Source organism: Rhodamnia argentea, chromosome 4 (assembly GCF_020921035.1).
Source record: "Rhodamnia argentea isolate NSW1041297 chromosome 4, ASM2092103v1, whole genome shotgun sequence".
Classification (NCBI taxonomy): Eukaryota; Viridiplantae; Streptophyta; class Magnoliopsida; order Myrtales; family Myrtaceae; genus Rhodamnia; species Rhodamnia argentea.
In genome coordinates this window covers 12,046,937-12,335,294 of record NC_063153.1, presented here as the reverse complement: position 1 = coordinate 12,335,294, position 288,358 = coordinate 12,046,937, and the positions used below count along the sequence as shown (strand labels likewise).

The 288,358-nt window shown below is 40.1% G+C and overlaps 13 protein-coding genes, 3 long non-coding RNA genes, 2 other non-coding genes and 3 pseudogenes across 20 annotated transcripts; 9 read left to right on the top strand and 12 right to left on the bottom strand.

Moving 5' to 3' along the window:
• The first annotated feature begins 12,176 nt into the window (after window positions 1-12,176).
• LOC115746681 (putative F-box/LRR-repeat protein At3g18150) lies at window positions 12,177-15,294 on the top strand. Of its 2 annotated transcripts, XM_030682559.2 has the most exons (4): window positions 12,177-12,414; window positions 12,677-13,739; window positions 14,463-14,645; window positions 14,719-15,294. In XM_030682559.2, exons 2-4 carry the CDS (start codon window positions 12,687-12,689, stop codon window positions 15,076-15,078), a joined length of 1,596 nt encoding a protein of 531 aa, XP_030538419.2. In that variant the 5' UTR covers window positions 12,177-12,414; window positions 12,677-12,686; the 3' UTR covers window positions 15,079-15,294. The 2 variants fall into 2 exon arrangements, with proteins under 2 accessions (XP_030538419.2, XP_048133352.1); XM_048277395.1 differs by lacking the exon at window positions 14,463-14,645.
• A 4,831-nt stretch (window positions 15,295-20,125) lies between these two features.
• Window positions 20,126-28,348, bottom strand: LOC115746680 (F-box/LRR-repeat protein 15). The gene is made up of 17 exons (XM_030682558.2): window positions 27,651-28,348; window positions 26,436-26,682; window positions 26,211-26,343; window positions 25,186-25,285; window positions 24,901-25,098; window positions 24,552-24,822; window positions 24,369-24,467; window positions 24,163-24,251; window positions 23,935-24,034; window positions 23,674-23,844; window positions 23,371-23,523; window positions 22,824-22,984; window positions 22,549-22,747; window positions 21,149-21,612; window positions 21,006-21,069; window positions 20,625-20,711; window positions 20,126-20,522 (listed from the first exon to the last, which is right to left on the bottom strand). The coding sequence occupies exons 1-17, from the start codon at window positions 28,043-28,045 to the stop codon at window positions 20,442-20,444; spliced, it is 3,012 nt and encodes a 1,003-aa protein (XP_030538418.1). The 5' UTR covers window positions 28,046-28,348; the 3' UTR covers window positions 20,126-20,441.
• Window positions 28,349-43,012: 14,664 nt separating this feature from the next.
• On the bottom strand, window positions 43,013-47,926 carry LOC115746762 (cytokinin dehydrogenase 7). Its single transcript, XM_030682674.2, has 4 exons — window positions 47,085-47,926; window positions 46,688-46,963; window positions 45,210-45,472; window positions 43,013-43,516 (listed from the first exon to the last, which is right to left on the bottom strand). Exons 1-4 carry the CDS (start codon window positions 47,778-47,780, stop codon window positions 43,168-43,170), a joined length of 1,584 nt encoding a protein of 527 aa, XP_030538534.1. The 5' UTR covers window positions 47,781-47,926; the 3' UTR covers window positions 43,013-43,167.
• An 18,350-nt stretch (window positions 47,927-66,276) lies between these two features.
• On the bottom strand, window positions 66,277-67,625 carry LOC115746718 (transcription factor WER-like). The gene is made up of 3 exons (XM_030682606.1): window positions 67,487-67,625; window positions 66,938-67,067; window positions 66,277-66,724 (listed from the first exon to the last, which is right to left on the bottom strand). Exons 1-3 carry the CDS (start codon window positions 67,623-67,625, stop codon window positions 66,277-66,279), a joined length of 717 nt encoding a protein of 238 aa, XP_030538466.1.
• Window positions 67,626-79,694: 12,069 nt separating this feature from the next.
• Window positions 79,695-97,440, bottom strand: LOC115746744. Its single transcript, XR_004016074.2, has 3 exons — window positions 97,427-97,440; window positions 88,587-88,589; window positions 79,695-79,897 (listed from the first exon to the last, which is right to left on the bottom strand). It is a non-coding gene; the product is annotated as an uncharacterized LOC115746744 (long non-coding RNA).
• LOC115746743 (transcription factor MYB123-like) lies at window positions 97,011-98,084 on the top strand. Its single transcript, XM_030682643.2, has 3 exons — window positions 97,011-97,175; window positions 97,293-97,422; window positions 97,528-98,084. Exons 1-3 carry the CDS (start codon window positions 97,043-97,045, stop codon window positions 98,063-98,065), a joined length of 801 nt encoding a protein of 266 aa, XP_030538503.1. The 5' UTR covers window positions 97,011-97,042; the 3' UTR covers window positions 98,066-98,084.
• Window positions 98,085-104,775: 6,691 nt separating this feature from the next.
• LOC115746747 (NAD(P)H-quinone oxidoreductase subunit U, chloroplastic) lies at window positions 104,776-106,176 on the bottom strand. The gene is made up of 5 exons (XM_030682649.2): window positions 105,806-106,176; window positions 105,612-105,673; window positions 105,412-105,501; window positions 105,182-105,322; window positions 104,776-105,102 (listed from the first exon to the last, which is right to left on the bottom strand). Exons 1-5 carry the CDS (start codon window positions 106,083-106,085, stop codon window positions 105,007-105,009), a joined length of 669 nt encoding a protein of 222 aa, XP_030538509.1. The 5' UTR covers window positions 106,086-106,176; the 3' UTR covers window positions 104,776-105,006.
• Window positions 106,177-106,257: 81 nt separating this feature from the next.
• Window positions 106,258-106,329, top strand: TRNAD-GUC. Its single transcript has one exon. It is a non-coding gene; the product is annotated as a tRNA-Asp (tRNA).
• Window positions 106,330-106,386: 57 nt separating this feature from the next.
• Window positions 106,387-110,369, top strand: LOC115746764 (peroxisome biogenesis factor 10). Its single transcript, XM_030682675.2, has 11 exons — window positions 106,387-106,665; window positions 106,773-106,804; window positions 106,904-106,993; window positions 107,256-107,350; window positions 107,463-107,673; window positions 107,942-108,011; window positions 108,090-108,168; window positions 108,802-108,935; window positions 109,223-109,314; window positions 109,789-109,880; window positions 109,964-110,369. Exons 1-11 carry the CDS (start codon window positions 106,464-106,466, stop codon window positions 110,064-110,066), a joined length of 1,200 nt encoding a protein of 399 aa, XP_030538535.1. The 5' UTR covers window positions 106,387-106,463; the 3' UTR covers window positions 110,067-110,369.
• An 11,821-nt stretch (window positions 110,370-122,190) lies between these two features.
• On the top strand, window positions 122,191-124,505 carry LOC115746687. The gene is made up of 2 exons (XR_004016061.2): window positions 122,191-123,847; window positions 124,040-124,505. It is a non-coding gene; the product is annotated as an uncharacterized LOC115746687 (long non-coding RNA).
• A 5,631-nt stretch (window positions 124,506-130,136) lies between these two features.
• LOC115746685 (thermospermine synthase ACAULIS5) lies at window positions 130,137-133,843 on the top strand. The gene is made up of 10 exons (XM_030682562.2): window positions 130,137-130,478; window positions 131,210-131,276; window positions 131,352-131,446; window positions 131,881-131,983; window positions 132,396-132,484; window positions 132,567-132,723; window positions 132,922-132,997; window positions 133,116-133,174; window positions 133,264-133,400; window positions 133,520-133,843. Exons 1-10 carry the CDS (start codon window positions 130,324-130,326, stop codon window positions 133,596-133,598), a joined length of 1,017 nt encoding a protein of 338 aa, XP_030538422.2. The 5' UTR covers window positions 130,137-130,323; the 3' UTR covers window positions 133,599-133,843.
• Window positions 133,844-141,133: 7,290 nt separating this feature from the next.
• LOC115746684 (protein BIG GRAIN 1-like A) lies at window positions 141,134-143,256 on the bottom strand. The gene has a single exon (XM_030682561.2). It carries the CDS (start codon window positions 142,603-142,605, stop codon window positions 141,181-141,183), a length of 1,425 nt encoding a protein of 474 aa, XP_030538421.1. The 5' UTR covers window positions 142,606-143,256; the 3' UTR covers window positions 141,134-141,180.
• Window positions 143,257-156,371: 13,115 nt separating this feature from the next.
• Window positions 156,372-160,390, top strand: LOC115746686 (PHD finger protein ALFIN-LIKE 4-like). Its single transcript, XM_030682564.2, has 5 exons — window positions 156,372-156,674; window positions 156,872-156,904; window positions 158,321-158,549; window positions 159,056-159,188; window positions 159,889-160,390. Exons 1-5 carry the CDS (start codon window positions 156,578-156,580, stop codon window positions 160,156-160,158), a joined length of 762 nt encoding a protein of 253 aa, XP_030538424.1. The 5' UTR covers window positions 156,372-156,577; the 3' UTR covers window positions 160,159-160,390.
• Window positions 160,391-165,192: 4,802 nt separating this feature from the next.
• On the bottom strand, window positions 165,193-166,944 carry LOC115746766 (solute carrier family 25 member 44-like). Its single transcript, XM_048278290.1, has 2 exons — window positions 166,570-166,944; window positions 165,193-166,475 (listed from the first exon to the last, which is right to left on the bottom strand). The coding sequence occupies exon 2, from the start codon at window positions 166,451-166,453 to the stop codon at window positions 165,377-165,379; it is 1,077 nt and encodes a 358-aa protein (XP_048134247.1). The 5' UTR covers window positions 166,454-166,475; window positions 166,570-166,944; the 3' UTR covers window positions 165,193-165,376.
• A 4,889-nt stretch (window positions 166,945-171,833) lies between these two features.
• Window positions 171,834-179,101, bottom strand: LOC115746696 (annotated as a pseudogene).
• A 3,284-nt stretch (window positions 179,102-182,385) lies between these two features.
• Window positions 182,386-196,246, bottom strand: LOC125314732. The gene is made up of 3 exons (XR_007198153.1): window positions 196,171-196,246; window positions 187,290-187,292; window positions 182,386-182,397 (listed from the first exon to the last, which is right to left on the bottom strand). It is a non-coding gene; the product is annotated as an uncharacterized LOC125314732 (long non-coding RNA).
• Window positions 196,247-198,265: 2,019 nt separating this feature from the next.
• Window positions 198,266-198,900, bottom strand: LOC115746719 (annotated as a pseudogene).
• A 34,770-nt stretch (window positions 198,901-233,670) lies between these two features.
• Window positions 233,671-239,756, top strand: LOC125314728 (protein MEI2-like 5). Of its 2 annotated transcripts, none has more exons than XM_048277666.1 (7): window positions 233,671-233,772; window positions 235,042-235,095; window positions 235,996-236,156; window positions 236,978-237,136; window positions 237,224-237,322; window positions 237,409-237,557; window positions 239,487-239,756. In XM_048277666.1, exons 2-7 carry the CDS (start codon window positions 235,053-235,055, stop codon window positions 239,524-239,526), a joined length of 651 nt encoding a protein of 216 aa, XP_048133623.1. In that variant the 5' UTR covers window positions 233,671-233,772; window positions 235,042-235,052; the 3' UTR covers window positions 239,527-239,756. The 2 variants fall into 2 exon arrangements, with proteins under 2 accessions (XP_048133623.1, XP_048133622.1); XM_048277665.1 differs by having other exon boundaries at window positions 233,673-233,772; window positions 235,038-235,095.
• A 4,898-nt stretch (window positions 239,757-244,654) lies between these two features.
• LOC115746769 lies at window positions 244,655-244,761 on the top strand. Its single transcript, XR_004016076.1, has one exon. It is a non-coding gene; the product is annotated as a small nucleolar RNA R71 (small nucleolar RNA).
• A 12,626-nt stretch (window positions 244,762-257,387) lies between these two features.
• On the bottom strand, window positions 257,388-269,505 carry LOC115746721 (cytosolic sulfotransferase 5-like). Its single transcript, XM_048278023.1, has 3 exons — window positions 268,923-269,505; window positions 267,452-267,726; window positions 257,388-257,684 (listed from the first exon to the last, which is right to left on the bottom strand). The coding sequence occupies exons 1-3, from the start codon at window positions 269,503-269,505 to the stop codon at window positions 257,388-257,390; spliced, it is 1,155 nt and encodes a 384-aa protein (XP_048133980.1).
• Window positions 269,506-272,646: 3,141 nt separating this feature from the next.
• LOC115732848 lies at window positions 272,647-280,080 on the bottom strand (annotated as a pseudogene).
• Window positions 280,081-288,358: the final 8,278 nt, after the last annotated feature.

Genomic DNA, 288,358 nt, shown 5'->3' with positions numbered 1-288,358 from the left:
CCTTTCAATTTTTTAGAGTCTTTTGTACTTCTAAGAGTGAATGAAGAGAAAACGCAGGGGTATAGATTGATTCATTTAATTGACAAATAACAATTTATTTGCTTTCTCATCAAAATTTTGAAATATTATTTGAATTGTACAATGTGTGGTAAAAAAAATTATAAATGAACTCACGTGCAACGTATGTAAATATTGTGAATATTTCAGGAGTTTCAGATTAAAAAAAAACTCAAAACACATGAGTTTACAAGATTTAGATTAAGAAAAATGTGAAAAGTCATTCCAAACGGCAATAATTAGAATATATCTATTTAATGGCAAAAGGCACATATATAAATACCCTTACTAGTTCATTGATAAATATATAGTCCTCAAATACAGTAGTATCATTCTTTTTTTTTTTTTTTATACTTTTCTGTACATATCCTATTTGGACATCCAAGTCACCATTCTTGACGTGTATAGGAATTGGGTCTTACAGAATTTATAAAGGACAAAAAGAAAGGCCAAAATAATAATATGACCATGAGTGTCTCTAAAAGTATGGAAACTCATTATAGCATTACGCGTCGCTCCATCTCGGACCCGTTGAGTGCAGATTTCAGAAGAAACAAGTTTTCACGACACTAGTTCACTTGATTTGAAACTCAAGCTGACTTAGTCACTAGGATTTTGAGGGATGATGTTATGTTAGAGATAATCAAAAATCTCTTTAGACTATTTTCCTATGTTAAAGATAATTATGATATTTCTTTTGATTATCCATATCTCTCAAGATTGCTCAAATATTGCACGTAAATTGCATGTAATTTGCACGCATATATCCCTTTCAATTTTTTAGAGTCCTTTGTACTTATAAGAGTGAATGCAAGAGAAAACACTAGGTTGGTCGGTGGAGACCCGGTTTGTTCGGTGTCGATTCAAGTTCTGCCGTTCATCATTTGTTGCCGCGCCGCCATGGGTTATCGTCGTTAAGCCGGGTGCCACCCCAGAGCTCAAGCTGTCGACCTCCGTGCCGAGCCGAGAGGCCGAGAGCCGCCAAGGATTATTGTTGTCGCTCTCGAGTTGTCGCTGCCAACCATTCATCATCGTCGGCCATTGTTTGCCTTTAGCTGTGGAAAGATGAAAGTGGACGTGGATCCCTTTTTGAGTTAGCACGGAGTAGCGTTAACCATAATCTAAACCTAGTATTTTTATGGTTGTAGGAAATGGTCTTGAGGTATGACTTGTATATATGTGTTTCCTAGGTTAACGAGATAAATAAATAAAAATGTTGTTTTGCTGATGTTGATTGATTTGACTGTCTCCTGCTCTATCCCTACTGTCATTTAAATGTTGTCTAGGGAGGTAGCACATTCCGCATGCGCTTAATTAAAAGATAAAATTTAAATGGGTCGATGACGCATTTTGGGACGTCACAACTTAACAATTGAGAAGGGATGTTGACGTGCCCGATGGGTGCGGGCGTGACAGCACGCATATATCCCTTTCAATTTTTAGAGTCTTTTGTACTTCTAAGGGTGAATGCAAGAGAAAACGAAGGGGCATAGATTGATTCATTTACCCATGACAAAAACAATTTATTTGCTTTCTCATCGAAATTTTGAAGTATTATTTGAATTGTAATATGTGATAAAAAGTTATATGTGAACTCACATGCAATGTATGTAAATATTGTGAATGTTTCAGGAGTTTTGGATTTTAAAAAAGACAAAAACCTTGAGTGTACAAGATTTAGTTTAAGCAAAATGTCAAAAATCATTCCAAACGGCAATAATTGTATTACATCTATTTAATGGCAAAAGGAATATGTAAAAATACACTTACTAGTTCAATGATAAATATGTAGGCCTTAAATGTTAGGGAAAATCGCTGAGATGTTTTAAAGGTGACAAGATAATCAAATGCTACTAATGTGTTTATTGGTTGAGTATAATCAGGTGAAAAATGGACAAGCCATTATACGGATGTTATCTTAACAGAACGTCTGAAGATTATGAGTTCTCTATCAATGATGAACAAAGCGTTGGGCGTAGAGGTGTTTACTAGCTGGGGGTACTTGAGTAGAAAGTAAACAAGTAACGGGAAGTTTGGTAAACCTTGAAGGACCTTGGATAGGTGAACAATTGTTGATGACTAATCAAGGAGGATCCGAGTGTTTATGCTTAGGCACAAGTTTGTTGCCATTGTTAAGATCAGGCAGTTGAGAGCTTTGATTGAAAAGGAGACTTGTAATATGGTCAAGCATGTGCGGACCGACAAAAGCATGAAGTTCTGCTCAAAGCTGTTAAACGAATTCTGCGTGAAGGAATGCATAGTGACACATCACACTAGTGCCAATGAACCACAACATGTTACAGAGTTGATTAGCAGAATATTACTAGATCCATAAAATGTCTTCTAATGCTGCTATGGCAGGAGATTCCCGGCAGATGCGCTTAGTATGATTGACTACCTAGTAAATAAATCTCCATTGACAACGATTGGATGTCGGGCTCTCAAAAAAGTGTGGTCGGATAATGTTGTTGATTATTCTATTATTAGAATATTCCTTTGCCCATGTTATGTTCGAGTTAGTGATGGTAAGCTCGATGGGAGGACAAAAAAGTGCATGTTCTAAGGCTACGCACAAGATGAGCGGGGTTATCGATTGTGGTGTTCGGAATTAAATTCACCACAACGGAGAAGATACATTTTGCGAGAATGGAATACTTCTAGCTATAATGATTATAGCAGTGTTCACATGAGTCTAAACGGTATTCAGCTTGAGGTGGAGTTGTAACAAAAAACTTATGAGGTAGCAAGTACTAACGTAGTAATCGACACAGATGAGGTGAAGCATGTAGAGCCAACAATTGCTATAACTGCTGATATTGACAAGGTATGATTCAGTCTCCTGGCAAATATAGATGCAACGGTTGTTTTGCTTTATTTGTGGTTGAGGAGGTTATGTCGGGATGCCCTTGTAGAGCAATTAAAGGTGAATGACAAGGTATGATTCAGTCTCCCGGCAAATATAGATGCAACGGTTGTTTTGCTTTATTTGTGGTTGAGGAGGTTATGTCAGAATGCCCTTGTAGAGCAATTAAAGGTGAATGTGCAGTTGGTGTTCCGATGAGGTCCACAGTTATGGCGAAGTTCAAGTGCGGCTTGGATTTGGATGATATCTGTTGCGGTTGAGCCCATTGGGATTGTGGGAAACTAGCGACGAAGTTTGGAATCATTAGCACAACGATTGTGATATGACTCAAATGTTGAGCTAAGGTGAAGATTGTTAAAATATATCTCGAGTTTAAGTTCACGAACGAAATCCGACTCAAGACGAATTGTTATTTGTGGACAGCCAATTATGTGCAATCGAAATACATATATTCTTTGTTCGGTGTTGCTAGCCGAATCGGAAATCCTTTCTGTTTTGCTTCAATATCAATATGTGCACTGCAGATTGTCGGTCCCGCGGTTTTTTTTGGGGGGGGCGACGACGAGGAGGAGGAGGAGGAGGGGGGGAGGGGGGCAGAGGGGCATTGACTTTGCTGAGGTTGACCGAATCTTCTTGATACATTGGATGTGGTTTCCTCTGTCGATTGACGTCGTCCAAGAAGTATATATATACTCATCAGTCAGACGACGAGTAGAGAGGCGTGGGTTTTCGTGCCGTTTGATTGCTCCTAGTCCAAAAGGAAGCGTTGTTCACGTGCAGAGGTATTTTTATCGTTCAAGTTGGTGAAGTCCTCGAGCATATCGGAAATTAATCAATTCGGCACACGGTCATCTCATGAAGTTAGTATTTAAGCTGATTAAATCTTGAATTAAGACTCGTGTGAAATTCCATTTTAAGATCGAAAGATTATTAATTGAGAGCACTGTGTGCGTTATTGAATATAATTGGGACTGAAAAATACTAAGAGTATTTAAGTAACTCGAGTATAATTTGTAATCTCCAATTGTATCGCTTGTTCTATAGTAAAATTCGTTATTGCTTTTTCCGTGGACGTAATTCTTTACAATTGAATCACGTATATCTAGTGTCCAATTTATATTTCTAGTTATGTATTGTTTGATCGATTGTTTCGCGCAACAGATATATATACCCAAACAATGCCTACAAGAAAGAGCAACATAACCTTATAAGGATATCACATATTTTAATCTACCAAGGAAACTAATTATCTTAAAAACATATATAAATAAATAACATTTCTAATAATTAATGACATCTCTGACCATATTGTCTAGCATAATCCATTCTATTAACACTCTAGCAAAATATTAGAGAATGGCAAATCAGATGGCGTTATTGCTCCTACAACTATTCCTGCTCCTTTCACTACAATCATATTCGTGTAAACACGTGTTACAAAGACAAGAATTTTTTACGAGTTAATGATGCCGCGCCGTCCTCCTTTATTTTGAAGAGCAATAATGCCATGTTTGGAAAAGCATCAAGGCTCTCTTCCAGGCAAAAAGTCAGGATCTAACCGAAGATCGCGTTCCTGGAAAAGATGGTCTCAGAAGTACGTAGAAAAAGATGCCATTAGACCTACTTTCGTGATTGAGCCTTATCATACTTTATTGGGAAGAGTACACTAGAAGTGCCATAACTTTTATACGGCGTTCACTTGAATGCCATAACTTTCAAAACGTTCACTTAAGTGCCATAACTTTCAAAAATCGTTCACTTGAGTGCCATGTTGACGTAGACGCCGGAAAAGCTGACATAATAGTCGGAAAACTAACGTGACATGCCGAGAAAGTTACTGTAGCATGCCGGAAAGCTGATGTGGCACGCCAGAAAAGTTACTGTAGCACTCAAGTGAACGATTTTGTTCCGACGTAGCACTCAAGTGAACGATTTTTTAAAGTTATGGCACTTAAGTGAATGTTTTGAAAGTTATGGCACTCAAGTACACGCCTTACATAAATTATGACACTTCTAATATACTTTTCCCTACTTTGTTATTTAGGCAAATTTTGAGTCCTTACGGACATCTATAAATAAGGGACCATTAAACCGAAGAGAGAGCACCTAGCCTGCAAAGATAAGACTCGCCCTTCTGTTCATTATCTCATTCCTGGTCTTCAGAGATATGATATCCATTATATTTACCGTATTCTTTGAAGTTTAATGTGTCCCTGATCTTCCCACTGCAGAACGTACTTGGCCTGCCGAAGAGGAAAGATCTAACAAGAGAGGGATCAACAGTGAAGAAAATGGCACTGGAGAGGTACCTTGTGGGCATAAAAGCACACGCAGACATGCAACCAAAGCCGGAAGAGAACAACCTTAAGCTATTGCACATCAAAGAGCCCCTCGGCGGCTGGCGAGAGTGGGCGGTATTGACATACGATCATAATGTCATAGGAGAACTATTGATAAAGGAAAATAAGCTTCTGCAGAAGAAAATCGATGATTATGAGAAAAAGCTTAAGATGTTAACCAGCCCTCCTCCTATGCCTGGTGGTTGGCCTACTGCTCAGCCGAGATCTGCTGAAGAATCTGTGAAGGAAACTTAAGTAGAGGAAAATAATTATCCGGAGGGTTATTAGCTAGCAAGTGGAGGTTCCATTGCTAACTGATCATGAATAGCAAGGATAAGTGTCAACTCATAGTGCGTGTGAACATGTTCTTTTGAGATCACCTCTATCGCTTGGCAGTGGAGTTTCTTGTCCATGTCAAGAAGAAGATGCTTCAAAATTGAACTCTTGACAATGGCGTCTAAATCCATTGTCAAGGAGAAGTAGTCCGCCTCCATATAAGAATCGGAAATCTGCAGGGAATTCCTGATAAGAAGGAACCAAAGGGTCATGGAGTGAACACCAGGAGATTGACATTGTTACTCCCTGCCTCGACTGGCTTATCTTAGGATCTCATATATCCTTGAGCAAGGGAGAAGAAAGCTTCACACTTTTATGAATCGGGTTTGAGTTCTTTAGCGTTGTTATGAGTGCAGGTTGGTTTTATGTACTAGAAATAAAATGAAGTCAACTGAGAGCTTCAACTTGTGTGTGACATGTGCAGTGTGATCAAAGTATGGTACTGTTAAGGTGTAATGCATCTGTCTGTAATAAGAGTGTCTGTTTGTGTCGTTCTAGTTTTTATCCTGCTAAATTCTTCTCTTCTTTCTGGTGAATGAGTTCTTCCAGGCTAACCCTTTGCTCAATAAGGTACTTGAAACTGGTTTCTGATGCCTCTTTGAATTTGTGGACTCCACTGTCTCTTCTGCTAAGAAGAAGAAGAAGAAGAAGCATGTAAAAGATCACAGACCATGAATGCTTAACTGCAGTTCACCCATTCATATGCTCAGACAAACAGTGATGAATACCATTTCATTACCCTGCCCGACATGTGGTCCTATTTAAGTTGTTTCAACCAACTCAGTTAATGTGTTCCTCCCGTGTCCTATGTAACCCAATGACGAATAGGTGATCTTGTCCGCACGTTACTCTAACTAGGTTAATTACCAGTGGTTATACATCGGGATGCTTTCATATAGTCTAACACTGGACTTTCCCACTTGAACGTGGTATGTGTAGGAAAAAGATCAATAAAAGGATTAATTTTCCACCGTGCCCCTGGAAAAATCAGAAGTCTATTCACCTTACATGGACTGGAAGAGGCTCTCATCTATTGAAACACACACATTGCGTGCATTCACACGGAAGCAAGGGCATACTTCACCGATCACCAGCTTCAGGGCGACCGTGTTTGTCTTTCTCCATCCATGGCAGTTTTAAACAAGAATCCATTACAATTCATGATATCACATTAATTTTATCCCCCCGAAGTTCATATGTTATACCATTTCCTTTGCCACGGCACAAGAATCCACTGTCGTCACGTGGCATAAAGATGTCTAAGGTCGGCCTAAGCATAAGGTAATTAGATCAGGAGGCTTACTTCTGCACATAATATCCAGTTGCTTCATATAATTTGACCACCAAGTTAACTAGCTTCTTGATCAAATCTGAGTTGTCCTTCATCAGAGATCCTAAGGCATTCAGATTACACGGCAGCACCAGAAACTCGTTGAAACCACCGAGAGGATTGTATCTATGCAACAGAAGGCCATTTTTTATCCAATGTTCCTTGCTCGTCCTGAGTTTGTCCTTCAAAAGAGTTACTAATGGTGAGAGCTTTTCGAGCTCTCGTATTTGAAAACCGACAGTAAAAAAAAAAAAAAATAGCTATCAAGCACCTTCTTCCGAATATAAGGTCTCTCTTGACGGACTCGAGAGCCCGAGGACACGACAAAATCTTATTTCATAGAATAAAGTGGTTTAGTCATCTGCTTACTAGTAGTAGTTTCATCAGAAATTAGGAAGGCGGGAAGGATGAACTAGCTCATTTCTTCCATGTCTTGTTCTTTCTAGTTGAAGCTCAACGGGAAAAATTATATGATTGGCTCAAGTTGGAATTTCTTCACATGTCGGGCAATAATTTAAATAGTGGTTTGTACCAACTCAAAGAAAAGTTCAACGCTCTTATATTTTGACTTTAAAACAACATTAATTTTTTTGTTTATGTTGGCAACTCCCAATGTTGTTAACACTTTCTTGTAAAATTGGTATGAGGTTTTTGTTTGTATGACCATGGGAGGAGCCTAGGCCGTCTTTGCGCAGACGCGACATGTGCAGAAGGAGAGATCCTATACCAACTAGGGTTAGAGGTTACTAATTAATCCGCTACTAATAAATTAATTACATTGTTGATAACTTACGAACCAGGCTTGTAAACTTTTAAAAAAGTACGTCATTTACAAATTTATTTGGACACTTATAAATTCTTTACAATGCTGGTAATCTACTAATTATACCTGTGAAATTTGGAAACAGTTTGTAACATAACAATTCATTCGGATGTTGGTATATTCCTTATAGCTTTGGTCGTTCATGAACCATTGTTATGACAATGGCCGAGGCAAAGCATTAGATATTTCCTCTAGTTGGTTAATGGATTGCCAAGCGAGCGTGGACCATTCCCATTACAAGGTGACACTAATACTTGATTAGGACTCTCCCAAACCTTAGCAATCGCAACTTTATTTTTTTTCACTTAGTTATAAGTATTTGTTTTTGTTTTTTGTTTTCTACATTTATGAGCCACCACTAATCTATTATGAGCCGATTAGAGGCCAAACGAGACATGGAAGTGGGAGTTCATTTTGTTTCTATGAATCATAGGCTCTCTTAACGAGAAAACGCTAGAGATTACCTAATGCCGTTAACTTTTACAGAAACCGAAAAGGCTTCATGCAATCTTTTCAGTTTCATTCCCTAACGTGCATATAAACGCCAATGTATAAATGCTCAAGTTTTAAAAAAAAAAATTGAACGCTCAATAATAACGTAAATAAATAAAGGACAGAAAGGAAAATAACGTGAAACTTATCGGGCAAAATTTCATGAAGCACATAAGACAAGGATGATGCCGAAATTGTTAAAAAAAAGTAGTTTTGCTGGCGGATTTGACAAAAAAGGAGGTAATCTTGAGAATCTATAAGCGCTGAACTGAACTCTCGTATAAAGGAACGTAATGGCAATAATGAGCTTCAATAAGCTCACGAAAAATTGATCAACACAAGTTTGCTTTTCTACTGTATTTTTATAGCGACATTGTCAAATGTTTATGCAAGGAATCATTTTCTCTTGTGTCATTTGTCATTCTTCTTTTTCTTATGCTACTTTAGTCAGCACTATTTTCTCTTGAGCTACATGCCACTCATTTGATTTACATAAAGTGTCAATAGGTTTACTTTGCAGGTAGCAACAGACACATCTATTTATTTTAAAGTCAACGACAACGTCCACCCGAAGTCAATCTCTTTTAGGTCCTTCGACGAAGAAGTGCCTGAACAACTATGCCTTGGCCTACGCAATCGTGGCCTCCATCACTTCCATTTTGCTTGGTTATACTTAGAGTTGGGAGCAGCCCAACAAGTTTGGAATTTGATTTGAAAGATCTCGACGATTGCTCATCAAGAATACCTAATAGGAAGGAGTCCTATTATGGTGGGATGCTGAAAAGGATGAATACCAAAAATAAAATCAATTCTGGAGATCATCCAAATTAGAGAGATTTTCAATCAAGAGATGATTGCGAAATCGGTTAAAAGAAGATTCTAATTTGGATGGAGATATATCACTATAACAGAGCGATTGAAAGGAGGATTTTGTGCGTGCACCAGAAAATCACTCTAAGGAAATCACAAAAGTTCTCAACAATGAGTAAACATGAGAGATCTTGAGAGTTCATCAAGTGAGGGTGTGTTTTGTGACAATTGTAAGGATTTATTGTGAGAGAGACACCATTAGAGTGTCGGTTGTAATTCTTTGATTATAGTTGAGCGATTCCTGGACTAACGTCCCGTAATTTTTCCCGCATCGGGTTTTCCACGTAAAAACTTCTAGTGTATCGTTCTTCTAGTCTTCTTTTATTTTGTTGTGCTATTTACGTTTTTTTCGAAAGAGAAAATACGGCATCATAGTGCACAAATTTGACAGCTAGAATTTCGCTGCGATCAATTGCGATCCGACTTTATTTACAACACTTAGTCGTCTGATGTTGTGAAGGAAAACGTCAGAAAACTAACCATGACGGAGCAAAGCGAAGGTCATGGATGCCACGATTGCCCAGGCAAGGTGTGCATGTTCCCGCACGGCTTTGTAGGGACATTGAAGTCCTCGATCAACTTTGGACGCTTTCGCTGACTTTAGAATCAACAAATGTGTCTGTCGATACCTGCAAAGTAAGTGAATCGGCACTTTATCAAAATCAATGAGTGACATGTAGCTCTAGAAAAATTAGTATTGACTGGAAGTAGCAGAAGAAAAAGGATGACAAATGACACGAGAAAATGATTGCTTGTAAAAACATTTAAAAATCTCCCTATAAAAATGCAAGAGAAAAGGAAACTTACATTATTAATCAATTTTGAAAAAAAATATTTTCTTCTTTAGTAAGAATATTTTTATACATCATTACAATCGTTTTTTTCCTTTTTTTTTTTTTTTTTGCTTATATACAATATAGGGGCTAACCCAAACATCCCAACAAATCAGGAGACCAAAATAGGAAGACTCCTATACAAACTGTAATTAAGAAAAAAACTCCCTAATTTGTAGGAAGTACAGCTCACGCCAACTTTCCCCTCAAGTGGGTGCGAAGATGTCTTTGATACCGATCTTGATGAGTGAGTTCTAAAACGCTCTACGAGAAAGCATCCTTATTAAGTTGCTTGAGTCGGCCTTTGAACAACTTAAGCTTCCGAGTAAGTATATACATAGGAGTACCATGCATCCAGGTATCCCACACCTAGGCAACTACTGTCAAAAAGGAGGGATGAGTCATCCAATAATTAAAGAACTTAAATGGTCTTCTACAAAATGTGGGAGCCATCATCTTGATAATCATGGGAGTATGGTCGGACACCCCGGGAACCAAGAAAGACACCTCAGAATAAGAGAAGTCGTTGCACCACTAGTCATTGACAAGGACCCTATCAATTTTCCTTTGCTTCAGAGCAAGACTCCACAAAGTGGACCATGTAAATCTGTGGCCAATATAATGGAGATCCTCCAACCTAGCTTGAATCAGATATTCTCCAAATTCATATGGGTGTGTTGTGCCTCTTAAAATAATTGATTAATTAAAAATATCTCATTTATTGACAGCAATGTAATGTCACGTAGCATTAGAACTGCTTTTCATTGTCATAAATGAAAAGGGAAAGAATCATCAATAAAGTCCTAAACATATTACACTTATGTCAATTCAGTCATAAATTTTTTAATAATTTACTAATTTAGTTCTAAATAGTTTAACAATTTGCCAAATTAGTTTTAAACCATTTAATTGTACCAATTTAATCCTAAAACTTATTGACTATTTGACAATGTAGGAATCCTTTTGATAATTTGCAATTTAGTCCTTTCGGTAAATGTTGATTGAAAACCATTCGCATGGCGGTCTAGTTAGTGCCGGTCATTCTACGTGACGGGTGACATGGCCAGCACCGACGTGGATAATTTTTATAATTTTTATCTTTTTTCTTCGTTTCTTTTCCTTTATTTTCCAATTGGGCCCTCAAGGTCCCTAGCCACAAGCGAAGGTCCGAGCAAGGCGCCGCGGCCCCCGTCGGCCATGGGGAGGGCCTCGGCTCTCTATCATTTTGTCCAACAAGGGCCGCAACGCCCTTGCCCGCATCAAGCGAGGGTTGTTGACGCTCGCTTGTGGCTAGCGAGAGTTGGTCGGCAACCTAGCCAGCCCAGAGTTGGAAAAAGAAAGAAAAAAAAGGACAAAAAGAAGAAAAAAATACAAACAAATTCATGAAAATTACAAAAATTATCCATGTTAATGATTTTCAGGAAAAATTGGCCAAACTAAAATATTTAATATTGAATTAGTACCAATACAATATGTTACTCTTTTGATAATTTTTCCTTAAGTGTATAGTTTATAATTTTTCATCACACTTAATCTATTTCATCTATTTATCATTAAATCGTTCGTAGTTTGGATTTTTCATTTTTTTTTCTTTTTAGTCTGGTTCTATCCCATCCTATACTACTAATTCGGTTTAGCTAATTCATCTTAGGAAGCTACTAATTTGCATCCAATTGTCAGAAACTTTTTTTACGGAAGAAGCCAAGTACACTGATCCATTGCACATGGAAGGTAAACGTTTGCAATAGGATCGATGCACCAGCCTATATTAACAATGAATATCTTTATTATTCCCATAAAGTTTTAGTTTCTCACGACACGCGCCTCTTGAGTTTTCCTTTCGAAAATTCAAAACACCCGACATAACAGAAGCTTCTGGTACATTGTTATTTCGCTATCGTAATTGATGCAAATACAAACAAAGCGAAAAAGAGATACGAGTGATCTCTCATGCTTCTGTGTTAGTTAAGGAAGAGTAAATCGGCTTTACTAGATGATTATTTGAGATAACATATCAATCAATGATAAGCACAATCAAATGAAAGAACTTTTCGTAATTCTTAATTATCTCTAACCTTAAAAAAAAAGGGCCTGGGGGTATATCCTAATTATGTCTTGCAGAGTCCTTTTCGTACTTTAATTAATCAGCTGTGCTTATGGATAATCAAGATAAAATTGTCGAAGTTTTTTTTGACAAAGTGTCTTTTTTTTTTTTTTTTGACGTTCTTGCTGTCTTCTTTGGGCTCCCAAAGGCACTACTGCATCTCGATTACCTCCAATTCCTTCGATCGCGAGCAAGCCATGTCCGCATGATCCACGTTACTCTCCTCCGTGCAGCGACTGAACTGCAGCGACGAACGTAGAGGTCAACTTGATTTCCCAAAGCAATCGGGGTTGAATTTGTACGCCACTCGCCCTCAACATCAAAAACAACGCTTCAATCTTCTGCCGCTACCTCCCTTTGCCTTTGGGTACTTGATTGACTGCCCTTACTACCTGAGATTGGTTTGTTGTCATGTTCCAAACCAACTGTTTGTCGAAATTCCTGAGTAGCTTTATTCTCGGAAACCCAAGTCTGTGTTGTTCTTTGTGGGTACCGGTATTCTCTAACAGGCCTTTGTTTCGATCCTCTTTGAAAGCATTGTCCTGTGAGGGATATCTCTCTGTGCCTTTTTTTTTTTTTTTGGAGGGGTTTTTACGTCCAATGTGTTGAGACTTGAGAGTGTCCTCCAGGAGAGCAACTATGGCGGGCGAGGATATCTCCATGGAAAGTAGCAAGCTGAAACATCGGAAGATGGACAGAGATGACAGATGTGATGGGATTAGTAATCTGCCAGACGCGGTGCTCCTTCATATTTTGTCCTTCCTGCCTATGAGAGACGCGGTAAGGACAGTGATGGTACCGGGATTCCGTTACCTCTGGACTTCTATCCGCGACTTATCTTTCGATCACTGTGCTTACCACGACTGCAACGAGGAGGACCCTGCTTTTAAAGTCGACGATAGATTCGTAAATTTTATCGACCATGTGCTAACTCTGCACGAGAACCCCACTATCGATTGGTTTCGTCTTAGTTTGAACTATGCAGCTGAGGTGTGCGCCGATGATCCTCAATATCAGGATGGTGCAACTAAAGAGACAAGAAAGTCGAACAAAATCGATACATGGATTAATTTTGCTGTGAGGAGAAAGGTTAAGTTCCTCGATTTGAACTTCTTAGCATGTACTAGGAAGTTGCCCAATAATCTTTACATGTTGCCCAGCATTGTTCTTAGTTGTAGCTACTTAGTAGAGCTGACGCTGGCTTCCTGTGTGGTTGAACCAGTGGGACAGGTCCAACTAAGGTCACTTAGAAAATTGTTTATGAAGCAAATTGACTTAACTGACAAAAAGTTGGCTAACATACTATCTGGTAGCCCGTTGTTGAAAGAATTGTCTCTTGAAGATTGTGATGGCCTCTGCGAGCCCAAATTCTGTAGTGGCCCATCTATTGAAGAGCTAAATTTGGAGGAATGCGGCAGTTTGAAAAAGCTTGATCTCACACGATCAGATATAAAACATTTAACCATCGATCACAGTCAGCATCTGGAGCTCATTTGCCCTAATGTGAAGATTTTGGATATTGCTGGGTGTCTAACATATGTCAAGGTGACTAATATGCCATCATTGGTTGATACATCCATCTGCTTCAGTCATTATGTTAGATATTCGCACGAGGAATTTAGTGAGTTCAGACTGCTTCTGGAAAAGCTCAACTGCAGTCCTTATTTTATGCCATGTGATTTGTGCATGCTGGTATGGTTTCTCTCTGTGTTGCACCGACCTAATGTGTCTTGCTTTGAGGTTCTTTTGAATGATTTGCATGCTGATCCTTCAGGGAAGGAGTATACTATTCGTTTGATAGGATACTCTCACATTTCAACTGTCCTAAAATTTATTGAGTAGAAGTTGGGTAAACTGATTTTGAATTGGTCTAATTAGAAATGGACAGTGGGTGTGCCGCTTCTCCGATTTGGCTTATGTGTTCCGTTGCTTTTTTTATGCTTCAGTTCATGAGGTAATATCCTAGATGGAGAGTAAAAGAAAATGTTATTTACTTAGGCTGGGTTCTTTTATTTATGCCCACATATACTATCATAAGGCGGCCTTCCTTGCATCTGCTGGCCTATGAACTTCGAGCAAATGTAAACTATTATCCATAACCCACCCATGTAACCGAAAACTACAGCTTGTTAGGTGCCTGTCTTCCTTGTGTCTCCATTTGCCTCGTGGCATTTTGTGGACAATATTGTTTTAATTTTTAATGTGACATCTATTACCATTTTAAATGCGCATGGCCATGCTCTTTTGATTTGTCTTTTTGATATTAATAATCTGATTGACAAGACTCTGAATTCAATGGTATCATACTAATACATTTCAGTCAGTCCATGCATGCACATGCTCTCGAGCATCCACAATGTATGTTCTGTATTAATTTTCATTTAAAGTCAGTCCAACTAATTATTTTTAAATTAGGTATTAACTATGTGGGAGCTGATAAATCACCCATGCCCATCTTTCACATGGAAGCATGTGACGCTCCACCTGCAACTAAGAAAGTGGTACCTCCCCGGCATTTGTAACTTGTTAAGGAACTCTCATTTGCTGGAGACACTCGCTATTTATGTTTATACTGGAAGAATTGACAATGAATCTGAGGTATGAATGCTTGAACTGTAAAATTTTCTTGGAATATTCAAATATGTTTTGAAAAGTTACTTCAAATTTTTAGGTTGCCGAACAAGGGTGGAAGCCTGCATTTGAGTTCAATGGCTTTAGTTACTGGAGTTCAGTGGACGGCGCATTTCCCTGCCTCGAGCACCAGCTTAAGCATGTTAAGATATATGGTAGTGTAATAGAGCCTGATGTCATTGAGCTCATTGAATTTCTACTTAAGAACGCACAGATCCTGGAGAAAATGGAGATTTCTACCAAGAAGACTCTGCAGCGAACACGTAGCACGTACATGTTTTCCAGTGACGTTGGCCCTCCATCAAAGGACTATTGTACATCAGATGCGCTGCTAGAGTTTTCACAGAAGTTGTTAAGTTTCCCAAGGGCCTTAACACGTGCGGTAATACACCTGGGTTAGATACTGATATTTGAATTGTGTTCTCCCATATCTTTTGGACACCCTTGATGTTTCTAGGTCAGGCATGTCTCATATCTGGTAGACTTTACAAAAGTAGTTGGCCTTTATGGTGAATTCGCCCCTTTCCCTCGTGTCTACGAATTCGCAACATCCACGACTCTGTACAGGCAACTTTATGAATATTTTTTTTTACAGTGGACGTGCCTTATGTTTTTTAAGTATGTTTCTGTTAACAGCCTTTCTTTTCGAATTCCCAGCTCTTGCAAATAGTTTGGCTAGGTTTTTGCAGTATGGATTTAATTGGACCAATCTCTTGATACCAGTTACAAACTTTTGATCAGTAGTCTTCCCTCTTGTGGCTGCTGTTTCTCCCTTGGTTTTTCGTTTTAGAGGCTGCCGACTTCGATGCTTCACTTTTCTGCTTTAGCTACCATTTCTTCGTGTTGAAAGGAAGTCAATGCAGGTCAACACTCTTGATTGCTGCCCTCGAATGATTAGTATTCAACATCACTATCTGTACAATCTGAAGATACTGTATAGAGTAAGTATAAAGTATTTAGTTGTGCAGTCCTCAAGATCACATCTCGTCTTAATGTTCTACTCTAAAACTGTCGTTCTATGTGTTCCTCTTCCAACAGTACTTTTCCTAGTGTAACATGAGCGTCGATCGGTACACGCGCTTCCAGCGGCGCAATTCCGCTGATAGTAAGTGGTGCTCTACTCTTAGATTTCACACTCCCGCGTTGTTTTCTGGAAGACTATAGTAAACAATGTCAGAATTCTCAGGGGAAAATCAGGAAGAACATACGGTACGCATATAGTCTGTAATTTGTTGGCTGATACTTTGTATTCCTCACTTGCGTTGAACTTATATTTCTAAAGTTGTATTGAGACCCCGTAGCTTGTTCCTTGACTTCGGTTTAAGTATATTTCTTTTGCAGTGCAACACCTTTCGTAAGAAAATCTAATCACCATCGCAAAGGTCTTGTTCATCATCATCATCGATTGAGAAAAAAAAAAAGTTACATTGACAAACGGATATTTTCTAGCACATATGAAGATTACTCGAAGCTACATCCCCGCGTGCGTGTGTTTATGTGATTCAACAATGTTATGATTATTTGGGCTGAAGCATTTCGTCCAAGAGCTCCATAAAAAGGTAGCAAAGGCTGAAGAGAGGACAAGCTTTCCACTCTCCAATTCCATAGCCTTCTTCTTGCTCATTAGAGAACCTTTCTTTATCGTTTGTATTCTTGCTCCATAGCACTTGTAATCTTTCTATTAAAAACTTGTAAGCCTTGTAGCACCTTCGGATCACATTATCTTGTAAGTTTCCTTATTACATTAAAGATTATCAATTAAATCATATATGCACACACATTTATCAAATTAATTATAATTGTTAATAATTGATTGGAAACAGACAAATATAAGAGCACAGCAATCAGAATTCAGTTCATGGATTTGGTGGGGTCTAAAAAACTGAGACCAAAGTCAAACCAAAATGGGATTTGGTTTCTGAACCAAATAGAAAATTTCAAACTTGACTGGGCCATCTCGGTTTGGTTCAATATTCAAACTGAGCTTGTTCCGCTCAATCTATAACACCATAGTACGAGTTACTTTTGTCTCTTCTGCACACACCCCATACTTTCCTTGAGATTATGTACGCTAATTCCAGCACTATATGGGACCGCACAAATCCGCCATGGCCCATCTTTAACCTACATTTCCGCGACACTTGAAGCGCTCCTGAGCAGAGGGATACCTTCCTGATATTTTCAGCTCGTAATTGTCTCGGGACCCTCTTTATCCTTGATCTCTATGAATTGATTTGTTCATTTCATTCAATCTGCGACAAGTACTGGAGATGAAAGAACAACTTGCATTCAAATTTTGGCTTGCTGAAACAAGGTAGTTGCAAGCACGTGACTTCGACGTGAAAACATGTGCCTCAAGCAATAGCTCTTTCCTTTTTTGAGGGGTTGCAAGACTGGTGTTCTTTATTTCTAAGAAAAAACCAGAGGGTTACTCTGACAGCATCTAGGGATAGAAGTAAGCGAACTACCCTTTTTCTCTACCCAACTCCAAGGTAGGCTCCGTCAAGCCCCATAACTTCGAGAGAAGGTTTGCCGCCTCCCAAAGGAGGTCACAAAGACCAGACCGATATCTAATTCAAATCCAATATAGCACCTATGAGTGGTCGGGAAGGTTATAGGATGGCTTCCTTCTCAACTAATTGATGTAAACAAATGGGACATGCTTCCAGGACGGTCTGATAGTACTGTCGATTAATTCCGACAGTAGATACATACGGCATCACTGCGTGTTTTGCATAAAGCACTCGTTAATTGAAAAATCGTGGGTTCAAAAATGATGACGGTACTATTTGACTGTCGGGGTAGCAGCTCCCCTAAACAAATAGCACATCCTTCCCCTAAAATAGGTTGAAATGTACGCATGCATGATCTAAGCAAAGAAGGCGCTCTATTAAGCAATACGGGATGCAGGTTAACCGGGCTTCATTTTTTGCCTGAATTTGTCTTTTGGTCTCGTGAAAAAATTAACAAATCTCACTTATTGTACAAATTTAGGCCAAATTAGTTATTTTTTTTTTTACCAAAAAAAGGACGAACCACCCAAAGTCACCGTTAGAGATCGAATGCGACGATTCCATGTCAGCAATGAATCTATGTCAGTTTGTTCATCGCCCCGACCTCCCCATGCAACGCCTCATCCGGATCTGGTTCAACTCCACCCACGACAACAGCCCGGCCAACTCCATGGCTGTCCAGTTAAGCTCCATGGCCGTCCCCACCTCACCGTGTTCGATCATGGTTTTCCTTGTCCATGGCTGGCCCGAACCTCATCGTTCCATGGCTTTCCGGATCTCATGCGAGCTCTGTGGCTGTCAAGTCGAGCTCCTCCCAAGTTGCAGTCGACCTTTGCCGCCCGCTCGTCGATCAGGGGTTCCTCGTTCCTTTGATAATGTCCTCCCAAGCTCCATGGCGAAGACTGGAGCCGTCAGCTGTGCAGGTTCAGCTCGAGGAATCCCAACCCGATGATTTTCGGCTTGCCAGATGCGATCAACAGGCTCCACAACTTAATCTTGATGCTCCAGGTTGTTCCGAACTCGAAATTGAGGGAAAAGAAAGATAATCATGAGGATCTATAAGCGTTGAACCAAGCTCTCATATAAAGAAACCTACTAGCAATACAATAAGCTTCAACAAACTCGCGAAAAATTGATGAATGTAACTTGCTTTTCTCTTTCACTTTTATAGTGAGATTTTTAAATGTTTTTGCAAGAAATCAAGTTCTCTTGTATCACTTGTCTTTATTATTTTTTTTTTTTGTAAGCTTTCTTTCTTTTGTTACTTCAGTCAACACTAGCTTCTCTTGCAGCTATATGTCACTCATTGACTTAGTGTCAATTGACTTACTTTGCTCGTATTAAAGGACACATGTAAGGATTCCAGTGTCACCCACGGTGCCCGACCAAAGTCGATCGAGGACTTCTCGATCCTTTCGACGAAGCACGGCTTCGTCGGAATATCCAAATCCTCCATCGATTTCGGTCGGACGTCGTCGTTGACCCTAGTAATTACTAGGTATATCGTTTAATAACTCCAAAATAAGCGAATCAACGCCATTGGTTGGTAAGTCAATCAGTGGTGTATAACTGCAAAAGAAACTTGTATTGAGTGAAGGAACGGAAGAAAACTGACCCAGAAAAAGAAAAGGATTGACAAGTAAAAGAACATGGTTCCTTGCCAAAAGAAATTAAAATCTCACTAAAAAAGAGGAAGAGAATAGCAAACTTAGGTTGACCAACTCTTTGCGAAGCTTCTTCAAGCTCATCATTGCTATTTACGTTCCTTTCTTATGCGGGCTCGGCTCAACGGTTCTAGAATTATTAGGAGAGGTTAAGACTTAAGACAAGCCAATAGCTTAGGTGATGTGGTGCGGTGTCGTAAATTAGGAGAGACCAAGACAAATCAATAGCTTAGGCTAATGTCTATACTATGAATTGGACATATGTCCCAACACAAAAATCTCAGAAACAGTAAAGTATTCAAAGCTTTAGGCCAGGGATAACGTGCTCCACCGTGACTTTACCTCCGGCCACCGGACCGCAGGCCACAAGGCCACGCATAGACATACGAGGAACCCGGATATGTTAAACTAGCGCAGTAAAAGTTAAAGAACGTCACCGGAAAAATCAGTGACTCCAAGCCACACCTTCATTGGCAAAGCCCGTTGAATCCCGCGGAATACATGAACAACACAGAGCAGAAACACAACATAAGATTTGGGTTAATCTCGGGCATGCATCCAAATCTCAGGAAACGGGACTGAAATGAGCGAATCGAAGTTGCCGATCACTGATTTGAACATGCTAAGAACATTTACGTAATCAGATTCAAGAGGATGCTCTTCGAGTAAGTAGGCAGTTTCGGTTAAGCATTTACACAAACGAGTGGGCGTTCAGTTCACTCTTACTTTTTCTTTTTCTTTTCTTTTTTCGGTATTTGATTGAAGGGAAAAAAGAAATTAAAAAGCAATTGCGCCGCATATAAACACGTGCGTAAATCTATTGATTTCTTGGATTGATCGAGCAACCAATCTTTCATCTCGTCATTGCAAAAACCTCGGCCCTCTTTCGACGGAACAAAGGAAAGGAAAAGATAAAAGAGAGAGAGTAAAGAGAGTTCCTTTCAGCCTTTGACAGATTTATAAACTGCCGCTAAAAAGTTTGCGAACTTTGAGAAAATGTGGAATATTGGTCCCGTTTGAATCTTCTGGGCGACAGAGCTCAATCTGCCATGCCATGCTTTGAAACAATCATCCAGTTCATCGGTAGAAGAAATACCACACGGAATTTTGTCTTTTAAGGAAACAGATGTTGCCTGATGAACATCCAATTTCCTCTTCCTAGACGGTAAATTCATGTCTCGTCCTGAATCTCTCGTCTTACTCGAACCCATGTCTTTACACCAGTGTTCATATCATTTTCAAATGCACACACCGCGATCATGGGGCATGGTCATCTGACAACCGCAACGAATTAACTCCCGTTTAACCAAACAAATGCAGAAGATAATAACCAAAAGGGGAGAGAGATTTTACGCATAACAGATAACCCAAGCCACATTAATCATCAGGTCGATAACACAACCAAAAAAAAAGAGAAAAAAAGAAAAGAAAAGAGAAAACTCAGATTGATGACCATAAAAACTTTACTTACAAGATCCGCAACACACAAATACCATTAGAAACCTGTGCAGTGCGTATGGCGTGTTAACGGGACGGAAATACAAATGTCGTCGCTCTGAGAAAACAACTCACACATCTGCCGGGTCTCATGGAGGTGACAGGCTGCTAAAGATGCGCTTCAAACTCGGGCACGCCACGCGCAGTCTCCCCATGCTCACCGAGGAAATCTGCATCTCGGTATAAACAAGGTAAGCTTGATGAGTGAAGTTATCTGTATGAAACAAACATATTTAACGTATATCTTTATCAAAAAAGAAAAAGATGCTCGCCTGCGGGCAATAGCGAACATCAAGGGTCTCCAGTGCCGTGCATCGTGACACGGCAGCTTCGAGCGCTTCTTCGGTAAGGTTGCATGACTAATCAAATCCCAAAGAACGCCAAGAAATCAACAAACCAATCGGAACAGAAGAATTGGAAAGTATATATCAACTTATCCAAACATGAACAAATAGCAATTATCTTTATCCAACCTTTTGGAGAAAATGTAAACCAAGATCCTATTTCCAAAGGAAGAATTTTTAGGAAAGATATTCCCACCGCAACAGGCCAATGAAAATAAGAACTGAACAGTTCTCCTTTTTTCTTAACTTAAAAAATGAGGCAACATGGCTACTTGAAGAAACATGATCAAGGAAGACGATATGCAATACCTGAAGAAATAGACTTGTCAATTTTGGACACTCAAGCCTCAATGTTTCCAAACTGCAGCAATTACTGAACAAACAAAACAGCATTAGCAAGTCAAAAATTGGTGTGCAATAGGCAAATAACAATACGGAAAGAAACTCGGTACCTTAAGGTTAGAAGGCACAAGTTCGAACAAGCAACGTCGACTTCCTTCAGATTGTTGGATAAAGATAAGTTCAGCGATGACAAGTTATAACAGCGAGCCAGCAGTGGAATAAAAACCTTCCTGATATTTTGACAGCCTACGCAATTAAGATTTTGCAGCAAACGGTTGGGCAGCTCAGCCGGCTCCAGCAAATTATTGCTCTCTGACACATCATTCACACAACTGGCACTAGGTGACCGAGAGAGATCCCCAGGGCAACCCCAATTCAAATCATGCATATTGACGCAACCGTTTAAGCTAACATGAGTCAGATGTGTACAGCAAGAAAGAAGCTCCTCTATGGCAGACTGAGAGAAAGGCCCATAAGACAAGTCCAATTCTCGGAGAGATGGCAAAGCTCTTTGCTTGTAGAGAGGCTCCAATGAAGAATCAGTAAGGTACTTGCATGCTTGCAATTTCAACACCTTGATTGGGAGAAGAAGGGAAAGGACAAGTCAGAATAAGCACTGGGAACTTAAAAGTTAGAGTGGCGACAGTCCCACAAAATAAACCATGTTGAGGACCATTCAATGGTAGTGAGAGATGTTCGGAAATACCCAAGCAAGAAGTTCAAATTCAACCCCCTCATCACCTCAGTTACTTGCTTATTGTGATCAAATAGAGGCAAGTCAAAACCCCAAAATTACACAAGGACAACGACGATGACAACAATAGACCCACAAGGTTTACCCTTCATTTCAGTTACATTAGAGTGTAACCTACATAATCCAATTCAACCCAGTATTCATTTCCTTCAATCCTATTTTTCACAAAGCTTTAGTTTTTCCCCAGCATATCTAATCTCAATCATTCAGAAGAGGATCAATACAAAACAACCCCCACCCCCGCCGGGCACAGGGGGGGGTGGGTGGGGGTGGGGGGGTGTGTAAAAGCTAAACCTCTGACCCAATTTGACACGAGTAATTCGAATCCGAGGTGAATAATCCCAAGGGAACAAAAATTTGAAGATAACCTCAGTATTCTTATTGATATACTTCGAATCAAAGGTGAATAATTCCAAGTGAACACAAATTCGAAAATAACTTCAGCATTCTTATTGACATACATACGCTATCTAAGTGGCACTAATAATCGAAACATTCCTCGTAAAAAGTCAATGCCACGTGTGATTGGTCAAAGAAAACTTCACTTCCAATGACGTCATATAAGCAATTGATAATGTTACAAGCACTGGACCTTACAACCCCAAACAGTAAATAGCATCAGATTAGAATTCCGAAATGACCTGCCAAATGATTCTTCAAATAAGGAGAACGCTGAATCCACCAAAAAGTCAATCAAACTATTACCAAGAAAATCGTGTTGCACGTCTGCAAGCATATACAATTACAGTGACATACCTTTAAATGCAAACAGGAGTCAAATACTGGAACCAAGTTTGTCAAAAAGGTGTATGATAAGTCGAGCATGGTTAAGTGTGGAAGCCGAGAAAGAGAAAAAAGTCCATCAGAACCAACAGACGGGCAAGACATCAAAATCAATGACTCAATCAGAGGACAAGATGTGGCTGTAGCAGACAAGCAGTCATCCCTGAGTCGGCTGCATAAGTCAAAAAATAAATTGTCAGCTTAATACGAGAAGACTGGACCTCAGGAGAACAGAACGAAAGCATAACCTGCAAAAGGAAGCATCTAGAGATGTTAGAAGCGGACAGTTGATGGAAGCTTCGGCCAATACCCCACAACCTTTCAACTCCAGTAACACCATTTTTGGCGCTTCAATTGTGAGTTCGCTCAATTTAGGACATATCCCAAGATTGAGCGACCCGAGTCCAACCTGAGGTGGGAAAATATTCAAGAAAAACCAAGTAAGCAAGCTTTGCTGCGGACACGTTAATGTGAAATAGACGCTAAGCTGTTCATATGATCAAATTGCAGGTAAATTTCCCAATGTCCTAACTACCACCAGCAGCAATAGCATGTCCACTGGTTCAATGGAGATAAGTTGGATTCAAGCACAAAATAGAAAATTCCAGGAATACAGCAACGTATTTGATAACTCTCCTGGAATAAAGTGTGAGGAATATACATTGGTATGTCAGAATAAAGAAAGGTTCTCAATTTTTAAAAGGTTTTAAAAGTGTAGAACAATTAACTCAAAAAAGACATAAAAAAACACCATGGTGATTCATTGAACCAAGAAACAGACAACTTGTCACTTACTGGGCAAAAATGGGCCTTTTCTAAGTGATCACACCCATCTAAACAAACTTGTTGAAGATTGGGACAGGTGAGGTCAAGAGTTGTAATCCCCCTGCACTCAGAAAGGGACAGACTGACTAAAGAAGTACTGCAGAATTGCACGGTCATCAAGCTCTGCATAGAAAGTAAATTCTTCACATCAGTAAGAGCATGACACCCCCTCTATGCCACTAATGAAGTTTAAATTTACTCAGCAATATCATTAAAGGAGATGATCATAGTAGAAACTAGTAACCCCAAATGGAAGCTTCTTAAAACACAGACCTCACAATTATCAAGGACTAAGGACTTCAGAAGAGGGCATCCACCACCATCATTGAAAACTTCACAAACAGAATCTGTCAGCGACTCACAGGCTGTTAGGTCCACTTCTTGCAGAGACTGGCACTGTAATGCTAATGTGGTCAGACTCTCTTGTTTTTGCAAAGCTAATTTCTGCATGCACGTAAGAAGTATAAGAATTGTTCTGTTGCACAATCACTAAAGATCAGATACTATGTATCCTTCTTTTATAGCCAAACATACTTGAAGAGAATTTGACGTGATATCAATACGATGGAGTGCACCGCAATTAGACACCATTATGGATGATAACATGAGAGTTCGTAATTTCAAATCGGCAAACCTGCAAAATGAAATCCCAAGAGTGTTGATGTCACACACAGAATCACACTCACGCACACAGAGAATCTGAAATAAGAAGAATGCTGTTGGATGTCACCAATGGCGTATGAGACAGAGCAAAGACCATACTTGCGACAGTGCACCAATCTTATATTCTGTAAGCGCGGAAGATCCAAAGATACAGATGTCAAGAGGCTGCAATTGTCCAGCTCCAAAACCTGCAGAAAATCTCAACTTGAGCTTGTTCAGACTATTGGCCCAAAAAAGAGAGCTTGTTCAGAGTAATACTGTAAGATCTCACAGAAATCCAACTTGATGAGATAATCATGTCAAACCTCTAACATATAGCTATGTGAAATAGCAGCCATTGAAGCTGAAGTTATGCCCTCGCAATTGTCAAGCTTTAGAACTGTCAACATCGGCAGCCTGACAGACTGCAAAAAAAAAAAAAAAAAAGCATGTAAGAAAAAAGCTTTTGTCACTTTTACAAGAAAAATATTTACTTACAGATAATTTACCTCGAGTGAAATGTTTGGGCAGTATGATGCATTGAGCACATGAAGATTAGCGCAAGTAAAAGCTATCTCACGTAATGTCTCATCACTAACACATGAACAGTTTGACATGTCCAAAGATTCCAACAGTGGGCATGATATTGCAGCCGATCGAATTGCAGCATCTGAAAGCTTATGACAAGAGCCTATATCAAGGTCACGCAAAAGGGGACAGCTGAGCAGAGCCTGGGCCATATTACTGCGCTTCAAAGATAAGGTCTCAAGTTGAGGACACCTGCAATAACAACGTCTCAGCTGCACTTCAACCAAGTGACAGATTCCAATAGCATGGCCAACTTATAAATCACTTCACCTGACAGATATTCGCATGACACGACATTTTATCAATTGAAGATGACGCAACCTGTCATGGTTTATAGGTATCTCTTGGATGCCATTACCGAGGGTAGCATCAGTCACGTTCAGACTCTTCAACAAATTACAGTCTGATAAGGCATAAAAAAATGTATCCCCTAGTTGTCCTTTCCCCAAGGTTAAAGCCTCCAGATTTCTAATTGTCATCAAAAGAACAGTAGCAATTAGGCAACAGCAGTAAGGGAAGCAGATTAAAAATTCAACAAATATAAAAATTAACCACCTCAGCGATGAAACAGCCTTCATAACAAGCAAATGAATTGGAGAAGGACCAGTTATATTGACTTCAGCAGCATTTGGATACCGCCGGCACATGTCCTCAACTACAATAATATGATGAACAATTAATTTAGCAGAAAGAATAAATATAATATTCCTATTTAAAAAGAAGAATCTCAAGCACATCCATCCCAGTCAACTCAACTCCCGGCCTAAGAACTAAGAAAATGGAGATAGGGAGATCCGAGTTTAAATAAATTCTGAAAGGCACATCACAAAATTTGGGATGATTGAATGGAAACTGATACACTGAGCAAGCTTCCCTTTCCATATTGAGGAAAAACATGAGGCAGTAACATCAATTCTAGATACCTTTGAACCAAGAAGTAATCCACCCTTGTCTAGCTTTTACAGTCGAACATTTAAAAACAATGTTCACAAGAAAATTCAATGAGCAGGAAGGGCCATCTAAGAGAGAGCACTCCATGTGTAAATTAACTCAATTCAAATGACAATCTACAGACCACACATTTTACTATCTATGACCAGTACCTTGGTTAATCATTGCATATGATCTGAACATAAACAATCAAACCATTTCCAGGCAGGCCATTACTTTTTTTTTTTTTTTTTGTGTTGGCAGGCCATAACTTTATGTGTGCAATCTAGTTGTTTCTTGTTTGATGTGAAAAGGGAAGAGCCCTATTGTCTCACCACTATTCCCGTGCAATTTTCCAAAATTATTGGCCAATTAGCAAGTGGTCCCCATATTAATCCAACTTTCCCTGCAACACCTTTATATGCTCAAGCCTTTATCCAAAAGAAAATTCAAAATCAAAGCAAATGCAGATGAGAATTCTCTTTCTGTATCTCCTCCTCTGAAGAATAAGTAGCTGGAAATTAAATTGATAAAACAACAGGCATATATGCTCAAACGAATTTCCTCTATCAAGAGAATCAACTTCAAGCCCCGACCACCAGCTAAACTAAGAATAAGCCAAAAAATCGTCTTCGTATTTTGAAACTCACATTGCTCAATCGATATGTTGCGGTTCTCAAAATTTAAGCACTTCCAAAAGTCTTCATGCGCACTAGCTACTCGCCACTGTCTACAGACTCGGGCAGCCCGACAAAGAGCCATGTGATTCAAGAAAGAGAACACCTGGCACCAAAGTTTATAGCAAGGAACCATACTGTCAAATGAACCCGAAGCAAAGAAATTAGAAGCTTAAAGAAATATGAGATTTCTACTACCATGTGTAATAGGTCGTCAGTGAGATCCATCCTCACTTCTATATCTTCTGTTTTTGCTTCACCATCCACATCACTGACGTTATCTATCCCATCCCTAGATACTATATGATAAGCATAATCAATGTTATCCAACATGGATGTTACATAAAGCGGTTCGCCTTTTAAAGCTGAAGCTGAAAAGTCCCGATACAAATTGAAATGCCCCTCTGGATAAATGCCCAAACTGCTTGTTGCAGAATTGCTCTCCCTGCAAACACCAGAAAACAAGAGACAATCACAACAAGGCAAGGCGGGCTTGAAAGTATCTTGTCACACATTCTGCATATGCAGCACAGCTATCACATACTACAATTGACAACCATAGGCATCGATATTGGGATGGCAATCAAACCTCTTAGTAGGCAATTGTCATCACAACCACATAATTTCACGTGTTAAGAACAAGGCATAAGTCAAAGTATATTTAATGCTGGTCAAAGTCCAACCCACAAGATGAAGCAGACTTAACAAGGAGAAGGCCTCTAACGAAAGCTCTGCATAGGAGAGCTGGAGGATACGTATATGATCAGAGTTTTTCCATTTCACCAGCTATTTGTTCTCCAGCCCCCATTGAAAATATCGGCTTTTTTGCAACATTTTCATAATTTGGGAACAGGCATATGGATTCATAGAATGATTCTTGAAAGCTACTCGAAACCGTTTCGCATAAGCCCACAATTGAAAATCCGCAAAAAAGGGAGTTTGATGCCAAGCAAGAAAGAAAACTGCATGCAAAAGTGGCACCGAGCCAATAATGCTTCTTGTGAAACCAGCATTGATGCTGCTGCGCTCATCTTCTTCCAAGAGTCATATATAGGCAAGGCACATCAACAATTCGCAAGTCCTCAATCGGATTATGTGCCATTCTCTCGAAAGTGAAAACAAGTTGGGACTCATGCTCCTGGGTTTCACAAACATTTCTAATTGTGGCAAATAAAGCCACTATCATACAGAAGCACACATGAAAATCACTATTTGCATGTCAATCGTTAAATGTTCCCCAACAATCATCAAGAACTCGTGAAGTAGACTAGTAGTACAAACAACCGTGCAAAAATGAACAAAAGCTCTCCCTTGATCTAATCACTTAATCCGCAACATGGAGCAAACTAAACCTAAATGGCTAAAACCAAACAGAAACTCACATCATTCCGAACATTAAAGCGATCACCTCACCTAGCATCAGTATGAACTTTCGCACGCTTATGGTGCCAATCGTGATCCCGCTCCTGCGCTGCTGCTGCTGCTGCCGCACCACATACAGAACCAGAGCTCTCGCCAGCTGCGCGCCCCGAGCTCCGACCAAGTCCTCGGCTTTCTCGACTTCGGCCCCTGCCCAACACATCCGAATCGTCGCCGGCGTTCATCGCCATCTCCATCTCCTGGAGCAACGTCATATGCTCCTCGTTATCATCCGGAAACCCTAGCTTCACCGCCAAGTCGGCGTAGTCGTCCCCATTCTCGGAATCGGCCTCGTCCTCCGAATTCCAGCCCCTCGCGGCCGAAGATTTAGCTTCCCCTCCCATGTCCTCACCGATGCACAACCATAAGCAGCAGCACCAAGTCCTCATGCAAAATTGGGGGAAAGGGCGGAGAGCTTCGCCAAACCCTAGGTCCCAAGCGCGCGCATTTTCGCACCTGGAGCTCGAGCAGCGATGTGAGATCAACGAGAATCAAAAAATGGCGATGCCCAGAAGAGAAGACGAGCAGATCGTGCGATGCGAGAGAAATTGGGAGGGAAATTTCTGAAAACGGATCTGAAAAATCAAATCTTGGACAACTACAGAGCACACAGAGAGGTGGGGGAGAGGGGAGGAGGAGGGGAAAGAGAGACAGAGACAGGGTGAATTGATTAAAGTTGTGATTTTTAAGGAAAGGGTAGGCGAAACTGGGGATATAAATTACAACCTCGGATGATTTTTCGTACTGGTGTTTTGCTTTGTGCGGGGGAAGATGAGAGCAAACATGATGAATTATTATTTCTTTTGCGCTTTTCTTCCTCTTCTTCTTTTATTTCTATTTTGAATTTTGTGCTTTGCTATTTTCTTGATGGGGGCGTTGAGGAACGACGCCCTTGCCAACGGCGGTGCGACGTCGTGTGAGGGAATTATATCGCCGAGTAATTAGTGCTCCTAATGCTTTGAATAAACAAAAACTACCGAGGAAAATATTTACTCCATCAGTATTTACTCATATATAATTCACGTACCGCTAAGTAAAAAGCACACCGAGAAGATCAAATCGTCTCACTTTGCAAATTCATTTCAGCATCTCTCGTTAAATGTTTTATTCGGGTGCGAGCAATTAGGATTAAGGATAAGCAATTTTGTGAAAGAAATTGACAGTTTCATAAATGCGGATGCAAATATGGAAAATGCAAACCGGTCTTCAAAGATAAAATTTGATTACTTAGTTAGTGTTTTAGAAAGTAAGACGTACGTAGATGGGCATTAGGTATTTTACCTTTAGTAACAACTAAAAGTCATATTTATCGAAGCGGCGATGACAAGATAAGAAATTATTACACAGGACTAATTAAATATTACGTGAGCGGATCATCGGATGAAAAGACTATAAAAGGCAATAGAAACCAAGGATTTCATCTTCGCTTTTGTTGTAATTTATTAATGTTTCAACTGCCTTTCAATATGTCCAATCCGAAAGTGCTAAAGCCATAATTTCAAATCTCTTGCGTCATGGAGATGATGCAGTCGGGACGTCATCAGTTGATATGCATTAATTTTTATTTTTATTTTTTTGGGTCTCAAGTTGATATGAATTTCAGTTGCAAAAAAAAAAAAAAAGTGCTTAAAAACCCCAAAAAAAAAAAATTGGCAGTGTTACACAAGAGTGTCTGAACTCATAAAGTTACGGATTAGCACCATGAACTTTTGGCACGTTTTGTGTCTCCTGAACTTTGAAAAGTTACAAATTACCTGTACCAACTTTGCTTTTTTATCACAATGGCAAGTTATTCTATCGGAGATGTTGCTCGAAAATGGACTAACTAATTTTTCTAGACCGAAATAATCTTTCACCGTACATCACTCTTTATTTTCTTATCTTCATTAACCATAAAATCGTCATCCATTATACATAAACATATATATTAAATATATATATATATGTGTATGGGGTGAAAATTCCAAGTAAATGCTTGGAGTGTCCTTGTTTTTTCAAATAAGAATATGAAATAGATGTTATCTTCAAAAAAGAACAAATAATGTCCCACCAAGGATATTTTTGTCATTTGCATTCTTGAATTTTTTTTCCTTTTTTTTTTTCTTTTTCCTTTGAAAAAGTAAAAAATAATAAAAAAAGAAAAAATTCGAAAAATGTGAATGACGAAAATATGCTTGGTCAGCCCCTTCTTTGAAACAATGAAGGCACTTCAAGCCCTTATTTAATAAAACAAGGACGCATCACATGTTTATTTGAAATTTTCCACCCATCCACACATACATGATTCATACAAACACAGTAAATGTTGGCCATAGCTTGTTAGATGTCCAGTTGCCTGGTGATTACGTGAATAAATTACGTGAAAAGTGCATAATCTTAATTACTTCAAATCTTGGGCTCGAGATTTTGTTAGACCTCGATCGGGGTTAGCTTTTTGAAACTTAACCTCGACTTGATGGTGTCTTGTGGTTTGAATCCGACACAACTTTAATCCACAATAAATAGACACAACTTTAACCTCGACCCAAGCTCAAAATTAGATAAGCAAGAAAAATGACGGCATGATCTTATTTGAAATTAAAAAGTTTATTTCCAAAACTATCACTGTATATGATGGAAAATTGTTATTAGTGGGTGAAGTCTTTTCTTCAACTTTTGGACCACTTTCTATTTTAGATGGAATAATTAGAGTGCGATTTGAATTTCGTTTTCAGACTTTTTTCGGTCGGCACTTAAAAGTTATTTTAATTAATAAAAAATCACGAAAAAAATTATGCAGGACTTTAAACGACTCTCAAATTCGAACTCGGCTAGATGTGCATAAAATGCACAAGGAAAGAACAACTCTTGATTTTTTATGAAAAAATTTCATGTTCATGTGAAAGAATTTCACTTTCCGAGGACATAACATGACTTTAGATGGTCCGACAAACCCTTCAAGCATGTGTCGTCCTTGCCGTTGCATTAAATTGGTAAAACTTGCCCATGTTTGATGGTAAGTGTTTCGTTTCACGTGCACTCTTTCTAAAGGACCAAGACGTTGACCGTGGACCCATGGCTATGTCATTGGCCGGGCGGGCCGGGTCAGGAGATTCCACGAAGGCCCATTGGGCTATGGGCTAGAGCCCAATTTGGAAAAGCGTGGTTTAAGTCCTTTCAAGCATTGCTTCTTTGTGTATTTTTTTTTTTTTTTTCAAAACAAGTATTGCTTGGAAAGGAACCAAATTTCCTGCTGGGGACAATCGTGGTCTAACCTTTCAAGTGTTGTAGAAAAAAAAAAAAGTTACCAATTTTATTCCAAGAGACAGGTTTGACGAAAATTGGTAAATGAACGCTCACGTGGCAAACGATAAGCGCCATGTCGTGAGGCATGACTTTGATAAACCATCAAAATGAAATCTCTTTCCAACCAAATATTCGGGCTTCAAATCAGATTTCTCACTTGAAATCTCATAATTAGCTTACAAACTACGTCATTTTGCTTCTTCGGTGAGAACAATGTCATTTCATTGCACTCCGAGTTATATTGGGTTCAAATAAAAATAACATTATTTTCATTGGGAATTTCTAACATGACAATCTGACAAGATTGTCGCTTAATTCTGACAGCACGATCTTCCAATCATCGAGTGCTTTATGCAAAACACGCGATGATGACATGTGAATATATATAATTGAGATTAAATTGTCACTAACGGTACTGTCAAAAAACATTTTCCATTTTCATTATATGTAAAAGACAACATCGTTTTGACTATTTGCGGGCACCACGTTTGCTGAAGTGGCACCTGCCTTGTTGATATTCGTTTGCCACCTTAGATGTTACATATGTGCATTTCAGTGGGAATTTCTCCCGTCGGCAAAAACTGTCTTCCGAGTGAAAATTTGTGTTAATATTGCGATATTTGAAAGCTTGGGCTAATATTATCTTCAGGGTGAGGTTGGAACATTTTATACGACATTTTAAAGGCGAAACCATTCGACCAAAAAAAGGGGGAAACTTACCCAAAAAAAAAAGACTCTTAAACCTATTTTAATTGTACCAATTCAATCTTAAACTTTTTTGTTGCTATTTCAATCCTAATTCTTTTGCATTTGTGCCAATTCAGTCCACTTGATCGACCAATATTGACGTGACAGTATCGGTGCTAACGTTGACTTTTTAAAATAATATTTTGGTACTTTTTTGAAATTGTTAGGAATTTTTTATTTTGTTTTGCTTAGATTTCTTTTTCCCCCAAACCCCAGGGTCGGCGAGGGCGTTGTGGCCCCTCGTCGGATCCGGTTAGGTGAGGGCTCTGCGACCCTCGCCGGCCTCGGGCGAGGGTGTCGCAGCCCTCGTCCAGATCAGGCGAGGGCAGCGATACCTACGCCCACCCTAATGGTTCGATTAAACAAAAAGAAAAGAAAAAAATTATAAAAAAATTTTAAAAAATATTTTAACAAATTCAGGTCGGTTTCGGCAATGCCACATTAGCATCGGCCGATCAAGTGGACTAAATTAGCACAAATGCAAAAATTTTAGGAATGAATTGGCAAAAAAAATTAGAACCGAATTGATACGATTACTATAGGTGTAGGATTTTTTTGATAATTCTCGACACTTTGAAGTAAGGGCTGAAAATATCATTCAGTTAAAACGTTAATTCTTTTATGTGAAAAAGCCTTGTCTTACAGCTGTCAAAACCATCATTAATTACTATTTACCGGGGGATTGCAAGTAATTGCAAAGTGGGTCCTTGGCCGAAAAAAGAGAACACAAGGCTGGTCAAGTATCTTTTGAGTTTTTTTACTTTTAAGGTGAAAGAGGTACGACATTAGCTGTAAAATGTCGTGTTTCCTCTTCCCTTTGTACTGATTGTCCGTCTAAAGTCGGGTTTAAGTGGAACATACTGTGTAGAGATTATGCCAGGTTAGGGTATTGGGCCATCGCCATTACTCATATCAATCTTATAATTTAGTTGCTAATGATGTGGTTAATCCCTTTTCCTGGCGCAGTAATTGTTGAAAGTTCGATGGCATCCTTCAGTGTAATTGTCGCCCATTCTTGATTTTCACCGTTATTCATTAGAGTGCATACGACCCACGTACTCAGCCGCTTCATAATTTCGACATAAGATCGCCTATAATTTGTATTCGTGTGTGGATGCATGCTATTCTTGAAAGCATCACGTCCATTTTGATTACTTAACTTTACGTTGTTTATGAGATTTCATCCTTAGATTGGACAATGGACATCGAAAAATAGATTGGGAGTCCACCAGTCATAACCGACTTTGACAACTCTCATTAGGAAACGCAACAAAAGGTCGACGCCTCGGTCTCCGAGATCACCAATAGGCACCTCAAGTCTATATGTGTCAATAGATCCCAGTGAAACTCTTATTCCCTCGAAAGATAAAACCAATAACTCATCAGTCAACCAGATCACATTAAGTACTCCACACCACACCGAATTTCCGATCCGGATCTTTTCAAACACAACACCACCGACACACTGCAATCAAATACACACGCCGCCCACATTCCATAAGGATCGACTTTGACGGATATAAGCGCATGCGAATTGACCACACAATGCAAAGTTGGGGGAGAAGAGAACAGGCAAGAAAGTCCAACCACCCTCCACATGTATGGAAGCTATTATACGGCCGGCCGTGGATTCTGATACAGACCTTGAAAGGCCTGAACTGGTGGTAGCTTTGATGTTCGTACTGTGCTGGACATGTTTAGGAAAAGAGAAAGGGAAAAAGAGAAGACAGACGAAGTAGTGGAGGAGCTGGTGTCCATCCGGCTCTGTCCGGCATGCGTAACAATAACGTTACAAAGTCAAACTCGATTGCTGAGGTTTTATTGCAAACAGAGACTGGCAAGTGGCAACCGGCAACTTACTGTGCAGTGCCTCAGTACCTTTTTGTCATGCAATGATTCCGCAAGTGCGTCCTTTAGTTCCATCTAGAGATGGCCAAAATGAACCGTGGGCCCGGAACCGGCCCGTTGACCGGGCCCACGGTTCCATAATTGTCGGAACCGACCCGGTTTAAAAAAAAAAAAAAAGAGGAGGCCCGAGGAAAAATAACCATTGGGCCTAGGAACCGGCCGGTTCCACCTTTTTTAGGAATCGAAACCGGCGGTTCCAAGGAACCGGCCACCTCTAGTTCCATCTGCCCTATTGTCCTTTTTTACTCTTTGGAGGTTCTCATGGAAACGAACAACACTGTATGTGTATTTTGTTTCGAGAAGGAGGCCATTGAACGTGAGGTCTCTTTTCTCGATTTTTTTTTTTGTGGGCTTCTTATTTTTCTCGTATACGAATGACAAGTAATCATACGGTCAAAATTAATCAAAGGAAAAATTACAAATAAGAGTCTAAAATGCCCATAACAACGTCAAATAAGGGCCTAGCTTTCTTGCTAATAAGGGCATTTTCGTCATTTACTTCTTCTTTTTTCCTTTTTCTGTTATTCTTTCCTTTTCGCCAATGGCCGGTGGTAGGCCACTAGTGATGTTCGGAGAGGGCTGGGCAAGGCCTCCCTCGGAGCCACAGGTGAGGGTCACCCTTGCCTAGATTTAGCGAGGGTGCGAGGTGAGGGCCGCGACCCTCGCCAATGGTCAACAAGGGTCGTTGGGCCCTCACCGCCTGGCCACAACAAAGGAAAAAAAGGAAATGAAAAAGAAAAATAAAAAAATTATCTTTGGACGAAAATACCCTTGATTAGTTGGAATATTTAGCCTATTGGAGAAGTCAAGCCCCGATTTGAAATTGTCATAACCATTTCGGACCCTTATTTGATATTAACATGACCATTTCAGGTCCTTATTTGAAATAAAGCCCACTTTGAATTCTTATTTGAGAAAATAGGGACACTTCAAACCCTTATTTGAAAATTTTCCTTTATCAAATATTACTTCTTCACGAGGTTGATATTGTCATTAGATATGATATAAATTCGAACTAGTATCGTCTCTAAATTTATAAAATCGACAGCACTTGGTGAGATAAGGCTTGTGGCCAGTGTTGCCGTGGTCGTCGCCGTTGGTTGTCGTCATTGCTATAATATACCCGTAATCTCTTTCTACTTAATAGATTTGACTGTACCATATCAAGGCCAGGTACCCCTCCTTACGTAATTGCAATTTGTTCTAACAACAATGGTCTTAACTTGTTTAAAATTCTTCACTAGATGAGTTAGTATTTGAGTCCTTCCTTAGTACAAGATACCTGCTCGATTTTACAATCATGTGGAGCTCGTGTCGGTCCACCTAAAAGTCTAAGTCGATGAACAATCATTATTTGATAGTTCATACTCTAACTCTGTGATATTGATAAGAAAACGAGAGTACAAAAAGAACCCCTTCAAGGTTTCTCACCAAAAAGATAGACAAGTGAAAAACGGCAAAATGACACTAGAAGTGCTAAAATTTATATTCAGCGTTCACTTTATTACAATTTTTTGGATCATTTAAGTGTTAATTTTTTTAAAAAATAATTAATTGGGTGCCAACTTGAGTTAGCTTTGCCGGAAATCTTACGTGGTATTTTTTTTTTATATTATTATTAACCTAATGCTACATGACTCACCAAAGGATCCTAGTCAACAATAAAAAAAAAAGTAAAAGCTGAAAACTATTAAACTATTAAAAAATAAAAAAATAAAAGGGAAGGATTGTAGCCCTTATCGCCAGCGGCCACCGGCCAGGGCTTGGGGACCCCTACCGGCTAGGCGGCCACCCGCCAACATTGCCAACCATTGCAACGATGGTGCCGCGGATAGCCCTCATCGCTGCCATCCCAAACCTTTTTTTCTTTAATTTTTATATCATTTTCTAGTTTAATTTTTTTAAAGAAAAATTTAACTTATTTTTAAGTTTTAAAAGTCCACGTGGATTGAATTCTTTAAAAAAAATTCCACATGGACTCCACGTAGTCTGACTTTTTTTTAAAAAAAAACCTGCCATGTAATATTACAAATTTAATAATAAATGTCATGTAATCAGTTTAACAGGAATTTTTTCGATTTAACACTTAAATGATTGTGTTTTTTTTCCTATTTTGCACTTAAGGAGCCAACGAAGAATTTTGGCACTAAAATGAGTGCCATACCCAAATTTTGGCATTTTTGATCTTCTTATGCAAGTAAAAAAAACCAAGTAATCCTTTACTAACCATAAATTAAATAAATGATATTAGACCGAAATTAGCAAATCTTATGTTGCAAGCCACATTAAAAAAGGTCCCTTGTTCTTTCCACTGTGTTCCAATGAATACGCCCCCCACGAAGAAAAGTTGAGCGCTGTTAATGCAGTACGAACGGTCCGCCTTTTGCTTAATGCGGGTGGCTTTGACAGCATTAGTGTTTAACCAAGGGATGATTAAGAATGATTAGCCTTAAGGCGACCGTCGTCATCAAGACGTGGTCAACGGTTTCCTCGGATGGAGGCACATGGGTCCCGCAAATCCCATCGATGGCTGTGGGGATGTCGGTCCTTCCAAGATCCGACGGTCCACGGACTGTTCGACAGTGGGTGAGCATGCTGTGGTCAGAGGTGGCCGACCGCTGGCTGCTTTCATTCCTTCCCTGTTAGTTTAATTCATAGAGATAGACCGAATGAACCCCTCAAAAAAATCATTTTTTTTATTATTTAGAGGTCAAGTGCGATTCTTTTTATCTAGATTTTCACTATTTTTTTTTTGTATTTTTTCGCTACGTTTGATAGTTAGGATAAAATTTAGAATATGATATCTTATATTGTGTATTTGATGTCTGCTTAAGACATGATAAAATCGAATATCGGGATGACATAATTAGGGGATAATCACTGTTGCTCTCAAATCTGCATCAATTCGACCAAAAAAAAATCTATTATAACATTATCTTGATGTTGCTAACACCTCGCTTCCTCTCCTCCTCCTCATCGAGGTATTATGACCCTTTTTGAGGTCGATGAAGATGCGCGAGCCTCACTTGAGCTATCTAGCGATGCTTGTCCAAATTTTGATCGGTGATGGTCGCCCCCCTTACAGTATTTTTAGCCTTGATCAAAACCTTATACTGCATTTGGTCGTCTGGATTTCTACTCAAGATAAGATTAGATATGATAGGGTAATAAATCCAAGGATTTTTCTATATCTTATCTACTGTTTAGTGAACTACGGATATAAAGTTGAATAAGTAAAGCAAGGCGCAGCTGAGATCAACTGTATTTTTATGAAACATCATATTGTTATAGAAATTATTCAATGGTGAATTTTTACGAGTGAGTTATGTTGAGCAGAGGTTTGTGCTATTTAAATTTGGGTTGGGACATCGATTGAGCGGACCCAGTAGAACTAGGGGTCTTAATTTGGAGTTGAATCCTTTGAAATGAGTAGTTGCCATTGCTCATTGTCTTGTTGGGAGAGTAAACAAGTGCTAAACATTGGAATTGTTTAACATTTTTTCACAAGTTGAAGATGCACTCTTGTAGGTTGTCCAAGAGAGCTATCTTGAAAGTCGATGATCAATCTCGAGTTTTTCATAACATATCGAGACCTTTTTCGAATGTTTAAAAGGCTCAAGCGATTAAAGAACGAGAGATATGATATCATATCACGTCAAATTATCGGTTAAAGAACAAGATTGTGGAGATACCCGATTTTGCTGCTGGAGACCACAGCTTGGCGTTGCTGGAAAGGCAACCGCACTTGACGGTCGACATTGTCGAAGAAGCAACCCCCCACCGGAGAGGCGCTTGGCGTGGCAATATTAGTTATTCAAGGACTCTTCCCTTCGAGGATCCCCTTCCCCTTGTGTGGAAGTTTGTCTTTCTACGCTGCTCTGCTCTTCCAATTAAAGCTCTGCGAGGTGGCTAGATGTGGAGGAGAGGTAGTGGTTGTCGAAAAAATTTGGTTCTCTTGTGTCTATTCTCTTGAGAAATTATATCCAAGTCTATCACACCCCCTCCCCTAAAATATTTTTATCCGGATTATATCCCCTTTATCCTATCTTGGACATCTATCAAACATAGGATAGGTTAAAACATATCATATCCTAATTTTTACCTTAATGACTTCAACAGTAATGTTCCTTCTCAATCAAAAAAGCCCCGGCTTGAACGGTTGGGCTAAACTCGAGCAGTTCGGATGAGGTCGACCGTTTGCCATCCCTGTTTCCTAAAGGAAATTTGGCACTGCTAGTGGACCCAAACCCATGAACCCGATTTCACATGTTGACCGTCAATTTCTGACCCATTGGGCCTGTCGAATCCCATGGTTGAATTTGCTTCAGGCTGATGGCCATTTCAAGCCCAAGTTTTCTTTGTTTTGGACCGTCTCTGTATACATACTTGATGGTTTAGGCAATCGATTTCGCATCAAAGTAGACATATGGGTCGGCAATCTAGTACACAGTAGCTCACCTATTGTTGAGATTAGAAATTAGAGAATACGTCTTTGCCCGCCAAATTTCCTTCTCGAACCCCATCATCAATGTGTAAGTCCTACCGTTTTCATATTTCATTACAAATCTTGATAACAAAAAACCGAGGTGCTTCACCCAAACTTAGCTACGAAAACCATATTCCAATGACTTTTCAGGCCCAATAGCAACAAACAGGCCCACTGGGCCTTGACAATGGGACTCCCCTCATGCAGCAAACCCACCCGACAAATGCACCCATTCTGTACTCCGTTTCAAGTTTTACGAGTTTAAGTCAACCGTTTGATTATGAGCTTCTAATTACTTCTAATCCACAGAAGTAACAAAGAAATATAGCACAAGAGTAAGAACATGAGCGATAACTTATCGCAATCCTTGTTGGAAACTTATATCTTCCCAACCTTTTAACCCGAAGCCAGTAAAAGGATGTATTTAACTATCGTAACCATGCCCTCGTTTACTTGCTTAAATTTTTAGAACAGTTGCGGAGTTCTTAAAAATCCTTCGTAGTATCAAAGCAGGAGCAAGAAATCCCAAGTTCAAATCTTTCCATTTCTCTATTTGCCTCCTCTATGTATATTTTCATGTTTTAATTTTAAGCTAAAGTCCAGCCTACGCGTGAAATATGATATATTCCCTGCCACTGCGATGAGTTCTGTGGGGGCAGAATCAGGTCCACAATTAGCTTGAATGGGAACAAAATTCCCATGACCCAACTCCACGACAAGCAAAACATGCTCTGTCGCATTCGCTAGATTATCAAAGTCGACATTGTGTGGGGGCGCACTATTTTTGGCCATGGCATCAAAATTCTGGTAGATCTCATTTCATCAATCATCGACTTCTCGATTGATTAAATTTTGTTTTTTGTTTTTGCTTTTTGGGTGTTGTCCAATCTTCGTTTGGTGGGTCACTCAGCTTCTAACTCTTAGCTTCCACAACAGCAATTGCTACATTGTGACAAAATCTTAAGTTTTCATGGGCTCTTTTCGTTTCCTTAGCTGGACCACTTTGTCTCTTGTAGCAATGCCACTTGAGATTTGATGTAAATTAGTGCTTACATACCAAAAACTATTTTCTTTTTCTTTTTCTTTTTCCTAGGTGGGCCTTGGTTTACTAGACACAGTTGTAAATGTGGACCATCTTTGGTGGAAATGGCTTTGTTTTTGTTTAGATCAGTCCCTTGAAGACAAGGACATATTGACACACATGTCATTCATTGAGCTATATGTATGCTGTTCTCTTCATATGGAATAACATAAAAATCAATATGCGGTTTTACATTTTTTAGGGTTCTGTACACACATCGAGTGTTAAACAAAGTTTCATTAAGACCAATGCGGTGGTCCAAATTAATCTTGCGAGTTGTCTAGAACGGTGTCATCGTCCAATTCATGCTCACGATGACGGTACAAGTAGAACAAATGCGCACGGTTCCGGCAAAAACAACCCAGAGTTGAGTTCGATCTCGACTTGTTAAACATCTTAAGGTCAGGACTAGGTGTAATACTGATTTCTCTTAAATGTCGAAACTGAAAGTTTCAAAAAGCGTCGGGAACATGGATTGATCGTCACGTGGCATGTAGTCGCACTTGTTCGAGATGCTAAAATCAGTCATAATCTTTAATCGCGGATCGTGTAAACTTATAGCGATCTAGGAACAGAAAGAAAAAAATATGTAATCCACCCGGTATTGTATGTTATATCGTTCATAGGGTTTAGACGTTTTCGCGCGTAAAACAACTAAGTTGTGTTATCTAATTCCTAAATGTTTGTGTTACCAAGTTGCTCCATGTAATTCATGCTAACCGGTGCACTCGTCCAACTTTCAAGAATTTCCAATTTTTCTTAGTTTTTTTTTTTTTATATTTGGGTTACTTGCTTTTTTTGGCCAGTTGGGTTTCCTTTTTCGTTTTTACTATTTAACTATATTGCACTGGCAACTGGCAAGTTTTGTCGTGTGGACCATAGATTTTGCACAGCGCATCAAACATTGACATGAGCTCTGTGGTGAAGGCAGCGATTCAAACCTTCCAACTTGCGATGCTCATAAAAAGACAGAAAACCAGAACAGGGAGATCTGATTCACAGAATCGGCATCCTCAAAAGGAGCGTAAACTCCAACTCTTTGCTGGATTCGATTGACCAGTCATTACAGAACAAAAAAAAAAAAAAACAAACAAACAAAGGGTTAAGAAAAAGATGTTGAAAGCAGTCGACTGCTGTAAGCCAACCTTTTTTTTCTCTTACCTTTTTTGTACTTGTTGGATAACGACGAGGCTTGCTTTTGTCAAGACTCTATTTCACGATTAGATTTATTCATCAACGTAGCTGGAGAGCATGAGGAATTTGCTACGACTTTAGGTCGCTTAATCTTATTGTCAAAAGGTCCTACACAAAAACCCTAAAATGATTGATGGAGAATCAAAGGGTAAATGTAGTATCATCCAATCCTATGATCATCATCATTGACGGAGCCGGAACTCTCAATTGATTCCGGAGTTGTATATACACATATCTACTTTTCTGCGCAAGATTTTTTAGATGCTATCATAATTTGATAGAGCGACTTTCACACCAATGTTATCCCGGTAGCCGACATCTTCCCATTTCGTTGGCACGGTAACCAACATTTTGAAATTTGGGTAACCGGGTCTTCCGGCAATATCACCACCTTGGTTAGATTTCACGAATAGTTCCTCGTATTCTTAGGTCAAAACTCTTTGAATAGAAAACTGGGACACGTGATTTGCATCGGTAAAATCGTATGGGATGCATGGACATGCATGGCCAGAATGGGTACGTAACTTTGAATATTCCCCTTTTTGCTTACTACACGCATCACAGGACGAAACAGTGCGTGGAGAACGTGGGAGATCTGATAGAGAAAACCTAACTCCACCTGCTTTTTTTCTCATTCTGGGAGAGATCTTATTCCATGGAAAAGCAGATCGTTCACATGCTACCATAAAGTTGCCAACTCTCTCTCTCTCTCTCTCTCTCTCTCTCTCTCTCTCTCTCTCTCTCTCTCTTTACGAGGGCAAATATGGCGGTTTGAAAGTCGCAAATTTGATGAAAAGCGCCACACCCATTTTCAGTTTTAGGGTTCCGGAGAAGTCTAACGGCCCGGCGATACACGAAGAGGCAGTGGAAGTCGGGGTCACTAATGGAAGATACTACCAAAGCACGTTCTTAACATGTGCCCGGACTTCTATTTAGGCATAGATCGACAAGATGGTGTGTACAAAATCTTGGGAGCGTGATGCACATGGGTATATAGCAAAGTGTAAAGACAAGATCTTTCGGTGGTCCGTTCGACATATTTCCTCTTGGAAATTGAGTTATGAGCTACGTAATATCATCGAGGAAAAAGGGTGTCAGTGAATACATGATTTTGATACATTGCTTTCGGTTGACGGTAATGTGCCCTTGATCTTTGATGTATGCAAAATGAATGTGCCCCATTTTCAAGAAAATGTTTATCGTGAATTCTATTACGATCTAGATTTTTAGAGAGCTCTACAACTAGATATTTTGTTAGTGGGTTACAAAATGCGGAAACCATTCTCTAGGCATACTTAACTTCAAATAAACTCTAGTGATATTTATGTTTGTAAATTGGGCGAGCTCACTGGACAAATTTCTTAGTCGCAAAGATAACATACTTACTTCCTCCATCGCCGATCGGAGGAAGATTTGGTGGGGATAAAAGTGATCGACATCACCCATCTTCGAACTTAAGCAAATATAACTGCAAATGGTGTTCATAGTTTCACTAGTAAAAAAAAGTCGGTAAAAGGAAGTTCCCATCAAGTAAAGATCGACGAAATATAACTCATCGGCAAATTGCAATGGAAAAAAACAAATCACGAGTACAAATATGAATTGCAATTATCTTAATGCTGAAGTGACAACGGTGGATTTCTCGAAGAACAAGGAAAGGGAAAAGCAGAAAAAGTAAGGAACCTCCGAGGCCTCCAACCTGGCCACATCGTCTGACGTGGCGGGGGAGGGAGAGGCGCTTTACTCTCACGCGCTCAGGCGCGCGTCGGCCTACGCCCCTTCCCTCACCCCCTGCTCCTCTTTCTCTTTCGTGGGAACTCGGAATTTTGACACGTCCGTGCATGACACGTTTACCGAGCGGGGCGGGCGGGGACGTAAAACGCCGCGCTTTGCCTTGCATGGGATTAAAACTCCGAAACGACGCGTCGTCATTGGACCGGTCCGCCTTACAAGAAATCATGATCTTATAATTGCGCCGCGCTTTTTCTAGCCAGAATCTCACATAATTGCATCCTTAAAGAAAGCTATAAAAAAAAAAAGCGTGGGACCCACCAGCCACCTCTTCCCCCCGCCGGATTTTACCCTAATTTTCTCAAACCATTTCCGACTCTGCTTTTTAGGTTTGGGGGGGAGGAGCTGGAGAGGGAAAAGGAGGAAGTCTCTGAAGATTTGGAGAAACCAAGTAAGATTTGATTTTGCATGGACCCAAGCAAAACCAAACCCTAGACAAAATCTCATCGTTAAGTCCAAAAGAACCAAAAAAAAATAATAATAATAATAAAAAAGTGGGCAGCTTTTGAGTTGTCTGATTTCGTTTTGCATGGGAATTTATTTTTTTTTGAAATTTTGAGAATCTGATGCCTATTGTCCATGTGTAGTTCGGATTCCTTTCTTATCCTCTGGTGTCGCAAATCATTGACCATTGAAAATAACATGTAAATGGGGCTGTTGGTATTGTCATAGTCAACCAATCTTTTTGAACTAATCATGAACTTAAGGACTAGGTAAGATTTCCACGGATGAGACATTGGACATTGGACTGTCCAAAAGATTGATTGGGGCTGTATTATATGATTTGACCTCGGTTGCTTTACAGCTTGATATTGGCATGGACCCATTTCCGTCTTTTCCACATGTAACGGGGGGAAAAGCCCTAGAAACAATTTTCCATTTTTGGCCATGAAAAATATTTCATTTACATATTGCTCCAACATTGTTCAGAACAAATCTTGCAATGAAAAAACCCACCGAAGGAAAGACAAAAACCTAACGCAGATGCCAACAGGGCGACCCCCTTCCAACCCCCCTTCTTACAACCCGCTGCCATCGCACGCCATCTTACCGGGCACCGATGATCTCGAGAAGATCTTCTGCCCCGGCGCGAGGATGGCCATCGGGTCGAACCTCGCCTTCCTCTCCACGAACCTCGCCCACTGCTTCCCGAAGTGCCGCTTCCACTCCTCCTGCGACTGGTAGTAGGGGAGGTACAGCTTGTAGTCGAACCCGTTCTTGTCGCAGGCCTGTAGGATGTCACGGTTCTGCGAGACCACCTTGTCGGCTGACGGGCCATCCGGGTACGGGAGAGCGTACCGGAGCAAGGCCACGAGGTAGAAAATCTCGCCGGATTCCGGCAACACCACGGACGTGCGCTTGTCCCACCTGAGGCAATTCACAAAATCGTCAAACAATTTTCATTAACCACCTTCTAATACAAGTTGTCATAGGAAATCCACGGGGCAAGAGCCAGGACAAAGTAGGGAAAGTGTCATATAATAATTGGGTTGGCGAATAAAAACGCTTGTCGTTTCCCAAATGGCAGCAGACTGGCCAACGAAAGTAACATCTCTCGATATCTCATTTTCTACAAAAAGGGCGGACATGCAATGACGAAAACGCCCCTCAAAGTACCACCCGTACCTTTTCACCGCTCTGCTTTACATCAACCCATAGGTCATAAAGGATTCAGCCTTCAAAAAATAAAAAAAGTTTTAAAAGGCAAAAAAGAAAACAAATTGAAAAAAACAAGAAAAGGTAATAATAAAATTGACCACAACGGCGACCTCCCCTCCCCGTTCATTGAAAAGGCCCAAAAGCCTGTGCCAAAAGGTGACGCAACCAAAAGAAGCACGAATTTCCTGTACAAAATTGAGATTTCGCGTGGTCCCCTCAATCTTCTTTTCTTCTTTGCTTTATTATCGCAAAGTACCATTTCTCAATGTACTCTTTTGCTCATACGCCAACTCACCCAGCGCCTAACGCCAAACACCCTACCGATGACGTTCTCGGCCCGGCACAAGATTGAGTCGATTCGATTTCTGGGGTTTCGTCTATAAAATAATCTAGCTAAGTAGAGCACCGCTTTGAGCCAAATATCCGACTCCACCGATGGTCAGCTCGATGGGTTCGCAACATGCGGTGCGTCTCGATTTTTATGATAAAAAACAAAGAGAAATCGGAGCTTATCTAATTCGAACTCGATCTCGAGGCCATCCGATATTCTAATCGAGTCAAGATAGAGCTAGAGCTCCATCAGGCTCGAATTGCATTGCCAAAGACCAAATACACAAATCGAAGTTTGATTTCGAGCTTTGACGTGTATCATCTTGGCTCGGCTGCCGGGGGGGTTGATTGGGTAAGGTGGGATGCAGAGTACAGACGGTACAACCGTCAGCGGGGCAATTCAAAGGGTCGGGTCCCCCCCGGGTTGGGCTGACATCAGAGCGGGAGTAAGAGGACGACAAAATATATATACACACACACCCGCTCATCGGAATCTTAACCACCAGATTTAATGATGGTCAGTAACAACAGTCAGCATATCGTTCTGAATAAGAAGGGACAAGAATTCATATCCGCGGGTCCCACAGGGCCCCCACCGCCACGTTGCCGCCCCAGCCACCGGCCCAAACCTAGTCACGCGGTGAGGTCGCGACACGTGGCGGCCCGAGAACAGGAACAACGCCTTCAGGGGGGCCCCACCGAAGTATGGCGGGTTCGTGAATCGGGATGCAACTGAAACTGTGTTACTCGTGTGTGTATCGAATTATACCATATCCTATCCACGAGGGATTTGGATTATTCGAAATTTTTGTGATATACGTGACATTATTCAAATAAAACCGTCCATAAATAGTCTATTTGAATCATATTTAAGATCTAAAATTTTTCAAACTCCAAAAAAATTTCCGTCCATATTTTTTTCCTCCCTCCCAACGTAATCCAAATCCAGCCACGCGTTCATCACGTGACAAACTATAGACGTCAGTCAATGCACGTGACAGATTCGACGGGAGGGGCCATCGAAATGCAAATTCGGAAAAAAACCGGGGGGGGAAAAGAAGGTTTTGCTGACCTGGTCCGGAGGATGGGGTAGACCAGCATGGGCCCGCCGACGCCGTCCTTCAGGATGCCCTTGAACACTGTCCGATCGAAGTCGGCGATGTCGGCCTTGGAGACGAACAGGTTCAGCCACGGGTGCGGTGCATCCCAGAGGCCGGTGGCCTTGGCGTGCCGCTCCGCGTGCTTCACCCGCAGCAGGAACTCCGCGTAGCTCACGTCCCGCCGGAACTCCAGCCCCTCCACGAATCCCAGCCGCCCGAGCAATCTCCCCGCCACCTGTGGAAAAAAAAAGAAAAAAAAAATCAACGCAAAATTGAGAAATCGTCACGCCGGGGGCATTCGGGTAAAATTCCACGCCAACAGATGAGATACAGATTCCAGAAAATGACGTGGGTCTGGCCGTTTGCGGTGGGTGCGCGTGCGTGCGCGTGCGTGGGGAGGGGACCAACGACGTCAGGGCAAAATCTCCGCGATCAGGCAACGGGGACAGCAACAACTCAATAGGACCAGGCTCGTTTTCCCCAAAATAGCCCCGACCGGACGCCCTAACTCCGAAAGTGACACCGCAGCGCCCCCGCGCGGTGTCATTCCTGTGATTCGCGGGCAAGTGCGGGGGCAGTTACGGCGGCATGGGGGGTGGGTGATGTCAGAAAATCCAATGGAAGATGCATCTACGGCTGTCCCGTCACCTTCAGTGGTGAAGTAACTCCCACAAAGACAAAATCATTTAAAATTCGAAAAAAGGAATTAATTTTTTTTTATTTTGCTAATTTGTTTTAGTCGCCGGGGTAATCGATGAGTCGCACTAATTTTTTTCACCCCGAAATATTTCCCCCCTCCCCCTTTTTTTTTTCCTTCAAATGAGTTATGATGGTGGGGAGAGAAAAGGGAAGAAATGGGTTAGAGAGTGGGGAGTAGGGGGAGGGGGGGCAATCGTCCTCATCGTCTGCAGTCGCTGAGCTTTGTACACGTGTGAGTCCAACCAGGCAAATCGCCAATTTTTGTCCTCTCGCCTGTCCAGCTCGGACACTTCCCACGTGCCGGCCCACCCCCAAAAACCGAGGTCAAAACCCGGAACTACGAAAACTCGCTCCATGTCCAACTTTCCATGCGGCATTCTTGCTAAGAAATTCTATATATTATGGTAAATATATTGAAAAAAAAATGACCCTGGAAAAAGAATAGACAAGTGTTGATAACGATCACGTGCCACTGGGGACTTTGAACGAGTGATGTCCCATCGGTACGTCGGATGATATAAGCGTTACAAAAACGTACGTGTTTGAAGAAAACCAAGCTTGCATCGGAAATCGGAGTCAAGAAGACTATTGGCTCTCGTTTGTGATGCTTTAGGCTATATAATCCATACGTGGAACGTCGTCTATCGTGATCTTTTTTCCACGTTGACTAAGACCATTTTTTTCAGCGAGGCGTGGGGAAAGAAATGAATGCACGATTGATGGACGCAATTTCATTAGGAGGTGTCGTTACCGAATCGACGGACGAGGGAGAGTCGCTGCCCTGGTGGTGGAGGCCCAGCTCGAGGCAGTAGAGAACCGAGCCGGCGTCTGGGGCCAGCCGGGCCGGGTCGAACCGCTGGTCCCGGTCGAGCGGCACGGTGGGCCAGCCGTTGACCGGGTCGTCGCTGTTCACGAACGCGAACCCTTCGATGTAGTCGAACGTGTCGCCGTCCGGCCGAGTCACCAGCGACTCAGCGTCCCGGGTGAACTCGCCAAAATCCGCATACACCACTCTTATCCACCGCACCTGCAGAAATTGCCCACCACCACAACATATAAATATTTCGGGAAAAAAATTCGCCTAAATTAAATAAAAAAAGGAAATAAATCCAAAAAAGAACGGGGAAATTGAAGAGTGGTGTTCGTACCATATCAGGTGCGGGTTGAAGCAAGATTTTTGCCTTGGTGATTATGCCGAATTGGCCAAGTCCGCCGAGGACGGCGAAGAAGAGCTCGGAGTTGTCGCTGCGGCTGCAAATCAGCGTCTCGCCCAGGCCGGTCACGACCTCCAGCTCCGTCACGTTCGACGTCTGCGGGCCGTAGCGGAAGGCCTGGCCGCTGAGCCCGGCGTTGGACAGCGTCCCCCCCACCGTCAGGCCCAGGAAGTCGGTGTACGACCGCGGCGCGAGGCCGTACCGCAGGCACCGCTCCAGGACGTCTTCCCATAATGCCCCTCCGGCGACGACAGCGTAGTCGGCCCCGCACCCGCCGCCGACGACCTGGAAGTGGTCGGTGTCCGCGGAGCGCATGTCGACGACGAGGCCGCCGTCCGACATGGCCTGGCCGTTGATGGAGTGGCCGTTGCCCCTGGCGGCGACGGTCAGGTTGGGCGACCGGAGGGCGGCCTTGACGGAGCGGGCCACGTCGTCGGAGCCTGAGGGGCGGACGACGGCGAGGGGCTTGGCCGAGCGGAGGCCGCCGAAGTCCTTGGAGGCGGAGGCGGTCGCCGCGGGGGACCAGTCTAGGGTCCCCTGGAGCTGGAGGTCCAGGCCAGAGACGCCGTCGTCTTGCCTCATCTCGCTGTCGTTCTCGTGGACGAAGCGCTCCGCATAAGCTATCATCATTTGAGCTTCGAGGGTCGATTGATTGCGCCTCTGTTCTTCGTTCCCGCTTCTCTGAATCAAAGGAAAAATGGAAAAATTCGAAGCTTTTGATTCTTTCGTTCTTCGGTTCTCTCTCTAGACTCTCTCTCTCTCTCTCTCTCTCTCTCTCTCTATATATAGAGATATCCGGGCGAAGTGTGAAGAATGAGAAGTCTCTCTCTCTCTCTCTCTAGACAGAGAGAGGAGGGGGGGCTTAAATAGCGGCTGGTGTGGATTATTTTTGGAATTAAGGGGGACTTTGTGTTCGATTAGGAAGGCATTATGGATCGAATTATGACGTCAGCATCGGCCTGTGCTCGATATCCTGTCTAAAACTTATGATCCCTATCGCCATCATCTGTCTGCCACTCCCATGTTTATTCAAGTTTTATATTTGACAGACACATAATCTTTATAAGCTCTGTTTCCCTTTTTTAGCCTTTTTCCTAACTTGACCCTTTTTCCTTAAAAAAAAAATTTTTTGGAAAAAAGGTGGCGATGCCATCTCCATGCTTATTTGCTTGTGAACGTATGAGCTCAATGTTAAGCACTCTAATTCTTTTTTTTTTCCTCCAATGGACTGTAGTAGACAGGTAAAATCTTGTCCGACTCTCTCCATTTCGAGAAGGTGACCGGCAAAACGTATATACTTTTTGACAATAACTTAACAGTAGCCGGATCATGTGATCACTTGCAATATGTGAGATCCACATGGAACCCACGTGATCTAATGGGTTTGTTCGTGTGTCTGTATGAGGTATAGATAATCTCCGCTTTTGTGTTTCATCTTCCGCATGTTTCCATACATGCCGATTGTAAGTGAAATGGAGGCCAAGAATTCGAATGTTCTCTCTTCCGACATGAACGACAGCCGTCCTTCGTGATACCGCTATTGCTGACGTGGATAGTTTAACAAAGTTTTAATCGTCTGTTTGAATTATTTTTTCAATTTTTTTTCCTTTCATGGCCTATGCGTCGACGACCGGCGAGGGCTGGCCTCGCCTAAGCTAACTTCTATTATCCAATGTGTCTCGAGACGTATGTCTCGTCTATTCATTCTCCCTCTTCGCCGGCTTCCCACGCTTCTTCTTTGAGAAAAATTAACTGACCGAGCGGGGGTCAACTCTTTTTTTCCTTTCTTAAACAAAATTCGTTTAGTCAATGCTTTGGTTTTGGCACTTAAATTTTCCTTAACAACCTTGTAGTCGTCGACCTTTCCGATGTTCTCACGAGCGCCCTTCTAAGTGTTACAAATGGCTTTTGGAACAAGGGAATGGGGTAAATTGTTTGTGTATGGCGTCAGGGAAAGACCACAGATTGCGTGGTGTTATTTTTTAAACTAGCAACATGTTCATCGGTAGGAAAATTATCCAAAAACTCCTAAACTTATTGCATTTTTGCTAATACAATCCTAAACCTTTTAATTTATCTAATTGAGTCCTAAACATTTTCACCAATTGCCAATTGGGTCCATCCGATCAATTTTGATTGAAAATAGCTTAAAAGTGGACACCGACCATCTTACGTGGCACGATCGGTCTTGACATGAATAACTTTTAATAATATATCAAAGTTTTTCTTTTTTCTTGGTTCAAAGGGCCGGTGACCCTGTCGGTCCTTGGTGAGGGCCACGAAGCTTCCGCCGGTCAAGCGCGAGGGTCGCGACATTCATCAACCATAACGAGGGCTCACAACATCCTCACCGCCTCGGCGAGGGGTAGACCCCTAAGTGAGGGCCACGAAGCCCTCGCCAGCCATGGGCGAGGGTTGTGGCCCACGCCGACCATAGCGATGGCTCGCGACGCCCTCATCGGTCTCGGTGAGAGGCTGCAATCACTTGCCCGCAGCTGGCAAGAGCTTTGCTGCCCTTGTCTTGGGGTTAACAAGGGTTGCCAGCCCTTTGAACTAAAAAAGAAAGGAAAAGAAAAAGCAAAGAAAAAGAAAAAAAAAATGTCACTAAAAATTATCCACATTAGCGCCGGCCGAGTCATGTAAGACGGTTGATATTCATGTCAGCGATTTCCGGACAAAATTGGCTGCATGGACTCAATTGGCAAAAGGTGGAAACATTTAGGACTTAATTGATAAAATTAAATGATTTAAAAAATTGTATTAGGTTTAGGATTTTTTTTGACAAATTTTTCCTTTGGTGGTAACATTTTTCAGCGAAAGATGTAAAGATATTACATGAGTGCCCATCCCTTCTTGTATGATCCCCAATTACAGACGGACTCTAGTAGCTATCTTCCAAATTCCTTATTTGATAAATAAGGCTTAGCTAAATCTCTCAATGCTAAGTTATTGATGATAATAAATTATATTTTGGAGATCTCAATTATTTTTTTATCTTCTCCAAATATTCTTATTAACTTATATTACTGATATTATGATATTATATTAAAGGGCAAATGCGTAAGCTAATAACTATATTTTCTCTCTGTCTTATTCTTCAACAACTTGCCTGAAAAAAATTTCCGAATTGGGCTGTATTTTTTTTTTCGTTAGTTATATATCTATACGATAACATATATCGCGTGGTTTTTGTCAATCCATTATCTAATCATTCATATTTTTTGCAATAATCTTTTTTTTTTTGCTCGACTTTTTAAATGTCCATTTTTTGTATGTGTGCAACCGCGTGCGCACATTAGATATTACGTCGAAGGACAAGTCACAGAGTAAACATGTCAAGAAAGGTTTGCTTTTGTTGGAGAATGACCCTAAAATGTTGTGACATAAGAAACATTCAGCCAGAATTGTTTTTAAGAGATTTAATGGATGAAAATAGGAATATTCTCGATTACCTTTTCGCGACTTCGACCCTTGTTGAAAACTTATATGACTGTAATTTCTAAAGTACAATCATAAGAAAAGAACCAAAAGAATCCACTCTATACACACGTTGGGTGTGTTTGTTTGAGTGAAAGTATTTTTCCGGAATTAGTTTTCTAGACTTTCAGTAGAAAATAACTTAATCAAATGAAAATGATTTCCTGTCAACAAAAAATTCATGCATAAAATTAGGAAAGTTAATTCCTAAATCTAAAGAGATGAAATTATTTTTCGAAATTGCTCATCTCGATTTTTTAAATATTTTATTTTAATTTTTTTTCCTTCTTGCTCCTTTGGTCACCGGTCGTCACCCGTGGTTATCAGCGGAGCAAGGAAAAAAAAAAGAAAATAAAAACAATTAATATAAAAAATATATTAAGAATTTTGGAATTTTCTTTTTGCTTGAGAAAAAATCATGAGATTGAAATTATTTTTCAAATAAAATATAAACACCGTAAAACGTTTTCGATCAAATAATTATCAAATAAAGGACAACTAACCATTTTTTTGAAAAATTATTTTTTAGAAAATAATTTCTTTTGGCATGAAATTTTTCCACGAGCAAACGCACCCTAAACACTAAGCGGGACGATAACAGTACAATAAGCAGGAAATCAGACATAAAAGAATTAGACACTGCTGTGCTGCAGTGACTCATACTGTCTACCAATCTGAGACATTAGCATGTACAGGTTGTTAGAGATGTCTTGTCCGCAGCATTTTAAATTTAAAACAAATTAATTATCTCTTACTGAATTTTAATGTAATTTTCCTTTCCTTAAAACATGGTTCCTTCTCTGATAATCGCGCTCGAGATTACTTTATAGTTTTCGTTGAGCCTCACAAATGTCAAAACTGCATTTCGTATAGGAAAGTCAACGGGAGCTGATGAGTTGACAGCTTATGGTGCAGTGCAGCGTCCGCGACCTAGATCACAACAAAAAAAAAAAAAACATTAGATAAAAAATAAAAAATACCAAGAACATGGGAATTAATAAATAACAGAATCATAATTTGCATTTAGTTCCAATAATGCATTACAGATAAATGAAGATTGAGCTGGCAGATACAGGCTCTCTTCCCACTGCTTGTGGGTCTAAGCTATCTTTAATTCGAATTGATCACATGCAAATACGTATGTAAAGGCAAATAAATCACCGCTCAAAGTTCATAAGATAATGAATAAATGTGGGTCAAACCCAACTCTAATAAACCTTAGGAAATTATAGCAATTGAATATATATCAAGGTTGGAATTCCAATGTATTAAGTAGTATTCATTTTGTCAAAGTTGTGATATCGAAGAGTTCTTAGGCACCAATCATTCAGTCATGAAACATGCCACCTAATTTAACATTAGCTAGCTGGTGAAGTCTGTTTAATATACAAATCTATCAGACGAAGACTTTGTTTAGTTATCGAGATCGACCAACGGTTTGTATGATTGATAGACCCTTGATTGGGATTTTCATTCAAATTACTCTGTCCTTTCCCCTATTGGTATTAGCCTTTTGGAATATACTGTGACAGGAGTTACTTTGGATCGTTATGATCAGTGTTGGCAATCTCTATCTAAATTGAGAAGTCAACGAGAGATTGATTGTGGCAATCGTGGGGAAGACACAACCGTTGAAGTAGTGGAGGAGGAACAACTGTTGAGTAGTGGAGTCGGTTATTGTTGATTAGCTGTTTGTAAATAGGATTCGCTGATAGGGGCAACCTAAACTGCATTTGTTTTTTTTCGTGTTGTAAACTGGCGGCCATAGGTATAAATACTTCAATTGTAGTCCGGAGAAACTGCCAATCAATCAAAGAACACCAATACCTTTATATGGGTGGACGCAATTGTCTCCAATTGCGATACTTTTAATTTTCTCGTCGTTTACGTTTCCTGTTCAAGAATCGACGAAAGATCTTTCACAACTTTTGCCGATTTTACTCATCAATCTACACTTTAAAAGGCATCCCGCCGCAAATTTTGGGCGAAACAACCGGTAAATCGAGATGTTGAACAAGCTTCTGTCATCTAACTGACTCAGTTAAGATATGGGGCAGTCCGGAGCCCATATTTCGCATGAAAACGCAATGAAGATTTTCGCAAAAATAAACGAGCATTATGGTCTCTCTCTCCCTTTCTAGTGATGGACTATAGTAGTGAAAATGTCATAAGTTTATTTGGATTCTCTTGACGCGAGGAAACACCTAGAGAATCACGAAAATCTGCTTTTGGACAGGTCAGCTCATGAAGTACCAACAAATTTGGCATATTCGCAAAATCCTATAACAAAAGAAGGGTTGAAATTGAGCATATGCATTGAAGGTTACGGACAATATGAATAAATCATGGACAAACTGAGGGTATCAATCACACCTAACGTGGAGTCAGCATAAATCTCTTCATATCTCTTCGATATATTCTGTTGTCTAGGGGGACTTAAACACATATATCTCCGAATCCAAACTGCTATTTGGTGGCAATTACTTCAACTGTATGTATTATAAGAATATCGACCCACCGGAAATTAATGCCCCCCGAAAAAATAATTTTCCCACTTCCTTTTTTTTTTTTTTTGGGTGATATGCAGCTTGCATATTTGGATGCTACACACCGGTGCCATTTGATGAATAAAGGCAAAGGAGATACGATAGGAGAATTCGAGGCATGAATTGCACCTACCAAAGTAGATATATCTTAAATATGCATAAATTGCAAAGATATCGTAATCTCTTTTGGAGGCCATGAAAAGACATTGAACTTATACGCCGCACTAGGGAAAAGATCATGGCGGTTCTCTTTTCATTAATGGCTTATTCTCTATCTTTCTTTACGTGTAAAGCTAAGACCTACCTCCTTTATTTCGCAATGCATCGCCCAAAAGAGGCGGCTCTTTCGTCACATGGAATTGTTGGGTAGTATTCTCATTCTTCTATACTTTTGCACAATCTAAATTGTCGCGTATCGCATAGTTGCACGAAATGGACATAGGAGCAACTGTAAATGATCTTATGTTTAGGCCATTCACTTTGGCGTCAACTCGGGCGTTGAAGGATCAATGAGGCCGGTAAATCCGATTGATGAGACCGGATCAATCTGTCTAAAAGTGGAGAGATCAATGTGAATCAAAGTTATCTTAAAGTAAAAAAAAAAGTTATCTTAAAGTGTTAATGATAAATGCTTGGGAAAAAATTAAGTAAGGGTCAGAAGTACTCTTCTTTTGTAAACTAATGACATGAAGTGAATCTTGTTCTAAATAAGGGCATGAAAATGCCATCATTTTCTCAAATAAGAGACTGCAATGGATCTTATTTCAAAGAAAGACTTAAAGTGGCTCTGTTAGTCTAAAAAAAGGGCTTGACCTTGGAGCTGGTCAAGGGCATTTTGTCTCTTACTTTTTTTATTTTTTTTTCCTTTATATATATTTTTTATTTTCTTTTCGCCGATGGCCACAGGTGATGCTCCCGAGGGCTGGTTGGGGTCACCCTCATAGGTCCCAGCGACCCTCGCTTGATATGGCGAGGGTCGCCTCGCCCGCGGTCGGCAAGGGCTTGGGTGAGGCGACCCTCATCGATTGCAATAAAGAAAAAAAAAAGAAAATGATAAGAAAAAAAAATAATTTAGAGCTAAAATCTTCTTTGGACGAATGTGCCTTGACCGGCTAAAATATTTAGCCGGCTAGCGTTAGGTCCTTATTTGAAATTGTCATGGCTATTTTGAGCTCTTATTTGATACTAATATGACAACTTTAAGCCTTTATTTGAAGTAAAGTACACTTTAAGTCTTTATTTGAGAAAGTAAGGGTACTTTATGCTCTTATTTGAAAACTTTCCTAAATACTTTAACGTGAGAAGCTTGGTGTTTCCATTTGACTTCGTTTAGCTAATGACATAACTCGAGTACTGCTTGTGATACAAAGCACTTATGAAGACTGATAGTTCAAAAAATTACCGGTAAAGGTATTGCAAAGAAAACACGCATTGACGTACTAAATGATGTTCTTGAGTCATTCTTTCCATAAAAGGGTAGATAAGCAATCCCTCGAGATTAGTGTAGTGATTAAGGAATTGCGTGTGCTGATTTAGGCAAACGATGTAGATATGAGTCTTCATACCAACAAGCACAGGAATCTCGTGTTTCTAACATTCACCATAATTTTTAGCTAGGGATAATTGACCCAAAAAATCCTAAACCCATTGTATAGAGACCAATTCGGTCATAAAATTTTCATTTATGCCAATTTAATCCTAAATTTTTTTATGATTTATCAATTTAGTCCTAAACCTATTATTCCGATAATCGGACAAAAGGACTACATTGATAAATTGTCAAAGCATTTACTACTAAATTGACAAATCATCAAAATGTTTAGGACTAAATTGGCACAATTGAAAAGTTTAGGGCTAAATTAACATAATTGAAAGGTTTAGGGCTAAATCGACCGTTGTACAATAGGTTTACTATTTTTTGGATAATTTTTTTTAACTATTTCTAATTGTCCGGTTCTTTGGGTTAGTGGGATATTTTATGAGGTCAATGTTTACTGACCTCTGGTGGAGTTCCGCACCATTCTGTTTTCTTTCTGTAATCATTCAGAAAAAGCATAGAGATGATAGAATGAACGCTAACATCAGCATTCGTGTAATGTTTTTTTTTTTTAATCACATACAATTTCATGCATGACAATGCAAACTCAAAAAACATATCTTTTAGGAAGAATATCCAAATCTATTTTTACATTATCTGTTCTGTCGTATTATGATTTCTTTTTCCTTGTGCCCTTTCCTGGACGTGGCCGTGGGACCATGGAATCCCCAAGGCTTCCCTAATGCAACGGCACAATATGGTTTGGTACATAAGGTTCGGTGGGATTGCGCAACATTTTCTTTTTGATTATCGCCCTCAATGATGATCAATAGTTTTATTGGTGAAAGGTGCAACTGGTAAGGCAGGACCACTTCATAATAAATGTAATATCTTGTTTCTAGGAGCATCTAAAATTACATAATAAATTGGATACGCTCGCGAGTACGCATACATATATTTATGTAACCATCTCTGTGATTTGTGTCCAGTCAAATTAAATTTCAACGGAAGAGAAAAAGGGCATACGTAAAGGGAAAAAATGTGATGTGAGTAGGCTATGGGCAAAAATATAGGTTTGCTGTCCGTACAATTCGGTGCATATAATATCGTATTTGAGTCATTCCCTTGAATTCTAGTTTGCATTTCACCGATATCATGATTTTATAAGGGTATTTTATTGACTTAAACAATCCTTGATTGTTGATTCACGTATGATCCGAGGAGCAAACGGTGTACATTAAGGCTCCGTTTGTTTCACATAAAATAAATATTTTAAAAAAATATTTCTTAAAATGATCGCTTATACTTCTTACAAAAATGAATGAACAAAAATATTTAGATATAAATTGCTGTTGATAATAAAAATATTTTTCATTGACATATCATTTCAAGCGATACAAGTGAGCATTTTCAAGAAATTTTTTTTTAAATCATTCATTTTTTAAAAAATAAACGAAGCCTAAAAGTGGTTTCTTGTGCCGGTCAGGTTCTCCTTCTTGTTATCTTTTCAGTCTTGTAATAATTTGAGTCGTGCGTGCAACCTCAGAGGATGGTGCGATGGTCCTTATTTATTATAAAGTCCCCTCTTAATACGTGCCCCAAAAGAAAGAAACTATACTTCCCTTGGCAACATGCAAGTTCAAATGCGTGGTTAATGCCCGATGCCTTCTTCAAATGGTCCCCAGATACCTAAACGTTGTCACCTTCTTCGCATCATTAAATTGTTTTTGCTAGCTTTACCCTAGATTTGGTATGGATACGGGGAGGGCTTTAATTAGGGTTCTCAATGTTTTCATCATCGTTTTGATCGAGATTTTTCAAGGGCGGCACTTAAGTTTATTCGATTATAATTTTACTAGATGTGACATACTATCCATCGTGATCTGGACAAACACTTGGTGTGGGAAAGCTACAAAAGAAAGGTTTCCCCTTGGATGGAAAATAAACTTTAATGAATGAGACTTTGGGGGTATTAGGCACAGTGAAATTGGAGTTAGTCAATTGTTTTGTGCATTAAAAAAAAAAATGTTGCTGGGGCCTAATAAGACATGCTAATTGTAAAAATACAAGATGGATATGATCTCTAGCATAGAGGATGTCATCTTTGTCCTAATCCACCAGCCCCATTTGATTCTTGACTCCATCATCAGAATTTTTAGTTCAAAGTACATTCGGCTGCGTCAGTTGATGTATCCACTTCTTGGGGCGACAAGAATGAGTCATCACCGACCAATAGGGTTTCTGAGAGAAAAAATATATCAACATGGATTAAAAAAGTAATTATTAGCGAGTGATTAGGGGGAATAAAAAATGGAAATCGGACACGTAATACTCGAGACAATTATCGAAAAAATCTTAAATCTAGTGTAATTGTATCAATTTAATGATAAGTATTTTTTTAATAAATTGAGTTCTAAACTTTTTGCATTTATTCAATTCGGTCTATTTCGCCAACTTTGGTTGGCATGCACTGGCGTGACAACTTTTTAACATTTTTTCAAAATTTTATTTGTTTTTTTATTTTTTTTCCTACCTTGCTGGCCTAGCCTCCGGCTGGTTGCCGATCCGGCCAACGGCTAGAGGAAGAAAGAGAAGGAAAAAAATAATAAAAAAATCAAAAAGAAATTAAAATATTATAAAAATTTATCACTTGAGCCACGACTAGCCAAAGTTGGCTGGATAGACTGAATGTGAGCAAACGCAAAATGTTCAGGAATCAATTGGCAAAAAAAAATTATGATTGAAATTTGCACAATTACAATAGATTTAATACTTTTTTGGTAATTTTCTCGGTAAGAGGTAATACTCTATCGAAGGATACTTACAAAGATAAGACTAACTTTTATGACATCCGAAACTGCTCGAGTTGGATATCAAATTATATAAGTAGCAATCTACTTTTCAAGGTCATGGCTATCAAGCTCTTTTAGAGTTTCATCATATCATTTAGTAATCTATTTTATGTTTAGGATACAATTGGGATAAATGCTAAAGTTGGTTTTGGGGTGTGTGTGTGTGTTGTGGGTGGGTTTGGTGGGGGGGGCGGGGGTTGGGGGGCGGGGGGCTTGTCATTTAGTAAAACGAAGCTTAGCAAGAATTTGGAATTTCTTGGCTTGACTAAACATTGCTTGCCGTACCATCAAAGCTCTTGGTTTTTTTTATTTTTTTGGTCAGACATCAAATCTCTGGGTTGATCCTGGTCAAAACGCAGCAAAATTTCAGATTGACGGACTTCTAATCATTCTCAAATCAGCAAAATAAAATCAGCGGGCTGTGCAGATTTCATGTGAACACAATCTTATCTTCCCCATCCGAAGATATCTGTTATGGTTTTCACGTAGATTTGGCGTGCGAAATGGGGGGGCGATTTGGCGTGTGGATCTTGAACAGTATCTCCCCAATTAGTCCTTCGTTCCTGCGTGGTCAAGGTCAACTCGAGGCAAATCAAATCTCTTCCCACCAAAAGAAAGAAACGAAGATGTTTGCATCAGTCGCAGTCAGAGGAAATATTTTATTTGGACAAGATTAGATTTGGGGCACAATTTTCTAATGACAGGTAACTTCGGACGGTAGACATCGTCGCCCTCTCCTAGGTTTTTAGTTGAGATGCGAATCTGATGTCTCCATGTTTTTCTCGAGTTAGGCACTTGCAGTTGCAGCGAATCTTCGCGGTTGAATATTTTTGCAAAGATTGTAGAATCTTTTGTTTGCGTCGGTTCTTGCTCCTTTCCTAGTTCTTGATGGGAACCTTTACTGTATCTGCCGTTATCTTTAAATAAAAAAATTGCCCTTTTCTCATTATAATTAGAGAATTTTGATTAGGGTTTTAAAGTTTTAGACCGAGGGCTGTTGAGAAGGGTAATTTATGATCCAAGCCGCTGGCTTAATTTATACACCACCAAATAAGCACACGTTGTGCGTTTAAATTACTAAAATGTTCAATGATTCGGTTTCATTTTATGTACCAAGAAAGATTTAACTTTGGAAAATATAAGAGATTTAAGTGATCATCATTTAAAGTGCTGGAGATTTAGTTTTATGAATTGCGGTCTTAAATCATTTCATTAGTGGTGAAAGTTTGATGTCGAAATCATCATCCCTTCGTTATGGAAAGATGAGGGAAAAAAAAAAAAAAGCGAGGTTGAACATTATGTTTGATTTATGCGATTAGTCATTTTCTGGTAGTCAGACTTAAGGAACATCCAAATCACCTAAAGTTGAAATTTCAGCACAAGCTTAAACGTTTTCCGAAAATACACGAATAGGAAAAGATTTCGGTTTTGGACGCTTAGATACTTACGAATATGACAAGAAATTCTACAGCGGCACAAAGTCAGGAATCTGAAACGTGATTTTGCTTTCACAGAGATTTTCTTCAACGCAGATGGTGATGTCAAATAGGATTTATCATCGTACGACTGGTTTAAGGTAAAAGGGTTGATGTTTTAGGGTTTTCTTGCTCTGACCAGAAAGAACCAAATTTCATGCAACGTTTTCTGATTACATGGGTGTATACAGAGGTTCAGTGGGAAGTCGTTCGATTGGATATTGGATATATTATTTTCAAGGAGATGAGAAGAATGATATAGAAAAAAGATCTCATGCTTCATTTTCTTGAATGATTAGATCATCGATGACAAAAGGAAATCTCGATCTTGCTTTTTAATAAGAAGAAACCATCAAATCAAACCGAGATTGATGGAGCCCTACTTAACGTTGAAAATGTACTAAACAGACATAATAACGTCTTTTGTCATAATGCTATCTTGCGACTCAGCTAGGGTTAACTTTGGTGTTTTGCTTTCACTGAAAAATATGCATTTATTTATTTTTAATCATTTTAGACTTTTTTAAGAACTTTTTTTGTAACACCCAAGTTGGCGCTGTCGGAGGATTTCCGGCTCATTTCCGGCTCATGACATGACAAAAAATATATTCATGATATTTTCATGTTAAAAAGTCATGGATTTCATAATTTCATCTAAAAAAAGAGTATCGATTTAAATCGTTGTAAAAAAAAAAAAAAGAGTTGATATTATCAACAAAATTAGAAACTAAATTTCACCGAATATACCAAGTTGCTTGACATCCAAAACACGGTTATTTCAATTTAAAGTCTTAGCATGATTAATGAGAGAAAATAAATATAAATAACCAAATTAAACATAATAATGAGTTCAAATAGTGTCATAATAGCATATATCTGGTACAAACAAAATGTGCAAATAGAGTGCAAATCGTGTGCAAACGTGTTGGTATTGGATAATTTAGCCCAACTATTAGGCGCACATGACAACACTTCTGAAGTATAATTTTTGCTCAAGAAGTGCTTTTAGAGTAGAAATCTGTTTAGTAACACAACTTCGAGAGTGGAAATTCGTTTGGTTACGTAACCTCATTTTTCTATTTTTGGAGTATTTTTTTGTTCAAGAAGTAATTTAGGAGCCACTTGTAGAAGTGAAAAAAATTTACTTCTCTCTAGAAATAGAAAAATCAACTTATACTCGGGCATGAAGTTGATTTTTAGAGTAGAAGTGTTGCCATGTGCACCCTTGGCTAAAACAAGTATAGAGACAAATGTTGAAAAAATTATAAAAAAGTTGTAAATATGTTGCAATTGTACCAATTTAGTCATAAATAATTTTTTTTTGTCGATACAGTCCTAAACCTTTCAATTCAATTCATTTGGCCAAATTTAGTTGGCCCGCGCTGACATGGACGTCGGCCGACGCCGATCGTTCGATGACATTTCTTTTTCTTTTCTTTTTTTTTTTTGTTTTTTTCCCCTTCTATCTTCTTCTTCTTCATATAGCCGGACCAGCCATAGGCGAAGGCCGATGAGATCGACCTCGTCGGCCACTAGGGAGGGTTAGCCTCGCATGGCAAGGCGAGGTTGGCCTTGCTAGCCCAAATCCGGTCTCGGTCGGCTTCGCTCGTAAATGGCAAGGTCTAGATCTAGGTTGACGAAGCTAGGAAGTCAAGGGGTGGGTAGGTGGGTCATGAAGACGGCATAGCCCTAGGTGACGAACTTGATGCAGATCTTTTGGAAGAGCTAGCCGGTGTCGGATCCGTAGCCGTGGGTCATGAAGACCGTGGTCTTGACTTCTTGATCCAAGGGCAAGAAGCTCCGTGTGAAGAGCTTGCCATTGGGAGTGTCGAAGTAGGATTAGAGTTGCGCAAATCTAGACCTCGCCGTCACCGGGCTAGACCGGCCAAGACCTCGCTAGATCTAGGCTGGTGAGGCTGACCTTGGCTAGTGATGGTGAGGTCGACCTCGTTGGCTGTCGCCTTTGGCTGGTCTTGCTAAAGGAGGAAGAAGAAGATGGAAGGAAAAAAAAAAGGAAAGTAAAGAAAAGAAACAAAAAATAAAATAAAAAATTCAAAAAAATATTAAAATTTTTCTTGATGGACTAAATTGACACAATTGTAAAAAGCTTAGGAATGAACCGGCAAAAAAAAAAAGTTTAGGACTGAATTGGCACAATTGCAATAGGTTTAGGATTTTTTTGGTAATTTTCCCGACAAATGCTCAATGAATTTTACATGGAAATATTAAAGCTGTAAAAGAAAAACACAAACTAGTCGACAAGAATTTTATAAAAGAACGATGAATTTTGATGATTTAGGGGCGGTACTATTTTCACTCCCATTTTGGTTAAGATACTCCTTTCATCTAGTTAACTTACCAAAATATCCTCTCTCTGTCTCTGTCTCTCTGTCTCTCTGTCTCTCTCTCCAATTTATTGTTTCCTTTTTATCACGCTAATCCACAAAATTGCCATTATGTCTATCATCTCTCATTAATTTCACAATATAATTGCTCCATTACGCCCATGAAGATATCAATTAACCAAATCTTATTATTTTTCCTAGAGAATGTTGTCAATTTTAATTTACAGTCTCATATTTTCATTCACAAGAAATTTGTATTTATGGAAGCTTATGAACACACGATTAAGTGCTTTTTAAATAGCATGAGTGAAACTATTTTTCGAAGTCGAAAATCAAAATTCAATTTAATTACTGAGAAGATCTTGATAAAAAAAATGAAAAATAAAAACTAATCAAAATATGGAAAAGGTTAATTTGCTAAAGCATGGTTAAATGTCAAATGTATATATTGATCATAGCTAAATATTATCAAATGATAAATGTATAAATGAAAAAAAGAAAAAAAAAAGCCATGAAACTTCTTGATGTACAACTCCTCTTGCGAAGAAAGAAATTAGGGTTGATTGTAAATTCAATCTCGTAACAAATGGATCAAAACTTTAAAATTTGCTTAAAACTTTCCCTAAACAATCTTACGCGAGTTTGAAAGTGCAGAATATGTAAATAAATTTTCAACCTCATGTTGCAATTCAGGTTAAAATGTGAAAAGCTAAAAAAGAAGCACAATCCAACGATGTTTAACATTATAAACCTACAAATTTAGTACGAAAAATCATTCAAAATGTCTAAATCTACTAGATAATCAGATCGAATTATAGTTTTTAACTTTGAAATAAAGTTTCCCTTATGCTATTTCATAAAAAAAAGAGGCAGTTAATTGTGCGTTCATATTTCGTTATAACTAAAAGTTTCTAACATGTTATATAACTTTTGTAATTAAAAAAATGAGACCATAAATTAAAACTAACAACTTTTTCTAGGCAAATTGATAAAATGATGCATCATAAGATGATATTTTATTGGGTATAATTTATTGTCAAATTGATAATTTAAGAGAAAATAGAAATAAAGACATTTATATTTGTTAGCATAATAAAAAACAATGGAAAAAAGAGAAGGGTATTTCGATCTGTTTATTGAAAAAAGGAGTGGTTTAGCCAAAATGAGAGTGAAAATAGCGCCGCCTTTCATAAACTCAAACACCGCGATTCAGAAGTTTCATGGATGTTAAAAAAAACAAAACCTCGTTTAGCGCTACGATTTCTGAGGGTAATTAACGAACTACGATTAAGTAAAGTTTGGAACTCAAGAGCAATAAATTTTTTACATGACTTTTCATTATTAGGAAGGACAATTCGGTAATATTAACCCATAACCCAAGCAAACCCAGACGACCATCAAATCTTTTTCTCTCGAGATCCATCTTAAAATTAATATGGAAATTCATCTCCTTAATATCTAAAGTCGGAGTAACTTTTTGCTTTAGGGCAGACAATCTACATGCGGAAGACCCGATAACTTGCGGAGTAATTGTACCTTTTTGACTCAAGGTCAACTCCATTTGGTCTCCATCTCTAACGTGAGACTCACGGTCTAAGGCGAGAAAAATAGAACATATGGATATAGAAAAGACGTTTAAAGTCATAAAGCAAGAGTCTTTTATTATTGCTAAATATTACGAGTTTTTTCTTTTTTTGGTCAGAGAAATCTGGCAGAGTTTTTTTTTTTTTTTGGGTCAAAAAATCTGGTAGAGTTCATCAGCACACTTTTGAATCATTTATCATCGCCACGATGATTTTGTTTATATTTTCTCTTTCTTTTTGTTGAAGTAATATTACTATTGCAAACCGTCGTTTTACAGCAGCAATTAATTCAAAGTATAGTTTCGATCACACTTAAGATGTATCTTATCAAAACTTTGTTGGAACTTCTAAACAATATCTCAAGCTCTTTCTAATTCAAGACCAATTTTTTCTCGAGATGTTAAAGTATGGGCCACCACTCATTATCTATCTTGACATGAATGTCTATGTAACGCATCATAAATAGAAAGTGGAATACTTAACCAATCATCATGATGCAACCTGGGAAATAATTTTACTTGAAGCATCAATAAACGCAATGTATTTACAACCAACTGATGGGGAACCAAATTTTTGACCGGAAAAACTAGGAATATATGGATATTCTTATTCTAATAAAAATAAATTAAATAATCTCTAGATATGCATTCTTAAGGAAGGAAATATTACGAATTTCCCACTTTTTGGGCAAAGTATGCTGAATTTCTTCAAAATTTAGAATTTCGCATACTTTCGCAAGATATTCAACTGTTGTCTTTGTGATAGATTGTTATATAAGATAAGATATTAATCGGTTCCGACGTAAACAGAAAGATAGACATGACAAGATTACCAAAAGTAAAAAACGAGAATTTCCGTTAAAAGGAGAGCCAAATATATAGTGTTCGAAGATGACTATGAAGAAATCAGCTCTATCTCTCTAAGATGAGAAAATGGAAAAAGAGAAGAAATCTTTTTTTTTAAAGAAGATTTTACACAAAATAGCTTGCTCGTTTCGCACGACGTTAGTGGTGCAAAAGTGAAAATTCTGGCATTGTATGAAAGCTAGCAAGAGGGGGGAATTTACATTCTTACTTTATGTTTTCATGTGATAATCAATTCTTGCTCGAACTTGCCATGTACCTATGTAACGTTTTAATAAATATTTCCATTTTATTTCTCATGTTTTCTTTTAATTGGGGAGGAGAAACTAAAATGATGGAGTGTGGATCCACTTCAAGGAAAGTCTTAAATAAACTCTAGTGGAGGATTTGATTAGTGCGACTAATCATTTTTACAATTCTATACTTATTATTATGGGATAAGCGCATTGGAAGTTCAAAAACTTGTCACGAAAGTGCAAATGAGTCCTAAAGCTTGCAAAAAAGTGCAATCAAGTCCTAAAATTTGCGATGAAAGTGCAATGGAGTGCTAAAACTTTCAAAAATTGTAATCAAGTCCTAAAACTTGTCGCGAAAATGTAATCGAGCCTTAAAATTTTCAATAAGTGCAATTAAGTCCACAAAACTTCTCATATTGGTCCAATCAAGCCCTTTCATTGTAAAATTTGTCACGAAAGTTCAAATGAATACTAAAACTTGCAAAAAGTGCAATCAAGTCCTAAAACTTATCACAAAAGTGCAATCGAGTTTTAAAAATTTTAAAATATGCATCCAGTGGAAGGGTTTGATAAGATTAAAATGATAAGTTTTAAGACTTGATTGTACTTTTTGAAAGTTTGAGGACTCAACAATTGCACTTTCGCTACAAGTTTAAGATTTCCAACTCACCTATTCCTATTATTTTTTCTTGCGAAAATTCACGTTGACACAAACATTTAAAAGAATATAACATAGTCGTGAACCCATGCAACGTGTGAGCATCTTGCTAATATCATTCTATTCTTGAGCGGCATCGTCACGGGGTTTGTATCACTACATCGCCCCTATTTCTAACTTGTGATTCCAGGTCAAGCAAGAATCGAGGTTTTTCATGACTAGATTGCCATATTTCTAACTTATGATTCACGGTCAAGCCAAGAAAAGTAAACAGAGAGTCCAATCCAAGCCAGCCTTTTGTCTTTCCTTCTCAAGCTCTTAGATTACCACGATCATCACATGAATTGGTCCCCAAGATGTCGACATTATGGCACGACCTAATTAAAGTGGGATTGCTTTCTATGACCTGTTCCAAAGACCAGACCAAAAAAAGGAGCAGAAATTTGACCGCTGTGCAAACTTGACCCACTTGACATGGGTTTTCCTGTTGGGCTCCATACAAAAAAGGACAAAAAGGATGGAATCATTCTCATGAAATTGCATGACAACATTGCAAGAGAGGAGAACTCTTCTTTCTTACAAAACCAATCTCTCTGCCTATGCTTCTCTCTTGAAGAAAAAGAGGAATCTATGTCACCCATCGTTTGCCAACTGTTCAATGCTGTTTTTTCCAAAGTGCTTTTATAAATTGACATCACTACAATGTATACCACAAAGGTGTTGCTCATGCTGCTCATGGAGAAATTGACTAACTTGATTGGTGAATTTTTGTCTCTTCTCTTGTCCTTTTGTTGCGCAAGTCTTGGTTCTGTCATCATTCCATTGCACCGAGGCTTGATTGTGTGTTGGAGAATTAGGGCCTGTTTGGTAGAATCGAAAATTATTTTCTGAGAATTTAAGTAGGCGTTGATAACATATACCGCTGATAATAGAACCAAAAGTTGTTTAATGAAAAATTAAAATGGTTAGCTGAATACTAACATCTTTCGAAAAGCAGAAAAAAGACCACTACTGGTTTGTTCTATCATTATATTTAGCAAGATTCTGATCGCCTTCAATTAGTTTTCTACCCACCGAATTCTGTAAAGATTAAGTGGGTTTGTTTACTTAATCAAAACAATCTAATTCCATTCAATTAAAGGTTATCAAACGAGCTTAATGTAATTAAATGCCTAATGTTCAATTTTCAGCAGTTAACCGGGTTATCAAATGGGCCCTTAGACAAGGCTAAGGGTGGCCCGTGTATGGGTTGTCGGGTGGCCTAAACATCGATCAAATAGATGAAATGGGTAGCTCGTCTTATGATTTAGTTAATACGTTATCTCCCTTTAGTGGAACAATTTAAAACTTGTGCCAAAGAAGAGGCCTAGACCTTGCCTCCATGTGGATCGTGGCTGTTGGCCCAACAAAATCCTTTTCTATTTTTCCCTCGCGTGTTTGCACAAGATTTGTTCGTTGGAGTAATTCACATGTAAGATCAGCATCCCAGGCTATTCAAGATAACCACCAATCAATCTTATGAATATTTAATTTCCGAGGATGGAAGGACTTGCGTCACCCCATCAACTCAGCAACCCATTTAGACAGCATTTCATCAGAAATCCACCCGTTTTGATTCCCTCCATCTTCATTGCCTTCAAAGAGCGCCGAGGAATGATTCTCAGACATGCACATATCCTCCACATTGAGGTCCATCTTCATGTTCTCCCATGAAATCGTGTCGTCCTCGCAATCTCCTCCCCGACCCTTCCCTTCAACAGATTCCGTCATTCTACCGGAAGCAACGCCTTCCAAATCACACGGCTCACTGTCACGATCGGTGTCGTGTCGTGATTCGGTCGGGGCGGTCTCGTTTAAGGACTTGTTGAGCTTATCCTCGCACTTTGAGTTCGTTGGTGGGTCGTCGTTGTCTCGGATTAGCTTCTTCTTTATGGAGGAGTTCCAGTAGTTCTTTATCTCATTGTCCGTTCGGCCAGGAAGCCTTCCTGCGATAAGAACCCACCTACAGGAAAATAAACTAACACACGTTAGTGCCAATCTCAATAATGTTCTTTTGGAACTCAAAATGGCTTTGAGAAACAACATGGTCAAGTGCCTCTTTTTGTTTAAAGGTGGATGACATTGCAAATGATCATCGCCTTCAATATCTTTTTAGAAAAAAAAAAACAACAATCTTTTAAGGAATGATGAGCTCATCGCTTGAAGCAACAAATACCTGTTGCCTAGGAGCTTTTGGAGCCTAATGATGAGCTCTTCTTCTTCAAGCGATATGTTTCCTCTCTTGATATCTGGTCTTAGGTAATTTAACCACCGAAGCCTACAGCTCTTTCCACACCTCTTGAGGCCTGCAAATCAATTTAAGTAACATATTCAGTATCAGGAGATACAAAACAGGCACGTATCAGCACACTACCGATTGATTTACCTTCATGAATGACGTTATTTTCCGGAGGATAAAAAGAAAGACGAAATTCTGGGACCCTTTTCTATGGCTAAATCAGTTGGATTAGTTAACAACTAATTCGAATTTTATAGCAGGACTACATAACAATTGCATTGGACCTTAGAATTCGTATATCGAATGTGGTAATGCTTATTCCATTGATGGTACTAAGCAGCATATCGGTGCACACCGGTATTTATGTAAATTTGAGTATGCAACGCCTATCATTCGCAGTACGACTCTTGAAATTGATGTTTTTCTTTTTGCCATATTGAGGGTTTGCAAAGAGAAAACTTAGAATCCTAAAGGGCCTTAACTCACCTGTTTCTGTACAAACTTTGCCCCATCTCCCTTGACCATGAGCTTTGACGTAATCCACGAGGATTTGGTCTTCAAGAGCCGACCAAATTCCTTTGTTGAACTTCAATCCATCTTTACCACTACTAGGGTTTCTGCCCATCTCTCTCTCTCTCTCTCTCTCTCTCTAATGCTAAACTGTCTCGATGATGACTGATTGTTCAGAGACTGTTTCATATGCCGTCGACGTTGAACCCAGCTTATTATATTACATCACCTTGTCCTAGCTGAGAGAAAGAGAGGGAAACAAAATTGTTTATCATTAAACAGAACAGCAACGTGCATTAAACATTAGTAAATTATTCGGAACGAGAAACCCGAGAACTGGTTTTGAGACAGTCGCATGCAGTTTCGATATACCATATGGAATCGAGTGAAGGTGTGGTTTTGACTGGTAGATATAGTTTGCCTATAATTTCAAGGACGAGATCCATTCAAATTGAGCTGTTCGAATGGTCGTTGGTTGCAGACTCAGCAGATCTTTCCATGCAATCGCACTCATGAGTTCCCTGCACTCAGTGGATTTTAAAAAGGCCAGGGACAAAAGGTTTTAACTGACCTAATCATTTCGGTTCCAGGCCGGTCTCGGAAGTAACTCGACGGGATCTCTTTGAGTTGCTAACGAGCAATTCATCCTTGACTCATTGACCACTCGTGCCCAAGTTCTTGAAAAGTTGAGACTTGCCAAGTTTGAGCGATGGGTCATCATAATTAGAGGATTTGAGATGTAATCACTTCGAAGTTTATAGAATTGTTCAAAGGCATACAACCCTAATCTAAGCGAGCCTTGATTCAAGTGGGCAGCCCGACATTTAGAACGAGAATAACACAACATCGTAACGCTTAATCCCAACTTATAAATGTTACATAGTAGTCATATAGTGTTTGTGCCGAACAATACGAATGTATCTAAAACCTTTTAAACAAAAAAAAAAATCGTGAAACGTTTTAAGGGATAATATCATAAAAAACCCCAAATTATGCTTACTTTGAGATGAGAAAATTGTCCAAAAAGTTCTAAACATATTACACTTTTGCCAATTCTGTCAAACACGTTTTAATTTTGCCAGTTGAGTCCTAAACCTTTTTACGTTTTACCAATTGAGTATATCCGGAGAACTGTAATCGGAAATCGCCAACATAAACGATAGTCGTCCTACGTGAAACAATTGACATTGACATTGACATTTTTGATAAATTTTTTTATATATTTTTTCCATTTTTTTTCTTTTCTTTGTTTAATTTACTGTCGTGGCTAGGAGGTCGCTGTCAATGCTAGCCATGCCACGTAGGACTGTTGGCATCAACATGAGTGATTTCCGGCTAAAATTGGCTGTATGGACTTAATTGGCAAATCGTAAAAAAGTTTAGAACTCAATTGATAAAATTAAATATTTTAGGACTGAATTGATTGGATTTAGGACCTTTTGGACAATTTTCCTGGGTGAGCCAAATATCCCAATTTTTTTAGTGTCACTGAAAACCCTAAACTTGAACATTTTGAAACAAAAGCCCTATTTTTTTTTTTTTGTGTCATAAAAAATCCCAAACTTATACTGATGTGACAGATATAAATGGATGGAAGGTATAAAAATTGTATATGTATGGGTTTGAGCTTTTATCGTGACACAAAAAAAAAAAACGTGGGATATTGTGTTATAGTATGCAAGTTTAGGGTTTTTTGTGATGCGAAAATTTTTTTGGGGTATTTGTGTCACGGTGGACATAATTTAGGAATTTTTCTATGGTATTTACCCTTGCTTTAACCAATAAAATCCTAATTCGACAAAAAAAAAACCAATAAAATCCTAATATAGAGCTTGAGTTTGAATTGAGATTTTGTTTCTAATAATCGAACTATCTCTATTGTTAACTCTGAACACATAGATAGAAGGCATATCAAGTTAAGCTGAAGGTTGAAGTTGAGAAACCAAGCTTGACGTAGGCCAATGTTGAATATCAATTTCAAGTCAAGTTTGTGCCGTAAGCCTAGCTCCTTTCTCATGGTGAAAGGACCTCTTTACTCGAATCTCCATTGATTTCACAGAGGAACCACTGACCCTCAAGTAGATTAATTTAACACCATAAAGAGAACAACCTCCGGTGACTGAACCCTAAAAGATTCCTCGTAGCATAAACCAATCAGAGATCAACATGTTTCCAACAGCACAGGTATTGAGCTAGCCCATTTTTCCTTTTAATATCAAACAACCTCTGTGTTCAACCAAGCCTCGAATTGCGTCCCTTGATGTCGTGTTTGCTTTCCTAATGTGGTCACGTGTTTCGCCACATTAGTTTTATATACGGCAACAAAGTACAGCTCGAAAGAATATTTAATCTCCCCAGCTCATTGAGCCGCAGATCATGTGGAGAGAAAGTTTGGTGTCTATATTGTCATTTTCTATGTTGCCCGCTAGTCCAGAGCAAAAGGCAGGTGATGCATTGAGCATGATAGTGTCACGTGTATGATTAGAATGAGTACGATCATGTAAAAAAGAGAGGTGCACGGACTGTGACTTACTTAATTTTCTTGGTCTCTGACCGATTTGGAGAGAGTGAAATCACATCGGCTCTGATCTTGTTTGTTAGTTGAGAAAAAAAATTGAATGGAGGATGTGTTAAATTATTGACTAGTTCCCTACAATTCTTTAAGGACAATCTCTAGAGCTGGTGCAATTGGTTGGGGCATTATTTTCAGCTTGAAAATTAGAAGCCACTAATTTAAATCATGCCAGTAGCGCATAAAATCCTCTGGGTCGGGGCCACTTGCAACGGTCAAAGGTCTGGATTTAATCGATTCACGTGACTTGTTGGGTTTTGTAATATAGGATTTCAAGGGGAAAAACCATTCACATTGCAATAAGTAGCCCGAATAAGACAGAAATTTCGTTGCAAGACTAGCATCCCTACACGTTCCAATGCATCATATATTAAGATTCGTTGCTTTTCGAGAAACACCGTAGAAACTAATGTTTGATGAGGTCACTTCTTTCTCATTTCAATTTTTTCATCGTAAAAGTGAACAAGTCGATCTATCAAAATCACATGTGTTTTGCAACCTTATGGTGCTACTCTACAAATACTTCTTGAAAGCCTTTGAACAACTCTTTAGTTTTACAATGATCCTACTGCGGGGTCCCGCCGTCTCTTTTCGGGAAGATGAACGATGAATGAATAGAAAAGAAAAAGAAAAAATAAAATTACATAATTTTTCTAAAAACAAAAAGAAAAAGAAGAAAAAAATCACATAATTTTTCTCAAAACGACGTCCCTTTGACTGGAGTCGGACAAATCGGTTTGTCGGGCGTGCTACGCAGCACGGCTGTTGTTGATTGGACAACCACATCGGTAATTTCCAATACAGATTGGTCGGATATACTACATTGGAAAATCTTTAAAAAGGTAAGGACTATGTTGACTAAGTTGAAAATAAGATTGAATTGGCCATCGAACAATAAGTTTATTATTTTTTAGATAATTTTTTCCATCAATATGCATGCACATGCTCCAGACAAAATAGAAGTGCAATTTAATTAATTTCTCCTTACTATTATCTAGGGTGGCGGAATGTACAGTGGTCAACTCAAGCCCCAAATTCGATGTACAGATATCCAATTGTCTTTATCAATTGATGTCGATCAGCAACCAATAATATTGTCGAACCTCTTAATGCACAGAATAATTACTTGGCCCAATGCCAGCAAGTATCAAGGAAAATCTAGACTAAATGGAGTAATGTTCATTGCACGTCCTTCGTATTTTACAAAAATTTCATGAATCGTGAAGTTTGATCTTCGGCGTTTCTCATGGTGATTTGGGACAATCCTTCAATCTAGAGTGTTTTTTGCAAAGACGACATGATAACATATATAGCATAAGACACATTGATTTGAGGATACATCAAAAATCATAAATAATTAACAAGTCGAATATCTTATTTTGCCACTAAATCGAGCTCAGATTAGAAATGAAGAAGTCAATACAGCATCTCTATTTGGTTACATGCTGATGCTGTATCAATTGTCCAAAATAAGGTGCCTTTATTTTTGACAAGTGTCGAAACTTGATTGGACGAGCGAAAACATGAAATGCATATCGTATAACAGATTCTCTCCATTTAAAGAGGATTACCATGGGGAGGTCGATGGTAAATAAGTAATTCTTAAGTACATAGTCATCCACTCCGAGGTGACATAAAATAAGTTTTTAACAGAAAACCTTATATGGTTATGTAGTGTTCTTCAGATGATGTTCTCCAGAGAGATCTCGGGGTTAGAGGACTTTGGCCCATAAAAAAAACTGAATGTATGTAACTTAAGTAGAATTCCTTTGTTTTGTACCAAAAAATATAATTTTTTTTTGCCAATAAGTGTTCCTAAGTGTCAAAAAAACGTTGACAAAAAATTGGCTGGTGGTTTTTTTTAAGTAACTTGTTGGTGACTTACTGACATTTTCATGAAGTTATTACTTTTTACAGTTTGCAAATTAGTAATTTTTGTACTAAGTCATCAATTTATATTTACTTAAATTTACTGACACTTCGAAATTAAAGTGTTTTACCGACTCTGTCATATTAGAATAAATACCAACTAATTTTGGATAACCAAATTTCATTTACGTACTTTACCAACATTTATTTCTTTGGAGTTACCCACTTTCCATTGAAATACCAATTTTTATTTGCCTTGGTTAGCAACCTAACATGTACAAACCCTTTTCAAAGATTATCAACTTAAATTAGCTTAACTCACCAACTTTTCTCTCTTTAAACTAACATCTACATTTCGATTCCCAACTCTCATTTGAATTACTTACAAATATTTATTTGTTATTTTAACATTGTTTAAGTTTTAAATAGTTTGCAAACTTTTACATGCGTGTCGTAGCAATGCTTAAATAACTCACTCTTTCAGGAAATTATCAACCTTAACCGGAGTAACTTACAATATTCCCTACCTACTAATTTTGGATTATCAACTCTCATTTGAGTTACTTGCCAAGTGTGTGTATGTGTATATATTAATGACCAATCTTTATTTAGCGGGAAAATTACCAAAAAAAGTCTTAAATCTATTGTAATTATGCCAATTTAGTTATAAACTTTTTTCTTTTGTCAATTCAGTCCTAAACCTTTTGCAATTGTACAAATTCAGTCCATTAAGCCAATTTTGGTAGGCCGGAGCTAACGTGGACGTAGACCGGCGCTGGCCTTCTGGCAACATAATAATTTCATATTTTGTCACGACCTAAAATTAGAAAATTTCAGGTTAACGGATTATTAGGTTAATTAGATTAGCTAACTTAATTCAGACTCTTCCAAGTCCTACCGAATCGCAACTTAGGTTTAATTACATGCAAAGATTTATTAATTTGGAGCCGCCACTAATCATTTATGGTATGTTGATTAGAAACCTAAATAAAATAGCGGGAGGACTATTTTATTTCTATGAACCAGAGATTATGAGTTCGGGAACTTGATTACATTAATTTTTTAATTAATGCCCCTTTGGTACCAATTTTCATGAAGAATCCTTGCTTTGGTGATTTGAATCAATTCTTTTTGTGATTTTCTCTTGTTAAATGCAATGTAGATGCAATCTAACTATATAACATGTAAAATGTAATGACGTGGCAAAAATGCATGACGTGGAAAATATGATCATGCAAATTAAACTATATGCTATGCAACGTGAATGATATTTTTGGTATTTTTTTGTGTATTTTCGGATTTATGAAAAATAAAGGTAAAAACTACCTAAAATGAAATAACATCCAGTTTAATTCAAGAAATCGATTTCTCAAAGTCTTAATTTTATTTAGATGTTATTTTCATGCAAAGATATGAGAGAACATGATTTAACCTAAGAAAAATGAGGCATCTTTTTTTGATTTTTTAGGAATTTATTTAAACCGTGAAAACAATGAAATTTGAACAAAAGTAAACAATATTGCCTATAAAACACCTTCAAATTTGAAATTCCGATTTTATTCACAACATTCCCCGAGATTAGGGCTAGCAAGTGAATATATTATAGAATTATCGTCGTCCCTATATACATAGGGCAAACTTTGTACGTTTAAAGTGTTGTCTTCCTTGAATCTAATTCACAAGTACATGCACAATCGCACTTTGAGATCGAAGTCATATGTTACCCTTAATGTATGTTTTTCGAGAGACAAGACACAATTAGGAAGCATGTGTTATGGGCATGATTGTTTATTAATGTGCAAATTTAAACAACCAAAATAAGGTAAGCATGAGGTGCACATAAAATAAAAAGATGAGATAAGATGCAAAAATAAAATCCCTTACCTACGGATAAGTGCCTAATTTTTAAACTATAGGATAATATTGCATTATCGCTAATGCAATATCATCCTATCCTCAAGGATTTACATGCTTTCAAAAATAGACAATATTATCGTTAGAGATATGTAAATATTAGGCAACAAATATTCTGAGTATTCTAAGATTGAAAGTGTTACCTAATCTCACAGATAGCTTTCCGAATTTGAATCGATTCTCGGAGAATCACGGACAGAAAGCTGTGGATTTCACGATCCGCAAGGCAAAAGGGCTGACTGTGATAGCTCACCAAGGGAGATTGAGAAATTTTTCTGGGTATTTTAATTTGATTGAATACTCTCCACCAGCAAGACACAAAATCCCAATACTTTGACCCAAGGCCAATACAATCCACGATGGCGATGAGTCGGGCGCTTGAGACCTCAAACTGAACCTGGCATGAAACGTGGATGGCTATTCACTGTTGGATCCTTGAACTCCACTTTTGACTTTTCTTTGTTAGCCTTATCTTAAGTCCTGCACCCCAATTAACAATTAAGGCGAAAGAATTTAACTTCACTGGAATTCTTCTAAACCTGGGCCATAGAGTGATTTGCGGTTGGTAGTCAACAGGAAACACCAGATCGTGACACTTGGCGAAACGCGCAAAGAAGACTTAGACAGGCAACTCATATTGATGAGGGCTTGGCGGTTTTCTGCGGAGGTATACAACCTACACGAGGAAAAATTTATGCACTGAACAAGAGTCACCTAAGAAGGTATTGCTACCAATAAACTGTTGCCACACAGTTGGATAATCAGAGGACACTAATGCCAACAAATCAAGACAAGCTTGAGAGACTTGAATTAAAAATTAAAGTATCAATGTAGGGCTTGGAGCACGAAAACTGATGGCCATGTTTGCGGAAAATTCAAAACGTCATCGTTGGAGGGACTCGGAAGTAGCAATAACAAATGCTGAAGATCGTTTCAATTGGATAGAGGAACGATTGTCTTGTCGTCGCGGCTCAGGGATACGTCAACAGGACCAAGACGATGGATGACGTTGCGGCATTGGATCAGCGTCACAAGACTCGGAGAAGCTGCACCTGATATATGGACTGGACCGCCACCATATATCAAGAAGCATAATCCATAGAAGAAAAGAGGCACTCTGTTAGTGAAATCAAAAACAGTTCTTTCTTACTTGTGGATGTGTCAGATGACAGGGATGATGAAAAACTCCTTGAATGGCTCCTGATTTCCCATCGCTCCTCTTCGTACGAGTAGCAGGCTTCAAGCCGTGGCGAAGAGAGCTTTGGCCTTCCTTTTTGTCTCTGCCGAATCCTCATGCGAAGCTCCTCAATTTTTCCGTGAAATTGACAATGTGTTCGGCCTGAATGCAAAATGCAATGCATACTAAACTCAATTAAATTTGCTGTGCATGAGAAATTAATTTTTGGTGAGAACTACGATTAATTCTCATTTTATGCTTAAATGAATAATTTAAGAAAAATCAAAATTTAGATGTCAACATATTTTTATGGATTTTTTTTTCTTTTTATTTCTTCCCTCTTCTTTTTCTTCCTTCGGACAGCAATTGGCTAAAGGCCCACCTTACCACCTCAGGCGAAGTCCTTCAACCACCCCCCCTCTCGGCCCCCCAGCCATTGGTGTGGGCGAGCCTCGCCATGATTGGGCAAGGCTCGGCCTTGCCGGTCGTTGCCTCTAGCCAATCGCTGGCTAGAGGAAGAAGAAGAAGAGAGGAAAAAAAAAAGGATAAGAAAATAAAAAATGAAAAAGAAAATAAAAATTTAAAAATATATTTTTTTAGAATATTAAAATATTATGTCATCGGATAACCGGAGTCGGCCGGCGTCCACGTTAGCGCCGGCCAATCAAAATTGGCCGGATGGATTGAATTGTTACAATTGCAAAAGGTTTAGGACTGAATCAACAAAAAAAAAGTTTAGGACTGCATTGTCACAATTACAATAGGTTTAATGCTTTTTTAGAAATTTTCCATTTATTTACCTTTCTTAGTTAAGCTTTATACCAACTTTTATATGAATCCACTAAATTTAATTTAAATTATTCATAAACTTTTCTCCGGACAATCATCAACTATTTCTGGGTTATCAACTTTCGAGTTAGTTTCCAACCTACTTGGGTTTTTTTTATTCAATTTACCAACTTTAATTTGAGTTAATTACCAACATATGTTTGGATGTTTAAATTCCTATAAAAGCTGGTAAGTCCATAGTCTTGGAAAGAAATCAAATAGATATACTTAGAGATAAAAGTTGATCATTTCTAATTTGTCAAAAAGAGTTAGTGTTAATAAGTTGTTAGCCAACAAATTACTAGGAAATCAGGTGAATGGTAACTTTTTTTTTTATCAATAACTTTTTGACACTTACCAATTCTTTCAGAAATCTACTGATGCGGACTTTAATTTTTTTAAGACAGAACAGTACGTAATATGGCAAAAGTACACCGTCCTTCAGCTTGTTTTGCGTTGTGATTTTGGTATAACTGCAAGCATAGTTAGGAGGGTAGGTTTTTAGAATGAAACTCTCATTCAACTAAGAAGGTAGAGGAGAGAGGAGACATAACAATCAAAGTTTTCTTAGTCGAAAGCACATTTAATATTTGCTTTTTTTTTTTTTTTATTGTTATGGATGATTGAAACTAAGCATGTTCAAGGAAAACTTTGGCAAGTTTCAAACATGCCTTTGTAAGCTTTGAGAACAGCATGGTCGTCAGAAACTAAACAATGCATGGCCAGCATCTGATATTCAGCTAAACAATGGACGATCCAATAGTCACCATTTCCTTAGCTTCAATCATCATACAATTGCAAATGGAGAAGAAGTGAACAATGGGATTATCACGTTGAGATTATGCGACTCTTCCATTAATTTGCTTCTTCAAATATTTGAAGTCTACTCTGGTGAGGGTTCAATCATAGACATCCATGTATTCATATGGAGGTCGTTTCAGGTTGATCACAGTCGTCCTCTATCTACTCTGTGAGAAGATCCATCGCATAGTTCCAGTGTGGCACATCGCTTTCGCGAACTTTGCTTGCTTCAGTTGTAGCATCGATATGAGAAGTCTCAAACTCTTGAGGCTGGAGAAAGCATCGTCGAAGTCAATCGCAGGAATGTCTAATAACTCCAACGTCGAAATCCATTATATATCCCGGGCAATTTTCATCTATGGGTGTTACATATGTGCGGACATTGATCGTAGCCGATCCGACTAGTTCCTTAAAGTCTTCATCTTCAGGTTCAGGGACATCCAGAGTGGCCGCAGGTATGGCCAGCTTCATCTCAGTCGATTTCCAGTTTCTTTCATTCACGGCCTGAGACTTGCGTAGGTTGCCTAGGGTGGCCAGCTTGTCCCTCTTTGGCCATGTTTGAGTGCCAATGCTTGATTCCATTGTCTGTTCTCCTTGAAAGCCTCCCGACAATCAAAGCAAAAAAAATTCATCTTAATCGATCTGGAGGCTGGAGCGACTCGAGCGACGAAGATCATTATATAAAATTATAGACAGAGTTTAAGCTCATTTAATCGTATATTGTCAACGCTTCTGCCAAACACTACTCTAGCTTAATTCAACCAACAGAACCTACAACTCTTCGCAGGTCTCTCGAGCCCTACCCGAAAAGCATCGATCAATTTAATTAGTAACACTACAAAAAAATAAGGATTTAGCCACGGAAAATTAGCAACGAAAATAATTTATCACTAATTTGCGACGAAACTAGCAACGAAAAAAACATTCGTCATTATTTGTGATGAAAATAGCGACTAAAAAATTTGTCACTAATTAGCGACGAAAAAAACTTCGTCGCTAATTTGCGATGAAATTAGCAACGAATAACTTTTTTGTCACTAATTTGCGACGAAATTAGCGACAAAAAGTATATTTCCTCGCTAAATTAGCGACGAAAGAGCTATTCGTCGAAAAATTAGCGATAAAAAGTTATTCGTCGCAAAATTACAGATGTTGGTATAGCGATGAATCACATTTTCGTTGCTAAATTATCGACGAAAACCATGTTTGTCGCCACTTTTGCGACGAAAATGGAATTTCGTCTCTAATTTAGCGACGAAAATGTGATTCATCGCTAAATTAGCGACAAAAAAAATTCGTCGCTAAATTACAGATGTTGGTTTTGCGACGAAAACCACATTCGTCGCAAATTTTTCCATGAAATGGAATTTCGTCGCTAATTTAGCGACAAAAAAACATTCGTCGCTAAATTACGGATGTTAGTTTAGCAATGAAAACATATTTTCGTCGCTAAATTAGAGACGAAAACCATGTTCGTCGTAAATTTTGCCACGAAAATGCAATTTCATCGCTAAATTAGCGACAAAAAAAAATTCGTTGCTAAATTACAGATGTTGGTTTAGCGACGAAAACCATGTTCGTCGCAAATTTTGCCATGAAAATGAAATTTCGTCGCCAAATCAGCGACAAAAAAAAATTCGTCGCTAAATTACAAATGTTGGTTTAGCGACGAAAACCATGTTCGTCGCAAATTTTGCCACGAAAATGGAATTTCGTAGCTAAATTAGCGACAAAAAAAATTCGTCGCTAAATTACAAATGTTGGTTTAGCAACGAAAACATATTTTCGTCGCTAAATTAGTGATGAAAACCATGTTCGTCGCAAATTTTACCACGAAAATGGAATTTCATCGCTAAATCAGCGCACAAAAAGAAATTCGTCGCTAAATTACAGATGTTGGATTAGCGACGAAAATGATGTTAGTGCAAATTTTGCCACGAAAATGGAATTTCGTCGCTAAATTAGCGACAAAAAAAATTCGTCACTAAATTACAGATGTTGGTTTAGTGACGAAAACGATGTTCGTGGCAAATTTTGCCACGAAAATGAAATTTCGTCGCTAAATTAGCAACAAAAAAAAAATCGTCGCTAAATTACAGATGTTGCTTTAGTGACGAAAACCATATTCGTTGCAAATTTTGCCACGAAAATGGAATTTCGTCGCTAAATTACAGATGTTAGTTTAGCAAAGAAAACCATGTTCGTCGCAAATTTTGCCACGAAAATGGAATTTCGTCGCTAAATTAGCGACAAAAAAAAATTCGTTGCTAAATTACAGATGTTGGTTTAGCGATGAAAGCCATGTTCGTCGCAAATTTTGCCATGAAAATGGAATTTCGTCGCTAAATTAGCAACAAAAACAAATTCGTCGCTAAATTACAAATGTTGGTTTAGCGACGGAAACCATGTTCGTTGCAAATTTTGCCACAAAAATGGAATTTCGTCGCTAAATTAGTGACAAAAAAAAAATTCGTCGCTAAATTACAGATGTTGGTTTAGCAAGGAAAACCATGTTCGTCGCAAATTTTGCCACGAAAATGGAATTTCGTCGCTAAATTAGCGACAAAAAGAAATTCGTCGCTAAATTATAGATGTTGGTTTAGCGACGAAAACGATGTTCGTGGCAAATTTTGCCACGAAAATGGAATTAAGTCGCTAAATTAGCGACAAAAATTAAATTCGTCGCTAAATTACAGATGTTGGTTTAGCGACGAAAACATATTTCCGTCACTAAATTAGCAACAAAAACCATGTTCGTCGCAAATTTTGTCACAAAAATAGAATTTCGTCGTTAAATTAGTGACAAAAAAAAATTCGTCGCAAAATTTGCAATGTAAAAGTGATTCGTCGCTAAATTAGCGACGAACACCAATTTTCGTCGCTAATTTTTGCTTCCTGCTCCTCTTAAAACATGGCGCTCTTGTTAAAATTTTCCCTTGCCCACTCTTGTCTATAAAGCTCCCCGGCCCCTCTTCTATCATTCCACTCGCCACTCCCTCTCTTCTCTCCCCATTGGTAAAGAAAAACGCCTCTTGCTCTCCGAACTTTGGAGTCTCTCTCAACGTCTCTCCCAACCACCCCCGGAAGAAGCCATCTTTCTTGCACGAAACTTTGCTTTCATCGCCCCCTTCAGCGGACTTTCTCACTCTTTCCCTCCTCTATAAACACACACACCCTCTCTCTCTCTCTCTCACACTCAACCCATCACCAGCTTTACTCCCTCTCTCTAGAACCTCGCAACGGCCTCGGCCTTGGCTTCCCACGCCACCGTTGCGCATACCCTCTTTGAGAGACCCTTCATTTCCTCGAGGCCGCTCCAAAGTTCATAGCTTTCGGCCTCCGGGATCCCGAGGGCCAAATCCATGAAGGCTCTCCGGGTGAAGTGCTCCATCACCACGGCAGCGCATGTGTAGCAACGAAAAAACGAAAAAAATTCGCTAATACGAAAAAATGACTTTTTTGCGACAAATTTAGCCAAGAAAAGTTCGGCAAAATTTGTCGCTAATTGATTTTTGCGACGAGTTTTGCCACGAAAAAAATTCGTGGTTAACACAGCGTCGCAAAATTTGGTGACGAAAATTTGACTTTTCGTCGCTAAATTTAGCTATGAAAATCCTAATTCGTCGCTAAATTTTAGTGACGAAAACACATTTCGTCGCTAAATTTAGCGATAAAAATTTTATTTCGTCACTAAATTTAGCGATGAAATTTTCTTTCATCGCAAAAATTTAGTGACGAAAATCTGATTTCGTCGCTAAATTTAGCGACAAACTTAGCTACAAAATCTATTTTCGTCGGTAAATTTAGCGATGAAAATTCAAATTTTCGTCTCTAAATTTTTGCGACGCCGGATTAGCGACGAATTTTTTTTCGTGGCAAAATTCGTCGCAAAAATCAATTAGCGACGGATTTTTCCGAATTTTTTGTGGCAAAATTTGTCACTAAAATGTCATTTTTTTGTAGTGTAAGTTCTTGTCAATGTTTTTTGCAATGAGAACAAGATCACATCCATATATGATCGATTTAAACTTGAACGCTAACCATTGTAGAAAAAATCAGAAAAAAGTATTGATCTTGTCAACCAAATGAGAAATTAAATTTCACCAAATATACCAACATGCGTGACATCCAAAACGTAGTTATTCCAATCCAAAGTCTCATCCCACAATTTTAATTGCAGATACTTCTCCTCGTTGCGGGATTAATGAGAGAAAATTGTTGGAATAAATAAATATTAAACCACACTTTCTTCTAACAGCTTAAGCTTTTAGAACAGTCGTAAATCATCATTGTTGTTATTTTTTGGGGCTAGTCCACTGAATTCACTTCCGAACAGAGAAACGGTTGAATTGCATCGACATTGATGACACCGCAAGAGTTCCTTGGAAGGAAGAAACTTTCCGATTATTGATCACATTCCTTTTAGGGGTCATATCAATAAACAAAGATTTTGACACAAAGAATTAGTAAACAAAGATGAGTTGATGCTTATCAAGAAAAGATAAGAGGAAATAGGGATCCAATGTTCAGAGGTCATTTAGCCTATTTCCCACAAAAAGCACATAAGTTTAGTTCGGATCTCAATTCTAGCCTAAACTTTATCTCTCTTTTTGTTTTTTGGTCTTATAAAAAGGCATCAACTTGAGGTCGTGTCCTAATTCTAACCCAAACTTTTTTTTTTATCGCGTAAAAATGCATTAACTTTATGTCGGATCCCAATTATGACACAAACTTCTTGTTGCCTTATAAAAAAGAACTAACTTCAAATCTGACCCCCATTAAGTTTCCGTTTGATGATGTGCTGATGAAGATTCCACATGGTATTCCACTTGTACTCGAAAATGGGTTAGATTTGGGCACCAACTCAAAAGTGGTGCATTTTTATGAGAGAAAATGACTAAAGAGTCATAGAAAATTGACAGGGTCGAAGATCGACTCACAATCCAAAGGAAAATTGGTGAACAGCTCGAAAAGCTCAAGTGTCTTCTCCCAAATGACATCTCTCTTGCAAACCTAAACCTCTCTGGATCTGCAACACACCACCATTTTTTGAAGCCAACTTCTATTCCACAGAGCGGCTACAAGTCGCAGTACCGTAAAACGGATTGTATAACTACATAGCGCGACCAATGGACCGAGTTGACCCAAAATCATTGCTTGAACAATGACTTGACCCAACTACTAGTTGATTGACAACCTGATATTTGTGTTCTTATATAATATTTGCTTCTTGACGAGGTCAATAAGGTGGTGGGAACCACCTATATATATATGAAAAAAAGAGTTGAAAAGTAAAAAGAAAAAAAGAAAAAAAATGGTGTGGGCTTCTTCTTTCAAAGACCAAAGTCTTCCACGACACCAAAGAAGAAAGGAAAAACAGGAGAAAGAAAGGGAAAAAAGAGAAAAGAGAAAGAGAGGAAAAGGGAAGAAAATCCTTGCACCGCACGGTCTAAAGTCGTTTTAGACGCGAATTGCTACATCGGGTAAGCATTTAATGTTATGTTTCATTTTTTTGGGGTTATGTTCAACAATTATGGTAAAATTTGAATTTTGGTCGAATATGAGTTGCCGTGTCCAATTGCATGGGCGTTTGGCTAGGTTTTTGCATGAGAATGAAACTTTAGGATGTTGTGAAGCCGTAGAATTTGACGGATCTCATTTTAATGTTATGGTTGGCCCAGAGCGAGTATTTCAAATCTGGTGTGGAGACCGTATTGCACGAACAGTGCACTTCACTGATTTTTTTAGTTTCTGGTTGTCAGCTGAGGTTGGCCATGTTAAGACTTTTGTAGTATGTCGAATAAGCTTCGTTTTGACTATAACATTGCATTAATCGGAGTTCGGTAGAGGGAGTTAGGGCTCAAAGAAGTTTAGCGCTCGGTCAGTCAAGTGCGCGATCAGTAGTTTTTTTTTTTTTGCTCGTAGGTGTCGGAGTATCGACATTTATACGTTGTTTAGTCAAGTCTTTAGCTAGCGTAGTATTTCTCCAGTTTTTAATGTTGTTTTTTAATTAATTTTTAGGATTTCATACTTTGCGGTTCGAGTAACTACTATAAGTCGGATTTTTTTTTTTTTTAAGGTGAATTGTACTTTTTCTTCTAATAATTTATAAAACTCATGCCTTAAAGATGAGCACGTATATTATGGTTTTATTTTGTTGATAAGGTAAAGAAAAGTGATGTTTAAAGTGTTGTTCTTGCATAAACAAGATCGAGCTATTATTACCCCTTTGATTATTTGATATGACTTATTGATGATTGTCTTATTTTGAGACGAAAATGCTGTTTGAGAAATATGTTATGAGGAAGACTATGGATTTAGTTTGTGAAACTGAATTGTTGTGGTTTTTAGATTTGGTGTTGTGGTTAATGCTCATGTCCCTATGATTTGAACCCACCGAGGTGGAGGTAGTATGCATACTGTCGGGGTGTGATTGAGTCGAACCGTCGGCTGAATTAAGTGGTAGAACTAATCAAGAAGGGCAAACTTGGTCGCCTTGTCATGACGTTAAAAGTGGACATAGTTGGTGATGAGTACTAGATTACTGATGGATAAATCATCGAAAGTTAGTTTAATGAGATTAATCAATGGATTAGACCATTGATAGTTTATTACTACTGTTGATATTTGATTTATTTTGATGAATGCATGGTGATTTCTCGATCCACTTATAAGAGATTGTACTTCTCACTGAACCGTGGTTACTCACTCCTTTATCTCATTTACCTTTCAGGTTCATCGGTGAGCTGCAAGTAGGATCGATCATACGTTAGCTGTGAGACTTTTTGGGATAGTGGAGATATATTTTTTTGGATAAGTTGTATATAGTTGGTCAATTTCGAGTTAGACGTGGAAAGATATGTATATATATTTTTTTGTTATGGTAGATAAGCTCTGATTTTTTGTGAACATGTGACCTTTTTATCAAATATATATTGAGGTATATATTTCGATATCGGGTCTTTGTGTGAGGCTGCGTTCTTTGATTAAAAAAGACGGCCGTATCATGCCCTTTTTCTTAGAGAATCGAGGTACGACATCTTGTGTCCCCATAGTTGCTTGATAGGACATAGTAAGTTTTAGAAATGAAAGCAAGTTAAGCTATTAGAAGTTCTCATGCCAAGTGATTGGCTTAGTAAATGCTGGTCCACTAAAGAATAAGGCATTCAAGAGTTGAAGATGACGTTGACCATTAACATAACAACATAACTTATTTATGTTCGTGAGGCATTAGAGGACATTGACCATTAACATAAAGAAACATACCTTATTCATCAAAAGCTTAAATGAATCTCATCTGTCTAACACATAGAATTTGAAAAAGATTAGAGTTCCATTGGCGTGGAGACGTTTTGGATGTGCCAAAATCTTGTGAACTCACACTGCCCAAGGATCAACAAATATGGATAGTCGGTGATAGTACACTTCATCTTTGCTAAAACTTTGCTTAATTAAAAGGACTTAGTTTACACGTTTGGTTGGTTCTTGACTGGAGTTGCTTTCGGTTGTCAACTTATGATAAAGACAGATCCGCCCGGGGAACATAGAAAGAGAGTCATTTTCGCTCTGCTGTTCACCGATTCTTGATCTCATTCGCTTGTCATTCATGCCGGGATCATTAATAAGAGAGACGTTCGTCTCGTTAAAATGCTGGGTTTAACTCGTCTTATACCGGACAATAACACGATCCATCGGGTATAGTTCTTACTTCTTTGGAAGGTGCATGTCGAATATCCCCGCCTCATTTTCCACATCGAATCTATCTTAGCCGAAGAAGGGATGGAACGGAAGAGGAGGAAAGTTGCCTGTTTCCGAGGATTTCGGGTAGAATATCTCGGATAAAGTGGGAGCTAATAGCAAGTACATACGTATAGGTTACGTCAACAAAATGAGGAGGAAAGCACGCAATAAATGGATGTTGATCAATGAAGCTTGAGGGATTACGGACAGTTCTATTTATGAGGGTCGTTTTGTTCTCGAGGCATCTCTAATCGCCCACAATTTTTGCGTGAGAGGATGGAGAGAGATGCATCCACAACCGCTAGGCCAAGCTACGTTTCCACATCCCGGACTCGTCCGTGCCCAACGACATCCGCTTCCACGACTTCTCGACCCCACCCTTCCTCTCCCCGGCCCCGAACCCAAATTCCCCTTACAAGTTCCCATCCCACCTCCAGCCGACATTTAATGCCACTTCGTTGCTCTGCGACCCTGTTGCCCCCCTTGTTCGTTCTCTCTCCTCAAAGTCGGGGCGGATCATCATGATGCACGGCTTGATGATCGTATCCGTGGTCTAGGATAACCGCTTCAATATCCAACGCCGAGAATTACACCTTCCACGCAGTTTTTGTATTCGCGTTCTATTGGTACAAGTTGGAGGCCATAGGGAAGGCGCTCTCGCGGGAGGAGGATGTCGGCATTACGGAGCTCATCTCGTGCAAGGGCTCCCCATCCCTCGTGGACGTCTTCATAGATGAGTTCAACAAGTTAATCTCAGAAAGCATCTACAACTCATGCGGGGTTGTCGAACACCGTAATGCAGATTTATTTGCTAGCGCAACATCGAACAGCATCACAACCAAGCACCGGGCAATTGGGTTGTTCAACACGGTCAACGTCCCCGAAAAGAGTTCGAGAAGATCAGCTCACTCTACCACCCCACCCTCCGCCGCCCTTGATGCCGCCCCGGCGGCCGCTTCTGTTGCCGACCCCCGCCGTTAGTGGGCAAAATAATAATCATGATTAAAGTATGGCAACCCATTCCGTTAGTGGTAAAAAGTGCCCAGCTTTCTTACTGCCGTCCAATGGTGTTGGGGTCCATGGGATTTACGATGGTCCGCCCATGTATGCAACCACACCCCACGTCAACCGTTGAAAAGGCATCATTGAAACGACGTCTTTACGTTGATATATATGCCCCCTCTCTGCGCGTTTTATTATATAGAAACAATAAAGAATAGAGACGATGATATATCTCTCCCTTCTCGTCTACGGAACGTCAAAGGGGTGACGAATTCTCTCGCTGCATTGTAGACACTTAATCCGTGAAAAAATGAGGTACGTCCGTTTTGTGATGTATTTCTACGATCGGTGATTCAAGATGATCTAGGGCTTGTTAATTCCGTGTAATCCGCTATGTATGTTTATGGGATCGGTTCCCTTCATTGGTATCAGAGCAATTGTTTTTGTTTCCCGATCGTTGTGATTGTTCGTAATCGTTTTTAGCGTGAAAGAATCACATGTATGTAGTTTTTCGTCGGTACTGTTCACAGCCCATTGATATAATGTTTACCATTTGTTTATGGTTGAATTATGGGTGCAATTTTTTGTGGATTATGGAGACTTGCAAATTAGTGTTTTCTGGCCATGGAGTTCTTCGCTAATTTTGGTCAAATTTCAGCGAATCGCGGCCCGGCTTCCGAAAACTAGGGTTGCACCGCCAAGGGGACTTAAAGCCCCAATGGTTGTCGGCATTTGGTTGTTCGCCAGAGACAAATTTTGCGAGGAAGTTTACGAATTAGGGTTCCGCGTTCGAGCGCTTTTCGTTCGATTCCGAAACAAAATTTCTTCACTATTTTCGTTGATTATTGGATCTATGTGGTCGCGCCGACGTGATATTTAAAACCCACTATTAATTTTGGTTTATGGTGGACTGTCGGAGGAGAATCGGGCGTTGGTTTTCCCGGCAGAGACGGTGAAGTCGCGGAGGAATGTGCACTATTCGCGAAAGAAAACCGTCGCGACGAAGAAGAAGTTTTAGGCGATGCAGGCGGTTTCGGGCGGACCACGAGCAAGGGAGCCCGTGCATTCAGTTTTAAATTAAAAAAAAAAACTACCCATTGGGCAGTCCGCTTGAGCAACGTGGGCGGTGGGAGAGTTTACCGTGAGACCGCCTACGTGGGAGAGTTTCCTTTTTTAATAGTATTAAAATAAAAAAAATAAAAAGAATTTCCTTTTTTAATAGTATTAAAATAAAAAAAAATAAAAAGAAGGAGGACAAATGTCGAAAGTGGGATTTGAACCCACGTCCTTTGCATTAAAGCCTAGTGCCCTGCACCGCTCTGCTGGGTTAGTTTTGACATGTCAATTTGGTGAAATGAAATTCAAGAAGGGGCACGTGAATGAGGGTTAAAAAAAAAATGGTTTTACCACCTTTCGCGCAATGATTTGCCATTTTTGCCCCCGGACGTGTGCATAAACTTTTTGGCCCCTAATTTGCGCCAGAATTTGCAGTTCTGTCCCTAAATTTCTTTAAATTGCAATTTGATCCCCAAATTTTTCAAAATTTTCAATTTGTCCCCGAAGTTTTTAGAAATTGCAATTTGGTCCTCATACTTTCTGAAAATTACAATTTAGTCTCTGAAGTTTCTGAAAATTGCAATTCGGTCCTCGAGTTTTTTGAGAAATTATATGTTGACCTCGTTGATCGACCGATGACTAGTCAAAGCAGAAACTTTGACCGGCTCATGTGGATGCATATGGGCTCCATTTGGGGCATATGAGGTACCATTGCGTTCGTCTCAAAATTATCTTTGATTTGATATATTATTTGGATATATTTTCTAAATATGAAATTATTAAAATGCGTATGAAAGTTCACGATGCACGTTTTTTTTTTTGGGCAATTTTCATGCTTAAAATATATATATATATATATATATATATATATATATATATATATATATATATGTATATATGGAGGATGGCTTAGATGTAGATAGCCATATTGTGTAGAGCATATTTTGTTGATAGCATGTATAATGTTTAAGGTACTCGCTATTTGTATCATGTAATCTATATATGATGTGATGCTTAGATTATTTGTACATTAGTTCAAATCATATTATGCCATGTTATGATTACAAGATATAGTGATCATAGTATGAATTATGATCTTTATTTGAGTGGGGAGTTCTATAAAGTTTTAGTAACTTTAGTGAACTCAATTTTACATAAATGATTATATTAATGGTAATTTCAAACGAGGATTCTTGGACAATGATTGGAAACGTAGTGAACTTTCGAATCCGAGGCCTTATGTGAAATTATTCATTAATATAATTAATTAGTGCAAAATAGATGCATAAATGTTAGGCGTTGATAGTTCGTGAATACGTGTCTATAGAACTTTGTGTTCAGATATAATGGCTTTAGCTTCTTAGAAATCGTAGCTGAGCTGGACTAAGGAGGGAAATTGAATGGCGAAAATTATGAAAACTGGAATAGGACCCAGTATGTGCTAGGAGAGCGAGAAGCACTAAAAGCTCCTAACCTAGTTATGAAAGAACGTGAAGCTGGAAATATTGCACAATTTTAGAAGGGAAAAAGAAGCATTGGTTACGTGAAAAATGATGAACTCCATTGCTCGCATTATGTTGCAAGGCAGCATGAATAATGATTTTATGCATGAGTTTAGGCATTTCTGAAAAATGCCAAAGTCAAGTAGGAGGCATTAAAAACTAAGTTTGGTTAGACATCGGTCACCAACTTGAGACAGAGCACTATAAGATTTGACACTTATATGATGCCTCATGGGCAGAATATGAAACCACATTTTGAGGCGTTTGTCAAACATGAGAAGTGAACTATAAGATACATGCCATATTTTGAAGACCGATGAGTAGCAAGTGCAAGCGATAATATGTTCTTTGCCTCATAGCTGTGTGCATATGAATATCCACTCGATCCACAATAAAAGTTAAAAAATTTTGAGAATGCTATACGACGCCTTGAACTAGAGGTTAATTGCCTTCTAGTAGCAAAACCTGAAATCAACATTTGTTATGCTAATTCTAGTTCAAATGAGCTTTGTGCTCCAAGCGTAAGCGTCAAGGTGGCTTTAAGAAGTGGAAAGGATAAAGGAACAGATCCTTCTAGATAGAAATCCAAGTTTAACCGACATTAAAAAGGAAAACGTCCTTTCAAGAAAAACATATCAAATGTGAAATGTTTGAACTGTGGCAAAAAGGGTCACTTTGTTCATGAATGTGATGAGTCAAAGAAGTTAGAAACCCTTTGTACACTTAAGAGTGTACATATATCTCCGATTCGGTTTTCGTGGATGAATCTCATCATTTGTGGATTGTAGACTTAGAGACCACAGGCCATGTAGCGAAAAAAAGAAAAAAGAAAAAAAGCCTTAGTGGAATTTCACCGGGTTCCACTTGGAGCAAAGTGGATAAATGTGGGAAATAACTCCCGAGTGGAAGTTAAAAGGGTTAGCACCCGCCAATCGAATATGTGCATTGATCCCACCCTATTCCTACATGATGTATTGTATGCTCCAAAAACTCGACGGAATTTAATATCCGTGTTAGTTTTGGTTAAACTTGATTTCAGTTTGAACTTTCATAACGATGGTGGTGACTTGTCGTTGAGAACAAGTTATTATGATTCCGGAATTGTGCTGATTGTTAAGTACAATAATGTGAATGTAAGTTTTTCCCTGTTTTCATCTTTTGTGATGATATGAATATGTGGTACGTTAGGGTGAGTCATTTTGGCCAATAACAAATGTTTACGTAAGCCAAATATGGCTTATTGGGCAATATTGAAAATGTCGATTTGCCTATTTGTGAGCATACCTTGTGAGAAAAACAAAGAGGAAATCATTTGGAAAAGAAACAAGAGCTGAGTTTCCTTTGTAGTTAATTCATTCGGACATATGTGGTTCAATGAATGTAAGAGGAGGGCATGGAGTTGTTTAGGTCTATGATAGCACATGCTAATTTGCCTATCACCTTTTGGGGTGAAGCTTTATTGATTGCTGTATAGATACTTAACTATATGCCTTCTAAAACAGTTACTTCTACTCCATATGAGTTGTGGATAGGTCGATAATAAGATTTGAGTTTTCTTATACCTTGAGAATCAGTTGCCTATACTCATAAGTTCTCCCGCATGTATGGAAAATTAGGCCTAGAGGCAAAAAGAGTATCTTCGGGAGATACCGAGAGCACTCAAAAAGGTACATGGTATAGGTGAGCAAGAAAGTAAAAGTGTAACTAAATATCAATAATGATATACCACATTCTTGTTGAATGAATTTTCAAATAAGGGCGAGCTAAATGAAAAACTATTCTCTGTTTCAAATCTTGGATAGTGATAATGATTTTACTAGAGCATTTCATCCACGTGGGAGCAATGTGAGAAGTGGGGAATTTGTTTCGAACTAGTCTCAATTGCAAACACTTGATGTAAAAATGTTGTCATTATCTAATCCGAGTGGTAGCATAATGGAGAATGATGTATTAAGTGTACAATCTCCAATTTGGCGAACAAGTCGCAATAGCATTCTCCGTCGACTCGTCGACATTTGGACATTGAAGGTAAAACTTTCATGGTTGCTCCATAATAAGAGGATGAACCAAGAAATGTAAATCAGGCTCCGACTTGCCATGAGAAGGAAAAGTGGATATAAGCAATGGAAAAAGAGATGGAGTCAAAAGGATCAAATCAAGTTTAGAAACTGATTGATCTTCCGCTTGGATGCTAAGCCATCGGGAGCAAATGAGTTCTCAATATAAAGCCTAAAGCTGATGGTTCAATTGAGAGATATAAGCTTTACCTTGTGGTGAAATGGCACCTCATTCTGACGGTAATTAGTATAGATCTTGAATTACGTCAAATAGATGTGAAGACTGTTATTCTCAATGGAGAATTAGTAGAAAAACCTATATGAAACAACCTATTGGGTTTGTTACGGAAGGCCAATAACAAAACGTATATCGACTTTTGAGATCGATCGATATATGGCCAAAAACAGTCTTCGAGATAATGATATATACTTTTTCGTAATGCCATAGTGGCATATGGTTTTGTAATGACTAATGGGAATCATTGTCTATATATCAAAAGATCCAAATTTGTGATCTTAATCAATGTGTGATCTTATCATTATATGTTGATGATACACTAATTACTGAAAATAATATGGAGTTCGTTAATACGGTCAAGAATTGGTTATGTTCCAATTTTGAAATAAAAGTTATGGGTGAATCTGCATACATTCTTATAGTTAAGATTTCAAGATATTTTTCAAAGAGATTGTGATCTCTTTCACAAGAGACTTATATAGATAAAGTCCTTGAATAACTTCGTATGCAAGAGAGTAAATCCAAAGATACTCCTATTGTAAGAGGTGAATACCCGAGCCACAAAATGTGTCTTGAGATTTCATAAATAAATGAAAAATGGAAAGTGTTCCATCTGCTAGTGCTGTGGAAAGCTTAATGTATGTTATGAAGTGTACTGGACCTAATACTTGTTATGCATTTGGAATGGTAAGTGTATCAATCCAATCTAGGTCAAGCACATTGGATTGCCATCAAGAGATTCTCGAAGTATCTAAAAAGTACTGCTGATTTTTTGCTGAGTTATCAAAGTAAAGATCTGCACTTTGAAAGCTCCACCGATGTTGAATGAGGAAGAGGTTTAAATAAGAGGAAATCTACCTCTAGGATTGCATTCTTACTTAGCAATGGCGCCATATCATAGAGTAGTAAGAAGCAAACGTGTATAACCTTATCCACGATAGAAATTGATCCCATGGTGTTATTAGTAGTAGTACTAGAAAATATTTGACTTAAGAGATGTTTGGATCAATGAGATGTTACCGAGGATGCTACAAGTCCAATTATTGGTTAATTGTGATAGTCTAGTAGCAAGAGCCTATACTAAGGATCCACTGCAAGATCAAATATATAGTCACGAAATATAATTTTGTGAAAGACATAATTGTACGAAAAGATGTGAACATACAGTACATATCTACACATAGAATGATAGCAGATCCTATGATGAAGTTAATTCCTAGAAATATTTTCCTTGGTCATGTGTTGACAAAGGGATTAGTTCCTCACATTGAAGTCTCTAGAAGTGCGTAGAAGTGAGAGTACTAGATATTTATATTTCTCAAAGTTCACAGCTAATGGTCTTTCTTATCATTATTGATGCCAATGACTTTGGATGACATTTATGTATATTGATGCTTAGTGCGTTATATTTAATAAGGTATGTCGGACAGATGGAGATTAGGCCACTCACACGGGTAATCACCTCTATTTATTTTGTGATAAATAGAGATGAGACAATTTTAAGCTCATTATCTAGGTGATAATTGAGAGCTCGAGCTTAAAGTATAAATTTCGCCTTGATAGAATGTTAAGATGAGGTCATAATATTTATTATGTCCGAAAGTGAAATAACCCACATATTTCACTTTATCTGTCTTTAATGGAAGATGTGAGTTTTGATGAATTCTTTTAAAAAAAGTAGATTTGTGAACTCAAGTTAGACATTGAGTATGTCCGAACTATCATCCGTACGGTATTAAGAGGAAAGACATACGCTCCATGGGAAAGGAGAGAATACCGTAATACGTATTTCATATTACGTATGCATGAGCCAACCAAAAGGAGTTTGGCAAGAGTTTTGATCTCAACTCTACGGTTGTGTGAGACTCCCGAGGATAAAAGTTCCTGAATTTAGTCCCCTCACGACTCTTACTTATTCTCAAGATTTCTTTTCGGTGTTCGCTATCTCGGGGTGTTACCAATGGTCATGAGATTGATTCGATCTAATGGGACATTTCTAGAAAAGCGAGCTGAATTGAGATTGAGAGGTTTAAGGAAAGAGGAAGATCAATTTATTTTGATGTCACATTCAATCTTTGTATTCACAAGTCGACCAATTATGATTATTTGAGTTTATTCATGATTGTGAATACAATGTATTGTATTTGAGTACTTAAAGAGATCGAGAGATAGATGATGTAAATGTGACTGATTGATCTAGGGTACTGCATACTGGATCTACTTTGAATTAATATGCCTATTTTGGGCTGCTATATACTCCCAACGGATGTATGGCAATGAGCTCTCGCGATATGCTGGTCGCACGGATTATTTGTCAATATGAACTTTGCGGAAAAGAAAGAGAGTTTTGTTTAACCCTCCGTGGGTGAGTGGGAGTAGTTGACCCTCTATGGGCACGTGAAATTTGTTTGCCCTTCATGGACGAGTGGGAGATGTTGGGGTCCATGGGATTTATGATGGTCCGCCCATGTATGCAACCACACCCCACGTCAACTGTTGAAAAGGCATCATTGAAACGACGTCTTTACGTTGATATATATGCCCCCTCTCTGCCGATTTTATCATATAGAAACAAGAAAGAACAGAGACGATGATATATCTCTCCCTTCTCGTCTCTGGAACGTCAAAGGGGCGACGGATTCTCTCGCTGCATTGTAGACACTTAATCTGTGAAAAAATGAGGTACGTCCGTTTTGTGATGTATTTCTCCGATCGGTGATTCAAGATGATCTAGGGCTTGTTAATTCCGTATAATCCGCTATGTATGTTTATGGGATCGGTTCCCTTCAAATGGCTTTATGCATAGGTTGGAATTGTTTGCGGTGGGGGCCGCGGTGGCAGCTAGGGCAGCGGAGGATGGGGTTGCGGCGGGCGGCGAGGGTATCGGTGGAAGCCAAACTTTCTAGGTGCGGTGTATTAAACGAAAGTTGAATACGTAGGTATCAATTAAGATGATTTGGTTTTTGTACATCTGTGAGCTTTACTACTCCTGGCAAATTGTTCATGATATGCATATGAACTTTGTTGAATGTGGAAATACTCCTTGGAACGAGGACGAACACCACAACGAGTCTAATCGGAATTTCCATATTTCTGACCTTTCGTCTTCTTTTCAAGAATGAATATGCAAGTACAATGGAACGATTATATATATAGAGGAACAATTATGATTCAACATGGAGACTATGCGCAAATAGGATAACCTTCAAGTGTAGAGATTGCTTATGGGAATTTTGTTGCGCGAAGCAATCAATCGAACGATAAAATAGGCAAAACAAAAAAATAAATTGGACACCAAATTTATATCCGACAACTCACGCATAGTATCCACGTTGAATTGTTCCATTGTACTTGTATATTCATTATTGAAAAGACGATGAAAGTTCAGAAATATGGAAATTCCTGTTAGATCTTTGTGGTGTTCTTGCTCGTTCCAAGTAGTATTTCTACAATCGACAAAGTTTATGTGCATATCATGAACAATTTTCCAGAAGGAGTAAAGCTCACAGATGTACAAAAGCCAAGTCATCTTAACCGATACCTACGTATTCAAGTTTCGTTTCATACACCGCACCTGCGAAGTTTCGCTTACACGGATTATCCTAAACACATGCCCTGTTTATTCATTCGATCGCTATTAACCAAGCCGAACGCAAATGCGTGGGTGGCTTGCATTTTAATACTAAAGCTTCGTACACACACAATGGAAAAAGCCATGTTTTGATAGGCTCCAATTCCTCATCTTCACGTTATCTAATGTGGAGGTAGGTACATGGCATTAATATGGTCAGAGCATCTAGTCACCCCGTGCAAATTCATCATGTGCATAAATTAGTTTGGAGATATGTGAAGAAATGAATTGCTGATGAGAGCCTCAATTCGGAACAGTTACACTTAGGTTTTCGCTCCTCGAATTATGATGTTGTTCAATGACACGAGTTTCTTTGAATGAGAAGTTCCAGAATCAAGAATTGAGCACGAATTTTATATTTAAATTGAGGGTGTTCTCGAGAATGATGTGTGTTTAAAAGGAAGATAAGGTGAAGTTGCCATAATAATCACCATAGTGGGTTTTGAATCGGGGCGTCTTTTTGGATCACAATTTGCCCTAGTGATACTACCTGCATTGTCTTCCAAGCTCATGATTTTGTTTCTGATTGACATCCTTATGAACAAATGCCCTATCATCCTCCAATGATCTTAATCTAAGTTGAGGATAACCTCACCATGTGATGAACAACTTTGGAGCTCAATTGAGCTATTCACATCGGACTAAGGTTGACCATTCGGCTTGAGATAGCTCAGCTACGATTTAGCAAACGAAAGTTATATCGAAGTTAGAAAAGTTTCAATGAACTAGTAAGAGTAATCAATAAGAGTGAAGAAAAATCAAGGAATCCGGCAGCTATCTCCTTGAACTCTGAACGCTACGGCCTCACGAACAAGCTAAGGAATGGTGTTGCAAGGCTAGGATCTCCATCAGGCGTCACAAGATTGTCGGAACAAGCATCAGAATTGGCAAAGCAAATCACCGGTTTCTAATCACATTAGGTCAAATGATGCAAATGAAATGACCTGAATTGACCTACTTTGATAAAATTGCCAACTGATGTATGAATTCTCTTAGTTTCCCTTAGAAATGCCTAATGAACCGAATGACCAAATTTTCCACATGTTTAAATGGTCAAATTGAAGCTTCGTTTCTCAAATTGGATGTAAATCAAGAATGGGCCAAGTCGAATCGCGTTAATTGCATCAAGTCTACATCAAATTATGAGTGATCACATTGTGACTTACTTCAACTGGACATGCATATGAGTGAATTTGTCAAATTGATGGTAGATTCATGTTCTATTCACTCTATTGTATAGAATCAAGGCGATTACTCGCTAATCATGAAGGATCAATCGGACGACTGAAACGAGCTTAAAATTGGGGCTTTTTTATTGCCTTGATGAATTCCAAAATTGATACTAAAATTGGATGTGGTATGGTTCCAAGATCAGATGTCAAGGAAACTAACCTAAAAAATGATGAGAAACAAACTGATTTAATTTTTGGTCAATTAGGGATCGACATTTCCTAATTGGAGAAAATTCAATTTCTAATTGATTTTTGCAAGATTTTAAATGCCAAAGTCTCGAAGTGAAAAGGAGTTGGTTTTGAGATTTTTGATTTTTTTCTTTAAATTCTTTTGGCAAAAGATTAACCGACAATTTGACTTTTTAGTCCAAAGAATCAATTAATGGGCCAAACTTTAATTTTTTTGAAAATTTAAAGCGCATAAATGAAATTGACATTATTTAAAAGGTTCCTATACAAAAAAGGAAAATTTTGACCTGAGGTTGACTTTTTGCTCAAAGGTCGACCAAGAAAGTCAACTTTTTGGGTTAAAAAAGCGGAACATCTCATTCATGAACCGATAAAAGGACAACAAAAGTCATGGGTTTCTGAATATAAAAGATCCCACAAAGGTAAAGGTTGGTTTTACGGGCTAGCTTTGCGGTAGAACTTTCTTGCGGAAAGACTCGGCTATCCGGTCCTCGATTTGATTCGCGTGGGCAGCGGGTCAACCGAACAGATTTGGACCGGACTAACTTGTCCTTGCATTCCTCCACGATGGCCTGAAGTTTGGCCCGATAGAATGTTAACCAAGGATAAGCCGCCAGAGCACACCGCCCGCTTGCAGATCATTACTCCACCACAAAAAGTTAACTTAAAGGTCAAACTATTGGCTTTTCAAAGCATTAGCGGCAATGGCTTGTAAATGTGAGGCTAATACTAGTCCAAATGCCAAATGACGCCCTTTGGTTAAAAAACAGACCCTGTCGCGATAGGAATCTAAATTGATGACTTATTGGCTAAAAATCGGACGTCACAAGCAGTGATTCGAATCTACGTCTTGAATGATGGAAATGAGCTTGCTTATCACTCGTGCAACACTTCGAGAATTAAAAAAATCGAACTATCTTTTGTGGATGCAACATCCCATTAACAGATGAAAGGTATTTAAGTTGTCGTATATAGCTGGCTAACACACAAAATAACCTAGTTTTGAGAGCATTCCTAGGCATGTTACAAAATTTCTAATGATGGTGAACTCCATAACTTGTATTTGCTTTTACAATTTCAGCTTAAACATATTTTAATGCAATCGACACCCACAGTTCATCAAGTAAAAGAGAGAAGCAATGATTGTACAATTTGCTTCTGAATCCCATTGAGATGGGCTTGTGTGTGTGTGTGTGTTTTTTTTTTCCCTTCTCTATAGTCGACCATGACCATCTAATTTTTCATTATTATTGTTACTGCTGAGCATAAAGAAGGAGTACCCCCTTTTTTTTTTCTTGTCACAAGATGACGTATGATTTAAATAAAACCCCTATTCAAAATATGGAATTTCCTTCAAAATGATTGGTCTAAAGTGATTTCTAGGACGAACTTGGCCTTGGCCATCCGTCTGAAAAGGTGAGGGCTTCGTTATTGTTTCAAGCAAGAGGTCCAACATGATCTTGATTCTTGACCCACCAATCATAACTTATGAATTAGGGTTTTCTCATGTTATACTAATTTCTTGTTAGACATTACCTGGCCACCTCATCGCCGTGCACTATCATCCTACTTTCTTTTCTTCTGGTCGAAGGATTGATCATCCTACTTCACCAGCAGATCTTTATCACTTTTGCTTCTGGCAATATATAAAGGCCATATGGGTCCTCTTCATTTCACCTGATAGTCAGAGAGAGATAGAGAGAGAGAGAGAGAGAGAGAGAGAGATGGGAAGGAGTCCATGTTGCGCAAAGGAAGGGGTGAGAAGAGGAGCATGGACTGCCTTCGAAGATAGAATTCTGACTGCTTATGTCAAAGCTCATGGCGAAGGCCAATGGAGGAATCTTCCCCAGAGAGCTGGTATTCTTGTCATGATAACTTCAAGCTTCAGACTAAAGTTTTGTTTTGTATTATCATAAACCCATGTTTCCCATTTTCTCTCAATTTCATTTGTTCTCATGAGGATGGGAATTGCAGGTCTTAAGAGATGTGGCAAGAGTTGTAGACTGAGATGGCTAAACTATCTAAGACCAGACATCAAGAGGGGTAACATCTCCCATGATGAAGAGGAACTCATTATCAGACTCCATAAACTCCTTGGTAACAGGTACTCTCTCTCTCTCTCCCCGCGCCGGTGCTGTTTATGTATCATGATCTTACGTTATCTAAATTGTCCGACTCGACCGAAAGAATTCTTAATGTTATTCTATAGATGGTCGCTGATCGCGGGTAGACTCCCGGGGCGAACGGATAACGAAATCAAGAACTATTGGAACACCACTTTGGTGAAGAAAGCTGAAGGTCAACCGTCTTCTTTTCCATCCCGAGAATCACGTTCAACAAAGTCCAAAGCCAAAAGGATCTTGGCCACCCATGGCTACTCCCAAGTCGTGGCCAGACCCCAACCCACGAGAGCGAAGCCGACATGGTGCATCCCGGTGCTAGCCCCGGAGACGCTATACGAAAACAGCCCCCTGCTTAAACCAATGAGCGCCGTTCAGGATTCACAAATTGATAAGGTCCGCTATGAATGTGCTAGTGAAATTCGTCTCCTGAACTTTGACCTCGATGATCATTTCCAAGGAGGGCAAGGCCATTTTAGGGGGAGTATGCTCGAGACTAGCGATAATATTGCACCTAGTAGCGAAGGAATGTTCGTAGACAGTTGGACGGGGAGTGTTTGTACAAAAGAGGACACGCTAGATCTGGAGTCTATTCCATTTGTGCTTGATCCTGAGGAATGGCCGTGATGTTCTGTAATGGAGGATTTTTTTTTTTTACTAAGAACTTCTTTTTTAGAAATGACTAATGAGTAATGAAAAAATGGATCAGAAAAAGATTATCAATCATGAAATAAATTGGCAAAAAGCTACCAAAATTCCTAAACTATGTCTATTGTGACATATTTATCCTCTGTTAAGATTTCTTCAATGAGTATCATTTAAAAACTGCCCATATAGTCTTAGTAAAGCAAATGACATTGACATGACAAATAAATATTACCTTGACAAATTACGCAATTTCACATCTTAAGGAATCAGGTCGCTGAGATTCGAGCATTAGGACAGAAAGTCACGAGTCTCTGACAATATGCGATCCAAGAACATCCAATCGGACATTAATCACGTGTCCTACGGTGCATGACTGCTGTCGGCTCGCTTCAGAAGAATCCAAATCGGAGCACCACTCTGGAATCCTGCAATTACGTGATTTTAAAGTGTCGCCTTCCTTGAACTTGCCGCAATTTCATCCCTCCATCGGACGATGTCGTTAAATACCTAATGGGACCAAAATCAATTGTGCGGTGGAGAAAGCCCGCACCCCAGAAATGGTCCCTCCAATCATACATTATTCGTAATTTCATATTGAAGCAATATAAAAATATACTTTAAGATTATTCAATCCAATAAGTTTTTTTTATAAGAGCATGCATATTGCTAACCCTATGATCGAGTAGCCTTTTTTTTCGGATTTTATATATTTGTTGAAATCTGGCTCCTGATTTAGCTTGATTTGTGAATTTAAGATCGCGCGTGTCGGGAGAGTATGCGGTAGAAATTTTGGTATTTGGAATTAAATTTAGTTCACTGATTAATAAAATTCTCTGTTTTGATATGAAAGTTTGAGAGATTTCAGGAAAAAATCAAAGCAAATTAAAATCAAGTTTCGTCGACTGGAATTTGAAGAATTTCAATGATTTCAACTTTCCTGGACGTACAAGCCAAATTATGGTGTCAAATTTCAAAGGACCTATATGGATTTCAGATTTGCTCATAGATTCTTCATCCCCAACTTCAAAACAGGACTTTTCTGCACAAGGGCACCACGCTGCGTTGTGTGCATCCAAACTAGTCTAACTTTTACGCTCCTTACCTTTCTCGAAAAATGAGATGTTTTTAAAAAATATTTTTCAGAAAATCATTTTTCAATGTTCGGCTAAAACCTCAAAATAATCTGAAAAATATTTATGTCGTTTGGATGAAAAAATTGAATTTGATTTTCCTAATGCACCCTTTTTAAGTAAATTTATTTTTATTTTTATTTTTATTTTTACTTTTGCTTTTACTTTTATTTATCTTTTTTATTTAGTTAAATTTAAATTGATATTATAAATTTTTTTCTTTTTTGCCTCTTTTTCAGCCGGTTGCCGGCCTCGCCTTGCCTCGCTATGTCTAGCAAGGCTTGGCCTTGCCTTGCCATAGGCCGGCAAGGTTGAGCTCACCGGCTTCGGTCGAGGCTTGGCCTTGCCTCCCTCACCTGCGATAGGTCGCTGGACGTGGCCGTGGTCAACAATTGGTCAAAGAAAAAAGGAAAAGAAAAGATAAAATTTTAAAAAAATTTAAAAAGAAAAGAGAAAAAAAATTAAAACTAAAATTTTGATTTTTTTTTATAAAAATAACAAGAAAATAAAGAATATATATACACACACACATGAAAGAGTAAAGGAACTAAAGATGAGGGAAAATATTTTCCCCACTTGTGAAGGTGTTTTTTCCATGAATGGAAAATGTTTTCTTTAATTAGTTTATATTTCGTGAATCGAACACTGGAAAATCCGAAAACATTTTCCTAGAAGTTATTTCCTACTAAACAAATAGAGTCTTAGTTTTCCCACACGATTTCAAATTATATCTAGACTTTTGCCACTTGTTGATTGGCTAAGTAGTTAATATTGAAGAATTTGTATCATGCTAAACAGTTAATATATCTCAGTTAACTTTTTTATGTGAAGACAGTTCGATTTGATATATTGATAGGTTTGGACTTTGGCTTCTACATTCTCTCTTACCTCTTCTAACTGGTGTATCAAAAAGGCGGTGGCTGGTTGGTAAGCCCCAATCTTATTCGTTGTTCCTTAAATATTGCAACGATGAAATCTCATGATTGACGCTTGTTTCGGTGGAAATTGCAAAATAAAGACCATGCATGGTGAAGGCAAGCATTGGGCTACAGTAGTGCGATCTTGAGTTGGTGGCTGTTGTGCAAAGTAATATCAGATGCGAGAAGAAAAATGCCCATGCGCACAAGTAAGTTATATTAGAGAAATTCAACATCGAAAATTTGATGTGCCTTGTAAAATTAATGTAAATATACATTTATATATATAAGTCGTTGGTTTAAACTATTGAATGAAAATGTTGATCAGCAAATTGTTGAATCCCCTCTGATTAATCTCCCTCTATGAACGTACTAAATTTTTGTTGCGTCAACACCACTGCTGGCCCAATCATTATCAGGAAACCTAGGAAATCAACCGGCACCAATTGGCAATTACCAAGTATATAACGTGTTCACCAATAAATTATGTCTCTGTTATGGATATGGTAGAAAACCACCTCACCAGATTAAGCAATTTCGCCCCTTTAGCTCAGAGAGCTGAATATAAGCGCCATAAATCAGTCCATCATCTATGTCAACTAGGTCTAGATGCGCAACCAATGGTACTCGAGGTGAAAAAAAAAATTGCCACTTATAAGCCAATCTATCCCGAGGAACTTAAAAAAAAAAAAAAAAGCTTCGACGTCATTGGATGATTAAAAGAAGGTCCCATTTTCTTCACTTCACCAGTGCCCCATTTTCGACCTATTGGATTCGGGCCATTACTTCGCCCTTAAGAATTTGAAATTTCCAGAAGACAGTCCACACCGCCAAGAGTGTAAATCGACAAGAAAGTGCCACTCCTGGAGCTGTCATTGGGTCTCCCTACGTCCTTCCACGCAACCTTTTGTATTTTCTTGCTACGAGTTAATTATCAAGTGGCGTTTCACAGTTGAAGTTGGAGAACAATACGCTACTGTCACCTCAAGAGCCTAACTGGGTCCCTCTAGGACCCATATTGGTCCAAAGGAGACAAAAATGCTGCAACGCTCATTTCTTAATGTCAAGATCGATTTAGAGACGGCTCGATATTTTGCTCTCCTGATGTGCTCGACTTGTTACTTAGGCATGAATAAAGCTCGAAGCCGGCATATGAGAACACGGTCACTTAGGAAGATTCAGGAGTTGCCCGGGTCAACCTTATCAAGCTCAAACTCGCTTTCACACTTGATGTTTGAATTGTCATGCTATTCCGAATGTAACTCGAACTCGAAAAAGGATCTCGTTGAAGCTAAGCGATCATCAGTCGAACAAGTTAATCTCATCTATCTTGGGTATGCACTGTATTTAATCCAAGCTTACCAATAAACACATGATTGTATTTCATCCGTTTTCACATCTAAAAGGTCAGTTGTTTGGGCAACTCTTGTAGGAATAATGCACCTGCACATAACAACGAAATTGCATGAGCAAAGGGACATCTAGCGGTTGAAAATGGTCGAATTTAGAAGGATTTTGACTAATTATGGCAAAGCATACTAAAGTGGACCCTTGTAGGCAACACCCATCTTGAGAAGCACATCAAAGGCAAAGTCCCCTAAACTACTTTCATGAGGCTGGCCAGCAAACCCCACCTAACCTTCTTGCAAGGTAAATGAGATTGCAATGGATTGCCAGTTTGATCGTTTTCATTAAGTCACAGTGATATTCAAGAAACCAGCAGAATTTTACAGTTCCATGCTAATAGAATTGTGATACTTATTCCGAGATGGTAAATTCGAATGTTGGTAAGAATGGAAAAAAAAAAAAAAAAAAGGCCTAAAAGGACCGACGACCTTTTATCCAATTAAGCTGTTGGTAACTCCTATGAAATTATCAACTTTATTTGTAATAGTTGGTAAGTAAACTACTGCATATCTGTTTTACTACTTTTGTGGAGAAAGCATCAAAACACTTTCATAAAAGCATAGATATGATATCAACAAGTTATCAACCAATCAAGTGAATTGAAACTTTTTCTTTAACAAAAATCACCAACTCTTTAAGAAATGGGAAAAAGTGTAAAAAAAGTCCTAAACCTATTGTGTTGGTGTCAATTTAGTCTTAAACATTTTATTGATGTCAATTCAATCCTAAACTTTTTGCACCGATGTCAATTCAGTTTTAAACCTCTTGCATTAAGTCAATCGGGCCAATTTTGACTGAAAATTCACCGACGTGGATATTGGTTATCCTACATGGCATAGATGGTGCTGACATGGATTTTTTTAATATTATTTTTGATAACTTTAAATATTTTTAATCATTTAAAAAAAATTATTGAACAAATATTTAAAATATTTAATGATGCTAAAATAATATTAAAAAATATCCGTGTCAATGCCGATCGTGTCAAGTAGAATGACCAACATCCACGTCAGCGAATTTTAGGCCAAAATTGGCCGGATTAACTCAATTGACACAAATGCCAAAGGTTTAGAACTGAATTTATACCAATGCAAAATGTTTTGGGCTGAATTGGCACCAATAAAAAGTTTAGGATTTAATTGGTACCAATGCAAAAGGTTTGTGACTGAATTTGCATCAATAAAAGGTTTAAGGCTAAATTGACACCAATGCAATATGTTTGGGACTCTTTTGACACTTTTCCCTTAAGAAATGTACCGAAACATTGAGATAAAGTTCATCTTTTGTCTAAAAAAAAAAAAAACAAATTTAGCATATGTCCAAATTATATCCAAAAAAATTTTGTCTCATAAAAAACCCTCAACTTTTACTTTTTCACTAATTCTACCGACCTAATAACAAAAAAAAAAAAAAAAAAAGAGAGAGAATCAACTTTAGAATCTATCCCAATTATATCCAAAATTTTTTTGTCTCATAAAAAATTCTCAATTTTTACTTTTATCTCAATTCTACCATCGTCAACTTTCCGTCTCTAATCAATGTTTGTTAATTCTACGTGGCTTGAATTTTCTCGCCAAACTTACTAATGAATCTTAGAAATTCGATAATAGCAGGTTTTACGGATGACGAGATTTGAGATTGTTTGTCCAAATAATCATATCTCTACGTCTAGTCATTCTTTGGACTGTTGAGTGTCGGAGACAATCCGAAATGCGCTGTCTTGAGTGGCTCTATATCTCCCGCCAATGTGTAGGGTAACCGGACAACAAAAGAGAAGTTAGAGGTTTTCTTATATTAGCTTTGTTGATGTGTAATTCAATAACGACGTGAAAATGCTACGTAAGATTAACAAATAGTAATAGTGGATAGAAGGCTAACAATGGTAGAATTGGGACAATTTTTTTTTTGGGGGGTCTTTATGAGATAAAAAATAGTTTTGGATATAATTAAGACAAATGCTAAAGTTGGAAGCTTTCTTGGGCATTAGGCAGGTATAATTGGAACAAAAGAAAACGTTGAGACTTTTTTTTTTTTTTATATTAGACCGGTAGAATTGGGACAAAAGTAAAAGTTTAGGATTTTTTTATGAGACAAAAAAATATTTTGAATATAATTGAGACAAATACTAAAGTTAATTTTTTTTTTTTTTTTTGGGTATTGGGCCTACGTTGTCCAAGAACTTGGTTATATTTTACTATCGACAGAGACGGCTATTCCCTATCTCCATCTTTAATAAGTAAGCTTATTGATAGAAACCCACCGAACACAGAATATGGGCCACGAACTCAACAGAGTTTCAACACGCCTGATCCAAAAGGCTCGATCAAGACATTGCGTAACCGGATTCTGTGCCACTCTTGACTTATCCATGCACATATCCAATGGCTCCCGAGAGATATGCTCGAGTGTTTGATTGGTTGAGGTGAACCATCCTTTCTTAACGAAGCTAACCGTTTAAGACTCGAAAAATATAAGAGATGCGACCAGCTTTTCGGCCCATCAAATCCGCCTGAATGATTTTTGAACCGTAGGGATGGCATAAGTTGGGCCACGTACAAAGAATTTCGTACCATTCGGTTGGACCTATTAATGAAGTCATAAATTTTGTGAGAAGAAATTGTGTTTTACTCGTCAATACTAAAGCTTCTCTTGAATTGCAAAATCATGCCATTTAAGTAGGATAAGGGATTCTCCGGTTGAATTGCGAGGCACACGACACGACCTAAGTCGACCGTCGTACAGTTTGTAGTGATAGTGGCTATTCCGCGCCGACACAAATAGTGCTTTCTTTCAATGGAAGAAAGCTCTGTACCATTCGGTTGAATTGCAAAATCAACCGAATGATTTTTGACCCGTAGGGATGGCATAAGTTGGGCCACGTACAAAGAATTTCGTACCATTCGGTTGGACCTATTAATAAAGTCATAAATTTTGTGAGAAGAAATTGTGTTTTACTCCTCAATAGTAAAGCTCCTCTTGAATTGCAAAATCATGCCATTTAAGTTGCATAAGGGATTCCCCGGTTGAATTGCGAGGGGCACGGCACGACCTAAGTCGACCGTCGTACAGTTTGTAGTGATAGCGGCTATTCCGCGCCGACACAAATAATGCTTCTTACAATGGAAGAAATCGTCTCGAGATGTACCGAGGAGAACATGAAAATCGAAGTAAAATGAAATAGTCTTTTCAATACCCAGATCTATCACAACACGATATTTGGTTGATTGACGTGCGGGGCGTCATTCAATTATAAAGATTTACCATTTAAAGAAACTTCCAATTGTTTAGGGGAAAATAAGTCTTGACATACCTCCAAACCGATGATTATTATAAGAATCACAGTTCTGATGGAAGATCCAATGAGAATTACTATGACTTACAACTAACTCAAGATCACATGCTTCATCCAATTCAAGATCTCTCTTTGGGAGATATGTTTTACAAACTCGGTACATCGTCCGAGGAACTATCGATTGAGAGCAATTGATAACGCGAACGACAATAACACCCAGCCAAGCATGAAGTAGCCCACAAGTCTCGTCGGTCCCTCATCCTCCGGTTCCTGCATCACAAAGTTCAGAAACTTTAGCATGTGAACTGGTTGAGTATATTGACACCTTCATTCAAGATTGATTGAGTACCGGTGGAGGAGGAGATTGTGTAGGGGTCTGAGTGATGTCGGCCTCGAAAGGCCACATGTATCTGTCCGGCTTCGAGCTCCTGGCCAGGCTCCAATCATACAGTCTCCTCTCTTCCACTGACGACAGAATCCTGTACGACTCCTGTCCAAATTTTGCAAACCCACGACATCAGATCGTCAACCATCATGTTTTTCTTGCATAATCTCGAATCGAACCCTCTCATCACTCACTTTCAGTTGTTCCAGTTTTTCATTGAGCTCATCTTCTTCGAGCCCCTCGCTCTTCACTTCCTCAACCTTCCTCTTGTACGCCCCGGCAACCTGCTCGTTTCCAATTCAGACGGTCAGAATATGAACATCATTACTCTTGACAGGGCAGTCAGAGTACTTGAGTCAGGCAAAGAAACAACCACGAAGGAGGCAAAATGGACCTGATCGTAGGGGCATTTTCTTGGGAGCCCGAGCCTACCGTAATGATCCACGTCCGTGATGGCTGCATTCTAAAACCAAAACAATCAAGTTCGCGTCTTTACCTCTTCTTCGATAACAGAACTCAAGCAGGACACAGTTGAAACAGCCCCAACGTAAAGACCCGAACTTTGAGTGGCTAAAGATGAGTCTTTACCGATGCCGCGAAGGGCTCGTTCGACGTTGAGCGCAGAAATCAGAGAAGGGGGCAAGTCGGGAGCTTCGATGGAGCTTTCCGAGGTGTCGCTCCCTGTCGTCGTCGTCGTCGTCGCTGTGTTCGTCTCAGTTGGGTTGTCACCGGAGGAGCTCGCGATAAGGATCGATCTTCTGGGTTTGGTTGGGAATGCGAGAGCAGTGTTCAGTGGGAATGAGGAAGATGATGGAGATGGAGAAGGTCGACATGGGATGGATATGGTGGAAGTGGTGGACAGAGCCATTTGAGCTCACCACACTGATGGAAATGTTTCCAATCTGGTGTTGCTAAAATTTCAGCGAAAGAGAGGGAAAGAGGGGGGGAGATAAACGATGGCCTCTAACCAGAGGAATGTTATCTACACATGTAATGCAAGAGCAAAATAATAGATGCAAAGTTTACGTAAGAGCAACAAGGTCGTTGTAGTATAGTGGTAAGTATTCCCGCCTGTCACGCGGGTGACCCGGGTTCGATCCCCGGCAACGGCGTCTAGTATTTTATTTTTGGGATTTTTGCAAAGGTAAGACGGCGCCGTTTTTGTTCGTCCCTATCTGTACCTTCCTCGTTCGCCGGACACCCGAATGCACAGAGCGAAGCAGAGCGCAGAGAGAGAGAGAGAGAGATGGGGTTCCGGAGGATGACGGGTTCGTCGTCGTCGTCGTCCCGGTCGGGCGACCCGGGTGCCTCCACCAGCGGCAGCGCGGAGTCGCCGCGGCGGTTCCCGCCGGCGGCTCAGCCGGAGATAATGAGAGCCGCCGAGAAGGACGACCAGTACTCCTCCTTCCTTTACGACGCTTGCCGCGACGCCATTCGCCACCTCTTTGGTACCCTCTCTCTCTCCTCGACCCTCCGATTTTTAGAGCTGACTATTCACCAGAAGCAGCGTTGCTCCTCTGTTTGCTAATTGAAGTTAATTGCAATTCGTGTTCAGGCACTAGAGTCGCTGTGGCTTATCAAAGCGAGGTCTTTTGAGCTCAATCTTTTGTCTCGTTTTCATTGGTATTGTTAGAAATTAAATTGCGTGTTTGAACGCTGATGATTGACGCTGTCGGCATCGTGCAGACGCACCTTCTCGGGCAAATGCTTTACTATGTGTTGACGACTGGTTCGGGGCAGCAGACGTTGGGCGAAGAGTATTGCGACATCACTCAGGTTCGTACGGGCTTTATGCTTTGTAGTCGAAATTTCATGGTGTTGCTTAGCCTGTAAGCTTAGCTTTAGCGTTTGGTGTGCAATAGGATTATTGTGATGGTTTTTAAGTTCTCTACTGGGGTTCCTTGGATGACACTACATTCATTGATAGAATTGGTGTAAATGTTGGTGCTTTAGTGTGATAAATTGATGATATGGTACTTCTATGTGTCCGAATCAGTTCCTAATTTGGTCCTCTCAAGATTGATTCTTTTGCTTTTAGGTAGCTGGGCCTTATGGGCTTCCTCCGACACCGGCAAGGCGCGCCCTTTTTATCATATATCAGACTGCATTTCCTTATCTTGCAGAAAGAATGAGGTCGATTGACTGCCTTTCGTCTGTTGATCGCATTGTTGATGCTTAAATCTTTACTAGGAACTAGGAAGACTGTTTGGCAAATTGGGAACTTAAATGGGGATTTTGTTTGCAGTTCTAGAGTTGCTTCACGTGGAATCGTGCTGGCCGAGGCACAATCTAATGAACTGTATGATAATACTGCTTTTGAGAATAATCAAGGTCAAACTTCCGTAGCTACTGGTAATCCCTCTTCCTCTGTGTCACGGGGAAATGGATCTGTTTTCGCAAGGTGGAAGAGGAGATTAGTTACGCTGTGGCTGGATGCTGTCCAGAGGTGGCCTTCGGTAATTTGAGTCTTAATTTTTATTTTTTTTAAAGCTTATGAGAATTGTTTTGGAATGATCTGTGTTCTTACTGTTTATGTTCACTAGTGGTTTATTTTTCTTCTTGTGCAGTCATTTGTAGAAATCCTTCTGAAAAGTGTAAATTTTGTGCCTGAAAGTATCGTGGACTGCATTAGATGACTGTATCACTTTTTCCTCAATGGATCTGGAACTGTCAGCTTATCATCTTTCATATTGGTATTGATTTGCTTCCTTTGATTGCATTCAGGTGCTTCCTGTAGCTCGAGAGTTTTTGCAGCTGGTCATTCGAACTAACCTCATGTTCTTCTACTTTGAAGGTCAATTCTTCTGAGGTCCATCTTTTGTGTCTGATATGCTTTCTTTTCTAACTTTTGCTTTCGTGTTTCTATCTATAGGCTTGTATTATCACATATCAAAACGAGCAGTGGGCATCAGATATGTGTTCATTGGTAAACCATCCAATCAAAGGCCTAGGTAGGGTTTTGTTCGGATTTCAGGGCTTTTGTTATGTCCAGAGGCGTTGATGATCATGTTATGTGGGTTCATACCCTTGGTTATTGGTCACTTTGTTCATGCTTGATGCTTGTGGGATTAATCCATTCCCCTCTTTGACATAATCATTGTTTGTATCCATTTTGGTGGTTGGCTCGAGCTAGCTCTATGCTTTTGCTGTGGAGGATGAGGAAGAATGACAATCTTTTGGCAATATTTTTGTAATGTTTATTCTATCACCTCATAAAACACAGGCAGACCCTCTCCTTTCTCTCCCTCTCTCTCTCCCCCCCCCCCAAAAAACCCACCCCACCCTTCAATTCACAGTCTCAGAGGTTGATCATTTCATTCCGTTAAATTAGGCATCATAAAAAGGTGTATCCTGGTTAGGCGTTAGATTTCAGTGACACATTTGTCCCCAGCACTATAGAATCTGACTGCTTGTGGATGCTTTTCCATGGAAATAAATGTTTTGTCTTTTTGGAGCATGTAGCACTTGTCTATTCAGTCTAGCCAAATTTCATATTTGTTCCAGTTTAAGGATTACATGTCTTCAAATGCTACAGGTGTTCTCAACTCAAATATTTAAAGCTGATACAATTCATTTTCTTGCAGATACCAAATATTGGGCATATTTCTTTTGATACAGCTTTGCATACTTGCTGCTGAAGTACTAAGGCGCAGCAATTTGTCATCCATTGCGAGTTCAGTTCATCATACATCATTACGAACACACCAAACTTCATCAGGTATACTACGTCTCCTGAGATAATCACAACATACTCGTTCTCGTTCAGCAAAGATTTATTGCTAAATGACTGATCAGAATTTGTGTAGGCAGATGGTTTCTAGTTGTTCAAGCATATAAGGCAAACCTTTCAATTCCTTAAGTTTCCATGACAAAGTAGCAGTCCCACTTTTTTTTGTGTGGGGGGAGGGGGAGGTGGGGGGGGTTGAAAAGAGGCAGTCCCACTTGACAAAGCCTAATTCTTTCTGGAATCAAATTGATAATCTTTCTACTGTCTCTTGGGCGTAGGGAGAGGTTTGCCTGTACTGAATGAGGAGGGCAATGTGATATCACTCGATCATGATAAAGGAAGTTGGCTCACAGATTCTTCGACTACAGGGGTACTTGATATTTCAAAATTTTTTAATTCAATTTCTCCATCACGGTATGCATTTTTTATCCAGTTTTCATCTCCTATCTCCTCATCTTTACCTATAAATCCATCAACAAATGCATGCATACATACAATATACATACTTACATGAAACAAATCTTTCGTTTCTTACAGCATGCATGTCATACTAGTTTATTACTATACCCTAATCTGGAGGATGTAGAGCTCCATGACTGGAGGTTTGGCTGTATTTGATGGTGCCAGTGCGGATAGTCCTTACTGGCCGACAAAAACATTGATCTGGTCTTCTTGATATGCTTGAAATCCCGAGATATATTCCAAAAAAGAGAGTTCACAGAAAACATAAGCATGTTAGGTAGCTGGTCTTGTCTTTGGATTTATGTCATGATTCATATCTCGTGCATGGTTGATGGACAACCAACACCACTGCCTGTCCCTTACGCCTTGTTCTCTCATCCAGCCTCAGGGAGTGACTGCGACAAGTAAATGTACATTGTGCCTCAGCCATCGCCAATACCCAACGGCCACACCTTGTGGTCATGTATTCTGCTGGTACTTCCTCTGCATGACCCCAATTCCCATTTTCCTTTGTGCTTGCACATGTGTTCCTCTCTTAAACCTTTCTCCACGTACAGGAATTGCATTATGGAATGGTGCAACGAAAAGCCCGAATGCCCTCTCTGCCGCACTCCTATCACTCACTCGAGCTTAGTCTGTCTGTATCATTCGGACTTTTAGTCCATTTGAACTGTATTTTAATCTTTAGCTGGTGGAAAGTATAAGAAAGAAGCAAAGCAAATTTGCCTCGGCAGTACATAGGTGGCGAGCGGTGAATTTCTTGTGTCCATGTCTCAGATTAAATGCTATAATTCCATCCCCCTAAGCTGCTGACCGTGGCCATTAGAGCTGGGAGCCATCAATTTTCTCAACATGTAACTTTGGTCTCCCTTTTCATACTTATCTTAGGAAAAATGTTCGGATGTTGTACATTTAGTTATTTAAAGTTTCACCAAAAGGACTTCATCCAAGTCTCTATTTGAATGTTCTTAGCATCCAGATCCACGTTTTTCTATGAATTCGATTATCTTCTGAGTCGTAAGATAGAAGGCACATCTTACATAGCTTCAACACACGAAGCTCTACAAATCATCCTTTAAAGACAAACTATGGTGTGCAAAGAAAAACAAAGGCCATGTTTGGTTTAGCATTAGAAATGAACATTGGGGCTTTAAAGTCCCTTGGCCAAATACAAATGGTGTTTAGTTCATTTTTTTGCTCACTTTAGAGAGATGCAATTGCATTTCAAATGCTCTTCAAAGTTATTTAGCCCTAGAGATATTTTGAGCTAAAGGACTTTTGCGAAATGTAACTAATTTTTTTTTATTTTAACTTTGTCACTTTTGCTTGCCGCCACCCGCCTGCCCCCCCCACTCGCCGCCGCCGCCCCTCGCCACCATCTGCAGCCATTGCGCCCCCCTCACCCCCCGGCCGCCACTGCCCGCCGCCGCTCGTCTCTCGCCCACTGTCCGCTACCCCCCGCCGCTTGCCAACCGCCGCCCGCCACCGCCATCCACCGCCGTCACCCGCCCTCCGCCGCCGCCAGCCACCGCTCACCGCACCCCCCATATCGCTCGTCGGCCACTGCCGCCCGCCCTCCGTCGCTTTTTTTTCACCAAACAACATTTACGTCAAAGTTGCTTTCCAAATGTGTTTTTAAAATACATTTTACCAAACACTACTTGCATTTTGAAAAAGGCTTTTAGCCCAAAGGTATTTGCATTTTCTTAAAGTCCCTTGACCAAATGCTGAACCAAACAGGGCCAAAGGTTGCAAATATAATCGACCATTTTTTATATGTTTGATATGTCAATTTAACAAGACACGTTATGATTAATTCGTATATGACAGGAATTGGCACGTCTTCATCGTTAGCCAATCATTATTTTTAATATGGAAATTGTGAGGTTTCATGAAAACACGAATGGACATAGATCACAAATTTAAATAAAAGTACTAGGTGAGCTTATGGTGGAGAATCAACAGAGATTACAAATTTATGGGGAATACTAGGTGTGCTTATCATGGAGCTTGTTGAGCTGCCAAACTCAATGTTCGATTGCTTCACCAGCCCAAGAGGTCATTGCCATCAGATTGAGTGGGTTATGATCGTTTGTATCACTTACACGAATTATTCAATGAAAGTTATTTTCATTACCGATGACAATATATATTCAAACATTTTCGTTAATAACGAAAATATTTTCCCTTCATTCATCTTATAAGCGATATCGACGATTATTTTTAAGAAAATATTTTTAGATCATTCTTTTTCACAAAAAAAAAAAAACAAAGCAAAACAACGGAGCTTAACCCTTGTCTCCAATGAAGTTTAAATAGGCTATAAAGGAACTCATTTGAAAATTCGAATAAAAATTTTCGGTTAAGATTGCATTGGACTCGAAGAGTTTTCGCATCTGGCCCACATTCCAAAAACCCCGGCCGGCTCGGCCGGCTTGTTGATTCGGCCTTAGGCCGGGTCGGAGCTTTACCATAACGGATCCCTTTAGCTCTAGAACCCGCCATTAAGGTTTCTGAGCTGAGTGTAGATGAGCTGCTCGATCAAGAAAGTGCTGTTTTGTTTTCTGAATTTGTTCTCAAAAAACCGATTCCTGTGCCGGAATGCTAACATTGTTTTGCACATTAGTATTTTTCCTACAACAACAAGGACAGGAAGGACGGGAGGCAATCAAAGAAAGGGTTTGCGGAAGCTGATACCAGGACTCGAAGTGTCGAAGAAACGAATTCAAGAAGAGAATTTCTTTGTATTCTCACTTGATGATGTGATTACATTATTTACATGTATTTATGGTACAATGTATGGACAATAAAAAGAAATGATAGATGATACAGTATCGATTGTAATCATAAATCGATTCAATCAATCAAACCAAATCCTAGATTGATTTAATCGTATCTTCGATATCTAACGCTTATTTCCAACACATTATACTCAAGTGAAATTCTCTCCACACTTTTTTTTTTTTCAAAAATGCCACATGAATCTATTATAAGAAATAAAACGAGAGGACCTCTTTTTCCCATAAAATCAAATGATTTATCTAAAAAACGATGATAGTAGTGAATACTATATTTGTTATACTGGTTCTACCATATATATCTGATGACGATAGTGTCGCCGTCGCCGCCGCCCCCCAAGACTCCGCCACTTCCCCCCCGCCACCGCCCTCGAAGCCACCTCCGCCACCCCGGCCACCGCAATATTATTCAGGCGTCAATTTAGTAAAATCATTCTTTTTTTTTTCCTATACATTTTCCTAATTGGACTTCGACTTCCCCTTTCTTGACTTGCACATGCATCGGGTTTTCACAAAATTTGTAATTGATAAAAAAGAATGCTCAAAATGATGATCCATGATGATCATTAACGTTTCCAAGAGAACGGCCACCCATTTCGGCACATATAGAAAGTCAAGACTGATGTTATTACCACTGTTGAATAGTAGATTTGGATCCCCCGACATGGCATTTCTATGTCGGGGTTACCATAAAATAAAATCGGGCCGTCTATTTTCATCCCTCGGCCAAGAATGCTCCACGTCACAGATTAAGGGAAAGGGAAAGGGAAAATTTTTTGGCGTGAATTTTTTTTTGGCAGCCTTCTAAAAGTTTTGAATCACATCCTCTCTCATCACATTTGACCCTCCCAACCCAAAAAAATCAGAAACCTCCTTTCTCCCCAAAAACTCTCTCCCACCGATGACCCTCCTCCAATCTGGCCAGCGAGCTTCCTCCGATGACCTTCCTCTATACCAGCGCCGGAATATTGCTCTCTCCCCTAATCTCTTAATTCCAACCCCAAACATCAGAAATCCAAAATATTTTCTCATTTTTTATCGTCCCTCATCCACGTACCGGTGACTTCGGCAGAGAAGAGAAAAAGGTAAGCCAACCGAAGAAACCAAAAACATTCTCCCACCGGTGACCCTCCTCCACGCGGGCCAGCGAGCTTTCTTCGGTGACCTTCCTCCACACTAGCGCCAGAATATTTCTCTCCCCCCTCAAATGGAGAATCCTCGCTCAAATGGATGATGATGGCACAAGGTAATTAATGTCTTCATGAAAGTATGTTAGTTTTTCTTCTATTTTATTGTTTGTTGTTCAGGTTATTACTTGCATTTCCTTTTTATTGTTGATGCTCTTGTCCATTAATCTTTGCTATTATATAAACGTCTAGAAATTTTTTATAATTGATGGTCTTGAACACCAATGGAGAGATTTCATTGGAAAAATTTCTATCTTTTAACTAATTATTTCTTTAATTCTTTTTAGCATTTCAATAATTCAATAAAACCACTATTTTATCTTCTAATATGTCGCTTTGTCCACTTTTTTTTTTTTTTAATTTTATCAGCAGTAATGATTGGACTCCACAAGTAGGTATGGAATTTAATGATGTAGATGAGGCGTAGGAGTTTTGGAAGACATATGCATTGAAAATTGATTTTGGTGTACGTAGGAGAGTTACTAACAAAACGAAGGATGGTTCCATAACTTTTACACGCTTTTGTTGTGCGAAAGAGGGACGTCAAGGAAAAGATAAATAGCAGAAATTAGTAAAAAAACCTAGATGGACTGCCATGCCCGAATGGGAATCAGATTAGTTCGAGAAAGCGGTAAATATTATGTGTATGATTTTGAGGCAAAGCATTCCCATGCACTCCACTTTGCAGACTATACTCACTTGATACGGGCACATAGGCAAATAAGCGATGTCCAAGCTCAGCAAATTGTATTGGGCGACGATGCGGGCCTCACACAGAGACAGCAGCATGACTTGTCTAGTGTACAGGTTAGGAGAAGAGAAAATCTTGGTTACACAAGGGTTGATCTAAAAAACTATCTTCGCACCGAACGAGGGAAAGATATGGAGTTTGGAAACGCAGGATGTTTATTGATGTACTTCGAGAAATGACATATCTTAGACACATATTTCTTCTATGCTGTTCAACTTGATAGTAATGAGCAAATAACAAACATATTTTGGGCAGATTTTAGGATGGTTATTTGATTATGCCATTTTTTATGATGTTGTGACCTTTAATACCACATTTTCCACCAACAAAGAGTACAGGCCACTCGGTGTTTTTATTGGTTTCAATCACCATAGAGAGCTTGTATTTTTGGGGTTGCACCTTTATATGATGAAACCACGGATTCCTTCAAATGGCTTTTTGGAACATTCTTGGGGACACACAATTATAGGAGGCTTGCAACAATTTTTACTAACCAAGATGCAGCAATGTCGAAGGCGTTAGAAGAGGTGATTCCCGAGACAAGACATGGATTGTGTACATGATATCTAATGCAAAATACCATAAAAAAATGTTGGTCATTTAATGAAGAGTGAATCTAATTTTTTGACTGATTTGAAGAAGCTTGTGTATGAATATGTAAAAGTGGAAAATTTTGAAGAGGCTTGGGATTCATTACTTTCAACATATGAAGTCGGTGACAATTCTTGGCTCCAGAATCTGTATAGGTTGAAAGAGAAATGGGCTATATGTTATATGAAATCTACAATGACCTTGGGATGCGTAGTACACGGTTGAGTGAGAGTTTGAATGGAGATTTGAAGGATTATCTTAAATGTAATACAAATTTAAATGGATTTTTCAAGAGATTTGATAAGGTGATGAATGATAAGCGGTACAAAGAGTTACAAGCTGAGTTTAATGCTAGAGAGAAATTGTCTACGATTTTGTGTCGGACATCACCTATGTTGCAGCAAGCGGGTAAGGTCTATACACCTTCGAAGTTTGAAAATTTTCAAACATAATGGATGAAAACTTTAGCCTTAGTTATGAAGGAACGTAATAAACCGGAGTAGAAGGTCACTGGTGGCCCAAGCAATGAAGTAGTGAATTGTGCTTGCAATCATTTTGAGACCGTTGGGATTTTATGTTGCCATGAGTTGAAGCTGCTTGATAACTTGGATATAAACTTAATTTCTAGTGCTTACATTTTGAAGAGATGGACACGTGAAGCAAGAGATGAAATACTAGAGAAGCATGGTTTAGATACTCAGGTATAAATTGTCGTTATACTCTTTTTTATTCAATTTATTGTTATAATTTATTGGTAACTTTTAATAAATTCTATATATCGGTTCAAGGGAATGGTGACATGGATGCTACTAATATATATAGAGAGATGCGTCCCGAGTTTGTTAAGATAGCGATCGGGGGATCACAAACTATTCAAAGATACGAATTTATCAAGAAGATAATTTTGACCAAAAACAAATCTCTCGATAAAATGCTACTTGGAAGTGAGTCTCGAGAAAATTTGACAGCCTTCGGTAAAGGTACGAGTCTCCTTGCAAAATGTACGGGCCTCAAGAAGAAAGATGGACACAAAGGAGGAAAGCAACATTAGAGCTGTCTAGAGAAGAGTAAAACAAAAAGAAAGAAGCAAGGAGACACATCTCACGCTCCTTCGCAAGCTTCTGCACATAATTTTGGTGGTGAAAGTACAAGTTCTTGGAAGTTATAATAAGCCTCGGGGTTTTTACAGTAGTCTACTCAATAGGTTTGATGCGTCACAAGACTTGAATATGCCTTCCATGGTAGCACCGCTTGGTGACGAGTAATGCACTATTCTATTTGCACTAAGTTATGTTCATATTATTATGCATGCTAATTTCTGATTAAATTAACTCTTTCTATTTCTTCTATTTGACAATCGGGATGTTGTAAGTCTCCCCCAATCTGCCGATACACTTATGTGAATTGAAAAAGATCTTGATTGCTTCAGTCAATTGAGTGGGCTCGAGTGCATAATTTTCTTATTATTTTACATTTCATCATGTACTTGCTTATATTAATTTAAATTTTTATTGGGCTACATTGTTAAGATTTAATCCAGCACATTTCATCATTGTTAAGAACTCAAATCAATCAAAAATTCTAACCCAGCACATACAAAATGCAGCAGCAAGCCTTAACTTATCAATCTTAAGCTTAAGTAATAACAAAAAAACACTCGGTGCCTTAGCATTTCTAATCGATGTTGACATTGCTGAAGCCACTAATCATATCTCGGTAGTTTTCATTCACCTCTCTTGCATTTTGTAATTCTGTACAGATCAATCGAAGTGAACCTTGGGTATGTTCCAACTCTTGTATAGTCAATCGATGCGAACATTTGCTATGTTTCAACTCCCTTCGGGTTTGTTCCAGCTCAAATCGGGTTTGTTCCAACTCCATGTCCAGATCTCTAATTATACGTTGGGACAAGCATCATCCTGATTAGACATAACAAGAAACCATATAATTTTTAGATCCCTAAACTATTGAAAACTTAAAGCATCTCATTATAAGAGTAAACAACTAACATACATGTTTCACATGTTCAATATTGAGACAAAATCGTGTAGGCAAATGAATTGTCATTGGCAATTCCTTTATATAGAAAAATTTCAAGTAAGCCTGTTTTACGGCTTCCTAATTGTTATATCCTTTATAATTAGCATTACTAAAACCACTTACTTGGACTTGAGTTTGAGGCCAACTATCATATATGCCGATATTACGGTCATTGAAAATGACATAGTATTCCTTCGACATTTCAACAAACCTAAATAGCATAGATGAGTGACATACAACACCAAGGGACATTAGCATTCATTTTACCACGTGTAACATAAAGCATGCCAACACTACAATTTACAGAGCAAAGGTCATGCAAAATATAAGAAAATGGAAGAATTAAGCTCAAAGACCAATGCCAAACAAAGGAATAGACACCGGAAATACTACTGTAATTAGTATTGATGAAAAATCTCACCATGTAACAACTTCAGATGGTGTCTTAGAATCCTTATTATACAATGTACCATGTGAACTAATTGATCCAAGGGATCCTGCAATATATAAAAAGTTTCCATGAGTAGTGACAAGGAACCGGTTATGACTTGAACAACTTGGAATATATAAAAAGGTGCTCTCACCAACTTGGTGGAATGAAAGAATAACTAGAGTTATATCTTACTACTTAACAATGTAAACTAGATACGGAACTTATCAACTTTGCAAGTAAAAACTTAAGCACCTTCAAAGACGATCGAGAAAAGACGAGGAGTATACGTAAGCGTTCCTCGCAAATGTACAACAACATAAATAATTTTATCTCCACAGAAACTACAGAAGTAACAACTAACCAACAACTACTCAATCAGCAAATAGAGCATAATTTTGGGTTAACCAAAAATTTTCTAGTAACAAAAAAAAAAATCAGATATTTCAAAAGCAACTTACCCTGAAAAATTGAAAACCTAGAATTTCAACCCAACAATGCTGCGTTTAGAACAATTAAAAGCAAAGGTTCAAAACTATAAGAGAATGAGAAAAAATTGGGTATTTGAAGAATTATGTACCTTTTTCTTCGATTGGCTTGCCTTTTTCTCTTTGTCGGGTGAAGTCACTAATGCAAGAATGAGGAACGATTAAAAATGGGAAAATATTTTGGGTTTTTGATTTTTGGTGTTGGAATTAGGGGATGAGGGGAGAGAGAAATATTCTAGTGTCGATGTGGAGAAAGGTCACTAGAGAAAGCTCGTCGGCCGGCATGGAGGAGGATCACCGATGGGAGAGAGTTTTTGGAGAGAGAGAAGGATTCTTATTTTTTGGGGTGGGAGAGTCGAATGTGATGAGAGGATGGGATTCAAAATTTTTGGAAAGCTGCCAAAAAAAATTCCCGCCCAAAATTTTTCCCTTCCCCTCAATCCGTGACGTAGAGCATTCTTGATCGAGGGATGACAATGGACGGCCCAATTTCATTTTATGGTAACCCCGACATAGAAATGCCATGTCGGGGGATCCAAATCCTTGAATAGCTCAGTGAACTGGACTTCGAAACCTTGGCCGTCGCTGCGAGGGGAGGGCAGCAAGCGGCTCAGATGCGGCGGTGGGGGCAGCGGCAGTGGCAGAGAGAGAAGGAGAGAGAAAGAAGAAGAAAATAAATAGATTTGACTCGTGGGCGGTGCAATATGATGAGTCATTACCATTTCATTTACCTGCTTGTGCATGCTTTTGCATTTTCATAAATGATTTTGATTTTGGTGCTTGATGGATCAGCTTTCTGACTTGAATGCTTCAGTCCTAGAATTTCCATAGTAGTATCAATCTCGTATATGAGGAATTCGACAACTATTATTACCATCTTATCTCGGTCCTTGTTGAAATGGTTCTTGTCCGTTGCAACAAGAAGATTGGAGGGTTAAATTTTCGGATGATGTAATAGATGTGGTCGTGTTATTTGTGATAGCATTGAGTTTTTGTTCCCCTTTTGATCGCTACATAACCATGGGGATTTCGTTGAAATTTTTAAATGAACCGTAGGTCTTTTCCTAAAAACCTTTTTTCCGTTTACTTGGACCATATCGCTCGGTGCGCTTTGGGCATGATCATGAGGACGTGCAATTCACGTGCAAAGTATGAGCACTCTTATTAGTAAGTCGCGGATTTAAGTCATGGCATAGATCAAGGACCATTCATGGGGGCTTCACAATGTTATATCGCATTAGCAAAGGACTGATGGGGTTGACTTCTCCAACGATGACGAAGATTATGTGAATCTCTTTAAAAGTAATCACGACAAATTAGATATGGGGAGGATGATGGGGAAGGTTCATGTGAAGTGGAAAAACTCGCTATGGAGGATTTTTCTAAATGTGAAGAATTTGTGACTATGAAATTATCTAAAGATCCGGTATGTACCAGCTCTTTCCCTACTATCATATGATCAGTTTCATATGACTACTAAGTCTCAATAATGATATTCATTGAAATTTTTCCCTGCTTCCCACCCAAAAAGGGAAAAAGAAAAAATAACCATTGACAGCAATCACGTAGCTAATGATCTCGGAATCAGCAAAGGTTCCATATTTTGTAAGAAATTCATGCCCTATGACATGAAGTAGCATGAAGACCTTTCTCATAGAGTAAGGGCGCGCATAACAATACTTTTGGAGTAGAATTTTTGCTCCAGAAGTGCTTCTAGAGCAGAAATTCGTTTGGTTAGCAATTTTATTTCTTACTTTTGGAGCATTTTTTTGCTCCAGAGGTAGTTTTGGAGCCACTTCAAAAAGTAAAAAAAATTTACTTCTTTCTAGAAGTAGAAAAATCTACTTTGACTAGAAGTTGAATTTTAGAATAGAAGTATTGTCATGCGCACCCTAAGACATAAATGGCAAAAGACGGTGGAAAAAAGTCTGCGTCAAGGATGAAATTGCACTACTTCATATGGCTGGTGCTGCAAAACATATCTTGAATTGTAAGAGGGTAAGATCATATGTGCTACTTGCTTCTCCCATTAGCCCTTGGATTCCAAAGAATCAAATAAGACAAGGTGTTTAAATAGCAAAAGTGGAAAGACACTAAAAGTGGAGGGATACTGCTTGTTGTTTTTAGTATCCGTGGATTGGGAAAGGTTGGTGTGATTGTTTGTATACAGATGTTGTATTCCCCTTATTCGGTCATCATTTTCTTTCTCGACAGTTGCTCTTGACGGACCCAAAAGGCGAGTACAGTTAGCTCCATTGAGAGATAGCTAAATGAAGACCATGGCTACGTCCTTCTTCTTCTTTCTTTCTCTCTTCAGTCTCTCTCCAGCCGCTATCTCCACCCCCACCACAAACGATTCCGAGGTCCAAATCGCGCAACAATTCATCGGTGGTAATAATGACGATCATGATCAATAGATTTTTCAATTATCAATAATGATGCAGAGGAGAGAAATGTATGATTTGTATGTATTTGGATGTATATACTAATGAAGGATACATCAGCCTATTTGTAGGCTTTACTAAATAACTATTTAAAGATAATATCCCAATCAAGATACCCAAATTCAAAATATATATACATTTAATATTCGTGCAATATATATGCAATATTGAGAGATATGGATGATCAGCTGAAATATCATAATTATCTCTAATATAGTCAAATATTCTTGAGAAATTCTTGATTATCTCTAACATCTTCCCTCAAACTCAAGGTAACTAGTCACTTTTAAATATGTCCATACTTATTACTAGGCAAGACAAAAAGACCGGACTAAGTGTGAGGGGCTTAAGCTTTTAAAACAGTTGGCAGTGATAAAAAAAAATTGGCCATGGTAGCCATGGTATTCACTTAGCTATCTCTTGATGAGCATATGAGTAGATAAGATATGAGATGAGGCAGGCATGGACGGAAGAAAAAGGAAAAGAAAGAAAGTGCTATTTGAATCATACATGTGTTTATAACATGAGATTGGGCTCTCTCAAGTTTATACCTTGCGCGACGTTGAATTTTATTTTTAGTACTTTAATAACCTAAAGAATTCTAGGAGCAGCGCTAGCCTTTTAAGGTCGACTAGAATCCAAAAAATATACAAGAGTTTTATCTTGTTTCCTACACAACCAAAGATTTCTAAGTCTGAAGACTTGATTATGCTAAGGTTACTTATGGTCATCCGGATTTCTAGTTAAAATAGAATAAGAAATCCAAGGATTTTTGTTATATCCTATCTACCTTTTCATGAGTTGTGGATATAAAGTATGATAAGTAGACGCGAGGTACAACCGAGATCGACTCTGTTTTGCTGAAATATAATATGCTTTAGAAATTATTCAATGATGAATTTTGACGAGTGAGTTATTTTTAATCGGAGGTTTGTGCCATCTAAATTCGGGCACGACATCGATCGAGTAGACCTAGTAGAACTAAGGGTCTTGATTTGGAATCAAATCCTTTGAGAATGACCTGCTGGCCTTGCTCATTGTCTTGTCGAGTAAGCAAACAAGTGCCGAACAATGAAATTATTCAGCCTCTTTTCACAAGTTGAAGATGCACTCATGCAAGTCATCCAAGAAAGATACCTTGAAAGTCGCGATGATCAATCTCGAGTTCTTCACAGCATGTTAAAACCCCTTCCGAATGTTGGAAAGGTTAGAATGATTAAAAATCGAGGGGCATGATCTCATATTACGCCAAACTATCGATTAAAGAATAAGGTTGTGGAGATAACCGGCTTTGTTGCTAGAAACCTCAACCTGACGCCACTCAAGATGCGGCCACACTTGGTGGTCGCTACTGTTGGAGAGGTGGCTCCCCGCCGGAGAGGCGGAAAGGCAACCCAATGTGAAACAAAGGCGGTGATTGTGAAAAAAAATAACCTAATTCTCCTCATGAGAAATCCTATCTGGGCCTATTATACCCTCTCTCTTAGGATATTTTATCCGAGCTATATTTCCCTTTATCCTATCTTGGACATGTATCAAACATGGGATAGAATCAAACATATCATATCCTGATTTTTATCTTGATGACCAAACGCACCCTAAATAGTTTATCATAACTATTACAAGAAATAAAAGAACACAGTGTATTTAAAGTGTAGAATTAAACACTCGAGAATTAAATAACTTTAAAGTTAAGTATGAGAAATAAAATCCGATATTCGCCGAGCAATAAATATACATGGCATTGTTCTAAGTCCTCAGGACAGCAACCCCATGAGCTAAATTCAAATTCAAATGTGCATGAATTTACACTAGTTAAAAAGGACTATCTACGAACATGATTGTAAAATATCAAAAAATAAAAAGCCTCAAAAGTAGAAAAACGACTTTAGAAAATTAGGAAAATTTTAGTATCAATCTACAATTTTTTATTTTTTATTTTTATTTTTACTTTTTCTGCCTTAAAATGACACGAACCGTTTTAGCATCCGGCCCGGATCAATTGATAGGCTTACAAATTCCAAGAGGCCCGCACCAGGTCGGCCCGCTTGTTGATTTGGGCCTTATTCCGGGTCGGAGCTTTGCCAGACCGGATCCCTCTAGCTCTAGAACCCGCCATTAGGGTTTGGAGCTGAGTGCGGATGAAAATGCTCGAGCCGATGATGCTCGAATCCGAAAGAGTCTCACTCCCGTCCCTCTCGGCCAAACCAGAACTGCGCAATGGCGTTTCGTATCAGTGAAGGGACACGGCAAGGTTCGTCCTTGACTTCTCTTCTCAGCTCTTGTACTTGCTCGTGAGTATCGGTGAAGAAGACGATGGCGTGTAGTTCCTCAGTTGATTGGAGAGTCGCTGACGATGGTTTGGAATGATTTGTTGAGTTTCAATTGATTCAGGGTTCGTGCTTGATGGAACCGTGTCCTGACTTGGATGTATCAGTCCGTAGAATTTCCATTTCCCTGATCCTGAAGGAAAAGCTCTGATTTTTCGCTTGCGTGATTGCCATTGCGATGCTGTGATTGATGTTTGAATCTCTAATCCCTCAAATGTCATCTTTACAGCGAGTTGGTTTTATTCTAATTGGTGTCAATCTCGTGTCTGAGGATGACGATATCTAGTATTACCATCCAACTTCGTTTCTTGTTGAAATGTTTCTTGTCCATTGCAACAGAGGATTGGATGGTCAAATTTTCTGATGATGTAATAGTGGTTGTCCTGTTATTTGTGATAGCATCTACTTTTATTTTTTCCCTTTGGTGTCACTACATTGCCTTGGGAATTTCGTAGAAATGCTTACATGAACAGCGGGAGTTTGTCAGGCTTCCTGCTGTGCACACAATGGCTTGGAGTTTGGAATAATCTCCCACATAATGATCAGACACTTATCTCTGTCCATTGCTTGCGCTGTTTCAGCTAGAACCCGTTTGATAGTGATAGGCTGTCTTTACACCCCGTGATTTGTAACGTGAGACTATTTGTCTGTTCTTGTTTTCTCATTGTCCCCTCCACTCTCTTCACTGCTTTCATACTAAATTAGCATTGCAATCTGAGCATTTCTTTTGGGCACCCTTTTCTTTGTTGTGGTCATGGGGGCTTTGATTGCAATGCTCATATGCTACCAGTGGGAGCCTGTCTGGCTTCTTGTGCTAATCCAAGTACTTGGAGTTTGGAATGTGCTCCTACATTTTGAATTATTCCCCATTGAATTAAGCGGATTTTCAGTGTTACATGCTATTGTATTTTTTTTCGTAGGTTGCCTGCTGTGTGTGTAATGTTTGATATACACAAATTGGCCTGGATACACATTTGAATTCAAAAAAAAAAAAAACTTGTTGAAAAACTTTCCACAATCTTTGTATATGTATGAAATGGAGTCATGTCACATTAGGTGATGGCCTTAAACAAACTTTTTAAGATGAAGGGAGACATATAAAGGCATTTCTATTAAATTTTCTGCTCATTTACCTCTCTTCCTCGTGAATACAGGGATCAAATGTTGACCCTATGGTGCTTGCTGCAATTTACTGATGTTCATTGGCGAGGCTGAATAGTGAAACGGCATAATGTAAGGTATATCTGAGAGCTCCAATGATGCCTTCATTTTTCACCCACATCCTATAATTGTGGTGACTCCTCTTTTGCCGGGCTATACGTGTGTAAACCTCCATCCTCAGCTTCCCAAATGGTTGCTAGGAGTACATCCTTCTTAGACAGGTGAGCTGATTTGCTGTTTTGCACTACATTGTCTTCCATTTGTCACCACGTACTCTCTATGCTGACGTATATTAGCTTCCGTCATTATTTCCTCTCATTTCAAGATATGTTCTTTTTCAAGTTTTCCTTGCGATTGCCATATTTTTTCCTCATATTTTTGGGCTAAATTTTCATAATGTTCTTTTTATCAAGGTCATGATTCTGGTGCCATGACGGATGACGCAGTTTCTTGTGGGTTCCATCCGTTGTCAACTACCACCATCTCCAACAGAGATCTTGAAGATTCCAGTTTGGTTAAGGACCAAGACACCCACTCAACCAATCAGTAGTGTGGTGAAGCGATCCCAAGGCATGACTGAAATTTACTCGTGTTCGAACGTTTCTTTTGTGGGAAATGCTTGATGAAGCTTAGCGAATTTCTCGGGGCTATGAATTGTCACGAGATGGGGGCTTCTGTATCAAGCGCTTGTTAATGTTCAATTTAGATAGAACTGTTTTGAGTGTTTTGGTGATCAATTTGTATGGTTGTGGTGTTAAACACGATTTTTGAGTGATAGGGTAGAATGTTATTGGCTCCTCCGCTCAGAAGGGATTAGAAAGTCCATCGTTGCTTTCTTTTGAAGGGTAATGTTAACAGAGGGTCATGACTTTGTGATAAGCCTCCTCTTGTTCTCAGTCGCTATGAATGCAAATCAATTCGCAAACCGTTCTAGTAGGACGTGGTTCTTGCTACACAAAACATGACCACTTCATGCTTACAGACACGGCAGCATGCACCACGTCATAAACTTGTTCTGGGATCGATCCTTAATGAAGACTAACTAATCATGCCAGCTGCTAATTTCCGTGAAGCAATTGTCAAGATGCAGCACTATCGATCCTTCTCTTCCATTTTTTCCTTTTCCTTTTCAGGCGTCAACGGCTGCTATAGAATTTCCAACCTTTTAATCTTAGCTTACCAATGGTACCTCGAGGAGTTGTGCGCGCAGACATGAGCATGCGGACGCACACTTTAACTGAGCCTTTTCCCTCGTGTCGAATCGGCTCATCGAAAGTGAATCCTGAATCCATGGGAGACTTACGTAAACAATTGAAATTTAGCCAAATTAGACTTGTTTTTGACAATTTTTTCTCATTCAGTGATGAGCAATGACAACTAGTCTTTGCTCGCTCATCATTACGCGCCTGTCTGGCAAGAATAATGTCAAAAACATCATACGTTGCGAATCATGCGTGCTTAGAAAAGTACTTCATTCCCCAGATTGATTGCTGAAGACCACATTTTTTTCATGTCCGGGCAAGACTCTTGAGATGCCATCAACGACTCATAAAAGAAATCCTTTCGTTCGGTGGCGAAATGGGTGAATCTTGTAATATCGCTTCATCATTAGAAGGTTTATACAAGATTTCAGCGACAGGGATCTGACCAAGAATGTCAAGCAAGACCATGGCAAGTAAAGCTTTCACCTTTCACACAACAGTGGCATCCATCATCCGCCCACATGTTAGTGGTGAAAAGTCACCGAAAACGATTTGGGTGCCGTGATCTACATCTCCTAAAATCTTCATCGTGCTCCACGAAATCGACTCGCAACTTCCTCTCTTCTATCCTGCCGTCGCCTTTTGCACGAGCAAATCTCGGCCCGAGATACACCAATACAGCCGGCGCAACGACTTTGTTAGGCAACCGTCTCTCCTCGAGGATGAACTCGAGCGCCTCGAGCATTCGACTCGACGTCGAGCTCGAGTATCGAGATCGAAAAACCCCCCACGAAAGAATAGCGCGCCCTCTTTAGCAAACACCCATCACTCGTTGCGGCACCATTGACGGTGGGGTCATCTTCAAGCTGAGAGCCCGGGGGCAATAAGCACGTGTACGCAGGACCTCTTTCCACAGCATCACCAAAAAATCTATAATACGCAGAGATTCTGCGTGCGTGATGTTGGAGCACCAAGCGGCCAAACCCCAAGCGACCGCACACGCGCACACCACACCATGGAAAAGTGATGATGGACTTTGTCTTCTTGTCTCCTCCCCCCCATCTACCTGGCTAGCCTTTGCTGTTCGGATCATCCTCGCTGTTTTGGCTTACAGAAATTAGTGGGGACTTTGCACGCATGGCTTCGGATGTGGCTGGGGAATGATTCGTGGCCACCCCCCATTTTTCTATGGACCCTTGTCCTATGAGAGTGGAAGTGAAGACGGGGCTTCTTGTCTTAAAATATATTTTTCTTCTCTTGTTGAGAATAAGACATCATGTTTAGAGTGGGCGACTATGTTCGGGGAAGTGGAAGAGAGTCGTTTTCCTCAAAATGCTCACTTCTTCTAGGGATAGTAGTTAATGCATGGTGAGAAGTTACTAAGATTCTCTCTTATCTTTGAAGGGTTTTATCAGGATTACCCTGAAACATGATCTTAACTTGGGTAATCGCCATTTCTCGACCGTTCACGAGGCATCGATATAGTAGAAGAAGGAACTTGATAGGTTAATTATAGTTTCTTCATTTTTTTTTTTTTAGGTCTAGGTAGGTCGAGATTGGCGATGTGGGTAAACCTTATTCCAAGTCTATTATTTTGATGCTCATGATCGAAGTTGTTAAATCGAGATGTCCGTAGCGAATAGAAATCGTAAGTTTCTGATTTGTGAATATAGAATCGAATCGACCTGTAAGACTCTGCAAAGTACTTAAAATTCGATTTTTTTTCGTCAAAATAATGATTTCAGATAAAGAAAACATGTGATGATCTCTATTCATAAGAATGTATAATTTCCTTTTTTTTTAAAATATAGATACAGTCAATTATAAATTACAGATATTCATTTGTTGTGTTAATTATGTTAACTTACTTCTAATCATTCTGTAGCCACCAAAATAAATCATAAAATATGATAGGATCAAATCATTGATAGGTGAATGCATACAATTTTGAATTGACTGAATCGGTAGATACACATCAAATGATAGACTGGTAGCAAATCGATAACTTTGCTCGAAATTGAGGAGATTAGCAATTCACTTAACAGAAGCCTACCGCCAATGTCTGGAATTTATTCGAATCATATGGCCAGAATCAACAGTCGTATATGATCCCGATAGCGATGCTAATGATGTCATGTTAAGAGTTATGTGATCTAGTAAATAAATCAAAAGTTAATAAAATCTGACCTTATAAGCATTGAAGGCTTCTCTTTTTCAACGATTGCAAATCAATAGCCACACATCCTTGATATTTTTCTTTTTCCCTTTCTCTTATTTTTGGTTTTTTTTTTTTTTTTTTTTTTGCCTTTTCATACTGAGTAGCTAGAGTGGGAATTTCAACTTCGAGCCTTTTGAGATAACGAAGGACCCCGACAAGGAATATCATAAGGCATTCGGACCAATGTGTTGACCCTTCGTGAAAAGATAAGATGGTTACAAAAGCTTTGACTCAAAACCATATCACGGCACTTCCTCTTGTATTATAAAATCCTCTTGACTTTCAAGGGGAAAGAAAAGAAAAAAGGTTGATAAATTAAAGGTGGGGGTTATTATTATTGCTATTATCAGCCGCCCTAACAAATGAATTATTAGGAAAAGAACAAAGATCTAAAAAGGGGCTTTCTTGCACCCGGTTCCCCCATTACAAGAAAAGGTGAGACATCTCTAAAGAGCACTTCCTTTTGTTTGCTCTCTCTCTCTCTCTCTTTCTCTCTAGTGTTGCTTGACAATCTTGTCCTTACTCAATCTATTAATTATGCTAAATTCATATGGCAATAGATCAACAAATTTGCTCATTATCAATGTAAAGAAGAAAAATTGTCCAAAAAATCCCAAACCTATTGCACTCTTGCCAATTTAGTCATAAACCTTTGCCAACAACTAAGAAAAAAAAAATAAACAAAGAAATAAAAAATTAAAAAAATTAAAGAAAATTCAAAATAAAAATTCTCGACGTCAGAGTCGGCCATGCCACATAGGACGACATCACTACACCAGCTATTTCTTGCCAACAAGACTTAATTGGTAAAAATTAAAAATGTTTTGGACTTAATAGGCCATGGACTAAATCAAAATCATTCTAAAAAATTGGCAAAATTAAAAAGATTTAGAGCTGAAGTGACGAAAAGGGCAACGAGTTTAGTACTTTTCCGGGCAATTTTTCCGGTGCAAAGACTGTAAGATGCTCTTATACTCCTTTGCTCACGCCTTGCATAATGCTGGGGACATGCGCGGATCAACAACCTACGTGCTTGCTCTCCAGAACTATCTTATGTTCTACTCTATCTTTTTGAAACGCATCGAGACTCGGACATATCGCGATTGATTACTTAAGATGGTCACACATAAGCTGTTCAGTCGAATGGGGGAAAAGAAACCTAAATTGGGTACCCATTAAGGATAACCATTTAGTGGAATGGTAAATAAGTCATTGACCCATCTTGCTCGAGCCAAAACAAAATAAAGAAACGGGAAGCCAATCCCATGCACGCAAATAGGGAAGAGAGAGAGAGAGAGAGAGAGAGAGAGAGAGAGAGAGAAGGTGGTAAGGAAGAATGGTGATGGTGGTGATGATGATGATGGACGTTGATGGGGAGTGGCCTCTCCACGATCAAAATCTCGTTTTAGTGGGATCACCCCACGCTCGACCCCAGGCCTGTTTCCCCACCCCAGCCCCGCAATCTTTGGTGGGCCCCCTTCCCCCTCGCCCCCACTCCACCACTATAGGCCAAGATTTTTCTTTTCCCCCCCTCCTCCTCCTCCTCCTCCTCCTCCTCGTCTCTTTCCTTTTTGCCCTAATGGGGACCTAGTACACTAGATGAGGTTGATCAGAAATTTTCACCAAAGCATTTCACATGCTTGAACTTAAAAGTCAAATGCCATCGTTTCCAATACTTATCTACATTATTTAGAAGGCAAAAAAAAAAGTTCTGGTCATGTTATTTGTCAAATTGGGTCACTAGAATTTATCGACTATCGATAAGGTCCGTTACGCTTCTCTTGCTTGCGATCCGTTACATTATTTATTAAATTAGGTTAAATCGGGAAGGGAGAAGGTCTGTTCTGTTTCTCTTGCATTCGTAATTACCTTATTCTTTTCTTCTTCTTCTTTTTTTGTATAGGACCATTGATTCTATATACGTACACGGACCGTAGCGTGTGCCTGAATACTAATTTAAAATTTTAAAAAGAGGGAAAGAAGGTGGAATATTGCATGATACAAGGTAGACATGCTCGTGGCTAGTGGGCTGTACTACAACCCACCAAGCCACTTTCCCCATCTCCATCGCCCTTCAAAAAGCACACATTTTAAAAAAAAAAAGAACAAAAAAATCGATCGCACTGCACAGTCCGCCACCAGCGCCAGCGCCCACTCGCGTCGTGACACGTGCACCAAAAGCGCTGCCCGCGTGGAGGTGGTGGGCCCCGCCCATTATCCCACGCGCGCGAGAGCTCCCCCTAGGAATGCTGTCGTTTTCCCGAGGTTCCCTCGCCGGCAAAGCAAATCCTCCACCCCCCACCCGCGTGCTCTGCTTCTACGAAACCAAACATCCCCCGCGCCATCCCCCTGCGCTGCGCAACCTTAAAATTGCAGAGAGACTCTGAGATTTTAGCCACAACTCTCATCTATACTTCGCATGCATCACACCGACATGACATTCGATAAGGATCTTCTGTGAAATCGTGGAAAAAAAGAGATTTAATTCTTGAAGTCGTACTAGAAAAAGCACAAGATCAACGAAATGATTAACCATGGCATATCAAGTCAACACATCAAGCGATTGAGGACGGCTCTTAAGAAAATCCACCATGTTCTCATGCGCCGAACATTGATCCTGTCAAGCGCGCAAAGATCGTTTATATCAGAAGAAAGAACATGTTTTTAATTCATGCTATGCGTGGAAACAGGATGGGGTTGAAAGGAAAGGAAGGGGGGAGGGGGGTGGTTTGGTGTGTGGAAGAGAGAACAAAAGAAATGGAGGGAAGGGAAGAGAAAAGAAATTGTAGAGGAAACATTATGTTGTATCGATATGTGCTTATAATACGTATCTCTTAAACATTTGCCCAAATACAATTTCTTATTCTTAAACTTCCCGAGTAGTTTCCATGCCGAATCATATCCATGAAAGATGTGAACTTTTTGAGTGGCAAGTGAGAAGATGCGATGTTGCAGATAGCCCGTGAGCCTGCACTGTGACACAATCATTAGTGTCGTCACCCCCTTGCCTGGTTCGGATGAGTGCAGCTCCCCCTCTTTTCTTGGCGCTTCATCGCCTCTCCTCTCCTCCTGCTATAAAGATGAGACCATTTGAGCTCCAAAACTCTCACCCCCCATCTCCTTTTCCTGTTCTTCTCCCATTACTTCAAAAGGGGCACAAAGAAGGTCTCTTCCTTTCACATTCGTTTTGGGCTTGTGTGGGTAGTTTTTTTTTTTGCTGTTTACCTGCTTTTTTTTGGGGGGGGTGGATTTTGGGGATTTATTTTGATTCTTGGAGATGGGTACCGAAAGTCTTGCAATCTTGCACACCAATGGGTTCTCCAAGACCGGCAATGAGGGTGAGAGGAATGTGGAGGAGAGTCCTGCCGATGGTTGCGTCTGGTTTGAGGAGCAGATAGATGATGATCTCAAATGGTCTTTTACTTTGGAGAGGTCTGCTCATATTTCGGTGTTCTAATCTACTTGAACTGTTCATGTCACCACGTCTCTAGATATCCAAGAAACGTATGTACTTGTATGAAGATTGAGGGTGATTAGTTTATCAGTCTTTAGGAACAGGTTATGCTTGAGTTTTCTATCATCAGAGATTATTGGTCTGCACAGTTGGTATTTGGATGCTCCATGAGACTTTTGTCCAAGAAATGACTGTTACATAACATTGCTAAAACCATGCAGGGTCTAGCTTTCACATTTATTTTTCCATATAAGCATTGTTATATATACCTTTGTAGCGCCAGTGCGTTTAATCGAGTATGTAATTTCCTCACCACCATCCTTCTACCGCTATGGTGGAAGATATGTTTACTAATTGCATTAGATGGATCTGTCTGATTATCGATGAAGTCTTGCTCTTCCACAGCAGGAAAAATTATGAAACACTAAGTCGTAATCATCAAATCATGTTGATCTCGATACTGCGCATAGTTTGTTTCTCTATTCCGTTTCTTTAATGCACCGGCACAAGAATAGTATACACGTATGCAGTGTTGATTGATTTGCATATTTGCAAAAATTTTAGATTTGTTTACTCTCCAGCATCTGGAAAGTTGTCACAATCTTTCATGATCAATCCAGCATTCTCTGTTTAATTCGGGGGTCTATTTTTCATATGGTTTTGCGAAAGAGCAATTTGGACAACTGACTCTCTCCATCCATTTCTCTAGAGTGCTACATAGAGGGACAAGTGCTTATCAGCAGATAGCTCTTCTGGACACCAAGCGATTTGGGAAGGTCTGTTCTGTTTCTCTTGCTCCCGGTATGGTGGTCAACACGGTGAACAAACTGTAATGTGCTGCTTGGTTTTAGGTCTTGTTGATAGATGGGAAAATGCAGAGTGCCGAAAAGGATGAGTTCATATACCATGAATGCTTGATTCACCCTCCTCTGTTATGTCATCCAAAGTAAGTCCTCTACAGGAAGTTGTATTCACTTTTCATGACCTCAATCATAAGTCCTTTCTCATTTCTCTCTCGGGGATCAAACCTCCCTCTTTTTGTTTGCCACATTGCTTGAAAGTTTCAAATAGTTTTTAAATTTGATTCTGATGGTATTTTTATATATAAGACCGCGTGTACTACTATGGTGCTTTGTGCTCATTGATACAATCTTTTACTTGGTCTCTGAATTCAATTTTAAGATAGTGTTATAAGTTTTATCTGTAATTCTCATAGACAAAAGTTTTCACTATGATGGCAAGTGCATTGATTTTCGAGAAGTCTATATCAAGATGCCTGCGCTTCAGTGTCCCAGTTTCATCTTAAATCCATAAGTTAGCTTGTTTATATGTTTTCTTGATCAACTGCTTTTAACTTTAATGCATTAATTCTCATGTTAGCCCAAAAACACTGTTTATAATGGGAGGGGGCGAGGGTTCAGCAGCAAGAGAAGCACTTAAGCACTTGTCAATTGAAGAAGTGGTCATGTGTGACATCGACCAGGTAACTCCGACAAATTATGTTTTCTCAGTTTGAAGTTTGCTAGGTTAACATCATGTTTGCATGAAGTGTAAAGAGTCTTGAATTCAAATTAAATCAAGAATTGCAAGGACATTGTGCAGTCTAAATTTAGTCATTGAGCCAAGCCAAATCTGATACCTCAAGGTTCAATTTAAGACTTTTAACAGATGTCTTGTAGTTGTCCAGTATTTTATTATATAGTTGAAGATGTCGTCTCGACTTAGATCGGTCGATGTGAGGACTATAAAAGGTGAAACTTCTCATTGACAAACGAAATTGCTTTTCTTTAGATCCATATTAAATATCAATGACTACACTAAATTCTCGTAGATGCTTACACTTCATATGCAAAATGAGTATGTTTTTGCAAACATTCTTCTCTGATGAACTGCAGGAAGTGGTCGATTTTTGCAAGAAGCATCTGACTGAAAATCGTGAGGCCTTTTCTAGCGAGAAGCTGAAATTAGTCATAAACGACGCAAAGTAAGTCCTGTGCATTTCATCTGTAGTAGATCAGTTTGACAATGTTAAACTTAAGCTGATCAACCGAATATTACCGTTAAAGGGCCGAGCTGGAGAGTAGGAAAGGTAAGTTTGACATCATAGTTGGAGATCTAGCCGATCCAGTTGAAGGAGGACCGTGCTATCAGCTCTACACCAAGTCATTCTACGAGAAGATCATCAAGCCTAAGCTCAATAAGAATGGCATATTTGTCACTCAGGTGGTATCTTTCTCACAGTTTCACCGTATCTCTGCTTGAATAACATGAGATTTCCAAAATCTCTTTCAGCTCCAGAAAAACAAAAAATATCTTTCATATGGTTGTGAAAGAATTAGTCTCACAATTGACAAAAATTTGATTATTGTAACTCTCTTTGCTGGTCTGTGAATGTTGAGTTGTGACTTTCTTATTGCGCAGGCAGGACCAGCAGGCATTTTCACCCACAAGGAGGTCTTCTCATCGATATACAATACAATTAAGCAAGTTTTCAAATGTAATTCACCCCACCAGCCTAGACCTTGCTTGTTTATTCGTTGTACACCGAGCTACTAAGCCTGCAAAATCAGTGTAATAAGACATGTAATGGACCGTGCCTTGTCGTCTTTCTGCAGATGTCATTCCTTATACGGCCCATGTGCCTTCTTTTGCTGATACATGGGGATGGGTCATGGTACATCTTTGCTTGCTCGAAATCATTCAGCTAGTTGACTTTTTACTTCATCTTCTGCATCACATTCTTGATGGGGTTTCTTGAATCAGGCCTCCGATGAACCGTTCTCTGTGGATGCCAAGGAAATTGATAGGAGGATAGAAAAGAGAATCGACGGGGACCTGCTCTATCTCACTGGTGCCTCATTCCTTTCTTTGGCCACCCTGAACAAGATGGTTTTGACCTCGTAAGTGAACGGTTCATCCTGCTACCTGTGCCAATCGAAAAGTGTCATTGACGCCATTTCTCTTCACGAGACCATCGCATACAGGTTTTGATGTCATTGAGCTTCCGTGTTTCTTTCAGGCTTTTGAAGGAAACCCACGTCTACACAGAAGAAGATGCAAGATTTGTACATGGACATGGTGTGGCATACCGCTGCTGAGGGGTCAAGCCTCGGTCTGATGGGAATGGCTGTACAGGAAAGGGAGATCTTGAGTTGCTGTGAAAAAGATTTAACCATGAATCTTATTCAAAGGAAGAAATCCATCAAGCAATTGTTAGAAGAATCGACTTGCTGTTCAAATCCGTCTCATTTGTCCTTCCCCCATATGTTAGGCTTGCTTCAACTGTTTACAGAAATCGAAAAATCAATGCTGAACTGAATGAAAGCTTTTTCCCTTTGATCCATCTGTGGGCACTCCTCAGTTTGCTATTCATTTACACGGATGTTATTCTCGTTATCTCGTCAGTTGAATCGCGGAATTGGGAAGGTTTATGACTGATCTGATGCACAAGTGAAAGGCATAGCCAATCCATAGCTTGGAAGTCAATCATGTGAATGCAACACTGAACAAAGTAAAGAATAACCACTAAAGTGAAAATGATGTTTCCATTGTGTTCATCCTGAGGGTGATTCAACTAATGTTATCAGATAGATATGAGTATGACCCTTTGAGCAGTAAGCTCTAACTGCCTTTGATGGATTTTTTTTGTTAATTCATCATCAAGTTTTTCACTTTTTTTCTCCAATGGCTGGACCTTCATGGTTGAGTGCACAGTTAGCCCATTTATATCGACCCAAGACATATCGATCATCGCGAGCCAGCTAACGAGGCACAGGGTACTCGGCCCAAGTTTCCACGGGCCATCTTCACGAAGCCCAATGATAGTCTTTAGTTATTAATACTCTCATCAACTGAAATTTCATTTTCTGTCTTAATTTCCCTTCATTTCATAACATAACAGCTTTAACACTTAAAAGGAAAGAAAGGACTTAAGAGAATTGTTATTTATTTAGGATTAATACTACAAAAACTCTCAAACTGATACACTTATAACAAATTTATCACAAACTAATTTTTTGATCACCATATATCCCAAACCGATTAAACGTGATAAATTGGTTTCCGTTAGATTGGGTTATTATCACGAAAAACTCCAAATCGGTAGACTTGTGACAAACGAAGGGTATAAATCTTAATCCGGTACACTCATCAATTGCCATGTGTCATCCAACTCAACAATTTGATAGTAATATTTGACGGAAATTAACGAAGAGTGAATTTGTCACAAATAAACCGATTTGTGATTTTTTATGGTATTAAAAATGCATTTATTTATTGGCCAAATTGTTTTGAGAATGGAGAAGTTCCTTTAGGAGTGATTGGGGGAAATGAACCTAAGAATGTGTTGAGTTCATTTGAATGAAAACCCCCACATGTAAAACCCAAAACAAAACAAAAAAAAGAAAGAAGGAAAGTGACATGGAACTCCAATTCAAACAGGTGTGGGGTTTGCTGATTGGTCCTTTTCTCTGGCCTCCTCTTTTTTCGAACGTTAGACAAATATCATCTCCATCACTTATTGTTGCCCCTGCTTGGTTTGTACTTTGAAGACAGAAGGCAAAAGCTGCAAAGCAATCACAGGGAATTCTTTCTAGGGATTGGCAATCCAAAGTCCTTCCCTCCTCCTTTGGTTGCAAAAGCCAAAGTTGCCCACATAAGTTGGGGCCTCTCTCTCTCTCTCTCTCTCTCTCTCTCTCTCTCCTCAAGCTAATGCATGCACATCTTTTTCCCTTTTTAATCCAGCAATGAGGTAGCATCTTGCTTCGAGTAGGAATCAAGCTTGGAAGATTCTTAGGTTTTTGAAAACGTAGCATTCCATTCATTTGACTCCATGATCGACCCTTTTAAGTTCCAATGGATGGCATGCATGTGTGGACACCCTGCATATAGTCAGGCAGGAAAAAGAGAAAATGTTATGCGCATTCCATTTCTTGATTGAAATGAAGAGCTTGCTTGATTAGGTAGTGCGAAAGGTTTATGAAACTTGGAGTTAGCTAGACTTCAATTCGTATGACGTGTATGCGTTTGGACATATTTATTGATGCGAACACATGACTAACTTTTAAGGAGATTGTTTGTCTCGTTCAAATCGCAATGTCTGCCACTCAAAAGAACCTTGAGGATCATGTATGCTGCTCTAATGGTGGAGCCTTTCCTTTTGCACATGAACAAGATAGGGTCGAGCCATTATGTAGGCACTCGAACAAGGTGATTTTTGTTCATTTATGGGAATTGATTGAGTTGAATGTTATGCCCATGTTTTTTTCAAAACAGAACGAGAGATAACGAAGGAAGCAAGATTGAATAGCAAGTAGCTATGTGCTAACTATGTTCATAAACACAAGATCTCCTCATTGGACATTTTTGGTTTGGCGAATGCAAGAACCTAGCTCGGAGGCGGTCGAGATGCTGAAAATTTCCAATTCAGATGTGCTAAATATTTGAAATTTTATAGAGAATGTCACACATCTTGTTGCATACACTACTTAAAAATCACACAAAGTACCAACTGGTCATGGAGAGGCGACGACCAGCGGCAGGCCTCTTCGATCCATCATTGGACATTGTAGAAACTTATATGAAATGGGATCTTTACATGTTTTATTGGAAATGTAGGGATCTTTTTATGACGAGAAAACTCAGTTTAAGAAGATAAGTTCTAGAATCAAAATACAACCTCATTAAGACCGTATAGATCAAGTAAGCATGGCTAAAATACGAGTAGGTAGACCAAATATAAACTCATTTGCTCTTGTTGGTGTGAATAAGCATGTGCCATGCGCGCAATATCCACACATAAGGGTTCCCTGCTAAAACCTCAAACTATTATATAGTAAAATCTTAATATTGCTTATATTGCTATAACATAAATAATAACTATATACTGCTTATAATGGACCACGTGATAATTTGAACAGTCCACATATTATTATGTGTTCACATAACTTTCTCGTGGATTTCAAATTTCAGTTAAAATTTTCAATCTGGTAACATCTTAAAAGTTCATTTTTTGAAATAACCCAAATTACAACTTTTCTTTCCTTACATGAATAAAACATGCACATCTTGTATCCCTCACTTTGTGGATTAGAACAGCCGTTCCTCATTTTGAGGTTGTAATGATTGTAATTCTTGTTTTCCCTTTTCCTCATTGTCAACCTTTGTAACTCAATAAACAAATGGAATTAGGTAAAATTTGTACTTGTATGTCACCTCGGTGGGTGATGTACTAAGGCATATGAGTCTTTTGCTTTTATTCCCACAAAAAGCATGTCCTTATTGTGGCAGCAAATTCACAATGTTCCCACTACACACGAAAGCAAGAATAAATTAAAGCATTGAACAGGACTAGCTCTAGTTAGGCTTTGAGCTCACAAAATGCAAAGTTCTTTCAATTTTCTTATTTTTTGAAATTTGAAAATATTGCCTAATCAGTCTTAATTTTATTGTACGGATGTCAATTCAATTTTAAACATTTCAATTTGGCTGATTCAGTCCTTAATCTTTGCCCAAAATTCCAATATAATTCTTCATGCCAATTTCCTCCAGAAGTCGCTGACGTGGTAGTCTAGTCACCATCGGTTGTCCTACGTGACACACCGCCACGTCGGTAATTCCTTGTGAAAATTGGTCGGGAGGAGTACACCGAAATTTCATGCAAAAATTTAAGACTAAATTGAAAAAAATTGAAAGTTTTTAAAACTTAATCAACATACATGCAAAAGTTCAGGACTGATTGAACAATTTCTATTTAAAACTTCCCTTAACTCGACTAATTCTTTTTTTTTTTTTTTGGTCCAAAACTCGATTAATTCACCTCTTGATTCTTGTAAAGATATATTTCATCATGCACATGAGTCCAATTTGTCACATAAACCACAAGTTATGTGTAAGACAAGATTTAATGCTTCAATCAAACCAACTGCCTAACTATAAAACTTTCTCTAAACCATCATTAATTAAATTTGATACCCATTTCCATTAAATAAACGGATAACTAGCAGATGTGATTTATATCCCCTAAATGGAATATTTTCAGTAAAAATTAAGCACAAGCTTTAGGAAAGAAAGGCAAGAGTCAAGCCCAGGCATCTAGGTTTTGCTTTCTCACTCACTTCTCTTCCACAAACAACATTATTCCATGCATTCATCATTGCTGGCAAGTTCCCCACCAAGTGTACGGAGTTATAAAACATAGTAGATTAAAACAGCGACCTTAAAAGAACTGATGCAGCATTCATACTGCATTTAATTTAAACAACCATCAAGAAATTTAAAAGAAAAAGAATTGGCTAATAAAAAAAATAATTTCCCACCTACATTTGTTGAATAAGTAACAAAAGGCACCACCCACTACCATAAATGAAGTGTATACTTTTATCACTTGTCTTTTTGCTGCTAATCATATGATCATGTTAGATTTTGACTAGAGATATTCTTTCTTTAGTGTGTGTGCTCCTCACGTACTAATGTCATCTTATAGGTTCATTATAAGGTCTACTTCAAAAGTTCAATCTATATATGGTCTTGTTTAATTGGGAGGTGCATATTCTAGTGTTGATGCTTTAGTACGTGGTTTAAACTCAGTTCTTGGCCCCTTTAGCATCATCGCTTTCTGGATTTATATTCTTACAAGTACATCCTCATCTACATCTCCAAACTCTTTTTATAACCCCCTTTTTACCATTGATTGCTCATGACTCTAAGGGTTTTATTTGCTCTAAGTGATAGGGATGCTACTAATCACACTGATTAAAGCTAGCAAAGACAAGAAAAACATAGTAGTGCAAACGTAGACTAGGGTTTGTTATAATTGAAGACAGAATTAGTGTTTCGCTCGTGCTTGTGCTATTAAAAAAGAACGGGAAAATATATATTTAGGCTACATTTGTTTCACGAAAAATGATTGATTCGAACAATATTTTTCTAAAAACGTTCGCTCATATCGCTTGAAATAATTAGCCAATGAAAACAAAAATCATTGTCTACAACAATTTATGTCTAAACATTTTCGTGAATGATAGACAAGTTTTATGTTCATTCATGTTCGGTTTACATTGATTGATCATGACTCTTAGGGCTTTATTTGCTCTATGTGATAGGGATGCTACTAATCACACTGATTAAAACTAGCAAAGACAAGAAAAAAATAGAAGCGCAAATGTAGAATAGGGTTTGTCATGATGGAGGGCAGAATTAGTGTGTCGCTTGCGCCTGTGCCATTCAAAAAACGGGGAAAAGAAAGCATATATTTAGTTCGTGGTCACTGAAAATATTATTTCTACAAGCGACATCAAGAGATTGACATGTTAAGGGGCAAATTAATCATTGAATTATTAGGGATCTTTTAAACGATAGAGATTTTAAGTGCATGCACACGAATCAAATTCTATGATCGTATGTGGTAGAATATAAAATTATTAGTTGTATACGAATGAAAATTCAAAAACAAACTATTTATTCCATCTTCTCACTTGACTATAATGGTGACAATAATTTTATTTGGTATATATATATCGCGGATGGTAAAAGCCCGATAGCCGGGAGGGAGTCCAAGTCTGAGTCCATCAACATATCCAGTTGGACCCGCTTTTACTCAGAAACTTAAATTAATGAGTTATGAGCCAACTAGCATATATTAATTGCTACGCACCATGTTAATTATTCGATGTGAGATTTTTTCTAACACAAGTCACAAGTGCATTCCAACAGAAGTACCTGATCATGTATATGTTTATACTCGAAGAATTAACTATGCATTCCAAAACATATATATGAAATTTACAAAAACATAATGACATGGGTAAGTACTACTTTTCCAAGTAATTTTTTAAGTCACTTAATAAAAGAGTCACAAGTTGACGATAAGTCTAATGACTCGGTCACATGCTTTTAAACAAAAGAGAGATGATATATCCCAAGATTAGTGCTTCTTTGGCTCTTATCCCACATAGTTTTATCTCATTTGATGGAAAGGTTAGCGGTGCCTAATGCCTCTAACAACATTATTCCCCTCGAAATCGACACATAACCTTACCCGGTTACATAGTAATTTAACCCTAAACATTCACGACCATCGCCAATCAAGACACACCCATTAATTTTCAAGATTGTGAGATTCCATCCGTCCGGTGGTACCTGTTTCGAGACGAATCAAATCCACCCACATCGCCAGAACAAACATTTGAATAATTTAGCTCGTATAATGCCTAGCTCGATAGTTGCTACGTGCGCATAACATTACTTAAATCTCCCCAAGTCCCAAGTACTTGTTCTCTTCTAATGAACAACCATGCTAAGAGTATCTTCAACGAAATACCCTAGACATAAAAAGATATTATATATTAACTACCTAGAAATTGGGTCCGTATTTTATTATTTTAATTTTTAAATAGGACTTGATGAAGATTCTACCAAAAAGTATCGAGAGGGCTTGTGCACGCACCTAAAGGTCGTTTGTAGTTGTCCATTTTGGACTTTGGGTGGTCCACGACCCAATCACCGCACACTTCTGTTTTTATGTGCACCCAAAAATACTTGCTTGAATAGTTTAAACTTTAGGGCCTGCTTCGCCGCACCACGGTCGTTGATTTGATGGGAGCTCTTGGGGGTCCCGACGTGCGTAGTTAGCTTCTTAATATAGTTGCATTACATAAGGATGCTCTTACTAAGTCTCTAGCACGCCTAGCGATGGTACATTAGAATGTCTAATGATCATCTTCGGCATCGGCTTTTACCCGTTTTGTTTTTCTGTTATCACGTGAGTGCCGACCCGATCTTAAATCTGCAGGAGGGTGTGCGGCGGGCGTCTTTAACATTATCTTGAAATCGGCAGCAATACTTTGCGCTATAAGAAAAAAAAGAAGAAAGGAAAGAAAGGAAATGTCAATTCCTAGGATGGAGGGTGATGATTTTGTGGGAAGGGGATGCTAACGCAATGCTCAAGCAAAGTGAACATGTCAACTACAATCCAAGACGTGTTGAGGAACAAAGAAGGAAAGCAAAAGCCTCTCTCTCTCTTTTGTCTGCTCCTCCCGTGGGCTAAAGCTAAGATCATGCCCCTCCTTTTCCCCTTTTTCCTTTGGCCATCGCCTTCATCTTCACAAGAGCTATGCATATTCTATCTCCCCCCATCTCCTCTCATTTTGCTTGTGATTGTGATCTCTATTGAATCTTTTTTCTTTTCATGCATCTTCTTTCCCTATCTTTACTTTTTCCTTCCCTCCCTATTCACATTGGATCACCAAAGTTTTGCTAAAAAGAAAAAGGGGGTTTTCTTGGTGTAATTGTTAAGCAACCAAAGGAGAAAAAAAAATTGGAAGATTTTTTAGTATAACGCTTTTTTCATCTTAAATGATCACTCATGAATAAGATCCATCTTAAGAGTCGTTCAGCCTCATTCAATATTTACCGCAACTTGAGTCTATTGAGGGGCACCCTTTATTAAGATATGTCGTGTAGACCCGGTGAAAATCTAAATTTAAATGTGCAACTTCAAAGGGTTTTGTTGGCTTGTATTCAAGCAAAACTTAACCCGAAGTGGGTTAATCCTCACTTAAGAGAACACATTTGCTAATCAAACTATAACATTGAGAGCTTGAAGACTGTAAAAAGATGAAAAGGAATGAGAGACTTGGCTAATATTGCGATTCTGGTAGTATTATCACGGGGAAATAGTAATTACATGAACAGTCGATTAGCAATGGCACGATTTGCTCCAACATGAGTGGTTTCATACACCGGAAGCTCTTCACAATACCTCTCATTTCCTATTACTGCAAGATGATCGAGCTCGAACAGATCTGAGCTCGAACAACTCGCTGCGTCGTCGTCGTCATCGCGGTAATCGCCCTCAACGTCGCCAACCCGATGAATCTCCCTGTGACCCCTCGCCGCGAAACTGTCGTTCCTCACCTTCTTCTGGTTCTGGTAGTAATCTCTCAAGAAGTCCCTCGCCGCCTCTTCCACGCGCCGGCTCTTCTCGTTCGCACGGCATTTGGCTTCCTCCGTTTCCTCTGTTTTCCTCGACGTTGGCAGCCTCCCTCCGATTTTCCACGCACTCGGCACCAACACCGGCATTGAATTCGAGCCATACTGTCCGTGATCTTCCTCGAACAGTGATTTATGTCCGCACGGCCTGCAATCTTCGTCCACGATCACGCTCACCGGGTAGAACCGGACCGTCCTCTTGACCCCGTTTTGCAGTTTTTGCCTCGTTGCTGGGGAATGCTTGCTCAAGCAAGATCTCGAGAAGGAAGAAGCCGAGGAACACACGGATTCATGTGCAGATTGAGATTTCCTCTCCGCATTTGGTTCGCCATAGCTACCAATAGCAGGGGTCGACTTGGGCTTCTTTGTGTTGGTGGCGGTGAAGAGAGAATTGATGAAATTTGAGAGCCGCCCCCCTGGCGAAATCGGCTGCTTCACCTTCTTTAGATTGGCATAGATTTTTAACGCTCTCGATTTGGACTTTATCATACCTTCCTCGTTGTATGCGCTCTGTTCGGCAGAAGAATTGTGACGATGATGATCAAAGTCACGCAACTTCTTCTGCTCTTGAAACAGAGCCCTCTCTGTTTTCTCTGGTTTAGTAGAGGAGCTGGTCCTCAGCGGCTTTTGCCTCGGTAGTGGTGGTGGAGCGAAGCAAGAGCTCCTCGTCTTGACGACCCCATAAATGGACTCAGTGTCCGAGGAAGAGAACCCACCGGAGCTCGAATCTGACGAGCTCGAGGTCGAACTGAAAAACAGAGCATCGTGGTCGTGGTCGTGATCACGATCCCTCCTCTGCTTCCTCTCGGATTCTTCCCTTATCTGCCTCGTCTTCAGTCCTCCATCGTCGCCGACCTTGCTACTGACGAAAACCCCTCGGTGGAGAGAGAGATTTTCCTCGGCGCATTTGTTGCTTTTGGAGCTGCATTTCTTGAGGTCCCGGATGCTCTGTTTCCTCGCCATTGCCGCGTCGCCGTAAAACTTCAAGTCCTCGCCTTTTGGGTCGGATTCATCAATGGATCTGTAGATTTTGTCCAGTAGAGTGGAAGAAAAAGATGGGTTTTGCTTCCCTTGCGCATATCTCTCTTCTTTCAGAGTTCTCTCCGACTTATACATGTTTCTGTTTTCCCCTTTTTCGCCCCCCTTCAGAGAACTGTGCAGGAACAGAGATGTCAAGAACACAAGGATTGACAGAGAGAAAGTGACAAAATGATGGAGAGAGACAAAAGGAGGGAGAGAGGTAGTTGAGTTTGTCTGTGAAAGAAGGTTCAGAAAGCTGCTGTTTTTCGGAAGGTGCTTCAAATCTCGCGAGAGGACAGGTTGGCCTAGAGGGGCATTACTGGAAAGCAAAGATCTCTTCTCTCACTATAATTTTTTTTGTTTCCTGTGCGTTTTTCTGGGAAGTGAGAGAAAGCGAGCGAGGGAGCGAGCATGCCATGAAGAAACAGGAGCAATCGATGTGTTTTTCTAGAGAGAGAGAGAGCGAGATATGGGCAGAGAGAGAGAGACACGCACAGAGAGAGTAATGAGAGCAAGAAAGGGCACGCCTTGAAGATGGAGGAAAGGGGAGGAGGGAGAGAGACGACTTTATAAAGGTCTTCACGCGCGTGCATGGTCCGTGCCAATTGGAGCCAATTGCCAGCTTGGCCACCGTTCTTCCTGCCATTTTCTTGTCCCCATTTTGCCCCTCTATGGCGGAGCAAATTACTCTTATTCCCATTTCACCCGTGCCCTTTCCCCCAAGTTCGAATTTGAAGCCGTTGATCGCGTTGAAAGGATGAGGAGGTGGGGGTTGATCAGTCGTAGCAAATCCTCCGTGCATTACCATAAAAATCCCGCACGTAGAATCGCGACGTGAAGAACGATTTTCTGCACAAACATCTGCTCAAGACCCTAATACGAACTCGCGAGTTCGTGTAATGTAGTAGCTTTCATTTGCATGAGCTCTTTCGGCATCGTAGTTGTGATGCGTTTTGACTCGAGCTACTGAAGGGTTTCATAGCAACACGCATTTCGAAAAACATGTGCAACATCGAAGCCCAGGAAAAAACATGGTCTTGAAAATGAGGAAGATCGTTCTTATCTATACCGAATTTGACACTTATTAGTCGCTCCAAAAGCTCGGTTTGAAGTGCTTTTGCAAGGAATCGCCATTTTAAATGTCATTAACTAGCTTAAGAGAGTCGAAATGTCTATGTAAATTCCAAAGTTGTCATCAAAGTGCACGTTTCAACACTATCTAAGTCAGAATACTGAGTTTTGCCTAGTTACTCGGTTCGTGCAATATATATTAGAGGAACGAAATATGCCTCTCGATTAACCTATATGTCTTATTATGATGACCTTAAAACTCATACCACAAAGGCGTAAGATTTTAAGTACGACTCTACTTGAAAGAAGCCTTTTTTTTTTATGAGAAATGACTTCCCTGCACATCCGTGATCGAAACCCAAAGGTGGACTTGTTTCGATACGTAGAATCGATCGAACCCTCTGACGGCAAACTTGAACTAAATTCTATTTAAACCATGTGGGTTACATCACCAATTGACCAAGATTTTGGGGGAAAAAGATTTGGGAGATTGGGCAGGACAATAATTATTAAATGTGGAAGAGATGGAACCAACTCCGGTTGAATAATTAATTTGTAACGTAGATCGGTTGATTTGGGAATATTGGCGATTCTATAATGGAAGAAGCAAATCATAGTTAAAGAGAGAGGTGAGCAGCATAAAATTATTCTGTTTGGTGAAATGCATATTTCTAATCAAGAGTTGTTCGCGGAGATTTGTAGGTGTGATTCTCTTTTTCTCTTTTTTTTTTTTTTGGTCGGATAGTTGTGATTCTTCATTGACAAAGTCTAACCATAGAGAGAGAAAGAGAGAGAGATGAGGACTGAGACAAAGTACATTTAACACATGGATAAGTCTCCATCAATCAAGCCGCGGACATGAACAGTGGATTGTGCAGTGATTGTCTGTTTTTAACTAGGGTTTTAGAAAGCATGTCATATGTATCCGTGGAAAAACCCGTTACGGGAAAAATTCCAAAAAGGGACCTCAAGTGGCCTGAAATGCTATTATTATTTCGAAAAAAGGCTTGAAGTATTTATGGTTATTTTAAATAAGGGCTTGACCTCGTTGACGGTCTAAATTTTTCGGCCGATCAAGAGCATTTTTGTAAAAATATAATTTTAATGTAATTTTTTTATTAAATTAAGTTAAAACAAAAAAATAGAAAGTTCAAAAAGAAGAAGAAGAAGAAAACAGATGGGAGGATTGACCTCCTACATGTGGTCGCCGCCCCACCTTCCGGAGTCTCGACGAGGGCCGACAACCCTGCCAATTGACAAGTAAGGGAGTTGGGAGAGGGCTGCGACCCTCTTCCCAATTTGAGCGAGGGTCGGTAGCCCTCGCCCGGGCCCGATTGAGGGCCGCTGCCATCGGCAGGGACCGGATCGGGGTGGCCACGGGCCTCGGTCGGACCTAGGCAAGGTTCGCCAATCCTCTCCCGGCTCAAGCCGGGGCCGGAGCCCTCATCGAGGCACCGACGACCCCGACGGCCATAGCCGCCGTCCCATCACCGTTGGGGCAGCGGCCGCAAGCGGGAGGTCTACTAACCTCCCACCTAGGTTTTTTTTTTCAAAATATCTTAAAAGGAGAAAAATAAAAAAAAATAGTTAATTATCAAAATATCCATAACTAAAGTAACTTAGGCCCTTTTTTAGATTAATATTGTCACTTCATATCTTTATTTGAAATAATGTGCACTTCAAGCCCTTTTTTGAGACAATGAGAGTACTTTGGGTCTTTATTTGAAACAAAAACCACTTTAAGTCCTTATTTGAAAAAATAAAGGTACTTATGATCCTTTTTGAAATTTTCCCTTGTCGTTGGCTATTATTAGTGCGTTATTCATGTTGAATTTTCTCGGGATTACACAGGACTCGAGGAAACTTGCTGATTCTGAAGGGTCTTTTTTTTTTTTTTTTTTTTTGAGAAGTTTCACAAGTCAAACGTGGAAAATATTAATGAGAACAGTTTTGAGAATGCATCTGCCAACACTTTCAGAACAGTTTTCAAATTAAATATTATAATAAAAAAATAAGAATTGTTTTCCGTGTTTCAAATCGTCTCTTTCATTTTACGAGAAGTGTTTAGATTAGAATATAAAGCTAAAAGTATTTTTGTGAAATAAAATGAAGGAGACAATAAGAAGAAAATCTTCTATAGGACACTTGTACCACCCGATAGACCAACATGCGGCACCTACTCAATGGTATTTTCGTTCTTTTTTGTGATTATCGTACATGTATTAAAAAGAAGAATATATTTCATATCGGCATATTACGTGATTTAAATGTCAAAAGAAGTAGAAAAATTTTCAAATAATGGCTTCAGGTGCCTTTATTGTTTCAAAAAAGTGTCCGACCAAAGACATTTTCGTCATTTCTTTTTCTTATTTCTTTTCCTATTTTTTTCCTATTTTTTCCCGTCCTTTTATCAATGGCTGGTCTCGGGCATGGCCGGCCATCGGCGAGGGCCTAGGCGAGACGAGCCCCGCCATATCATCACATCTTCTTCTTCTTCTTCTTGGTCATGATCGACTGTGATTTTGACACCTCTTCGCGACCAACGAGGGCCTGGGTGAGGCCACCCATGCCACCTGCAACCAAAAAAAAAAAAAAAAAAAGAAATGAGAAAATATAAAAGAACAAAAAAAAGTAAATGAAGAAAATGTCTTTGCCTTTCTTTGAAGTAAAAAGGACACTTTAGGCTTTTATTTGAGAAAATGAGGGTATTTCAAGCCCTAATTTGAAATTTTTCAAAAAAAAAAAAATCCAGACAAATGAAAGAAAAAAGAAAAATAGTGATTGTCCATGCTGTTTCTGATCTTGAAAGGGATGGGGCCCGATTTTACCGTGTTAATCTTTATATCATCTTTGAATTTGAAACTTGTAGAACTTAGTGCTCTTAGCTCTATTACCCAAAGATGGAAATGACAGTTCTAAAAGCTTGACCAAGTTGGCGATAGATTGCCCGTAATCATGAAAAACATTTTGGCTTTTCAACCTGCATGAGTAATTATTTCAGGAGCCTGTGAAAGATTGACATTTAATCATGGTTTAACCAAGGAGCCTCTCGAGATTGAAAAGGCAAAAAGAAAAATGTTCAATCTTGGAGCCTGTGCTCGTCTTTTGGTAATGTTTGAAGCTTTTCAAAACAAAGCAGGAGATGCTATTAATTCAGTAAAATGGAATTGATTAAAACAACAAAAAAAAAAAAAAAGGAGGGAAAATAATCCCAACTCTCTATTTATGTAACAATTTGAAATGGGGAGTGCCTTACCAAGGGAAAACAACACAAATAGTACATAAATTTTAGCTCAATATGTAACGTCGTTATTGAACTTTAAATTTATTCACTATGGTCCATGAACTTTAGCTCAAAGTACAGTATGGTCCATGAATTTTTAATTTGTTCAATGTGGGTCATGAACTTTCGTAACTGTATGAAAATGTTTCAATACGTGGAACATTTTCATACGATTCAGGGTCTACATTAAACATGTATCGAAAATTCATGGACCACATTGGACAATTTAAAAGTTTGGAGACCGCATCGCACTATGGGCTAAAGTTCATGGATCACATTAAAAAATAATAATTAAAAGTTCGGTTATGATATTGCACAACAGGCTAGAATTTATGGACCATTTGTGTCATTGTCTCCATCCATGATGCACACAATTGAGAAGTCATGCAAGTCTTTGTTTATTGGGCCATTGAAGGAGCAGAGTTGTTTTCACTGGCATATGGGAAAACAACAAACATCCTTAATGAGAGCGACAGGGATGCTTTGGACTTAACAAGATCGATCACCCCAAAACCCAACCCAACCCCAAGACACAAGTGCGCACGCACAGTGTATTGCCTCAATTATACTTGCCAAGACCACATGATCTTGCATTTCTGGTTCTCTGGCTGTTCATCCATCTCAAGACAACATGCCATGTACCTGTGCTGTCAACCTCAGTCAAAATCTCTCTCTCTCTCTCTCTCTCTCTCTCTCTGGATAGAAAGTTGTGTGTTTTGAAGATGAAAGGTCATTAGGTTTTGGTCTCTCGAGTCTGGCTTGGATGTGCAGTCTACAAGGAGTTATCTTGGCGCTAAAATTTGCAAGGTGGCATGCACCAGCAGCAGCGGCTGAGCCAAAGACCATCTTGTGCTGTACTTTCAACGTCAGATGGTGATTGATCAAGGAGGAGCCCTAGTAAATGCTGTGGTCTCCCACAGTTGAAGAATGTGTAGCTCATATGTTTCGGCGACCGGGTGCGGGTGCACGTGAACCCAGGTGATGTTGGCGGTTAGATCGTGTGCATTACCATATGACTCCATGGTCGAAAGCATTTGGATTCACGTGGATCCGGAGGTTTCTGATAAGAAATTCTTGTTTTAGAGTCTATGTATCTGGTTGGGATGGAGACTGTGAAGTTGAATGATTGTCCACCGCACGAAGGACCTTAATTGTACCCTCTAGGTGAGACCCATGATAGCCTACCATATTTCTAGTTTTCTTCCTTTCTGCCATACCGAGCGCAGAGTCTCATGTACATCATCCTAACTTTGCAATTGGACTCATCGCAAGATCTCCAAGAATCGATCGGTTCATCTGCTTTGTTGGCATTGCTTTCCAAGTGGGTAATCAATGTTCTTCAATCTCGTTTAGTTTCCTGTCTTAATTACTTGTAGGATTGTGGGGCAGATGGCGAAAAACTTATCTAACAACATCGTTGATAGCAAATTACACTCCCGAAGACGAAAAGCTTTTGGGAAATTCTTGGTTCGTCGAAGTTTAACAAGCTGGTAATTTGCGACCATTGCACAAGATCCGCCCATATAAGGTGAGCACCCTTTCGATCATTTCGTGACATTTAAGTCAAAAACATTCGAAATGGCCATGATGGTCATCATCCCTGACCAGTTTTAGCTAGTGAGTGCCATTTGGGCCCGTGGGCCCGGAACCGGCCCGGAACCGGCCCGTTGACCGGCCCGGAACCGGCCCGTTGACCGGGCCCACGGTTCCAACCCGGAACCGGCCCGGAACCGGCGGTTCCGGGCCGGTTCCGAACCGCAAAAAAAAAAAAAAAATTTTGGTGGGCCGGGCGCAGAGCCGTTGGGCTCTCGCCCCGGCCCCCCTCCCCCCCTCCCCCCGCTTTGGGCCGTTGGCAACGGCCCAAAGAGCCGTTGGCAACGGCTCTTTGGCCGTTGCTAACGTGCAACGGCCAAATTGGCCGTTGCTTTGTGCAACGGCCAATTTGGCCGTTGCTTTTCTTTTTTTTTAAAAAAAATAATTAAAAAAAAAATGATTCTTGCCTATAAATACATATGCTTCCCCTTTCATTTTTGTCACAAATTCTCCGAACAATCTCTCGAATTCTCTCCGAAATCCTCTCAAATCGTTCAAATTCTCCCAATTCTCTCAATCCCGATCAATTCTCTCAAAAAATGGCAAGTGGAAGCGAAAATGCCGACAAGGGCAAGATGGCTATGGGAGATTCCGACTATCCCTTTCATGAATACGATCCTCGTGAGTATGCAAGTTGGGAAGACGACGACGATAATATCAACTATGTCCCGATTCCGAACGTCGAGCACATCCCAACACAAGAAAGTCTTCATCCTCCCACCGGTGTCGAAGAAACGTCAACGGCAAATGAGCCGGAACGGAAGGGCCGAGATAATACATCGGACTTGTGGCTACACTTCGACAAGGTACGTGATGAAGTCGAAGGTAAGTATAATGTAAAATGTAAATATTGTTCGCAAACTTATAAATTCACGAAAGGAAACGGTTACGGAACATTCCGTCGGCATTTGACGAAAAAACATCCAACGCAAGCGGGGATCGACAATACGCAACAACAAATTTCCGGGTACGCCACTTCTAAGCCTCATCCTTTATTTCGTTTCACTGAAGCACTTTATAAACAAACATTAGGTGAATATGTTGCCCTTGATCATGCTCCGTTTAATACTGGTGAAAAATTTTAATATGAAATATTTGATAAATACTGCGTTGGTTCCGCAAGCGCCAACTATTCCAAAAATACTCTTAAACGGGAAGTTTTTCATCTTTATAAAAAAGGAAAAAAATCTTTAGCAAAATTTTTTGCGGAATTCAATGGACGTGTGTATATAGGTAGCGATATTTGGAGTGATCCTTGGCAAATTCATTCTTATATGGGTGTCACGTGTCATTGGATAGATGACAATTGGATGATTCAAAAAGACTTATTGCATTCCGAGTTTTTGATGAAAGCCATTCGGCTCATAATATTTATAGAATAATTAGGCAAGTTTTAGAAGAATATAATTTAATAAATAAAGTATTTTCAATTGGTTTTGATAATGCCGCCGCAAATACCGCTTCTATTCCCGAATTAGAAAATATTTGCAAACCCACTTTTGGCGGACAATTTTTTCACATTAGATGTGCTTGTCATGTTTTAAATTTATGTGTACAAAATGGTTTACGAACTCTTGACACTTCTCTCGCCCCAATAAAAAGTGCAATTAAATTTTTATGGAGTCGTCCCCAATGTATGAAATCATGGGGAAAATTTTGTAAACAAAATGGGAGAAGGCCAAGAAGATTTCCAAAAGATATTCCGACTCGTTGGAATTCTACGTACGAGTTGCTTCGGCAAACTTTTGAATATAAAGATTTATTATGTATGTTTATTTCACAAAATATTCCCGAAATTACTTTACTTCCTCAACATTGGGACGTTTGCAAGAAAATTTTAGATATTTTGAAAATTTTTAATGATGCTACTAAGACTTTATCTGGTATTTATTATCCTACAACGCATTTATTTTTAATAGAGTGTGTTAATATTAGTAGTGTTTTTAGTGAATATGAAAAAGATACCGAATTAGGTCAAACTATTTTAGTAATGCGAGAAAAATGGTTGCATTATTATTTGCAAATTCCTCTTGTCTATTTAGTTGGTATTGTTTTTGATCCACGTATTAAATTAGACGGTTTACAAGATTATTTGAATGTGTATTATCATGATTGTTTACATTTGGATGATTCAATAGATATTTTAAATATATTAGGACATGTTAAAGAATCTATAGTAGCATTATATGGAGAATTTTGTAGTAGATATGGTTTAAGTGATTACGGATCTTTACAATCTACTGCCTCACGTAGCGAAGGTGGTAGTTCACTTAGTAGAGGGTATAATATGCTTAAGAGTAGGCAAAAAAAACAAAAAGGGGCAACGGGTAATATTTCTGAATTAGAAAAATATTTAACCACTCAATTTGAGTTTCGTGATGCGTAACATAGTACAGATTTCGAAATCCTGAAGTGGTGGAAGAGTCACCAAATCGAGTATCCAGTTCTCGCCCTCATCGCTCGTCAAATATTAGCAACCCCTTCTTCAACGGTTGCGAGTTGAACAAGCATTTAGTTACGGAGGATTAATTTTGGACTCTCGCCGTTCAAGATTAAGCCCGGACTCTGTGGAAGCTCAAGCTTGTGTCGGCGATTGGACGAGGGCGAAATATCGACACCAAGAGTTAGATCGTGAACACGAATTTTTTAGCGATGATGTTGGAGATACCACCGCCACGGGTACCACAACGGGTAGCGACGATTGACGATGAGGTAAGTTGGGGTTCTCAAAGGTAAAAAGAACTACATGGGCTTTGATTCTTCTATCCCCAAGAAGATATGTAGGTCGCTTAATGATAATTCATTAAGTTCAAGCCCATTCCTTCTTTTTTTTTTTTCCCATATTTTATTACAATGTACAATTTAATTGTATTTTATAATTTATAATTTATTATATTTATTTTATTATTTATTATTTTAAAAATTATTATTAAAAATGAATCGGAATGAACCGGAACCGGCCCGGGCACCGGCCCGGAACCGCCGGTTCCGGTTCGGAACCGGAACCGCCATTTTTCACGGCCGGTTCCGGTTCCACCTTTTCGTGGAACCGGAACCGCCGGTTCCTGAACCGGAACCGGCGGTTCCACCGAACCGGCCGCGTCTAGTTTTAGCTTTAGGGCTAAAAAAACAGCTGAAGTTGCCTAAATGCTTAGCCTGCGTGCACGCAGACAGGATAAAAACCCCACCCCACTGGCCCCAATAAGTAGCGCCTGGCCGTCTGATCTAGCTAGCCATCACGCGCGACCCCGTTTGGGTTGGGGGGGGAACTTTTAACACATGTGGGCCCGCGCTCTGGCACGGTGAATTATTCACTGTTTCCCTGTCCCCACGGAGCTTGACGTGGCCTCTGTCTGACACGTGCGGTCGGAAGTTTGTTGATGATTCTTGTTTGCTTTTTGACTTATTCACTGCGCTTCACCTTACGTCATCCCTCGGTTCTGATTCTGCAGTTTTCCTTTTCAGGAGCAATCCCCAGCCCTTGGATCCCCTTCCTCTTCCCGCCATCTCTTGATCCCACGGACAAGCAGGCACGTAATTTAGTTTCGACAGACACTCTTTTCTCTATTCATTTTCTTTTGTCTCTCCTTTTTCATGAATAATTTGTGAAAGCTTACCGGTACCTGAGCTATTAACCTGAATCGATTACTACATGGATTATACAATCTATAAAGATTGTTTGAAATAATGTCTTTGCATTGAGAGAGTTAGATTAAATTTGACCTTTCATTTAAAAACTTGTTAAATAAATTCATTGCTCCAAGTATAATTACTTCTCTCACTCTTCTCGAATGATTATTTGTTACTTTTGTTTCGGTTTCGTTTGGGGGTAATCGGTTTTAAGGTAGGCCGGTTCCCATCTTAAAATCGAAAATCACTCACGAAGAATCGATTTTCAGGAACCGCCCATTGATTTCCTAGACCCTCCAAGCAACCCAACCACCGGTCTAATCCGGGTCTAAGTGGGTGGTCCACACTTAGAACTAAAAACATGATCAATACGTACCGATTTTAAAGGATTGATTTCCGTAGAAACCGCCTAATATCGATTCGTTCGGTCCCTATTGAGCGGTTCCCCACCCGATCTAGTTCTTTTGGAAATGACTAAGCCACAATAGAAGTGAATTTCTTGAACATCATCATGATTAATTGAGAGAGAACACCATGTGAATTGACTCTCGAGTATCAAACCCTAAATCTTTTATACCTAAATAATCGACCAAAAACACTAGTTTGGATGCATTGTTTGAGCTCAACTTACACACACACACGCTCTCTCTCTCTCATGAGGGAGCAGTGATCAGCAGCAACCCCTATTCCATATCTGTCACTAGTAGTACCAGTCTTATACGAGTATAAACGATGCATAATTACTAGCTAGGATCATCAATAGACTCAATTGTAGTACGCGCTAACAAAATCGGCCATCGATTCGGGATTGCGATCGGTCGTCCCTTTCCCACGTGAACCGAGGGCATACGTTGCTTCCTCAGCGACTCAAAGAAGTTATGATCAATTGAAGTCCAGTGTCTTCGTGGGAGTAGGCGGGTGGGGCAACCGCGTCGCTTGGCCGTGCAACCATGACCAGCCAACATCCTTTTCTCGAGCCCCAGTCCATCTCCATTCCGGGAACATTTTCGGAGGACCACAGAGAGAGAGAGAGAGAGAGAGAGAGAGAGAGAGAGAGAGGAGAAGATTCTTGCGAAATAGCCAGCCCTTAATAAGATCTCATCGATCCGTACTTTTCTCTAGGGTGTCAATTGCACCAATCTCCTGTATTGAGGACCACAAGATAGAAAATCGCGTTCTTTGCGTCGAGAGGCAGGGTGCACAATCATAGAAACATAGAAAGTGAAGCGCCTTACATGAGCCGACATGAATAGGTGACCAAATCCCACGATTTGTTTGGTTGTGCATGAACACCCGAACTGACATGAGTGTACCTTCTCGATTATTTATGGGGTTTTTTTTTGGGGTGGAGTGACAGTGAAAAAATGTGAAAAAAAAAACTCTATGGTAAACTTGATTAGAGATAGACCTATCAATTGGGTGGGTTGGGACAAAAAATGATCCGATCTAAATAAACTCGTCTAACCTATTTTGATCCATTTTCATGTAATGCAAATATACCTAACCCGACCCGACCTGTATTTGTAGAACACTTACATATTTAACTAAATCTATAAAGACTCATATTCAAAAGGAGATGAGAGCGCGAAGTAAGTGAGAGCGAGATCGAGTGAGGCGAGAGAAAATGAAGAGAAAATCATAGAAGTGAGTAGTTAACTCATTTTGTCCCATATTATGTTTAAACTCAATTATTATCGATTGATTTAATATGACAAACTCACATAACAACTCAACCTATTAGACATCCATCGGTCACTCGATGAATAAACTTTTTATTCAACTCAGCCCATTGACAAGGTCTGATTAGAGACTCTATCCCGTGACTCAATAAATAAACCTCGATGAAGTTTTGTTAATTTAATACCTTGGAAAAAAATTATCCTAATACGGGCGCGAGCAAGGAAGTGGACAGTTTCTTCTTCTTCTTCTTCTTCCAGAGCCCCAACAAAGTGGCAGTTTCATTAGCAGTCGCCTTATTAGGACAATGTCAGCCTCGCTTATGTTTCTCTGTCCCTGCCTGTCCCTCTTACCCTTTGGCCTGTGGGTGCAGTGGAGGGGTTGCTCCACGTGCACTTCGTGACTTGGCTGCTTTCTCGAGGGTCTCCCATCCCATCCCCATCTTCTTTCACGTTCACTGCATGCATGCCCCCCCCTCGCTCTTCCCCATCTTTATCTTTATCACAGCAGTCAGAAAGTTCAACGGAGACATTATGTGATTTAGTCCATTTCGAGACGATAAAGCAAGTTAATCTCATTTTGAATCTTGTTCTCTCATGACTTTCGATGGTTTTATGGGCTTTTTATTAGGACTGTTTGTTGGATTAGGCGAGTTTGCGAGCTCGTCGTGGATTGGAGGTCCGTGTGGACATTTCTTGATCGCAATAGAAAGCTTAACTCTTGGGTTAAGGGAATTGGCTACGGTGTGGTAGGCTATATAGTCCGTGATGCGATCGTGGGAGGCATAAGCAGAAAAGGTTACCTTTTCCTCAGACCACCGTTCTGATCGGTGGCGATTTACGAGTTGTCAATAGAAAGCTCGGGTTTCGAATTATGGGAATTGGCTCGATGTGGTGTGGTAGGCTGGTTCATGATTGAAGTGGAGGAAGGCATATAAAAATTTTATACTTTACATGGAATGACTAAATTCGGAAGGAACGATTAGATTCATGTGAGATTTTATAGAATCACTTTCAGCTATTTTAAAAACTTAACCTGTTAAATAAATATGTGATTTATTATTTTAATATTCTATCGGTTCAAGAGCTCAAATCGAGCTCGTTTTGTATTATGATTGATTTATCTACTACACTATGTAGGTTATATCCAAGATGGGGCTATTTGCACACTAGTTATAATTGAAAAAAACACATTTTTATGATGGAATGATCTGACTACCATTTCTCTCTCTGAATTTCTGTTTCTTTCTATTAGTTTCAAGAAACATCAAGGAAAAAACGACACATATGGCGGTTCAATATGCAATGCGGTCTCTAAACTTTAGCTCGGTGTGTAATGTCGTCTCAGAACTTTTAATTTGTTTAATCCTTGAACTTTTGGTATATGTCCAATATAGTCCATAGATTATGTGAAAATATTCAATGTTGTTCATGAACTTGAAATCAAGGAAGGAAAATATTGAACAGTTTCATATACTATAAGAACTAAATTGAACATATACAAAAAATTTAGAGACCATATTGAACAAATTAAAATTTTATGAATGACATTATACATTGGGCTAAAGTTTAGGGATCACGTTGTACAAAATAAATATTTAAAGATCACATTATGCATTGAGTCAAAATTCAAAAAACTATTTGTGCTATTCCAAAAACTAAAAGTCACATTCGCTCGCCTCGTACAGGCGTACGCTATCATCTTTCCTTTTATCCTCTTGTGACCTTGTCCATTGGAGATTGTTTTTTTTTTTTTTTTGGTCGAACCATTGGAGATTGTTAATTTGAACTTTATGGTATCGTCTCTCGAATCACAACAGTGGTGAAAGATTAGAAGCTTCTATTCACGAGACAGACATGACTCGTACACACGCCATTAATGAGACGGACATGACTCGAATGCATCCACGGTTCAAAAGTCGTTACGCAACTAGTTCTACTGGGGCATGGCCTTATCATTTCCGATACCCAGTGCCGAGAGGGACTGTATTTGGTAGTGTGTTTGCATTCTCATGCTCTACTCCTTTTTAAGTACTCTTGAAAAAGTTGCAGTAACTAACAAATGCATTGTGCGTGAACAAAATGTAACGTGCATCACCCAGAAAACATGGGCCTTGAGCGTTATGGGCCCTGACCCGCAAGATATATCATCATCCAGTGACGGAGCCGGGTCGAAAGGCAGCTTTTGAGGTGTTCGGGTCGGGCCACGCTATCTTACTGTAGTGAGCAATGTACACCAAACATCCATACCGAGCACGTCTATTTAGAGCTTAGCTCGAAGATGGCCACATTTTTGGGCGAACTTTGCGATTGCGGACCAATGCGTATCGACTAGAGAGACTTTTCAGTTTTATTTTAGTTTTCACTTTTAATTGAATTTTGAACATCACATTAAGCTTCCCACACCCACGCAATGCTTGCTCATCGTAAGATTCCCAACTCCTTATATAAAAGAGGGAACCGTTGATTGGGCCCATTTTGAGGCCCAGTCGGGGGCCCAAGCCCACCGAGCGAAGAGATCTAATCCCCGTTCACGGACTCTTCCCGACCATAATCAAATCCAGTTAAATCCGACCACTCCAACCCGGTTCAAATCCGCACCATGTCTCTGTCTAGCTTGCACAGAGGTCAAATACTTTCCCATCTTTCCCTCCTTTTACCTCCCTCACTCCCTCACTCTCTCTCTCTCCCCTCTTTCGATCTCTGCTGCGAGCTCTCTCTCTCTCTCTCTAGGAATTCCCTCTCCTCCGTGCTCAATTCCAACGTCTCTCTTTGTCGTTCTCCGAATTCGGGTGGAGCTTAGCTTCTTAGTGCCATGGACGGAGGCGCCCAGTACAATCCTCGCACCGTCGAGGAGGTGTTTAGGGATTTTAAGGGCCGAAGAGCCGGCATGATTAAAGCCCTCACCGCCGGTACGCACTTCCTCTTAAATTTTTGTCTTTTTAGGAATCTTTTTCGTCCCTTCGACGCGTGATTTTCGATTTTTCCCTCGTGTGCCGTCAAATGGGGTTGAGGAATTTCGAGTTATTGCGCCATTTTGGGTCAAAGTCTTGAGATTCTGACGGGAGTTTTTGGTTTTTTTTTCCCTTTTGGTGCTTTTGTGATGCAGAAGTCGAAGAGTTTTACCAGCAGTGCGATCCTGGTTAGGGTTTCATCTCTTCTGCCTCGTGCTGTTGTGGTTTTACTGGATTTCGTGCTGTGAATTTGTTCGCTGATAGGAATTAGCCGTGCTGCTGCTTTTTATTGCCGATGCGATGCTTGTATAAGACGAATTTGGAGACTTTTTGTTCTATGGATATCAAGTGAGTTTCACTTTTGGAATGCATGGCGGGGCTAAAAAGGAAAGGGGAATTTGAGCGTTATGGTTTGGTCTGTTGCTAGATTTCATGCATTGTGTTTGAAGAGTAACGTAACATGAAGGCATGTGTATCCTCAAGAAGCTTCTCATTAGCGTTCTTGTGTTTCTATATGTTTACCCTTCTGCAAAATGACATTTTTTTGGATTCCGTTTGGTTTGGACTATTTGAATTCTGCAACTCCCTTTCTTTGTTGTGAGAGGATTGCTGATAGTTAGTTGCTTCCCTGGGCTTTGATGTGGATACGTTTTAAGGAAGAGTCTCTTTATATATAGAAGATTAGTTCATTCAATTGGTGGCCTGCATGTGTAGTTTCACGGCAATTGACAACCAATTTTAACAACAAATGTCTTAAAACATCATCTTTCTTTCAGTTGTTTCTTACTGGTGGGCGATAAAAGCTTATTTTGCCACTTATTTATCTGCATTTTTGCTTTTAGTTGAAATATTTTTGCTATGTGGAGACTAAGCAATACACCTGTATGTCTAGTGTTTGTGAAAAGCAATTACCATGAGAAACCTGCCAATATCCAACCCTTGTTTGCAAAACCCTTTATTGACAAAGCTTTGCCCAGGTTATTTCTTTATGATGCTGTTTAATGTTAAGGATCTGGAAGATTACCCTTTCCTTGCTAATACTTTCCGATGAATAAGATACCAAATTTCAGGTCAGAGTAACTTCTGTCACTCCTCTGACATGACAACTGTTGACTCATATGAGTTCAAATTGACATCTGCTAAGGTTATTGTCCCTTGAATGCTCACTCTTGAATTTAGCTGCAACTCATTGGCTATCCACTGTATTTGTGTTGGTCGTCAAAATGTTCTGTGAAAATAATCGACAATAGCTAGGCCTGTGAGTCTTCTGCAAGATAACGTACTTCATCCATTACTGAGAAACTCAGGATATCTTTTTATGGTTCTTAGAGTTAACATATTTCATGTTGTTCTGTTTGTGGAATTTTAATGTACTGCAGGACATTATTTGATGCGAGAGCTTGTTAGAAGCGAGTGATATAAGATCAAGAAGACCATCCAATTTTTTGCTCTGAATCTAGATATTGTTGAGGCCCTTGTGGAATTATTGAGCTTTCAGGACTTTATTCTTTTATATATTTTATCTGCTTGGCAGTATCTTCTAGCGTCTGATATACTTGTTCTGTTTGGGCTTCTATATAACTACTGCTTCTCCTTTGCTTCAGAAAAGGAGAATCTTTGTCTTTATGGATTTCCAAGTGAGCAGTGGGAAGTCAACTTACCTGCAGAAGAGGTGCCACCGGAGCTTCCAGAACCTGCCCTTGGCATCAATTTTGCTAGAGATGGGATGCAAGAGAAGGACTGGTTGTCTTTGGTTGCGGTTCACAGTGATGCATGGCTACTTTCTGTGGCATTTTATTTTGGTGCAAGATTTGGATTTGATAAAGCTGACAGGTTCTGTTTCCCTCTCTTCTGGACTACAGAACATGTATAGATTCATAATTTAACTTTTGCAAAATGATATGATGTTTAGTTTTGTTAATTTGTTCACTCTGTGGAATTTGAAAGCTTCTAAATGACTGAAATTGAAGGGGAAAGTTTCTTTTTTCTTTTAAATTTATTTGGGGGAGAGGGTTTGGTTGTTTGTGCCGATTTTGGTTATTATATCAAGGTAGAGTGCCCTACCCCTGTGTGCTGTCAATGCCTTTGGATGTCTAGCTGGGATGTTTGTTATCTCCCATATTGGGAAGTAGTGAATCATTAATAATAGTGAAGCCTTACAGTAAGGAGATTGTCTAGACAGAGCTGGACTTGTGACGCTCCTGCAATGATGCAATTGCTGTGCAATTCCTTAGATTTCTTTGATACTATCTTGGGTGTCGATGGGTCTTTTGCTTGTAATGTTTCAGTGGGCTAACACATCATCAGGCTTTGTAACCTTGTAGATTTCTCTGTTGCAGGAAACGCCTTTTCAATATGATTAATGAACTTCCCACCATATTTGAGGTTGTGACAGGCACGGTTAAGAAGCAAGTCAAGGAAAAGTCATCAATTACAAATCTCAGCAGCAGTAAATCTAAATCAAATCCCAAGGTGTGGAGTCCATCTTATTCCATTCTTTTGGGTCATTTACTTTACTTCTACAATTTCCACTTCATTAGGATGATCAACTTCGTTTTTAGGGCTGGCCAACTTTGTGTATTGTGAGCTGTATGCACCCCTGGAGTCCCATATTTAGTAATTCCTGAAACTCCTCTGTGTGTCAAGCTTACAAAGCACCACACCTTCTGCAACCCAATATCCCATGACAAAGATAGAGAAAACAAGACGATACAAAAAAAAAAAAAAAAAAAAAAAAGAAAAAAAAAAGAATTATCTGCTTTGCGCTGTTGCACCCATATTTTTGATTTAATGTGCAGTCTACTCTGGAAGCAGTGATGTATGATGTACTCTTGTGATTTATTTCCTGTAGTAGTCTGATTATTCTTGAACATTTGAAATGTTCAATCTTAAGCAGCATGCTAGTCAAGTGGATGGAGCCATGTCATGGTTGGTAAATGACTTTATTTTGTTTAAAGTTATTTAATGTGAGTGCACAACTGTTTGCGTTAAATACGTGATGAAACGGACACCTATTCTAAAGGAAATGAAGTAAATTGAAAAGTCGGATCCAAAGTAGTGGGAGGGCAAGGGATAGTCATAATGCTAAATGTGGAGCACTGTGATTCATCTAACTGCATTATTGGTGATATTTTGTTATGTATCATATCTTGAAAGTACTTGTTGAATGCAGAAGGGATCAGAATCTCAGACAAAGTATTCAAAGGCAGTGCAACCGAAGGAAGAGGAGGAGGAAGGTATGGAGGAGGAAGAGGAGGAGGAGCATGGGGAGACTCTTTGTGGGGCATGTGGAGAGAATTATGCCTCGGATGAGTTCTGGATTTGCTGCGATATCTGTGAGAAATGGTTTCATGGTAAGTGTGTCAAAATCACTCCGGCTAGGGCTGAGCACATTAAGCAGTACAAATGCCCGTCTTGCAGCAACAAGAGAGCCCGGCCTTGATAGTTGCTTGGGAGGTAGCTGTTCAAATGGTTCCTTTTCCTTGACTGCTAATTGTGTAGTTGGTCACGCTTATTAGTTCGTTGTTCCTTGGTTAGAGAGAGTTGTGTAGGTTGCAGATCAGTTGTTCATTAATAACTAAAGATTCACAATTTTTATGGTTGAGTGAAGGCGGAATTCAGACTATACTGTTAAGTGCACCTTTATTTATGTCTGTTCTTGTAATTTTAATTCACGGAAGATGTATTGTCTCCTTGTTCTAGCTTTTGCCTGGCCCAAAGTTTGTAGAATTTGGCGGTGAGGTGATGCTTTCTCTCATATTTTTATTTTGTCTGAGCATGATTCTGTGAGTCGGTCCACGGTAATCCTTAAGGGAATCCAAAAATTACTATATACTGCAGGAATTTTGTAAAATCGAGCTGTGTGAGTTGTGTTTTTGTGCTCCAACCGCACTTCTGGTTTTAGCTGTACATCTTCTGTAGTAATTTCATTGCGCATTTGCAACCGTAAGTACGTAATATGGTTATCTGGCAAACGCTGAAGTCGGTCCTGCAATGATAACCATCGGTAACATATGAGAGACGAACCTCCGTTCTTCAGGTAAATGGACCTTTGGAAAAGGCTAATTTATATGTAGGTCCATCAAATGGTTGGGTTAGGTTAGGTTAGGTTAAAAGGGGGTCCGAATTCAAATTGACCCATGTAAAATCCATGTAATTCATATTCATTCGTTTTTGTGCAGCGATCCATATCTTACACGGAATCAACTGAGCTATAATTCATGACAAGTTTTTTCCTTACATTGCTGCATGTAAAGATTAAGTGACTTTGTGTACTAGCTCGCCGAGTTAGTGAGGGAGCTCGGGTGTTCGGCTCGGGTTGTGGGCCAGGACTTCGCATGGCACATGAATAATATGGGGATGTGGGTGTTTGTTGAGTTGATGGAAAAGAGCGAAGGCATTTTAGAACTAGGAGCCGGTCCATTTAATTTTTTTTTTTTTGGGTGAAAAATTAATTCTTATAATACATTGTAAAAGTTGCATCATTTCACTACATAAACAAATATTAGTCTAGTGGTTATGTTGTTTGTTCATATTGAAGATCATTCTTTGACTTTTGATGATGTAAAAGTATTTTTCAGTAAGAAAAGGAGGCTTTAGAACCGGCTTCAAGGGACCCAAGCATGGGCATCAAGATCTTCACCTAGCTCCAAGAGACTCGGGCAAACCTTCGTGGACCCAACCACTCGGGTCATGAGCTTGGCCTTGAGGGACTTGGCCCCAGCACTTTTGATCTGTCCTGGTCGCCAAGAAACTAGGCCCAACCTCCATGGACCCAAGTCGAGCACTAGGGGAGCCAAGTACTCGGGCTTGGGCGCAATCATGGGCTTCGGAGTCTCGGGCCTAGTCTGATCTTCGTGGACTCAAGCACGAGCACTAGGGTCTCGGGCCTGACCTTGAGGGACCTACGCCCTCCTTCTATGGACCTAGACCCGGTCGTTGGGGAATCGAGTCCAGCCACGATTAACCCGAGGTGAGCATAACTTGAGCTGAATACCAATGATTTAAGTGCGGAGTCAAGTACCCAAACATGGCCGCTAAGGACCCAAGCCTAATCTATGTGGACCCGACCATTGCTAAGGACCCAAGCACGAGCACTAGGGCCTTAGGCCCGACCTTGAGGGACCTACGCCGTCCTTCTATGGACCTGGGCCTATTCGTCAAGGAATCGAGTCCAGCCACGATTAACTTGATCCGAACCCCAATGATTTAAGTTTGGAGTCGAGTACCCAAGCATGGCTGCTAAGGACCAAAGCCTAATCTCTGTGGACTCAACCATCGAGGAATTAGGTTGGGCCTAGATTGACCCGAATTTGCCTTGATGCACCCAAATCGGGTGTTAGGGACTTGGGCGCGAGACCCTAGTGCCTTAGCATGGCCACTAGGGATTTGAGCATGAGTGTTGAGATCTTGGGCTAAGCCTTGAAGGACCCGAGCCTTGCCTCTGTGGACTTAGGCATGGGTACGAGGGTCTCGGTCCATCATCGAGGGAACTAGGACCAGTCATTGTAGACTGCGGCTTGGTCACAATGGACTTGGGTTGAACACTAGTGACTTGGGCATGGGAACCGCCTACTGCAGCTTTGGGTCCCGAATCTAGCCTCAAGAGACCCGGGCCTAGCGTCAAGAAATTGAGCCCAACCTTGAGGACTGAAGCCTAGCCTCTATGGAGTAGGGCATCAGCACTGAGGTCTTAGTTTCGACTTGAGGGATCCAAGGACTGCCTTTATGGAGCTAGGCCGGCCTTCATGTACCTCGGGTAGTGACTTGGGCGCAGGAGTTGGGTATTAGACATGGCTGTCGGGAACTTAGGCATGACCATTGAGATCCGAGGATTGGCCTCGTGGCCCCGAGGTCTCAAGTGTGGCCTCAAGAGATGTGGGCCCAACCTCTATGGGCTTGGTCCCAGCCATTGAGGAACCAGGCTTGGACTCGATGGACTTGAGCCGAGTGCTAGTGTGGGGGGTGGGAGTTGGATACTCTAGCATGGCTCCTCGGGTCGTTTAGGGCTTTGTTTTAATAGATTCATTTTAACCAATACTTTTGATGTTAGGCAATCCATATTGCACTTAACAAATATGAGTGAAAAATATGGGCTCATGACCCATTTTGTCACCTCTATGCAAAAGGATCACGCCTATCGATAGCAGTGCTTAAGGATTTGACGCATATACATCACTGGCTTCTTCTTTGAACTCAGTTAGATGGGCACGGTTAATCCCGACGGGTGAATATTGTCACCTCTCTATGAGAGCCACGTTACCATTACATAAGATTTGACCCGACCCCCCAGAATGGATCCATGCAAGTGTTTGCCCTCTGTGGAGATTCTTTCTCATCAATTACTCATTTTCTTGTGGCTCATCCCTCACTCATTCTCTTGGAAGAGACCTCAACGTTTCTGTGCTTAACATGTGCAGTGGGAGGCCTCTTGTCCACATCGTGACTTAAAGCAATGATCGAACCTCTGTATTGATCCAATCCAAGGGTATCCAATTCTTTACAGTTGTTGGCTGTGATATTCTTTCCACTTCCATTGAGATCCAATGATCGCCATGGCGGGCTAAAAGACTTGCTGCTGGGAATGACAGATTTTAATTTATTGGTGGTCCATTTGCTGAAAGTGGGCCCCCAAAATCTTATCCATTCAAAAAGTTCCCTTATGATAATAACCAAGGTATCCTCCATTCATTCCTATGCCTCGCCTCACATATATGCACATCAAACACGCAATGGACCGTACCATAGCCTAGCTGAACAGTGAAGAAAGGCCATGCAAGGGCACAATGTCACTGAAAAAAAAAAGAAAATATGGGGACATGTCATCGTAAATTATTTTCACTGTAAGAAATTAATCGTGGATGGAGCTTTCTAGAGAATTCTAACGGATCAATCCCCCGTCGCAAAGTATCGTCCCTAGATTTGTTTGCCGTAATTTTGTGTACGAAGTATCGTGGAACCCGAGCATATCGTGAGCAGCAAAAAGCGAGTTGAAGTAAGTAAAACAAATCTAGCATGATAAAGTATAGCAGATGGTACTTGTTAAAGAGAGAAATAAAAATTACTAGTGATGAAAACTTACTTTGAATATCGAAAACGAGTAATCCGCAATCGTTTCACGCGTCACGAAAATTCCCATAGGAATTACTATCTTGTTATCTTCTCAAGGTTTGCCTTGAAAATAAGGAGTACAGATACCCTCTTTTTTTCCTTTGAAGTGAAGCTGAGCTGGACAGTTCGCATTGGGATCTGCCAAAACTCCAGATCGAAGTGGTCATCAAAGGTTTGCCTTGAGGTCACAAGAGGATCAGTGAGAGCTCAGATTCTCAGAATGTGGATGAAACTGTTGAGAATGATGAGATTCCGAAGACAGGAGTTGGAAATGGCCCACGGTTTGATTGATGGTCCATAGAGAAGGTCAATAATAAATTATGGAGGGCCTGAATGGGTCCACAAAAATTTGGGATTGTGCTGCTGCCCCTGGTTTTGTAACAGTTGTTCTCAATTAAAATAGCAAATTTTTTTTTGATATTAAGTGTTAGCCATGGAAGTCCTAAACAGACTATACTATAAGGTACTCTGCAATGTGAGAGATGAATATTCAGTTGGAGATTGCAAACTATTTGGTGTTGGAGCATGTTTCATTATCCATTTGTCAAACGTAGGGTGAGAAAATTTCATTGGCCATTCTTTGGTGTTGGAGCATCTTCTAGGCTAGTTTTAGGGTCACCGGGGTTTGGTTCCTGATTCCAAAATATCGAGAACCAACCCTGACAGGGTAGGTTCCCGATTTCCAGCTCGGAAGCTACCTATTTTGAAACGGATCGCCCATAGGTTTTGCATTATTAAAGAGAAATTTTCGTTTCTTGGTGAGGCCAGTGAAATTGAAGGCGAATTCCACGTCTTTCCTGTTTTGTCCAATTTCAGGTGGCCCTCAACTTTGCCAATCATCCATTCGTTTTCGACGACATATTAATAAGATATTTCCCCTAATCTTGATTTAATTTTATGATTTTTGGACTTCTTTTCGATTCTTAGGAGGATTTGAATCTACACTTCCTTGCAGATATTCAGAAACAACTGAAGTTCCTATAATTTAGTCCCATGACTACTTTCCTCCAAAATCCCTAGCCCAACTTCCCCACTGTCTATCTAGTTCACTTCTTTGGACCTTCTGGAGCAAGAAAACTGGGAAAATGGAATTTCTTATTTGTTGTGTAACTCGACTCTCTTAGATCCCCATTAAATTCATTTTAACACATAACTTCTAAACACGATGAGCTCGAAACAAATATAATATGCGAGCATCGATATTACGATGTTCATAGATAAATGATTAGTACTTTAGTATGCTGACAAACACCGAGCTGACAGTTAGGCTCCGTTTATTTCGCGAAAAATGAGTTATTTGAACAATATTTTCCATAAGATGATCGCTTATATTGCTTATAAAAATGAATAAACGAAAAATATTTTTAATTCTACATTCATTATCTTGAAGTTAAGATTGATTTACATTCAGTGAGCCCTTTTTCTCAAGCAGACCAAATGTTGCCAATTTGAGAGCATCTATCTAAAAAGGAATCTGAGAAAATATCTATCTAAACAGAAAGAGAAAAATTGTGCCATCTCATATGTTCTGCTTCGATCTAATCCTTCAATCAAGAACTGAAGCATTCCTGGTTTTTAGCAGATATTCTCTTCAGGAACTCATAGGTGGTGATCATGGTTGTTGCAGACATGGCCATTGAAGCCCATCTTGGTCCCAACCCTCTGTAACAAGCACCAAACCCACCTTCTCTCACCATGCTCCTCACAGCCTGCATGGTAGTGAGTGCTCTTCTTCTGCCATTATCTTCTACATCCAACACTTGCAATCTCGTCTTGATTGTGTCCAATGGCATGGTGGTTATTGCAGAAGCCCCACTTGCCATTGCTGCGCTCAGACCCTGCACAGCCACCGTCGGCATTGATCTTGATTCAGCCCCAAAGCAAGAACGAGAAGAGCAGCTGTCTTTTCGGCTTCTGTCGCCACTTTGGCCCACAAAACCACCCCAGATGAGCCTATTGGCCACGGAATAAGAAGCCCACCAAACCGCATTTGAAGGTGCATACGTCAAAATTGAAATGCCAAATCCTCTGTATAAGCCTCTCAGACCATCGGCACATAGTATTTTCTTGAATGCATCGAGACCATTTTTGTACCTACAAGAATCAATACCCACTTGATCAATTAAGCTCTTTTTGCTAGTGAAGCCATTCTGTTGGCCTTGGACCATTAATCTCTGGCTAACCACATCCACTGGGGTCCACACGAGCTGAGCAGCCATTGCCGAGCTCAGCCCTGCCACAGCATTGGCAATGGCCAGGGCACTGGTCTCCGAGAGCCCTAGCTTCACAGTGGCTGACCCAACACTGCTCTTGGTGACCTCAAGGGCAGCCATATAAAGAGCCCTTGCTGGGATTGTGCCCATCAGGGACGTGCCAAACCCTCTGTAGAACCCTCTCAGGCCTTCATGCCGCATGATGGAGAACGACATCTTGAAGCAAGAGACCGCTGTGTGCGAGACTTGTTGCCTCGTCTTGAGCACCACAGCTGGGTAGAGAGCAGCCGATACACCCGAGAACAGTGCTGCTCCAAGGAAGAAGAATCTTGATTTGTCAAGCATATGCCAATCCACATCTGCTGGGAGTTGAATCTGTGGAGCCGAATCTTCCTCTGCTGCTCCGAAGCTCATCTCTTAAAGCAACTTTGTATGCGAAATTATCAGCAAATGAGAAAGACAACGAGGTTAATTTGAGGAGGAAGCGATGACAGACAGTGGACTAAAAGAGTATGTAGTGTAGGCTGTGTAGCTATGAAGCAGAGTAGCTCTTATTCCTGGAACGACGTGATGGAACGGAGAAGAAGGATCATAAAGAGGTCTTCCCGAAACGGACGAGGTTCAAATCAGAAAAGGGGTTGAGAGATTTGTGATAAGTGATGGACAAACACAGATTTAAAAGACTGGTTCTTACAAGAGAGAAAAACCATGAACCATGACGATCCCGGTCTTCATCCAATCCAACAAGGAGAGTCAGACGGAAAACTTGGGCAGGGATTTGCTGGTTTAAGGTTATAGCTGCTTGTCCTGAGCAGGTCCAATGTTGGTTGAGGCACCGCTGATTTCCTCCGCAACCGTGGGCGGCGGACGATCTCAAGCGAACCGAGTTTTGGTTGAAACTGAAGGTGGGATCAAATTGAGTTTTTGTCTCTACGTGTGTTGCTTTTAGGTGCCCCATCACTTCGAGCCATCACTTTCCTTATCTGGGCAGGCGCAAAAAGAGATGTGGTGATTAAATTATCATATTTTTGTTTGATTTTTTTTTTTGTTTTGTAAACTGGTGGGCCGTTTGATTAAATTAATGTAACATAGTTTTTCGTAAAATGACAAATCCGCTTTTAAAAAGTTAACGTTATGCGAGAAGGCGGAAGTGTGAAACCAACACAAAACATTAGAGCGAGATATAAAAAAGCAGACAATAAATTTGATACAAATGATCCATGAAGAGAGATCGTTCTATTGTAATCAACAGGAGGAGACTGCAATCTCTTAGAGCACACAGCTCTCGTGCATTAAAAGAACTCCAATTACACTTGAAAAGTCTCACAATGATTGTCCTTAATTTTAACTTTTCACGAGCTATCGGAGCTGGTGTTATTTCTTTCGCGAATGTGCTTCCATTCCCATTAGTCAACTTCTGTAGTGGCGAGGTCAAAAAGGATAGTCCCATTGATACAACTGACAAAAAAAAAAAAAGTCCCATTTGATACAGACTTGTCTCGTAACATGGGCAAGGAGAGGGTTCTTCGTGTCTATAACCCCATTCAATGGAAGGGTCCTATCTGCTTTGAAACACAATTCGATGTCCGTTGTTCCCAACAAAATCAGGAGTATCAATAACGTGTGAAAGACGAGACTCGATATTATCAATAGTCAGTAGTACCGAAATGTGAAGCATAGGGCACATGCTCCACCTCTAGCCCAATGCACCGTGACAGCCTGAATGAGGTACTTAAAAGATGTGATCAGCTGAACATTGAAGCAATTCGATGCTTTCTTAACTACCTTGAGCTACTCACAACAACTGTTTTGTCTCTATGGATCTCCAGACCCGACTAAATCATCCATCTACGCATCTGCATTCAACAACCGCTCCAATTCATCCACTTCCGCCGCCCACCTCGAAGCTTCGGACATGGAAAATTTGCCGGCTGCTAGGGAATTTGACGATATTGTAGAAACACGTCGCATCTCCAGCACTCTCCTCATCTCTAGGTTCTCCTCGAAGCTGCAGTAATCAATCCTTTGGTATGTCATTGAATCAGGCTACACCTTCCTTTTCCCTCTTCTGTATGATTCAATTGATTCATGCTATCATCTCATAAATCTCTGTAACAGTTTCTTCTCAAATACATGCTAAACATGCTGATCTCAACATAGTATTTACATACAATCTATGCTATGTTTCTGGTTGAGTTGGGCGGGTAAACAAACATTCAGTTTCTCTATTCTTGAAGGATAAAAGGAAACGAAATGAGCAACCTAAGAGAAGAAACAAGAGAATCAGCTCACCATAGTCTCGATTAATCACTCACCCTTTTCCTTCTTGCAAGATTCTTTGCTGGTCCTCCAAGCTGTGGCCCTTTCCCTGCCTTCAGTCTTTGTCCGTAAAGTGATCAGAGAGGATGAGACAGAGTGAGTAAAAATGGCAACTTTAAAGGGAAGCAAAGCTTCTTCTAACATACAAGACCGGCATTGAAGTTGATCCCTCGAAGGCGAAGGCGATATGTGAACTACGGCCTCCGTCGACCGTGAAGGAGGTTCGAGGCTTACTGGGACGGCTAAATTATGTAGTCCAGACACAATCCTTTGGGAACAAGAAATAAATGCATTAACACTCTGACTTCTTGGTGGAAACAGAAATCCAATTTCAATAGACAATCCTTTTGAAGTAAACAAATCTTGGTCTCTATTTGCAAGGCAAGGTCAATTGAGTGATTTTTTTGGTGGAATGTTTCTGAAATGAAATTGGAATACACATGAGAAGATGGGAGTTACTTACAGAAGAAATTGAAAGAAAGGCCTCTTTGCTCCTCAGCTTGAGCTGTCGCTTTGCAGGATCTCTCATAATGTTCGACTCCTTGTTCCCCATGGGCAATTTGACCGGCGATGGTTGGCATGTTCGTGGATCGACACTGCCATCGTGCCCAATTCTTCCGTCCCTCGTTTGCCTCCTGCCTGCCGTGCCTCCGAGCATTCAGCATTGCTCGGCTCACTTTCAAACCCTCCTCTCGACGTACGAACGAATGAATCCTCTTTTAGATGCTTGTGGCACCATTCCCTCCACTTGCTCATCGCTCTTGATCTCTACAGGCAACACGAAGTCTTCACCGGGAGCCTCGTACCACGTTCTCTCCATCCTTGCCCTTCTTCCTATCTTCCATACTCGGCCGTTTTCCCTCCGTCGACACTGCCGTTGTGCCCGACCCTTCCGTCCTTCATTTGCTTCTTACTTCCCCTGGCCTCAAAACATTCAGAATTGCCCTGGCTCACTGTCGACCTCTCACGTGACGTGCAAAGGAATTACTTGGGACCATTCCATTTACTTGCTCATCTCTCATGATCTCCATGAGCAGCTCCGGGCATTCACCGGGATCCTCGTACCCCATTCTCTTCAAAAGAAAGCTGAAAACTTTCATGTCGGCATTCAGTCCTTCACACGTCGAACAAGCTTTATACAGCAAACAAATTCTAGTTTCCAGTAGATGCTACCACAAAGTCTTTTCCCTTTTCGCAATGTATGAAATAAGGCACCAATGAGACTCACTTGGCATTCCAAAGTTTTTCTTGAACATGAATGATTTTCCCGACTTAGGAAGCAAGAAAACGAAGAGTGAGCTCTGCGACAGTTTCCGGGTCCATCCCATCCAAACAAGACACACCCCAATTCACTTTAGCCCCAAGGAAAAGAAACAAGAGCAGAAGAAAAACCACCACGAAGTCATCACAAAGACCGAACCCGCGCACTCCATCTAACTGCCCGATTTTCCTGGGAAAACCCAGCATTAAAGAGAGAAGCAGCAGAAGGGCAACACAGAAGAAGAGAACTAAAAAGTGCACGGGGCAGCCAATAGCCAATGCTTCTTCCGAAGAAATGTCAACCCGTCCCTCGACGATCAATTGAATCGATCGTCTTTCAGATGCCAGCTGCACCATTCCCTGCACTTGCTCATCGCTCTTGATCTCTATGAACAGCTCTCCGTCTTCCCCAGGAGTCTTGTACCCCATTCTCTTCGGTAGAAAGCCGAAACCTTCAACTTCAGCGATCAATCCTTCGTACGTCACTGCATCAGGGGTGACATCCATTTTTTTCGTCCATGTTGTGGAAAACTCATCACCTGACTGCTTTTGGCTCAGGATGAAATCGATTATGAAGGGACGTTCCGGCTGTGATGTAACAAGTTCAACAACCTGTGAATCGGATAAATATCGTAAATCATTTTGCAACAGGCATCATTCGTTAGTAAGAAACAGATTCAGGATTGAACACTAAATATCTATTGGAGCACCAATAACTAAGTTCGATAATTGTCTACCAGGGAGAAGTAACTCACCACAATTCCATTTTCTAAGTAAATGTTGGAACGCCTATGTAGATAAAACTTCCCAATATCCGTTGTTCAGAAGATTGTAACTACTCACTTTCTCACTAACCATCAAATGAGAAATAAATTTGGTCGCTTGTGGAACATTTCTCTTTACCCTTTTCTCTCTTATTTTTATTACACTCTTCATCATATCATCCGCTTACTGGCAACATTAAAGAACCCAAAAAGTATCTGACATCACCAAGGCAAGCAGAGATAAATGGCTAAGATAGAAAATGAATATTCAACCTAAGTAATTATAGTAAAACACAAAATGGGAACCTCGAAAGTTGCTTCAGGAACCGCAAATATCCAACACCAGAAAACGAAGGAAACAAACAAATCAGCCACAAAAAAATTAAAGAAAGACATTGGCAACTTCGAAAGGAACTAAACAAAAGCCCCACACATTGATGAAGAAGATGCCGCACCTCTTCTGATGTATTGTCATGGCCTACCAAATTCTTCCATTGCTTTTCTCTGTCAGAGTTTTCATGCTCCCATATATGGACCACGCAATTAGCTGGTATTTTTATGCTCGGTGCTTTGGTCAAGCTTCTCAAGGACGGGTAATTCCATCAATCCAAGGATTTCAAAGACCGTAGCTCGTTAAGGGCCTCACGGTAGTAAGTAGCTTGCACCCTATGATCGACAATTTCTCCAAGTTCTTCGAGTACGATAACCCTCTTATTCTGTCCAAAATGTCGCAATGACTAATTTCCAGGATTTCCAATGATTTCGAAAGACCCACAACTTGTATCTCAACTAGTTCTGGACACCATGACACATGCACTTGCAGTATCTTCGTTAGTTCCAAAGGAATGGATAATCTCTGAAGCTGTCTACAATGACCAATGGTTAATTTCTTCAATTGTGGAAGCACCTTGAGTGGAATGTCTACCACTTCACAACGACCGATCTCTAAAGTCGACAATTTCCTCGGACTCCAGTCGGAGGACGGAAGCTGCACGAGGGGTTTTAAGTCTAGGTGTCCCAAAATAAGCTCTTCCAGATGAGAAAGAGAAGCCAACTCTGGAGGTGCATGGACGTTTACCAGATCCACCTCTAACTTTTCAACAAGCTCTTCCAGATGAGAAAGAGAAGCCAACACTGGAGGTGCATGGCCTTTTACCAGATCTAACTCTTAACTTTTTCAATTTATGTAACTTCCCAATCCACCTTATGTCGCTTTCTTTGGATAGGTTTGATTTCTCTCTACTAGCATCATCATTACTTAGTAGCAGTTCAACCAAATTAGAAAGGTTCGATAGATTAGGGACTGAGAGCAATGATTTAGAATGAAAGCAAAGACAGGTCAAACTTGGGGGAAGTTCCGGCAAATCTTGAAGCTCATGGCAACCTGATAAATTGAGTGTTTGAAGCCGATCAAGCACGCTGATTGTCTTTGGAATTCCACAAATACCAGTGGATTTTGAATTTAGGATTCTTAAATATGACAATTCTCCATTCCAATGGGAATTTGACCTTTCATTTCATTATGCCCAGAGAGATCTAGCTCTTCAAGATTTACCAAAGTGCTGATGCCGCAAGGAAACCGCCAATTGTGGTCCTCCCAATCAACTGATGATTTTTCATAACGTAAAATGCGTAATGGTTTTAACTTTCCGATGGAGTTGGGAAGTTCCCCTATTACCGTGCCTGTCAGAAGAAAGATTCTCAAGTTTCATACTATAAATATTTGGATTTTAATATTTTTATGGAGTTTGGAAATTTGGCAATGCACTTACCTGTTAAGTCTAACTCCGTCAATAAGGTTAAATTTCCAATTGAGCCTGGGAGTTCCTTAAACATGCTACATCTCGATAGTGAGAAGTGCTCAAGCTTCACAAGTGCTCCCACCTCTTCAGGAAAATCCGTAAAATCCTTGCATCCTTCGATCTTTAACTCGATCAATGATTGTAACTTTTGAACGAAGCTTTCAATTCTCTTTAAACTGGAGCAATGTTCAAGAGTCAATCTCTCTAAAGCTGAACATCCAGAGGTGTCCGGGATTGTCGTTATGCCGTAACACCTTGTAAATGAGAGAACTTTCAAATCAGGTGCACTCTGTAGAAAGGATGGCATGTCAAGCGTAAGAACCTTCGGATAGTACACACATAAATTATTAGACTAGAGTTGAAACATGTAATTTACCTTGATCAAGTTCCATGCTTTTGAATAATCCTTGAACTTAATATCGAAAAGCTTGCAAACAACAAGCCATTTCGGATACAAATTCTTCGCCCCAAAATCCTCCTCGGGAGGAAGACACCAAGTGTCACGCCCCGATCCTTGAGCACGCGGCATCCCCGTCATCTCGTCCCTCGGGCTAAAAGGATAGCGTCCCGTATACGCTATCAACCCATAAGATTAACTACGCATGCGGAAACGTATAATATTCCCGGACAAAAATATAAAATAGGGATAGGCAAGTAGGAAAAACACATTAATTCAAAAACATCATTTAATTTACAATCACGTGGTGAGTCAACCGAAATGACACGCTAATTGGTCCCATACTTCGGGACGGGGAAGGATCAACTTAGTACCTACTTCAATAGGGCTACGTCACTCTCGTCCTTAATAGCTTTTCAAGCACTACTAGCTCCATTACTTAGAACCCGAAAATAGTTTAACAACGATGTGGTGAGATATAAATCTCGGTGAGTTAACGCCTAAGCCCGGCTAAGGCGTTGATTCGTTCGTAGGGTCCTATTAGTCAATCACGTATTGATATATAAATATCCCAATCACATGCAACTTACCTGCTGAAAATCACACGGTATGCTCAGCATAATATGCTACACATAGCAACCCATAGATATCATGTCAATCGCATACGCAGACACCACACGTGGTCCGATTATTAACGGCCATCCGGCCCAATTGCACACGACCGATGTGACTTTACACTACGACCGGCAATGTCTACTGGCGGGACCAGGCTTCGTCCCTTACTTCCGGCGACGGCATCTAATAGCCCATGTGACTCGTACGACCGGCACGACACGGCACTATCGGGAATCCTTGTAGGGGCTTCGGTCCGTCACAAGCTGCGACCGGCATCCGTCAATCGTGTAATCCGTACGACGCGCACGGCACGAATTGATGTGCATCCGACAAGTCGTATAGTTCCGTACGACCGGCACGGCACGAACTTGACAGGAATAATTCATCGTGTGACCACTCAAGCATACTCAGCAAATAACCAGTTTATAATCTGCATTTAGTCAAATGCTCACGCGATATGCTCACACAACGAAACTCTTGAGTAATCACACAAATGCACATGTTATCCATGCGACCTCGCATCCATAAACCGAGTGATCAAACTCCAACCAATCAATCAATTTGACTAGCCATCCACCAAGGCATTTCATCAATTAATCCACATAAATTATAATCGAGCATAAATCAATAATTCAATGACAAACATTCAATTCAATCGTACGTAATTAAATCCAAATCACCAATCAATCCTACGCTCACCCTCGACCTATTATTCGCTCGTGATCAAGCAATGTTAATCAATTAATCAATTATTCCGACCAAACTAGCCACAATCAAATTAATCCAATTAATTAGGGCCATTTAACCTAAACCGAGTCTCTAGCCTAAATCGGCCCTAATTAATCTAACAAAATACCCTAATAATCTAATTAAACTAATCCAAACGTAATTAACAACTTAGCCAAGGATTAGAGGTCGACTCACCGTTAATTGCGCGAGGTTAAGCCAATGACGATCCTCCGAAAAATCCTTAGCGCGAACTTTGGGCTCGAACGGATCGCGAACCAAAATCCTCGAACTACGGGCCCAACTTTTGATTGAATGAGTCCGCGGGCCTAATATAAAGCCCAATTTAACAACCCACAGCAGATTGGGCCGAGGCCCAACTCGCAGGCCCAATAAACAGGCCCAACAGAAACTAGCCCAGCCCCAAAACAGGGGAAACAGCAGCTGGCCGGGGCTAATTGGGCTCCTACGGTGGGCTACGGGCGGCGATCGGCTTCGGGATTGATGGTGGAGGTGCAAGGTGGTCGGGGAAAAGATGCTGGTGGCCGGTGGTGGCTCACGGTGGCCGGAGGTGGCGCCGGCAGCAGCAACCGGCAGCAGCAAACAGCAGCTGCAGCAGCAAAACAGAGCAGGGGAAACTGAAACAGGGGAGGAGGTCGGGGCTGTTCCGGGGGCTCTAGCGGCGGCGGGAGGTCGTGGGGCTGGTGGGGATGGTTCGAGGGTGTGTCGGGGAGTTTATGGTGGCCGGAGGTGGGCGGAGAAGGGCGGCGTGACGGCGAATAGGGGCTGAGCACAGAACCGGTTGTAACAGAAGTCAAAACAGGGCAGCAGAGAAGTCCGGCGGTTCTGGGGCTTTACCGGGCTGTCCGGCGGTGACTGGGCGAGCTGGGATGGCTGAGTGACGTCTAGAGGTGTCTAAGGGTGGTCGGAGGCAGTGGCGGTGGCTGGACTTGTGCAAAACAGAAGCGAAGAAGCAGCTGCAGCACAGGTCCGGCGAAAACAGGGCAATTCGCGAAGCCCTTTTGCAGCGGGTTTTCCGGCGACTCCGGCGGTGCGGCGGCGGTCCGATCACTTCGAGGTGGTTCTATGGATGTTGTAGTATGGTTGGGTGGTCGGTTTCTGTGAGGTTTGTTGCTGAAAATGAAGAAACGAAGGGAGGAAAAGAGCTGGAGCAAGTCGGTGGAAATGAGGGGTGTACGTGGGAGGAGAAGAGAGAAAACGAGAGAGAATTCTAGAGGGCTGACTAAGGGCTGAGCTGGTCACGTGGGGTCCACTAATTTAATGTCTTTGTCCATTAGTTCATAAAACCCTAGGGGCATTTTCGTAATTTCACATTTTGGCCGGGGGTATTTTCGTAATTTCGCACCCTAGGAATTTCGGCCGTCCGGAAACCCGACGGTGGGTTATTTCATCCGAACTCGAGTCAAATTATCCCGAACAAGGATTAATGGAATTTTCTAATTCTAAGACGCAATTACTCATTTAATCGGAATTTATTCCAATTCGAGTAACGGTCCCGGAAATTTCCGATTTCTAATTTCTTAACATCCAAACTTTGAGCATCAAATTAAAATTTTCTAGTCGTTCCATAGACTAGATTTCACTATTTTCATTGCCCAAAATTTAGGGTGTTACACCAAGAAAACCATCTTAAATTTGAATCACACCTTGCAAAGTCCCCAACATAAGTTCCCTCATTTAAGTAGAGGAATCTTAGGTTTGGTAACCTTTCAAAGTCTTCACTTCTAATTGATCCACATATACGTAGCCCCTCGACCGTGCGCTTCTTCTGCAAGTGAAATTTCACAATGATGTGAAGAAGTTTGTCAACTTCTGCCACTATGTTTTATAACTTGAATGGGCAGAAAAAAATGATATTCTAAACAAAAAAGGAATCCTTAATTTTAGGATATACAACTTCTATTTTAAAATGGCACGTTTCTTACTTACCTCTTCGGTATTTATGATATCTTGGGCCTTTTCTGCAATCCATAACCTACTCTGCTTTCCAAGGTCACCTTGACTGTCTTCACGGACAATTTGCCTTCCCAATGCTATAAGTAGATCATGCATCCAGAACATCCCATTGTCCAATATCTTTATCAAACACCTCTTCCTAAGGAGATCAATTCCTCCTAAGGGGTAAAAGTTGCAACTTTCCCACATGTAAATTGCATCAGTCTCCTTCTCATCGAAAAAGAAGCATGCTAAATCAAGGAAATTTTTTTTCTGAAATTCTTCTAGGTCATTATAACTAATCCTCAACCTCTGTACAATATTTTTGTTAGGTGCTTCCCTTAACTCGGCCAACTTCTCTTCCCATAATTTTTTTTTTCTTATCCTTAAGTAACGAACCTACCACTTCCATAGCTAAAGGAAGTCCTCCCATAAGTGAGACAACTTCCCTTGAAAGCTTACGATAATCATCCGAAGGATCGTCTTTACCAAAGGCATGCAGACAAAAAAGCCGAAGCGCAAGACGATCATCCATCATTTGCATCTCATACCATTTAATTTTATCTGTCAATCCCTCAACTTGCATAATATCACTTTCTCTTTCTCTCGTTGTAATAATTATTCTTGATCCTTGCTTTAATTTGAACTTTCCTATTAGATATTCAATGGGCGCTTTCTTATCAACATCATCCAGAACCACAAGGACCTTCTTATCTCTAAGTGTTTCTTCAATCCTCATCATTCCGTAATCACTATCGTGGATGATTTCTGCCAATCCAGAACCACTAATGTCAGATATTAATTTCTTCTGCAACGAGACCATGCGCTCCTTAGGCAACTCTCTAATGCCCTCAAGGAAGCTACAACACTTTCCAAAGTGAGACCATAGTTTATTGAAGACAACCTTGGCTATAGTTGTTTTACCGATGCCACCCATCCCATAAATTACAATGAGCCGCACATCATCGTGATTGACATCTAAAAACTCTGTCAATTCATTTATCCGATCATCAAGTCCAACTAAATATTCAGTCACTCTTTTTTGTTTTATCTTCAGCTTCTTCAAAACCTCTTCAACAACAGATTGGACAATCACAGATTGGCTGCAAGGCACAAAAGCGCTTTCATTAGTTACTAGATTGATTTCATACCCGCGCATCATCTTTGGGATTGGCGAAATCTTTACTTGAAAAGATCTGAAGTACATCAGAACGAAATTTGAGCACAAAAGATAATTGTTGTAGGCTAATTTAGTAGAACTCACTTGATATGTTTTTCATCTATGATTGCATAAATTTCTGACTTACCCGATGACCACAGTTAAGAGATGTTCAATTTTGGCATTTATAACTACACCTAGAAACAAATTTCAGCAACCGTAATTGGAGAATCATGAACCAAGATGATCCACAGTTTGGTCGAGAAAGCCACAATCTGGTAAAAGAAAAGGCCTATAATATTAGGGTTGGCTTAACTTATCCATGTAAATTTTGGAAGGATCCGATTATGATGGCATTCAAAAAGAGCTAGGTCACATTCAGGTCTGTTCGAAATTGAAATCAAGAGACCCGACTCCCATAAGGCTAACTTGATGGTTAATGAATGAAGATACGTACGAATTCTCAGATGCACAACAAACGTTTTTTCCTTTACGCCGTTAAGTAAGTACATTCCTATGTTTGGGCCAACCCACCTAGGTTTTGGCGTGCATCTTACCTAGTCATAGAGTTAGTAGCATATGTATAGTTTCGCAATATAACTGTCCAAGGTGGACTTCTTTGTTAATATTAACACAAAATGGACAGGCCTTGTCTGTTTGCTTTCCAGTAACTCCCAACTTTTGGTTAAAAATCCGGAATTCTCACATGTTGGTCACATAGACTACGTAATCCCAAAAGACTATGTAAAAAATCCGGCACCCCCTACACCATGTCACTCTTCTCCCCACCCCACTCGAGGCCTCTGTGCCGTCGCCAGACTCAGATCAGAGTTCGTCCCCGGTCGTCGCCTCCGGCCTGGTTCAGATCGAGGTTGCCCGGCCTCAATTGGGACCTCCCTCGATCACTGCAGCTCGAGGCCCCTAAATGAAGGGCCCATCATTCTTTACATGTTCTCATGATGCTCTCGCTCCTATTGAATATTTAGACACGACATTCTTTACCGGATCTTAGTTCCATGGACTAAAAAATGCGTAAAATAATAGTTGGCACTGGATACGATCTCCAATTTCGATCGTCTTCTCCCAGTTAAAGAAAATTGAAAAATCATACGCTTATCACGGGGGAAAAAATCTCTTTTCTGGATCGAACCTAATGATAGTGCAGATCAATATGGATGCAAAATCTGAAGACGATTTTGGTAATCATCCCAAATAGCAAATGCAAATGGGTGCTCTTGACTATTTTGGTAGGCCTTACGGGTCGGGGAAGGGGAAAAGATGGTAAACAGGATTGTGTAGGTCCATGTCATTAAAGTTACCGGCATCGTAGGGGAGAATTTTGATGAAGATGTTAATATCAGAGGATGTAAAGTTGAATGAGAGCAGCAATTGGAGGTTGTTTTCAGTATTTTCCCTTAAAACAGAAAAAGGAAGAAAGAGGCAGGGATCTTCAAAGAGTAATACCTTGTCTTCTCTCCCACGACCCATCCCTTGCGTTCATCTACCTTTCCGAGAGCTCTTTTCCACACTTCGACTTGGTCAGGACAGTCCTCCTCGTGTTTCTTGAAATCAGCTTCATACAGTGGTCTCTTAGGTTTAACGTCGTCAGGTTCCACGAGAAAAAAAATGGGAAGGATACTTTTTTGACCCTCTGACTCAGACAAGTAGTCTACCATGAGTGTTAGCTCACGGAGGCACCATTTACTGGAAGCGTAAGTCTGAGAGAAGATGGGTATATAGATTATGGTGCTCTTGATGGCTTGGTGAAGTTCCTCACGGATCACTTCACCGTAGGGGAGTTCTTCTTCATCCCTAAACACGCGGACTCCCGCATTTGTCAAACTATCGTAGATGAAGTCTGTGAATCCATAACGAGTGTCCTTTCCTCTGAAGTTCAAAAACACATGGTACTCGCCTCGTGATGCTGGTGCAACATCGCTACTCGACCCGGCCTCTGAGATTGCCATAGCTAGGAAGCTCACCAGTTCAAGAAATCCCTCTCTCACCTTAAGAGGAAAAAAAAAGGGTTGGTGTGGGGTGGCCAAGCTAAGAAATGAGGTGAGGTGAGGTGAGGTGAGTGATGTGAATTAAGCAACAGAGTGCCCATGACTTAATATATTGGCTGGCTCACTTTAAAATCAAATTTAATTTCTTTTGAAATAAAGAAGTCTCTCGACTTTTTTTTCTTTTTCACCACTACATGTTGATGTTGCACCTTGTGGGGCCAAATTTTTTCTTACGATTTTTGGAACAAAATATCTATTTGTATTTGAGTGACTAAAGTACACTACAAGTGTCAAAACTTGTGTACGGCGCTCACTTTAGTGCCAAAACTTTCAAAACGATCACTTAAATGCCAACTCTTTTACAAAAATGATCACTTAAATGACAACTTCTTCTAAAAACGATCACTTCAAGGCCAACTTCAATTTGAGCCGACGTGGCTTGTCGAAAATCCGACACGTGCTATTTTTGTATTAATATTTGAGCTGACGTGTCTCAAAGGAGTTAACACTGAAATGATCAATTTTTTTTTTTTAAATGACACTTAAATGATTGTTTTAAAAAAAATTGGCATTTAAGTGATCGTTTTGAAAGTTTTGATACTGAAGTGATCATTTTCAAAAAATTTGGCACTTAAGTGGTCGTTTTGAAAGTTTTGACACTAAAGTGAGTACCGTATACAAGTTTTAGCATTTGTAATGTACTTAAGCTATTTTCACTTCCAAGAATCCTATGCAGAGATGGTACTAGCAATCATTATAAAAAGCACAACCCTCACATTAAAGAACCAGAAACATGTAATCCTACTGATATATTGCAAAGGACTGAAGATTCAAAAAAGGAAAGACAACCCCAACTATTTTAGTGTACGTACAGAATTAGCAGAAGTTAAAGAGAAATAAAAGATTTAAGACTCTGGTTCAAATTCTTGAAATAGTGAGAAATAGAAAAGGCAAAAAATGGAATCACAAAACATTGGAAAAATTATCAAAAAATCTTAAACCTATTGCACTTATGTCAATGCAGTCATAAATCTTTCAATCTGGCCAATCTTATCCTTATTTTGACAATTTATCAATTGAGTCTTTTCGGTTAATGTTGACCTGAAATCGCTAACGTGGATACCGACTGTCCTACGTGACACGGTTGTCGCCGATGCGGATAATATTTGTAATTATTCTTTTTTTTTTTCATTTGCTCTGTTCTTTCATTGTGGCAGGCGAAGGTCACCATCGGCCCTCGTTGGCACAATGAAAAAAAATAATAAAAAAATATTTTCTACAAAAAATTACAAAATTCGTCAATGTCAGCATCGAATATGCCACGTAGGGCGCTTAGCATTCACATCAGTAATTTCCGATAAAAATTGACGAGAATGATTCAATTGGCAAATTATCAAAATGTTTAGGACTAAATTAAAGGGTTAAAAATTAAATTGGTACAAGTGTAACAGGCTATGATTTTTTTCGCTTTTGGTAAATTCTCCCTGAAAACTAAGCCGGAGAAATTATAGGAGAAACAAACTTATTACCGGATGTCTTAACCACAGTATTTTTATAGGGAAAGAGTTCATCAGAATAGCAGGATTACCCTTCATAAGAGATCCCTATTTTTTTTTTTTTGGTCCAAAAAATAGATCCCTAGTTTTTTTTGTTTGGTCGAATAGAGAGATCCCTAGTTGACTTAGGAGAATCTGGACAGCCAGGACAGTGAAATGAAGCTAGAATTCAGGATGCAACCCAAAAAAAAAAAAAAAAAAATCAAGCTAGGGAGATACTAATCTAACAATTCTGGAAGCAATATACGTAAGGAAACCCACCAAACGGAACCCCTCTCTCTCTCTCTAACAATTCTGGAAGCAATATACGTAAGGAAACCCACCAAACGGAACCCCTCTCTCTCTCTCTCTCTCTCGTGAGCTTGTCGGGCACTAACAACACTTCCCAAAGCGTCTCTGAGCCTTCATATAATGCGCCAACTGCAACTGCGTAACTGCATTACTCTATCGCTGTGCGCGTGCTTCAATGAACCACACAGAGCTTGACCTGTACAGAGAAGAGAGAGAGCTTGACCTGTACAGAGAGAGAGCTTTATTGGGATTGGTTGATTTGGTTCTCACATTGAATGCCCCCTCACCAATATCCACCGGTGCCCATTAATGCACAATTGAATTTGAGGATTGAATGACCGTGCCCTGTCTCTGCCTCTCTATTTTTCTCTCCTCATACTTGTTATTTTTTCTCTCAGTTCCCATGGAAACGAAACAGAGCTGATCATCGTTTGTTGGAATTAGAGCGTGCAAGGGAAGAAGAGGAGAAGAGAAGAGAGCACATTTTTATCACTTCTCTGGGCGAGGGTCGCCGCCCTTGGCTAGGGTCACGACCACCGCCCCAGTCCGGCAGAGGGTCGCGGCCTCCCCCAGACCTCTCGGCGAGGGTTCGCTAGCCAGTGGGCGGTGACCTCCCCCTCCTGCCTATACGCTTTATTTTGTTTTTTAAATTTGAGTTATTTATTTTTAATTTAACTAAAAATTAGGTTAAAATTGTATTTTAACAAAAATGCTCTTGATCGGCCGGCCGACCGGTGAGGTGAGGCCCTTATTTGATACAATGAGGGCATTTCAGGTCATTTTTTGAAATAAGGTCAACTTTAAACCCTTATTTCAGAAATTAAGAGCACTTTAGACCTTTATTTGAAATGCTCCCGAATATCAATTATTAACCTTGAAGAGAAGAGTATTTTGACATATATTTTGTGTCATGGAAGGGAATGTCTTCAGTGTACATTAAATGATCTTTTGATCACTGTCATTTGATACTAATCTAAAGGATCAATCTGATTTAATCTCCATCTGTGGGTGATTTCTAATGGTCAATCCAACCGGTATCCTTTACGATCAGGCACGTGTCAAGGCATGTTTTTCTGCAATCTGTCTCAAGAATTTCACCAATGGTAGCTTGTCACGGCCCTCCACACGAGTCAGTTCATCACACCCTTCGATGTGAATATACTCCAGGATCTTCAAGGTTAATGATCCACCTAGTCTTCCCAGAGATTCGCAGTCGTAAGCATAAAGTTCTATCAGTGCTTCTGAATCGCCGACAACTAGAATTTTCAAGTACCCTTGGGCAACTTAAAGCAGCGAAACGTCTCAGCTTCCTCAAGTTGCTTGACAGAAGGGATATTAGTCCCGCTTAATTTTCCAACTCACAAGAAGACTGCAATTCGTCGTGCACCTTGATTTTCCCGTAGTGCTGAAGCCTAGATGTTCCCGTAACCTCTCCAGAGATCGACAGGTGGCAATGCGCAGGCTCCCCAAAGATCCAATGCTCCTGGAAATCGGATCTTCACGAGCGCTGGACAACCAGACAAGTGTGCTTGTCGTAGCTTCCTCAAACCCGATGGAATGGATAATCTCTCGAGCACTTCACAAGAATCAACAGTTAACTTCCCCAGTCGGGGAAGTCCATCAAGTGGAATGTCTCGCACTCCACAGAGATAGAGCACTAAACCTGTCGATGTTCTGAATCTTAAATAGGAGCAGGGTAACCCTGCTAAGCTGATGCTAGGGAAATGTAACTGCAAGTGCAAAAGAGAAGACAGAAGCTGCACAAGGGGTCGTAGGTCTAGCTCAGACAAAGTGAGCTCCTTTAGATTGGAAAGAGAAGCCCACTCCGGAGGCAGTGCAGTGATGTTTTGAAGATTCAATTTCAACACATTTAGTTTCGATAATCTCCCAATACGACCTAAGTTGCAATCTGCACTTTGGTTCGATGTGTGTCTGATATCAGAGCAACCACTTAGCCGCAATTCACAAGAATTACTAATGTTGGACAAGTAAGGAAACTGAGAGTAGCGATAATGATCAAAGACGTAGATAGGTCAGATTTGTGGGAACCTCTGGCTACTCCAATCTTGTGACGACGACTTACGTGTAGAGTTTGCAGGTGATGGAGCATGTTAATTTCCCTTGGAATTCCCCAAGTACCAATCCGCCCTAACTTTAGGATTCTTAATGATGATAATTTTCGTATTTCAATAAGATTGTCACTTTTTATTTTCTCACGCCTTTCCAGATTCGGCTCCCAAGGGATTCTTCAACATGCCAATATTGTTGGTCAACTTCCAGAGATTGAATAGCTGACCTATTCTGTAATTTGATAAAACAAATACACGAGATGTTTTTAACTTTCCAATGGCGTTGTGAAGTTGCTTAATGTCCTTAGAATGGGAGACTCCAACTTAATTTGCTAGCCCTTTGGTAGAGTATGGGAGTCGGTTTATTCCTGTATGTGATAAGTCCAACCCTATCAATGATGTCAAATCCCCCATCAGGACTGCAAGGTTTTTCAAAACCAGAACAGTCCGTCTATGAGAATTGATTAAGCATCGCCAGTCCCCCAATTTCTTCGGGCAAATAACTAAGGCGCTTACGCATGTCATATGCAAGCTGGATGCTCCAGCTTGAGAGGGCATTTTAAAATACATTCACAGGTAATAATCATGAGTTAGTAGATGATCATAAATAGTGAAATTAAGATTTTGGTAGTCTCTCGTGTTCCATAAATCGAGCCATCTTACATACTCTTTCATGTTATATTTTATAGATGTAACATTTGAATCTTTTCTCTCTCCCTCTCCCGCGAAATCCTAGAAAAACATGTACATTCAAAGGGTTGAAATGGCCCCCGGTTTGACAGTCCATAGAATAGTCCATAATAAGTTATGGGGGCCTGAATGGTCCACAGAAATTTGGGGTTTTTGGCAATTGTGATTCTGCTGCTGCCCCTGGTTCTATTTTCTTTCCATTTTAAAAATTTTAAAGCAAAAAAATAAATAAAAAATAATAGCGTCTCTTCACGGGAGGAGTTCCAAAACTATAGAGAAAAGGCATATTAAAAATTATTCTCGATTAAAATAGCAAATTCCATAGTAAATGTAATTAATTGGACTCCTGGTTACAATTGTGGCAAGATGTGACGTTATGTCAAAGAGTGCTGATTATCTCCCCTCACATATTGGGCCTTGGATTGGAGTCGCAACAACTCGTATCTCTCCCGTGGCTGTTGAGTCCAGACTTGTTGATAACCCGAGTTCTGATGCATGTGTTAGGTGATCTTGGGTCTCTCTCATTTCAAAAATTAGCTCAAAGGATGAGCCTTTCTCTAACACTTATTAATCAATCGCAAGCCTCTTTCACAATTAATGTGGGATAACCCCAACATTCCTAACAGACTGTTGTATAATGTACTTTGCATATGAGACATGAATAATCAATGGGAGGAGATTGCAAATTCTTTGGTGTTGTTGTATGTCCCATGATTCATTTGTTAATGATAGGGATGATTTCATTAGCCATTCATTGGAGTAGGATTATGTTAAAGGCTAGTTTTAAAATCAACAAGTTCTGTCTCGATTTCAAAAATTGGGAACCAACTCGACAGAGAAGGTTCCGATTTTGTGGACTTGAACCTACTCATTTTGAACCAGTCATCCATAAATTTTGCATTACTGGATTGAGTATTTTTCTTTATTGGTGAGGCCAGTAAAACTGGGGGTGAAATTCCCCATCTTCCCTCTTTTGTCTGATTTCAAGTGGCCCCCAACTTTTTCAATTATCTATTCGGTTTTGATGATGTATCGATAACATATTTTCCATAATCTTGATTTAATTGTATGATTTTTGGATGACTTCTTTTCGATTCTTACGAGTATTTTAATTCCACTTCCTTGCAGGCATTTTTTTTTTTTTAATTTCAGAAACAACTGAAGTGCACATAATTTAGTCCGACGACCAATTTCCTCCACTAGCCCACCTTCCCCACTGTTTACTTACCTTACTTCTTTGGATTCTCTTGCACATGAAAACTAGGTCCCTGTCAAACCTTCCCTAGGGTTTTTTTTTTCTCCCAGCGGCCACCGCCGCCTCCTTCGCTTTCCCCGACACTTTGTCCACGCGGGAGAGAGAGGGTATTGTCCCCGTCTCTCCCTCCCTACCCTTCTTCTTTGATTTCTATTTCATTTTCTTATTTTTCTCCCCCATTTGGAAGCTTTTCTCTTTCGATTTAGTCTGGATATGAAAGTTTCTCTTTCTCTTTTCGAGAAGATTTCTATCCTCATTTAATTTAGATTTGTGGTTTTTATGTTTAAATTTTCGAAGCTTCGCTTTTCTTGAGTTTCGATAGTGAACAAGTTCGCTTTTGAAGAAAATCGAAAGAATTTCGTGAATGTTTTGCTCTCACAAGTGCTAAATCTACGATCATTCAACCTTTTTACTCTGCTTGGTGATGGTGTTGGGGATGCTAAACATAGGCGCGCATCGTCAAAAGGCAAAGTTGTAGCATCAGATGCTTATTATTGAAGATAGATTCGGTGATCGACCGTGATTTTGGTATAAAGAAGTCATATGCAAGTTAGTGAATGAAATGTTATTTCGACCAAAAAAAAAAAAAAAAAAAAGAACACGAAAATTGGGAAAATGGAATTTCTTATTTGAAGCAAATAGACTCTCTTAGATCCCCATTAAATTCACGTTGACACATAACTACCAAACATGATGAGCTCGAAACAAATATAATATGATGTTGGGAGCCGCTTAACATATTCGAGATTTGATTTGGAAGATCCCGATAATCACTCATTATGAATACATAAGAGGAAGGAGTCCTATTATGGTATGATGCTGAAAAGGAAGAATACTGGGATTGAATCAATTCCGGTGATTGCCCAAATTAGAGGAATTCCAATCAATCAAGGAGATTTCTAATCGACTAGTGATTGGGAAATCAATTAGGGAGGATTCTAATTTGGTTGGAGGTTTGCCACTATTCCGTGTGTAAGAGAAAATGCTCTATGGAGATCACAAGGGTCTTCAACAATGTGTAAACATGAGAGATCTTGAGAGTTCATCAAGTGAGAATGTGCTTTGTGGTAATTGTGAGGATTTATTATGAGAGAGACATCGTTAGAGTGTCGGTTGTAATCCATTAATTATAGTGGAGTAGTTCCTAGACCAGTGTCCCCCGATTTTTCCCACTTTGGGTTTTCCTTCCGGTGTATCATTCTTCTTGTCTCCTTTTGCAGTGTTATTTACGTTTTTTCTCTATAGAAAAAGTACGGGCACATATTGCACGAATCCGACAATTAGAATTCCACCGCAATGATTGTGACTCGACTTAATTTACAACGTATGCGAACATCAATATTATGATGTTCATAGATAAATGCTACTTGTAGTATGCTGACAAACAAGTAGCTCCGTAGCTCTTTTGTCATGTAAATTGTAGAATAGAAAAAAATAAATAAAATCTAGTTTAGCCCCTGGGGTTTTGCCCCCTTTGTATATTCCTTTTTCCAACCTATGTGCATTTTTTTGTTTTGGGCCACCTCCAACCATCTGCTTGAATAATGAACATTTTAGCAGCGTGACTACTCCACTCTTTAGGCATTGGTACCTTATTGATCTGCATTAGCATTGTTACATATTATGAGTTATGATAAACAGGGGCAACCAAAAGATAAAATCCCAAGGCCAAGCTGCGAGTCCGATGCAACGATCGTGGGCTGCTGTTGCGAAAGCGGCAACTAAAGGGTATGCTCTAACCTATATACCCCCTTCACAGTTTGAAAATAGAATTGTGGCCACTTTGACGGATGAAATTCTGGAGGCTACGGATCCGAAATGGAGTGAATGCTTGGTGGGTTACTTGGTTGGCAAACGCCTCCCATTTAAACTTGTTGAATTGGTTACTAAGGAGTATTGGGGATCTCATCTCTTGGAAGTTATGGTCAATGAGGATGGTTTGTTTCCACATATCGGATCCGGTATTTCGGTGTAAAATCCTTGATAGTGGCCCGACAATGGTTGCACGTGCGCCGCTCTTTCTCCAACAATGGCACCCCCTCTTAGAACTTAAGCGTGATGATCATGATTCTGTGCCGGTCCGGATCCGATTGAGAAATATTCCATTCGCTCTATGGTTTGCCCCTAGTATTAGTTCTCCGGCTAGTGTGATTGGCAAGCCGTTGTATGTTAATCAAAGGATAGAGTGTACGCAGATGATCTCTTACGCTTGGGTTTGTGTGGAGATAAAGGCCAATCAACATCTTAAAGAGTCTGTGGAGGTGTTGTTGACTAGTGAGTTTCGTATCATAAAGTTTGACTATGAATGGAAGCCTTGATCATGTGCTACTTGCGAAACTTTTGGGCACCAGTGTCCCTTGGCTGTTGTTCCCCCCGAACCTGTACGGACTCCTCACGTTGATGAAGTGGTCCCTTTCGAATGTGACGTGGCCCCTCCTACCCAACGGACCGATCTTGCAACTTCTAAGCCATCTCAACCAGTGGAGCAGTGGAGGAAAATGGTGAAAAAAAAGGGGCATCCCGTATTCCAAGGGGATGCCATGCATACTTCCGAAGTTGGCCAGTCCTTGGATGTTAGGCCACGGGAAGATGCTGCAACCTCGGTTCCTAGGCCTTCGGCCGAACTTGCGCCTTTGCTGAATGTCCCCCTTGAGCAGCCCCAGGCTACACGATTAGTCCCACCGGCTTCATCTAACTCGGAAGTTGATGCAAATGAGGAGGCTAGTCTTATTGGGAGTGAGGATGAGGAGGAAGTCCTACGAGTCCCCCCAATTACGCAAAAGACGGGTGATGTCCTCATTGAGGCGTAGACGCTTTCGGTAAAGCAACCAAAAGTTTTTCAACCTTGCAGCAAACACTTCATCGGATTTCAGCCCCGATAGCAACTCCACCCCGACTAAGATGGCCAAATTAACTTTGAAAAAAAAGAAGTGGGGCAGCAAGAAGAAATGGTAACTCTCTCATCTTCCTTGTATATATGTCTATAGGAGTTTGGAATATTAGGGGACTAGCAGACCCGTTGAAACAAGCGAAAATCCGCAATTTGATTTGTGCCAACAACCTCTGTTGCATTGGCATTATTGAGACCAAGGCATCGTTGTGTCTATTTGTTACCTTGAGTAGGAGCTTGGTACCCAATTGGAAATGGGCTGCGAATTATGAACACTCCCCTAGAGGGAGAATATGGGTAGGATGGAACCCTTTTCGTGCAGATTTTGTTGTCTCGACTTCATCAGCTCGGTTTATCTATGGACACTTACGTCTATTGGACATCAACAATGCATGTTTTCTCTTTGTTATTTATGCTGAACACACTTTCGTGTCTAGGCGGCCACTTTGGGTTGATCTGCTCCCGACTAGCTCCACTTTTGCATCCTCTCCGTGGCTTGTTGCAAGTGATTTCAATGCCATTAAAAACCCATTGGATAGAGTCGGCGGTTTAAATGTCCGGCTTCCATCTTTCAATGAATTTGGCGAGTGTATTACTCAAGCTGGATTTGTTACGCCCCGACTCTCAAGCTCGCGACATCCCTACCTTATTTGCCTCGGGTCATGAATGATAGCGTTCCGGGTAGCTATCGACCTATGAAATTACGATGTATGCGGAACGTGCAATTCTCCTAGACAATCAATAACAACGGGATAGAATAGTAGGAAACTCAATACCGTCAATTCACAAAAACAATTTCATTAAACAACCAGAGCAGACGAATTTTAACCATACTGAATTACAGTAAATATATACAACTCCATACTTCGGGACGGCTCACTAGGACCTCAAAAAGACATGAGGTCGGGTAAGGTTAATCCCTCGTCTACTTCCAAAAATCCTACCACACTCCTCCAGGTTTAATGTCCATGGGCTCCATCATTGCCCGAAAATTGTTAACCACGACGGGGTGAGAAATTAATCTCGGTGAGCCAACGCCTAAGCCCGGTTAGGACGTTGATTCGCTCGTACACCCTAAAAAGCAATAACATCAGCACAGAACAGATATTTCAACCACATGCAAGTTACCCTCCGGGCCACACGTAATACAATGCGGACTCGACTCAACAATCAACTAATCAAATCAATTCAGCCCATTGCAAAGCATCACAGCACTTGCATGCATAGGATACCACACGTAGTCCATTTATTAACGGATCCGACCCGTAGGTCCCACACACTAGTCGGTTAGTGCTAGCACACTAGTTAATTGGTGCTCTTAGCGGGACCGAGACATCATCCCTTACTTTCGGCGACGACTTCTGATAGTGCATGTGACTCCGCTCGACCAATCAGAAGACAATGATTGTCGACACGACACGGAGCTAACAGGAATCCTTAAAAGGCTTCGGCCCATCACAAGCTACGACCGGCAAACGTACGACCGGAAGACAATGACTACGCGCATCCAGCAACCGTAAGACAATGATTGCCGGGATCGATTGACCGTAAGACAATGATTGTCGGAATTATCCCATTATGTGACCACTTAGGCACTTCGATAACCAGCCAGTTCATTTCTTGGATTTAGGTCGAATGCTCATACTCGCTTGTTCAAATGCTTGGCCCAAGGCCGTTTTCATGCAAAAACATGCAATTTTATCTCATACGTGGTTACATGAATGTGCAATTTATATCGATCGACAGACCAAGCAATTTGGGACGATTAACTTCTAATCGAACCCCCACGGCAATCAATAGCCAAATTGGCACTCACGACCAACAATTCAATAATTCAATTAATCAATTGCAGCCAATCAATTATTAATTCCAATTTCTATTTCCAATTGTGCACTCATCTCTGACCTATCGCTCGCTTGCGATCAATCAATGCAATCAATTAGATCAAACAATTCTACGTACCAATTAGTTACAGACAACCTAGTTAATTGACTAATCTCAACTTATTACGGTCATTTAGCCTAAACCATGTTTCTATCTAACCCGACAGTAATTAATCTACCTAAACACCATAATTAGCTAATTAAACTAATCCGAACGCAATTAGCATCCTAACCAATAGTTAGGGGCTAACTCACAATTAAATATAGCTCGGGTGGTCTCAACTCGAGCGGCGGCGACACGAACTCGGCTCGGCCCGCGGTGATTATTGGCGACCCGCGATCCAACCCGAGCTTCGGGCTTCCAACTTGGTCAAAGGCGGCCCAAAGACTTGGTGACACCTCGAGATAGCAGCACGGGCCTCGGGGGTGGCGGCCGGTAGTGAACAGTGGTGGCACAGGAAAAACAGAGAGCAGAACGGTGACTTTGGGGGCTATTTTGGGTGGTCTCGGGTGTCCACAGTCTGGGGGAAAGGTGGGGCCACGGTTGGGGGTCTCCGGGGAAGTTATTGGTGGCGTCGATGGTGGCGACGGACGGCCGGAGGCGGCTGAACCACCGATGGGCAAAATCGGGCGCAAAACAGGGCAACTTCGGGCAGAACAGGGGAGGGCGATCTTGGGCTCAATCCGAGCTCTATGGGGGGTGATCGGTTGCCGGCGGCTCTGGGGGACGCCAAGGGGTCGAGGGCGACGTCCTAGGGTGGTCGGCGGGCGGTGGGTGCGGCTCAAACGCGACGGAGGATGGCGGAACAACAATCCGGCGCGAAACAGGCGAGACAAGCTTCGGGTCCGACTTAGGATGTTCGCGACGGTTTCCGGCGGTGCTTGGTGGTGGGACAAAGCCCGGAGGTCAAGGGGAAGGTGCTGTGGTGGTGGGTGGTGGTCGAAGGCGGTTGCAAGGGTGGTCGGAGCCCGAATAGCCCACCGAGGCTGAAACAGAGCGGGAGTTCGCCGGGGCTGGTTTGGGGGGTTTCGCATGAGCGAACGGCGGCCGGACAGAGGTGGGACGGTGTGGGGCTGAGGTGGTGGTTGGATGAAGGTGGTTGAAGGTGGTGGTGGCGCAAAAACGGTGCATGGAAGGAGATGGGGTGCACAGTGGGGGCTGGTTCATGCGAGTGTAGGGGAGGGGGAAGGGAAGTCTCACGAGAGAGAGAGAGAGAGAGAGAGAGAGAGAGAAGTCGCGTGGGCTGCTGAAGGATTTGACCAAATTTGATTGGGGTGGGGCCCACGGGTCTCATCCACATAAATTATTTTGTCTCATATGTATAATATCCAAGGGCGGTTTCGTAATTTGACAAATCAGGACCGATCAGATTTTTGGGTCAACCGATTGGGAATGAAATTTGGATTTTCACGGGCTAGGCTCGGTCCGGAAAGTCTTAGGCGTGAGGATTAGAAATCCTAAGTCGCGGCGACCATGATTTTGAGACCCAATCGAAATCGAACGACATTTCAGGAATCGTCCAAAATTCGTCACTTTCGTCCTTGCGATCCAAAATTTGCACCGATTAAAATTCAATTTTCTTCATTTTTATTGAATTCGGGCAAATTACATAGTTCAAATTTCCCGGGCGTCACAGGATTGGTAGACCTTTAATATGTCGAGCACAGATTTACATGGTCTAACTCTTCGGATCATGCTCGAAATCTAAGGAAGATCGATCGGGCTCTTATCAATGCTCGGTGGTGCAATGAATTCTCTTATTCGGAGGCTTCCTTTTTGGCTTTTGGGGTCTCGGACCACTCTCCCGTTATTATTAAGATTACGTCTCTCGTGGCTTGTAGAAGACCCTTCAAAATTTTCAACTTTTGGATGTCTTATCCCTCCTTCTTGGAAGTGGTTACTCGGGTGTAGAATACTCGGGTACATGAGTCTCCCATGTTTATCCTTACTCGGAAACTCAAGCTGCTCAAAATCCGGCTCAAGCGGCTCAACATGGATGCTTTTTCCGATATCTCAAGACGCACGGCCAATGCTAGAGCTGCACTTTCAAGTACCCAGTGTCACGACCCGAACCCCGCGTGCCATCGACATCCCACCTGGCCTCGCTTGCGTACGGTTCTCCAGGATCCTCGGGCCAACAAAATTAAACAACACATGCGGAAGCAACAAAATCTCCGTATAGAAAACCAATAACACTACGATAACTTGGGATGGTAAAACACACATATGTACATATAAACATAGTTGTTACAAACTGTCAAACCTAAGGCTTCGGGGGCCACCGTACAAGCCCGTGACCACCTATAACAAAAGACACGTGGTCGAAGCCCGCTACACTACTAAAATACAACACTCCACAAAAACTGAGAGGCCGACTATCCTAAACCTCATCCTACTCTGGAGGCTGCTCCGCATCGGAAGGCTCCACAACGTCCCCATCCTCTTCAAGCGCCACGACTTCCGGGCTAGGCTCCACGTCATCGGGACCAGCGTCCGGGTGAACCACTACACCGTCCGAAAGGGGAGTACTAGTAGGGTCCCACTCCGCAACACCGTCATAGGAGATGTCGAAGCCTGTCAATGGTCCCACTAGCAAATCCCCGTGGCGGTACGTCCACGCCACGTACGTATGAGTCTTCCAAAAAGGCTCTCCGGTATCCACCAATATCGTAGTCACGTGCCTATAATACACCTTGTCCTCTCCTATTGGGTACTCTGTCACCACGGTTTCCATGTCCCGCGGGATCCCGAACCTTTGAGGCGGGTCATTCATGGCTGAGACAAAAGGTCCGAAAAAACAACGAACCCACGACGGGGTGAGATAAAATCTCAGTAGGAAAATCTCTAACCCTAGATCAAGCTGCTAGTGCCTCTAGACACAATCTAGGCGAGCAACAATTTCCAACAACTCTTTCTTTCTTACCTAAAAATTCCCAAATTAAATTCCAGAAAATTCCATTCTTTCTCCGAAAATTCTCACACCTTCTCAAATAGTCTACGTTACTCCCGTCTCGGCGTTCCACGCCTTAGTCCGACAATAAAATATTCTACGTACTCCGGGGCCCGTTTTTAACACATCCGGCCATAATATAAATATCCACATTACTTCGAAAATTTCTACGTTACTCCGAAAATGTTCCACGCTACTCCAGAATATTCAACGTTACTCCGAAAATATTCCACGTCACTCTAGAATATTCCACGTTACTCCAAAAATATTCCACGTCACTCCAAAATATTCCACGTCACTCCAAAAATAATCCACGTCACTCCAGAATATTCCACGTTACTCCAAAAATATTCCACGTCACTCCGTAATATTCCACGTTACTTCAAAAATAATCCACGTCACTCTAGAATATTCCACGTTACTCCAAAAATATTCCATGTTACTCCACCGCCATCATAAGTTCATGAAATTGAGCCTCGGACCTTTATGGAACACGGCTATATATATATTAGGGTCTCAGACACATAGGAATACGACCCACGTATCTCGGTCTCGGACACATAGGAACACGACCGGATCAAGTCTCGGACAATTAGTCGAACACGACTCACTTTGGTCTCGGACGACTTAATTGAACACGACTTTCTTGCTTTCTCGGTCTCGGACAATCAGACGAATACGGCTCACTTTGGCCTCAGACGACTTGATTGAATATGACCCTCACATTTCCTCGGTCTCAGACAATTAGATGAATACGGCTCACTTTGGCCTCGGGCGACTTGATTGGATACGACCCTTCTCATTTTCTCAGAATAGATCGGGACCACGTGATTCACTCACGTTAGAGAATTAATAATTCGGGATCACCCGATTAATTCACACTAATCCAAATATTAATTCAGACTACCCAATCAATTAATACTACCATAGTATCCAATCCACGTCATGCGACCATATTACGCTAAAGTAGCAATTTATAAATCACGCGCCACTAAAATTATACTAACGTGGAAATTTATCACGGCCGAACAATAATAATTTTCTAACATGCAAATAATATTACTATAGTACTAAACTTATAATACTAATGCCACATTTAATTGGTACCATGTCATAACAACTTTATGTCACATAAAAGTAACCCTAGTTAATATATTAACTAACCATGGTTCAAAATTAACTAGAGTCAAATACTAACCTAACCATGATTAATAAGTAGCATAAAGCAATCATAGTTGAACAAAAAGTAACTAGGGTTGGTAGAGTAACCATGGTCAAACTTTGACCAAACAAATATCCTCTTGCATTTAATATTCATTGCAAGAACAAGCCTTCTTTCTCCTCAAATCTGCAATTTTCGTCCAGCCCCTCCTCAAGCCCAAATCCAACAATTTTCTTCATCAAAAATTCACAATTTCATGGTCTTTTAGCAACCTAACCACCTAATTTAGGTTTAGAAACAATCCTACCTCAAAAACTCGCAAAACGTCCGTTGAACGGTTGAGGAAAAGCCCGAACCAATCGGCGATTCCGGCGATCCTTGCACGGCCGGCGACTCGGCGACGATCTAGCGACTCCAAGCGCTCCAAAGTGACACCAAAGAAGGCTTGAAGAATTTTCGGCAATGGAGGGTGAGAGAGAGGGTGTTCGGCCAAGTGAGGGAGAGAGAGAGTGAGGTAGAGAGAAAGTGAGCTAGAGAGAGAGAGGGTTCTTGGATAATGAAGAAGAAGAGGGCCAATACAATAATTAATATAGGTTAATAATAATTAATTATGCCCACAAAATCAAGAGAAAAAAAATAATTATCTCCCCTCATTGACTAGTCAATCTCGGCCAAAAGGGAAAATGACCAAAATACCCTTAGTTCCAAGTGAAAAATGGGGTATTTTTCGAGGGCAAATGGGTCCTTTCCCATACCCATTCCAAATCTACTTTTCCCGAACCTCTTTGGGGCGAACCGCGAAGGAATTTCACACAGGATGAGGAAACGTCCAAAATTTTATTTATTGAAACCCCCGAAGGTCCGACGTCAAATTCTCAAGCTCAATTCGCGACCAATCTCGATCAATAGAATTTTCAGCGTATCTCAAACTAACGGGCGGCTTTTAGGAGTTACGCGTATCGACCCGTGATTAAAATTACGTTTAAGAATTACTCGAGCCCCGGCGACCTTGGTTGTCATTCAATTGCGAGGGTCAATCACTAGTCCCGATGGTCGCGATCGTTAGAAAATAATTCGGGGACGTTTGGAACCCACACAAGGTCAAACGGAATCACCCCCGATCCAAGCGCAAGGTATTACCCAAATCATTCCTTAATTATTCTAGGATCGGCCTATATTGGTCCAAAATATTCCCTCGACAATTTTCATGGTCAAAGAGTCGGTCCAGGATCAAGTTCTTAGGTCTACGTACTTAATTTTCCTAGCTAGCCATTCCCATTTGGTTAGTTTGCTCGAGAGGGATCAATTCCGAGTGAGATTCGACTGAAATACATCATAAGACTTTTCATTTATTCAAGGCTTCAAAACGAGCCGGATTACGGGATGTCACACCCGGGATACTCGGGCTTTGGATCCTTTCAACCAGGTATTGGCTGCCCAGGAGAGAAAACAACTTCATGCATTCTCCGAGCTTCGGCTTCAGGAGGCCTTCTATAAACAAAAATCACGTATTCAATAGCTCAAGGAAGGGGACCTCAACACTAAGTATTTTCACCATTCGGTCAATCGTAGGCACCTCCGGAACAGAATACTCTTGCTTGTGGATGAGTCGGGGCAACTTGTCACGGATCCGACCTTGATTCAGCAACACTTTGTCTCTCATTTTGAAGGATTATGCACGCCAAATGTCTTCTCCTCTCGACCTTCGCTATAGGACTTGCGAGCTGTAATTGGTTGCACCCTTGTGAAAGACCAAGTACGATCCTTATCTCGACCTGTTTCTAAATCCGAAATTCGGCTTACTATGTTTTCATTACCCTCGGGTAAGGCTCCGGGTCCCGATGGATTCAATGTAGAATTTTTCAAAAAGTCTTGGGAGATAGTTGGCCCTTCAAGAGTGCTGACTATTAAAGATTTTTTTGAGGAAGGAAAACTGCTTAGGGAGATAAATACTACCATTTTGTGTCTTGTTCCCAAAGTTCCCAATGCCTCTTCTGTGAGTGACTTCGGGCCGATTGCATGTTGCAACACTATATACAAATGCATTATAAAGATCTTGGCTAAAGGATGGCTAGTATCTTACACTCCCTCGTAAGTTTTCCTTAGAGGGCCTTTATAAAGGGGTGACGTATTAGCGACAATATCTTCCTGGCTCAGGAATTATTATGTGGTTTCCATCATGAGCCATACCTGCCCAAGTGTACCATTAAGGTGGACTTCCAAAAATCCTATGACACGGTTGATTGGGACTTTATGGAATCGGCCCTTGCTTCATTCGGTTTCCCTCCAACCTTCACGAAACCGATCATGACTTGTGTTCGTATGCCGAAGTTCTTGATCTCTATTAATGGGGAGTTACACGATTTCTTTCTTAGTAAACGAGGGATTCGGCAAGGGGACCCTATGTCTCCCTACCTCTTCACTTTGGTCATGGAGATATTCACGGGTATATTGAATCATTAGACTATGCAGTCGGGGTTCAAATTTTTCTGGAGATGCAAAGCGGTGCGGTTCTCCCACTTGTTTTTTGCTGATGATGTGCTCCTTTTTGCGGAGATAAATATGACTTCTATATGCTTACTTAAGGATGGCTTGGATAGATTTTCGACTTGGGCGGGGCTACAACCTAATATGAACAAGAGTGAAATGTATTTCTCCGGGGGGACTAAGGAACTCCGTACCCAGGTTCATCATGTTCTCGATTTTCGGGAGGGCACACTGCCCTTTCGGTACCTTGGAGTTCCCGTGATCTCTTCAAGACCGGGGAAGGAGCATTGCAACTCCTTGGTGAATAGGATAACAGCTAGAGCGCAGTCTTGGACTCACCGTTTGTTGTCCTTTGCTAGTTGGCTGCAGCTTATTAGGTCAGTACTCCATGCTATTCATGTATATTGGGCGAGTGTGTTCTTACTCCCCAAGTCGGTGTTAGCCCGCATTGAGCAGATCTTTAGATAATTTCTTTGGAAAGGGCCGAGATTGGGTGTAGGCAGAGCAAAAGTTTCTTGGGATGACATATGCCTACCTAGGGAGGAGGGAGGACCGGGCATTTGTAGGCTTAGCGATTGCAATAGGGTGGCTATGCGCAAACACATATGGATTCTATTCACCGACAAGGAGTCCCTTTGGTGCAGATGGATCCACTCAACGTTCTTGAAAAATAAAAACTTCTGGATAGCGACTAAACCAACTTTTTGCTCCTGGTCTTGGAGCAAAATCTTCGCTCTCCGCTCGGATTTCCAGCATCTATTTAGATGGAAAATTGGTAATGGGCGCGATGTATCCTTTTGGTTCGATCCTTGGCATCCCGCAGGGCCCCCGAATAGACTGTTCTCGAATGTGGACATATGCGGATCGGGCATACCCCGAAATGCCCAGGTGGCAGACTTCTTCAGCTCTTTAGATCATCCGCCGCAGATAACACGTGCCTTCAATTCTTGGCTTGAGCAACTCCCGACTATTCATCACAACCGTGCTGATCGATTTATGTGGCTTGGCCATGCCTCCGGTGTCTTTTCTATTGCTTTGGCCCGGAATTCTATTCGGACTACTGCACAGATTATGCCGTCACACTCATTCATTTGGAACCGGACTCTCGCTCCTTGCCATTCATTCCATCTTTGGCTGATGACTTTGAATCGCCTGCCCACCCAGGTGATCTTATTGAACTATAATCGTATCTCAAATGCTACCCGTGCCTGTTGTCGATGCGGACCGGGTAGCGTGGATCATTTATATTTTGCCTGCCGACACACGGGTACCCCGGCTTCTTTTTGGGCAGCTAAATGTAACCTCGCCCGGATGAATAGATGTTGGTGCGACAACTTACGCTGGGCCATGTAGCATCTCGGTGGTTGAACATTCTACCAAGCCATTGCCCGCTTTTCTTTTGCTGCTCTTTGCCATATTATATGGAGGGAGAGGAATCATGCTCTATTTCGTAACCGGGCTATCTTCATTCCAGCCGTCAAGGTGCACCTGCGAAAGATTATTAAGGACAAAGCTTTGACCTTCAAGCATGTGGAAGACACTCCTCCTAACGTAAGGATGTAAGCCGGTTGGGGTATTGATCCGACAATCTTCTATGCTTGAGAGGGTCATCCCAGTAGCTTAGTTTATATTTTTCCGTTGGCCCCGGTTGTTTGGCCAGTTTTCACTTTATTTTCCGAGGACCTTACCCCCTTTTTTTTGGGCCCATGACACTCTTGCACTCGTTGTGACATTCTTTAGTGACATCATGAGTGCAAGACCTCTTTTTTGTAGTGTCGGGTTTCCCTTACTTTTGTATAGTTGCACCTTGGTTAAAGTTAATATAATTCTTACTTTTACCAAAAAAAAAAAAAAAAAGAAAGATAAAATCCCAGTGGGCTAAAATTGATCGAATTCCACATTCATTCTCTAGAAGTTAATATTGATTCACATTCGGTGAGCCCCTTTTTCTCAAGCGGACCAAATGTTGCCAATATGAGCACATCTATCTAAAAAGAAATCTGATAACAATTTCCTTTGTTCTACTTCAATTTAATGCTTCAATCAAGAACTGAAGCATTCCTGGTTTTTAGCAGATTATCTCCTTAGGAACTCATAGTTAGTGATCATGGTTGTTGCGTAGTATCTCTTCAGGAACTCTTAGGTAGTGATCATCGCCACTAAAGCCCATCTTGGTCCCAACCCTCCGTAATAAGCACTAAGCCCACCTTCCCTCGCCATATTGCTCACAGCCTGCATAGTAGTGAGCGCTCTTCTTCTGCCATTTTCTTCTACATCCAACACCTGCAATCTCGTCTTGATTGTGTCCAATGGCATGGTGATTATTGCAGAAACCCCACTTGCCATTGCTGCGCTCGGACCCTGCACGGCCACCGTCAGCATTGATCTCGACTCAGCCCCAAAGCAAGACCGAAACGAGTAGCTGTGTTTTTGGCTTTTGTCACCACTTTTGCTGACAAAACCACCCCAAATGAGCTTGTTGGCCACAGAATAAGAAGCCCACCAATCTGCATTTAAATTTTGAAGGTGCATATACCAAAATTGAAATGCCAAATCCTCTGTATAGGCCTCTCGGACCATCAGCACATAGTATTTTCTTGAATGCATCGAGACCATTTTCAAAACGTTAACTTAAGTGCCATAACTTTAAAAAATCGTTCACTTGACGTCGGAAAAGCTGATGTGGCACATCGGAAAGCTGACGTGGCTTGCCGAAAAGATGACGTGGCACGTCGGAAAGCTAACGTTTTGAAAGTCATGGCACTTAAGTGAACGCCGTACACAAATTACGACACTTCTAATGTACTTTTCTTGACCTTTGGCCTAAAAAGCTTTGGAGAAATGCAAAGACTGCATAGTAAATTGTAATACAAAAGTACTTTGGAGGAATGCAAGACTGCTTAGTAGACATATATTTGGAAAGCTCTTTGGTGTGGCCGAATTAGGTTTATTAATTTTATTTCTTTTACAACTAAAAAAAAAGCAATGATTGCAAGTTTTATATTTTCGCATTGAGAGTAGTATAAAAGAGGATTATTAACAAATTTATAAAAAAATCACATCAAATGAATATGATAGGACATAAAATGCAAAGCTTGTTTTCCGGCTAAAGAAAAATGAAACCAAGTTTCTCATATATTCAACCACATGCAAAAGCGTGCTCGACTAGATAATTCGCGACAAGGAATTCTTGACGGAACACGGCGAGGCAAGTAGGTATGAAATTTAGAAAGTAATTGGCAAGGGAAGTCATGGGAGAAGTACACTACAAGTGTCACAAGTTGTGTACGACGCTCACTTTAGTGCAAAAACTTTTCAAATGAACACTTAAGTGCCAAAATCGAAGAAAAATGATCACTTAAGTGCCAAATCGAAAAAATTCCGGCCAAATAAAATGCATGGTTTTTATGTTTAAATTTATTGTTTCGCATGGCATATTTTCCATAAAATTTTGGCCACGTGAACTTCCACTTAGACTTCTAAGATAAAAAATTTAAAAAATAAAATAAATTGAATAAAAATAAGCTAAAAGTTAAAAAAAAAAAAGTGGGTTCCATTCAGGCCCCGCCCGATGTCAGCAAGGGTTGTTGGCCACCGGCTGGGGTTCGGCTAACCTCGCAGCTATCCCACACCCTCGTCGGAGTGTAGCCCCCACCCACCTTTTAAAAAAAAATTCAGCTTATTTTCAATCTATTTGATTTCATTTTTTTAAAATTTTTAGTTAATTTTTAAGTTTAATTTTACGTGGAAGTCCACATGTACTTTTGGTGAGCCATGTCTGCTCAAACATCAATAAAAAAAAAAGGCCATGGAGGATTTTTGGCAAGCAAATTGAAGTTGCCAGCTAAGTAATCATTTTTTTTTAAATTAATACTTAAGTGATCGTCTTGAAAATTTTGGCACTAAAGTGAGCGTCAAACACAACTTGATACACCTGTAGTGTACTTCTCCCGAAAGCTATGGCATTGTTGCATAAGCAATTGACACTCATTTTGGAGAAATAGGTGATCATAATCAAATCAATTCCAAGTTTGATAGGAGTGGATATAAAGAACAGAACTGTGCAGTGCTTCTATTGGATAGTAAATAGCTGCAAGTGAGAGAATAGAAGACAATGCATAATAGATCATAGTAGTTTAGCTTTTAATAAAGTATACGTTCACTCTCCCACACTAACAACCTACTAGCTAAATTTCACTAAGTAATCAAATGAGAGATCACATAAAGATGTGATGGCTTGGACACAAACACTTTAACAGAAGCGATTGCATTTCTACCAAAACTTTCTCACTCTATACAATTGAACTCTATATTTAACCTCTTAAAAGATCTCACTTATAAGCTCGAGTAGACAATTTAGAATAAATATAGCTCTCTTGCAATACGGATAATGAACTCTTGATTTCTCTTACTTCTCTTTGAACATTATGTTCCTTATATACTCATCGTCACTCAAACTTTCTTTTGGATATAACCACATTGAGTAATAATCTTCAAACTAGTCATTGATAGATTGTTAGACAAAGATTATGTAGTCGTCTAGATTGTAGACATAAGAGATTTGAGAGGATTTGTTCACTAATACAATCAAATCCTTGAACCCATAAATCAAGCTTTTAATAAAGGAAATTCTCTACAGGGTAATTGCCAATCAATTAAGATTCCTCTTATGGAAAATCACGAGAATATCTTTTAGAATGTTGGTCAATCAATATAACTTATGAACAAAATACCAAACTTGATTATTAATTGTTAGCGAGGGACGTTGAAGGAAATAAATAATTAAAGATAAGTTTATAAAAACAGAAGGATTGCTCAATGATCCATAATATATCTTGCCATAAGTGTCACGCCCCGCACCCTTCGGCATATCAACATCCCTACACAGTCGTTAAGTTGTGACGTCTTTGGATGCGTCACCGACCCATTCATTTTTTTTTTTTGATTAAGTGCATGCAGAACGTGCTATTTTCCCAAACAACATTTAAACGATAGTAGTGATAGTACAACAGATAGTCAAATCAATCAACATCAGCAAAACAACACTTTTGTTTATTTATCTCGTTAACCTTAGGAAATACGTATATACAAGCTCTACTTCGGGGCTACTTCCTACAACCATAAAAAAATAATAGGTTTAGATTAGGGTTAACGCTACTCCGTACTAACTCAAAAAGTGATTAACGTCCACTTCCAGCTTTCCACAACTAAAGGCTTGAAAAATGGTTAACAACAACGGGTGAGATCTAAAATTTCTGTGAGTTAATGCCTAAGTTTGAATAGGGCGCTGATTCGCTTAGGGCGGTCTAGACATTTATGTCAATGTTGATAACAGATCAATAGCATGCGACTCTCGCAACGCTATAGCTACCATATGATCGAGTGCAACTTAACGGTTAACCATCAATCACATGTCGCCTTACCCTACCTTAACTCACATATTATACAGTACTCAGCATAGCATTCAACCATACACAAATCAAGGCTCACAACTAGAATACTGATCACAACTTTCATGCCAAATATGCAATAAATAAATTGCCCGTGATCAAACAAGCGGTAAATAAATTGCACGTGATCACCTACACACAATTCAATTACCATCCTTGAAAGTTGTCAATCAATTTATTACATAAGCCAATTTATATGGCTATTCCCAATTTCAATATCACAATTCAAGCATCAAACAATCACGGATGAGTATTAAAACTACACAATCATATTAGTAAAATAATAAATCGATAGCTTATCGTCCAAACCTCCATAGCTTTTTGTCAAAACTTTGATAGCTTATCCCCCAAATCTCGATAGCTTATCATCTAAAACCTCGATAGCTTATCGTCCAAAGCTCGATAGCTTATCGCCAAAATCTCGATAGCTTATCGTCCAAATCTCGCTAACTTATCGTCTAAAACCTTGATAGCTTATCGTCCAAACCGATAGCTTATCAATTAAGGTTAACTAACCTAACTATGGTTAATAAAAAGTAACTATGATTAACATAAAGTAACTATGGTTAACGAAAAGTAACTATGATTAATAAAAAGTAACTACGCTTAACTAAAGTAAATACGGTTAACAAAAAGTAACTACGGTTATTTTAACTAACCATGGTTGACTAACCGATCATAGCTTGACTAACCCGATTGCAATCAACTAACCCAACTATAGTCAATTAACTTAACCCAACCATCATTAACTAAACCAACCAACCATTAACATAAACTAATCTATCCATAATGTAATTAACTACTTAATAAAAAATTAAGGGTTAACTCACAAATAACGGCCGGCGACGACGAACAATCGGCAGCGATAACTCGAGCGCAATAATGGCGATCCTCGGGCCTCTTGGCCTCTCGGCTCGGCAAGGCGGTCGGCGGCTTGAGCTCGGCGGTGGCGTGTGGCTTGGTGATAACAACCCGCGGTGGCATTGTAACGAACGACGAATGGCGAAACTTGAATCGACACCGAACGAATCGGGTCTCCACCGACCAGCCTCCGTTCTGCTCATATCCATGAAATTTCATTAACTTTCTGGACAATCAGCCCTCATATCCAAATAGCCCCGAATCTTATGGTTGTGTAGGAGAAAGCAAAGCTCAATTCGCCCTTCGAACGAGCTCAAACGCGCGATTGCTTCTCGAGCGCGCGCAAAAAATCGAGAGAGAGAGAGGGAGAGAGAGATTATTTTCAAAGGCTTCTTGAACAAGCCTTGATCGGGATAGAAAACCCTCATAAATGACATGCCACAAAAGTCTTCATCGCATCAAAGCTTCTTGTTTTTTGCTAACAATGCAAAAAGGGTAATTTAATCTTTTCACAAAGCAAGGGCATTTTGGTAATTTCACAAAGTATAGTATGAAGTATTATACACGTATTTGAGGTAGTATTTTGTATGAATTTATATAAATTGAAATTGGGCTTAAATGAATAAAATTTGGACTTTGGAATGGTTTAATGGGCTTTAGAAAGCTTAATAGGCTTTAGCAAGCCCACTTAGCTTGCTCTTGGGCCTAGATGGCCGAACCTCATTGGGCTTGAGGCCCAATGTGTCCTCGTCCGGCCTGCTTTCTCGTAGTCTCCAAATCTTGGCCTGTTGATCCCTAATCGGAAAGTCTCGAGGAAACCAATAAATTAGCAGCTCAATGAGGCAACATCCAATAATTTAGTCATGAGATCCTTGAAAATTCGAAATCCACATTCGGATTCTAATCCATGGTCAAAATTGATCGATTGCAACTATAGATTATCTCGAGCTAATGGGCGGTTTCTAGGTGTTACGCGTATTCGACCCGTAGTTGATTCGATATCAATCTACATTTAAGCTTTCTCAAACCATGGATGACCTTGGTTGTCATGTGTGACATCCCGTATTCCGACTTACTTTCGAAGCTCAGAAAAAATGAAATGTCTCATTGATGTATTTCAGCCAAATCTCACTCAGAACCGATCTATCTTGAGATGACTAACTAAAAGGGAATGACTAGCTAGGAAAATCATGTACGTCGACCTAAGAACTTTATCATGGACTGTCTCTTTGGCCATGAAAATTGTCGAGGGAATATTTTAGACCAATATAGGCCGATCCTAGAATGGTTAAGGAACGATTCGGGTAATGCCCTACGCTTGGATCATGGGTGATTCCATTTGATCTCGCATGAGTTCCGAATGTCCCTAAATCATTTTCTAACAATTGTGTCTATCGGGACTAATGATTGACTCTCGCAATTACGTGACAACTAAGGTCGCCAGAGCTGAAGTAATTCTCAAACGTGATATTAATTACGGGTCGATACGCGTAACTCCTAAAAGCCGTTCGTTAGTTTGAGATACGTTGAAATTTCAATTAATTGAGATTGATCGTGAATCGGACTTCGAAATTGGACGTCGGACCTTCGGAGGTTCCAATAATTAAATTTTGGACGTTTCCTCATCTAGAGTACGATTTCTTTGTTGTTCGCCCCAAAGGGTTTAGGAAAATGAAATTAGGACTGGAAATGAGAAAAAGACCATTTACCCTTGGAAGGGAAAAGTACACTAGAAGTGCCATAACTTTTGTACGGTGTTCACTTGAGTGCCATAACTTTCAAAACGTTCATTTAAGTGCCATAACTTTTAAAAATCGTTCACTTAAGTGCCATGTTGACGTGGCAACGGGAAAATCCGACGTGGCGGCCGGAAAAGTTACTGTAAACGCCGGAAAAGTTACTGTAGATATCGGAAAGATGATGTGGCACGCCGGAAAAGTTACTGTAGCACTCAAGTGAACGATTTTGCTCCGACGTAGCACTCAAGTGAACGATTTTTGAAAGTTATGGCACTTAAGTGAACCTTTTGAAAGTTATGACACTTAAGTGAACGCCGTACACAAGTTATGACACTTTTAGTGTACTTTTCCCCCCTTGGAAAATATCCATTTCTTCACTTTGGCCAAAGGGCATTATGGTTACTCACCCCTAGTAGCCAAAATTGACCAAGTCAATTGTGAGAAAATTACCAAATTACCCTTCTTGCCTTTCAAGACCAAAATATCTACTATAAAAATATCCTAACCTATTATATTGAATTTTTCCACATCTTCTTCATAATTGCAAGAAACTTTCTCTCACTACTCTCTCTCTCTCTACTCCTAGCCTTGGCCGAATTCTTCTTTTGCCGCCACCACCACCGCCGAAATTTTACCGAGTCACCACCGCCCTCACCTTGAACCACCGAAGCTAGGCCGCCACGGTGAGCTACCCGAAGTAGCCGGATCGCCGTGAAATCGCCCCAGCTTTGAGGAGCACCATCGGAACCGCCACTCGGTTCAAGTTTTTCTCAACTTCTTATCGAAGGATTTGCTAGATTTTTTAAGGTAAGATAGTTTCTAAACGTGGATTAGGTAACTAGGATACTAATGGAGCTTAGATTGAGTAGTTTTGGTGAAAAATTTGTTGGATTTGTTCTTGGACATGCCTTGGCCGAAAATTAAGAGGAGAGATGTGACATTCTGTTTTCCGACTTGCTTTCGAAGCTTTGAATTAATGAAAGGTCTTATTGAAGTATTTTAGTCTAATCTCACTTGGAATTGATCCCTCTCGAGCGGACTAACCAAATGGGAATGGTTAGCTAGGAAAATCAAGTACGTGAACCTAAGAACTTGATCCCGAATTGACTTTTTGGCCATGAAAATTGTCGAGGGAATATTTTGGACTAATATAGGCCAATCTTAAAATGATTGAGGAATGATTTGGGTAATATCCTACGCTTGGATCACGGGTGATTCTGTTTGACCTCGTATGGGTTCCGAATGTCCTTAAATTATTTTCTAACGATCGTGTCCATCGGAATTAGTGATTGACCATCGCAATTGAATGACAACTAAAGTCGCCCTGGTTCGAGAAATTCTTAAACGTGATATTAATCACAGGTCGATACGCGTAACTCCTAAAAGCCGTCCGTTAGTTTGAGATACGCTGAAATTTCAATTAATCGAGATTGATCGTGAATCGGACTTCGAAATTTGACGTCGGACCTTCGGGGGTTCCAATAATTAAATTTTGGACGTTTCCTCATCCAATATACGATTTCTTCACGGTTTACCCCAAAGGGTTCAAGAAAATAAAATTTGGACTGGAAATGGAAAAAGACCCATTTACCCTTAGAGAATATCCAACTTTTCACTTTGGCCGAAGGGTATTTCGGTCAAACCACCCCCTTGGCCGAATTTGACTAGTCTTTGATGGGGAAAATTACCTTTTTGTCCTTCTTGACTTTGAGACCAAAATATCCACTCTAAAAAATATCCTAACCTTTATTAATCAATATTTTTGGTTTTCTTCTTCATAAATTGCAAGAGCTTCTCTCACTACTCTCTCTCTCTCTCTAACCCCTTGGCTGAACTCACCATTGCTACCCTCTCTCTCACAAAAAATTTTCAAGCTATCACCGGTTTCGCCTTGAACCGCAATAGCGTAACTACCGCCGTGAGCTACCCGGAGTCACCGGATTTTCGTGGATCAAAGCCGACTGAGAGGAATTGCCGGAGCCACCGGTTGAGATCAAAATTTCTCACGACTTTTTTGTCGGAAAATTTGCTAGAGCTTGAAGTAAGTTGGTTTCTAACCTTAGATTAGGTATCTAGGTTGCTAATGGACATTAGATTAAGTAGTCTTGATGAAAAATTTGTGGGATTTGCTCAAGATTATGCTTTGGCTGAAAATGATGATGGAGGAGAGAGAAATGTGTTCTTGAGATGAATATTGTTGCATGATTGAGATTGGAGGGCTAGGATTAAATCTTGCTTTTCATGCTTTAATTGAATGGCCCATGTTGGATCTTGCTGAGGAAGATTGATCGGATGGTTGTGATTGAATTCTGCTTTATGTAGATTAATAGTGTGGTGGAAATTAAATGCACGTTAGGGTATTTAATCGTGCGGTCCCCATTAATTGCCACGTTGCTATAGTTTAATTGTATGGTACGTATTAATTGTACTTTAGTATAATTTCAATCGGACGGTGATTATTAATTGCTATGTTAGCATAATTAATATCGTGTGGCATAAATTAATTTTTGTGGTAGCGTAAATTAATCGTGTAGCCCGATTGGCCGACGAATTGAGTGTGATCTAATCGGGTGACCCCGATTTATTATTTATTCAATGTGAGTGAATCACGTGGTCCCGATCGAGTATTTATTCAGTATAATTAAATCGAGTGGTCTCGATTGAGCAATTGAGGAAATTTAGAAAGATCGTATGGTTCCGATCTTTATTTGGAGAAAAATTGGCAAGATCGTGTGGTCTCGATATTCTAATCGGGAAGTTTAGCAAGATCACGTGGCGAAGGTTGATCAATCGGAAGGTTTTATGTGATCGTGTGGTATCGGACGAGCGATTGAGGAATTATTGTTATTATATGGTCTCTATGTGGAATAATTGAAAGGAAGTGTAGAATTTTAACCTGAAGCGTTATGACGCGGAGTTCGTATTATAAGACCAAATTTAGCTTGAGGCGTTATGACGCGGGCTCTGTTATTATTATTTTACCCTAATGCGTTAAATGCGGGGTTGTGCTTATTATTTTATCCCGTAGTGTTAAACATGGGATATTAACCTGAGGCGTTATTACGCGAGTTCGGACTATATAATGGCCTGAGGCGTTCTTACGCGGGTCTGTCCATTTATATGATAGCCTGTTGCGTTAAACGCGGGCTTTGGATCAACGTGGAATTTTATATGATAGCCCGAGGCATTAAATGCGGGCTCTGGAGTAACAAGGGATATTTACAGTCCGAGGCGTGGAACGTCGGTATGGGAGTAACCTAGAATTTTTGTAAAGGTATGGCAATTTTGGGAGAAAGAATGAAATGTTCTGGAATTTATTTGTTGAATTATTGATGGAAGGAGGAATTGTTGAGAATTGCTCACCTAGGACGTGTCTGGAGGCACTAGCGCCCTAACATAGGATTAGGGACTTTCTTAATGAAATTTATTCTCACCCCGTCGTGGGCTCTCTTTTTCAGACCCTCCGCCTCAATCATGAATGGTCTGCTTTTGAGATTCGGAATTCCCCGAGATATGGATACGTTGGTAACGGAGTACCCCGTTGGGGGAAGATTAGGTATATTATAGGCAAGTTACTATGGTCTGGTTTGACGAGAGAGAACTCTATTGGAAGCCCCACACATACGTGGCATGAACGTACCGTCCCGGGGATATGTCGGTGGGTCCGCTGAGTGGTTTTGACATTCCCTACGATGGAGTTGGGGAATGAGACCCCACTAATGCTGCACCTCCGGAAGGCGTAGTGGTGTACCCCAATGCTGGTCCTCGAAGGCATGGAGCCCGACCCGAAGTCATGGCACCGGGAGAGGATGAAGAAGTTGTAGAGCCATCGGATGCGGAACAGCCACCGGAAGTGGATGAGGATGAATTAGCAGCTATAGATGAGATAGTAGGCGATAGCGAGGACGAGGCCTAGGATAGTTGGCCTCTTGACTTTTGCTGAGTGCTTTCCTTTGGAAGTACAATTAGGCTTCGACCACTGAATCTTTTTGTTATAGGTGGTCACAGGCTTGTACGGTGGCCTCTCAAGCCTTAGGTTTGTGAGTTGTAACAATTATGTATATATGTACATAAGTTTGTTTTTACCATCCCAAATTATCATATCGTTGTTGTTTTCCGTACGGGGATTTGTTTCTGCTTTGGCATGTTTTGTTTTTGTTGGCCTTTGGATCCTGGAGAATCGTACATAAGCGTGGCCGGAGGAGATGTTTTCGGGCTCGCAGGATTCGGGTCGTGACAAGAGAGAAGAGAGAAAATTGTGTTCTTGATTTGAATAGTAATCCATGAGTAGAATTGGATGGCTAGGGTTTAATCTTGCTTTTGATGCTTTAAATGGATGGCTTAGATTGAATCTTGCTTCATTTAGAATAATCGTACGACTTAGATTTAATCTTGCTTTTTAATGATTAAATCGTACGGTCCCGATTAATTGCCACATTAGTATAATTTAATTATATGGTACGTGTTAATTGCACATTAGTATAATTTTAATCGTATGGTATTTATTAAATGCTACGTTAACATAAATTGATCGTGTGGTGTAGATTAATTATTGCATTGGGATAAATTAATCGTGTGGTCCGATTGGCCGACGGCTTGAGTGTGATTTAATCAAGTGGTCCCGATTTGTTATTTATTTAACGTGAGTGAATCACGTGGTCCCGATCGAATATTTATTCAGTATAATTAAATTGAGTGGTCTCGATTGGGCAGTGGAGGAAAATTAGAAAAATCGTGTGGTCTCGATCTTTTATTAGAAAAAATTGGTGAGATCGTATGATCTCGATCTGCTAATCGGGAAGTTTAGCAGGATCGTGTGGTTTGGATTGATCGATCGGGAGATATTGATGTGGTCGGGTGGTATCGGTCGAGCGATCGAGGGATTATTTTTATAATATGATCTTTATGAGGAACAATTGAGAGGAAGTGTGGAATTTTACCCCGAAGCGTTATTACGCGGGGTTCGTATTTATAAGATAATATTTTACCTTGAGGCGTTATGACGCGGGGCTCTATTATTATTTTTACCCCGAGGCATTATAATGCGGGGCTCAGTTATTATTTCTACCCCGGGACGTTAAACGCGGGGTTCTGTGTATTATTTTATCCCGAGGAGTTAAACACGAGATAATAACCTAAGGCGTTATTACGCTGGTTATAGTGACCCGAGACATTATTACGTGGGTCCGAACTATATAATGGCCTGAGGCGTTATTACGCGGGTCTGTCCATTTTTATTATAGCTTGAGAGGTTAAACTCGGGTTTTGGAGTAATGTGAAATATTTATATTATAGCCTGAGGCGTTAAACGCGGGCTTTGGGGTAACGTGGAATTTTTATGAAGGTGTAGCAAGTTGGGAGAAAGAATGACGTGTATTCTGGAATTTATTTGGTGAATTATTGATTTTGAGAGGAATTGTTAAGAATTGCTAACCTAGGACGTGTCCGGAGGCACTAGCGCCCTAATATAGGATTAGAGACTTTCTTGCTGAGATTTATTCTCACCCGGTCGTGGGCTATCTTTTTCGGACCCTTCGCCTTGACCATGAATGACCCACCTCGGAGATTTGGGATCCCTCGAGACATGGATATGTTAGTGACAGAATATCCGGTGGGGGATGATAAGGTTTATTATAGCCACGCTACCACTATCCGGGTGGACGTAGGAGAGCTTTATCGGAAGCCCCACATGTACGTGGCATGGACGTACCGCCACGAGGATATGTTGGTGGGATCGGCGAGGGGTTTTAATATCCCTTATGATGGAGTTGGGGAATGAGACCCCACTAATGCTACACCTCCGGACGGCGTAGTGGTGAGCCCCGATCTTGGACTTAAAGGCTTGGAGCCCGACCCCGAGGTTTTGGTGCCAGAAGAGGATGGGGAGATTGTAGAGTCATCCGATGCGGAGCAGCCACCAGAGGTTAATGAGGAGGAGGAGGAGGAAGCTGCAGATTCTATAACCGATGATAGCGAGGATGGGGCCTAGTATAGCTGGCCTCTTGTCTTTTGTTGAGGGTTTTCTTTACGAAGTATAGTAGGTTTCGACCACTTGACCTTTTTGTAGTACGTGGTCATATGCTTGTACAACGGTTTCCGAAGCCTTAAGTTTGGAAAGTTGTAAAGAATATGCGTATAAGTTTGCTTTTACCGTCCCAAGTCATCGTGATGTTATTTGTTTCTGTATGGGGTTTAGTTTTTGCTTCCGCAAGAATTTGCTGGCCCTTTGGATCCCGGAGAACCGTACTTAAGCATGGCCGGGTGGGATGTCGACGGGCTCACGTAGTTCGAGTCATGACATTATGTAATTGCGAAGGGTCAATCACTAGTTTCAATTTACTCGATTATTAGGAATCGGTTTAGGATCATTCGTAATCCATACAACGGTCAAGCGGATTCACCCGCGATTCGATTGTATATTATTTTCGAAACGTTCTGTAGCTGTTCCTTGATTGGTCCATAATGGCTCAAAATTGTCTCTCGTCAATCCTTATAGTTGAACCGTCAGCCCATGGTTGAGTTCTCGGGTTGAGCGTATTTAATTCCTTAATTAGCTTTCTCTTTTGGTTAGCTTCTCATGAGTGATTACTTCAGAGCGAGAATTACTAAAAGTGCATCGATTAAAATCGTCATTTCATTGCATCCCGAATAGGGTCGAATTTGAGGATGTCATAATATGTAACTTGATTGAGTCTACCTCTATCCTCAAAACTTGCTTCTATCAGTATAACGCTTAGCAAATTAAGTATAAAGCGTAATGATAAACTTGTCGAATATCCTCAAAGTGTTTCACAAAGTCTTTTCCACATAATGTAGCAGTTTTGTTTCCTTCAAAATCTAATATAATTTTTCAACAAGCTCCCTCTATTTTATGGAGAGAGAACTTTTCAAGCATGATTTAATTTTGAAAAGATTTTCCAAGAAAAGTACTTGTGTGAAAAAATATTTAACAATTCTGATAAATGCACAAGTGCTAGATCACAAGCATATATTGAAATTTTACTGACTGCGACGCCTCTGCTTGAACTTCTTGTGTTCTCCCCCTTTTTGTCAACGATGGAAATGGGCATAAATAATAGAGATCCATAAACTTCAACCACTCATCAAGTATTATTCAAAAGGAATACGCACCAGCAAAAGGTACTCGTAGTTCCAAGCAGAATAAAAAACAAACTAGTAAGCAAACCAACAGTAGCAAAACACACTAAAGTCTTTAAAAACAAAAGAACGAAAATGAAGTTCTTTTGGAGGACTTAGGATGGGGTCGTGAGGTTGATGCTGGGTTGTTGGAAAATCAAAAGGAACCTTGGCCAAAGCGAAAGAGAACAAGTTACATAGCCTTCTGTCAAAAACCTGTCAGTTTTTGCATTTCCTTTCCCAGAGCCAAGAGTTGTTACTGAACATCACCATATCAGAGGACACTTGATTCTGAGCTTTGTTGACAGCATCCTTGATAGTTGCCTCCTGCCGATGAATACGCATTTGCTGGGTCTCAACCTCTGTATGGAGCTCAGAGCGAAGGCGCTGAATCTCACCTTTTATGATTTCTTGTCCCTCCTTGAGCTCTCTCAGCAGCTCGATCATCTTGGATTCTCCTTCCAATTTTGTGTCCTTGTTCAAATTGTCAAAGTCATTATTATTCTTTTGGTTCCAGCACATTTTATGTACAAAGTGCTGGAAATGGGTCATCATAATATCAAACATATATACCACGAATGAGTTGCCCCTTATTAATTATTGAATTATTCTTTTATTTCTCTATATTCCATTTTCAATAGACAATCCTCTGGAAACAAGAAATAAATGCATTAACACTCTGATTTTGTTATAAAGAACTAATCTGGATATCAAAAGGTTGAACCTATAAATCCCAAATGTAAATAAATAAAATAAATAGAAAAGGACAACAAAAAATCAGCATTTATTATCAGGCTCTTGTTGGAGTTGACGTTCACCAAATATTGGAAGAGACCACAGTATAGATATTGGTTCATCATCTATATGAACACCATGAGCCAACTCTACTTGTTGTCTTGCGATTACCATCATTGATTTGTCAAATCTTATGACAGAAAAATAGTGCTCTTGTACAATACTAGATGTCTTACTCCTAAATAATCTAAAATGCAAGGATGTAACATTTAATAAGTAAGATAATAATTGAAGCTGAAAAAGTTCCAAATTTTTTGAAAATATTGCATGACCTATGGGAAAACATTTAAATGTCAACATATGTCATAACATAGCCAATGCATTGAGAGGTCCACAGATTGCACAAACTGGAAAGAATCTGAAGCATTCCTTCTTTTATGGGGAGTTTAAAAAAAAAAAAATTGTACACCAACATCCTATCCTAGCGAGAGTTTGCATGAAACTTGAAGTGTGGAAGGAGAAGCTACTGTCAAGAGCTACGAAGGGATTACTCGTTAAAGCAGTAGTACAGGCATTGCCAACCTATGCCATGTCAATATTTTGAAATCTTTGTCTTTATTTGCAGCTCAATTGAGCGATTTTTTGGTGGAAAATTGCTAACGTGAAATTGGAATACACTGGAGAAGGTGGAAGGTTCTTACAGAAGAAAGGTCTCTTTGATACTCAACTTGAGTTGTAGCTTTGCATGATATCTCAGAATGTTCCATACTCGTCGTTTTCCCTCCATCGACACTGCCATCGTGCCCACTTCTTCCGTGCCTCTTTTGCCTCTTATTTGCCATGGCCTTCGAACATTCAGCATTGCTAGGCACACTTTCAAAACCTCCCTCGACGTACAAATCAACGAATCCTATTTCCCACGCTTGTTTCACCATTTCTTTCACTTGCTCATTACTCCTGATCTCTTCGAGCGACTCAAGGTGTTTAACCTTATAAGACATTTTCTTTACAAGAAAGCCGAAGCCTTTGACGTCAGCTTTCAATCCTTCATATGTCACTGAACCTCGGGTCACGTCTTCTTTTCTCGTCTTTATTGCATCATCTCGCCCAAAATCCTTACCGCTCTTGTTTGCTCCAAGGAAGAATGTGATCGTGAAGGGAAGTTCTATCTGTGATGTAACAACTTCAATGTGAAAGGAAACAACATATTTATTGGATATATAGTGAACTTTTTACATATTTATCCGAAATTCCATACGGCATAGACTTCATTTATTAGAATGAGACATCTAGGATTAAATATACGCATATTGAGTAGAATATCATGTCATGTAAATTCAAATTAAACATAAAATAAGTTGGATGATTTCCTACCATGGAGTACTATCTCATCACATGTTCCCTTTTTAAAGGTAAACAGCAAATAAATATTAGAGCACCGGTGTAAACAAACATTCCCAGTAGCAAATTTTTTCCACTTTTGATTTGAGAACTGTAACTGCTCACGTTCTCATCGACCATCAAATCAAGGATGAATCATGAGCTTGTGGTACATTTGTTTATAATGCTATAATTACTCAAAAATGGGGTCAACAGAATTTTTGAATATTAGAAATTCATTTTTTAACTACTTCAAAAAATATTTGTGGATACAATGGTGCTGACAGTTAGCTTGACTAATCCTTATTGATACGCCTAAACTACCACGTCCACGCACTTCAAATAAGGCTTTGTTCACATCCTGACAAGTATCATTTCTAAGACTACTTTGTATCCGGTAGTGTTTATCCGGCCCACAGCACAAAACTGTAGTTAAGATGGTACCAGAAGTAAGATATCATAAATTGTCCGAGACATGAGATAATCTCTTGCAATTTACTGTACAAAAGTTGTTTATAACTTGAAAATTGTGAAATGATGTCAAAAGATTGTGTTTGGCACATAAGTTGTAGATTTGACGAGTATTATTTCCCTTTGTTTATGATTTCTACAGGTCAGATTACATTGCATAAGCGTTCTGCCAGAATTATTAAAGGAAGAGGCAAAAGAAAAATATTAATTATTTTTACTCAAGAAGCCAACACCAAATTGATTGGAGATGGACCATCACAATATCAAACATATATACCAGGAATCAGCTACCCATTTTTGGCCATTCCTTTTCCCATTTGGCAAAACGTAGTAGAATCCGATGAGTTCTTTTTGTTTCTTTTGCGCAGCTATGATCAAATCATTTAGCATTAATTCCTCCACAGCTCATTAATGTAAAAACCAAATCATCTAATCCATAAGTACTATTAGCATGCAAGATCTTAAGTATGTGCATTAATTATGCCTATTGCAAAATGAAGAAGAGATTAGTAGAGAAAAACCATTACACGATGTATTTGAAATCTGTAATTGGTGGTCTATTATCTAATTTCTTGTCTATTAAAAAAATTTCAACGATTCATATGTAAGGAATGATTAAATGAGTTTAGTGCCAATAAGAGAGAACCAAAACTATCCAACACCGAAAAGCCAAGTAGAGATAAGTGACAAAGATGAAAAAATAAAATAAAATATGCAACCTAAGGCTATATTTATCTCACAAAAAATGAGAGATTTAAAAAACATTTTCTAAAAATGATGCTTATATGACTGACAAAAAAGAATGGACGAAAAATATCTCCATTATTTACGCAAATGTTTAGACACAAATTGTTATTGATAATGAAAATAATTTTCACTGATTGGCTAGTTCAAGCGATCCACACGATCATTTTTAAGAAAATAGTTTCAAATCACTAATTTTGTCCCCCCCCTCAACAAAAAAAAAGGAGCGTAAATAATTAAAGTATAAAAATATGGGAATCTCAAAGGAGGGAGAGCAGATTGCTTTAGGACGGCAAATCGAAGGAAATAAATCGGCCACCCAAGAATTTAACGATGCAAAAAAAAAAAAAAAATGGCTAAAGAAAGGAGGATACATGGTCTTAAAAAGGAATTAAACGAAAGTCCCACACATTGACGAAGAAGATGTCGCACCTTTTTGTAATCCTTCCAACGCATTCTTCTTATACATTCTGTGATAGGGTCTCCAAGCTTCCCTCCAAGCTTCTCTATAGTGACGTAGCAATCACCTGGTATTTTTGAGTGAGATGCATCGATCAACCTTTCCAATGACTCGCACTTTTTGACATCCAAGAATTTCAGAGACCCTAGCTCGTCAAGGCCCTCGACATCATGAAGTGCCTTGCACATTTCGATTCTCAAAGTCTCTAGCTTCTTCAAGTATGATAACCCAGTTATTATTTCTAGAGAGTGGCACTCATATAAGCGCAAGTGTTCCAATGATTCCAAGGGACCCACAACTTGCATCTGATGTAGCCCTTCACACCATATCACGTGCACTTCCCGTAGCTTCTTTAGCTCCGAAGGAATGGATAATCGCTTAAATCTTTTACAGCCTTCAAAAGTTAACTTCTGAAGTCGTGGAAGTCCCCCGAGCGGAATGTCTTCCACTTCACAATCTAGGTCTACCCATCTCAAAGCAAGCTCTTCCAGATGAGAAAGAGAAGCCCACTCTCGAGATACAGGGACTTTTCGCAGATTTAGATCTAACTTTTTCAGTCCAGATAAACTCCCAATCCAACTTATGTCGCATCCTGTGATTAGGTTTCGTTCGGGAGAGCCATCGCTTAGTTGCAGTTCAACCAAATTAGTAAAGTTCCTCAGATCAGGGACCAAGAGCAATGATTTAGATGCAAGACGTAGACAGGTCAAACTTACGGGAAGCTTCGTCAATTCTTGAATCCTATGACAATCTCTTAGGTTTAGTGTTCGGAGGTAAGGAGGCATTCTTTCAATTCCGCAAATGCCGGTGGATTCTAAATTTAGGATTTCTAAGAATGACAATTCTCCAATTCCATTAGGAAGTTTACTTTTCAATGTAGTATGCCCCGAGAGATCCAACTCTTCAAGGTTTTTCAAAGTGCCGATGCCACTAGGTATCTGCCAATCATGTTTCTCTCCACCACTAGGGATCTGCCAATCATTTTTCTCTCCATATGGATCTGCTGGAAAACGCAAGATGCGTAATGATTTTAACTCCCCAATGGAATTGGGAAGTTTGCTTATTATCGTGTCTGTCAGAAGAAAAATTCTCAAGTTTCGGACTACAAATATTTATATTTTAATTCAATGGAGTTTGGAAATTCGGCAATACGCGTACCTGACAAATCTAACTCCGTCAATGATGTCAATTTCCCGATTGAGCTTGGAAGTTCTGTCAACTTTTCACATCCCAACAATGAGAAGCGCTTGAGCTTAACTAGCTTCCCAATTTCTTCAGGCAAATTTGTAAGTTTCTTGCACTCTTCGATCTTTAACTCAACCAATGAACATAGATTTCCAATGGAGCTTTCAATTTCCTTTAGACTGGAGCATCTTTTTAGAGTCAATCTCTCTAAATCCAAGCATTTATAGATATCTGGGATTGTCGATATGCCATGACACCCAGTAAGAGATAGAGATGTCAAATATTTTGGCCCCTGTAAAAATGGAATGTCTAGCGTAAAAACCAATGTGTAACACAGGGACCATCAGACTAGAATCAAATCATGTAGTTTACCTTGATCAAGTCCCATGCTTTGAATCACCCGTAAAGTGATTCGTGCCAAGTTTGAAAACAAGAAGTTTATCCACGTACATATTGTTGGAATACACTGGAGAAGGTGGAAGGTACTTACAGAAGAAAGGTCTCCTTGACACTCAACTTGAGTTGTAGCTTTGCATGATATCTCAGAATGTTCCATACTCGTCGTTTTCCCTCCATCGACACTGCCATCGTGCCCACTTCTTCCGTGCCTCTTTTGCCTCTTATTTGCCATGGCCTTCGAACATTCAGCATTGCTAGGCACACTTTCAAAACCTCCCTCGACGTACAAATCAACGAATCCTATTTCCCACGCTTGTTTCACCATTTCTTTCACTTGCTCATTACTCCTGATCTCTTCGAGCGACTCAAGGTGTTTAACCTTATAAGACATTTTCTTTACAAGAAAGCCGAAGCCTTTGACGTCAGCTTTCAATCCTTCATATGTCACTGAACCTCGGGTCACGTCTTCTTTTCTCGTCTTTATTGCATCATCTCGCCCAAAATCCTTACCGTTCTTGTTTGCTCCAAGGAAGAATGTGATCGTGAAGGGAAGTTCTATCTGTGATGTAACAACTTCAATGTGAAAGGAAACAACATATTTATTGGACACACAGTGAACTTTTTACATATTTATCCGAAATTCCATACGGCATAGACTTCATTTATTAGAATGAGACATCTAGGATTAAATATACGCATCTTGAGTAGAATATCATGTCATGTAAATTTAAATTAAACATCAAATAAGTTGGATGATTTCCTACCATGGAGTACTATGGCATCACATACTCCCTTTTTAAAGGTAAACAGCAAATAAATATTAGAGCACCGGTGTAAACAAACATTCCAGTAGCAAATTTTTTCCACTTTTGGTTTGAGAACTGTAACTGCTCACGTTCTCATCGACCATCAAATCAAGGATGAATCATGAGCTTGTGGTACATTTGTTTATAATGCTATAATTACTCAAAAATGGGGTCAACAGAATTTTTGAATATTAGAAATTCATTTTTTAACTACTTCAAAAAATATTTTGTGGATATTAAGGCGCTGACAATTAGCTTGACTAATCCTTATTGATACTCCTAAATTACCACGTCCACGCACTTCAAATAAGGCTTTGTTCACATCATGACAAGTATCATTTCTAAGATTACTTATCCGGTAGTGTTTATCCTGCTCACAGCAAAAAACTGTAGTCAAGATGGTACCAGAAGTAAGATATCATAAATTGTCCGAGACATGAGATAATCTCTTGCAATTTACTGTACAAAAGTTGTTTATAACTCGAAAATTGTAAAATGATGTCAAAAGATTGTGTTTGGCACATAAGTGCTAGATTTGACTTGTATTATTTCCCTTTGTTTATGATTTCTACAGGTCAGGTTACATTGCGTAAGCGTTCTGCCAGAATTATTAAAGGAAGAGGCAAAAGAAAAATATTAATTATTTTTACTCAAGAAGCCAATACCAAATTGATTGGAGATGGACCATCACAATATCAAACATATATACCAGGAATCAGCTACCCATTTTTGGCCATTCCTTTTCCCATTTGGCAAAACGTAGTAGAATCCGATGAGTTCTTTTTGTTTCTTTTGTGGAGCTATGATCAAATCATTTAGCATTAATTCCTCCACAGCTCATTAATGTAAAAATCAAATCATCTAATCCATAAGTACTATTAGCATGCAAGATCTTAAGTATGTGCATTAATTATGCCTATTGCAAAATGAAGAAGAGATTAGTAGAGAAAAACCATTACACGATGTATTTGAAATCTGTAATTGGTGGTCTATTATCTAATTTCTTGTCTATTAAAAAAATTTCAACGATTCATATGTAAGGAATGATTAAATGAGTTTAGTGCCAATAAGAGAGAACCAAAACTATCCAACACCGAAAAGCCAAGTAGAGATAAGTGACAAAGATGAAAAAATAAAATAAAATATGCAACCTAAGGCTATATTTATCTCACAAAAAATGAGAGATTTAGAAAACATTTTCTAAAAATGATGCTTATATGACTGACAAAAAAGAATGGACGAAAAATATCTCCATTATTTACGCAAATGTTTAGACACAAATTGTTATTGATAATGAAAATAATTTTCACTGATTGGCTAGTTCAAGCGATCCACACGATCATTTTTAAGAAAATAGTTTCAAATCACTAATTTTGTCCCCCCCCCTCAACAAAAAAAAAAGAGCGTAAATAATTAAAGTATAAAAATATGGGAATCTCAAAGGAGGGAGAGCAGATTGCTTTAGGACGGCAAATCGAAGGAAATAAATCGGCCACCCAAGAATTTAACGATGCAAAAAAAAAAAAAAAATGGCTAAAGAAAGGAGGATACATGGTCTTAAAAAGGAATTAAACGAAAGTCCCACACATTGACGAAGAAGATGTCGCACCTTTTTGTAATCCTTCCAACGCATTCTTCTTATACATTCTGTGATAGGGTCTCCAAGCTTCCCTCCAAGCTTCTCTATAGTGACGTAGCAATCACCTGGTATTTTTGAGTGAGATGCATCGATCAACCTTTCCAATGACTCGCACTTTTTGACATCCAAGAATTTCAGAGACCCTAGCTCGTCAAGGCCCTCGACATCATGAAGTGCCTTGCACATTTCGATTCTCAAAGTCTCTAGCTTCTTCAAGTATGATAACCCAGTTATTATTTCTAGAGAGTGGCACTCATATAAGCGCAAGTGTTCCAATGATTCCAAGGGACCCACAACTTGCATCTGATGTAGCCCTTCACACCATATCACGTGCACTTCCCGTAGCTTCTTTAGCTCCGAAGGAATGGATAATCGCTTAAATCTTTTACAGCCTTCAAAAGTTAACTTCTGAAGTCGTGGAAGTCCCCCGAGCGGAATGTCTTCCACTTCACAATCTAGGTCTACCCATCTCAAAGCAAGCTCTTCCAGATGAGAAAGAGAAGCCCACTCTCGAGGTACAGGGACTTTTCGCAGATTTAGATCTAACTTTTTCAGTCCAGATAAACTCCCAATCCAACTTATGTCGCATCCTGTGATTAGGTTTCGTTCGGGAGAGCCATCGCTTAGTTGCAGTTCAACCAAATTAGTAAAGTTCCGCAGATCAGGGACCAAGAGCAATGATTTAGATTCAAGATGTAGACAGGTCAAACTTACGGAAAGCTCCGGCAATTCTTGAATCCTATGACAATCTCTTAGGTTTAGTTTTTTGAGGCAAGGAGGCATCTTGATTGCACTTTGAATTCCGCATATACCGGTGGATTCTAAATTTAGGATTTTTAAGGATGACAATTCTCCAATTCCATCAGGAAGTTTACCTTTCAATGTAGTATGCCCAGAGAGATCCAACTCTTCAAGGTTTTTCAAAGTGCTGATGCCACTAGGTATCCGCCAATCATGTTTCTCTCCTCCACTAGGTATCTGCCAATCATTTTTCTCTCCATATGGATCTATCGGAAACCGCAAGACACGCAATGACTTTAACTTTCCAATGGAATTTGGAAGTTTGCTTATTATCGTGCCTGCTAGAAGAAAAATTCTCAAGTTCTAGACTACAAATATTTATATTTTAATTCTTCAATGGAGTTTGGAAATTTGGCAATGCGCGTACACGATAAGTCTAACTCCGTCGGTGAGGTCAAATTCTCAATTGAGTCCGGAAGTTCTCGCAACCTTTCGCATCCCAACAATGAGAAGTGCTTGAGCTTAACTAGTGCCCCAATTTCTTCAATTTTCTCTAGATTGGAGCATCTTTTCAGAATCAATCTCTCTAAATTTGAGCATCGAGAGATGTGTGGGATTGTTGATATGCCATGACACCCGTAAGACGAGAGAGATTTCAAATTTTGTGCCCCCTGTAAAAATGGAATGTCAAAGTGTAAGAACCAATGCAGGGACCATTAGATTAGAATTAAATCATGTAGTTTACCTTGATCAAATCCCATGCTTTTGAATCACCCGTGAAGTGATTCGTGCCAACTTTGAAAACAACAAGCTTATCCACACACATATTGTTGAAATCAATGTGATGATTCAAGTACATGTAGTCGGCACTTAAATTAGGAAGATTCAAATTTATATAGTCTGCCCTTAAATCCGGATGCCAAGAAATCCATCTCAAGTTTGAAGGACTCTTTGCGAAGTCCCCACTAAAAGTTCCATCGTTTAGGTTGAGGAACCTTAGATTTGGTAACCTCTCAAAGTCTTCGGTTTTAATCTTTCTGTCGCCATCCCGTCCATCTATCTCAAGCGCTTGAACCCTGTACTTCACCCGCAAGTGAAATTTTGCAATGGTGTGAAGAAGTTTGTCAACTTCCAACTTTTATGTTTTACAACTCGGACAGACAGAAAAAATAAAATAAATGGACATGCTAAACAAAAGAGGAATCCTCAATCACAGGATATACGATATCTATTTGAAAATGAGATGTTTCTTACTTACCTTTTCGGCCTTAATGATTCGGCGGGACTCTTCTGCGATCCACAACCTACTTTGCTTTCGAAGGTCACCTAAACTGTCTTCACGAACAATTTCCTTCCCTAGTTCTATTAGCAGATCATGCATCTGGAATTTATCATCGTCCGATATCTCTACCAAGCACCTCTCGGTAAGGACTTCAATTCCTCTTATGGGATCAAATTGACAACTGCCCCACATGTACATTGCGTCGGTCTTCTCCTTATTGAAAAAGAAGCATGCTATATCTAGAAATATTTGTCTCTGATTTTTGTTTAGGCGGTCATAGCTAACCCTCAACGTCTCTAGAATCTCTTGCTCAGGTACATTCGTTAAACTGACCTTTGTCTCTTTCCAAAATGCTTTGTCTTTGCCTTTAAGTAACGAACCTATCACTTTAACAGCCAAAGGAAGACCTCCCATTCTTGAGACGATTTCTTCTGAAAGTTTCTGATAACCATCCAGAGGAGGGCCTTCACGAAAGGCGTGCCAAAAGAAAAGCTGAAGTGCAAGATTATTATCCATCTTTGGCATCTTATATGATCGAATCTCACCTTCAAATCCGTCAATTGACTGCATAGATTGGTCTCTCGTTGTGATGATTATGCGAGATCCTGAATATAATGAAGAATTTCCTATTAGTTTCTCAATGTGCTGTTCTTCGGCAACATCATCCAATACCACAAGGACCTTTTTAGAGCGGAGTGTTTCTGCAATTCTCTTCATTCCTTGTTCACTATCCTTGACATGTTCTGCAGATCGTGAACCAGCAATGTGAGATAGTAATTTCTTCTGCAACTGGACTATGCCATCCTTGGTCAACGAGTTTTCTCGAACATCATCAAGAAAGCTACAATAGTTTCCGAAGTCAGAAGACAATTTATTGTAGATGGCCCTGGCAACGGTTGTTTTACCGATCCCACCCATTCCGTATATTACAATGAGCCGCACAGCAGAAGGGTTGACATTTGATAAATTTGTCAAGTATTCTACCGGAGAATTATGTCCAAATAGAACTGGAGGCACTAATTTTTGTTTTGTCTCCAGCTTCGCCAATACCTTATTAACAACTAATTGGACAGCCTCTGCTTGGCTGCCATGGACAAAAGAGATGTCATCAGTTGTCTCGATTAATTTCATACACACGTATTACGAGTGGCATTGCCAAAATTTGAACTTGAAAAGATTGAAATACATCACGTGGGATATCTAAATACACCGAGTAATCAAATAGGCTACTTTAGGAATTCACTCGATATTTTGAACATTTATGAGTATACAAAATTTTGACGTCGCCAAGCGGCTAATAATATACCGTGCATAAGAAATTCGGCGTTTATAGGAAGAACTAGAAGTCAACGCTCGTAATAGGAGAGTTATGTTATGAAACGAGAAGATGTGGACAAATGCAATGTCATCCATTAAATGCCGCAGTTTGGTGGAGAAAAATGTGATCCCAAAACTTTAACTTATGCATGTAAGTCTTCTATGAGTATGATTATGTCGCGTATAATGGCATTTAAAGAGATAAGTCACATTAAGATTCGTTCAAAATTGAAAATCAAGAGACCTGACTCCCATAGGGTTAATTTGGTGGTCAAGGAAATGCCCCACACCATCAGGTGGACACATCCCTCTCTGTTTGCGCCACCTACCTGGGCTTTAGCGAGCACTGTACCTGGTCTCAAAGTGTTAGTAGGATAATTCACAATTTCGGAATTTACCTGGTTTAAAGTGTTGTTATTGATAAGTTATGCTAAGCATATTAAGTTGTTAATGTAAATGCCATGTGGGCCAGGTTGGGGCCCAACTCATCCATTGCTCATGTTTGAGCCGTGTGAGCCACTATACATTTCTATACTTTGTTACTTTGGATCAGATCAGACGGGCGATTACTATATCAAGGCTTTTTAGTTTGCCTAAGACAACCCCAAAGAAAGGTGAAAAGGAAAATAACAAAGACAAATGGCTTCCGTCGCCCTAACTTATCAATCCAATTGCCATGTGCTTATCAAAATCACTCTCACCACTCTCCTCGACCTCTCTGTCTTTCCCTCCTTCCCTCCTCCACCCCCTTTGTGCGCGCGGCCACACCACTCGAAGGCCTCTATGCTGTTGCCGACCTCAGATCCAAGGTCGGCAATGGTCTTCGCCTCCGGCCTGGTCTAGATCAAGGTTAGCCGACCTCGATTTGGACCACCCGCAAGCTCTAAAGAGCTTGAGCCCCCCGAGATGACGGCCCTCCCACTCTTTACATGTTCTCAAAATGCTCTCGCTTCTATTAAATATTTAGACATGATTTTTCTTCATCAAATCTTAGTTTCCTCAGGTAATTGGAGTTTCTTGAGTAGGCACTCCGAAATGTGTAATATTATGTTGGCACTAGATGCGATCTTTTTTCCTTCTCTATTTTTCTTCTTTTCCTCGTATATGGTAAATGGAGACCGATATTCTTATCACGAGGGTAAACAGGTTTACTCTGCCGGAGGAGAATGCCGATATCAATATGGGTGCAAAATCTGAAGTTGACTTTGGCAATCATCCCAAATAATAATTGCAAATGTGTGCTCTACTATATCTTAGCCTTAAGGGCCCATCTAGAGGGGAAAAAAATGGACAAAAGCAACATGTACGTCCATGTCATTGAAGTTACTCATATCGCCGGGGAAAATTTTGAGGAAAGATGTCCAAAGCAGAGTATGTAAAATCATATAGGAGCAGCAATTGGAGGGCTTTTTCAATATTTTCTATAAAAAAAAAAGGATAAAAGAACTCATTTGACAGGGCAACGTTGTATACACTGTAACAGGGAAAAAAAAGAGATAAAAGATAAGGATCTTGAAAGAGTTTTACCTTCTGTCCTTTTTCACGGTCCATCCCCTGAATTTCCCTACCTTTGCAAGAGCCTCCCTCCACGCCTTGACTTCGTCGGGAAACTCCTCCTCGTGTTTCAGTAAAGCCTCGCTATATAGTGGAGTCCTAAGCTTGACATCGTCAGGTTCCATGTGAAAGAAAATTGGAATGACCGTTATTTTACCCTCCGATTTGGACTCGTTGTCTACCATATGGGCAAGCTCACGAAGGCACCATTTACTGGAAGCATAAGTTTCGGAGAAGACAGGCATGTAGATCATGGAGTTGTTGATAGCTTTTGGAAGACTAACCCCAATCACTTCACCAGTCCGGAGTTCATCATCGTCCCGAAAAACACGGACTCCGGCTACTACCAAGCCATGGTAGAGGAAGTCTGTGAATCCATGACGAGTGTCGGGTCCTCGAAAACTCAAGAACACTTGAAAATCACCTCCTGATACTTGCGCAGCAGCATCACTACCCATTTCGGGCTCTGAGTTTGCCATGGCTAGGAAGCTTATTACTTCCGAATATGAGAAGAAAAGTTTTGGTGTGGCGTGGCCTGGCAAAGAAATACGCTGAGGTTTTGGATATGAATGAGGCAAGTGAGTTCCAATACTTATTCTACTTAAAATCAAATTAGATTGGTACATTTCCCACCTACCGTTCTGCATTAGCAAGTAGACACCGGTAAGATCCCACCTACCGTTCTCCATTAGCAAGTAGAACGGTTGGTGGGAAATGTACCAATCTAATTTTATTTTAAAGTGAGCCAAAGCCAAGTACTATATGGAGGATAGCAAAGGGAGAGAGGGATAAGGCATGGGAAGTCAGCGCAAATAAAGGATCATACGTTTTATGGATATAAAAGGTCGTGTGTTTTAATGGCAAGTAATAAAAGACAGTGGTGTGCTATTGGAGTATTTCATTTTGGGATGGTTCTTAACTGGGAAATGCATAAAAAAAGGCCATAAATTATCAATTTACTCATAAACCTTTTTGCTTTGGTACTAGTTCGATTTATCTCATCAATTTACTCCAGAAATTGCTGATGTGGATGGCAGCTGTCCTACGTGCTACTGCTGGCGTTGACGTGGATATTTATTTTACACTTCTTCTTCTTCTTTTTTAAAATGTTGAATTTTTTTTATAGGATAGGGTGGGCCTCACCAGGCCTTGCTGGGTGAGGGCAAGGCCCCGCGAGCCTCACCTGGGCTAGGCCCGCTAGGGTCTGCTTCACGTCGGCGAGGGTCAATCTGACCGGTGCCTAGGCGTGGCCGCGGCGAGATCTTTGCCCTGTATGGAATTCTCTAAAAGCTTCTCAAGAAAGAAGTAAGTCGTCTCAGAGCTCAAACTCGGTGTTCTGAGCCTGGTCTTCTAGCAACTAGAGTAAGGATCGACATGTCTTTCTTTTTTATACCCAAATTTTCCTCGTATAATATCGTCCACACGTGGTGGAGCAGAGTCCTCATCCGTGCCCATGTTGAAATACTTTTCGGCACCAAAGACGCGAATTTCGCCCTCTCTGTCCGTGACCTTCCTAAGCCTTTCGGAACGCGAGTCTTCCCACTCAAGCGTCAGCACGAAGCTCTCTTTTGCCCAATTCAGATAAACTGAGAAAGAAGTGGTTCGTAGATCAGTGTAGCTATTTTCACCCTCCATGAATCTATCTGAGAACCCAACGAGGAGCAGCAGAGGGAATTTGGGTTTGCTACTTCAACTGAATTTGGGTCGGAAATGACAACAATCAGGTGATAGGGGTCCTCGCGCAGTGACTACTGGAAGAGATGGGTTTTTAAGTTACTTTTGAAAAAAATTATCCAATTCGAATTTATTCCATCCCCTTCCTTGGATTTGTTATCCAGCCTTTTATCCAGGTGTATCTGGGTTTATCCAGTTTAGCTCAAAGGTGATCTTGAAGTGAATCATTTAATCATATTAATGAAAAATCTAAAAGTGCTGACTATCTGCAAAAAAAACTTCTCAAATAACATAGAAGTTTAGCTTAGAAGACAGTTGTTGGACTAGAAACGTTTTGGCAGCGGCAGTGCTGACAATAATACTGGCATGAAAAATTGGACAAAGTCCTTGTGTTGCTCTCTGAGTATCAAAGAAGTTGTTTTGTTGCAAGACCAGCAGATGGTTCTCTGAATTTGTTGTTGTTGCTGTTGTTTTTATTTTTTTTTTGCTAGTATAACCATCTTTGTGTATGACTATGAGAATAACAGTATATTTTGAGCTTAAAAGAGTGAACCCCATACTAATTTTTAATTAATTATTATTTATCTTTCTTGGTTCAAAACAGATTATTAGAATAATAGTCACAAAAAAAACTGTTATATAATCAATTCCAATATTCTTTTTCCACCGGAAAATTTAATAGTCCCTCTCCAAAATCAAATGTGGAGAGAGAATGTGAGTATGGGGAGACAATGCAGCTGCGTGAATTGTTCAGCATGGTCACCACATTCACCGCCATCTCGTTCGGTTCCTCTAAAGTGAAAGGATCGTGCTTCTTTTTTCTGTATTTTAAAGGAAATATTATAAAAAAAGTTAAGAATTTATTACACTTGTGCCGATTCAGCCATAAACCTTTCAATTTAGGCAATTTATATGTAAACCCTTAAACAACTTATCAATTAAGTTATTCTAGCAAATTTTGACTGGAAATCGCCGATATAGATGCCGACCGTGCCATATAGGACTGTCGGTGCCGACGTGGATAAATTTGCAGTTGTTGTTTTTTATTTTGAATTTTTATGGTTCTTTTATCACTCTTTTTCCCTTTCATTGTCATTAGGTGCTTCCATGATATTTCGATATCTTTTTACAGTCAGGTGACCGCATTTTCTTTTTGTCAATTGCATGATTGCCGGTGCGAGGAACTCATTGACTTTCAGTATGAACTAGCTAGCCAACCAATACCCGCGAGCATGGTCGGCTCACTATAAAATCAAAGTTAACTGTTTTTTTTTTTCCCTCCTTTTCCAGCTAATGCTCTGTCTTATCAAGTAGCAACCGGTGAAGGTCGTTACCACTGCCAGATCTATTTAACTAAGACCAATGACGACTTTCAATCAAGTGCCATCAAGGCAAACGTGCAAATAAATAATGGACCATCAATTAATATTTTCCCAAGAACGTGCTAGGTTCCTGACACACATTATACGATCCAAAATTTATTATAAAAGAAAGGTGTGACGGTCCAATAGGACTGAAATCATATGCTGCCGACACCGCAACCCAACTAATTCGCCTGTTTCTCGTGAAATGAATATTTATTAGGAAAAATATCACAAAATATCTTAAAACTCTGCCTACTATGACACCAATATCCCAATTTTTTTTTGTGTGTAACCAACAGCCCTAAACTTATGCTATTATTGATAAATATACGATCCATCGACACCGGAAGATTGACAAGGATTTTTCCACTATTGCCAATTGGCCATAATCATGTTCATTTATTATCTAGGGAGAATGATAGTAATAATTCATAAAGTTTGGGCCAATGTGCAATATCATCATTGTACCATTGTTTCACTTAATGTTGTCCTTGAACTATTCATAAATGTTTAAAGTAAGAATTTTGTTTGATCAACAAGTGAGAAAGTCGCCACAAGTCCCTTACTGTGAAAATTGCAATCTAGTCCTTCCGTTATAGAAAAATGTACTATCTAATTCCTAAACCTTTAATTTGTCTAATATAATCTCCTAGCTTTCCATCACAAGTCAAATCAATCTTTCAATACTACTCGGAAGTTTTCATGAATACTTCATAATGCATATTTTAGCATATCTTCTAATCCATTTCATAAATCAACAGAAAATAATGCTATTTTTAATTACCTTCTTACCTTTTTGGTATTAATAAATAGTATGATTGTTTGATTAGAGTACATTTTAGTTTATATTTTATGCAGTAGCAAAAGTAGATTCGGCCGATAAGGACCTGTTTGGTAACAATTCTATTTTTGGGAACATTTTTTTAGCAAAAATGTTTTTTTTTTAAATTTTGTTCCCAAGAACAAATAAGTAGATTTTTTTTTTTTTTGCTTCTTGTTTTTGTTCCTTGGCCATTAACAGAAAAATTAATAGACATTACCAAACAGATTTATGTTTTTTTTTTTTTTTTTTGGATCAAAAGAACAAGAATTAGAGAAACATCCTAAATGCCCCTTTAGCAAAAGTGCACTTGTTCAAATACATGGGTGGACCCCAACGAAATTAGTTTTGAGATCCGAGAGTGTATAACAAATAAGAATCGCATTCATCTGTTAACAAAGGTTGATAATACTAAAAGAATATAGTAGAATATTGAAAAGGAAATGAAGAAGGAAATTTATATTTTTACTCATCTTTTGTATTTGGAATGAAAATGTCAAGATGAGCGTATCACATGAACCTAGTTATAGGTATCGAAAAGATATTCAAATTAATATCGATTTGTGCAACATTTCTATCGCAAACATTGACCCGAAGAATTCTCAAATGCAACATAAAAATTTAGTTTATAAGACATTTAAATGGCCGTGGGTCCACCTCGTCCTTCACGCGTTTTGGAGTCCCCTCTCTCCTCGATGAGTGGCGTGAAGCTACACAGACACAGACATGTGATTCGTAGAGGTCTATGAACAACAAATCGGGAGTAAATTGTCGAATCAGTTCTTAACAACGTTATCATACAGCAATCGATCTTTTATAGTACTAATTTGATAAGTGCAAACAAATTGGGAAAAAAAAAACCATAATCTCTCTGTCCGCAACGCTAATTTCTAAAGCTGAGAGCCTGCTTTGCTTTGATTATCTTTTCTAGGCCTTGATTCCTTTGTTTTTTTTTTTCAACTCTTCCGATCTAATCTGGTAGTTTCTTTGGCCCGGTGTTGTTGCTTTTATTTGCTCGCCGCGACGAACAAATCTGCTTGCAACTGAAAACTTTATGAGAACGTGGTCATCAGTCCAACCAACAGAGTGCTTGGGACATGGTTCTATGACTTCTTCAAGATTTGGCGGATGCTCTCCTTTCCCGATTTAGGTGCAGATATAAATCTACGAGCTTCACTCTCTCGATCTAATTCTAGATCTTAGAGTTTCTTAGAGGCGTTTGATTGGTTGGTTCAACAAGAACTTGTTATTGTCAGAGACGAACCTAGTCGCGCACTGCAAGCAGTAGTTCTAGAGGAAAAGATCTCGGCATGTGCCTAACAATGATGGTTCCGATGATCGGCGTGATTCTTTTTGGATGTTGCGATAGATCTAATCTTTTGGGATGAGAAGATGCTTATAGCTACAAGCTGTGCTCTTTTGCTGTGCAGATTTTGTTTTATTTCGTAGCTCTTTTGGGATTTGCTTTGCTTGAAAGCTTTTTATGTTCCTCTCATGTTAGATTGTGACAAAAGAATGAAATTTTCTTTCCGCAAAACAGGTATCCATTTGATCGACCAAATCAGTTAGCATTTCGACATTAGTTGACTCACACCCTTAAGCATTTTGAATTCGTCAGTCATCCGTTCCTCAAAACAGGGAACAAGAACGAGTTGACAGAATTCAAATGCAGCCGATTTCTTGCTTGGTAGTTAGAGAGTGTTGGAAATGAAAAAGGCTTTTCGTAATCCAAGCTCATCTTGTGAATTGGAGTCTTGGAAATTATTATCTAGGAAATTATGTTTACTTATTGTTGCTTGTTTTCAAGATAATAATAATTGTTCTAGTTATCTAAAGAGTCTATAAATATTATGTAATCCTTCAAGATATGTAACAAATATCAATTCCAAAATTTCCTTCTTCCAACATTTGGTATCGGAGCTAGTTTGGCTAAGTTTTGTGAATTCGGCTTAGAAAAATCCCAAGTCATATGGCTTCGTGGAACGGTGTCGGGATGATCCAACCTCAACTCCCAAGGTTCGATGGGAAGAGTTTTGAGCATTGGAAGATCCAGATGGAGATGCTATTCGGGTTTCGGGAGCTAATCGAGATTGTGGAAGAAGGATTCATGGAACTAGAAACGCCGACAGATTTGACAACGGAGGAGCAGAGGACGATAAAAGAAAATCGCAAGAAAGATCGTAAGGCTCTCTTTTACATCTTCAAGCAATAGATTCGTCAATCTTTGAAAGAGTGGCAAATTCAAAGACGGCAAAAGAAGCTTGGGACACTCTCATCAAAATATACAAAGGCATTGAGAAAGTCTAGAAGGTTCGGCTTCGGACTCTTCGTCGATAATTCAAGCTCCTTTAGATGGAAAAGTCGGAGTCCATTTCTGACTATTTCTCACAAATATTAGCTCTTGTCAATCAAATGAAGGCCAATGGTGAGACTATTGGTGACCAACGGATCGTTGAGAATATTCTTGAGACGCTAACTTTGCAGTTCGAATATATTGTGACTCCCATTGAAAAGTCCGGGGATCTCTCTATTTTGACCGTTGATGAGTTGATGGGCTCTCTACAAATGCACGAGCAGCGACTCAAGGAGAAATCCAAGACAGTGGAGGAAGCTCTACAAAGCTAGTTGGTGTTGCCTAATGAAAAGAAGAATCTTTCTTTCTAATCAAAAGAAAGATAAAAAAACGGCAAGAGAAGCATTCTGGACAACGAAAAGATAAGTCTCATATTCAATGTTTTAATTGTAAAAAATATGGGCATTACTAATATGATTGTCGAAGCAAGAAGATTGGTGGTCAAAAGTTTCATGCCAAGGTAGCAAGATTTGTTGATAGCGACGATGAGCATGATAATGTTCTTTTATTCATGTGTAATGCTGCGGTGGAAAACCAAAAGAATATTTGGTACTTAGACACCGGATGTAGCAATCACATGTGCGGCGAGAAGGACTTATTCTCAAAACTTGATGACACCTTTCGTTCGGAGGTTCGGTTCGGGAATAATGCCAAAGTTCCTATCATGGGAAATGGGATAATTAAAATCAAGGTGAAGGTTGGGTCGGTTCAAAGCATTTCCGACGTTCATTATGTTCCCCGTCTTCGAGAAAATCTCCTAAGCATGGGACAATTGCCGGAGTGAGGCTATCACATGACCATTAAGGATGAGCTTTGCACGATTCATGATGGCAAAGGAGGGTTGATTGCGAGGGTAAAAATGGCTCGAAATCGATTTTTTTCTTTGTATATTAATTATGCTACCTCGTGTTTTAGTGCCTCGGTGCAAGATTTTTCATGGCTTTGGCACAAGTGGTTCGGGCATGTGAATTTTGACAGCTTGAAGCTGTTGTCTTGAAAGAAAATGGTGCGAGGATTACCCAAAATTTCTTCTCCAAAGGAAATATGTGAACCATGTGTTATTGGGAAGAAGTGAAAAGAAAGCTTCCCTTCGGAACAATCATGGAGAGCTTCAAAGCTGTTGGAGTTAGTGCACTTCGACCTCTACGGACCGCTCGGTGAATCCTCAAATCGGGGGTACAAGTATTTTGTTGCCTTCATTGGTGATTTTAGCCAGAAAACATGGGTTTATTTCTTGAAACACAAGTCCGACGCCATTGTTGCTTTCAAGGAGTTCAAAGCCTATGTAAAAAAACAAAATGGGCACCAAATTCGGATTCTTCGAATTGATCATGGCATAGAATATTTGGTTGGTGATGGCTTCTTCAAGCAGTGTGGCATCAAGCATCAATTGGCAGCACGGTATACTCCTCAACGTAACGAAGTAGCGGAGAGAAAAAATCACACTATTATTGATATGGTTCGTACCATGCTTCATTCCAAAAACTTGCCTAAGCATTTACGGGCGGGGGCGGTTGCTTGTGCTGTTTATTTGTTGAATTGGTGTCCTACTAAAGGTCTTGAGTTCAAGACTCCGGCGGAGGTGTGGAGTGATCGAACCCCTTCGGTTCAGCATTTTTGCGTGTTCGGGTGTATTGCTTATGCCCATGTGCCAAATGAGCTTTGCAAGAGGCTTGGTGAGAAGAGTGACAAGTGCATCTTCCTCGGTTACGATAATGAGACCGAGGGTTATCGGTTTTATCATCCAAGAACGAAGATGGTGGTTATCGGTCAAGATGTCACCTTTGATGAGGAAGGTGAGTGGACTTGGAACACGGAGGAGAAGAAGCAATTTCACTTTGTCCTAGACGAGGAGGATCAGTTCAACCCGGTTCGGATAGTCAATCTGAACCAGAAGCGGTATTAGTGCAACCTAATCCGGTAGTAGAGACTCGATCGGATTCTACTGAAACTTCTTCACATCCATGGTGAGAACGAGTTTTACTGGCTCATTTGAGGGATTGTGTTTTGTCCAATGATGATGATCCCTTTGATGAAGAAATTATTAATTTCGCTCTCTTTGCAGATTGTGATTCGACAAACTTTAAGGAGGCTTCCCAAGATGATGGTTGGGTTCAGATTGTGGATGATGGTGTATTCTACACTGTTTCTAATGATTTTTAGCTTGTGAGATATACAGACGGTGATTGGGGAGTGATATTGGAGAAAGGAAAAGTACTTCCGATTATGTTTTCTCTTTAGGAAATGGAATTTTTTCTTGGTCCTCAAAGAAGCAACAGGTAGTTGCTTTGTCCAAGGCGGAAGTGAGATACATGGCAGCGGCTTATTATATTACTCAAGCGGTTTGGCTACGTTCGATGCTTGTCGAGTTACGTCACAAGCAGGAGCACCCGACGGTGATTAATTGTGATAACAAGTCAGCAATTGCCCTTGTAAAGAATCCGGTCTTTTATGGAAGAAGCAAGCACATTGATATAAAGTATCATTTCATTCGAGATCTAGTGAAGTCCGAGGAGATTGTGTTACGGTTTTGCAAGTCGAAGGACCAAGTGGCTGACATGTTTACTAAGCCGTTGAAGACGGACTCCTTCCTTAAACTCAAGAGAATGATCGGCATGGTCAAGATGAGCTCGGTTTAAGGGAGGCTGTTGGAAATGAAAAAGACTTTTTGTAATCCAAGCTCAACTTGTGAATTGGGGTCTTGGAAATTATTATCTAGGAATGTTTACTTATTGTTGCTTGTTTTCAAGATAATTTTAATTGTTCTAGTTATCTAAAGAGTCTATAAATATTATGTAATCCTTCAAGATATGTAATGAATATCAATTCCAAAATTTCCTTCTTCCAATAGAGAGAGAGAGATTGTTGTTCGCTGTTTCATTTCTTTGAGGTTTTCTTTACTGTTGTCTAAATTGTTGAATTTAGCTTTTAATATTCAAGCAACAGTAGACAACGCATTTATTTTTCATTTTCTGAACTCTAATTGCTTCCATTTGACCAAAAGAAAAAGACTAATTGTTGCCTTTGCACGCCATTCTGATGAAACAAAGCATCAATTTATGCATAGATGACCGCAAAAAAAAAAAAAAAATTGAATAGATGCTGAATTGGTGTTCACTCTCTCCAATCATTTCTCTACTGTATCGTGCTTTCTCTCTCTAAAAGCCTCCATTTTTTCTCTCTCGTTTTTGGCTTTACTTTCTCTCTCTATAAATTTCCCACAAACTCCCACCTCCTCTCTCTCTCTCTAGCTCTGTGTCTCGGTCTCGTGTCTAGAAACTCTCTATTTTCTGGGTCGTGACAGCCAAAAAACTCTCCTTTAACCAACTCCTTTTTAACTGTTGTTGTCGGCTCTGGACGATCTTCTCTTGTTTCCTGCTAAAGGTAAGTCTCTCTCTCTCTCTCTCTCTCTCTCTCTCTCTCTCTATGTGCCCGTGCTTGTGTGTGCTCGCATGATCAGTTTTTGGAGAGTTTGATGCTTGTAGCATTGATGCTTGATTGGGTTGTCGGTGAAACAGCGGAAAATTTACTTCTTCTTTACTGGATTCATCTTTCATTGTTGTTGCTTAGATAAATTGAGGTTGAAGAAAATTGGGTTTCGGCTGAGGAAACACTGCGTAAGATTATGAGCTCATAGCTCGAGTTTTCTGGTCAAAATCGAGAAATTTATATGGAGACAATTAGAAAACTGATTATGTGCATGCAGTCAGAGAATCCTTTGTGGGCGTATAAAAGTATAGTTGCTGGTATTCATGGAGAGGAGCTTCCAGAGTCTTTATCACTGAGGTTACTTGCTCTTCTAGATAGGAGCTTTCATGTGATTACTTATTGGATCATGTGTGCGTCTTTTAGTATGTGTTGGGTGTAGCCCAATATGTTCGGGATTTGATTTCAGCTATTCCGATGACTGCTCATCGAGGATACTTAATAGGAAAGAGTCTTAGTAAGATGTTGAAAAAGAAAAATACCAGGATGGAATCAATTCTGGTGATTGCCCAAATTAAATGAATTCCACTCAATCAGGGATATTTCTAATCAAAAGGTGATTTTGAAATCAATTAGGGAGGATTCTAATTTGGTTAGAGGTCTACCACTATAAACTGAGTGCTTGGGTGGAGGATTCTGCATGCAAAGGAAAACACTCCAAAGAGATCACAAGAGTCTTCAACAATGTGTAAATACAAGAGATCTTGAAAGTTCATCAAGCAAGAGTATGTGTTGTGACAGTTGGGAGGATTTATTGCGAGAAAAATATCATTATTGTCAATTATAAGCCTTCGATTATAGTGGAACAGTTCCTCGACCAGTGTCTTGTGATTTTTTTTCTCACATTGGGTTTCCTTGTAAAAACTTTTGGTGTATCATTCTTTTTATCTCCTGTTTGCTGTGTGTTACTTACGTTTTTCAGCAAAGAGAATATACGGTCACATATTGCATGATTCCGACAAGTTAGAATTCTATTGCGATTAGACTTAATTTACGACAGTCTGTATAGAGAATTATTGATTTATTGAATACTTCTATGCCTCGTGACTCTATTCAAATTTTTGTATCCCCTTTTGAAATGGTACATATGCCCTGATTTGCATCTCGTCGTTGTATGCCTCCGTCGACTAAGTTCGCTTAAGTCACAATCTTATTTTTTTTGGGCAGTGTGTAAATAAATGGAGCAACTTCCAAAGGATTCGGCGACTGATTTTCCTGAAGGTGTGATTCCTTTCTTTCACTGATGAAGAAAAGATAAAATCACCATGGGGAAATTAACGCATGTTATTTGTAGACAATTATGTTGGGTTTTTGCCCTTTTACCTTTTGATGTTGGTTAAAACTTCGAGTGCTGCTGATTAAGGAGAAGCAGGAAATTTATCAACCGCACATGGCAGCACTTTTACTTTAGAAATTAACTATTAGCTAGAAATAGATTTTTCTACTTCTGTTTCTAAGCATAAATTAATTTTTTTACTTCTGGAGAGAAGCAATTTTTTTTTTACTTCTTCAAGTAGCTCCAAACTACTTCTGGAGAAAAAAAGGGTCTAGAAGTTAAAAAATGAAGTTGTGTAACCGAACGGATTTTTGCTTCAGAAGTTGGGTTACCAAACGGATTTTTAGCTGCTTTAGAATAGAAATTCTTACCAAACGGATTTGTAGCACTTTTAGAACATAAATTCTACTCCAAAACTGTTGCTATGCACGCTTTAATTATGGTATGACCATGGCTCATGGAAGATGTACTGTAGCATTTTGCTTGATTACTATTCAGTACTTGCCATCAAAGTACTATATTTTAATCAGACTTAAACATTCTCTGAAATAACAGAACTTTGTGATTCCGGAAGAAAGACCAACTTGGGCCATCTAAGACCTAATTTTAACAACGTCTTGAACAAATGAGTTAGCCCCTGTGAGTAGTAGAATTGAGCTTTTCTTGCTTGGTAAGAGTATGATTATGCATGCGGATCTGAGCCTCGATGAACTTATCTCAAAAGATATGTAACTGAGATGGGTCAATAACATTCTTCCGTGCCATTTAGAGCATGCTTCTGAAATAAAGTTAAAGCTTAAGATTAAGTTGATTGAGAATTGGATTGATAATGGCATGCATAGCAGGTGGTGCATCAGATGGATTTGGTCAGCATACTGATCCCAATGGAGTTGGAACTGCTAAGGTTGCTGGGGGACACACCTATGGTGAAAAACCTTCTAGGATACTCTTTGTTCGAAATATTAACAGCAACGATGAACACTCTGACTTGAGAACTATTTTTGAGGTCATATTCTTGTCGAATGTTTATTTCTCATCTCCATTTAAACTTTCTATACTTTCAATTGATTATTTTTTTGGGTTCAAAATTGAAAAGTAGCTAATTGTGGTGAATTATGCCGACTTTTGACCTGCTTGTATTTGAAACCCGCCTCTTTCTTTTTTGGGTGGGGTTGGTGGGGTGGCTGGGTGGTTGTGCGGGGTTGGTTGGCGGGGTTTGGTGTTAACAACGTTGATCTGTTTTCCCACGCTTGCCTTTAATGCCCAGAAATTATGGCTTTCAGGGAAATAGAAAGAGGATGTCACCTGGTTGCTCGGACAGTATATTTTTTAAAATGTTTGAACTTGCTTATGATATTAATTACAAATTTAGCAGGTTCTTTTCATTGGAATCAGAGATGATGCTTTCAGAAAGTTTTGCTAGAAATGGCTTGGGAAATTTTTACGAGTCCGATTAGAGAGCTAAGAGCTAATGAGAGAAGCCAAGAAGGCCAATTAGATGCTAATTTCATGCATTTGTCTACTAGGGGACTTCCATATGTACTGAGTTCTTTTCAGAAGGATCGGTTTTAGGTTTTGTTTTAATTACTTGAAGTCTATATATACTCGGGGAAAGCCTGATACAGCTGGAGCAATTTTTAAGCATGCTAATTACGGGCTTCTACAAATACTACTTTCGTGCATTTTTCTGCTCTGGAGATCGACTCACCCCCCTTGAAACGGAACTTCTATGTGCTGTCATGCATCATTCCGTGCAGTTGGGACTTTGGTGCTGGAGCTGAATATCTGGAAACTACTCGCTGTTTTGACTCTTCTTTTCTTTCGTAGAAATATGGGGAGATCAGCACTATGGATACATCTTCCAAGCAAAAAGGATTTGTAACCGTATCTTACTATGATATCCGACATGCTTTCAAAGCAATGCATGGTTTACCAAATGAGGATATGAGACAAGGAAAACTTGAGGTTCAATATTCATATCCTAAGGTACGAGTATCTTTGCACATAGATTAATCATGCTCCCCGTATTTACATTCATTTGAATCCATCTACGAATTTTATGACCCTTATCAGGACGATAATGAAGGAACTCTTGTAGTGTCCAATATAGATGCAAGAGTTTCATATGATTTCCTTCGTCAAATATTTCGGACATATGGAGAGGTCGACGAGGTTAGATTGGTCGAGAGATTCGATTAAATTTGTATTATTTGATATTGGCTACACCATGGTCTTAACTTCGCTTCGTTGCAATGCAGGTCTGGCCCGTCGGGAGAGCTCCCCACAAGTTCATAGAATTCTGCGATGTGAGAGATGCCCAAGCAGCTCTTAGAGCTTTAAATGGTTGTGCTATATTTGACAAACTGATAAAAGTGGAACCTAGTCGTCGTCGTGGTGAATGCCCAAGGTAAGTGCTTACAAGGTCCCATTATGTTGTTTTGGAACTTTCTATTTTCAGGTCAAAGTGGACCCAGGGGTTGACCAAATGGTATTTTTATAGCTGTCTCTAACCATGCTATTGCACTTTGGTGCATTTTAGTTACTGATATGAAGTTCTTTGGATACTAAAATCAAGTATTTACGAAATTTATTCAAGTAGAAAATGAAAAACAGAAAAAAGGAAAAAAAAAAAGAGAGATCAAATTCAAGTAAAAATTGGTTATAAATCAAGTTCAATTCGTTACAGTGTCTTTGGCACTAGAAGCCCGAAAACTTGTCACGAAGGTGCAATTAAATCCTAAAATTTTCAAAAAATACAATGAAACCCCTAAAACTTGTCAAGTTGGTCCAATAAAGTCCTTCCGTTGACTTGTTTAACTTGACAAAATGAAAATGCTAATGTGGCTTTTTATTTTTTTACTTTCTCTCTCCTATATTGTGTTCTTTGTTATTTGCTTTTTCAAAATTTACTTAATTATATTAAAACTTTTCAAGTCATTACAATAAAGCTATCGGTCATAGCCGCCGGACGAGCATCGCCCACCCTAGGCGAGGGTCGCACCCTTCCCCAGATTAGGGCCGGTAGGCCCTAGCAAGGTCGTTTGGCTTCTACAAGGCATGGGCAACCTTTGCCAACCCTTCCTAACGGCTGTGGCAGCAGCCATCGCCGTTGATGTGCATTTTTTTTTTTTAATTCTAATTTAGTTTGTATTTGTTTTAATTTTGAATATTTTTTTGACATGTCATGTGATGGGCGCCACATCATCACCACGTGTATTAAGTAAGTAATAAAATAAGACATAATAGCACTTTCCCCTAGCTTATTTAGGTAGAGTTAATGGAAGGACTTAATTAAAATAATTTGATAAGTTTTAGGACTTAGATTGTCCTTTTTGAAAGTTTCATGATTCAATTGCGTTTTCGTAACAAGTTTTATGATTTTCAATGTACTTATCCCTTATTATTATTATTATTTCCTTTTTTAGTGATTTCTTTTTTATGGAGTAATCAATCGTGGGCTGCCCGAGGTAGGAGGAATAATGAGCAGTGAGTCACATTGACATGAAAACGAAATTATGTGATTAGGACAAATAGTCATGGCCGAATTCTTCTTGGACATCCTTTCGCGCGGGCCCTACTATTGATAGCATCAGCCTACCAAATCGAAGTCATGGGAAAAAAAGGTGACAAGTACCTTTCAAATGAGGCATTGGCACGTTGCTAGTGCTATAATGTTCTCTATTCGTGGTACCCACTTATTTTCGAATGGGATACTAGAAATGATGCCTAGTAGGACAAGCACCCACAAAAATTCGAAAATGAGCCAAAGTAGGATTCAAATCGATAGATGGCAGCATGATTTCCACTGTTTATGAACTTCGTAAATACTCGAATCGAGCTTGCGGGCTTGGGGACGAGTCTTGGATAAAGGAACTTACCTGGGTGCACTTGCTTAATGCAGATCTTGAAAGAGACTGGAAAAAATTAATCTGTTTCTTAAAACTAATGATTGCTAAGTATCATAATGATGTACATGAGTTAGGTTAGCTCTTGAATTGATATTTCTTTTGACTTGCTGAGAGAGAGAGAGAGAGAGAGAGAGAGAGAGAGAGAGAGAGAGAGAGCAAACCTGGCCCTTTTCCTTATCTCCTCTTTTAGCACTAGAAGATGATTGTTGTTCTCTGTGTTCTGGCAATCTTTTTCTTTTCGCCGGCCAATAGGCTTGTCATTTTGATATGAATGTGATCCTGTCATCTTTCAATGTGACGCCCTGTCGTGCTGGGGCCTTTACTTTGTATATTGGAACAGATTTTGGAATTCCCTAAAATCATGCATCTACGCATCCTCTAGACTTGCTACGTTTCGCTTTGAAATATCTCGACTGAATCTTGAACAGGACGTTATGGCTTAAGCCCCTGGCTTCGAGGCAAAACTAGAAGCGACAATCTTATCGTTTCCGGAACTTGCAGTCTTCGCTGAAATGATGGTAAATGGATGGGTCTCTTTGTTCCTCGATTCAAGCCCACGGCTGCTGTTGCTCTTTGAGGGACCAGAGTTCAGGACTCTGGTGCGAGTGACCTAATCTCTCATCGCTGTTTACTCTCTTTTTTGTTGTTACTGCAGCAAGGATTTCGGAGTTGTAAAAGGAGACTCCCTAGGACGCTTTGTTCAACTTGATTATCTACTTGTTGATGATTTTGTTGACATATAATTGAAGAGGATTCAAAGGTTACACCATTCCGAACATTCCGAACGATTGATGTCCAATTTTTTGTCAAAGTAGCTCTCTGCTAGATCCTCGTATTGGGCATGCCAAAGGGCTAATGGAGACTTACTGTCCTTTTTTTTTACCCAGCTAGAGCAGTTTTCGCTAATTAAGGTACCTATTTGTACCTAGTTTCTACGTCTCCTGTTGTGAAAACACGGGCGATGATGGGTTTTATCTCTCACTTTTTGGCTAACCAATCTGGAACTAAGTCTGCTGTCGTCTCTTGACGGAAACACATAAAGAACACATTAAAACTGCAAATATTCTGCAGAAATTTCTGTACATCAAACGAATTTCAGGCTAGAAAAGAAAACTTAAGCTTTTCGTCTCCATGTTGTGTTTCGGTGGGAGCCAGTACTGCTTGAACGAGAAAAATGGAGCGCGAGTATGTCACGGCAGTCTGTCTATGCTGTGCTCTTGGATATTTGTTAAGCTGATTCACAGAAAAACAGGAAAAGCATGTTAATCAGCATCGAGGAGTTTCTGCAGAATTTTGTGACTAAACATTTCCAAGTAGATGGATATGTTTTCAGTTAGATCTCTGTGTATAGAGGAGGAAGAAATAAATGAAACCAAATCAAAAGCATATAATTTAATTCCCCCACTAGGTTAGCACTGGTTTTTTGCTTGGCGGTGATGCGACGGTTGCCGGCAGCACGTTCTGCCGATCTTCTTCCCCGGCGGCAAATGAGTTGAATTTGCCGAATGCCATTTTCTTTTCTATTGTACTGTTCTCGGGCTTAATTGAACATAAATTATGATGCATACAATCAAATAACCCTAAGTTACATTGGCTGAATCTATTGGTCCCAGCCTCTTCTGTGGATCCAAGTTTTTCGAAAAAATGGATTAACAATTTTGGATCCCGCGGATCTTGATAGAATCAAGCAAGTCGATTCAGATCTAAGATCATCTAATTATTAACTAATGCCTCGGCACACTTGGCTGGTTTTATTGCTTCCTTGTTTCTTGTAAGCAATGCTGGATCATTCCTTACATGTGCCTTGAATGCCCTAATTTTGAGTTCAAACAAAAGGAGCAAGTCAGAAGAACCAACTCTATTTGGATCGAATTTATCTTTCTTTCTTTTCTTTTTTTGTCGCAAAGATACTTTATTCAAACCATTAAGAGCTCTTAAAAGACAAGCCCAAAAACGGGGCATCAGAACATAATGAATCCCAAGAGGGAGGTAGAGAGTTTGAGCAAAGTGATTTTGCTACGTAATCTGCCACTTGGTTCTCCATTCTGCTCCAATGGGCTACAGTTATCTTTTTGAACTTGGATAGATGGGCCTTGGCCTCCATTAAGTATGCTTCTAGATCCCACCGTACTTCCTCGATCCCCAGCAGAGCTCCCACCACCTCAAAACAGTCAGACCTCAAGTACACGTTCTCATTGCTTCTAGATCTGAAAAATTTCAACGCCCCAGCGATCGCCCAAGCTTCTACTTGCATCGGTGAGGAAGCTTTGACCTTTAGCGCGAAGCCGTCCAGCAGAGATCCTGATGCATCTCGAAGGACAACGGCTACTGCTCCTTCCATGGAACTGACCACGAAATTTATCTTTTATTTTGAAAAATTCTGGCGTTGGTTTATCAAGACATTAAACAAACTCCCTCGCCATTTTGCACCTACCGTGGTGATTATTCTTTCGTACTCAAGTCTTAGGTTTCTATCAGGTTGTTGTCGCCAGTTGGGTCACAATGAAGAAAATTCCATTCTCGCATTTGAGGGGCTTCTCACTATTAAAGAAGGGAGTTGATATTTTAATTGTCTGACAATCTTGTCATTATTTCTGATCTACGATTTTTTAATTAATGAGTACTTTATGTAAAAAACGCGATGATGGTATATAGATTTATGGTCAGAAATAACCAACGGTATTGTCAGATTGTTATGAATGCATTTCCTATTAAAGAAAGTGGTTCCATAGTTGCTTTCTCTGATCATGGACTTGTACAACAAATCAAAAATAATTTTCAATTCCAACAAGGTGATGATTAATTATCGTTTTAAGGATGTTGGCGTTTAATTTTGAAAGGAGTTGACTTTCGCAGCCATCTTAAAGCCAACCACAACAATTAAGACTCATCATATGATATTTGGGCATGTCAGGACTCAAGAATTAAACACATCTGTCCTCCAAAGAGTTGTTCGCTTCGCGTTCTTTATCCATTCTACTGTTTTTCCATTGTTAACATGCATGTGATGGACAAATTGGGAGTTTCACTATCCATTCAAACCATTTTGAATGGGTCAAACTATACTTTATGAGCGGAAAAGATACCAAGCTTTTTGAGAGGATGCAGGCTTTGGCGTTATGTCACCGGTGATATCTGTGCGCCTACTAAGTTTACTGATGAAACAGGAGACGGATTTGTTGAACATTTGGAGGAGTCAGATAATAAGCATTATTAGATGATACCATGATCTTGAAACACTTCGATTCCATCTATCAAACTTCAGTTTGATTGCCTCAATACAGGAAAGGAAGCTTGTAATCTGAATGTTAGCCAATATTCCACCTAAAACATTGCTCATCAATTTCAATTATTTGGGAATCTACATCGCATGCATCAAGAGATGGGTTGGTCTGTTAATGATAAAAGATCGTAAATGCATCCTATCTAAGATCAGCTAGCCTTATCCGAACCACAATGACAAGTGAAGTCTAATGCTCGCAGTTTTGCTGAATATCATAATCGTATACGTGTTATGAAATTTCTCTTGGAACTTAATGATGAGTTTGAATTTGTGCGAGCTTCACTTCCACATCGAAGTTATTTACCTCATCTTTAGGTAGTTGTCTAGAGTTTGGCGATTGAGGAGACTCAACTTGCTATTTTAAAGGCGTCGCACTATTTTGTTCACTCCTACAAATGCAGTGTTTGCTACTTCCACTTCTTCCTCATCACTTAGACACTACAGCACGCATTGTCACCAATGTGGCCACCTCTCATCCAATTGCTATCAATTACAACGCCACCCTACGGCAACAAAAAATTGATTCGATATAATGGTCCACCTGCATGCCCATCCACCGCTGCTGCTACTGTTGAGGGCTCTGGTCGTGTCGCTATGCAACCAAAAATAAATCCTAATTAGTACTTAGAAGATAGCGATAAGTAGGGATTGAATCCACAGAGAAACTAAAACGAATTTGAAGATTAGGTTGAAAAAGATGATAAATTTCTATTTTCTAAGGACTAAATATTATAAATTGAATTTCTAATTAAAAACAAGATAAAATTAATTTAACAGGAAAATTTATGGAGAAAACTATCGCTTTAAGTCTCGAATTCATATTTGATTAGCCTCTTTGTTCGCACTATCAAGCCTAACAAGCTACAAGGTTGCTATAGTTGTGAAAATAATCGACAACCTATCCTAGTTATAACCTATCTTATCGATCACTATCGTCTTTCGCTTTCCAAGCTAACACGCTTAGTTCGACCAAATATAGATTATCATCAGCCTTGATTGTAAATTGCAATTAAAACTATTGCTTGGGTAGAAATTAGAATCACAGAAACTAAAATCATAAACTTGATTTAGCAATAAAATTCTTGAATAGAATAGATGAAAACATAGTCTCTCCCAAACAATCAAGTGCAATACCAAACACTAAATAGAAATTTTAGAATTCAAACAAGAAGTATCGTTTCATCTAAACCCAAAGACGATAGAATAAATTTAGCAACTCATGGAGATGAATGACAGAGAAGAAATTGAAGAACTTGGAGAAGAAGCCATGGTCGAAGTGAATTTTCTACATGTTCTCTCCTTTTCTTCCTGCCTCCTCTCTTTTCTCTCGTTCGTCGTCCTCCCCTCTCTAGTTAGTCTCCTCCTTTTCTTTTTATCGGGATCTCTCCATGATTGTCTTTGATTTCCAAAATATGCTATCAATCAAGAACTCATGAAAATTCAAACCCGTTAAAGATAAGATTTTGCAAAATTCATTAAGGATCTTGGATTTTCGAAAATATCGGGTTTAACCAAATCTCTATAGTTAGAGAATATTTCAAATTCGGTCTTTCATAAAACTCCTCCGATAATAAAAATATTAGCCAAATGAACTGATTTAATTATTAATATTTATTTGAAACCCATAAATTAGATACACTTTTTAGGCATAAATATGGACCGATCACACTCCCCAACTTAAACTTTTGCTCGTTCTCTTCAAAAGATTGCACATTCGGTGTTGGTTGAGGAGCTTGCGGTGCCTGCACAGTAAAGGGAGCACGATTAGTCAAGTTACTTATTTGAGGTCTAAAAGAGTTACCTTGTTGTTGTTGTGGCTGCCTACAAGAAAAGCTGGGATGGTCTCTCCAACCGGGATTGTAAGTATTCGAGTAAGGATCATGGCTGGCCTTGTTAAAACCTTGAGCTGCCTGAACTTGCTCTTGTGCAAAGATCGCTCCTTGCGATGAACCTTCACTTGAATATGTTGAGTCTATAGCATATACCTCATGTTGGGGATTCTGTCCTTGAAGTAACAATTGGTCAAATTGTCGGGTCAAAGCATCAATCTTGGAGTCCATACTTGCAACCTTAGCGTTCACCTTCATAAATTGACCTACTTCAAACAAGGACTCCCTTTTTGTGGTTCCTGAGTGCCCTTGCTTCCTTGATGAAGAGACATGGTGCATGGAATTCTTACTTAGTATCTCAAACAATTGCCATGCCTTGTCTTCATTCTTGTGCAAAAAGGTGCCTCCACAAGATGCGTCCACCATATGTATGTGCATCTCATGGAGTCCATCATAAATGCTCTGCACTAATTGCCACTTGGGAACTACATGATGTGGGCACGAGCACAACAAATCTTTGAATCTCTCCCACATCTCATGACATTGCTCACCATCATGCTGACTGAAGCTTGTGATTGCGCTTCTAATCTCAGTAGTACGATCAATGGGAAAGTATTTTTTTCAAGAATAGGTGCTGCAAATCCGCCTAGGTAGTGACCACAGTATCCAAAGAATTAAGCCGGTGCTTGGCTTTATCTGTTAATGAAAAAGGGAACAGGATAAGCTTCAATGCCTCAACAGAAAAGTTCTGCAACTTCACAGTAGAGCAAATCTCCAAAAACTCATCCAAGTGCTTATAAGGTTCTTCAATGCTGAGACCGTAGAATGAGGGGCATTTGAATGACACTCGACTTAATTTCATGCTTTGCTTCTGCAACCTTGGGACTTGTATATGCGAATTAGATGTGTATGTGGGAGGAGTGAAGTGATCACTCAAAGGTCTCTGCTAGTCGGCCATTGTCAAAGGCTCCTCTCTTGCTAATACAATATCCCCTTGTGGTTGTGGCAACTAATTTTGCCGATTGCAACTTGTTGGGCTGCTGCTTGCTCTAAATTCATCAATTCCGGGTTCAGAGATCAACGTCCATGCATAATCAACTCAACGAATTAGCCCAACCCTTAAACAAAATCTGCAAATAAAAAAAATCAAAAATCATAACAAAAATCAGAAATATATAAAAAAACGACACCAAAAATCTCAAACCGTGCTTAGTTTCCCCGATAACGGCGCCAAGTTTTGGTCGTGTCGCTATGCAACCAAAAATAAACCCTAATTGCTACTTAGAAGTTAGGGATAAGTAGTAATTAGGGTATATTTTTTGTTGCATAGCGACACGACCAAATTTTAGTGCCATTGCCGGGGAAACTAAGCACTGTTTGAAATTTTTGGTTGAAAAAGACGATAAATTTCTATTTTCTAAGGACTAAATATTATAAATTGAATTCCTAATTAGAAACAATATAAAATTAATTTAACAAAAAATTTATGGAGAAAACTATCGCTTTAAGTCTTGAATCCACGATACCTTCTTATTTGATTTGCCTCTTTGTTTGCACTGTCAAACCTAACAAGCTACAAGCTTCTTATAGTTGCGAAAATAATCTACAACCTATCTTAGTTATAACCTATCTTATCGATCACTATCGTCTTTCGCTTTCCAAGCTTAGCATGCCTAGTTCAATCAGATATAGATTATCATCGGCCTTGATCGTAAATTGCAATTAAAACTATTGCTTGGGTATGAAATTAGAATCACAGAAACTAAAATCATAAACTTGATTTAACAATAAAATTCTTGAATAGAATAGATGAAAACATAGACTCCCCCAAACAATCAAGTGCAATACCAAACACTAAATAGAAAGTTTGGAATTCAAACAAGAAGTATCGTTGCATCTAAACCCAAAGACGATAGAATAAATTTAGCTACTCATGGAGATGAATGACGGAGAAGAAATTGAAAAAGAACTCAGAGAAGAAGCCATGGCCGAAGTGAATTTTCTGCACGTTCTTTCCTTTTCTTCCTGCCTCCTCTCTTTGCTTTCCTTGGTCGTCCTCCCCTCTCCTGTTAGTCTCCTCTTTTTCTTTTTATCAAGATCTCTCTGTGATTGTCTTTGATTTCCGAAATATGCTATCAATCAAGAATTCATGAAATCCAAACCTGCTAAAGATAAGAATTTGTAAAATTCATTAGGGATTTTGGATTTTAGAAAATATCAGGTTTAACCAAATCTCTGCAGCTAGAGAATATTCGAAATTCGGTCTTTCATAAAACTCCTCCGATAATAAAAATATTAGCCAAATGAACTAATTTAATTATTAATACTTATTGAAACTCATAAATTAGATGCACTTTTTGGACATAAATACGGTCCGATCAGGCTCCTCCAGTTGCTAGTCCATTAATCTTACCTTAGAGGATCTTCGTTCCATCGGGAATCTAATACTTCGAACTCCTATGTCCCCAGTACTTTTGCTCTGTCTGTCATTCCAAGTACTTCTGATTCATTATTCATTGATTCTGACCATTAAAATCACCTGACTTGCGATTCTAATCTGTTTAAGTCAACATCAGTCACTTCATAAGCATATACTAATGAAACAGTTGATAACTCACTAGTGGTAATCAATCATACAAGAAATATTTCGATGTCGACATGGTCCTTACCTGACACTTTCTTAATTCCAAAATCTACTTAAAATTAATCTTTGCAAGACAACCATGCGACTTGATTTTGACATTCACTGTTTTTTCTAATGGTTGTCGTGTGCTACTCCACAGACGAGACATACATTCGGCCATGCCATGCCTTAAAAGTGGGATGTCTACTCAAACTTATCTCTTTAAAGCTTCTGAACTCTTTTGCTAGTTGTGCGGCCTCAGTTACATGCAAACTTGGCATTCTCGATTTGGTCGCGCTTCTTTTGCTCTATTAGGTCTTCTCATTTCAAGTGATCATTTATGTTCTCTTAACGATAAACATTTTGATTACTTGCCATTTTAGTTGGGAAAACATCATGTTTTACCATTTGATCTCAGTGAACATACATCTTCACTCCTTTTGATCTAATTCACTCTGACATTTGGAGACCATCTCCTACTCCCACTATGGGAGGGTCTCGCTATTTTTTGTGCTTTTCTATGGATGATTGTTCTCGTTATACATTGTTTTATCTTATGAAAAATCGATTTGAACTTGCTCAAACCTACAGTAATTTTGTGGCCATGATCAAAACACAATTTTCTCAAGATGTTAATATTTTTTGTACTGATAGACACACATGCTAAATAAATTGGTGCAGAACCTTACTCTCATGCCATGTAATCTTAGACATGGCACTTGGCAATTGAAAAAGAAAACCGCTTTTATATGCTTGTATTTTGAATCTCACGTACCTCTTAACCTTACTCATACCTTCTCAATTCACTAGAGATAAATACGGGAGGGAAAAAAGTCAAACAAATCTCATGCCAAATCAAGCTTTACTGTTTCATATGATTGCTATATGTTCTGAGTTAGATCTATCTGTACACATTTGGACATGTCAGTACTCGATATATCATCTTGTAGAATGACCAATTCATGGTACGTCATCGTGCTGGATGTGTGCTTTATTTAATCATCTGAACATGTCAATAATGTAAACAATGAGCAGCCCAAAATTGTGCTGATGACTATCCAAGACTTTTATTGACTTTCACTTCCTCAGATAATAAATTCTGTAACCATTCTCCCTTTGTCTTGTCTAGAGGTGTCAAATGGGTGTGTTGAATCGGGTTTGGATCGGATTGAATGTGATCCGACTCATATTGACCCATTTTCACTCAGTACAAATTTTATGACCTATACTCGACCCAACCAAAACATAACCCGAACCCGACCCGACCCGCGTAATTTAAATACTTATCTATTTAATCAAATCATGAAATATAATATTTTATAAAATTAAAAACTATTTCACCGATCACCAGCCACCATGGCCTGCCCAACACTGCCCCCGTGGCCTGCCCGCCCGCCGCCACGGTGGCCCGCCCGCCGCCGCCGCCGCAACCATAGCCTGCCCACTGCTGCTGTCGACCCACTACTCGCACCGCTCGCCCCCCACCGCTACCGCTGCCGCTGCCACCGCTGTCAACCCACCCGCACAACTTCATGATTGGATTGTACGTTGGCGAGTTGAACCAAATTCAATCTTGAACGACCCAAGTCACCATACTTTCCTACCCGAAAAATCCAATTGGGCGCAGTCGTACATTAGTGGGTCTTCAAACGATGCAGGGCAACTTTAGAATATCGAGCTTATGCTTTCCTGACATGGAGAAAACGGGTTAGATGGAAAAAAAAAATTTCTGGACAAACCAAAAGAAATTATAATACTAGATATATGTACCGGAATGTTTTCTCTTAAAATTGTTCTTCTTTGACAAAGAATGATGACTTTTTGAGGGCGTATCGTTATTGAGAAGTCATATCGCATCACACACTTTCTTTTCGTTTTTATTTATTTTTTTAAAAGTCAATTTTTATTTTTTATTTTTTTCTTTTCTTGGCAAGCGAGACCAGACGTCGCCAGATCTGGCTAGACTCAGCCATCGAGATCTGGCTAGCTCGTGCCTTTCCGAGGGGTGACGAGGCTTGCAGCCGGTCGATCCGAAGGAGAATATCGATGTTTATCTCACGTTTACACAGCTAAGTTACATGCTTCGAAGTTAACGGGGTCTTATACTGCGACTCGACATGCCCATTTCCGTATAAAGGCGACTGAAGTTTTTTTTTTTATTACCTCTCTCCGCTCCGCACACAAGAATTTCAACAATAGTGAATTCATTATCGAAATTTAATAACTCCTGTTATCACTTTTTGAAATTGATATCTGCGGCTGTGTTCTTATTATATGGTATAACTTTCATCTGAATGTATATGGAGGGGAGGGGGAGCGACAATGGTTGGCGGGTGAGTGGCGGTAGGGGGCGGGCCATGGTTGCAACGGGCGGGTGGCGGCGTTGGCCTGGGGGGGTGGCGCAGCGGCTCGGTGCGGGTGGGCGGCAGTGGCGGCGGGAGGGCGAGAGGCGATGGGTGAGCAGGCGGCCGGGCGGCGGTGGCAGGTGAGCGGCGGAGACGGGCGACGATGGCGTGCGAGCGGTGGGCTGCAGTTTACAAGTTAATAAAAGTTGTCTTGCAAAGCTATAAATCAAGGGTCGAAAATGGGCTGAGTTAAGACCCATATTTCAATAGGCTTTATAAGCCTAAACCCATGTTTGACCCATTTTTTAAGTTTGTTGAACCCATATTTGATCCAAATAAAGAAAAGTGAGTTATAAAGTGGGTCATAGACTCATATTGACACCTCTTGTCTTGTCTAGCATTATCAATCAGGGAATTTGTCATCCATCAAACCAAAATCGATTTTTGATTTGCTCACGAGAATGAGCTCAGTGTAGACAAGCTGCTGGATCTGCTAGCTCCGTTACCAAGTCTTGTTGCTATCCGCAAAGTCTGCACACGCGATGTACGGTGAAGTCTTACTGCATAACCTGTTTTAAAAGAAACTAGCAGGAAAAAAGGTTTACTTTTATCCTTTCACCGACTTAACATATGTGAAAAACCATTGTGCCAGCCTAAGAATTTAAGTACTTGGGTAGCTTTAGGGGTGAGCATGGGCCGGGTGGGCCGGGTCCGGACCTAGACCCCGAAACCGACCTCGTTATAACCGGTTCCTAGTTTTTAGAACCGAGAACCGACCCTGTTTGTCTTGGAACCTGTTTTGGAACCGACCCTGTTTTTCGGTCCGGTTTGAGGGTCTACCCGAGAACCTGTTTTCCTTTTTTTTATCAAAATAATATGAGCATTGATGAAATGAGCAAAAAAAATTATAATACACCAAAAGCAACAATCCAAAAAATAATAATAAATAATAGTATGATTCACCAAAAGCAACAAACCTTGATATAAAAAATAAAAGTTGCAATCCATCAAAAGCAACAATGATCCTCCGAAACGCTGAATTAACATAGTGCAAATCTTTCTATCACACTTCAATTTTCGTTGTACCCATTAAAAAAGAACTAAAATTGTAAGATTCAAATAACATGCTAAAAGACACCACATTTAACGCGCATGAACCAACACTAGAAAAACTCAAACACCACGAGCATAAAACCAAAATCATAGTTATTTAGATACTACATTATGGTCTTTTTTTTTTTTTTAAGTAACTAAAAACCGGTTCTAAAACCGGTCCGGGTGGGTCTTCACCTAGAACCGGAAACCGGACCGGTTTCAACCGGTTCGCAAAAATTGGAACCGAAACCCGGACCGGTTTGAGCAAGAACCGATTCCCGACCCTATTTTTCGGGTGGGCCGATCCGGGTTCCGGGTAAACCCGGTCCGGTTGCTCACCCCTAGGTAGCTTTACTTGGACTGGCAGAGTGTCACCGACAGTTGACGTCTTTTCTATTTCATGACACCAAGCAGCAGCCGCTCATGGATCCGACAGAAGAAGCCAAGTTGCAAGAACACATTCAAATAATTCAAGGGTCGCAGATTAGGGCCCTTTGTCTTGATATGCCAACTACCAAAAGAGGCACAAGCTTTTCAAGTGGGACAACCTGGGAAAAAATAGTTCCAAAACGTACCAAAGAAAGGCACATAACAGAACACGCGTACATATACACCCTCTAGACAATTTTCAAATGTTCCAAAAAGGGCATTTATTTAAGCCCATGGGATAACTTGGCCATTTTCACTTTGAGAAATGTTTCCACGATAGTCCGACAGATCTTGTTAGTTATTTCGACCGTTAATCCACACATTATCACCACATATTTTGCATAAAACACTCTCTAATTGAAAAATCGTGGGATCATAAATAATGACAGTCTTATGAGCCTGTCAGAGTAGCGATTCCTTTTTACTTTTGTCGTCCATAAGAGCATTGAATTGTCAATTGTCCAAGGCCACGTCATCTTGATTGCACCATGTAAAGTACGAAACTCAAAGCTAACGGTTGATCCGATAATCTACATGACAGTTTTGTTTCGCTATAAAAGCTAACGGTTGATCCGATCCATGAAACAATGTTGTTTTGTTTGCTTAGAAGCAAAACAAAATAGAAAAAAAATTCGTTCTTTTCTCCACGGATGCATACATCCTTCGTTTAGCAACTCAATCTGTCCGACCACATACAAATATGAACTAGAATGTTTATTGAGCTACAACACATAATATAGAAGACCATATGCCCCAAAGCTTCACAAAGCAAAAAGAAAAAAGGCATTGAAAAGAATAACAGAAAATAAATCCATAAGCTCCCAGCAACAAGTGTTGAAATATAACGCGAAAACTAACCCAGATCTTGCAAATAAATCAATGCGAAAAGCCACGAGAAATAACGAGGAACGATAAAGGACACCAGATATTACGTGGTTCGGTCCGAATATCGGTACCTACATCCACGGGAGAGCCAGCAAGAATAATCCACTATAATCGGAGAATCGGAATTACAATCGCTCAATACGCTCGTGTTTCCCGCACCTAGATTATACCCAAACCCAAAGTGTTCACAAATAAACAACTCAATTGGATATAATAAAAAACTCACGAAGCACAAAACTGAATCGCGTTCAGCACTCCTCGCAATCAAAAAGGAGAACCCAAAGAAGAGCGTCGTCCTCTTATCCTCGCGGCGCGAACCTGCGGTGCAGCTCTTGTCCTCTCTGTCTCGTCTTTGTCACGAAGGTGTCTCTGCACGGCTTCGTCACTATTTTTCTCGTGCGGCTCGTCTCTCCGAAAAGACTCCTTTTCTTTTTATACGGATATAGCAGGCATCAGAAAACCAAGGAAGCAAAACCCTTGCTTTTTACTTTCCTCTAATTACTGCTGGGACCCACAAGCTTTCTTTGTACGACCACAAAAAGAAGAGTCACACTTCTTCTCAAAGTCTGACCATATATTTTAAATATAATAAAATAAGTGAAACCCCTTTTTGTCTTGTAGTGGATAAGGAAATCTGCAGAAGTTTTTTTTCCATGCGCCCCAATTCTTGATTCGTTAAAGATTTTTCTTTTTCCAAATCAATTTAACAAATCAATATATATCCGCAAACGATTTAAACTCGAGACATAAATATAACAATTCATCACCTTGGCTCGATGTTTGAAACCAAAGTGATAGTGCTCATCATCCATGTTGCTCTCCAGCGCCCCAATGGGCGATCACTCTTTACTGACGCCAATAGTGCTCAAGCAAAGCTTGAGCTTCGCCAAAGGAACAGGCTTAGTCATCATGTCTGCAGGGTTTTCCATTGTCGCTATCTTTTTGACAATAATTTTACCCTTCGCTAAGACATCTCGGATGAAATGGTACCTGATATTGATATGTTTTGTCCGCTCGTGATAAACTGGATTATATGCCGGATAAATCGCACCTTGGTTATCACAGTGTATATCAACACTTTTCTGTTCTAATCCAAAGTCCATGAGCAAACCTTGCAACCATATCGCCTCTTTCGCTACAAAGGTTAGTGCCATGTACTCCGCCTCGCTCGACGACAAGGCCACGTGGTCCCGTAAGGACGCCTTCCAACTAAGCGCACCACCTGCAAGCGTAAACACGTATCCCGCTAAAGACCCGCACTCATCCAAGTCACCCGCATGATCAGAATCCACATATCCCGTGGTCTCACCGCCATTCTTGTCCCTCCGGTATACTATACCAACGTCTGCTGTCCCTTTCAAATATCTGAGGATCCATTTCACGCCTTCCCAATGAGTTTTGCCTGGACGCTTCATATAACGACTAACTACACTGACGACTTGTGAAATATCGGGCCTAGTGCATACCATAGCATACATAATACTACCCACGGCACTAGAATAAGGAACACGGGACATATGTTCCTCCTCCTCCTCGATCTGCGGTGATAACTTAACCGAAAGTTTAAAGTGATTCGCTAATGGTGTACTCACAGACTTCGCTGATCGCATATTAAAACGTGCAACAATTTTCTCAATATATTTCTTTTGAGACAGACGTAATAATCATGCGATCCTGTCACGCAAAATCTCCATACCCAAAATTTTCTTTGCAGCACCTAAATCTTTCATCTCAAACTCAGCACTTAATCGCCGCTTCAGCACATCAATATCAGACATATTTTTTGCCGCTATCAACATATCATCAACGTATAACAGCAAATATATCAAAGACTCGTCCTCCAATCTCCTAAAATAAACACGGCTATCCATCCGACTCTTTGAATAGTCTTGACTAGCCATGAAAGCATCAAACCGCTTGTACCACTGTTTAGGAGATTGTTTCAGCCCATATAATGATTTCTTTAACAAGCAAACATGGTCTTCCTTACCCGGAATAGCAAATCCCTCTGGCTGCCTCATGTAAATCTGCTCCTCCAACTCACCGTGAAGAAACGCCGTTTTCACATCAAGCTGCTCCAACTCGAGATCCCGTGCGGCAACTAAGGCAAGTAAAACACGAATAGAAGTATGCCTTACCACGGGAGAAAACACCTCATTGTAGTCAATGCCCTCTCGTTGGGTATACCCCTTCGCAACAAGCCTCGCCTTGTATCTCGCCGCCTCGACACCGGGAATGCCTTCTTTCCGTTTATAGACCCATTTACTTCCGACAATCTTCTGGCTCTTAGGTACTTTAACTAACTCCCATGTCCGATTTCGATGGAGTGATTCCATCTCTTCACTTATAGCCCCTAGCCACTGCGACAACTCAAAACTAGCCATCGCCTCGGAGTAAGATGAAGGCTCATCTGTCTCCACCTCATCACCTACGATCAAAGCATAAGCAAAATCTGTATAAGCATAACGTACCGGTGGTTTAATTTGCCTTCTCCGTCATCATGCGGCTATATCTTTGTGGCTGCATCTTGGTTGTTCACTATCACCGACTTGAGAAGCTGCGGCTTCATCTGCAGTCTGAACATCTATTACCTCCGAGGTCTCCGGAGTCTCCACCTGAAGCTCCACCTCACTACTAACACCATGATCTGTCAGTTCTGCTGGTTGTGTCTCAGAACTCCTCTGTCGAAGCATTACGGTCTCGTCGAAGATCACATCTCTGCTGATTAGAAAACCGGGTGATCCGGGATCGGTGCACCATAGCCGGTAGCCTTTCACCCCATGTGCATAACCCAGAAATATGCACTTCTTCGACCTCGGCTCAAGCTTACCATCACTCGCATGAGCATACGCGGGACATCCGAATATTCGCAATCCGGAGTAATCAACGGGTTTCCCCAACCATACTTCCTCAGGAGTCTTCCACTCGATAACAGATGATGGAGATCTATTAATCAAGTAACATGCCATGTTCACCGCTTCGGCCCAAAATTCCTTGCCTATTCCGGCATGCGAAAGCATGCTCCGAGCCCGCTCAAGTAAAGTTCTGTTCTTTCGTTACGCCACGCCATTCTCTGTGTGGTGTCTCGAGTCTTGTGCGGTGTCTCACAATGCCTTCTCTCGCGAGAACTCGGTAAAATCTTTACCACGAAACTCCATGCCGTTATCGGTTCTCGGGCACTTGATCTGTTTATCCGATCGCTTCTCAATCAATGCCTTAAATTTCTTGAACCGATCAAACACATCAGATTTGTGCTTTAGAAAGTATACCCATACTTTCCTGGAATAATCGTCGATAAATGTCAGCATATAACGAGCACCTCCTTTCGAAGGAACAGGAGACGGGCCCCAGGCGTACGAATGAATATATTCTACCGGTTGCTTGGTCGAATGAATACCCGTAGCAAACTTAATCCTGCGTTGCTTCCCAAAGATGCAATGCTCACATAAGTCTAACTTACTTGTCTTCTGACCCTTTAACAACCCTCTATCACTCGGCATCGTCATACCCGCCTCACTCATGTGCCCTAGACGCATATGCCATAAACGAGTTAAATCAGAATCTGACTCACCCGATGAAACCGCAGCGGCTCCTGTCACGGTCTCTCCCAGTAGATGATAGAGAGAACTCACTTTTTTTCCCTTTCATCACTGTCATAGCACCTCGAGAGATCTTCAGCACTCCACCTTCAGCGGTGTACTTACACCCGATATCATCGAGTGTCCCCGGAGAAATAAGGTTCTTCTTGAGCTCCGGTACATGTCTCACGTCTGTCAATGTGCGCACCACGCTATCGTGCATCCGAATCCGAACTGTCCCTATCCCCACAACCTTGCAGGCTGCGTTATTCCCCAATAGAACTCTACCACCATCTGCAGTCCGGTAAGTAGTAAACCAATTCCTATGAGGCGTCATATGATAAGAACACCCCGAATCTAGCACCCATTCATCTCCCGACGAACCTGCGGCCACACACAAGACAGCCTCTGCATCACTAGTGCTCTCTTCAGCAACGTTCGCCACACCGGTTGTGGCTTTCCGCTTATCACCTCTATTTCTCAACTTAGGACAATCTCTCCCGATGTGCCCCTCTTCGTGACACTCAAAGCACTTCACGCGTCCCTTGGACTTTCTATGACGTGACTTAGATGCGCTTTTACCTCTGCTCTTCTTGGACCCTTGTTGTTGCTCTCTACCCCGAATCACTAGTCCTCGCGCTACATCCTGCGCTAGGCTATCATCTCGCAACTTTCTCTGCCACTCTTTAGAAAATAAGGCGGACTTTACCTCTTCCGAGGAAATCGTAGTACGCCCCCGCAATGCTGAATCGCTAAAGTGCTCCCATGACTCTGGTAGAGAAGCTAACAACAGCATGCCCTGCTCTTCATCATCAAGTGTCTTACCGACGTTCTTCAAATCCATCATGAGTTTATTAAATTCATCTAGATGGGTTACGATAGACGTACCTTGAGTATATCCGAACCGGAACATCCTCTTCAACATATATAAGCAATTGTTCAAACCCTTCGTTACATAGAGTGCCCGAAGCTTTGCCCACAATGCTGCGGTATCCTTCTCCTCGCCTACCTCTATTAACACTTCATCCGATAAATTCAACGGGATTAAACTTCTAGCTTTCCTCATCACCACATCCTTTTCAGACTCTGACATTGTTTCGGGCAACTCGGCCTTGCCCTCCAATGCTTCTGCTAAACCTTGAGTTGTCAATAACGCCTCCATCTTGAGGCTCCATAACCCAAAGTTGTTCCTCCCGTTAAACTTCTCAATTTCAGCTTTCACTCCAGACATAATTGCAATCACAGGATATCCAGATAATAATCGGACAAGCAAAAACCCCAAATCACAATCTAGAATATCCGAACATGGCTCTGATACCAATTGTTGAAATATAACGCGGAAACTAACCCGGATCTTGCAAATAAATCAATGCGAAAAGCCACGAGAAATAACGAGGAACGATAAAGGACACCAGAGATTACGTGGTTCGGTCCGAATATCGGTACCTACATCCACGGGAGAGCCGGCAAGAATAATCCACTGTAATCGGAGAATCGGAATTACAATCGCTCAATACGCTCGTGTTTCCCGCACCTAGATTATACCCAAACCCAAAGTGTTCACAAATAAACAACTCAATTGGATATAATAAAAAACTCACGAAGCACAAAACTGAATCGCGTTCAGCACTCCTCGCAATCAAAAAAGAGAACCCAAAGAAGAGCGTCGTCCTCTTATCCTCGCGGCGCGAACCTGCGGTGCAGCTCTTGTCCTCTCTGTCTCGTCTTTGTCACGAAGGTGTCTCTGCACGGCTTCGTCACTATTTTTCTCGTGCGGCTCGTCTCTCCGAAAAGACTCCTTTTCTTTTTATACGGATATAGCGGGCATCGGAAAACCAAGGAAGCAAAACCCTTGCTTTTTACTTTCCTCTAATTACTGCTGGGACCCACAAGCTTTCTTTGTACGACCACAAAAAGAAGAGTCACACTTCTTCTCAAAGTCTGACCATATATTTTAAATATAATAAAATAAGTGAAACCCCTTTTTGTCTTGCGGTGGATAAGGAAATCTGCAGAAGTTTTTTTTCCACGCGCCCCAATTCTTGATTCGTTAAAGATTTTTCTTTTTCCAAATCAATTTAACAAATCAATATATATCCACAAACGATTTAAACTCGAGACATAAATATAACAACAAGGAAGGAAGGCAGCTTTTCATTAGCCAACAACGTGTTGAAGACTTAGAATCATAACCTTGAAGCATCTGTCTCCCGAGACGAAGCATCAATGGCTCTGAGATACTTTTTCTAATTTAGCCCAACTTCAAAGCTTCAAACCGGAACCATGCAACTTCTCTTCCATGACACAGTCAATTCTCCGCCCCATCTCGGCACTCATGTAATTCACCCAATCTCCAACCTCGCCTCTCTCGAAGAACCACTTGCTCTCTTGTCCGGTAGACAACTTCCCGCTCTTGTTCACCTCCCGTGCGCTCAAATTGCCGAAGCTACACATCCTCAGTATTCCCTCCACCGTCCCGTCTCTCATTTCTTCTTCACCAAATGGACACCCCACGAAATCAGCCAACCTCCTCACATGAACATGCGGGTCCACTTTCATCTGTTCATACGTCAAGAACAACACCTTCTCAGGCATATCCAAGCTCGCCTTGTGGTAACCCAGCACATGATCCCAGTAAGGCCCGTAAGGGTTCAGCCCTCGACAAGTTTTGTTAAGGTAATCCCGTATCGCAATCTGGCCCTTCTCTTACGGGGGCTTTTTTCCAAACCAGGTGACCAAAACAAAGTAAATACCAAATCGGGTGTTGACTTTTTTTATTTACCAAATCAGGTGTCGCTCGGCGGTCATAATGCCGAGCGACACCCGGCTCAGCGATCGCACCGCCGATCGGCGGGAGCAGTGGTGGCCCGCCACCCGCTCGGCACCAAAAATGCCGAGCAGCTCCCGCTCGGCATTGTGGATGCCGAACGGCCGCCGCTCGGCATTTTTGGTGCCGAGCGGGTGCCCAATCCGCCCCCACCCACCCCACCCCACCCCACCCCACACATTGGACACACAACGTAACATATGTTGGTGCTTTGGGACAAATTTTAGGGGGTGCAATTGTCTTGACAGTGGATGATATGGAAATATCCCCCGTTTACGGAAAACGTCTCTCTCATAGAGAGGGAATGATTCGAGAGTAAAAAGACGAAAAGGGGGTCATTCCCGAGAAGTGAGCTTGGGTTGATATGTGAATGATGGAAGCTAAATGGGCAAAAAGGTAATTTTCGTATGTGCATGCATTTGGGTTTGGGTCGGGGGTATCCTGGCACTCCAAAGGGCTAGGTGATTACGAAAATTCACGTGTAATTGACTAATCTTAGGGAACCAAACTCTTAGCTAGGGATGAAGCTTGAATTCATCCGAACAAAAAAAAAATCACGCGACAAACTAAGAAGTCTCATAAGCAATCGGCTGATTTAACAACCCGTGGATTAAGGGGATAGCGATTTCGGCGCGTCGCGAGAATTCTTATAATTATGTATGTGTATGTAGCCACCGATATCACACGAAAGCATATGATATTCATGCCTCATGTTTGAATGAGGAGGGGCGCAAAAAATAAAAAATAAAAAAGGCATTCTCTTGTCGAATGAGACTCTCATCACTTGCACGAGCCTCCGAGAAACCAAGCAAAGGATTACCCAAAAAAAAGGAAAAAGAAAAAAAAAGATGCCTCTTAGGCTATTCAAAGAATGGCTTCTTCAGAACATGCAATTTGCAATTTTTTTATTTTATTTTAATCATGTTTTGTCAATCAATAGTTACCGAAGTACTTTCTTGTGTAAGTGGAGCAAAAAAAACATGGCTGGTGAACAAACCGAAAAGTTCAATGTACATGATATTGAAGAGATTAATTTACATCGAAAGGACATTAAGGCAGTCTTTTATCTTTTTGGGGGGTTGGTCGAAGTTCATTTTAGTACTTGGAAAGAGGCAAATTTCGCGAGCCGATGTTGACTTTTTGAGTAGACCATAAAGCTCATTAGGGTTCAAGTCATTGTCTAGCTTACGTGGATTGGAGTAATCTCGTATTAAACAACGAGATCGGGGTGTGGAGCGATATAAGATGGATTCCGAATACGATGTTTGCTACGTTTTAGGAAGAATCTTGAGGAGATTAGTGACCGCGGAACGACTAGAACCGCTCTTCTTCCCACTTAAAATTGATTAGAAAGCGTAGGGTGGGTAGAACAAAATAGATGTTGTTAGAGAAATTGTTAGATAAATGCTTTCAGTTAATGGTTGGAATATATGAAAGCGGGGACAAGAAAAGTCCCGAGGTAGATAGACAATAATGATTTGGGGCTATTGAGGTCGTCTCTTTGCTCATCCCTTTTATGCTCATGGTTTGAGCATTTTCTTATTTCTTCCATTCTTCACCCTCGTCCACTTCTGGTTCTTAGTCCTCCTCTTCTTCTTCTTCTGCCCCGTGGGAGTAAAGCCTTCCCCATTCGTGTCGGGTTTTCCAATCTCGGGTTGACAATCCTCGCAGAACCAAAGAACGTCCCCATGGAAAACTACGGTCTCTAGGCAATAACCGAAAAACAGATAAAAAAAAATGAGGCCGACATTCCAAATTTATAACAGCGAACATTCTCTTGCATGCATGCATACGAGAATGCACATGTATCATTATGTGATGTAATTATAGAGGGTGTGAGGGGCGAACTTACCGGTGGACAGCGTATTCCTTACAGTAGATCAAAGTTTCCTCAAAACCGGTATCTCCGCATTGGAGGCAGACAATCGCCTGCACGAACATAAAATCAGGGTAGACTTCAAACCTTATTTGGATTTTTAGGCATTTAAAAATGTACGGCCTTTAAAACCGATCAACCTAATTCACACAAAATGGAAACCAAAATTGTGATGGTTGTGAAAAACAGCGATAATGAATGAACCTTTACGAGAAATTAACGACGAAAAGTCTAGGACGGCCGGAGTATGCGTACCATTTCCTTCGCTGGATTCACCGCCACGAACGTAGAATCCCCGTCCTGGCCGTGGCGGGGGGGGGTCGCCACGCTCGGCGGGTCGGTCTTGTTGGACGAGAGAATCCATCCTGTCCTTCCTTTTTTCACGAAGCACTTAAGAATGAGAGAAAAATAACCGGGACTAACTTCGTTTTTGCGCTCCAACTTTGAATTCCTTCCCATCCACTTTATCTTTACGAGATTTGGGGGAGGCCCTCCCGGCTTTGCAGCCCGTATTTGGGGAGGCCCCCCCCGCGCGCCGCCCGGCACCGGGGGTGCTGCGGGCGCCGCGGCGGGGGGGGGCCTCCTCCAAATACGGGCGAGAGAGAGAGAGAGAGAGAGAGAGAGTGAGAGTGAGAGGTCATGTCACTTCAAATTTGAGAGAGTGAGAGAGAGAGAGAGAGAGAGTGAAAGGGAGAGGTCATGCTACATTATTGGCACAAAACCGAGTACTTGGTTGGGGGAGCCTCCCTCAACCAAGTACGTTGCGGTGCCAATAATGGCACCGCATGAAAAAAATAAACAAAAAAGGCAGTGCGTTGCGGTGCCGATGATGGCACTGCAGCACTTATGGGAGGCCCGCCCTACACCTTATTGTGTGCGGACGTAGCCACAGTTGCGTGCGCACACGGGGGCGTTGCAGCGCCATTCACGGGTTTGAGTAATTTAGTTTGAATTATTCTCTTTTTGCATTTGAAAAGTCCATGATGCCCAAGTTTTTTGGCTCCATACGAGGTGGGAAGGGATACTCCGACGACGTGTATGTGTGCAATTACATGTAGCAATTATATGTGCACAAAGTAGGAAGCTATTGGCCGTAGATTAATTAAGTAATTATATGTACACATAAATGATGAAATATCGCGCAATTGAGATATGGTAATGTCACAAAAAAAAAAAATTACACATGGTTACGCGATCTATTACAAAAGTGTCAGCAAACTATTTTACATAATTGGCACAACCGGCATCTAATCCCGAGCCGATCTGTGCGCACATGTTTGCCTGTTGTGCCCTGATTTCCCGAGTTCGTGCAATGGTTACGCGAATCGCTCTTGCTCGGGGTTCTCCAGTCCATCTCATTACGTATCCGAGATGCACGAGGCCTTCCTTTCTTCCTAATACGCCTTTGATCCGGAACTAATGGCAACTCATTAGCTTTATCCCAGTAGTCATGATGCCCTAACGGATGAAACATGTACCGATAGCACTCAAGGGTTTTGTCCAACGTATAGCATTCATCTACGAACCCGGTGTAATCAATTGCATGTAGTTGGCATACTGCAATTACGTGGGAACAAGGAATTTTCAACTGTTCAAATTTCCCACATGTGCATGTTCGCTCGTGTAGATGCACTTTGTATTTGTTGCCCCCGGATCCTCTAGTTCTATCACGTGCGTTTTCACTTCGTAAATCCCTCTTTCGCAGTCGAAACATCTTACCCGATGCCTCTTTGCCTTTTCGCTATTTTTGTGGAGCGTTTCACCCGCAATTTGCGTAAATTGCCATTGGTTGGCCTTCTGCATCGTGTACATCGTTCTCCTCGTGTCAAAATAATGAGACAACCGGTAGAATATCTTTTCCACCATGGCTGTTATTGGCAAACCACGAACGGGTTTCAGCATCCCGTTGACCGATTCAACCAAATTTGTGGTCATCGACCCATATCTCTTCCCTCCATCATAAGCCTTTGTCCATTTCTCCCTTGGAATCCGATCACACCATTCGATATGGGTTGATCGACCTCCCTAATTCGGCTCATGATGAAATCGAACTTCCGTCGTTGATTCGCGTAAGCTGCACATTACATAACAATAATCGATACAAGACATTATAGTAAAATTTTGTAAAAAGTTTTGAGGTGAGAATTCACAAAATTTAACATTTACCTGCCATTTGAACATGTTTTATCCCGTCGGCATTTTTGAAATATTTTTTGTAGTTGCTGACAATATGAAGAATGCAATATCTATGGTGGGCATGTGGAGGACGTCACCGTGCTGTCTGCATTGCTTGTTGAATCCCGATATGTCTGTCTGATATCACACAAATATCATCCCTTACGGTGACATATCTCCGAAGCATATTCATAAACCACCGCCGATTGTCAACATTTTCCCTATCAACCACAACAAATGCCAATGGGAAATTATGATTATTCCCATCAAGTGAGGCCGCACAAAGGAGCGTTCCTCGGTATTTTCCATACAAGAAAGTACCGTCGACAAATATAACAGGCCGACAACTTTTGAAACCTTCAATTGTTTGCCTAAAAGTCCAAAACATGCGGTCGAAAACCGTGCGGCTCTCATCCTCGGCCATGCGTTCCTCGATCACGAAATGAGAACCTGGATTCTCTTTCATCATTGCGTTCATGTACCTCCTCAACTTACCATATGACTCATCCCATCCGCCAAATTCTTTGGCAATCGCCAATTGTTTGGCCTTCCAGATTTTACGGTAAGTAGGTTGGAAGTTAAGCTTGTCTTGAATCTCCGCCATGATCGCCTTGATTTTGATATCTGGTTGGGCGGAGACCATTTGTTGGATGAAGCTGCATATGTACATTTGATCGAGGTGCGGATGATCTGCAGATGCATGTATATTACTACATGTATGTGGGCCATTATACTTACTTATTTTCCAAAACATGCCACCCACTTTTGTGATCGCGCGGAGCCTCCAGCCACATGGTCCATTCGGATTACCACACTTGATGACATATTCTCTCTTCTTCGTGGTATCATAGCAAAACCTATGATTTCTTCTCATTGAGTACTCCTTGGCAGCTAGCTGTACCGCATCCCGTGATGGAAAAAGCTGCCCAACAGCAAATTCTTTCGACGGATCAAATACCGTACCGCCCGGCTTTGCTCTTGTATCGTCTTGCATCATATCAAAGTCGATCTCTGAGTAGGGCGGTGGATGTACCAATGGTTGAATGGGGTTACTATCTTGCGTGTTACTATACTGCGTGTTATAGCAATGCTGCAGCGTGGGGGAGGGGGGGCCCGGCCTCCCCCCCCCCGCGCCGCCATAATGGCGCCCGGCAGAGGTAGGGGGAGGTCCCCCCTAGGCTGCAACATGGCGCCGCAGCCCTAGGGAGTGGGTTGCCCCCCCCCCCCTAATTTTGCAACGCCATTATTGGCACCGCAGGCCATAGGGGGAGGGGGCTGCCCCTCCACATGAGCTGCAGCGCCAATAATGGTACTTGCGGCCATGGGGGCGTGCGCGGCGCTTTCACGGGCGTTGCGAGTGTCCTTCGGCTCGCTTTTTTTAAGTAGAGGCGAGTGCTCTCATTTCTCATCATCGACTATATTTCTTCGATTGATTACTCAACTCTCGTGCTCTTCCTCGATTACTTACTGAAGTTACGAAATTTTAGCATTCTTCACAATTACGTTGAAATGGCACGGAGGAGTCACATTCAGCCGGGGCCCGAGAATGATTCACTACTTAGTGGACGGGCGCGACACGGATCACAAGCTTTATGGGACACCGAGGTAATTGCGGAATTTAGCATGTTAACTGTCATTTGTCACGATATTATGAAAATAGTCACTAATAGTTGATGTGACAATTTTGCAGATACCTGCAACTGCAGTTCTTAGATGTCAAAGAGCGGCGCAACACGTAGGTGAACTTGATCCGCGAATACTCCCTTATCTGCAAGATTCGGGATTTTACGGTGTTTATAAAATGGGGTTTGTCCAGCTTGATTGGCATTTGATTACAGCATTGGTCGAGCGATGGAGGCCCGAGACCCATACCTTTCATATGCCGGAAGGTGAAGTTACGATCACGCTGCAGGACATTGCGATGATTACGGGGCTTCCTATCGAGGGACTTGTCATTCATGGCCCCTACCGATTGGAATTGGGGCAATCTCTATGATCATCTGCTTGGTGCTCGGCCACCTCAACTGCGCGGCACACAAATAAATTTAAGATGGTTGAGTGAAAACTTTCACCATCTTCCCGAAGATGCCGATGAGGACACTGTACTATATCATGCTAGGGCATTCGTTCTTCGCCTGATTGGAGGATATATTTTTGCGGACAAATCAGGTGCTCGAGTTAGTTTGCTATTTCTCCCACTATTAACGAACATCGAGGCCCCTACACAATACGGTTGGGGTTCCGCAGCACTAGCATGGTTGTATCGGGAGCTATGCCGTGCAACCGATCCAAACGCGAGGCAAATGGGCGGTGCCCTACATGTACTCCAGATTTGGGCGTGGGAGCGTTTCAAATGTGTCTCCCCCGGTCTGACTTCCGCTGCTCCTTTCCCGGATGCACCTTTCGGTAGTCGGTATGTCATGTATTGCCTTTTTTCATTTCGTGCGTCATTAATTTTTTTGCAGCGCGTATAGTACATGAAATCTAAAGTTGTATGTTTCTGCAGCTGGAGTCGAGGCCAAACTACAACCGACGTCCCCACGCATACTGTGACACATCTACGCTACCAATTTGATCGAATGGGGACCGATGATGTAAGTAATGATAGCAACGAGTGGGTTTAATATAATGTTAATCTTTAAATTTAGCTTTGGTGTAATTTGATATATTTCATTACGATAACGGATTATTTGGGAGCCGTATGACGAAATTGAAGAAGATGTACCGAGACACGCTTTCACGGACAAAACTATTGGAGGGCGAAAGTCCCACTCATCTGTCATTGGATAGTTGAGTGGCACTATCCGGACCGTGTACTTCGGCGGTTTCGGTTGCAGCAGCCAATACCTAAGAATCCTCACGATCATAGTGCCTTGCATGGTCTTGATAACACGCCACCCAAGACCGATTGGGAGAATAAGCATAGACGGTGGATCGATTTGTGGAACAGACGTGCCGAACGTATAGTGCGGGGTAGACATTCAACGGAAACACTCCACTTTCATTCCGGATATATGGAGTGGTTCCGTCGACATACAAGGAAGTGGATTTCAGTTGCGGGAGCTGCAATGGGTTCAACGGTTCGTGCATTTTAATTTTAATTTATTTCACTACTTATTTTAAGTCACATAAATTATTGATATATTGATAACTTTTGTTAATTTTAATATCATTACTAGGGTGACGGGGTTGAGCAGATCGTACATATCATGGATTCGGTCGGTCCATCTCCTCGAGCTTGGGAAAAAGTAAGGACAATAGCTAGGGCAATGTTATATGCCCCGGAATGAGGAACGGCGGCTAACAATGATGCCAGCACCTCAACCAGCAACTACGGCAACACCCGTTGGGCCGGACGAGGAGGATGACCCCCCCGAGATCGTTCACCCGACCCGGAGAAGTCCTCGAGCTCATACATATGATGATGTCGTCCCGTATTCCATGGAATATCATACAACGGATTTTGCTCCCGAGTTCACTCCGGGGTTCAGCCAACATTTCGATGCGGGGTTCACCCGGTTCGCCGGAACATTTGATGATCAACATCCGTGAGACTCCGGCTAGTTCTCCTTCGTAGTATGGACCCGATTTCTCTCATTCTTATCCAGTCCCTCCTACAGAAGGGTATGACATATTTTTACAAGATATGCCTTCGTCATCGAGACATCCTACTCGGTCGGACCCTCGTTCTCGTCGGTATGACACTAGGCTTCCCGATCAACGGAGACAACCTCATTGCGGAACAGGAGGTCATGTAGGAAGACGACATCGTTAGTACATGTAATTGCAATTAACTTGATATCTATTATGAAGATTTCGTGTTTTTGTATATCTTATGCAATTATATGTCGTGTTTCGACACGTATCCATTTTTATTTATTTGAAGAAAACACCAAAAAAATAAAAATAAAAAACCACGGAAACGGTGCCCATGGTAACACAAATACGCAATTTTTTTGTTCATCACTAAAACCTTAAAAATTGACCTACCACCAAAAACCGTAAACCCTGTGCATCAAAAGGGGATGGTGGAAGAAAAGCATTAGATGGAGCAATTTTAAAACACTAATCTCCATTCAAGAAGATCATATAATTATTCAAGAAGATCATATGATTATTGGAGAAGCTACTTTTCTACGTTTCTCCCCGGTTTAAACACACGTCAGAAGTTTTCCAACAGGCAAATTTCATGTTCACTTTTACCCCGGCAAAAGTACACTTTAAGTGTCATAGTTGTGTATGAAGATTACTTTAGTGCAAAAAATTTCAAACGGATTACTTTAATACTAAGTCGGAGACAAAAGGATCGATTTGGTACCTCCGGCAAAAAATTTTCGGTGAAAATTAATACGTGGCTTGAGCATTTTCTCCTTTTAAATTTCATCCAAAAGGAGCTTTTGGTGATCAAGTTAGTAAATCTTGTGGAAAATTATGTGAATTCTGTCATCGGATTGTCTCGCGATGAATTGTGAGGACTATAAAGAAGTGACAGTATTTTAGTGACTCAAGTGTAGTTGTAATTTTCGTTTTGTCGCTTGATTAATGGTGAATCATGTGCTGCTCCTCATGGAGTATGTGTCGCCAATCGGATCGCGTAAATCCAGTGTCCGATATATTTTCTTGTTTTTTTATTATTGTGTTCGATTGCTTTTTTTTTTTCCTTTTTTTGAAACAACCGTATGAATAGCTTCAAATTAACTTGATCAGCGGAAAAAGAAATGAACTCTCATTTTTGCAGAGATATTATCAGTCCGTATTTCCTTTAAAGTAGTATATATATATATAGGGGGTCAACCCTCAAAAGATTCTATGCATGTTTCTATCCAAGATGAAATCACCGATCCAACTACCCCGGCGAAGTCAAATTCCTATTTTGTTTTCCAATCAATGTTCGAGATAATTTTGATGAAATGTCCAGATACAATTTATCCTTAAAAAAAAATATGAATCCGGTCGGTTCGTTCTCTCATAATTATTCCAAAAAGAGCTAAAGACAACATATCGTGCAGACACATATATGAGCTCAACTTGCATCTTTCCAGCAACTTCATAGGATGAATGCTTTGACCAATGAAAATAATAAATTAAAAAAACCAATCGATCCCTTAAAAAAAATATAATGCCTACTCATATAAACACTGGTAGATGATAGTTCAAAGTAACTTACAAAATGCATAGAGAGTGTACAGATATACTAATTATGTTTGAGAGTGACCACGGAATTCTTTTGTCTGTTCAAATTTACAACCCTAGAGCAAAGAGGGAAAATCCTTAGCCAGAAAGTTACAACCGTCAAGTTACGCCGCACCATCTTGTGTCCAGTGCTTCTTGTGAATTGGTATCACAATTTGCATACAAACAATTTTGACTCATCATCAATATATTTGCAAGTAACGCTCTCTTACATTTGATTCAACGATAACAATTGCAGCTAGCCATTTCAAGTACGCGAAACACGGGGTTGGCGCTCCGGACCAGGACAAACTCACATACAGCTACAGCTGGATCGAGGGCGACGCCCTGATGAACATATTCGAGAAGATCTCGTATGACATCAAGATCGAGGCCAACCCCGAGGGAGGGTCCATATGCAAGAACAGAAGCAAGTACTACGCCACTGGTAACATTCAGTTCACCGAGGAGCAAATCAACGAAGGCAAGGAGAAGGTCTTCGGCTTGTTCAACGCTCTTGAGGGTTATCTCTAGGCCAACCGTAATGCTTGCTAAGAATGTCAAACGTATGAGGTGATCACCGTCTATTACCACAAGATTGTCGATCTTATCATGATGTCTCTCCTAAAGGGTGTGTGTCTCTTCATGGTTGTTCATTTTTAATCTTGGGTTTATGTTCGGATTAAGGAGCCTCGGGCCCGCCCTGTAGCAAGTCTACGAGATCGTTACGTTGTTTTGAGTATTTTGAGAATGGTGTGATGTCAAAAAATAAATACGAAGGAAATCCTCTTTCTATTTTCTTAGTATGCGCGTAATTTATTATTCCTTAATTTGATACGTGAAAACTAAGGAGGGAAAACGTCAACCGTCAAAAAGCAACATGCTCTTTATTTCTAAAATAATTGGTGTCCGCACTATCATTATTTGGATAGTATATGACACCTCAACTAACAATTTATTCTACAAAAGAATAAATCGTTAAGTACTTAGCTTACAAAGAACCGGCTAGGTGTTTGAGGTCCCGTATGCTCGATACTTAAAACTCCAATTCGTTTGCACCTTCTTAATTACAATGTACTGAATAATCGTTATCAATTTCGTGATCAACCCAATTTGCCTACTTAATTAATTATGATTAATACATACTCTTCCAACAACTCTGTCATTTGGATCAAATGAAATTAGCGCATCCCATGCGAAGTTAATCCAATTATAGACAATATGAAAATGATAGGAGTGTTGTGTTGTACATTTTACAATCTAATTCGTCCACAATTTGTAAAATGAAAACCCATTGACCATTTAGCCGATGCCTTTTTCTTCCCCAACCTTGACCGCTTTCATATGTCGGATTAATTATTTCCTAATCATTCACTCTATAATACAAGTCCTGTTTCTACCATTGAACGAATCCAAATATATAATTATTTATGATTTGTTTTATTTCGTGAAGCCGGTTAGCATTGGTGGGGGAGACCGGCTGCCGGTCGGCACTATAAGTGCCGAACGGATCGCCGGTCGGCACTAATCTTGCCCGAGCGGCAGTCCGTTCGGCACTATAAGTGCCGAGCGGCAGTCCGTTCGGCACTATAAGTGCCGACCGGACTTTGTCCGCCAGGCTTCCCGACCGCTCGGCGGTATGACTGCCGAGCCGAGTGTCGCTCGGCACTATGACTGCCGAGCGACACCTGATTTGGTAAATAAAAAAAGTCAACCCCTGATTTGGTAATTATTTGGTTTTTTACACCTGGTTTGGAAAAAAGCCCCTCTTCTGGCCTCAGCTTGTTGGTGAAGTGCCACATTGAGAGGAATGTGTCCTTGGGGTTCCTACATAGGTAAACCAGCTTGCAGTTGGAGTCCCTCGCTGACTGCGGAAGCAAGGAATAAGGCATGTGAGTGGCCAAGAGCCTCGGGGACGCTATAGCAGCAAGATCGGGATTTTCTTGCTCGAGATAGAGCTTAAACTCCAAGCAGGGAACGAGGTCGTGGGAGTTTCGGGTTAGGAGAGGGTGGCGTCGTTGTGAGTCAGAGTCGGAGTACTTGGCACGGTTCAAAAGAGCGAAGAGGATGGCCTTCAGCCAGGTGGTGCCAGATTTCGGGTTGGTGACGAGGAGGATATCAGAGGGGTGAGCTTGGAAGTGGTTTTGGCAATTGAAGATGCCATTCAACAGCCAAGACGGGAACCAGAAGCCCTGATACAAGCGGAGAGAGGTGGTGACCCAGTCTTCTTCTGAAGGGAGAGAGGAGAGCAAGTCCTTGAATTCTTGCGGCATGTCGTCGTCTCGCAAATACTTTAAATGGGGCGGAGGAGGAGGTTGAGAGGCTTGCATGGTGGTGGTGGTGGTGGTGGTGGTGGTGGAGGAGGAGGAGGTGGGAGGAGGAGGTGGAGAATAGGAGTGAAGAGCTAGTTGATGTTTACTGAGACAACGAGCTTAAATAGAGGCTTCTTGCATGAGAACGTTGCTGGGAATGGGATGAGGTCTGAAACTTGAAACAAAAACTAATATGAAGATGATGTTAGGTGTCTCATGTTATCTTTACTTTAAATGTCGTCTAATTAAATCTTTCCATAATTTTGAATTGAAACTTTAATACTCCTAGCATTATTAGTGCTTTCATGTAACTCGTCGGCAACTGAACAAGCCCACCTGGAAAATTTAAAACTAGTTGATAATTTACAAGGAAAAGTACGTAAAATTCATTATTTTGTGAGAAAATTTGAAATAAGGGCCTGAAGCAGACCTCATTTCAAATAAGCGTATGAAGTGTCTATGGCGCTTTCAAATAAAGGCTTCCCTTGCCAATCAGTTAAATATTCCAACATGTCAATGACATTTTCATTTACATGCAATTTTAATTTTGATTGATTGATTTATTTATTATTTTTTCCTCTCATTTCATTTTTTTATTGGCCATGGCCTATGAGGGCCTGGAGACCCTAGCCGGACACCGGGCAAGGGCCGATGGGGGCTCGGCAACCCTTGCCAGGCACTGGCGAGGGTTGTGGCCATCGCCCGGGCACTCGTCGGTCCGCGCCTAGGCCCTTGCCAAATTGGACGAGAGCGGCCCTTGGCCCTCGCCTGTGGCTTCGAGGGCAGCCTCGTCTAGGGCGAGGTCGACCCTTGCTGGCTACTTCGAAGGAGGCCTTTGTGAAACTAAAAGCAATTGATAATCTACTATGGGATTTGAAAGTACAAACCCATTATATTGGCGGCAATAGTTTGACCAATAAACTAGCCTACTCGCAGAGTCCAAATTTTAAGCATAATCGGGGATGAAATTTGAAAATGGTATTATACCGCTCAATTTGAATGTGTAAAATGACGGTTTTCTTGGTAAGCTACATATAAATAAATGGACCCCCTTGTGAAATTGGAAAATTTTTCATAATATATAATGGTAAATTTGAAAGTTGCCACATCAGTTTTGATCCTTCTCAAATCGAAAAGCAGATCATAATCTATTAGAACTAGGAAATGGTCATTATTTCAAGTTACTAAGTATAAAAAGGGTGACTTTAAAATATTGGCGATGTCCATTTAAGCAAAACCAACAATTAGAAGTCTAGTTGGGGGAAAAAAAAACATGACAACATGCACAATTACAGAAGGCCCAAAAAGTCAGAGAAATTAACTTTTGGAAAATGAGAGTGTGACAGCAGGGTTACTCACTTTTAGACATTCATTGAGGAAAATCGTGAATCTCATTTGGTGAGTTTGCCAAACAAATGCCCTGCATGTGGCATTAACACATGGACCTTGTCTTATAGCATTCTTTTATGTCTATTTGAATAATTTCTTACAAAGACATACGACATATAATTTGAGGTATGTTTTGTCGCATTTTGAAATGGAGATTATAATTTCCATACAAGTAGGTATCATGTCAGTTGTCAACTTTGAATAGTGGCCCAAAAAAAAAAAATGTCAACTTTGTATAGTCTATCGCAAGATTCCCGTCCATCCATGGATAATAATTGAAAGGTGGCCAACCTAACCCTTTTATGGGCTAAGCGTATCGACAAATGGGACTATTCATTTCGCGGATCATATTCAGGACATTGTGGAGATCAATTATCGCCAAATAAACAAATAAATAAAAGGGAGATTAGAAAATCAAACAAAAGTACTTAAAGATGATGGACTCATAAGAGGAAATAAACTGGGGCCGTTGGCTTTGATACCACATTATAAAGTCCAATTCAAAATCTAAGCTGGTAGGTGGAAGGCGATCACATGTATATATAGAGTATATAAAGTCCATAGTTAAATGATATGAGATATTTCAATAAGAGAGACAAACACTAGAAAAAAGATTTCCATCGACCAAACTTTGCTTTTGTCTCTCTATTTTCATCCCCCTCACTAAGAAAATATCGTTCTTAAACTCGTGAAAATGGGGAAAAGGACAGGCAGAGCTCATTGATGTTCTCTTTCAAAATCACTTGCAAGTTTCTCTTTACCATTGAAATATTTGGGACTTGAAAATGCCAACCCATTCCGGCCTATCGGCCTTTGTAACACCAATTACAAAGTCGTCATTTAAATGCCAACCGATGTGCCCTACATGGGCTCAATTGGCCTCACTCAATCTGCTATAATACTTTTGACAATCATAGATATTTTGTGTGATTCCAATCTCATTATTTCACGAGTAGTGACGTCATCAATATTGATTATTTTTATGGATTGGAATCCTCTACAATTAAGTTGGTAAGTCGCATCCTAACTTTTCAGCTAACTTCGATGAGATTGTTTTCGTAAGTTTTCTTATTAATCTTTTTTTCTTCCTTTTTCTCTTTTCCTTTTTTTCCCTTTTCTTCATTCTTCTTCCTCAAGCAAGGAGTGAGCAGAGATGCCTAGAATTTTGACAATAAATGCATTGTACTAAGTAGGCTTCCATGGAATTTATTCACATAGTGCTTGTCCTTATATTAAGTTTTTCATGTACAGAATGATTCTCTGGTTCACTTAGTGATTTGGCATTAATATCATCTGATATTGATTTTCTTCGTTAGGTCATCACTCACGACCTCTATGAGCAGCACTGGGCATTCACCAGGATCCTCATGTCACATTTCTCTTCAAAAGAAAGCAGAAACCTTTCACGTGGGAATTCCATCCTTCATACATCACTAAATGAAATATGAAGCAGCAAAAGATAAATGAGTTGGTCCTTACCAAAAAAAGAAGATAAATGAGTTGGTTTGATTAGGTGAAAATTTTACCCATAATGAAGGAATCAACACTACTTTTTATCGAGCAAACAAACTCTAGTTTCCAGTTGATGCTATCATTAAGTCTTTTCCTTTTGCACAATGTATTAAATTGGCGCTAATGAGACTCACTTGGCATTACAAAGTCCCTTTCAACATGAATGATTTTACCAACTCACAAAAAGAAGCCAAAAAAAATAAAAATGGGTCCTTGTGAGGTGTGACCATGTACAGATTCATCCAATCACAGCAAGGCTCACCCCAAATTATTAAACCCAAAGTACAGATACAAAAGAAGAACAAAAATCACCACAAAGTCATAAAGACTGAACCCGCGCATTCCAGCTAATTGCTCGATTTTCCTGGGAAAATCCAATTTTCTCCGCAAATGCCAGAGAAACAGGAAAAAGGCAAAACAGAAAAAGAAAGCCAGAAAGTGTCCGATTACTCCTTTCAAAGAATGTTCAACCCCTCCCTCGACGACCAAACAAACCAATCCTCTTTGAGATGCTAGTTCCATCATTCCCTGCACTTGCTCATCACTCTTGATCTCTATGAGCAACTCCCGATCTTCATCAGGAGGCTTGTACGACATTCTCTCCACAAGAAAGCCGAAACCTTTAACTTCAGCAATCAATCCTTCATATGTCACTAAATCACGGGCCACATTTTTTTTCTTCCTCGGTGTCACAGGCACATCACCTAACTGCATTATCTTCAGGGTGAAATCGATCGTGAAGGGATGTTCCATCTGTGGTGTAACAAGTTCAACCTGAGAGCCAAACAACATGTGAATCGGAAATACTACACCTTTTTAGCATATTTATCATAGACATCATTCATTAGTTAGAGAGAGATTTGAGATTTAATATTGAGGTTAATACCACGAAAAAGATTAAACTGGTATACTATGACAAATTTTCTCTCAAGCGAATGTTTTGACCATTAGAAACTGATATACTTGTGACAAATTTATCCCACACTAATTTTTTGACTGCTAAAAATCGCAAATTGGTATACCTATAATAAGTTTACTTTCTATTAGTTTTTGTTAAATTGATTTATCACTACAAAAACTCCAAACATGCATACCTGTGATAAACAAAGGATGAAAACCTCAAACTAGTACATCCGTTAACTGCCACGTGTCATCCATCTCAGCAATTTGACGGTAAAATTTAACGAAAATTAATGGATGGTAAATTTTTAACAGTTACTAATGCAATTCTTGAATGATAGTGCATATCTTCAGTACTTACAGAAGAAAGCTCTCTTTGATCTTCAATTTCAGTTGCAACTTTGCTGGATCTCTCATTGTGTTCAACTCCTACGCATGTTTGGCGACTCGAACCGGTGACATCACTTGGGTTGGCAGATTCCTGGATCTCATCCTGATTTTCAATTTCAGGTGTAACTCTGTAAGATATCTCATAGTGTTCAACTCCTTCGCATGTTTGGCGACTCGACCCGGCGACATCACTTGGGTTGGCAGATTCCTGGATCTCATCCTGATCTTCAATTTCAGTTGTAACTTTATAGGATCTCTCTCCTTCGCATGTTCGGTGACTCGACCCGGCGACATCACTTGGGTTGGCAGGTTCCCGAATCTCATCCTTGTCCGTCTTCCTATTTTCCATACTCGCCGTTTTCCCCTCATCGACACTGTCGTTGCGACCAATCCTTCCGTCTTTCCTTCGCCTCCTAATTCCCGTGGCCTCAAAAAATTCAGTGGTGCCATCAGATTTGCTTTCACCCACATACGCAGAGTCCGACACTTCATCAGGACCTGAAATGTCGAACTCAGGCCTATCCTGAATCTGGGAATGGAGTAAAGATTCGAATCAGAGCAGACATACTTTAAATATATAAGACAACCTTTTGCAATTTGCAGAGCATGTCCTAGACACTTTAGCAATTTGCAGCGGTACTAAAAATGCATTGTCAAAATACAAAGCTAGTCAAGCCCACTATGTATGTATTGCACCGCCAAAGTAGCTCTACAAGAGGACAGATTAGCTCTGCATTAAATTGCATAAACATTCTAACAAAATTAATAAAGAAAGAGGCAAAACAAACATTCTAATTATTTTTACTCATGAGGCCAACAACAAACTCATAGGAGGTGGATCATCATAATATTGAACCCATATGCCACGTCTAACTGTCTCTCATTCATACATTTGTTTCCTATGTGACGACACGCGGTAGAATTGAATGTTGTACAGCTATGATCAAAATAATTTCTCCACAGCTCATTAATGCAATGATAGAATCAAATAATCGGTAAGTACCATTATTATATAAACCATTAAGTTTGTGCATTAATTATGCCTATTGCAAAATAATAAAAGAAATTGTAGACAAAAAACATCACATGATGCTTTTGAAATCTATAATTGGTGTTCTTTGATCTAATTTCCTGTCTGTGAAAGCAATTTTGATGGTTAATATTTAAAAAATGATTAAATGAGTTCAATGGCAATATTAAAGAACCAAAATTATCCAACACTAAAAAAGGCAGGTAAAGATAAGTGACCAAGATATCCAACACCAAAAAAGGCAACCTAGGTATTTAAAGCAGGACACAAAATGAAAACCTCAAGAGAGGAAGGCGAGATTGGTTTAGGAAGAGCAAATATCCAACACCAGAAAACGAAGGAGGACATTTGGCCTAAAAAGGAATAAAACAAAAGTCCCACACATTGATGAGGAAGATGTCACACCTTGTTTGATGTATTCATAAGAGTTTGCTCTCCGTAGTGCTTCAAGGACGTTCCAAATGAAGGTGTAGTAAAATTTTCGATGAATTCTCCACACCACTTTATAAAAACGACGCATTCATCAGGTATTTTTGTGCAAGATGCATTAATCAAGCTTCTCAATGACGGGCACCCCCAGACTTTCAAGGATTTCAGGGACTCTAGCTCGCTTAGTCCCTCAACATTAGTAAGTGCAGTGCACTTCCCGATTCTCAAAGTCTCCAGGTTCTTCAAGTGTGATAACCCATGTATTCTTCTCAGAGATTTGCACTTATAAACGTTCAAGTACTCCAATGATGTGGAAAGACCCACAACTTGTATCTCAACTAGCTCTCGGCACCTTGACACATCCACTTGCCATAGCTTCCTTAGCTCCAAAGGAATAGATAATCTCTCAAGTCGTTTACAACGTTCAACATGTAATTTTTCCAGCCGTGGAAGTCTCTCGAGTGGAATGTCTTTCACTTCACAGTATCCGATGTCTAAAGTCGACAAATTTCTCAAGCTCCAGTCGGAGAACGGAAGCTGCACTGGGTCTAGGTGTCTCAAAACAAGCTTTTCCAAATGAGAAAGAGAAGCCAACTCTGGAGGTGCGGGGACGTTTAGCAGATTTAACTCTAACTTTTTTAGTCTAGATAATCTCTCAATCCACCTTAAGTTGCATCCCGTGATTAGGTTTGATTGCTTTTCAAATCCAGAGTCATTACTTAGTAGCAGTTCAACCAAATCACTAAGGTTTGATAGATTAGGGACTGAGATCAATGATTTAGAATGAAGATAAAGACATGTCAAACTTGTGGGAAGCTCCGGTAGCTCTTGAATCTGATGACAGCCCGATAAATTCAGTGTTTGGAGGTGATGAAGCATGTTGATTGTCCTTGGAATTCCACGGATATTGGTGGATTTTAAATTTAGGATTTTTAAAGAGGACAATTTTCCAATTCCAATGGAACCGGGAAGTTCCCTTATTGCTGTGTCTGTCAAAAGAAAAATTCTCTAGTTTAATACTACAAATATTTGGATTTTGACTATCCAATGGATTTTGGAAGTTTGACAATGCGCGTACCTGATAAGTCTAGCTCTATTAATGAGGTCAAATTCCCCATTGAGCTTGGAAGTTCTCTTAACCGGACACATCTCGACAATGAGAAGTGCTTAAGCCTGTCCAGTACCCCAATTTCTTCAGGCAAATTTGTAACTTCCCAACAGTCTTCGATCTTTAACTCAATCAATGACGGTAGATATCCAATGAAGCTTTCAATTCTCTTTAGCTTGGAGCATCGTTCAAGAGTCAATCTCTCTAAACCTGAGCATTTGGAAATGTCTGGGATTGCTGTTATGCCATGACACCGAGTGATAGAAAGAATTTTCAAAGCCTGTGCATTCTGAAAATTTGATGGCATGTGTAAGAACCATGCATAGTATACAAGTGAACTATCAGACTAGAATTAAAGTATGTAATTACCTTCATCAAGTCCCATGCCTTTGAATCATCTTTGAAGTCAACAACGTTGAGTTTACAAACAACAAGACGATCCAAATACAACTTGTCCGCCCGAAAATCCCGAGGAGAATGCCAAGAAAACCATCTCAAATTTGAACAACACTTTGCAAAGTCTCCGGCATAAGTACCCCCGTTTAAGTTGAGGAATCTTAGGTTCGGTAACCTTTCAAAGTCTTCATTTGTAATCTCTATGGAGCCATCCAGTCCATCTATCTCCAATGCTTGAACCTCGTGCTTCCTCTACAAGTCAAATTTTGCAATGACAAAAGTTTGTCAACTTCCAACTACCATATTTTACAAATCGAATGTGCAGGACAAAATTGATAAAGGTCCAAAACATAAAAGGAATTGTTTCTTACCTCTTCAGTTCCTATGATTTGAAGGACCTCTTTTGCTATCCACAACCTACTCCGCTTTCCAAGGTCATCTTGACTTTCTTCATGGACAATTTTTCTTCCCATGTCTTTTAACACATCATGCATCCAGAACTTATCATTGTCCAATATCTTAATCAAGCACCTACTAGTAAGGACATCCATTCCTCTTTCGGGATAAAATGAACAAGTGGCCCACATGTAAATTGGATCGGTCTTCTTCTCATTGAAAAAGAAGCATGCTATATCAAGAAAAATTTGCTTATGATATTTGTCCAAGTCATCATAGCTAATCCTCAACTTCTTTAGAATCTCTTCTTCAGGTTCTTTCTTTAACCTAGCCAACGTCTCTGTCCAAAATGCTTCGTTTTTCCCCTTAAGTAATGAACCTACCACTTCAATAGCTAACGGAAGGCCTCCCATGCGTGAGACAATTTCACTTGAAAGCTCACGATAAACATCCCATGGAAAGTCTGTACCAAAGGCATGTCGGCAAAAAAGCTGAAGTGCAAGACTATCATCCATCTTCAACATCTCATACAGTTGAATTTCACCTTCAAATCCCTCAACTTGCAGAATAGATGTGTCCCTCGTTGTAATTATTATCCTAGATCCTGGATGTAATCTAGAATTTCCAAGTAGTTTCAAAATGTGTTCTTTCTTGTCAACATCATCTAGAACCACAAGGACCTTTTTAGTGGGGAATGTTTCTCGAATCCTCTGCATTCCTCCTTCACTGTCCTTTACTTCCTCCGCCGATTTAGTATCAACAATATCGGACAATAATTTCTTTTGCAGCTGAACTATGCCCTCCTTGCTTGACCTTTCTCTAATCCCGTCGAGGAAGCTACAACGCTTTCCGAAGTGGGAACATAGTTGATTGAAGATGACCTTGGCAATAGTTGTTTTACCAATGCCACCCATTCCATAAATTCCAATGAGCCGTACACCACCATGATTGACATGTAATAACTCTCTCAAGTTTTTTACCTGATCATGTCCAACTAAATGTTCAGTAACTGCTTTTTGTTTAATCTCCAACTCCTCCAAAACCCTTTTAACAACCAATGCGACAATCCTTGGTTGGCTGGCATGTACACAAACGCTTTCATTAGTTGACAGAATTAATTTCATACTAACACATCACACGTGGGATTGTCAAAATTTTAACTGGAAAAGATGGAAATACATCACGGATATATCTAAATACATTGAATGATCAATATAGGCCAATTCAGCAGAATTCACTTGATTCAGAGCAAAAAACCAGAGTTATTACTCGCCACATCAAAAAGATTCCCATTAATTAAAGATGTGAATTCATTGAAAAATCAAAACTAAGTAGATAATATAGAAATTCTAAAGAATATAGTGTCAACTTACATGATGGCTAGAGTTACCAAGTGGCCATTCACTATATCGTGCATAAGCAAAATTTCAACATTTCTAGCTAAGACTAAAAATTCAGCACTCGTTGTAGGAGAATATATAATCCAAATAACTATCTTCGTGCTCCAGCAGTATAGTTGTTCTAACATTTATATTGCCTACCTTATGCATGCAAGTCTTCTATGGATTCTGATAATGTCAAGTATGATGGCATTTGCATTGGAGAAGCCAATGAACGCGCCCACGTACTATAACAAAGCATATTATGTGTTAATCCACCATATGTTAGATTCAGATTTACCAATTGACAGCCCAATTATGTGTTGTTATTGATGAATGATGATAAGCATATTAAGTTGTTAACGCAAATGCAAGATAGGGCCTCGTCACCGCCAGGTTGGGCCCCAACTTGCCGTCTGACCCAGTGAACATTTCTATACTTTATTATTTTTGGATCAGATTAGATGCGTGATTTACTATATCAAGGCTTTTTAGTTTACCTAAGACAACCCTTAAGAAAGGTGAAAAGGAAAATAATAAGGATAAATTGCACATACCATTTTCCACGCGTATCAAATTGCATCCGTCGCCCTAACTTGTTAATTGATATTTGCTTGAGGCCCCCAGATGACGGCCCTCCCATTCTTACATGTTCTCAAATTACTCTCGCTTCTATTAATTATTTGGACATGAATTTTCTGCATCGATTTTAATTTCCTTGGGTAATTGGTATTTCTTGAGGAAGCACTCCAAAATGAGTAGAATTACGTTCGCGCTAGATGCGATCTCTGATTTTTTTCCCCGTAAATGGTAAATGGAGACTGATGATCTTATCAAGAGGGTAAAAAGGTTCACTGGGTCCAAGGAGAATGCAGATCAATACGGGTGCAAAAGCTGAAGTTGAATTTGGTAATCGCCTCAAATAATAATTGCAAATGGGTACTCTAGAATTTCTTAGCCGTACGACCAGTGAAGAGGAAAAAAGAATATGTTGGTCTATGTCATTGAAGTTACTCATATCGCAGGGGTAAATTTTGGGGAAGATGTTAAAAGCAGAGTATGTAAAATTATATGGGAGCAGCAATTGGAAGAGCCTCATTCCACTAAAATAGAAAAAAAAAAAAAAGGATGAAATAGGTAGGGATCTTAAAAGAGTTTTACCTTTGGTCCTTTTCCACGTTCCATCCCTTGATTTTCCCGACCTTTGCAAGAGCCTCGCGCCACGCCTCAACTTCCTTGGGGAACTTCTCCTTGTGCTCCAGTAAAGCATTGCTATACAGTGAAGTCCTAAGTTTAACATCCTTAGGCTCCACGTGAAAAAAAATGGGAAGGATTATTTTTTTACCCTCCGACTTAGACTTGTGGTCTACAATGTGCGCAAGCTCACGGAGGCACCATTTACTGGAAGCATAAGTTTGAGAGAAGACGGGTACGTAGATTGTGGAGTTGTTGATAGCTTTCAGAAGGTTGTCACCAATCACTTCGCCGACCCGGAGTTCATCATCATCCCGGAAAACGCGAACTCCGGCATCTACCAAGTCATCATAGAGGAAATCTGTGAATCCATGCCGAGTGTCGGGCCCTCTGAAACTCAAGAACACTTGATAATCACCTCCTGATACTTGTGGAGCATCACTACCCATTTTGGCATCTGAGTTTGCCATAGCTAGGAAGCCTATTACTTCCAAATATCTCTCTCACACCTAAAGGAAAGAAAAGGTTGGTGTGGCTTGGCCTGGCTAAGAAATGAGGTTAGGGTTTGGATATAAATGAGGCAAGTGAGTTCCAATACTTATCGTCCTTGGCCGGCTCACTTTAAAATTAAAAGTGATTGTATATTTCCCACCTACCAATCTGCATTAGCAAGTAGACACCGGTAAAGGGGAGGGAGGACACATGGAGAGAGAGAGAGAGAGAGAGAGAGAGAGAGAGAGAGAGAGATTTATTAATGGTAAATGAGAAAAAGGAGGGTCCTATGCTTTAGTAGTCCTTAATTTAGGGATGGTTCTTGATTCGGCCATTGCCATTGTGAGGCCCAGAATGAAACGTGAAGTTGCTAAAAGTACATGAATTAGTTTAGTTGGATGAAAATTTTTACCAACAATGAAGGAACCAATACTTCTTTTTCGAACGTTAATGATTTTCTCCAACTAACAAAAAAAAAAAAAAAAGGGAAAATCGCCCGAGTGACCATGTCCAGGTTCATCCAATCATGAGAAATAAAATCGTCCCAAATTTTTTATAACCCAAGGGGAAAAATCCAAAAAAGGGCTCGAAGTCTTCAGATTTTCTCAAATAAGGGCCCCAAGTGAACACTGTTTCAAAAAAGGGCCCGAAGTCCTCATATTTTTTCAAATAAGGGCCCCAAGTGAACACTGTTTCAAATAAGGGCTTGAAATGACTATAAAATTTCAAAAAAAAGACTTGATTTAAGGGCATTTTAGTCTTTTTACTTATTTAATTTTTTTATTTTTTATTATTCTATTTGTTATCCGTTTTCTCACCAGGAAAAAAAAAAAAGGGTCAACTCGACCTTCACGGGCGGGAGGGGCAGCCTTCCCACCTGTGGCCACCGCCCCACCGCCGGAGGGCGGTAGGCGGTGGCAAGAAAGCTTGGCGGGGTCGCCGCGCCTCGGCAGCGCCGGCGACCCGGCCGACCGAGGCGAGGGCCTCGGCCCTCGCCAAAACCGGGAGAGGGTCGGGCCCTCTCTCGGATCTGGGTGAGGGCCGGCGGTCCCGCCCAAATCGGGGACCGCCGGCCGTCGCCCGGGGCCCGGGCCGGGGTCGCTCGGTTAAGGTGACCCCCCACCAACGACGGGGCGACGGCCGGCGGTCCCCGATCTGGACGGGGACCGCCGGCCCTCACCCGGATCCGGGAGAGGGCCCGACCCTCGCGCCGACTCGCCGGGTCGCCGGCGACCCCACCGGCCTTCGCCTCGCCCGCCGACCCCCCACCGGCGATGGGCCGGCGGCTACATGCGGGGGGGGCGGCCCTCTCGCCCGTGGAGGTAGGGGCACCCTCCCGCCTATGGAGGTTTTTTTTTTTTTTTTTTTTTTTTTGTTTTACATAAATCAGGAAAAAGAGAAAAAATGAATAAAAAAATTAAAATGTGAAATGACGAAAACGCCCTTCAGGCCAGACCCTTTTTTGAAACATTATGATCACTTCGGGCCCTTAATTGAAACATATTATGTCACTTTGAGCCCTTATTTGAAGCATAGTTCACTTGGGGCCCTTATTTGAGAAAATCCGAAGACTTCATGCCCTTTTTTGGATTTTTCCCTAACCCAAGCAAGAGATATAAAGCAAAAATAAAAAGAATCACACCAAAATCCACGTAAATCATTAACCCCCTAATGACTACTTTCAAGTATTACTGATTGTTGTAGGAAAGACATTTCGAAGTAAAATGTTTTGTACACATTAAACATGGTGTAAACAGTTGTTCATATGCAAAGAACCAAACGGAACAAGCCTCCCTCACTATGACATTTTGCAATCATTTATGGTTCGATCATCTCTCTCTTCTGCCTTCTCGTATCTCTATAATGACCAAGGAAATTGAAAGAATGTGCCGCAAATAATGATTATTGATTAGTCTTCAATTCTCCTAGAACAGAGGAAGTGGAACCAAGGAAAACCAAACAGAAAACACAAAGGCCAATATAAGGCAATTATTTTTTCTTTTTTTTTTGACGTGTAATATAAGGCAATGCCCAGCAAGACAAGTTGGACTTGGTTTGTCTCTTTTCTACAATTGCTAGGATATGAACAGAATAAAAAACATAATCGTTGCAGTAAAATGGATTTGCAGAACATGGTGGAGAAGAGGAACCAGATCCGGAAAAGATGGACTTCGGATGAAGTTTCACCTACGATGAAGAGGAAACATAGGTGGATTTTACCTGTTAATTAATTAGTCTTCCTCTAATGAGACAACATGCCAGCAAGTTTCAGCAAAATTTCGCACTCTCGAGGGGCTTTATCTTTTTAAATTTACGGTGTGAACTTCTGACTTTCACTTTGAGAGTTGGTAACCTTCATTGACCTTTTCTCCATCGTTTTGCCGGATGAGTTCTTTTCATGTGGGGGAAGCAAATGTAAACATGAGCCATGTCCAGAAGACTGAAAAAACAGAACAAGAACAGTCAAAGCACCTGCAAAGGAAATATTAGAGAGGAGCAAGAAAATGTGACCGGACAGAGAGAAAAGAAGACAACCCTCTATTAACATTCCGTTTGTTTCACGAAAAATGAGTGATTTGAAGAACATTTTCCTAAACATAATCACATGTGTCAATTGAAATAATTCATCAATAGAAAAAATATTTTTGTAAGAGATATAAGCCATCTTTTTTGGAAAATATTTTTTAAATCACTAATTTTTCGTGAAACAAATAAAGCCTATCCAACAGAATTTCCCTATCTTTACTTCATATTTTTTAGCATTCTTTTAAAACTCGGTCATCCAGTTCGTGTCATCATTATTATTATTTTGTTGGTAAAGTGTGTCATCATTATTATTTACTAAGTGATCGATCGTTTTTATAATTGAGACTAGACATTTGTTATTATGAAATGTGAAATAATAGAAGATGCATTGAGGAAGTCGGTGAAATTATGACGAGTGTCATATCCTCTAAAATTCAAGAACACTTGGTACTCCGCTCCTAATGCTCCTGCAGCATCGCTACTCGTACTGGCCTTCCAGTTTGCCATAGCTAGGAAGCTTGTTACTCCCAGGTATCTCTCCTTCCGCTAAAGAGAGAGACAAGATTGGTGAGGGGTGGCCTGGCTAAGAAATGAGCTGAGGTTAGAGATATGAACATGGCCAATGGAGTGCCAATATCTTAAATACTTGGACGGCTCACTTTAAAATCAAGTTTAATTGTCTACTTCCCACCTAACACTCTGCATTAAAAAATAAACACCGATGAAGCTGACCGGACTTCTTAACAAGTTTGGAAATTTTTAAAGACTCCTTGGGAGACTATAAAGGCCAATCAAACTTTAGTTTTCTTTTGGAATAAAGAAGTCTCTCACTTCTTTAAGATTTTTTGTTTTTGCATTCTTCTTATTCGAGTTGGTCATTCCCTTAAAATTATATATGGAGATGTGATGTCCGCACTAGATGCTGATGTTGCACCTTATGGGGAGAATTATGATAAAAAAATTTGTTATAAAAAGTTAAAGAACTTGCTTAAAAAAAAAAACACAAAGGCAAGAGCACATGGATTGCGTAGCAGCCTTAATTTTTGGTCTTGTCATCTTATTTTAAGCTCACATAGCGAAGGCTAAATTGGACTATACCATTTGATTAAGACCCATGATCAATTCAAATGAAGTGGCCCAAATTTGTCAACAAATTCGAAATTTTTATGTTCCTTGAAAGAACATAAAGACAAATCTGCTGCCATTAAGATAATTTTCAATGTTTTCTTGCTTGGCTTGATTAAATACGTGGAACTCCACAGATCCAAGGTTACATTTCTTAGAACTGGACCGACGTCCCACCTTCCTAGAATTATATATAGTGCTTTATAGATGACTCTATAGTAAAATAACCTCGTCAGCAGCCATTGTTGACTATACTATTTGGCATATTTTCGTAAAGGACATCAAGGTGATAGAAAGGAGGTAATAAGAAAGTAATTATTGTTTATCTTAGTTAACTAGAATACATAAAGTCACACAAAATCGACATACTTTTCGTGGTAGATTTCCTGTCCGGCTCCCAGCGGAGCGCTCCATGATTCTGAGTGGCGAATTTTCTTTGGTTGGAGAAATCGAAGAGGGGCGAGAAATCATTATTAACTTTTAATTCAACTTTTTTCCAAATCTTTTAGAAAAATAAATTACTGTTTTTTCCCATCTCCTCCAACATTAGCGCATTCTCAAGAAGAAACTAGATGAACTCAAATGACATATCTTCACATGCTTGAGCTATTGCTTGAGGCACTAGTTTTCACTGCCGGAGTCATGTGCTTTTGCATCCACAGCCTGCTTCAGCGAGCTGACATTTGAATGCAAGTTGTTATTTCCATCTCCAGCACTTCCGATAGACGGAATGCAACGGATAAATCAATTCACACGTAAATACGCAGTGAGATACGGGGCAAGCATAAAACAGTAAGGGTCTTAAGACAATGAGAGGTCTCGCTTTGCTGAGGAGCAGTTGAAAAGTGCGTTCCGGGCTTGTAGGTTAAATATGGACGGGTATGATTTGTTAGCAGAGTAATGTACATAAATTCAACGAAGGCATGATGGAGGAGTGTGAAGAAGCAGAGTAATGTAACTCGAACTACGATGTAATAGATCAAGCGGGAAATGCGGCACTTACTATCGTGGAATCGCAGTCATATAAGTACGTATTCCGATTGATGCTCGACCTTCATATTACCATGAAATGTTTTGTTGAAAACAACCTGCGACACGAGGGGGTGAAGTGGATTCATACAAAGTTGATTGACGCCCAATCCATAAAACAGGGGGTCGTTTACCAAATTGCCCCCTTTTTTCTTGTTTTGGGTCGAGTTTACCAAATTACCTAGAGTACAGATATATGGTCGATTTTCTCGTGGAAGGTGTTCCATTGAGCTCCCACATCATTCGTGAGGAATAATGAGCTGAAAGGTTTGGATACTCGTATTAGTCAAAAAGAAAAAGAACTCTCAGGCGTCCAATAAGTGACAGTGATCTTGTTAATTAGAAAGATGAGAACACAATTAACAGTTTTAGAGCCGACATTCACAATAGATGCGCACTTGAGGACCGCACAACTCAACACTTCATGGATACTATGCAGTAGCCACGGAATGTAATGATATTGATGTTGACATACTAATCATTCGCGGGCGACGCTCAAGAATGTCGACCTGCATCAGACTTCCTTTCATGACAAAGAAATGGTAGCTAAAGCTGAAAGGTGAAATATCGAAGACAGGCAGACAGCCTCTAAAGCGAATAACCTAGAGAGAAACAGCAGCCACATGAGGTTAGACTACTAATCAACAGTTTACAACTGGTATCGAGAGATTGTTTAGGTAAATCTATACTGCAAAAATTTAACCAAACTATTTGCAAGAGCTGGGAATTTGAAAAGAAAGGCTGTGAAGAAAAACGTACTTAATAAAAAATGGCACATCCACTATCAGAATACCTATAAAGCTGCCTATTCAGAGTGGTGGACGTTGTGAATTCATAGAACTGAGGCAAAAGGGCGAATACATCATAAAGGCCAACTACTTTTCTAAAGTCTACCAGATGTGAGACATGCCTGACATAGAAACATCAAGGATTTCCAAAATAAAGGGGCGAACACAATTCCAATACCAGTATCTAATCCAGGTTTCTTACTGCATGTGCTGAGGCCCTTAGGAAACTTAACAACTTCTGTGAAAACTCTAGCTGCGCATCTGATGTACAATAATCCTTTGATGGATGGCCAATGTCACTAGAAACCATGTACTTGTTACGTGTTCGTTGCAGAGTCTTCTTGGTAGAAATCTCCATTTTCTCTAGGACCTGTGCATTCTTAAGTAGAAATTCAATGAGCACAATGACGTCAGGCTCCAGTACATAACCATAAATTTTAATATGCTTAAGTTGGTGCTCGAGGCAGGGAAATGTGCCGTCCACTGAACTCCAGTAACTAAAGCCATTGAACTCAAATGCAAGCTTCCACCCTGCTCCTGCATGCTAGAAATTTAGAGCAACTTTTCAATCTCCGTTAAATCGAAATTCCAATATGCCAATAAAATGTTACAGTTCAAGCATTCATACCTTGAATTCAACGTCATCTCTTCCAGGATAAACATAAATAGTGAGTGTCTCAAGAAAATGAGAGTTCCTTAACAAGCTACAAATGCCGGGGAGGTACCACTTTTTCACATACAATTGAAGTATCACATGCTTCCAGGCGAACGATGGGCATGGCTGATTTGTCAGCTCCCACATCGTTAACACCTAATTTGAAAAGAGTTACTTGGACCGACTTTCAAGGAAAATTAGTACAGGACATACATTGTGGATGCTCGAGAGCATGTATATGTATGGACTGACTGAAATCAATTAGTATGGTACCATGGAATTCAGAGTCTTGTCAAGATTAATCAGATTGTGTAGCATATTAGAAAGACGAATCACAAGAACATGGACATGCACTTATAGGGGTCACATTAAGAATGAAAACAACATTGTCCATAGAATACCACGAGGCAAACAAGGACACAAGTGAAGACAAGCACCAGCAAGCTGTAGTGAGTGGGTCATGTCTAATAGTTTACATTTGCTCAAAGTTCATATGCCAGCAGATGCAACAGAACACAGAAGCCAAGCAGAGAAACAGAACAGCCACTGTCCATTTCAAATAAGGATACATCCCTTTGCTTCAGTCGTTATTTTAGATGGGCGTTTGGGGAATATCATGAGTTCCAGAATCTTCACATTAGGACAAACTAGCTCCAGATCCCCACCATGATCAATGATTAAATGATTTATATGTGATCGTGCAAGATCAAGCTTTTCCAAATCGCCACAACCCACCAAATTTAACTCTTCAGTAGATGGGCCACTACAGAATTTGGGCTCGTGGAGGCCATCGCAATATTCTAGAGACAATTTTTTCAGCAACGGGCTACCAGATAGTGTGTTAGACATTTTGCCGTCAGTTAAATCAATTTGCTTCATAAACAATTTTCTAAGCGACCTTAGTTGGGGCGGTCCCACCAGTCCAACCTCACAGGAAGCCAGCTTCAGCTCTACTAAGCAGCTACACCTAAGAACAATGCTGGGCAACTTGCAAGGTTTAACTGGAGAAAAAGTACATTAGAAGTACCATAACTTTTGTACGGCGTTCACTTGAATGCCATAACTTTCAAAACGTTCACTTCAATGTCATAACTTTAAAAAATGGTTCACTTGAGTACCATGTTGACGTGGACACCGGAAAAGCTGACGCGGCAATCGAAAGACCGACGTGGCACGCCGAAAGACCGACGGGGCTCGCCGGAAAGATGACGTGGCATGCTGGAAAGCCGACGTGGTACGCCAGAAAAGTTGTTGTAGTACTCAAATGAACGATTTTACTTCAACGTGCCACTCAAGTGAACGATTTTTCAAAGTTATGACATTTAAGTGAATATTTTGAAACTTATGGTACTCAAATGAACGCCGTACATAAGTTATAGCACTTATAGTATACTTATCCCTTTAATTGGGAAACACCTAGTACACCGTAAGAAGTCCAACTCGAGGAACTTGGCCTTTCTCCTCGCTGCAAAACGAATCCACATACCGATTTTGTTCGACCTTCTTGTCTCTTCAGTTACACCATCCTCATAATAAGGATGATTAGGGTACACCTTAGCCGCGTAGCTTAAATTAAGACAGAACGAATCAATTGTGGAATTCTCGTGCAAAGTTAGCACATGGTCGATAAAATTCGCGAATCTCTCATCAACTTAAAAAAAAACACGGTGCTCCTCTTTGCAGTTATGGTAAGCACAACGATCGAAAGATAAGTGGAGGGTAGAGGTCCAAAGGTAACGGAACCCTGGGACCATCACTGTTCTTACAGCGTCTATCGTGGGCAGAAAGGACAGAATGTGGAGGAGCACCGAGTCTGGCATATTACTAATCGCATACGTCTGTCATCACGTTTCAGCTTGCTACTTTCCATGGAGATATCACCGCCAGCCATAGTTGGCTCTCCTGCACGACACTCTCAACGTACAGACGTAAAAATCCAAGAACAATCAATAAATTGATAAAGGCAAAGAGACAATGCTTGAAAGAGATAACATCAAAGGTCCGTTATAGAAAACTGGGGCCCATCAAGAACAACACAAAATGGGTTTCAGCCCTGTAGTTCAGTCGCCGCACGGAGGAAAAAGTAATGTGCATCACGGGGACATGATGTGTTCACCATCGGAGGAATTGGAG

Coding starts and splice junctions, on each gene's coding strand:
- LOC115746681 (XM_030682559.2), top strand. CDS start 12,687: ATGGCGGGCGAGGATATCTCCATGGAAAGTAGCAAGCTGAAACATCGG. Junction 13,740..14,462: donor CATGTGATTTGTGCATGCTG/GTATGGTTTCTC, acceptor TTTTTAAATTAG/GTATTAACTATGTGGGAGCT. Junction 14,646..14,718: donor GAATTGACAATGAATCTGAG/GTATGAATGCTT, acceptor TCAAATTTTTAG/GTTGCCGAACAAGGGTGGAA.
- LOC115746680 (XM_030682558.2), bottom strand. CDS start 28,045: ATGAGGACTTGGTGCTGCTGCTTATGGTTGTGCATCGGTGAGGACATG. Junction 25,286..26,210: donor CAACATATCGATTGAGCAAT/GTGAGTTTCAAA, acceptor ATATTATTGTAG/TTGAGGACATGTGCCGGCGG. Junction 20,712..21,005: donor TGACAAGTCTATTTCTTCAG/GTATTGCATATC, acceptor GGATTTGATTAG/TCATGCAACCTTACCGAAGA.
- LOC115746762 (XM_030682674.2), bottom strand. CDS start 47,780: ATGATGATAGCTTATGCGGAGCGCTTCGTCCACGAGAACGACAGCGAG. Junction 45,473..46,687: donor CTCCCTCGTCCGTCGATTCG/GTAACGACACCT, acceptor TTTTTTCCACAG/GTGGCGGGGAGATTGCTCGG. Junction 43,517..45,209: donor TACCCCATCCTCCGGACCAG/GTCAGCAAAACC, acceptor GAATTGCCTCAG/GTGGGACAAGCGCACGTCCG.
- LOC115746718 (XM_030682606.1), bottom strand. CDS start 67,625: ATGGGCAGAAACCCTAGTAGTGGTAAAGATGGATTGAAGTTCAACAAA. Junction 67,068..67,486: donor CAAAGTTTGTACAGAAACAG/GTGAGTTAAGGC, acceptor ATTGATTTGCAG/GCCTCAAGAGGTGTGGAAAG. Junction 66,725..66,937: donor CAAAAGCTCCTAGGCAACAG/GTATTTGTTGCT, acceptor ATTTTCCTGTAG/GTGGGTTCTTATCGCAGGAA.
- LOC115746743 (XM_030682643.2), top strand. CDS start 97,043: ATGGGAAGGAGTCCATGTTGCGCAAAGGAAGGGGTGAGAAGAGGAGCA. Junction 97,176..97,292: donor GAATCTTCCCCAGAGAGCTG/GTATTCTTGTCA, acceptor TGGGAATTGCAG/GTCTTAAGAGATGTGGCAAG. Junction 97,423..97,527: donor CATAAACTCCTTGGTAACAG/GTACTCTCTCTC, acceptor GTTATTCTATAG/ATGGTCGCTGATCGCGGGTA.
- LOC115746747 (XM_030682649.2), bottom strand. CDS start 106,085: ATGGCTCTGTCCACCACTTCCACCATATCCATCCCATGTCGACCTTCT. Junction 105,674..105,805: donor ACGAGCCCTTCGCGGCATCG/GTAAAGACTCAT, acceptor TTTAGAATGCAG/CCATCACGGACGTGGATCAT. Junction 105,502..105,611: donor GAAAATGCCCCTACGATCAG/GTCCATTTTGCC, acceptor GGAAACGAGCAG/GTTGCCGGGGCGTACAAGAG.
- LOC115746764 (XM_030682675.2), top strand. CDS start 106,464: ATGGGGTTCCGGAGGATGACGGGTTCGTCGTCGTCGTCGTCCCGGTCG. Junction 106,805..106,903: donor CTGTGGCTTATCAAAGCGAG/GTCTTTTGAGCT, acceptor GGCATCGTGCAG/ACGCACCTTCTCGGGCAAAT. Junction 107,351..107,462: donor TATCTTGCAGAAAGAATGAG/GTCGATTGACTG, acceptor TTTTGTTTGCAG/TTCTAGAGTTGCTTCACGTG.
- LOC115746685 (XM_030682562.2), top strand. CDS start 130,324: ATGGGTACCGAAAGTCTTGCAATCTTGCACACCAATGGGTTCTCCAAG. Junction 130,479..131,209: donor TGGTCTTTTACTTTGGAGAG/GTCTGCTCATAT, acceptor CCATTTCTCTAG/AGTGCTACATAGAGGGACAA. Junction 131,984..132,395: donor TCATGTGTGACATCGACCAG/GTAACTCCGACA, acceptor GATGAACTGCAG/GAAGTGGTCGATTTTTGCAA.
- LOC115746684 (XM_030682561.2), bottom strand. CDS start 142,605: ATGTATAAGTCGGAGAGAACTCTGAAAGAAGAGAGATATGCGCAAGGG.
- LOC115746686 (XM_030682564.2), top strand. CDS start 156,578: ATGGACGGAGGCGCCCAGTACAATCCTCGCACCGTCGAGGAGGTGTTT. Junction 156,905..158,320: donor TTACCAGCAGTGCGATCCTG/GTTAGGGTTTCA, acceptor CCTTTGCTTCAG/AAAAGGAGAATCTTTGTCTT. Junction 158,550..159,055: donor GGATTTGATAAAGCTGACAG/GTTCTGTTTCCC, acceptor TCTCTGTTGCAG/GAAACGCCTTTTCAATATGA.
- LOC115746766 (XM_048278290.1), bottom strand. CDS start 166,453: ATGAGCTTCGGAGCAGCAGAGGAAGATTCGGCTCCACAGATTCAACTC.
- LOC125314728 (XM_048277666.1), top strand. CDS start 235,053: ATGGAGCAACTTCCAAAGGATTCGGCGACTGATTTTCCTGAAG. Junction 236,157..236,977: donor ACTTGAGAACTATTTTTGAG/GTCATATTCTTG, acceptor TTTCTTTCGTAG/AAATATGGGGAGATCAGCAC. Junction 237,558..239,486: donor CGTCGTGGTGAATGCCCAAG/GTAAGTGCTTAC, acceptor AATCTTGAACAG/GACGTTATGGCTTAAGCCCC.
- LOC115746721 (XM_048278023.1), bottom strand. CDS start 269,505: ATGCAAGCCTCTCAACCTCCTCCTCCGCCCCATTTAAAGTATTTGCGA. Junction 267,727..268,922: donor GGGGCTTTTTTCCAAACCAG/GTGTAAAAAACC, acceptor TGACATTCTTAG/CAAGCATTACGGTTGGCCTA. Junction 257,685..267,451: donor GCGCCAACCCCGTGTTTCGC/GTACTTGAAATG, acceptor ACGTATGAACAG/ATGAAAGTGGACCCGCATGT.